This window comes from Acomys russatus, chromosome 11 (genome assembly GCF_903995435.1).
Source record: "Acomys russatus chromosome 11, mAcoRus1.1, whole genome shotgun sequence".
In the NCBI taxonomy this organism is placed as follows: domain Eukaryota; kingdom Metazoa; phylum Chordata; class Mammalia; order Rodentia; family Muridae; genus Acomys; species Acomys russatus.
Window position 1 is genome coordinate 37,739,903 of NC_067147.1, and position 285,005 is coordinate 38,024,907.

At 47.7% G+C, this 285,005-nt stretch overlaps 6 protein-coding genes and 1 non-coding gene across 7 annotated transcripts in view; 3 read left to right on the forward strand and 4 right to left on the reverse strand.

The window, feature by feature from the left end:
• Nucleotides 1–12,375: 12,375 nt before the first annotated feature.
• Nucleotides 12,376–25,645, reverse strand: Anapc16 (anaphase promoting complex subunit 16). Its single transcript, XM_051153096.1, has 4 exons — nucleotides 25,372–25,645; nucleotides 19,393–19,559; nucleotides 14,048–14,122; nucleotides 12,376–12,564 (listed from the first exon to the last, which is right to left on the reverse strand). Exons 2-4 carry the CDS (start codon nucleotides 19,532–19,534, stop codon nucleotides 12,449–12,451), a joined length of 333 nt encoding a protein of 110 aa, XP_051009053.1. The 5' UTR covers nucleotides 19,535–19,559; nucleotides 25,372–25,645; the 3' UTR covers nucleotides 12,376–12,448.
• Ascc1 (activating signal cointegrator 1 complex subunit 1) lies at nucleotides 25,271–109,607 on the forward strand. Its single transcript, XM_051153097.1, has 11 exons — nucleotides 25,271–25,438; nucleotides 27,250–27,391; nucleotides 29,527–29,626; nucleotides 34,334–34,431; nucleotides 35,980–36,158; nucleotides 59,619–59,755; nucleotides 65,443–65,562; nucleotides 75,013–75,137; nucleotides 77,092–77,177; nucleotides 107,779–107,936; nucleotides 109,224–109,607. The coding sequence occupies exons 2-10, from the start codon at nucleotides 27,283–27,285 to the stop codon at nucleotides 107,893–107,895; spliced, it is 1,071 nt and encodes a 356-aa protein (XP_051009054.1). The 5' UTR covers nucleotides 25,271–25,438; nucleotides 27,250–27,282; the 3' UTR covers nucleotides 107,896–107,936; nucleotides 109,224–109,607.
• On the reverse strand, nucleotides 53,502–53,605 carry LOC127196014 (U6 spliceosomal RNA). The gene has a single exon (XR_007831420.1). It is a non-coding gene; the product is annotated as a U6 spliceosomal RNA (small nuclear RNA).
• A 5,683-nt stretch (nucleotides 109,608–115,290) lies between the features above and the next one.
• Spock2 (SPARC (osteonectin), cwcv and kazal like domains proteoglycan 2) lies at nucleotides 115,291–140,189 on the forward strand. Its single transcript, XM_051153098.1, has 11 exons — nucleotides 115,291–115,766; nucleotides 117,248–117,255; nucleotides 130,218–130,263; nucleotides 130,484–130,598; nucleotides 132,246–132,360; nucleotides 133,815–133,929; nucleotides 134,325–134,441; nucleotides 134,784–135,002; nucleotides 137,189–137,251; nucleotides 138,932–139,069; nucleotides 139,203–140,189. The coding sequence occupies exons 1-11, from the start codon at nucleotides 115,571–115,573 to the stop codon at nucleotides 139,346–139,348; spliced, it is 1,278 nt and encodes a 425-aa protein (XP_051009055.1). The 5' UTR covers nucleotides 115,291–115,570; the 3' UTR covers nucleotides 139,349–140,189.
• Nucleotides 140,190–188,213: 48,024 nt separating this feature from the next.
• Nucleotides 188,214–219,932, reverse strand: Chst3 (carbohydrate sulfotransferase 3). The gene is made up of 3 exons (XM_051153099.1): nucleotides 219,463–219,932; nucleotides 190,720–190,964; nucleotides 188,214–190,171 (listed from the first exon to the last, which is right to left on the reverse strand). Exons 2-3 carry the CDS (start codon nucleotides 190,875–190,877, stop codon nucleotides 188,887–188,889), a joined length of 1,443 nt encoding a protein of 480 aa, XP_051009056.1. The 5' UTR covers nucleotides 190,878–190,964; nucleotides 219,463–219,932; the 3' UTR covers nucleotides 188,214–188,886.
• Nucleotides 216,536–234,493, reverse strand: LOC127195037 (elongation factor 1-alpha 1-like). The gene is made up of 4 exons (XM_051152487.1): nucleotides 234,450–234,493; nucleotides 228,809–230,248; nucleotides 219,463–219,681; nucleotides 216,536–216,644 (listed from the first exon to the last, which is right to left on the reverse strand). The coding sequence occupies exons 1-4, from the start codon at nucleotides 234,491–234,493 to the stop codon at nucleotides 216,536–216,538; spliced, it is 1,812 nt and encodes a 603-aa protein (XP_051008444.1).
• Nucleotides 234,494–266,866: 32,373 nt separating this feature from the next.
• The window catches only part of Psap (prosaposin), a 28,473-nt gene continuing 10,334 nt past the window's right edge, over nucleotides 266,867–285,005 (forward strand). Inside the window, exons 1-3 of the mRNA XM_051153100.1 lie at nucleotides 266,867–267,033; nucleotides 282,596–282,729; nucleotides 283,557–283,631. Coding sequence (XP_051009057.1) covers nucleotides 266,994–267,033; nucleotides 282,596–282,729; nucleotides 283,557–283,631 — 249 coding nt within the window. The 5' untranslated portion in view covers nucleotides 266,867–266,993. The remainder of the gene's footprint in view (nucleotides 267,034–282,595; nucleotides 282,730–283,556; nucleotides 283,632–285,005) is intronic.

A 285,005-nucleotide genomic window follows, 5' to 3' on the forward strand; every position in this document is an offset into this window, starting at 1 on the left:
GCGTGTTCTACTCTTGGCCTTTTATTCTTTCTTCTAACCTCGGTCCTCACTTTCACATCCTGTAACCTGCAAAGCCGACACACCCCACCCCTCTGGGCTGGTTGGTCCCTGGCCCCAGGAGAGCAATCAAGGCAGGAAGCCCAGGGTCTCTAACCTTGGTTTCCTGAATGGGCGCTTTGTGACGGAAACTTTTTATAGTGCAGAAGGCAGGCTCAGACAGAGCTGTGCTTCTAGCTTTGGTGAGGGGAAACAGCTGATGGCTCTGCACCTCCTCCTCCCTTCCTCCTGAAAGGCCAGGCCCCACCTGGGACCAGTGAGGGCTGCCACTGTTGCAGCATAAATCAGCCTTGGGGAGCTGGGGCTACGTTTGCAGCAGAACACCCTGTGATGTGGTTCCTAGTTTTTATTTCCACGAATGCTATAATATGTTGTCCCGTAGAGCTATTTTTATTGAATGAAAAAACAAAAAAACAGCAAACGTCTGCAAAACCAGGAGGCCTGGTACAGGGAAGGACAAGGTGAGCGGCTTCCTTCCTTGCAGCCTGCTAACTTGGTTTGTGGTCTGGTGTCCCTCACAGCCCGGGTGCTATCTTCAGGCTTGAATTTTTTGCCTCTGTGTCTGTGGCTTTTTTTTTTTTTTGAGACAATCTCTGAATGAGCTGGCCCCAAACCCATGGTAATGCTCCTGTCTCAGCCTCCCCTGAGTGCAGTTGTTATAGCCATGGGCAACTGTACCTGGCTGTATGTGTGTTTGGGGTCACAAAAGCATGCCTCTGAAACCTATGCCGCTTGTTCTAGTGTTTTCTTAGTGACTTCTCCAAACATATGGCTGCTCACTGGCCTTCTGGGTCCAAGAGTGAACAACAGAGAGCCCAGCCAACTCCAAATAAGTGCTGGCCAGCTGTGCTGTTGCGCCATTCACAAGACAGGCACAGAGCTGTGTGACACGCTGCTCTTCTTCCTTCTATATTTCGGGAGACAGGGTCTCATATAGCCCAGGCTGGTCTTGAACTTGTTTTAGAACCTCAGAACTGAAGATGGCTTTGAAACCCTGATCTTTTTACCTTTACCTTCTCAGTGCTGGGTGCTGCCACACCCAGTTTTGCACAGTGCTGGGGGCTGAATCCAGGGCCTTGTGTATACAGGGCAAACAGTACCAACGGAGCCACATCCCAAGGCCCACTCTGCTGCTCCTGGAGATGTCTACCCGAGGACCTCAGCAATAAAAGAGCTAGGTTCTTAGTTTTTTTTCCCTTACCTTGCTGGTTGTGTATGCTACTTTTTCATCCAAAGCCTCCATGCCCTCATTTAGGGACAGCTGAGGGCCACCAAGGTACCTTAGCAGGTAAGGATGCTTATTACCAAGTCTTATGATTTCAGTCGACCCCTTGCACACACATGGTGGAAGGAGAAAACTGACTCCTCCAAGTCATCCTCTGACCAGCACGCATACATATACACATGCGCACACAGCTAAATGTAGTAATTGTTTTGATTTAAAGATGGTTGGGCTGGACACTCCTAATAGGTATCAAATTACATCTTTCCAAAATTCACACGTGGGCATGTGTGAATCCTAATCCCAGTACTTCAGGGATGAGCTTCTTCAAAGCGAGATCTTGACAAAGGCATTCAAATAAACACAGCCTGTAGGTTCCTAATGCACCCATCCAAACAAAATGGGGAGTACTCATAAAAGAGACCCACAGAGGGAAGACTAGAGGGACACTGGGAGGACTGGTAGAGTGCTTGCCTAGCATGCATAAAGCCCTGGGGTTGGTCCCCAGCACTGGATAAACTGGGTATGGCTCGGGAGATTGGTGGCAGGAGGATTACAAGGTCACTGTCAATTATAAATTGCATTTGAGGCCAGGATGGGTCTCATGAGGCGTGTGGGGGTATTTACAAGCCACATGGAACATTCTAGAACAGAGCCTTCCCTCATGCCCTCTGTTTTGTTTGTTTGTTTTGTTTTGTTTTGCTTTGCTTTTTTGAGACAGGGTTTCTTTGTGTAGCCTTGACTGTCCTGGACTTGCTTTGTAGACCAGGCTGGCCTCGAACTCACAGTGATCCGCCTGCCTCTGCCTCCTAAGTGCTGGGATTAAAGGTATGAGCCACCACCGCCTGGCCCCTTGTACCCTCTGAAGGGTCCTTACTGACACACTGATTGTGGACTTTGGGCCTCCAGAGTTGAGTTAAATTTCTGCTGTGTAAGCGGGTCAGTCTGTGGCATGTTGTTACTAACAACCAACATTGTCCCCAGGTCCCTTGAAGTTTCTTAGGCCATGACTCTTCTTGGCTATCCCTGCCATGCCTTGGTGGCTTCCTCCCAACCACAGGGCAGTTCCTTTTACCCCTTTCTCAGGGAGTAAATGACATGTGTGGGAAGTCCCTGGCACAATGCCCCACATGTAGTCACGCCTTTCTATGTTAACCACTGTGACTGGAGTGTCCTTAGCGTTCCCAGAGCTTGGGTACCACTGGTAGCTACCCCATACTCTGTTGAAACAAGAGGCGTGGCTTTGAGCCCAGGCTCTCCCGATCCTGCCTTTGTTACTGAGGACTCCTTCCCACCTCAGCAGCTTTTAAAATCTAAATGTGCCCATTTGGCACTTGCTAGAGCAGAACTCTTTAATGGAAGCTCATTTTGGCCACAGAGTCAGCAGGTTTAGAAAACTCACAATGGGAAGTTGTTTCTCTGTGAGCCCATGGTTGACTTGGCTTTCGAGGGTAAGTCAGAACTGCAGACCTCTGGGATTAAAGCCCGGGTCGGCTATTAGCCTAGTGTGGGCTTCTGTTGATGGCAGAGTATTGATGAGGCCTGACTCCTGGGTTTATAATTTCAGGAGTTAATAATTTCAGACAGTAAGTTGTGGCCTCCCCCACAGTTTCTGTTCTTTTCCTTTTTTTTTTTTTTTGTTTTTTTTTTTTGAGACATGGTTTCTCTGTGTAGACTTGGCTGTGCTAGACTCACTTTGTAGACCAGGCTGGTCTTGAACTCACAGTGATCTGCCTGCCTCTACCTTCCGAATGCTGGAATTAAAGGTGTGCGCCACCATGCCCTGCTTTTTTTTTTTTTAAGTTTTTTTCTTTTTTTTTTTTTTTTTCTTTCTTTTTTTTTTTTTTTTTTTTTTAAGTTTTTTTTTTTTTTTTTTTTTTTTTTTTGAGACAGGGTTTCTCTTTCTATAACCTTGGTTGTTCTGGAATCACTCTGTAGACCAGGCTGACCTTGAACTCACAGAGATCCACCTGCATCTGCCTCCTGTTGGGATCAAATGGCCTACACCCCCACCGCTTCTTGCCTAGCTCCTAAGAGTCCTCCTCTGAGTCTGGGGTCTCTGGAGGCCGTACCTCTTGTATCTCTGCTGCAGTCCTAGATCCCCGCCTGGGTCTGACTTCCCATGCCTAGGAATGCTGTCAGAATCCATTCTGTGAATGGGGCCACAGGTGAGACCTGGGTCATCTCTAGGCGGTGACACAGGATTGGGATGAGAGTGTCCAAGGTTGTCTCTCAGCTATTTTGAGTTTGTCTTGAGCCAGGCACCCTGACTTTGTAGGATGTTCTAGATGGATTTTGCTTTTGAGGCCCAGTAGAGAGCTGAGTGGGTATTGTGAGACTCAGTCAGCCCCAGTGTGACCTTGGGGTCTGCTGAACAAATTAAGTGCCAGTGTTTGTGTGGTTAACTTTCTGGTGCATGCCCAGAGATTTCTGAGAACAAGGGAGAGACGGGCCCAGGAGTCAATTGAGGGTTTTAGGGCCCCAGGAAGGGAGGAGAAGCAGCAATCTGGAGAAAACAACTCCCCACAAGGTCAGTACACTCCTCTGAATGGATCACTCTAAGCTGCCTCTTATCCTGACTCTTGGCCAGGAGCCCGGAAGGGAGGGGCCTTCGCTCATTCTCTCCCAGTTTAAGATGAACGCCTTTTCCCTAAAACAAGTAACTTCAAAGCTGTGGGTGCTGGGTTCCAGTCCCTCCTAGTTTGCAGATTACCCCTGATGCCCTGGACCAGCCAGGGGCTCATCCCCCAGCCCCAGAGCCTGCTTTCCCAGCTTCTATGGTGGAGTTTTTGCAGACATCTCCTGGCTCTTTCGGTGGAAAGTGGAGCACAGAGAAGGAGGCTCAGAACAATGTGCTTCTTGCTTCCTTCTCCCAGAGACTGCCGCAGCTGCCGCGGCCACACCACTCCCCTGTTTACACAGTGTGTGTTCCAGCTACACCAAGTGACTAGGAGTCCCACAGATGTGGCCCTGACTTTGCACATGCTGTTCTCTGGGCTTGGAACACTGGTTTGGCACCTTCTCAGCTGGGTTAATTGGTGCATCTTTTCACCCTCAGCCTGGGCTTATCATTACTAGGAAGTTGTCTTTACCATCCTCTTTGTTCCCACCTGGCCCTTTTCTGTGCCTTCTGGACTAGGCCAGACCAGCAGCTACCACACTGAATATTCTGTGCTTACTGCTCCTTTGCTCCAAATCTTGATTATGGAAGAGACACATTTGAGTCTGACAGCTATTGAGCACCAGGATAAAGGAGACGGTAGTTTTATTTATGTGGTGTTCATCTATGCATGAATGTTTGTGTGTGTGCACATCCATATATAGGCCCAGAAGTGACACTGGACATCTTTCCTTACTCATTGAGGCAGTGTCTCTAGGCTGAAGCCAGAGCTTGCTGATCTTGCTAGCCATCCTGCCCCAGGGACCCGTCTCTTGAGTGTGGAATTACAAGCAGGTGTTTGCATGCCTACCTGGCATTTATATACATATAAGTACTGGGGATCAGCTGTTTAGACTTGGGTGGCAAGGGCTTTATCCTGTGAGCCACCTTCCCAGCCTTTATTTATTTTCAAGCAGGGTGTCATGTTGTCCAGGCTATCACCAAACCTTGCTATGTAGCTGAGGATGGGCATGTACTTAAAAAAAAAAACCTTCAGATGTCTGAGTGTATGTCTGCAGAAGCCAGAAGCGGGCACCAGATCCCCTGGGACTGGAGTTAGTGACCTGCCATGTGGGTGCTGTGGATTGAGCCTGGATCCCACAGAAGAGATACCAGTGCTCTTAACCACCCAGAGTCGTTTCTCTACTCTGGACCCTGACTTTCTGATCTTCTTATTTCTATGACCTTACTGCCATGACTGCAGATGTGCATCACCACGTTTGGTGTATTTGATACTGGGGATGGAGTCCAGGGCTTCAAATATCCTAGACAAGCATTCTCCTGAGCCATAGCCCTGGCCAGGAACCTGTACTTTTGTTTGGTTGCTTTTTGGTTTTGTTTGCTCTATACATGGGCCTGGCCTGGAACTCACTATGTAACCCAGGCTGGTCTCAATCTCAGAGATATGCCTGCCTCTGTTTTGCAAGTGCTGGGGTTAAAGGTGTATGCCACCAGGCCTGGCTTGGAGCCTGTATTTTTATTTGGCTTGATTATGAGGCGGGGCCAGGCCTGGGAACTTCAGGTTTTCATGGTGCTGTGTTGTAAGCCAAGGCATTGCACATGCTGGGTGAGCACTCTGCCAGAGTGGCTGCCCCAACCCTGCCTTTTATTTCTGCCTCCTGCATGCTGCCAATGCCCCAATGCTTTTCTGTTTTCACTTCCCTCTCTCTCTAGCCTAGGACTGCAATTTGCTTACATCCTTGCCCTTACCATGCAAAACCTCCACCACCAGCTATTTCTTGTTTTCTTTCCCATTGCCAGTCTGTGGGAACTCTTATGTACTTCCCCTCAGGACTGTGCTGGGCAGTGCAGACTATACTGCTACTGCAGTCCTCCCCACACAGACCTCACATCTGCCTTTAGGCAGAAGACTAGGTTCTTTTGATCTGAGAACAGGAGCCATCAGATGGGACCTCCCTCAACTTCTGTCACCTCACCTATGCGGTCACCCACATCAGCAGTATCCTTTCCCCAACCAGTTGCCAGTTTCTCAGCCTCCAGACCGCCCCCCCCTTCCCTTTCCCTTTGACTGGGTCCGTCTATGTGCCAACTATTCTGAAGAAGGACTTTACAGACTACGCTTTGCCTCATCCTCCCCTCCCCCAGCTGTCACTGCCTCCCTGACCTCTGATGTGGCTGAAGAGAAGATCAGCAGCTGACGCCTTCATCCCTAAGATCACTTGTGTGGCTGCCCTAGCTTCTGTTGTCTTGGCCTCTGGCTTTGTGGTGCCACCTTCCTGCTTCTTCTGCCATCTCTTTGGTAACTGCCTGCAGGTCCCTTTCCTGGCACCACCCCCACTCTGCCTACACATGTTGGCAGTTCCTGGGGTACTCTTGTGGTGACAATTCTCTGCTCACTTCATGGACAGTTTCACCTGTACTGTGTCAGTGTTGTTCCTGTGGTGCTAGGGATGGAAGCCAGACCTTCACGTATACCAGGCAGAAATGTTGCCGCTGAGTTTACTTCTCATTGTCCTTTGGCTTAACAACCCTAGGCTGCTCAATCTGGAGTCCTGTTCCCCCAAGCTCTAGACTTCCTTAGCCTGCTCCTGTCTGAGCCCTTATCATAGTGAGTAGTACTACCTGACACGAGAAATTTGGCTGTCTGCCCTAAGTCTGGCAAATTCCACCAACTACCGAGTCCTTTACAGGGTACTCTTGAGCAGATACCAGATTAACTCCCCCTCCTGCTTTTGTGTCTTCAGGCTGTTGCCATTTCTGATTTCCAGAACTTCTCAGTTTTCTACCATGCCCAACTCAGTTCACTGCATCAGAACTAGAGCTTGGCATTTCCCTTCCTCAGCCCTCAGTGGCTCCCATGGTCTCAGGGGGTCAAAGCTCACATTGCTTAAAGAACTCATGGATCCTAGCCTCACTGCTTGCCTACAGGCACTGACCCATCCACGGCAAGTCACCTGCAATCCACAGCATGGAGCCCTGCTCACTCCAGGGGCTCTGAACACATTTAATTCCCTCCCATAGAAAGTCTTTTTTCTTCCTTGCCTGCCATTTTTATTTTTTTTGAGAAAGGGTTTGTGTAGTCTTGGCTATTCTACCACTTGCTTTGTAGACCAGGCTGGTCTTGAACTCACAGAGATCCACCTGGGTGCTGGGATTAAAGGTGTGCGCCACTATGCCTGGCTTTCCACCTGCGTTCTGTTCAGGTCTTGGTTTAACCACACTCCTTCTGGAAAGCATTCTCAGACCTGTGACCCAGCTGATTTCCTCTCAGCTGTGATATTTTATAGCACCCCAAACTTTCTAATTAAGTTCCTTTGTTGTGTTTCATAGACTCCAGGGGCTGATGACTGTGTCCTGTTCTGCACCATGGCCTTTTATCCAACAGACCTACACAGGCAGAGTTAGTGCTCAGTGTGTGTTGAGGCTCTCCCCTCCCCCCCTTCTGGAACTGATAACCAGCATGATGCTTCATTATCTGCTCTGGACAGCGCGTTGTAACAGTGACACAATGCTGGCTTGGGAAAGCAACTTCTAGGGAGACTGGACAGACTGGAAAACTAATGTGTGAAGCAGGGACTGGCTTGTGGATGCTGACACTTGGCACTGCCACCATGCCATTTGCATGTGGGGCAGGAAGCCACCAGCATTACTGGCCTCAGCTCATTGCAGGGATGGCATCATGTGTTGCATGATTCAAAGTTCCTATTTGTTCTGTAGTTTATGCCCATCAGTGGAGCAGATGACAGAAGGGGCTCTGGGCTAAGTCTAGGGTGGTCTTGCCTCTGCCCCTTATGTTTCTGAATTACTTCATACAGTATTCCACTGTGAATTTTACATTGGAAACCGCTAGTAGTTTTTAGACTAGAGAAATGCTTCAGGATATAGTTTAGTCAAGGTGAAGCCCTGAGCTCAATCCTGTTAAGGTTTGAATATAAAAAGGCAAGTGTTTGAATACATGGTCCCTGGCTGGAGTGCTGTTCTGGAAGGCTGGAGAACCTTTTGGATATGAGGCCTGGCTGGCAGATTTAAGGATGTAGGAGCAGGCTGAGAGCAGGATAGGCTCACCTGGCTCCCAGTTTGCTCTGCTTTCTGGTTGGAGCTATGTAACTGACAGTGTTATATACTCCTAAGGCCATAGACCAGGTCTAGCCCTTGCCTTCCCTGCTACTATGTCCCCTAAACTGTACCATGAGCCAAAACAAACCTTTCCTGACTTAAGTGAATTCTGCCAGGTATTTGGTCACAGGATCAATAAAAGTACCATACAAATTCCAGCAACTGAAAGCAAAAAAATACCTATTAAATGCAGTTATTTAGTTAGTTTTGCAGTGTCCGGCATGGCATCCAGGGCTGTGTGCATGCTAAGTGCTCTACCACTGAGTGATATCCCCAGCCAGCCCTGTTATCTTTTCCTATGTAGCATGCAGTGTTTCAGGCACTGAAGGCTCAGCAGTCACAGTAGGTTGCATCTTCCTGTCCTGTAAGTCAGGCAAACATCTATTCTAGCTTTAAGACCCTCGACCCCGCCTTAACCAGATACTAATAAAGGGATGCACAGAAAACCAGTGTGCAAAGCAGCAGGCTGTCTCCCCCCAGCAGCCATCTCCTTCCCAGATTTCACTTTGGGAAAACAGGAAAAAAAAAAAAAAAAATCTGGTGTTATTTATGCTCTGCCTGTCGTCCAAGATTTAACTCTCAAGTTTTGTCACTTTTGTGACACTTCAGGCAATTATAAAGAGGCCTGTTGAGATATACAGGCAAAATTAGGTGCTTTGGCAAAAGGACAGAGGCAGGTGGTCTCTGTCTGAGCCTGGTGTCTCTAAGGTGTGCCTAGAACAGGCTTTGTCTTCCCTCAGCATGATGGCTCTCTCCTGCTCTACTCCTTCCTTTACAGAGGTGAAGACTCTCAGCCTTAAGGTCCAGGATTTCTACAACCCTTGCACTTGACTGGGAACAGGGGACTCAGGGGTTTCCAACCACGTGGAAGAAGCCACAGCTGCAGATGAATAGGAAAAGCTCCTTGTGCCAGAGAGCTGGTGTACAGTCCAGGGCACTGACACACTGTATGAGCATTAGGGTTGTGGTGGCAGTGACAAATAACACTCTCAGGCAAACCTTGCGAGATATGCCCGTCACCTCAACACTCAGGGGCGGGAGGAGAAGGGCCACGGAGGGGTTCAGAGCCATCTTCAGCTGCATAGCAAACTCAAGGCCAGCCTTGGCTATATGAAATCCTGTGCCAAAACCAAAAGGGTGTGGGTGCATGCAAGACCCCTCTGGGCCCACATACAAAGCTAGGAACCATACGGTGTGTCTATAATCCCTGTACAAGGCAAGGCAGACAGATCCTGTCTCAAAAAGAAAGGTGAAGAATGGCTGTGATGACACCTGATACCAACCAGCCTGTGGCCTTCACATGCACACACACACGCACATGCATGTGTATATACATGCAGCACACACAATACACTAAAATGTACCAGGGGAAACTCTAGCTGTGCGCCTTGCCCTGGGCCTCGCTCCTCTCTCGTGCTGTGTGTGGGGTATTATATATGCTAGAGAAAGGGGAAGGTCTGCTAGTGACCGTGTAAGTGTATAGACGAGAGGAGTCAGATGGTCCATTTTCTTGTCCAAAGCATGGCAGAAATGTGGGTGAGAGATGATGGCCAAAGGAAAGGTGCAGAGATGAGGCACGCCTTCAGAGAGTAGCCAGAGTCCTGCTGGCAGGGCTTGTGATGCAGCTGTGATTCATGCAAACCATTCACAGATGAAACCTGTGGTTCAGCTCCTGCTCTCTTTAATCTCTCTGTTTCACCTCCCAAGTGCTGGGATTACAAGTGTGTGCTGCCAAGTCTGGCTTCTCTTTAATGTCCAAGGTCATATTAAGAAATGCTCAACTTGGGCTGGAGAGATGGCTCGGTGATTAAGAGCACTGGCTGCTCTTCCAAAGGTCCTGAGTTCAACTTCTAGCACCCATATGGTAGCTCACAGCCATCTGCAATGGAATCTGATTCTCTCTTCTGGTGTGCATGAAAACAGAGCATTCATATACACTAAATAAGTCTTTTTATTTTATTTTTTCCTCTAGATGGGGTTTCTCTGCGTAGCCTTGGTTGTCCTGGACTCACTTTGTAGACCAAGCTGGTCTCAAACTCACAGAGATCTGCCTGCCTCTGCTTCCTAAAGAAATAAATCAGGGAAAAAAAAAAGTGGGGGGGGGGGAGAAGAAATGCCCAATTTAAATAAGTAAATACAACCAGGTACGGTGGAGCACACCTATAATCCCAGCACTCGGGAGGCAGAGGCAGGCAGATTTCTGTGAGTTCCAGGCCAGCCTGGTCTACAAAGTGAGCCTAAGGGGGGCTGGAGAGTTGGCTCAGTGGTTAAGAGCACCGTCTGCTCTTCCAGAGGACCCGAGTTCGATTCCTAGCACCCACATGGCAGTTCACAACTGTCTGTAACTCCAAGATCTGACATCCTCACACCGATACACATAAATTAAACATTAAAAAAAAAAAAAAAAGTGAGCCTAGGACAGCCAGGGCTACACAGAGAAACCCTGTCTCAAAAAACCAAAAGCAAACAATCTACTCAGAAGGTAAAGGGAGGTAAGTGTCAGTGCTGCTGCAGTGTCAAATATGAAGTGAGGGCGACAGCTTCTGACCCAAGGGCTTACTGCACTTACTGCACTCGGACAGTCTATTCTTCTGTGGGGAAGCAGCCCAGTGACAGCTGCTGGGCAGTACAGCTGGGAAGAATGCTCTCACAGTGGCTGAGCAGTATAATATGGAGAAGGTGAGTCTGGTGGGCTAGTACTTCTTAAGCTCTGGTTTGCTTCAGGCAAGAACAGTGGGCTCCCTAACTGATCAGTTTCCATCCACTGCAACTTACCAGGCTGTCTTCTGCCTGATCTATGTGACCCTCAGCAGTAGTCTATCTCCACAGGGCTCAAACTTTACCAAGTGAGTGAGATCAACTCCTCCCTGTCAGGGAGTGTGTGGTAAGTATTTTGAACTCCTGAGATTAAGGCCAGTTGTTACTAGGATCAAATTTATTTATAATTAAGCAACTCTAAGCAGATCAGGGGTAAGTTATTAATTAACAAAAAGAAAGATAAATAGTGGATAGGGCAAATTTGTATGTAACATAACACGTAATCCTCCTAATTGTGCAGCATGAGGTCCCATGACAAGGTCTTTTGTCTTCCAGGTTTTTCTCTATCATTGTGTAAACATCTAGTGAAGAGAAGGAGGGTAATCCTAACACTTAGTGGGATGAGGCAGGAGGACTACTATGAGTTTAAGGCCAGCCTAGCTACAGAGAGGGCCAATGCTTCAAACAAATGAACTAAGCAACAAGCAACCCACGTTCTCACCTACTGAGGCCGCAGTAAGGTGGACACTTCTGTAAAGCAAACTGCTCAGAAGTAAAACAAATCTACTGTTTACTTAGGAGACATGACTTTAGAATCTAATGAAAAACTAACCTGACCTCTTTTCTCTGGTCCAAATCCCCCATACCTTGAAAGGATAAGCACACCAATTTGGAACTCTTGTAAGGATTTATTTGCTACAGAATTGCTTTCATAGTCCCAGTGAGCTGGACTAAGGACTTTTGGGTCTGAAAGGATTTAGGTCACTTTACTTTTTTTTCAAGTGCTGCAACATTCAAAAAGCAATTTGGGGGGCAGGAATGGGGTGGTGTAGCACCATTTGGCATGTCATAAGAGTGACAAAAATAATCTATAATATTAGATATCTAAAAATAGAGGGAGAAAGAACACTTTAAAATTCCCCTTTCTGGATAGACCCTGAGCTGAAATCACATTCATTGTGAAGGAAATGTTTGGGCTGAAACCACAGATGCTAACCTTGATTGGACTGAACTGGTGAGAGCTTCCAGATACTCCATGAATGGCAGGATATACACCATTCAGTCGGCTGACACTGGCATGTGTCCACTTGGCTTGTGAAAATAAGCCTCTCTCTCTCTCTCTCTCTCTTTTTTTTTTTTTTTTTTTTTTTGGTTTTTCGAGACAGGGTTTCTCTGTGTAGCCTTGGCCATCCTGGACTCACTTTGTAGACCAGGCTGGCCTCGAACTCACAACGATCCACCTGCCTTTGCCTCCCGAGTGCTGGGATTAAGGGCGTGCGCCACCACGCCCGGCTCGAATAAGCTTCTCTTAAATCCCAACCCATCTGGTTCCCTGAAAGGGCTGCCTTAATCTGATCCCCAATATTTGTTATTTATTTGTTTGTTTGTTTGTTTTTTGAGACAGTTTCTCTACATAGACCTGGCTGTCCTGGAACTCTATGTAGACTAAATTGGCCTTGAACTCACGGATATCCTCTGGCCCCTGTTTTCCAAGTGCTGCCCAATATTTTTAAGAACAGAAATGTGACAAACATTGCAGCACCACTTCACATGAGATTTGTTGCCTATTATTAGAAACAGAGAGACCAAGTATGGCTGTGAATTCAGACATGCAGCTCACGGTACAGCTCTCAATATCTGGGGGCTGTGCCCCAGGGGCGACTGTGCAGGCAATATCAACCCGAAGATGGTGTGAACCCCAGCAGCTGCTCAATGGGTTTAAACCGCCACTCGTCGGCCTCCAGCTCTTCCACCAAACCAGCCAGCTTTTCCATCCGAGCAACTTGCTGATCTGTAAGAAGTTAAGAAGTGACAGAGCACAACAGGGCATTTCTCACGAGACTGTCACCAATCACCAACATGACAACTGGTCTAGGCTTAATCTGCAGATGGACTTTCCATTTGTGATTTAATAATGGGGTCTTCCAAATGAAGGAGAAGCAAATTTAGTAAGAAATTTTAGGGCAACTTGCTTTCAAGTGCCTCTCTTGCTATAGGGAACTACTTTGCTACAGCAATATAACTCTGGTTGCTTTGGCGCGCACGCGCGCGCGTGTGTCTTAATACAGATTTAAAGCATAGGGATTTATAGAAATAGAGACCCTTAGGAAAAGGAGAATATATACCCAAGAGTGGGTTTAGTTTCTCAAGAGTCACCTGTATTTCAATTCCTAGTACCCTTGTAGGGGCTCACAACCACTTTATGTAACTCCAGCTCCAGAAAGATCTGATACCACCAGCCTCTTGAGGCACCTGCTCTCACTTGCACAAATCCATACATGGACGGCACACACAAAAAGAAGAGAGTGAGAGAAAGACAGAGAGAAAGACAGACAGACAATCAGAGATACACGCATACAGAGACAGAGGGGAAGGGGAGAGAGACAGACAGACAGACATACACACACACAGATGGGGGAGAGAGAAAGGAGGAGGGAGGGAGGGGGAGAGAGAGAAAATGAAAGAAATAAGGTATGGTAGCTCAAGCCTAGCACTGGGGAAGTGAAGGCAGGAAGACTATTCAGAGTTCCAGGTCAGCCCAAGCTACTTACTGAATTTCAGAATGAGAGAATAATAAGGGAAAAGCACAGTTATTCGACTGGGGATGAGCCCCTGCGGTGGAGTGCATGGCTAGCACGTGCGTGTGCCATGCCCCTTGTTTGAGCCCTACCACTGTAAAAAGCCAAAGGACAATTGGCATCCTCTCACTCGCAGACATGCTGGAGTCTAACAGCTGGAGCTGACCTAGTGGCTCACGGCTATAATGCTGGCCCTCAGGAGCCCGAGGCAGAAGGCAGCCATTATGAGGCCATCTGAAAACATAAACAGGCCTTTGCCCTCCATGCCACAGGGACTCTGCTCAGAAGCTTCTGTGGTTTCTTCCAGGAGGAATGATCAGGAGGGCAAATGGTTTCTGGATGCACAATGGAGACTTGGTGAAGTGTACACATCACTGGGGGCTCAGAGTAGACGACAGAGCTGAAGATGCTACAGACAAAGAGGAAGGTGCGGCATGAAGGGACACAGTAAGAGGTCGCAGAAGGACAGGTAAAGGCAGCGGAGGAATAGGAAGCAGCAACTCACTCCCCCAGAGAACTGAACCCGGAGCTTCAACTTCAAACCTCCAATGGGATTTTCAAGCTGGATAAGCTCTTAGGATGTTCTTCAACAGGAAGTTCACTTAACAAGTGGGGCTTTTACGACAGCAGTGACCTTTCATAATGCGCGCCCCTTTGCTGCCTACACATGTACAGGACAGCAGCCCATGTACTTACCGTGCTTCACCTGTTTAAGTGTGGATGCCACTTGATAGCTGAACACCGACTCACAGAGGAATCTCTCAGAGCCATCTACGAGTGAAAGGACACAGGCATTAGCTTTCACGGCCTCTGGGAAAGCACGAGAGGCTATCCACTCTTTCCCTGCTTCTACATTTGAGGTCTAAGGCATTTCTGGCATGAACAAAGGGGGTCTTTTAGAACACTGCTTGGTAGAAGCTACCTCTTCTATACCTGGAATATTAAAATAGTCCTACTTGTTTGAGAGTTCAAAAATAGTGTCACAAAAACAAAAACAAGAAGTCTACGCCTGAGGTCTTGGTCACTACTGTCCGTCTCCTGACCTGTTCTTTTCTGTACAGTAGGCAAACAAGGCCACTGGCACACCCAGCAATGCCGTACTTGTGTCACTTATTGTATCAGAACTCCAATCACTTTCATTCTAAAAGATAGAGCCAAGGGAAAAACAGCTGTTGACTTTTAGTATATCAAATTACATCATCATGACCATCACGAAAGCCTGCTGGGAAACTTCATTCTGTAAACACAAATTGCAGCTTTGGTTTTCCAACTGAGCCAGGCACTGCAATTTGAATGTCGATAAGGGAATGGTGCAAGCTCAGAACCGAGCATGGAGCTGGTGCCAACAACTGCCAACGAGACGGTGGCTGGCTCAGTTACAGCGCTCATCAGTGCAAAGGCTGATCCTGTAAAACACATCTCCAAAGACACAATTCACATAGGAAAGTTCCATGTTTTAGAAAGGGCAGCAACTCCCCCTCCCCCAGGGCAAGTCTCAAACAAATGGAAAGAGAGGAGACAGCTGTCTCTCTCAAGGTAGGAGTTCACATCAGCTCTGCTGGGTGTCAGTGCTCATTTGTGAGTCATGGACTAGTCCCGGGTATTAAGTGACAGGGGGATATTCACACTCTGGCTGCACGCTGAGTTTACACAGCAAACCTTGCTTTACAACTCTCGATAATCAAAGGCAAAGCAGAAATACTCACGCTGAGTGGTGTGACTACACAACCAAAAGGGCTTCCTGCCAGTACTATCTTCGAGTCAATGCCAGAGAGACAGAGACAGAAAGGGAGATGTGGGGTGGGGGCAGGGTGATATATGTCACTCTTAGGATGAGTAGTAAGTTCAAGTCTTTTTCCACCCCTGGCTTTCCATCTTTCTTTCTTGAAGTCATGCCTAGAGCACTGCCATGCCAAGTGTACCTCTTGCTTCTGACTGTGTAAAGAGTTAGACAAGCTGATGACATCATTAAGTGTCTCTAGATAAGAGCAGAGAGCAGTCCACCAAGGCCAACACTTGACACCAATGATGCAATTTATTATGTTCTTGCATGTAAACAACATAGTGGCATCCTTCTTGGTTTTGTTTGTTTGTTTTGGTTTTTCGAGACAGGGTCTCTCTGTGTTAGCCTTGGCTGTCTTGGACTTTCTTTGTAGGCCTCGAACTCACATAGATCCACCTGCCTCTGCCTCCCAAGTGCTGGGATTAAAGGTGTGCGCCACCAAGCCCGGCGGTAGTGGCATCCTTCTCAAACAGTCAACTACAACTCAGGGTTTACTTTACAAAGAACAAAACAGACAAGTTGAGTGGGCCTGCCAGGTGGTTTGATTCTGAACTGTAGGAAGTGGGGGTGATAGGCTGTAAGGGTCAAATGATGTGTGAGTTGGATCCTGGGAGTGCTGCCTCCCATCATCATTTAATCACTAGGATACAGTGCTAAAGTTATCACACTGGTAATGAGTTCCAAAGAAATACAGAAGCTCACCTTTCAAAAAGGTGCCTGGGTACCACTCTCCCACACTTCAGGCCTAAGAATGTATTCCTGCTGTCATGCAGCTTTGCATTAACTACATTAAACCACAGCCTATCAGAGATACCATCTACCAATCTAAAGGCTGGGATTTCTCTACAGAGGAGCCAGCCCGAGGCGATGTGTTTGTAATCAACACACCAGTCAGCAGTATATCAGCTTTCCTCTTAAGGGACAAGCAAAGATTATATGTGGCAAAAAAAGTTCAGGAAATGGCCCAAATCTAACTCTATCACCAATTGTATTAAATTCAACGCTAAGAAAACTCATTGAAGAGGTATTACTACATAGTAGGAAGCGAGACAATCTCAGGTGATTTATAAATCCGTGGCCTGTGAGGTCCCTAAAATACAGCCACTTCCGGGCTGGAAGGCAGCCTCTAATTTGCTCACTAATAACTGGGTGAGAACAATCTTAGCCAAGGGCAGGAGACTGTTGAAGCTTGCTGCGTGTTACTCTTAGCAGACAGTAGATGTATCCAGAAGTTCGCTTGAGAGGTTAAGTACAGGTTGCATGGATTTATAACTGAGGTTTAGGAGTAGGTAACATCAAGTCGAACCTGTTAGGATTATGACCCAACCTTGACTCCTAAGTGCTTTTGTGCTGTACTCTCAAAGGCAGCCTTCAGAAAGGCTTGCTCTTTGCCCAGGCTGGCACAGACGTTTCTATGTGGCCCAGGCTATCATCCAACTCACAGCAATTCTCCTACCTCAGCCTCCTTAGTGTTGGGGTTACTTGAATCTATTAATATGATTTGTTTGGTTGGTTTTTAGTTTGGTTTTTCGAGACAGAGTTTCTTTGTGTAGCCCTGGCTGTTCTGGAACTCACTCTGTAGACCAGGCTGGTCTCTAACTCAGAGATCCACCTGCCTCTGAGTGCACCACCATTGCCTGGTTTAACATGATTTGTTTCTATTTTCCTCTTCCATTACACTAATGAAAGAAAAATGGGGATGCAGCTCAGCTGGCACCGTTGGGTTTGATCCCCTACATGGAATAAACCAGACATAGTAGTATATGTCTGTAACCTCAGCACTTGGGAGGTGGGAGGAAGAGGAGGAAGAAGAGGAAGAGGAGGAGGAGGAGGAGCCAAGAGGTCAGCCTGGACTATATGAGACTCAAAAACAACAACAACAAAAACCCAAAACAACAACAATGAATAAGAAAATGCTTTGAGGCGTGGTGGCGCACGCCTTTGATCCCAGCACTCGGGAGGCAGAGGCAGGCGGATTGCTGTGAGTTCGAGGCCAGCCTGGTCTACAAAGTGAGTCCAGGATGGCCAAGGCTACACAGAGAAACCCTGTCTCGAAAAACCGAAAAAAAAAAAAAAAAAAAAAAAAAAAAGAAAATGCTTTGAAACCATGCATGGCTGCACACGCCTGAAATCCTAGTACTCAGGAGGCAGAGCCAAAATAAGTAAGTAAGTAAGTAAATAAATAAATAAAAGAAAGAAAGAAAAAGAAAAATGCTTTGATGTACGAACATTAATGTACAACAGTATCACCTAGAAATCTGACATTCTTGTAAACTCACATTTAGGAGTGCTACAAGTCCTATGTAAATACCATGTCATTCACATTTCGGCATCCATGAAGATGAGGCATGGGTGTGGCCTACAGAGGTGGTGTGGGAAGGGAGGGGAAGCAGAGCCACACCCCAGCAGACACTGAGTGGTAATGGTGGTCTTTTCATTTTCGCTAATCTGACATTTGTTTATTTATGTATGGGTACTCATGGGGAGGTCAGAGGACAACTTCTGGGAGTCAGTCTTCTTGTTCCATCACGAGACCCAGGGATCAAACTCAGGTGTCCAGGCTTGGTCACCAGCACCTTTTACCACCTGAGCCATCTCACCGGCAGCCCCTTTTCTGTATTCTTGATATTAAACAGTATGTCAGATACTTGACTTGGCAAGGTCTGTCTTTAAGTGTAAGCAGGTTTTAAGATTCCTAGGGAGACTCTGGGACAAAGGAGGGCCACTACTTGTGCACTGTGAACTAAAACATGCTAAATCCATGCTACATTACAGTCCAATCAATTCCTCAATGAGGTAATGAAAACAGCCAGATATAATTCTGTCAGAATGTCAGCTTAAGACTAACGCAGATGACATTTTAAGCAGTGTTAAGCACTTATTCTCTTCTGCTCTATAGAGCTCAGCAAGCAACTTAAGTGTCTTCAACTTGTCATTTGTTTTGTGGCAAGCTCCCTTAACCACATCTCTGCTACAAAGGCTAAAGTCATAATCTACCTTTACTGCTATGTAGGGAGAAAAAGCCTCTACTTCCAGTCAGACTTGGTGATGCCAACTTGAATGGTAACACAAATGGAGACAACAAAAAGGCAAGGGCAGAAGTACGCACGGCTGACTCATCACCTTCCACACCACAGTAGCTTGCTGCCGCCCTAGCAATCAGATGCCTTACACGCTAGAGTCTGCCAGGCATGTAGCTGGGTCAAAGAGTACTTGCCTAGCATGTATGAGGTCATGGGCTCTATCCCTAACTCTACAAGAAAAAAGAATCAGAGTGTTTGGCACTATAAAAACTTTTTTTTAGCTTTTTAATTTTTTTTTAAGTATTTGATATAAATGGATAATGAATAATGATCACCTTAAAAAGCCAACACCCCAAATATAGTTTGTACCTTTCTCAGAGACATCTCCTAATTTAAAATATATTCATGCCAATAAGCAAGATTTAAAGCAAAAAAAGACCATTTTATAACTCAATACAAAAATGTCTGACACAAGAGAATTTTGAGTCCTTGTTTTTAAAACATGAGAAGGCCCTGGACACACTGGTCAAGGCCCTAGGACACCATCCTAGACTAATTCAGGATATCTAAGGTGGGCCCAGATATTGCATTTTATCTTTTGTTTTTCTTTTTTGAAAAGAAAAAGGGTGTCATTGTATAGCCCTGGTGGGCCTGGAATTCACTGTGAAGCTGGCCTAAAACTCAGAGATCCATCTGCCCAGAAAGACAGGTTCATTTTAAGTTAAGCGTCTCACATGAGTTTTATGCTCCTACAATGAATTACCAGTCTAGCTGAACACGAATCTAATGCATTCCAGTCACCAGCGCCATTTCATGACTACTGCCTGTGACCTATTTCTAGCCAGCCAGTCTGCAAATGTGTGATAAGATAGTGGCTGCAAATCTCCAGTGCTATAAAAACCATGCAGTCACACAGCAGTATCCTGCAGTGGGCCGTCAGAGTCACCTTCACAGAGCTAAAGACATTAACTTTTATTTCCCCTTCACGCCTCTCTGGTGGGGTTAATCTATCTGTAGACACTCACTAAAAAAGAAAATACATCACACAGGTGCCAAAACAAGGCAACCTGGAGCAGGAGGTCAGTAAGGTCCCTGTCGCCAGTGCCAACCCTGGTCAGCTTCTCGAGGGCTTTGCCTTAATGAATTCCAGCCAGCTCTCTAGCCCTGGCTTCTTTACATAATACATGCACTGAAGGTCTGAAGCCAATTATTCAGCCAGTGCAGCATGACATCACCTTCTAACATCTCTCCGGCTCCTTTGGGGTAGGTGAACAGAGCTTTCCGAGGTGGGGCAAGGTCTGAAACGCTGAAACCAGATCCAGTGACAGAACTTCCACTGACTCCGCCAGCTGAAGATGAGGATGAGGAGGCAGCCATTCCCTCCAGTAGAATTCTTTCTTCACTAGAGGGAAAAACCAGCAATTAGCAAGTTTATAAAAGCCAGATCAAGAATATTTCATTCTAGCCCAGAAGGGATGGCGTTCCCTATCCTCTGTCCTTACCCAGGATTTTATAATGTCACATAGGTTTTGAAGTAGAAATATGTGTAAGCTGGGCGCATGCCTGTAATCCCAGCACATGGGGAGGCAGAGGAAGGGTCTCTGTGAGTCCAAGGCCAGCCTGGAAAACCCTGTCTTAAAAAACAAAAAATTAGGCTGGGCGCGGTGGTGCACGCCTTTGATGCCAGCACTTGGGAGGCAGAGGCAGGTGGATCTCTGTCAGTTCGAGGCCAGCCTGGTCTACAAAGTGAGTCCAGGATAGCTAAGGCTACACAGAGAAACCCTGTCTCAGAAAAAAAAAAAAAAAAAAAACCCGCAAAAAACAAACAAGAAACCCAACAACAAAAATTAATTAATTAATAAAAAAAATATATGTTTAAGAAGAGCTTGAATATCAGCGTGGTGGTACACGCCTTTAATCCCAGCACTTGGGAGGCAGAAGCAGGCAGATATTTGTGAGTTTGAGGCCAGCCTGGTCTACAGAGCAAGTCCAGAATAGCCAGGGCCACGTAGAAAAACCCTGTGTCAAGGAAAAAAAAAAAAGTTTCCCTACTTAAAGATTTCTATTTTCTCCATTAGCAAATTGTGCCATTTGGATTGATTGTGGGTAATTTATGAGTTATGAAGGGTGATATGGCAGTGCCAAGGCAGAAATGAGACCAAGGATAAAATAATACTGCTCCACAGGACAGTTTGTCTTTGGTACATTCCTCAACAAGCCACACCAAGAAGTTCACTTATCAAGTTTTCCAAGTAGGAGTCCAGAGTAACACTGTGTTCTGTTCCCAAGGAAGGGAGATTGCTTAGGAAACACATACTGGTGCTTTCATTAAGAAATTGTTAACCTTTTCATCAGAATGCAATGCCTCAGTCTAACACTTGATGGCACCCAAAAGCTGGAACAAAATAATTCAGGAATCTATCTCAGAAACCGTGGCCCTTTCAACTGAGCACCTGTGGGCCTAATTCTGTGTCCTATCTGAAAACCCAGATCCCAGGACTGAACACATGATGTCTCATAACTTCAGAACAAGAACATGGCCTCAGAAGCATATGAAGATTCTACAGTGCATGGTTTTTAAATGGTAAGTACCATGTTTATGCCATCTAGAATGTTCTGTCACCATGGAAATGCTCTGAATAAGTAGCCATGTCTCATGTTGAGTTTACCAATGTAACTGAAGAACTATGTATGTCCATTCTTAAATGCTAAACAAAATCTCAATACAACCGTGTGACTAGTGGTTTCTCACTGGATAAGGATTCTAGTATGTAAGTGGACAAATGACTTTACATGGGAGTAGTGGAATGCACTAGTATGTTCCAGTTACACAGGAGGCTAAGGCAGGGGATTGACTACATAGTCAAAAGCCTGTTTCAGTAACAATAGAAAATGGGTAATTTTTACATTACATAAATTTTAGCATTAAAAAAAAAATCTATTTATTTTTCTATTTTTAGGGAAGGTCTTAATTTGCTAGCCTGGAACTTACTATATAGCTTGGCCTGGCCTTAATAAAACTCATGGCAACCCCACTGTGCCAGCCTCTGAAGTGCTGGGATTACAGCCATGTGCCAGGGCTGGGGATCCTATTCAGTTAGCAGTTAGCAGTGGTTGCCTAGTATGCAGGGAGCTCTGGGCTTAGTTCCTAGCACCACACAGATGAGGTATGGTGGCACGGAAGTAAAATCCAGCACCTAGAAGGCAGAGGTGGGAGAATCAGAAGCTCATGGTCATCTTTGGTAATACAGCATGTTCTGGGATACATGGGATCCCTCAAAAAGCCCAAACCAACAACAACAAAGACACAACACCTCTCTCTTCAAGTCAGGGAAAATTTTGATTACCGGCTTTCCCCTTAGTTCTGGCATACTTGTTAGAAAAACTTGAGGGCTCAGTGGTTGGAGCACAAGCTTCAAGTATTTTATGCTCTAGTTCCTAAACGCTTAAAAAGTTGAAACTTTTTTTTTTAACAGAAAAATACTAGAGAATGCTATGCTACTCTAAATCCTTTATGTCCAGAGGATCCAGTGTCCTCTTGAGGAAAATGATATACGATGTCCGAGATGGTGGCTGCTGTCTCCTAACTATGTGGCGGTGACACGTGGTTGCCAGAGAAGCAGAGCTTGGTTTCTAGTTCCACCATAGGCTGCACAAATGAACACCAGAGCCAGAGCCAACAGGGCATAGGAGAAGGAAATACTAAGCCTCTTGCTATTAGACTATTAGCCTGCTACAAATGCAACCTCATTAATGATCTTTTTACCTTTTTTTTGAAACAGGGTCTCACTGTGTAGCCCTGGCTATCCCTGAACTTGCTATGTAGTCCACGCTGCCTCAAACTCATCGAGTTCCACCTGTCCCATAGTGCTGGTATCAAAGGCGTGGCCACCATGCCCAGCTCATTGACAATGCTCTTAGGTTACTTTGAGAATTGTACTTGTACCCATCAGAGAAAGCAACTTTTCACGTGGAATTTATAACTGCTCCTTTGTGCCACGATGGCTCGAAATATAGCCTAGTAAAGTTTCAATTGCTCCTTAAAAGAGACTTAAGTATTGATGGACAGGGTCCAAGTGTCTAACCCATCCCTGGTGGGATTCAAATGAAACATACAGAACACTCCATCTCTCCCTGGAGAGTGGCTCTCCAGGAGAGTTATTTCCCTCCCTCCCCCGACCCCCTAGTTCAGTGCAGAACCCACTGGGAACTGTTTATGTTTCTCAACTAAGATTTTAAAGCTGATCTTTTCATCTTCCACCCTGATACTATTCTATTTAGTGGCTAATGCTTTGTATTTTGAGATCAGCTGCTCCACAGCGCATCCAAGCAGTAGCTTCAAAGGCTAGCCACAGTGACTATTCTAAGCTGAAGGTCATGAACGGAAGGTCCTTTCATCTTATTTTCTTCCCAAGTCTCAGAACTAAAGCTCCATGTACAAAACAGCCAGGGTGGAAAACCGTGCAGAGCCAGCACAAGGTGAACTTTATAACCCATTTTCTGCATCGGTAGAGAGACGTATCTGTGAGATGTCTGGTTTCTAAAGATTTGCTTATGGCTTTCCTCCCCCCACGTCTGGTGCTGGAGATGAAAGCCAGGCCCCGCCCCCCCCCCCCCCCCCCCCCCCCCCCCCCCCGAGACTGTAAAGCACATGCTCTACCCCGAGCTACACCTCAGTCTCTAGTTCTGAATGTCGTCATTAAGGGGTTAACAGAACAACAAACCCTACATTGTAAACGCTGAGTTCAGGGATTACCCAAGCCATCAGTAACTAAGTAAGTTCATAGGATGCTTACTTAGTTCGCAGGAAGCCCTGGCTTCCTAAAGGTCATCTAACTGCTGAAGCAATGGCTTGTTGATGTGCTACTGTGTGCCAGGGCAAGCTAGCACAGGGATTAAGTAAGGGCTGCCTGTGGGGGAGTGTTGGAGAGTTGGCTCAGAGGTTAAGACTGCTTGCTGTTCTTGCAAAGGACTGGAGTTAGGTTCCCAGGATCCATGTTTGGTGGCTCATATCCACCTGCCTCTCCAGCTCTGGCGTACCTGCTGCGTTCTTCTGACTGCCTTGGTTGGGGACACAGACACACACACACACAGAGACACACAAGTAAATTAAATAAAAAGGTGTGTGGTGGCGCACGCCTTTAATCCCAGCACTCAGGAGGCAGAGTTGGAGGTCAGCCTGGTCTACAAAGTGAGTCCAGGACAGCCAAGGCTGTACAGAGAAAACCCTGTCTCAAAAAACCAAAACTAACCAAAACAAAAGTAAATCTTTAATCAAGAACTGACTATCAAAAACTACCTGCCTGGGTCTGTATCCTGACTTTGCTATGTGACTGGACAAATCGGTTGGCTTTTCTGTGCCTTAGATGCCTTGTCTGTAAAATGGAACTGATAGTGCCTACCTTATAGAAGTGTTAGGAAGATTAAAAAAAATACAGGTAAGGCAACTAGAAGAGCTGCAGGCTCAGGAAACACTACTTTTTAAAAAATATATTTTATTAATTTATTCATATTACATCTCAATTGTTATCCCATCCCTTGTATCCTCCCATTCCTCCCTCCCGAAACACTACTTCTTAAACCAAAACCAAATCAGTAATTGGCGCCTGTTTTTTTTTTTTTTTTTTGGTTTTTCAAGACAGGGTTTCTCTGTGTAGCCTTGGCCATCCTGGACTCACTTTGTAGACCAGGCTGGCCTCGAACTCACAGCGATCCGCCTGCCTCTGCCTCCTGAGTGCTGGGATTAAAGGCGTGTGTGCCACCACGCCCGACTTTTTTTTTTTAAAGTCTCTTGCTTTGTAGCCCAGGGTGGTCTTCAATTCTAGATTCTCCTGGCTTGGCCTACTGAGTGTTGGAATTACAGGTACGTACCATCACACCCAGTTTTCCCTATGCAGAACCCAGTCCTTCATACTTATTATGTCCCAACACATAGGGGAAGTTCCAATTCTCTTTAGTGCAGCTGTGGTAAACTCGTGCAAGAGCCTGCTCGGGAGGCAGCTAGTGTTTCCTCTACTGTGCATTTCACACGTTCTACCTCTGGGCTATACCCTCAGTCAGCATTCACTTTAGGATCTTATTAAAATCCCTGCATGTGTTGGGGCAGGGGAGATGGCTCAACAGATAAAGTGCTTGCACTGGGGTTGGAGAGCCCTTGAATTCATTGAAATGCAGTGCAGGTGTGGTAGTTGCTTGTAATCCCAGCACTTGGGAGGGAAAGATAAGCGATTCCCATAGCAAGATGGTTAGCTAGAGTAGCAGGAATGGGCACATTCTGAGTTCAGGGAAGCTATGAAAAGCTATGGAGGAAAATGGTAGCTACATCTTCAAGCCTCCACATGCATGGGCACTCCCACGTGAAAGACTAACCTGTGGCCTTCGGTCTGGACACAGACAGTTGAGTGGTAGAGCATTTGCTTAGCATGTGTGAGACAGTGAAAAGAATCCTGCGATGTTAGAAAGCAGAAGACAGACTTGAGGCATCGCATAAAATCCTTATCACAGGGTTTTTTGTATGAATGATTTATAAATAACAGAATAAAGAGCTGGCAGCTCAGTAGAGAATGCAGGGGACAGAGATGGTTAGAGTCATGAAGGTCAGGCCGTTTCTATCTTTCTTACTGGGAGGAGTACACAACTCTGCCTCCCAGGAGGCTACTCAGTAAAATTTTCTGAATACTGAGACTGGGAATCTGGAACTTGGCCCTATCAGGGAAGCTGGGGCTGCTGATGGCAGAAACGCTCATAGGAAAAGTAATGTTATTTGTGGGACAGAGTTATTATGGCTTGGTTAAATACTTACTTTGTGTATGACAGAGATGACCTCGCACTCATAAATTAGTTTCCGCTAATTTTCTTAAAAAAAAAAAAAAAAAAAGAGATCCTTCTTTAAAATAACTATCAGAACAAACCAGCCACTTAAGTCGATTCGCATCCAGTGCGCAGGCTAATTATGACAACCGTTGGGTTCTACCAACAAATCATTCCAGTGTGTTCCACCTAAACAGACGGATCACCATACAAACCAAATAGATGCATCAGCTCTCTCTGGGGCCACGCTGGAGAGGGGAGGAGTGAGTACACTAGCCCTGGCTACGTTAACTCCACCCAAGGCACGCTTCCCACCCAGCAACTCCGGAGGAAGCAGAGGCTCGCGGCCGCCCTACTGCGCAGGCGCCAACCCTCCGCCCGCATGCTCAGTTTGAGGAAATAACCTTTGCACAAGCCCGGCGCGGGAGAGTCTCCAGAGTCTCTTTCCACCTTCTCAGTTAGTTCTGGCAGGTAGGAACATACAGGGGTCAACTCCCCACCGAAGGTTCTGGAAGCCCTGTCTACTTACCTCAGTAGTCTGCCCTTTGACCGACAGCCACGCCCCCTGGACCGAGCAGCGCGGTCTCGTTCACTACGACGTAGACAGCGGCGTGCGCGTGCCCGCCTGCGCTGTGGGAGTTTTTGGGCGGCGTGCGCCTGCCCCTGTGGCGGTGGGTTTAATGGGGGCAGCGCCAGTCCGCATGCGCGGACTGGGCGTGGCCGGAGGCTGACCGAGGCAGAGCTTTCTGAGAATACTTCCGGCTCCTCCGCCCCGCCTCCCTGGGTTGTGTTGCTTCCGTGGTGTTTTCTGGTTCCTTCCTCTGGAGTAAGGGGTTCTTTGTTTGCGTTTATGATTTAGGACTTTGTCTCCCGCGATAATTGCACGAAAGAACCCCTCCAAACCTCCGTGACACCGAGCTAGTCCGTTTTCATCCTTGAAAGGTAGAGGAGTGTGCACCACAGCCACTTCGTGCTCAGGAACCAAACTTTATAAAGACTGCTTTTGTACAGAACTTGTTTTTTGAAGTGAGGAAGGGATGCTAAAGGAATAGCACGCCAGGGTGTCGTGTCATAAGACTGTTGATACGTGCATCGACGTTGCCTTTCTGTGTTCTCAAAACAAACCCTCTCCTGGGTTCTGTGCAGACCGCAAGGGATTAGCGACTTGGCAGAGGGTTGGGCCAAGCATTTATTTAGAAGGGATTGTTAGGTTTTCTTAGCAAGTTTTTAAGTACGTGGGCTTGACGACCCAGCCATCTGTGATGGGAGCATGGATTAGTTTATAAGGAGCCTTTACTTCCTAACTATTGATTCAAGCGGTGACTAGAAGCGTCACTTTTCTCAGTAAGCGATGCACAGTTTGCTGGGCAGTGGCCACCAGAAACTTCCTTCTCAGTAATGTGCCTACTGTGTGTTAGTAACGGGACCGAGAACTATGTTAGTAAGTCCTATTTTAGTTGTGCTTTCTGATAGGTATGTATTTCTAGCACCTTTAAAAGTACTTAGCCCTCTTCCATGGATATTGTATGACTTGAGTCCTCACTGTATTATCATATTGGATAGAAAGAGTGAAGCACTCTGCACGTGGTTAGGTAAATATCAAGACTGCACCCCTTTAGGTTAAAGTCACATGCAGGCTATTTACACGAATGCCTCTTAGTCACCTCATTGGAGGGCGGATACATAGATTACAAACTGCTGTCTAGAGTGAGTCAGAAAGTGTAGTGGGATGGTAGAAAATGCAGACCTTGACCTAAAAGCGCTTACCCACAGACAGTGGCAGGCCAGTGCAGAGCGACACTGTGTTTGCTTAGGATGTACTGTAAACTGCTGCCCAGTTATGCCCTTTCAGGCCTATATAATGGTCCGTATTAAAAAAAAAAAAAGGAGTGTTTTTAGTTAAAATTTTAATGTTTATTTATTTATCTAGTCTGTGCCTGTGCTTCCTGCCTGCGTGTGTAGGTCAGAGGACACCTGCAGGAGTCACGTTTTGTCCTTTCACCATGTGGGTCATAAGCCTTGGGGAGCAAGTGCCTTTACCTTTGCTGACCTAAGTTTTCATCTCTAATTAAACAAACAAACAAAAAAAGCCGGGTGTGGTGGCACACGCCTTTAATCTCCCAGCACTTGGGAGGCAGAGGCAGGTGGATCACTGTGAGTTCAAGGCCAGCCTGATCTATAAAGGGAGTCCAGGACAGCCAAGGCTACACAGAGAAACCCTATCTCAAAACCCAAAATAAATAAATAAATAAATAAATAAAATAAAAGGATTTCATTTTCAGGATTGTACTGGAATATCATTTGGAACAAGTGTCATGGACGTTTTACGCCCACAGCTTATAACAATTGATGGACGGAACTATAGAAAGAATCCCATCCAGGAAAAAAATTACCAACATGAAGAAGAGGAGAGTTTCTATCAAGGTAATCTTAGTTGCTCTTCGGTCAGAAGAGAAGTAAAATGTTCTTTGTACTGTAGGGACAATTGGCTGCTGTTCAGTTCAGCTTTGTCCTGACAACGCTGCAAATGAGGCATTCTTGGTGGCACGTCATTTTTAAAGGTGTACGTGCCTATGTGTGTGCGTGCCTATGTGTGTGTGTGTGCGCGCGTATGTATGTATGTATGTACGTACGTACATGGGATCATGGGTATCCAAAGAAGCCTGATGAGAGTATTGGCTCTCCTGGAGCTGGACTTACAGGTGGTTGTGAGCCACCCAGTGTGAGTGGTGGCATATGAACTCAGGACACCTACAAGTGCAATACTGGCTCTAAACTGCTGAGGCCCCATGTGGAGCAATTGTGTTTTGTTTTCCGTTTTTTTTCTTTTCTTTTAAAGATTTATTTATTTATTATTGTGTATGTAGTGTTCTGCCTGCGCATACACCTGCATGCCAGAAGATGGCACCAGATCTCATTATAGATGGTTGTGAGCCACGATGTAGTTGCTGGGAATTGAATTTGGGACCTCTGGAAGAGCAGGTCCCAAACCACTGAGCCATCTCTCCAGCCCTTGTTTTGTTTTTCAAGACAGGATTTCTCTGTGTATCCTTGGCTGCCCTAGACTCAGTCTGTAGACCAGGCTGGCCTCAAACTCTCAGAGATCCGCCTGACTTTGCCTCCCTGAGTGCTGGGATTATGGTGTGTACCACCGTGCCTGAGATTAAAAGGTGTGCACCACCATGCCTGGCTAAGAGTACGAATTATTGAAATAAACATATGAGGGGCTGGAGAGATGGCTCAGAGGTTAAGAGCGCTGACTGCTCTTCCAGAGGTCCTGAGTTCAATTCCCAGCAGCCACATGGTAGCTAACTACCATCTGTGATAGGGTCTGATGCCCTCTTCTGTCTTGCAGGTGTACATTGCAGGCAGAGCACTGGATACATAATAAATAAATAAATCTTTAAAAAAAAATGTGAAGGATTTAGTCCAGTGTCAGAAAATGTTAACTGTTGTTATTATATTTTTTTCTTCTTTATAGTCATGTGTTGATAGTTCAAAAGACACAACTAATTTTATCTAAACATATGGTAATTTTGTAAATAAACTTAATAGGTGGGGTTGTTTATAAGTATTTTCAGGGTAATGACCATGAGATTAGAACCAGTGCATAAACGGGGCCTTTCACATTCTGTGCAACTTTTCCTTTCTGGTTCCTAAGGGTTTCCACTGAGCCTTAAACCTTGGGGGTCACACTGGGTGTGGTGGCACACACTTTTAATCCTAGCACTCGGGAGTCAGAGGCAGGTGGATCACTGTGAGTTCGAGGCCAGCTTGGTCTACAAAGTGAGTCCAGGCAACCAAGTATACACGGAGAAACCCTGTCTTGAAAACAAACAAACAAAAACCCTCAAAAACCTTGGGGGTCACTTTCCCCTGTGATCTTTTTTGCTGTCTTCAGTCAGCCTTGAGCTTGGAACTCCTTACTCTCTCGCTCTCTCTTCTCCCCCCCCCCCCACCCCCCACCCGCCAGTATCATTCTTTCTTTTCTTTTCTTTTTTTGTTTTTTGTTTTTTGAGACAGGGTTTCTCTGTGTAGTCTTGGCTGTCCTAGACTCGCTTTGTAGACCAGGCTGGCCTCGAACTCACAGCGCGATCCACCTGCCTCTGCCTCCCGAGTGCTGGGATTAAAGGCGTGCGCCACCACGCCCGACTACCATTCTTATTTATTAATAATTTGTTGAAGTAATTTTGTGCCATAATACTAAAGGAATGATTTCTGGACTTTAAAAGAGTGAGTTTATGTTGTGTGACCTTCGCCTCAACAGAATAATAGTAAAGCATTGTTTAGGTACCTTAACCTTCTCAGAGAAAACAGCTAAATATATGGTATGTATATTCTGCTTTCCCAAGCTTCTAAGACTGAAGGATTTAACATAACCACCGTGTTCTTTTTATTCTTTGTTTCTCCTGTGAGCACACTAGGGTTACTAAAGCAATAGTCGGGCTGCGCTTTGTACCTATTCTAGCCTCCTTAAACCCCGAGAGTGGTTGGCAGCTGAGGAGGGGGCTGCTTCCCTTTGAGCAGCGGCATTCAGAGATGTTACGGTTTCTTTGCAGACTCCATGGACTACTCTGATGAGCCGTGCGATGCCTATGAGGTGGAGCAGACCCCTCAAGGATTCCGGGCCACTGTCAGCGCCCCTAGCCTGCTCTACAAGTGAGTGAGTGAGCGAGTGCCCCATCAGCTTCAGGGGATGGCAGTTCCAGGAAGCTCAGCAGGAAGCCGCCTCTTGAGTCTGTCACATTTACTGTGATGCTTGATTACTGCGGATGATAAGAGTCTAGCAGTCTGTGTCCTGGAATGTCAAAGAACTGATTACAGATTAATGTAATCACTCTGTGTTTATTGCCACATCCTGTTGACTTTTACTTTTAAATGTCCTTTGAGTCTACCATTCATCTTCACTGCTACCCCTTTCTTTTCTACAGCTTTCTTTTTAAAAAATATTTATTTATTGTGTATGTGTGAATGCTTCCATGTATGTGTGTACACTACCTAAGTGTCTGGTGCCCAAGGAGGATAGAGGAGTTTGGTGAGTTCTTGGGAACTGGAGCTAGCAGGTAGTTGTGAGGTGCCTGTTGCCTATAGTGGGCACTGAACCTGGGTCCTGTGCAAGAGCAGCAAGTACTCCTATTCACTGAGCCATCTCTTCAGCCCCTCTCTGGATTTCTTAAAATAGCCCTCAATAGTCTCTCTGAATTCTTGTTCTCTTTTTAGCCCCTCAAATTAAAAGTGCTATGATTTAAGAACAATTTTTTTTTTCTTGAGATTTGTTTTTCTATCAGTTGCATGTCTATGCATCATGTGGATGCAGTGCCTGTGGAGGCCAGAAGAGGTCACTGTATTCCATGGACTGGAGTTACAGAGGGTTCTTAGTCACCATGTGAGTGCTAGGAATGTAAACCAGATCCCCTAAAAGAGCAGTCAGTGCTTTTGATCACTGAGCCATCTCTCCCTGCCTCCCCTTAAAAAAAAAATTTTTTTTTGAGACATGATGTTTCTTTATCATTAAGGCTGACATGGAACTCTTAAGCTCTTGATCCTCCTGCCTCAGCCTCCCATTGACTGAGATTACAGATGTGTATCACTTCTCCAGGCTTGGAACGATCATTTGTTTGTTTTGTTTTTTGAGATAGGGTTTCTCTTGTAGCCCTGGCCACTGGGACTCACTTTGTAGACCAGGCTGGCCACAAACTCACAGAGATCCGCCTGCCTCTGCCCCTCGAGTTGCTGGGATTAAAGACGCGTGTCACTCCAGCCGGCTTTTTTTTGTTTTGTGCTTTGTTTTTTTGCGTGTTTTTGTTTTGTTTTGTTTTGTTTTTTTGAAGGAATGATCTTTTTAAAAGGAAAATCTGATTATTTTACCACTTGTGCTTAAAATCCATCTGTGGCAGCTGGTGAAATGGCTTAGCTGGTTAAGGCACTTTCCATGAAAGCCTGGCAACCTGACCTCCATCCTGGATCATTTGTAGAGGTGGATGGTGGGAACTGACATCACAGAGCTTTTCTCTGACTTCCATGTGACGTGCTGTGGCAGGCGTACCCACATATGCACTTAGTTATACATACGTACACACTATTACTGTTTTTAAAATACTGTCAGTGGTTTTCTACTGGAGATAGAATTCTAGTTCATTAAAGCAGTGGCCAAAATTATGAACATGCCTCAGCTGATTCTGCTCTCCCCCCCCCCACTGCATCCCCTCCCCACTCCACTGTCTGTCTATCTGTCTGCTCTGCAGCTTATGTTACCCTTTCTCTGCCTTGAGCCTAGGGTTAGGACACCCACCTCATCTTTCCAGTTTCTCATATGTGCTCTGGGTTTTCCAGCCTTAGAGCTCATGTGTGTGGTGTGCCTTTTACTCAGCCTTTCTCCTTTCCTACCTAGCTAAATTCTCCTTCCTAGAGAAGTTTGCTCTGATCCCAGTCATCCTTGCCAATCCCTGACTATCCTGCTGTGTGTGGATCTACTTACGTTTGTAGCACTTATAGTCTGTGTTTGTATTTACCTGTGTGCTGCTTGATGCCCCCTCCACAGACAGGAAGATTCTTGAAGGCAGGCATGTGTCTGTTCCAGCAGTCCTTAGTGCTTACCAAGACTACTGTAGCCTTGGTCCCTTCAGCACGTGCTTGTGTGCATGCTCCCTCACACTAGCTGCTAGTAGGATGCTGTCAGCAGCTGAGCGGCTTCTTTGGGGCTTACCTGGGGAGAACAGCTGGTCTTAAAAGTCCATCAGTCATTGCTGTTTTTCTGTTATACCAGATGAGTTAGGTCCGCTTGTGGGGAGAGCTACAAACACTGAATCAAATGCATTCGAAGCCCAGTAGTTTCCTTTTCACCATCTTTGAGAACATTCTGAAATGCCTGTTGTGGACAAAATTCTCCTTGAATGTAGCCAAAGGGGAAACCAAAGCTAACGCTGACAGCTCACTTCCTTCCTAGGCTAGGCTGACATTTCCTCCTAGTAGACGTGATTTCAGAATGACATGGCTCAGTTTTCTGGGAAAAAAAAAAAACTGTAACTTGTCTTAATGTACTTAAGTGCTACTGCCAAGGTGTGTCAAAATTCCTTTGATGTCTAATTCTAATGAGGACATTTTGCGTTCTGTAGACTCTAAGTGCTTGTATTCCTGATGAACATGGATGATAAATTAGATGTGGTCCTACTAAGCCTTTTTTTGAGACAGGGTTTCTCTGTGTAGCCTTGGCTGTCCTGGACTCCCTTTGTAGACCAGGCTGGCCTCGAACTCACAGCGATCCACCTGCCTCTGCCTCCCAGAGTGCTGGGATTACAGATGTGCGCCATCACACCTGGGTCCTACTAAGTCTTAATTAGTAAATAATATTCACTGAGGGACCCCCCCCACCCCCCCCCTTTTCTTTCTTTCCTGTCTCCATCCCCTTCCTCTTCTAATAGGGTCTCCATATAGCCCTGGCTGGCCTGGAACTTGTAGGTTGCCTGCCTCAGTCTCCCAACTGCTAAGCTTTCAGCAGTGTACCACATACCTGCTGGGAGCTTTCCTATTTCATTTCTGTAGGCTTATTTGAGTCAAGATTTTGCAGTGCTTGGGATACAACCCAGAGCCTTTTTCCACATTGTTGGATAAGTGCTCTACCAATGAGCTGTATCCCCAGCCAAACATCTCGTTGTTGGGAAAAAACTGGCCCACTACAGTAGATCTTAGCGGAAATAGTTAGGTGTTGTTATTCCATGTAAAGACAGTTGACTAAGGGCTAGGAGCTAGCTCCAGCAGTACAGTGTATGTGAGGCCCCAGGTCCAATTCCTGAACACTTCCTTAAAAGAATCATTTTAGCCATCGTCAGCTGTGGTATTAAGTTTGTAATTGAAATCATAGAGGTTGAAATTCTGTTGATGGCAGGAAGGTCTTTCCATTAACTTCACCATCCTGTGATGGTCTCTCAGTGCTTTATAGACTCTGAAACTTCTCCCCTGGGACCCAGCAGACTCATCCACACTAGCACTTCTAACATGGTGGGTTCCAGACGATAACCTTGATTGCCAGTGTTATTTATGCGAAGCCCAGGCAAGGAGTCCATAGTGAACGACAGTAGTAGTGAATGGCAGGTGAAAGCTGGGAGGGAAGGGCAGGGCTTGTCACGAGTCTGTCCAGTCTGCAGGGGGAGTTTGGAAGTCGCCTCCACTCTGGTTGCTGGGAATCATCGGACTTTTAGTATTTCAGAACCTCCACACGTACAAACACACACAGTAATAATGCGTATAATATTATATTATATAGTATTATAATATATCTTTGGTGAAATTTCCCAAAGAAAACACGAGTATGTGCTGTGCTTAACTTAAGGGTCATGTTTACTTCCTGTTCCCTCTTTATTTTCTTCTTCCTGTTTTTGAGACAAGGTCTCTTTGTCTCTGTCTCTGTCTCTGTCTCTCTCTCTCTCTGTGTGTGTGTGTGTGTGTGTGTGTGTGTGTGTGTGTGTGTGTGTATCCTGGGCTATTCTTGAACTATTGATCTTCCTAAATACTGACCCCAGATCTCAGCAAGGATGGCTCTTTTAGTGCATTACAACCACCTGAATGGTAACTCCTGACCTCTTGTCTAGGCTCTTTACCCTTTGTGGAGTTTTAAATGAGAATGGTCCCCATAGACTCATATATTTGAATGTTTGGTTCCCAGTTGGTGGATTATTTAGGAAAGATTGGGAGGCGTGGCCTTGTTGGAGGAGGTGCGTCACTCAGGGTGGGCTATGAGATTTCAAAACCCCACACCAGGCCCATTTCACGCACTCTCTGCTTCATAGGTGGATAAGATGTGAGCCCTCAGCTACTGCTGACAGTGCCATGCCGGCCTGCTGCCATGTTCCACACCATGGTGGTCATGGACTAACCCTCTGCAACTTTGAGCAAGGCCCCATTCAATGCTTTCTTTTATAAGTTGCCTGGGTCATAGTGTCTCTTCACAGCAGAAGAACAGTAATTAAGACACCCTTATTTAAACAATCAAGGAGAGTTCCACTGAGATGAACTTAGAGTTAATTTGTTCTCTAAAGTGGTCAAAGTTCTGCTTCTAACCGTCGATCCATTGGTAGCTGAAAGCACTATTTGAGACTATGTCTGATTCTCTGACTGCACTGCAGACCCAGGTTTTGAGTCTGGTCTGAGAAGGAGGCAGGTCCCGGGCACAGATCTCCAGTTTACACATTGAAGCAGTGGCGGCATCATTTTGCCCATGAGTAAAGGGAGCATGTTCTCTAAAGCTTAGAGACTCGTGGTTTTCTCTGTTAATATTGTACTTTTACTGAAATGTTTCTCTGTTAGGGAGTGTCTCTGGTCATAATGGAACTTAAACATGTATTTTTATTTTTATATTTTGTATTATAGGCACATAGTTGGAAAGAGAGGAGATACCAAGAAGAAAATAGAAATGGAGACTAAAACATCTATTAGCATTCCTAAACCTGGTCAAGAAGGAGAAATTGGTAAGACTTGGACAAAAGTTATGTTTATACTTATTTTTCTTTAGTTATTTATTTTCACAGATGTACAGAAACATACCTAACCTTTAAATTATTTTAAATGCATTCATTTATTGTGGGTGTGTCTGTATCTGTGTGTGAGTACATAGTGTCATGACACATGTAGAATGATTATTACTATTTAATATTGATTCATATGATTATTAATACAGTGGTTATTCCTTAACTCACTGTTATATAAATACCAGACACAGAACCCTGTTAGGTTTTTAATAACTTTAACACTCTGGGCCTGGGTAGAACTTAACCCTCTGAGCTATCTTGTCTATTCCCCAGCCAAAATCCTGCAAAATACCTGCACATGTTGTCCATTTGAGCTTCTTCTCTCCAGCACTCCAATCTTCAGAACAAGCTCTTCTCGGCCACGTGCTTCTAGTTGACACTTCTCACCCATGGTGACCTGTCCTCTCCTACACCTCCTCTCTCTTCCTCCTCCTCCTCCTCCTGCGTCTCCCAAGCCCATAAACTTTAGCTCTGCCTACCTTCTGCCCAGTCCATGCTATCCACAACTTTATTAGCCACTCAGGGATAATTGGGGTCAAAGTTACACAGCATTACTTGGTGTACATGAGAATGTGCTCATCTGGGGTGTAGCCAGATCTTGGGCCAGTAACTAACAGATACATAGCACCAGACCAACCCCCAACAGACATGGAGGTCAGAGGCCAGTCTACAGGGGTTGGTTCTCCCCATCCTGTGTGTGGGTCCCGAGGATTGATCTCAGGCTGTCAGGCTTGACAATAGTAAGTACCTTTATCCATTGACCCACCTCACTGCTCACTCCCAAATCCCTCTTTTTTTAGATAGGGTGTCATATAGCTCAGGTTAGCCTTAAATTTACTATGTAAATAAGTCTGGTCTTGAACTCTTTATTCATCTGTCTCCATTTCCCAAGTGCTGGGATTGGAGGCATGTGCTACCACTTGTGGCTAAGTTACTTGTCGTGTGTGTGTTTGTGTGTGTGTGTGTGTGTGTGTGTGCGCGCGCGCACGCTCGCTCACGTGTGTGTGGTGTAGAAGCCAGAGGTTGATTTCAAGCGTCTTTCTTCTTCAGATGGTCCCATCTTATTTATCTGTTTGTTTATTCTGCTCTCCCACTGAACCTGGAGCTTGCTGATTTGGCTAGCCTGGCTGGCCAGCAAGTCCCCAGGACCCCCTCTCTCCCCGCCCCCTAGCCCTGGAATTATGAATGTGCTCTCCATACTCAGTTTTTATGTGGGTTCTGGGGATCCAAACTCAGGTCTCAGTGCTTGTGCTGCCAGCGCTTTACCGACCAAGCCACCTCCCCAGCCCTGAATAGTTACTTGCAAATTCATTGTTTAGATTGAATTCACTAGCAGTTTCCTTTGCCTTGGCACCATTCCCCGCTCAGCTTCACTCCCATGTTCAGAACCCTTTCAGATCCCTAGAGATGATAGTATTGGATGGCGTCTGCCGGTCAGGTATTTGTGGGCTCCTGAACCTGTTAATGTTTTCCGCCCTTTGCTTGCAGTGATCACCGGTCAGCATCGGAACGGTGTGGTTTCAGCCCGAACTCGGATTGATGTTCTCCTGCACACGTTCAGAAGGAGGCAGCCCTTCACTCACTTCCTTTCCTTCTTCCTCAATGAAGCTGAAGTCCAGGAGAGATTTATGAAGTTCCAGGAGGAAGTGCTGGAGAAGTGCTCCAAGGTAAGCAGGGGGAAAAATAAATAAATAAATAAATAAAATAAATAAAAACTTTTTTTTTTTTAAAGTAAGAAATGGGCCAGGTATGGCAGAGGCAGATGGATCTCTGTGAGTTTGAGGCCATCCTGGACTACAAAGTGAGACCAGGATAGTCAAGAATACATACAGAAACTCTGTCTTGAAAAACAAACAAACAAAAAAACAAACACCAAAAACAAAAAAAAAGTAAGAAATGGTTCATAATTCAAACAGGAATATAGACATATCTGCCCATATGTTTTTACATATAATATGGAGCATGTTCCTACATGGTGTGAATGTGTGTGGGTGCACCCGCCTATGCGGAGGCCAGGGGTTCATGTTAGCCCCTGAGGTTCTCCTGTCTCTGCCCCATGACCCCTCTATCCCGTGCTGAAGACAGAGGTGTCCATCATAGCACCCGGCTTTTATGTGGGTGCTGGGAATCTGAAATCGGGTCCTTTTGCTTGTGCAGTGAGCACTTTACCTACTGAACCATCTCCTCATCCCTCTATTCTTTCTAATTTTCAGTCATTTTTATTTTGTTTCTATGTGAGTTTTGCCTACACATGTATGTCTGTGTGCCATGTGTTGCCTGGTGTCTGTGGAGACCAGAAAAGAATGTTGCTCTCCTGGGGCTGCAGTTGCTATGTAGCTGAGGCTGACTTTGAACTCCGGCTCCTCCTGCCAGCACCTCCCAAGTGCTGGAATTACAGATGTGTACCACCACATCTAGCATGTTCCTACTGTGCATGTTCCTACGTGTATAGAATTGGATACCGTGCCCTTTGGGTAGCAGAACAAAAGAAGTACCATTATCTGCCGGTCCTCTGTCTTCAGGCAGCTGTGGCTCATTTGGGGTTAGTACCATGATAAAGATAAATTTGTGTATACAATTGTGGGGCTGGAGAGGTGGCTCACTGTTAAGAGCACTCACTGCCCTTCCAGAGGACCTGGGTTCAGTTCCCAGCACTTGCATGGCGCTTCAGAGCTGCCTGGAACTCTAGCTTCAGGGGATGCTCTGTCCTCTTCTGGCCTCTGTGGGCACCAGGTACGCCTGCAGTGTGCACACACTCATACAACATAAAACATAAAATAAACCAACCTTTAAAATGGTCACGGAGTGGTGAAATTCTGTGACTAGAATAACAGGTAAACAGACGTTAGCTAGGCATGGTTGTGCACACCTGCAATCCAAGCATTCCAAGGTGAGCATCTGGAGTTCAAATTCAGTCTGGGATAAATAGGCTTTAAAGAAAATGAAAACAACAAAGATTAGGAAGCAAACAGTAAAGGCACGGTTACAGGCCCCGTGCTTCCTCTCCTACCACGTGTGTAGCACACTCAGGGTGCCGAAAGCAGGAGGAGCTTGAGTTTGAGGCAAGCTGGAATTACTCAGTGAGACCTTGTCTTAAAAACAACCAACCAAACAAATGAAAGAACAGACCAAGATGCTATATATATGATTTTATATTCTGGTTTCTCTGGAACAGTGTTCTATTGTGTGTATTGTCATGGGACAAAAAGCTTGATTAGCTGTGAAATTACAGCAGTCCTGACTAAAGTGAAATAACGGATTTCACATGACTTCTCTCCCTCCCTTCCATACACACACACACACACACACACACACACACACACACACACACACACACGAGAGGGAGGGGGCAGGGGACTAGGAATGGAGCATGCTTGACTTACCAGGAGACCATATCCCTAAAGAAAACCGGCTCTCCCTTCGTGGCAGCTTTCAGCTCCAGTAGCGTCTCTGCTCCCTCTCTGCTGGACCGTCCCCTGCCTTCGTCTTCTGCTAGTCTTTTGCAAGCAGCCACAGCTGTTGTGAGCTAATGAGTGCACTACATATTTATGTACAGAGATGCTGTTTGCCTCTGGACCCATCTCTTTCCTTTTAAAAGATTTACCACCTATTTTAAATTTTATGTATGCCAGTGTTTCGCCTGTATCTAAGTGCACTATGTGCACAGTGCCTGTGGAGGCCAGAAGAGGGGAGTGGGTCCCCTGGAATTGGTGATGTTGGGCACTGTGAGCCACTATATGGGTGCTGGGAACTGAACTTGAGCCCTCTGTAAGAACAGCCAACGCTACTAATGCTGAGCCATCTTTCCAGCCCCTGGCCCTTTGGCCCTTTGAATCTTTCTCCTCTTTTCTTTATTTTTGTTTTCTGAGCCTTGAGTTTTTGTTTTGTTTTGTTTGTTTGTTTGTTGTTTGTTTGTTTGGTTTTTCAAGACAGGGTCTCTCTGTGTAGCCTTGGCTGTCCTAGACTCACTTTGTAGACCAGGCTGGCCTTGAACTCATAGCGATCCGCCTGCCTCTGCCTCCTGAGTGCTGGGATTAAAGACGTGCCAACAAGCCCGTCATGAAAGATTTTTTTTTAATATGGATGGTCTACTTAAAAGTTTGAAGACAAGCACTTAGTTCCTAGCTAAAGCCACAGTCCTGTCTCCTGTCCCCAATCCTGCCACTTTTATTTATTTACTTTTCATTACCTTAAATCTGGGAAGAGAACTCAAGATAAATACCGACCGAGCCACAGAATGAGAAGAAGCCAGAAGATTAGAGCAGATTGCTGAGTTAATTTGAGGCCAAGCAGAACAGTGCTGGGCCAAGAGAGAAGCCAGATTAAATAACTCAGCTGGGAGAAGAGTTTGAGCCAGAACAGCTAAGTTGGGCCAGCCAGCCCCAGAGAACAAGAAAGGGTGAGTTTATTAAGCAGTGAGTCTCAGAGGCTGAAAACGTTCTAGGCCTAGGTTAGATTGTACAGAGGCTAGAAGCTTCCAGGACTAGGCCTAGGTTAGCAGAAGGAGGCAGTAAGCCCTCCAAGACAACTGAGCCAGGAGAATAAAAGTTACCTTTTCACAGGTCTTTGAACTGTCCTACAGATCCAAAGCTGCAGGAAAACAGGGTACTTTAGAGGAGTCCTGGTGAGGATCCAGTATTTATAGTGCAGCAGAAGCCAGAGGCCTTGCCCCAGACCAATTACTCATTGCAATGAACATTTGCAAGCAAAGAAGTGTGGACAAAAGGGTGTACTGTGGGACACGCTGTGATACTATAGCTTCCACAGTGAGTTTTTTTCTATTTGGGGAGGAGGCTACAAGGACAGAGGGAAAGTGCAAAGGGATGAGGAGAGAAGTGGGATTGGAGTACACGATGTGAAATTCACAAAAAAGCAACACAAAGTTAAAAACATAATAAAACAAAGGAAAGTGAAGTCCCTCCCTCTCTCCCTTTCTTTCTTGTCTTGTTCGTAGCCCAGGCTGGCCTGCTCACTGTATAACCCAGACTAGCCTCAAATTTGAAGCGATCCTCCTGCTTCAGCCTCCCAAGTGCTTCATTGCAGGAGTGAACTACCATGCCTGGCATTAATTTTCTACTTATATTAAAATTATCCTTTTAAATTAACCTGTTTAAGGTGGTATTGTAAATAGCCTTTTTTTTTTTTTTTTTCTGAGACAAGGTTTCTCTGTGTAGCCTTGGCTGTCTTGGACTCACTTTGTGGACCAGGCTGGCCTTGAACTCACAGCGATCCACCTGCCTCTGCCTCCCGAGTGCTGGGATTAAAGGCGTGTACCATCACGCCTGGCCTGTAAATAGCCTTTTTTAAAATTACTGTTTTCTCTCTGTGCTTGTTTCAGTTTTCAGCTGCCCATTGCTGTTACATGGAAGTGATTGGATTTTGCTTGTTGACATTGTCACGCTCACATTTGTAGATTAGTGTGGAGGGCTGCAATAACAAAGTGCTGACGCCTGCAGGGCTCACACACACCAGTTCATTTTCTTGCAACTCTGGAGCCTAGAAATCTAAGTCAGTTGGTGGGATTAGTTTCTCAGGACCAATCTCCGTGGTTTGCAAATGGCCATCTTCTGTACGGACTTCCCTGTGTGTGTTTCTGTCTCCTAATCTCTTACATGGGCTCCAGACATTAGCTTAGAGTCCATCCGTATGACTTAATTTTTATCATAATTATTTCAGTAGACAATCTGTTTCCAAATATATTCATACTTTAAGGGTCTCCGCTCAGGCTGGTCTTGAACTTGAGATACATCAGAGGATAATCATGAACTTGTGATCTTTTTGTCACTGCCTTCCACGTGTTGGGATTATGGGCATGTGCCACCACACTGGGCTTCAGAAGCCCTGTCCTGTCCTTTTTTTTTTAAGATTTATTTATTATTTATATAGTATTATGCCCACATGTGTGCCTGCCCACCACAAGAAGGCACCAGATCTCATTACAGGTGGTTGTAAGCCACCATGTGGTTGCTGGGAATTGAACTCGGGACCTTTGGAAGAGCAGACTGTGCTCTTAACCTCTGAGCCATCTCTCTACCCTCCCTGTCCTGTCCTTTTATCGCCTGTCCTGCTGCTGCTTCTTTTAAAACAAGTGGCTCTTCTGTCTCTTTCTTAGATAGCATGCTTGTCCTTGACCTCACCCTTCACTCTCCAAGGAAACGAAATTTACTTCTAGCCAAGTGTTTCCTGAAATCACCCTCTTTTGCATCCGTCAGTTACATAAGAGTGTTATCTGACTCTAGACATTACCGCCATTTTCCTGGTACGGCAGCTCCCTAAGCCCAAGTGTTTAATGTGGGACTCAGCTGCTCACAGTCATCTCTGTGATCTGCAGGTAAATGGCACCTTATTTTTTAAGTCTTTCCTTGCCCACACTGTGATTCATAAATGTGTTCCTGTCCTCAGGTTCAAGAAGTATATTACAAAAAAAAAATTAGTTAAAAAAAAAAAAAAGAGGTATATTACAACCCTGTGCATCTCTCAATCATCTGTAGCTGGCAACACCGCTATAATTCCACTTTATCTCACAGCAGGGGCTGGTCAAAAGCACATCGGTAATGAGAAACAGTAATTCAAAACTGTGTGCTGGAGCGTTCTGAAGGCGTATGGACTGTGTGCAGCAGCGGCCAGGGACTTCGCAGGCTGCCTAGAGCACCTGAATTGGTCATAGCTGCAGAGACACGATTTTCTGTACTGTGGGAAGCCGACACTGGCATGAAACGGCGCTTGGGTCTGCATTCTCCTACAACCTCCCCAGTTAGAGTTATTTTTTTTTTTTTTCCCTAGTAGGATGATTCACTGCAGAAGAAAATTATATACAAACTTTAACATATACCTTAGAATTCTTTATATATTAGGACAATTGGAAAATTGTAGTTACCTTATGGAATGATTTAGAATGAAGATAGTCTGGTTGCAAGTCTTGAGTTTTCATGTTAAGAAAAGGGAGGCGCTTGTCCGACTCTCATATTTTACCATTTGGATAGAAGGCAGTAGTTACGAACAGGCTCAGTTTGGATAATTTATTAAATGCCTACCACATGCTGGCCAGGCCTAACACATAGGAAATCTGTATTTTATATCAATAGTGAACTCTTTCCTTAAAGATACCACACCCAGCCAGGCCTCGTGGCGCACTCCTTTAATCCCAGCACTTGGGAGGCAGAGGCAGGCCTCTGTGAGTTCAAGGCCAGCCTGGTCTACAAAGTGAGTCTAGGACAGCTAAGGCTGCATGGAGAAACCCTGTCTCGAAAAACAAAAAACAAACAAACAAAAAGATTCCACACCCTACTGTGAGCGGAGGGGTAGAAAGAGTATCATAAAGGAAGAGCTATTGGAGCAGTACAGCGGGCACCCAGAGATTCTGTAGGGCTCAGAGAAGGCTTGCTAAGGTCAGTGACACATAGGGTCTCAAAGGCAGGGCAGGGATTTCAGCCAGGCCAACCTGGAGAGGACATGGTGCACTCGAGGTGTTCAAGGGAGGATAAAGATTCTTGATACTGAAAAGTGGGTAGGCAGGAGTGATGTATAGGGGTTCGGGGTGAACAGGTCAATAGCCTCCAGGTTCTGAAGAATCTTAATTTGCATATGTCCTGTCAAAAACTGGTGTGGTGGATTTAGCACTGTAGAAAATACTGGTGAGGGTGCCGTGGCAGATGCCTTTAGCATGAGAGTTCAGTGCCCGCTAGGAGCATGTTAACACAGCCTCTCGAAGTAGGCTAGGGGTCCTGGCATATTTGGGAGGACTTATCCAGGGATGTTTCAGAGGCTTTCTCTGAAGTGGAGATAGTAATAGTAATGGAGTCACATTGTTGTAGGATGAGTAAAACCACTTCACTTTAGAGCAGACCGAGGCACAGAGACTGCTGAATGAGGTCAGGTGGCCAGCCATGTCATTAAACATTATTACATCAAACAGGACTCACAATAGTCCTGTGGGTTAGAGAGTAGAGTGAGGGGAAGGCAAGTGTCAGGTGGCTGCTGAGGGGCTGGGGGAATAGTTCATTGGTAGAGCACTCACCTAGTGTTCATGAGGCACTGGGTTCCATTCCCAGCGCTGCTGAGCTGCAGTGTGTGTGTATGCCTCCTTGGACCAGTTAGGTTGCAGAGTCACTGAAGGTGGAGTCATCAGCGTCTGTCTTTGAGAATCAATGTGTCGTTCTGGAAGCATTTCTCACTAATGCTTTTAAGCAGCTTTGGGAGGCGCACTTAAGCTTTGAGGAACATAAGCTTGTCTGTCACGGCTCTCACAGAAGCTAAGTGGGTTCCTCCCTTAGGAAGGGAGAGGTTCTTCTGGTTAGTGGATGAGAATCTAAACAGTGCATGGGAAAGCTTTTCTCTCTGGTGTGTGAAGGCTGATTCTCCACTGCTCTTTCTTATTAAGAACCGCTCTACTTCCTCCTCCTGTCTGAATAGAGAGAATTTATAAACCAGAAGAATCAGTGTGTACAACTTAACAAGATATTTCATCAATAACACACAGAGGCTCTCAAATGGAAGTCAGTTTCCCTGGACATTTTAAAGGGATAATGGGAATGACTCAGCAGAGTCTAATTTAGTTCCCAGAGCCGCTCCAACAGGGAACATTGAGACGGTTTGCCTACCGATGCTCAGCCGGGTAAAAAGCAGGAGGAGGCCCCGCTGCTGTGTGCACAGACTTCATATACACTTCATGTTGTCTCCAGAATGGACCCGACACAGAGGTGTTGTCTGTTTTACACATGATGAGCTGGTTTCAGCGCAGCTCAGGGACACAGCACTGCCAGCTACAGAGTGAGAACTTGAGCCTAGCATGTTTAGTTGCAAAGCCTAACACTCTCACCGCTCTGCTTTTTTTGAACACCTTCATATGCTAACAAAGTTGGTATCATTTGCCTTGAAGTGCTTCGATGGGATTTCGCCATGAAATAATAAAAACATAATGAGCAGAAGGACAGGCCTCCTCGCTTACGTCCTTTTTGTCTGCATAGACTGTCAGGAACTAAACTGGGGAGTCCTTCACAGACGCCTGTTTGCTTAGCAGGTCCATATCATGGGCTTTGTGCGAAATAATTTATATGACCTTTGACTTAGAGGCAAGGTAGGCAATTTCATAGAAGAGGAAACTGCAGCCAAGAAAAGTGAAGTGACTTGTCTAGCAACAGTGGGTTGGTAACCGAGTGGAATTGGAACCTGGGACAGTATTTCCAGATTAAGGCGCAAGCTTTTGTAACTCTTGGAGCTGCTAAAAGATGATAGATGTATTCTGTAATGGGATGATTATATTTTTGTCCCTGGTAGTCAGTGTCTGCTCTCAAGGCAGAACACAGTGATCAGATTCTTCAGAGTCTGTTTCTTAGTCATCCTGTAGTGAGCATGGCCTTGTAGGTTTGAGTCTGAGGAGAGGCTCCCTATCTGCCTGCCTGCAGGCACTCTGGCAGGTGCACCTGTGCAAGGTCCCCTCTGCTTGGCTTGTTTCCGTGAGTGTTAAGAAAGCAGAAGGAATGCTCCACGGTCGGCTAACCCTCTGCGCTCTCTGTGGGCCAGTGTTAGAGATACAGTGCAGCATTTCCTGGGGTCCTAGACCGGACATGAGGTGGGGCTTGAGGGTGTGATGCTACCCACCTGTCATCTGAGCTGCTTGGGGTGCTAAAGCAGGAGGATGGCAGAGGCAGGGCCTAGCTGGGCTACCTATGGAGTAAAAGGCACCAAAGTAACTTAGCAAGATTCTGTCTCAGAAGAAAGGGCAGGCATGTAGTCCAGGGGTAGAACACTTGTTCACCTAGCATGTGAGAGACCTTAAGTTCAGTCCCTAGGATGGAACCCTGAGATGATGGTGTGATTGCCAGTGGTAGGCTACAAGCAGCAGTTTGGTGCAGAGTTAACGCTGTGCACTGGGGGCTCTGAACTCTGGTTCAGGCTTAAGTACAGTTCTCTGATGGAGCTTGCTTTACATTCATTTTGTGAGACCATGTTTAACATGCAGAGACAGCCTCAGAGATGTGACTTTGCCATAAAGAAACATGCTTGTTTTCATCCAGACAGAACTGCCCGGCAACTTTATGTCACTTCACCCTTGGCTTGCCTCTCCTGGGTGGAAGGTCAATAGCATTAGAATTTTCAGGCGCCAGCCTGGGTGGCCAACCTAATGGAACAGAGCAGTTCCAGCTCCAAGTAATGGCAGACTTGGAGCAAGGCCCAGCATAATTAAGCCCTGGAGTAAAGAACTTGATGTTGGTCTTGATTTGTTTCAACAAACAGGCTTGAGGCAGGAGTGTGTATTCCGAGCAGGGAGAAACAGTGGCCCTAGAGATTTATACTGTTGTCTTAAAGATTGCCTGATCTTATGTTAAATTTAGGCAATTCTGTAAGAGACATGGCTGCTTTATTTTTATTTATTTATATTTATTTAGGTAGGTGGCAGTTCTAAGCAGGGTAAAATTGAGTGTTTCTCTTCTTATTAAAGACTTCCCAGTAAGGTTACTTATGAATTTCCAGTAGATTTAAAGACAGGCTGACCTCACAATTTAAAATGTCCTCAAGACTTGAGGTCATGTAACCTTGAGCTATTTTATTCTTCTATGTTCTGTTATGCTTCATACATTTAGTTTCCCAGTGTTCAGCCTTTCCTTGGCAAGTAAACCAAGCTGATAAGAGTGGTAGTCTCGTAAGGTTAGGGTAAGGTGGGCTAGCTGACGCTTCTGTTCCTGTGACAAAACAGTTGACAGGAACAATGTGTTGGGGGCTGTTGAGACGGCTCAGTTGGTGAGGGCACTTGCTGTGTTGGGGGCTGTTGAGATGGCTCAGTTGGTGAGGGCACTTGCTGTGTTGGGGGCTATTGAGACGGCTCAGTTGGTGAGGGCACTTGCTGTGTTGGGGGCTATTGAGACGGCTCAGTTAGTGAGGGCACTTGCTGGCGAGCCTGATGACCTGAGTTCAGTCCTTGGAACCCACATGGTGGAAAAGATAACTGATTCCCCAAAATTGCCCACTGACACCCCCCCATATGTGTGTTGTGGCTTGAATATGTGTGCACGTGTGTGCATACACAGTGTGATAATTTAAATAATAAACAAATAAATAATTTTTAAAAGAAAGGAATAAGAAGGGAAAGGGTTTCTTTGGGCTATTTCAGAGGTATCAGTCCATGGTAGACTTTCCCTTCCTTGTAGGCTTGACAGAGGGAGGGTGGGGGTATGGGTCACAACAGCAACACTGCTAAATGCTGCCTGCATAGTCTCAGGCAACCTGGGGTATACCATGAAACCCTGTCTCAAATAAAAAGACAAGAGAAAAGATAACTCAGGGTTTGTTTGCAAATCTTTGTCCAAACTCACCCAAAACTGTAATTTAAAAAATCAAACATGTATTTGTTAGTGTGAACTTGATGTTCATTTCACACACACACACACACACACACACACACACACACACACACACACACACACCAGTATGTGTTGTTGTGATAAAAACTATGGTTTTGTGCTTTTTTTTTTATTTAATTTTATTTTGTTTTATTAATTTATTCTTGTTACATCTCAATGGTTATCCCATCCCTTGTATCCTCCCATTATTCCCTCCCTCCCCGGTTTTGTGCATGTGAAGGACACACTTTATTGCTGAGCTATACCCGTGCTGTGTTGGGGGCTGTTTAGTTCATCTCTGTCTTTAATTTTTTTCCTTTCCTTTTAAATCCTTGTTAATTAATTAACTAATTAATTAAGTAATTTATTTATTTTTTGGTTTTTCAAGACAGGGTTTCTCTGTGTAGCCTTGGCTGTCCTGGACTCACTTTGTAGACCAGGCTGGCCTTGAACTCATAGCAATCCGCCTGCCTCGGCCTCTGGAGTGCTAGGATTAAAAGTGTGTGCCGCCACACCCGGCTTTCTTTTTTAATATGTATACCATTAGCATACATCCAAAAGGCAAACCTATATAAAGAATCATGCCAGGTGTGGTGGTGCACGCCTGAGGTCCAGCATTTGGAAGGTAGAGGCAGGTAGATCTTGATGAGTTCAGCCTGCTCTACATAGTGAGTTCCAGGCCAGCAGGGCTCATAGTGAGACCCTGTCTCAAAACCAAACCAAACCAAACCAAACATGTGCACACTTGTTATTTCTTTTGTGTATTCGTTGTCCTTTGTAGGCAACTAGTTCTATTGTTTGCTAGTTTATTTGTTCTTTATTTTTAAAGAGGTATGTGTGTGTGTGTGTGCTCGCGCACATGTGCGTGTGTTTGTTGTTGTTGGAGTTGGAGACAAGATCTCTTTGTGTGTTGTTGTTGTTGGAGACAAGGTCTCATGTAGCCCAGACTGATGTTGAACTTGCTAAATAGTCGAGGATGACCTTGAACTTCTGATTCTCCTGCATCTACTTGTGAGTATTGGAATTATGGGCAAATATTGTGATTCAAATGGTGCTAGGGTTCAGACCCAGGCCTTTGTGTGTGGCAGGCAGGCACTTTACCAACTGAGTTAAAGGCACTTCCCCCCGCTCCAGACAGTGTTTCTCTATGTAGAGATGACTGTCCTGGAACTTGCTCTGTAGACCAGGCTGCCCTCAAACTCACAGAGATCCACCTGCCCTTGCCTCCCTAGTGCTGGGATTAAAGGTGTGCACCACTACTCCCCAGCACTTTTATGTGTATGATCTTCTATTCTTTTCTAGTACAAATGGTAGCAAAGTAAATACATTCTTCTGCATTTTGCTTTTCACTTAATTCAATAATACATTCTGGAAAATCACCCATTGTTGTTTAATATGTTCACATGTAGCTTTCACCCTGAACATCTAGGTATCTTGCAATAATGCTTTAGTGACCAAACTCATACACAGTAGTTTATATTGTTAGAAATACATCTTCAGTCTCCATATCTAGAGAAGGACATTGGGTGTGTCACTCTGCTTAGTTCAGAAAACTTTATTTTCTCATGGTTCTAGAATCTAGAAGATGAAGACTCTGGTACTAGCAGGCTTGAGACTGGCAGATGACTTTCTGGGTCCTCACAGGGCACAGGAATTCCTGGCATTATTTTTTATTATTATTATTATTATTATTATTATTATTATTATTATCATCTTTGTGTAAAGATAACTGTTATGTAATATTAGAGCTCCACTTAATGACGTGAGTTCACTTTATCTGCTTTGAGGCCCCTTCTCCAATGGGAGTGAGCACTTTGACATAGGACGGGGAGGAGGATGACTCCTCCTGTCTATAACTTTTTTTTTTTCTTTGAGACAGGGCTAACCTGGCTGACATTGAACTCCCAATTCTTCAGTCTTTGCCCCTAAGTGCTGGGATCATAGGACAGTTTTTCATTTCTACTAGCAATATGCCCAGTCTATATTGCGCATGGCCTGTCAGGCTTTTGGACTGTCGGTTGATAGATGAGAAGTGGTATTCAGTGTAGTTTTCATTAGCGTTTATTTTTCTTACTTTATAAAATGTATTCATCTTTAATGATCTGAGAGTCTGCAAGACACATTGATATAGCCAGAGTTGGGTGGCAGTATAGGAAACCAATGGTGCTGCAGCCAGCTGGGGGCAGAGGCTCTCTGTGGCTGAAGGATCCCCATGGTGGCAGTTCTCGTCTCCTGGGACTCAGTACCCTGTCTCCATGGAAATCAGTCTGATACTGCTGGGGTGGGGGGATCATCATCCTCATCATCTCCATCAACAGTGCTGAGAGGTACTTGCAATGAAAAACAACCATAAGTACCACTCACTCCCACCCAAGCTACTGTCTAAGTGTTCCCTCCCGCCCTCTTCACAGATGGAAGAAAGGAGTGACTGTATGGATAAACAGAGGCTTCCCCAGGGGAGGAGAAGCTCCAGCTCTGCCCTCTGACCCTGGGGTCAGGCCTGTAGGCACGGGTTCCCTCTTTAGGCAGGGTTTGTTTTTAGCAGGCTAGTAGGCAGAAACAGAGTACAATGGGCAAGGGCTGCGTCTTGTGTCCTGACTTCACTCTTCCTCTCCTTATGCAGCCTAGAGTGGTCTCAGCCTTAGTGCAGCCAGTACTTAGAATTCAATCTGTTACAGCTAGATGCAGGAATGTTCAAAAGGGTGAAGCTACTCATAAAGTTGAGCCATTTACTGGGGGAAAAGGGAAAGGACACTGGTGTCTTCCCTCCTCTGGGGCAGGTAGGCTAGGCCGTGGTAGGAACTGGTTCAGAGGCCACTGAGACTAGCTTTTTTTTTTTTTTTAAAGATTTATTTATTATGTACACACCTGCACTCTAGAAGAGGCACCAGATCTCATTATAGATGGTTGTGAGCCACCATGTGGTTGCTGGGAATTGAACTCAGGAGCAGACAGTGTTCTTAACCTCTGAGCCATCTCTCCAGTCCCCATGGAGACTAGCTTAACAAAGCCCAGTCCTTGTATCTATTTAACTTGACTCTTTCTACCCTTCCTCAGTGCTCCTGACCTCACAGTTTTAACTCTCACATTTGCTTTAAGTACAACACTGGTGCTCTGGAGATAGGGTCTGCTGCTGGAACGGAGAGGAGAGAAAGCTGAGAGGTTGGGGGGCAGGCTCTTGCTGCAGCTGTTGCTGCTGCCTTTGTCTCTGCCTCCCCTGTGCTGCTGCCCCTGCACTTGCTGCCTCTGTTGCCACCAGGCCTGACCCTCCTGCTGCCAGAGCTCCGACTTTCTCCTCAGGTTCCCCTTCTCCTGAAGGCAGCCCTCTGACTTTGGATCTTGCCTTTTTTTTTTTTTTTTTCTCCCCAAGTCAAACTGTGTCTTCCTTTTCATATGCAATCAGGGTTTTTCAGCACATGGGCAGACAGTCCAAAGGAAGCTCCAATTCCTGAAACTCAACCTAGACCATAGGAGGATTTCTGGCTGTTGAATAAAAGCCAGCATTCTTCAGGAACTTGTGAAAATGTTCTTATCTACCAAAAAAGAGTCATTTCCCTCACCTCTGGCAAAAAGGACATATGGCTATCTATGGCACCTGTGAGCATATCAAAGTGCATGCTGGCCTCCAGGCTCCCTCCACATCACAAGAATCTGTCATACATTACAGAGCTAGCTCCTCTCCCCTCCTCCCCAACCCTAAACTTTCTCTGTTCTGTGCTTATGTTTCTCTCACTGTGCCTTCTCTATTCTCTATCCCCTGATGTTCTCTCCTCTTACAGATAGCCCTAGCCAGGACCAGTCTGCTGGTCATGTTCAGTACTTTCTCTCTCTGTTGTGCACTCTTCTAGTTGCCTCTGAGATCTCCCCCACCCCTACCCCTAGCCATCTGTGGCAGACAGGAGAGTTGGTCCCTCCCTCATCGACTGCAGCACTCAAGAAAGTGGGCCCTGCACCTCTCCTGGGCAGCACAGTAGAGCTGGCTGTCCCTTGTGGGTAAGGTGAGGATGAGATGGCCCTGAGGGCATGAGAGCAGGAGAGCTGGCCCTGCCCCTTGACTGCTGTGGCATTTTGGTGAGCTAGCTGAGGCAGTAGTGGAGAGCTTGCCTTGGTGGTATGTGTAAGGGAGATCAACTCAGCTACCACCCAGGCCCAGATCCAGGGCTTTGAGCTGGCCCATCCCAACATCTACCTCATCTGTGAACTGCTAGAGTGCATGAAGGGGCTGGTCCTACAGATCCAAAGCTACAGGATCTCCATGACACAGGGCAACAATAGGATGTTCACAAGGAGTCTCTGTGAGGATTCAGTGTTGATTGTGTAGCAGAAGCCAGAGGCCTCCAACCAGACCAATGACTCATTGCAGTAAACATTTGCAAGTGAGGAGTTGTGTGATAAACATGCTGGAGGTGCTGAAGTGAGCTAATTCAAGACAGAGTATATAAATGCTGGTTTATTGGGAACACTTCACTGGCTTTTGTACTTGCACGGGGGTGGAGGGTAGAGGAAGTGCAGAAAGGAGAGGGGAAATGCAGAAAGGAGGAAGGCAGGGGGACCAAAATGTCTAGATTATATAGTGAAGAAGAGTTCAGGATAGAGGCAAGGTTTTCCAGCCATGACCTGCAGCAGGTAGGGACTGAGGGATGCTGGGAGAGCCTGGAGGTCAGGTCTGCCTTGGTTGAAAAGGCACTTCAGCTGCTTGTCCAGGTCTGAAGCCCTGCAGTGTGGGCAACAGGATTTACTGAGGGACACACTGTGACACACTACAGCTTCCACAATTAGATGCTTTTTAATTAAAAAAAATTTTTTTTCTTATTTTCTTTCGGGGGCGTTGCAAAGGTGGAGGGTGGATACAAAGGCATGGCGAGATGACTGGGATTGGGGTACATGATGTGACATTCACAAAGAATCAATACAAAGTTAAAAATTAAATAAAAGCAGAGCTGTCAAAAAATAAAAAAAGAAAAGAAAACCCCTTTCCCTTAATCATACCATGGAATGGTCATGTCCTCAGTTTATATAGCATGGACTGTGAAAATCAGGAAGCCACTGGATGAAATCTGCTGTTTTATTTCATTATCTGATGCTCTGAATAGGGAAAGTTAGATCCTTCAGGGACGTTGTGTAGCAGCCTTTCTTGAGATGATTATGACTTCAGTGATGTGTAGCCCAAAAGTCCAGGAAACAAGCACTGTTTCATGGAGGGACACCTTCTCAGTGATGTCACTGCAAGTTCAGACCACCTGGCCAAATCAGCTCTGGGCGATCTAGTCCCACAGTGTCTCAGTTTTAAAGGAGTGGAGATGGGTTGGACGACATAAAAAAGCAAATTGGAAGTTCCTTCTCACAAGGTGTCTGCTAGGTGGCTTCATGTGTAGGGATGGGGAAGCCTTCTCCTGGGAGCCAACAGGAAGTCTGAAAGCCAACAGTCCATCTGGGAGGCATTCTGTTAGTGACATGTGCTCCTTTCCCCAAATATAGCTAACTGTTGTGTGTGCGAACAACATAGCTTTAAAAAAGTAAAACGAAAGTATGCGTTTTTATAAAACTTGACAAAAATAGTCAGATGTACACGTTCTCTCTCACTTAACACACACACACACACACACACACACACACGGTTTTCTGGCACCTCCATCCCTCTGGTTCTGGCCTGCTTTGGCATCTTCATTGTCTGCAGGCTGTTCCTATCTTGCCAGCATCCGCTCTTCCCTCTTTCCCTCTGAGTGCCTTCTCTCATTCTGTACTGGGGGTTTTCAGGCTCGGTTCTGGTTTGGGGGAGCTAGGACCTGCAGATTGTCCTCACCTTGACGTTTTTCCTCTAACATCCTCTTTGGCTTTTCCTTCGGTCATGGCAATGACAGTGGTGGGATGTAGGCCCTGGAAGTGGGGGTATGGGGGTGGTCAGGAGTGGGTCTTACCTCTTCACACTGTTCCTCTTTTTCTCAGTGAGTGAAACTGCACATCATTAAATGTGTGTGTGTGTGTGTGTGTGTGTGTGTGTGTGTGTGTAGTATCTGTCTTTTGCCTATTTAATGACATTTTTCTCTAAGTTCTTTTGAAGATTCACTTTTATTTATTTATTTGTGTGTGCATATCAGTATCTGTGGGTGCACATGTGCATGAACATGTGACGTCCAAAGGAGGGTGTCAGGTGTCCCTTTGCATCCTTCTCTGCCTGCTGCTCTGCGACAGGATCTCTTCCTGAGCCTGGGGCTGGAATCTTTGCTAGGCTAGAAGTCAGCAAATGTCAGCAGTCCTCCTGTGTCCACCTCCCTTGGAGTTGGAGTGGCAAGTGTTTGTAGGAAATGCCTGGCTTGTTGCTAGGGACACAGTCCCCAGTTGTGTTTGTGGTGGAGCTGTGCATACTGGAGTCACATAGGGGGCATCGTATGCCTTTCCTAATATAGCAGGTGTCACCCTGGGCTGGGGCACTTGGGATGGCATGCCCTGCTCTTAGTTTGCCCTGACAGTTTAAAGATGATGCTTGCTTTTCCTTTGAGACAGTTTTACTATGTAGCCCAGGCTGACCTTAAGCTCACGGTCCTCTCGCCTCAGCATCTGAACAGAGTGCTGGCATTTCAGGCGATGCTGCCACTCCCTGTTTAAAGTTGTTTGTTCCTTAAAATTACCTCCTTTACATGAGGCAATTTGGGTTGATAGGTAGAATAATAAAACTCCTTCATCAGATACAAAAATAGCTCAGGCTCCATTAACACCTAGGAGTGGGTACTCTGTTAACTACGTTGCCAAGGCAAAAATGAGGCAAACAAAGAACAAGGTGCAATCTGTGGGTGGTAAATGTATTCTTTGGGTGCCTTGTTAGGTTAGGGATCTTACTGTGGAACTTAAAATTCTAAACTAGACTTCTTCCTGCATGGCTCCTATTTAGAGGAGCGTCTCAACGTTTTTTCTTTGTTTTCCATTTATAGAATGAGGTTAATGAAATCTGACAATTACCTATAGTTAAGGATATAAAGTGCCTTTATGGTACACTAGATGTGGTCAACCTGGAAAACACTGTGCTAAGTGAAGAACACCAGTCACTGAGGTTGTCTTTTTGCATGATTCCTTTCATGTGCTGTGTGTAGACTAGGCAAATCCATCAGCAAATCCAGAGACAGAAGTCACACTAGGGCTTGCCTGTGAGGACAGGAAGTGATTACTTAATGTGCATGGAGTATTTGGAGGAGATGAAAAAGTTTGAAAGTAAGGAGAACCTATTGGCTGCACAACATAAACATGCTGAATGCCACCGAATGTTACATGGTGAAGCAGCCAATTGTATGTGAAGTGAATTAAGCTTTAATTTAAAAAGGACTTAGGAAATGTATTCTTTGTGTTTTCCAGAGGCAAAGATATGATAACCACGTAAGGCTCAGGTTCAGCCCTCAGAACTTAGTTTAATGCAAAGTATTGGGTTTTTTCTTTTTAAACACTTTTTACATATACATTTATATTATTACACATATATACAATAGATTACCTATAACAAGACGAACCATGACACAATCAGGAATTATATAAATGTTACATTCTTAGTGTTTTGGCTATTTGTATTTGACAGCCTTGAAGAAAACGTCTTTCCTATCTTGGTGCGTCTAAATTTCTGAATGTAAAGCAATCTCCATTACATATTGTCATTATCAACTTAAAGCACCCATCTAGGCCTAAAAAAACATGGAACGCTTCACAAAATTGCAACTCATCCTTGCGCAGGGACCATGCTAATCCCTGTATCATTCCAATTTTAGTATAAGTGCTGCCGAAGCAAGCACTGGTGCAAAGTATTAGCAGGCACTGGTGCAAAGTATTGTTATCCGAAAGCATTGCAATATCTGTTAAGATAGATACATTTTGTTTTGTTCAAGGCTGGGTCTCATTCTATAGCCCACACTGATCTAGAGATTACTTTAGAGCTCAGGTTGGTCTCAAACCTAAAATCCTCCTGCCCAGGCTTTCCAGGTGCTGCGATTACAGATGTGCACCACCATACCCACTGTAAGCCCCCCACATTTTATAGTCTTGTTTGGAGGCAAGTGCTTAGGGTCAGTTATTCTTGGGGAGTTCATGATGGACTCAGTTGTCATGAAATTATCAAAAGTGATGACAGACCCCAAAGAGATAGTCTTCATTTTTGGAAGCAGGATATCATTTGGCCTGGGCTGGCCTTGAATGGCTCATCCATCTGTCTTCATCTTCCCAAACTGCAATTCCACAATTATATGTGCTGCCACACCCAGCTCAAAAAATTTTTATTAAACCAACATTTAAAATATTGTGCACTCAGCTAGGTGGTGGTGGCACATGCCTTTAATCCCAGCACTTGGGAGGCAGAGGCAGGTGGATTGATGTGAGTTCGAGGCCAGCCTGGTCTACAAAGTGAGTCCAGGATAGCCAAGGCTACACAGAGAAACCCTGTCTCAAAAACAAAACAAAACAAATTGTGTGCTCGGGGCTGGAGAGATAAGGGCACTGCTCCTCCAGAGGTCCTGAACTCAATTCCCAGCTACCACGTGGTGGCTCACAACCATCTATAATGAGATCTGGTGCCCTCTTCTGGTGTACATGCAGACAGAGCACTGTATACATAATAATAAATAATAAATCTTTAAAAAAAAATACTGTGCACTCAGGGCTGGAGAGATGGCTTAGTGGTTAAGAGCATGCACTGTTAAGAGGATCACACCCCTGCACTCACATCAGGGAGGTCACAGTCACCTGTAACTTCAGCTCAAGGGGATCCAACCTCCTCTGTTGATGGAATCTGACACCCTCTGCTCTATACAGGCAGCCGTGTGCATGTAGTACACATAAACTCAGACACAGATACACATACAGACCAAAAAAAAAAAAAAAAAAAAAAAAAAAAAGCTTTAAAATACTGCATTCTTTCTGGGCATGGTGGTGCAACCTTTAATCCCAGCACTCAGGAGGCAGAGGCAGATGGATTGCTGGGAATTTGAGGCCAAAGTGAGTCTAGGATAGCCAGGATGACACAGAAAACAAACAAATATTGTGTTTTCTTTTTCCTGAGAATTGTTGTTTTATTGGGCTACTGTTTATTTCTTTAGGGTAAGATGATTAAAACCAGAACCACCCAGGTGGGCTCTACTACCAAGTGTTGCCCCCCCCCCAAGTCCCTAAATAGTATGTGAAATTCACATAATATTGGAGATTTCAACCATAGAGGCCTTGCTTCTGGGAGTCCCAACAAATCATGTCTAGCCACTCCAGAAAATGTAATGACAAAAGGCCAGAAAAGAGTTTATTCATGGTAACCACATGAAAAAAACAGGATCAAGCCTCATCAGCCCACCTTGGCAGGTACTAACAGGAGCCTCAGGTTCACATACTACAGGGGAAGGATTTGGGTATGGGCACGAGGTGTGTGCATAGCTAACCAGTCTTGGTCAGACTATGTCTGGTTTTTTTGGGCTCCTGGACTCTGGGAAGTTTTATTGCTTGGGCAGGCAATTTTATTCCTCTGTTACTGCTTGCCACATGGGTGGAGGGACACAGCCTCATTTTGGGATGATCTGTCTGTAAGTGTCACTCTTCTGGCAGGTTTAGGGCTTTGCCTGGCAACTTCCAGTTGCCATTCCAGGAACCTGCAATTGTCCCCGGACTCGTCTTATTTAGTGCCTTCAGCCAGGATGCAGGAGCATTGCCAGCTGCTTTAGATCAACGTTTCTTAAGTGATTGGCCTGCAGAATTGAGCAAGAATCTCACCCAAAGTTTTCAGGTGTAAAGGAAATGTGCAGCACAAAGACAGAGCTGTGGGGCATCTGTCCTGCTTTAGCCACTCACTGGACATATGCTAGGGCCAAGTGGGAGAGTTGGTGCTTTGTAGCAAAAGACTCCTCTAAGTCTCTTGTCTTGAGCTCATCAAATTAACCATCTTTTTTTTTTTTTTTAAGGTTTATTTATTTACATGTACACCTGTGCATGCCAGAAGAGGGCATTAGATCTCATAGACAATTGTGAACCACTATGTGGTTGCTGAGAATTAAGCTCAGGACCTCCTGACAAAAAGACTGTGCTCTTAACCTCTGAGCCATCATCTCTCTAGCCCCAAAAAGATTTCTTTATTTTATGTATATGAACACACTGTTTTCATGCACACCAGAAGAGGGAATCAGATTCAATTACAGATGGTTGTGAACCACCATGTGGTTGCTTGGAATTGAACTCAGGACCTCTGGAAGAGCAGTCAGTGCTGTCAACCACTGAGCCATCTCTCCAGCCCCAATTAACCATCTTGAAGTGAGTGGTTCAGTAGTGTTAAATACATTGACATTGCACAACTGCCAGCTGTGTATCGCTTCATGCCATTTTATCCTTCCAAAAGGAATTCATACCCATTAACAGCTGCCCCGTCACCCCATCCCTAGCAGCCACCAGTTTGTAGTCTGTTCTCCATACTCTAGGTGCTTCACATAATAGAATAATAAATTATGTGGTCCTTGTGCCTTGTTTCTTTTATTTAACGTCACGTTTTTGGCACACTCTTGCTTAGGCTGATGTTTCTCCAATTGGGATAACACAGTTTGTTTACCATTCATTTGTTGATGCGCATTTGGACTAGTCTCATCTCTTGACTGTGTGAGTAGCACTTTTAGGAACGTGTGTATACATGTTTCTCATTGGGACTTTTTTTCATTCTCTTGGGCATGTACCTGGGTGTAGAATTGTTGGTTATGTGGTAATTCTGTCTGTTACTTTTCAGCAGCTGCCAGCATGTTTTTCACAGTGGCTGCACTGAACTACTTTACTTTCCTGGCATTGTCTGAGGTTGCAATTTCTGGCAACCTTGTCAGTATTTTTTTTTCCCTCTCCATTATTTTGAGAGTCAGTACCTCATTGTGGCTTGCTCTGCAGTTCCCTAAATTATTAACAATGTTGAAGGTCTTTGTGCGTTGTTATTACAGCTGATTGGGTTTCTTCCTTGGGGAGATATCCATCTAAATCTTCTTTATTTTAAAGACTAGATTGTTTGTGTTTTGTTTTTGAGTTGCAGGAGTTATTATATATTTGGGATATCCTATCTTTAACAAATAATGCAAATGTGTCTCCTATTCTGTAAGCTCTCTTCCTTCCTCCTCTCTCTAGATCCGCCCCTGCTTTCTCTTCTCCTTTGCTTCCCCCTCTTCTTATCCTTCCCTCTCCTCCCCCTCTGCCTCTCTTCCCTCTGCTTTCTTCCCTCCTTTCCTCTCCTATGGTTTCTCCTTCTTATACTCCTCCTCTCTCCTCCCCTGCCCTCTCTTTTCCTCTCCTCTCCCCTCTTCTTCCTCTTCTTTCCTCTCCTCTCCCTTTACCTGTCCTTCCTCCCCTCTTTTTCCCGCTCTTCTCTCCTCTCCTCTTCCATTTTCCTCCTTCTATCCTTTTCTCTCCCTCTCCCCTTGACCCCCTTCCTTGTTTCTGTCTTTGCTTCCCTTCGCCTAGGGTGACTTTGAACTCACGATCCTCTTGCCCTGGCCTTTTAGCGCTGGGATTACAGGTGTACCACCATGCTTGGTTTCCTTTCCTCTCACTTGCTTACTACTAATGTATTACATTTGTGAATTTTGATTAAGTCCCATTGCCCTGTGTCTCATTGCTTTTGCTTTTACTATTATATCTAAGAAGCCATTGCCAAATGCAGGGTGATAGAAAATTAATTCTAGTCGGCTGTGGTGGTGCACACCTTTAATCTCAGCACTTGGGAGTTTGAGGCCAGCCTGGACTACAGAGCAAGTTCCAGGATAGCCAGAGCTGCTACACAGAGAAACCTTGTCTCAAAAAACAAACAAAGCAAAACAACAACAAACAAAAAAAGAAAGAAAGAAAAGAAAATTAATTCTATTTACTTTCTGAAATATTTGTGGCTTGATTTTATGTTTAAGTCACTGATCCATTTTGAGGTAATTTTTATGCACAGTTATGCTCCACCTTTGCTCTTCCCATGTGTAGACTTCCTGTGTATTTAGGCTTATTTTTATGTTCTTAGTTATATTCATACCTTTTACGCGTGGGTTTTGTTTTGTGTTTTGAGAGAGTCTTATTCTGTAGCCTTGCCTGGCCTGGAACTTTCTATGTAGACCAAGATAGCCTCAAACTCATTGAAATTGGCCTGCCTTGCCTCCTCAGTACTGGATCTAAAAGCATGTGTCATCATGCCTGTGTATATTGATAGATTATCTCCAACAATGAAATGAGCCAATTCAAGCCAAATGAAAAGTATAAATGCATGTTTATTGAAAGTGAGTTCATCGACCTCATGAGAGGGGGTCAGTAAAGTTGCCATGTAGAGGGAGACAGAGAAGCGAGGTGAGGGGCAGAGAGAATCAAAATGTCTGTATTATATATGGAAGAGCCTCTGAGAGGAGAGGAAGCTCTGCTTCTTGGCTGGAAAGTTCAGGGTAGAGGCCAGGCTGTGTACCAGCTATGGCCTGTAACTGGTAGGGACTGAGGGATGCTAGGAGAACCTGGAGGCCAGGTCTGCTTTGGTTAAATGGGCACCATAGCTGCTTGTCCTGGGTCTAAACTCCCAACATACATATTTGAACATTTTATTTATTCACATATATATGTGTGTGTGTGTGTGTGTGTGTGTGTGTGTGTGTGTGTGTGTGTGTATGTGTTTTGCCTGCATGTATATCTGTGTATTACGTGTTCAGTGTCCAAGAAAAGGGTGTTAGATCTTCTGGGACTGGAGGTACAGCCAGTGGTAAGCCAACTGTGCATGCTAGGGATTGAAACTGGGTCCTCTAGAAGAGCAACCCAGTGCTGCTAATCACTGAGTCACTTCTTCAGCCATTAAAAAAAAAAAAAAGACATGTTTCTGTTGTGCTTCAGAGCCAGTACAAACAGCTCCAGGTTCTCCCAGCATTCCTCTGTCCCTATCTGCTACAAGACATGGCTGGCATACCCCGCCCTCTAACCTGAACTTTCCAGTGCAGAGGCTTCGCCTTCACCATAAAATCCAGACATTTTGGTTCTCTCTGCCCTCCCACCTCCACCCCCTTGCATGGTGGCCAAGAGTTGCTTTCAATGAACCTACATTCATATACTTTAACTTGCCTTGCATGAAAAGCAGTCCAACACCCTCCTTTCCACCTCACCACCCCTTCCTAGTTCCTTATTTTTTAATTATAGGAAAAGGGAGGAATGTTAGTTCACAAGCAGATCCACTAGCTTGCTTCTAAGTTTCTTAGCAACCTCTGATGTCATCACCTGCCACCACCAGGTGTGCTTCAGCTGCATATCAGATATAAAGGACTGACCCGTCTCCTCTCCCTCTTTGCCTCAGTTTCTCTCTCTCTCTCCTTGTGTCTGCAGTGCCCCCTTCTCCCATCTTTCTCCCCTGCTCTCTCCCGAGTCTCTCCTGGTTGTTCTCCCATTGTCTCTCTGTCTCTGCCTCCATACAGTAAATCTCTTTCTACCATATCTGTTGCATGCTCTCTATACTTAGCAATATTATAACAGTTTCACTATGTATCCCGGCCAACTTAGAATTTGCAGTGATCCTCCTGCCTCAGCCTTCCAAATGCTGGGATTACAGGTTAAGCCCCCTTATCCTGGTTAAACATTTTTGCTTGTTTTTGAGATGAGTCTCACCATGTAGCTCTAGCTGGCCTGGAACTTCCTGTGTAGCTCAGGCTGTCTTGGAACTCACAGAGACCCACCTGCTTACGGTCTCCTGAGTGCGGGGTTAAAGGCATGCTCCATCTCGTCCAGCTTTGTCGTGACTGTTCTCACCATTTGCTTCTCTATGAGCTGAGGTTCTTGTTTCTCTTCCTCTGACAACAGGATCGTGGGGTTGACAGCTCCATTTTTCAGAATCCCAAAAAGCTTCACCTAACTATTGGGATGTTGGTACTCCTAAGTGAACAAGAGATCCAGCAGACCTGTGAGATCCTGCAACGCTGTAAGGAGGAATTCATTAAGTAAGTAGCTGGCAACAGCGGGAGGGAGGGCAGCCCAGGCTGGGGTCTGTTCTGTGTCACAGACTGGGTTTTGGATGACAGAGCTTGATGAAACGCAAATGATTAAAGCATATATAAGATCTATTTATTTTATGGGTATGAATGTTTTGTTTGCATGTTTGTGTATGGACCTTGTATGTGCTCAGTGCCCACAAAGGTTAGAAGGTGTCAGATTCCCTGGAACTTAGCTGATAAATGGTTGTGAGCCACTGTGTAGGTGCTGGGAAACAGAGCTTGGTTCTCTGCAAGAACAAGTGTTCTTAACCACCAAGCCATCTCCTCAGCCCTGATTTGTTCATTTGTAGTACTTAAAATTGGGCTATCAACCAAAACTTTGAAAATTGACTTAAAGCTTGCATTTACAGTTTTTAAATTGTACTAATTGATAGGCAAATTTTGCTCTTAAACAGTACATCCATTGTTTGATCCAGAGTAGCGAATTACTGCTTCAGTGGCTTAAAACCACACACATTTATCATCCGATTTACCAGGTCAGGAGTGGGGAGGAAGGTCAGCGCAACCACAGATTTGTTTTTAGATGAGAGAGCTGGATGAAATGGGGATTTAATGGTTTGTTTGTTTGTCCATAAAGAATACAAACACATATGCTCATGCCATGTTTTAAGGGAAAATATCTATTTTCTTGCCTTTAAAGTCTAGCTTTTAGAGGTTTCCCACATTATCTAGTGTCTTCGTTTCCTCACCTTTAATTCTAGTATTGTATTTCTCTTGTCACCTCTCTCTGCGACTGCAGCAGGAACAAGCTGTTGGCTTTTAAGGGCTCTGACTTGATTAAATTAATCTATGTAATCAAGTCAATCCCTGTTATCAAGGCTCGTAACCAAGACCGGGAGGATAGTAAGACCTTTCCTCTGGGAGGGCGGTTTTCTGTTGCCTTGCTCCTTTCAGTTTCTGAGGCTCAATCCTCCAGTCATAGCTGAGGTTGAGAATGGAAGCTCATAGGCCAGCAAGCTAGAGTATGCAGTGATGAAGGAGAGATCCTCGCCAACAGTGCAAACAAGGACTAACACCTGAGGTTGTCCTTTATCTCCACACAAGCACCATGGCGTGTGTGTGCTCATACCTGTGAGTGTACTTGCACATTATTATATACAGCTGCCATATTATTCTACATGGCCTTGTAGAAATGGGTCACCTGGCTCACTGGGTAGAAAAAAGGCAAAAGGATTTAAAGTTTTTCTCTGTGTTGCACACAAGACTCTGTAGTACATTGATTTGTTTGGGGCCAGTTACTCATTTTCTTTCTCTTCTTCTTCCTCTTCTTTTTTGAAACAGGGTCTCAGTATGGCTAGGCTAGCCTTAAACTGACAGAGATCCTCCTGCCTCTGCTTCTAGCTTTGCTTCCTGAGTGCTGGGGTTAAAGTTGTGCATCGCAAGCCGGGGCATGGTGGCGCACACCTTTAATCCCAGCACTTGGGAGGCAGAGGCAGGTTGATCACTGTGAGTTTGAGGCCAGCCTGGTCTACAAAGTGAGTCCAGGACAGCCAAGGCTAACACAGAGACCCTATCTCAAAACACACACACACACACACACACACACACACACACACACACACACACACACACACACATACACACATACAAAGTTGTGCATCACTACTCCTCATCAATTATACTTTATGCTAATTGCTTTAAAGATAAAATTGTTGTTGTTTTTTTTTTTTGAGGCTTGGTGTTTTTTTTTCTTTTCTCCTCTTCTTCCTCTTCCTCCTCCTCCTCCTCTTGTTCTTCTTCTGGATTTATTTATATACCTGCATGCAAGAAGGACACCAGATCCTAGTATAGATGGTTCTGAGCCACCATGTGGATGTCGGGAATTGAACTCAGGACCTCTGGAAGAGCAGTACAGAGTCTATGTAGCCTTGGCTATCTTGGAATTCACCTTATAGACCAGGCTGGCCTTGAACTTACAGAGATTCACCTACTTTTGTCTTCCCAGTGCTGGGTGATTAAAGGTGTGCATCACTATGCTTGTTTTCTTTATTTACTTTAAAGACAGATTTCTGCTAAACTTAACTGAAAATAGCTGCATTTTCCTGGCTGCCTCTGGGATAATCCTGTAAGAAAAATGTAGAGTTAGATAAAATATTTATATAGTGAAGTATTTGTTCTTCTTGCCTTAAGAAAAATCAGGCCCCAGGTTTTAATCACTGAGTTTTAATCCTAAGCTATGGGGCAGACCTAGCTGAGCTCTTCTCTTTTGTGTATTTAGTGCCTTTGCCAAATTGGAGCCTGGATGCGTGTCAGAGTCAGTGTGCACTGGGAATAAAGAACAGTCCTAATAGTTCTAAGACCCTGACGTGACAGGATGAAAATGGTAATTGTAGTTTTTCACATTCAGCAAAGCTTTTGAAATTGGACAAAGTTGCCCTGCCAGAAATCTGCAGCGTATGCAGAAAGATGTTTGAAGATGCTCTTTTCAAAAAGCTGGGAAGATTTGAGACCAGCAAGTAAAATCAAGCAAGCTCCCCCTTCTTCTGCCCCTCTGTGCTGAGTGCTCTTGTTTAAAACATTTACAGTGGTAACCTACTACTGAGATGTCAGATGAGGGTCAGAGTCAGGAGCCTGGCATGCCTACACAAGACCAGTTTCCCCAGATCGAAGAGACTTCACTTTTAAAAAAATGTATTAAATTCTGGCGAGTAAATTCTTTTGATTTTTACTTACATTTGTCCTTTGATCTCAGCCTTTGCAGTGGGTCCCCTTAGGAAGTATGCCAATGTGTAATGGCATTTCTAACCTGAACCTGCTATGCTGTAAAGATCCCAAAATAAAACGTGCAAAGGAAAACACTGGAACTAAGAGGACCAGTACAGACTGTGCCATAGCTTAATGTGATGGCATTTCAAGTTGGAATATTAAAACAAACACAATTTACAGTGTGACTTGCTAAAGTTGCAGTGTTGTGGGTATGTGAAGGACATGGGTAGTTGAGTCTGGAGCTAGTTGTTGAAACCAAAGGACTCTGTCTAACTCGAACCCGGATTTTCGTGGAAACTCTTAAGCTCAAGGCTCATGCAGCTCAGTAGATTTTGAATGAATTATTCAGTGTTGAGGAAACTCTGACGCTCAAATGTGTCCCTTGTGACAGTTTTCCGTGGGATGTAGGACAGAAACAGGGCAGTAGCTCTGAGTATCTGCTTTGACAAGCATAAACCAGTCCCTCTTCAGCTCCAGCCTCTGTCTCCTGAAGCCCGAGAGACCCTCAGAGGCAAGGGCTTTATTCAACAAGTGCACCTAAGAGGGACAAGCGCACCTCAGCTGCGCTCACTGGCCCGGCTGGTCTTGTTTCCTGGCCAGTGTGGGCGCCCTCTGCTTGTCTGAGGCCCTGTTGATTCAGGGTAGCTCCATGTTGGTCTCCTCCAGCCTCTCAGTCTCTGTAGAGACTGCACTGCAGACACCAGTCTGCCTGTCTGGCAGGTGTTGGAGTACTCCAGTGGTAGCAGCTTCTCCAGCCCTCCCAGATCTCCCACTTGGAAGATAATTCCATAGGAACGTGCCACCCAAGTGCACTCAGATCTTCTGAGGGTTGAAGGCCTTGGTGGACACACTCTGGTCAGACTCCTCAAGGAGGGATTTTATTCCAGCTGAATCCAGCTTGATGATCACAACATGCACGGCCTGGAAGTGGCAAAAAGGAAGTTGTGGGGCACCATGACAGTCAAATGGTTTCCCAGGGTGCAAGGCAGAGTTAAGGAACAGGTCTCAGGGCTACCAGTAGAGCCCAGAGGAGGCCTTGATATGACAGGCATTCCTCTCAGTTGTCCAGAGCAGCTTTCCTCAGATGGCAGGACATCTGTCAGTGTTGACTAGAGATCCCTTGAGCACCTGTTTTATTTAAGGTACAGAGATATAAAAGTGAGAGAGATGGTGCCTAGCCTTATGATGCTTAGGGAACAGAATATAGTGAGTGGAGCTTTCCTGGCTATCAAAAGGGCAGGAAGCTATTTCCGGTTGAAGTATATATCTGTTAGAAGGATCTGGGAAGAAAACACAATGATGGGAATATTCTGGGCATTGTTGTTTCCCATTGGATGACACTTTTCCAGTTTCCAAGGCTACACTTTTTCATGCTCCCTTAGACCAAATAGGCTGAGACTCTTAGTTCTAATTGGCCGTTGAGAAGTCGTGGGGAATGCGTCTTAGGTTATCATCCACTCTTAAGATTAAGAGTTTGAAGTCTCAGAGGAGGAAACTGGGACAGGACAGGAAGAAGAAACATTGAGGAGATATGGGAAGGGAAAGAAGTGCCTGACTCCAGAGTCTGGTTGGAATCTTGTTAGCCTAGAGTTAAGAATTTTGATGCAGTTAACAAGATTTGCTGTGAAGATTGCCTACATAAAAACAATGTTCTTTTTCTTTCATTTAGAAACATTTCAAATGGGGATGTTATAGTAGCAATGAAAAATACCAAATGTAACCTTTTTCTTTCCCAGATGTGAACCTGTAACTTTTTCACAGACAGGAGTATGAATGTTGTTAGAATGAAAACCTGTCTTAGGACCTAGTATAGACATTATGTGTGTAGTTTTTTTTTTCCTGTTTGTAATCCTGTCTAGTGGACTTTCGAACTGTCCTATGATCTCATTTATCAAAAGAAGTTCCTCAGAAACACATAGAGCCCTATGTAGTGGTTTGAGTGAGAATAGCCCCCATAGGCTTATTTATATGTTTGATTTCTTGGTCCCCAGTTGGTAAACTGTTTAGTAGGTGTGGCTTGTTAGAGGAGGTGTGCCATTGGGGTGAGCCCATGCCATTCTATTAGCTCTCTGTACCTCATCCTGTGGATCAAGATGTAAGCTCTCAGCTACTGCTCCAACCATGCCTGCCTGCTGCTGTGTTCCCACCACGATAGTCATGGACTAACGCTCTGGAGTCCTGAGCCCCAAAGTTGCATTTGTCATGGCAACAGAAAAATAACTTAGACACAGTGTAAGCCAGAAGCTGTCAAACTCATATGTGGGTTTTGTTAAGACACTTAGGGTAACTTCTCTTGAGAGGCTTGTACCCATAGTTTAGTGTGTACTGTCATTTTCCTAGGCCTGTCTGCTGCCTCTTTCTCCATCTCTCCTTTAATGCCCCTGCTTAAATTTCTATGAAACTTTCTTTTTTTTTTCTTTCTTTTTTAAAAATGTATTTTATTAATTTATTCATATTACATCTAAATTGTTATCCCATCCCTTAAAAGCTCTTTCTTAATAGACTTTAAACACACACACACACACACACACACACACACACACACACACACACACACACACACACACACACCAAACAGACAAAAGACCTAAACGACTTGGTTCAGCAGCTGTGGTTGGCTGTGCTGCCACTCCCTTGGGGTGAGTCCCTAGAAAGGTGGGTCTAGGGGGCTCTTCATTAATGTTGACAGGAGCTCCTGAAGTTGTGTTATTTGCTGTGTACATCTTTTGTTGATAGTGCGTGGAAGTCTCTAGTAACTTGAAGAAATAAAGGAGAGAGAAAGGCCATTATAGAATGTCATTGTCAATCATGTCATCCCTCGACTCTGTCTTAGAGCTCATCAGTGAGTATTGGCACATGGTGTGGTGCTGAAATACTCTCCTATAGTTTGCTTCTCTGTTCACACAGCTGTAAAACCTTTTTGACAGTGACCTTTCTGGAGGCAGACCCCTGGAGGTGGAGATGGCAGGGATCGAGTACATGAATGACGACCCTGGCATGGTGGATGTTCTCTATGCCAAAGTCCACATGAAGGATGGCTCCAACAGGTAAGTGCTTTTGTTGTTGTTGTTTTGGTTTGGTTTTTACTTTTTGTTTTTCTTAGAGACAGCCTTGGCTGTCCTGGAGCTCACTTTGTAGACCAGGCTGGCCTTGAACTCATAGAGATCCACCTGCCTCTGCCTCCTGAGTACTGGGATTAAAGGCCTGCGCCGCCACCACCCAGCTGAAAGCTAAAATTTTATTATTGATGCAGAATGTAGACAATTGTTTTCCTTCAGGCTCATTTTAAAGAAAACTATCTGCCAAAGTCAGCAGTGGTGGCACATGTCCTTAATCCCAGCACTCCGGAAGCAGAGGCAGGCAGGTCTCTGAGTTCAGGGCCAGCCTAGTCTACATAGTGAGTTCAAAGACAGCTATGCCTACATGAGACCCTGTTTCAAGAAAACAAAACAAAACAAAACAAAAAAACAACAAAAAGATAAAGGAAGCAAAAGAAAACATCTACCAAGTAGCTGAGTCTGATCAGCCATAATTTGCCGGTCAATGTTCTTTCAAGTACTAATGGTGTTTGGTGGGCAGAGATGGGCTCAGTGCCCAGCTCTTCCAGACAGCCGTCTACTTAGGTGTACACGCCAAGTGCTCCGTACATAATGTCAATTTCACCACAAGAATGAAAGGGATATATGCCCAAGGGAAAAAATTCAATAAAGTTTTATCATTTTTCTGCTTTATCAAGAATAAAGGAGGTTGAATTTTTTTCAAGTTCTAAATGTTTAGTGAAGACTGTTTCTAGTAACACAACCAGGTGCCACCAAGGTCCTTTGTGCTGAAGGACCCCAGTTTTTCATGCCATTGCTTTTCTCATTAGTTTGAAACATTATTTCATGGCTTAGCCCAGGCTAGCGTTAAACTTTCAATCCTCCTGCCTCAGCCAAGTAAGTGCTGGGACTTCAGGGTCATGTGACCATGCTAGGCTGCACCATTGCTTTTGCACTATGATTGCAAATGCTGTCCAGTAAAAACAGCAACAGTATTTCCTACTGCATGCTCTGCACATCTCTGCCACTGGGCCATTCCGCAGCTAGTGTTCTGTGATTGCTCTGAGGCCAGCCTAGTTGCTCAGTAGGTCACGGTGCTTGATGTTCAAGCCTGGAAACCTGAGTGCATGAAAGGGGGGAGGGAGGAGGGCTTCAGAGAGCTGTCGCCTGACCGTCACATGTGTGCCACACATAACCCCCACACCGATAATTAAAAACAGTTTTGATGTCATGACCCTTATGTCTCAGGACTTTACAGAATAAACCAGGAGAACTTGTAGTCTAAGAGTCCTATCTTTGACACTTAAGACTGTGTCATTTCTGGGGAAAGTGCAATTAAGTTTTGGTTAGCATTTAGTGTTCTAGGCCAGAACGGAACCGTGGCACATAGCGCTCATGTGTAGTATGCTCACTCAGCACTGCACACGTATGCTCATATTATCTTCATGTGATCTTTGCAATATTTGTACAAAGTAGAGGCTGGTGTGCAGAAACACACTTAAAACTCACTGCTGTGAGACTGAAATCTATGCTGGGGGGTCTGGAGAGATGGGTCAGAGGTTAAGCACACCATCTGTTTTTTTCAAAGGTCCTGAGTTCAATTCCCAGCAACCACATGGTGGCTCACAACCATCTATAATGAGATCTGGTACCTTCTCTGGTGTTCAGGCACACATGCAGGCAGAATACTATATATATTATATATATATTGTTTTTGTTTTTTTTGAGACAGGATTTCTCTGTGTAGCCCTGGCTGTCCTAGACTCACTTTGTAGACCAGACTGGCCTTGAACTCACAGCGATCCGCTTGCCTCTGCCTCCCGAGTGCTGGGATTAAAGGCATGCGCCACCACGCCCAGCATAATAAATATATTAAAAATAAATAAATCTATGCCAGTTTATAGGCATAGGAAGGCATATGGGAAATTATGTGAGATTATAATGTTTGATTGTACAAAATAATGAAAATCTTTTCCTTTGTGCTTCAGTCCTGTTTTAAGGCACATGTGGCAGAGACCAGACAGTTAGGACTTACTCTGCTCGTGGTGGCTCGCAGGAGGGAAAAGAGAAGAGCTAAGAAAGAATGAGGACTTAGTGCTTTGAGTGTTTGCCTTTGCTCTTGCCGCGTAGACCTTTAGTTCTGTAGGCCTTGAGCTGCAGAGAGTAGGAGGTTTGACAATGGAAACAATACGACCATGAAACTAAGTTTCCTTGCAGGACAGTCCTCACACCTGATCTGCCCCTCACCGACGGAGAGCTCGGGTCTCAGCAGCCAGTTCCTCTACCTGTCCCCACAAAGCCAGCCCTTATGTGTTTGGTGCACTTCATTTTGTCAAAACTTTGTGAATTAGGGGCTGGAGAGATGGCTCAGAGGTTAAGAGCACTGGCTGCTCTCTTCCAAAGGTCCTGAGTTCAATTCCCAGCCACCCACATGGTGGCTCATAACCATCTGCAATGAGATCTGGTGCCCTCTTCTGGTGTACATGCAGGCTTTGATATATGTGTATATATGAAAAATAAATAAATCTTTTAAAAAAAAAAAAAAAAAAAAAACTTTGTGAATTAAAAGGCGAGTTGACCCTGCATCCACAAACATGATCAATCAAGAACATTCTTGAGTCATTGCCATCTTTTACTGCTCTATTTCTGACTTTCTGTTGTCAGTTTCTCCACAGGAAGTGCCATGTGTGTTACTTCCAAACTTATCTCTCCTTCCCATGTACACTTTTTAAGAGACATGTATTCTAAAGTTCTTATTTAAATCAATTTATAAGCCTTCTGAAATGTCTCCTTTATGCAAGGACGTTTGCAGGGCTGTGCTAGTTGATACAGAATAAGGTGTGTGTGTGTGTGTGTGTGTGTGTGTGTGTGTGTGTGTGTGTCTGTCTGTCTGTCTGTCTGTCTGTCTGTGTTCATGTGATGTGGGTATGTGCACAGATGCAGAGAGTTTCTTTCTCTAATTCTTTTTTTCTTTTTGGTTTTTCGAGACAGGATTTCTCTGTGTATCCTTGACTGTCCTAGACTTGCATTGTAGACCAGGCTGGCCTTGAACTCACAGCGAATCGCCTGCCTCTGCCTCCCGAGTGCAGGGATTAAAGGCGTGTGCCACTACGCCCTGCTCTTTCTCTAATTTCTACCTCATTTATTAATTAATTTGCCTTTGCAATGGGATCTCTCATTGAAACTGAAGCCTACAAAGTTTCAGGCTGGAGAGGGCTACATTGTAAGACTGGGTTCTTGTTTTGTTTAGTAATGTTGTTTGTATAAAGTCAATATAATAATTACCATTGTTATCCAACAAAACAGCATCATTTAAAAGTTAAAAAAGTATGTACTCATTATAGCAACAAAAATTATAAGATAATTAGGAATAAATATGACAAAGCACTCACAAGACTGTGTTGCAGGAAATCATAAACTGTAAGAAATTTGCATATTTGATAATAGATGCTGTCTCCGTCCATGTTCTGTGGCTGTGAAGAGACACAGTGACCACAGCAACTCTCATGAGGGAAAACATTTCATTGGGACTTGTTTGCAGTTCTATCAGTGTAGCCCCTTCTCTTTATAGTGGGGGCGGGGCAGCGTGGGGGCACAGAGGCAGACACGGCAGCTGAAAGTTCTATATCTAGACCGGAAGGCAGCAGGAAGAGAGAGCCACTGGGCCTGGCTTGGGCTCCTGAAACCCAAAGACCACCCTTAGAGACATCCCACATCCCTCACCCTTATTCCACTTAATTATGCCTGTCACCTTAGTTCATGTCCAATTCTTTAAATAAGCTTTAAGAAGTTTTAAATTATTTTATGTATGTGGGTGTTTTGCCTGTATGTAAGTCTATATACCACCTGTATGCCTAGTGCCCTCAGAGACCAGAAGAAGGAGTCAGATCCTCTAGGGCTGGAGTTAAAGATGGTTTTAAGCCACTGTGTGCGAGCTGGGAATTGAAGCTAGATCCTCTGAAGAAGCAGCCAGTGCTCTTAGCCACTGAGCCATCTCTCCAGGCCACCCCCCCCCCCCGTCTTAAAAATAACCCAATGGGTTCTGTTCATGCTGCCTATAGACTCCTGGGTGTAGGGCATCCACTAGAGCATGGTCAACCTATTGGTATCTACACCCTTAAAGACTTTGGACTCTCCCTTCCCCAGTGGCCATCAACTCTACAGGGCTCCTCAGTTAGGGTTGGGACTCCAGCACCCTTTTCCCTTTGTCCTAGAATGAGACTGATGGGGTCTTGTACAGACCCCATTCTTTAAAGAGGCCATTTGCCCTGCATGGTTTTGTTTTGTTTTCTTTTTTCTAAGACAGGGTTTCTCTGTGTAGCCTCAGCTGTCGTAGACTTGCTTTGCAGACCAGGCTGGGGCTCGAACTCACAGAGATCTGCCTGCCTCTGCCTCCCTGAGTGCTGGGATTACAGGTGTGTGCCACTGTGCCTGACTCCCACATGGTTTTATATGAATTTAAAACAAGTCATGTGCTGTACACATAACTGAAAGGGAGAGAGCCAGGAGCAGGAACCATTAGGGGAGGAGTAGTAGCAGGGTGTTTAGAAGGCATTAAAATAGTCTAGGAGAAGCAAGATGGCCCAAATTAGAGCAGTGGCCATGGGAATCAATAATTGGATGCAAAAAGTAAAATCTGCTTGATTGGGCGATTTTTTTAAAAGTGGAGGGTGGAGAGATGACTAAGCTAGTTTATATCAGGAATACAAAGGTGATTCACACTAGGAAATCTAATAATATCACTGTCAAAGTTAAAAGCAATATCCAAATACATGCTTGAAAGGATTTTGCTGGGCACAGTGGCACACTCCCGTCTTCCCAGCACTCAGGAGGAGGAGGCCAAGGTGGAGTTCAAGGTCATTCTTATCTACAGTGTGAATTCAAGGTCAAGACTACCAGAAACTTTTAAAAACGGCAAAACTGAGAGAGATGGCTCAGTGGGTAAAGGTTCCTGCCACCAAGCCTAAGGACCAGATCCTTAGGTCCCTAGAACCCACAAGGTAGAAGGAGAGACCCAATGTTTCAGCTATTCCCTGAATTCCACACCCGTGCCTGCACATGTTCACAATTAAACAAACAAATGTGTAGTGGGAATCTCTTGTGTATTGTATGGACGCAACACCTGTCAATAAAAAATACCTATGGCCCATGGCTGAGGCAGGAAATATAGGTCAGACATCTAGTAGGCTGAAGGGATTCTGGGATAGAGCCAGGTGCACGAGATTCAGCCAGCAAGATATGAGTAAGACTAGACGCATGGTACCTGAGCTCAGGTAACCAGCTATGTGGCAAAATGTAGATTAGTATGTTGGGTTGTTTTAAGTTATGAGATAGTCGGAGAAGGACCTAGCTATAAGGCCAGGGATTTGTATAATATTTAATGAGTCTCATGAGTCGTTATTCTGGAAGTTTGGGGACCGGAGGAAAAACTGGCCTAGAACATAATGGCATCCTACTACACAAATGCAATTTAAAAATAAAAGCAAAACAAATAAGCCTAGTCCTGAGAGTTGGCAAATGAAAGAGTTGTATTTGTATGTTTTGAGGTTAAATTTTATAACTGCATCGTCACTGTCTATAAGCTGCCCTCTCCCTCACAGCCAGGCTTTCTAGTTTTGTTTTGTTTTCAGCAGATAAATGAAGTAAAAATTATCCCGCCACCCCTAATCTCCCAGTTTGCCTTCCTAAAGGAAAGAACTAGAACTACATTACACTATCCTGCAGTTATTTTTCCAGAGTCTCATGGGTTGGACTTGCTGTGTAACCAAGAATGACCTTGAACTTCTGTCTTCCTGCCTCCCTTCCTACGTGCTGGGAATAAAGGTGTAGGCCACCATGTCTAGTTTTATTGGTATTAGGATCGAGCCCAGCACTCTACCAACTGAGTCTTTTCTGCACTTCTTCTGATGGGGTGGGCCTGAGACACTCACTGACATGCCAGTGTGTCTAGGTGCTCCGAAACACTGCATCAGTTTTTAAAAATTTTACCTGGATGCCACAGGATTTCTTTGTGGTAAAATTGCCCATCACCTCGCATCTTTGAGTTAATTGATAACTGCCAGTCTAGTATTTGAGTTCTTCCAGCCTGACACCGAGTTAACCCATGTGTCCTGCTCTCCTGTGTACCATCCCTGGGCCTCAGCTCGATTCCTTGCCTGGGTCACAGGCCTGTCCTTCCTTCTTGTGCTCCGTTCTGTCTCTCGGGGAGGTGGCCAGAATCTTGAGGCTAGAGAACACTTAGTTTTCTAAGTCTAGCACTTTTCTTTTTCTTTTTTTTTTTATTAATTTATTCTTGTTACATCTCAATGGTTATCCCATCCCTTGTATCCTCCCATTCCTCCCCCCCCCCCATTTTCCCATTATTCCCCTCCCCTATGACTGTTCCTGAGGGGGATTACCTCCCCCTATATATTCTCATAGGGTATCAAGTCTCTTCTTGGCAACCTGCTGTCCTTCCTCTGAGTGCCACCAGGTCTCCCCCTCCAGGGGACATGGTCAAATGTGAGGCACCATAGTACGTGAGAAAGTCATATCACACTCTCCACTCAACTGTGGAGAATATTCTGACCATTGGCTAGATCTGGGAAGGGGTTTAAAAAAAAAATGGATAAATGGATTGAGCTAGAAATGATCATAATGAGTGAGTTAACCCAGAAGCAGAAAGAATCAAATGGTATATACTCACTTATATCTGCACTTTTCAATTAATGCATGGCTTACAGTAGATGCTCCCTAAACAGTTGATACTTACTTAGGTTGTTTATTTATTCAGCTGCAATCCAGATACATTGCGTATTCTCAGCTTTTCGTCTTCATCTACTTCCGTCCCAGCTCAGTTATAAACCTCCCCCCGACCCCTGACACTCCCTCCCCCACACCGCCCCATAAGTCACCCAGAGTGCTTCATGCTGCTGTTACCATCAGGTTTACTTTATAGCCCACTGTGCCTTGTTTCCCTGTTTGTTGGTGTCACCTTGCCATCCTCTGATAGACACTGAAGAGCTTATGGAGCTCTTGCCCCTTTATGCTCTTCTATCGTTTACTAGTTCCTTAATGAACATGTTATTTCTATAAACAGGAAACAACTTAAGAGAACAATTATGGAGGCATATCTCCCCCTGCCCCCACCTCTGTAGTAGTGACTGAGCCCTGGGACTGCACGTTGATCTGTTTCTGGTGACGTGCTTTTCGTTCCTTAGTTCTTGGCTTTTAGAAGCCTGCACTTCTTGTGGCCTGCCAAATGCTGCCATTTCTTTCTTTTCTTTCTAGTGTCATAAGACTGGTATGCACTTGCCACCTCCCTTTCTGATTCCTACTCTGTCCTTTGTCACAAGGCTTCTGATTGTGGTGTGGTGACAAAACTGCTTTGTTGCAAGTTTCTCTGCTGGTTGTGCCCTTCATCACTCCTTCCAGCCTCTTTGGGGTCCTCTTCCTGTTTTTTCACTCTTACCAGCTATCTTCTGGTTCCTTCTCTGCCCTTTCCATAGGTATGTGTCCCAGGAGGCTGTCCATAGCTGCCTCTCGCCTTGCTCTTAATTCTCCTCCATGCTGTACCTTCCTGTGCTTCCACTGCTCTTCTTGGTTTATTGAGACAGGCTCTCTTGTGGCCCAAGCTGGCTTTGAACTCAGTATGTAGCTGAGGAGGACCTTGACCTCCTGCTTCTATCTTCCAAGTGTACGTGTCACCACATCTAGGTTAAGGTCACTGAGCTGACAGCCCCACATTCCCATCATTTACCTACATTTAACTTTAGACTTATATTTCTGCATGTTCGTGGACACATGTGCCTGAACTGTCTATCCTTCAAACCTGATATCCACACAGTTAGAGTGGTACAGCATTAACCCTGTCTCTTGACAATAGTGAGCAGATGAGTCTTCATAGCGAGATGGCTCAGCAGGCAAAGGTGCTTGCAGCCAAGTCTGACAACTTGGAGTTCAAGCCCTAGAACTGACACTGTGGGAAGAGAGAACTGACTCCTACAAGTTGTCTTCTGATCACTCCTCCTCCACACTTGCACTGTCACACATGATAGCTCACTTGCCTTGCTTGCTTGATGTGTCTGTGCCTCTGTCTCTCTGTCTCTGTCTGTCTGTCTGTCTGTCTCTCTCTTATGCGTATACATACACAAGATAAGAAACAAAGTCATGTTTAAAATAATAGAAATGTTGTTTCAGTGCTGGGATTGAATTTGGGGCCTTGTACATACTAAGCACACATTCTACCACTGAGCAACACCCCAGCCCTAACCTAAAGTGTGTGTGTGTGTGTGTGTGTGTGTGTGTGTGTGTGTGTGTGTGTGTGTGTGTGTTTGGATTTGACACTTAACAGTTCTGTGACCTTGCCAAGTTCCATGACTTCCCTTTCCTTAGCTCCTTCATTGGTAACTTAGGGGTAATGATGTGTTGTGAGAGTGAAGTGATTCAGCAGACAGTGCATGCTCAGTGCGTTGGGCTCAGTGCGTTGGGCTCAGTGCGGTGGGCTCAGTGCAGTGGGCTCAGTGCAGTGGGCTCAGTGCAGTGGGCTCAGTGGGGTGGCCAGTGCATTATCTGTTTTTTTTTTTCTCTAACGACAAAGCCACCCAGCTGGTCCTGTGCCACTGCCCTTTTCCCGTCTGCTCTCCACTTTGAAAACACTTTCTACTCTGCAGAGTCAGAGTTCGGAAATGGACACTGAGTCATAACATCCCTGTTAAAAGTTTCACCCTGTGGTCTGTCCACTACTCCGTAGCCAGCCCTTCTTACTCTGTCACAGATGTGTCCAGTACCCAGCAGGCTGCCGTCTATGCTGTGGCTTGCATGCCTTGGGCTCTTGAATGTACTGCTTTTTCTTGGCTTGAAGTACCCTTCTTCTGGTTTTGTCTGTGGGCCTTTATTAATCCTTCAAGAACGTGCTTACATCTCTGTCTCCATGCAGAGTCGTTTACTCATAAAAACATGTTGCATTGCAATGATATCTCTTTTCCTCTCCCTATACCCATCTCCAGGATTTTGTTTTGTGACCTGGGCTGCCCTGAAACTTTCTGTTTCTCATGTTTGCCTCAAACTTATGATCCTGCTGGGCCTGGTGGTGCACATCTTTTCAATCCCATTACTTGGGAAGCGCAGACAGGCTGATCTCTGTGAGTCTGGGGCCAGTTTAGTCTGCATAGTGAGTTCTAGGCTAGCCAGTGCTACATAGCAAGACCTGTCTCACAAACAAACAGAAAATAACAACAAAGTTATGACACCCTACCTCAGTCCCCTGGGTGCTGGGATTACAAGCTTGTGCCACCATAACTGGCAGCAACTTATTCCCAAGGCTGCCTTCTTGACCAGACAGTGAGCTCTGGTGGGGCCGTGGCCCTTTCCCCTGCTGGCGCAGAGCTTCACATGACGGGCACAGAACACACACTCCATACATGCTGAATTGGTGGTCGGGTTTGGAGTTTCCTAAGATTTCGATGCTTCACCCTGCAGGCTCCAGGAGCTAGTTGACCGAGTGCTGGAGCGCTTTCAGGCGCTGGGATTAATAGTGAAGGAGTGGAGCAGTGTGAAGCTGCACGCCACGGTCATGAACACACTCCTCAGGAAAGACCCCAATGGTAAGTGCCCCCAGAGCTGCAGCAGGGCTGTGATCAGCAAGGCCTGTGCAGCCAGCTAGAGCCTTCCATGAGTGGTGCCTTTGCTCTAGTGAACCCAGTGGAAGTGGCAGGGGCATATCTAGCATGCACTTAGTCTTGCCACACACGGGGGTTGTCAGATTTTGCAAACAAAAATATGAGATGAGGGTTGGGATCCAGTTTAGGGTAAAGTGCTTGCTTAGTGTAAGTGAGGCTCTACTCCCAGTCCTTAGCATCTCTCCCCACCCCCGGAAGGAGCCCAGGCCAACGCAACCTAAACAATGCAGGGCCTCAGTCTCCCGGCACCCTTCCTCTTCCCTCGATGCTATCCACCTTGTTTTCTGAGACAGGGTCTCCCACTTGCTTGTAATTCACTAAGTAGGGTCCTCGGGCTTTTCAGTGAGACCAAGATCCTCCTATCTCTGCCTTCCTTGGGCTAAAAGTATAAGTGTGCCATGGTGCCAGCTTTTTTTTCCCCCTACTTGCAAGGCTCATACTTGACTGACTGAGCATCTCTCAGTTAGTGTTTTTTAATAGTTTTTTTTTTGGCAGGGGGGGAGGTATTGATATACTTTTTTCCAAACTGCTAGTGCTCTTTGTTCTTAGCAGGGAAGCAGTTGTTTGTTTGTTTGTTTGTTTGTTTGTTTTGCTTGTGCTTTTGAGACAGGATCTCATGTAACCCAGGCTGGCCTTAAACTTGCTGTGCAGAGGGAGATGACCTTGAACTCTGCATCTCCTGCTTCCATACCCTGAGTGCTGGCTCTGTAGGGTGTGTGCCATGGCAGGCTTTCAGAACGCATTTTTTAAGCTGAGGGGTACGCCTGAGGCTGGGGTCTTCTTCAGAACAGTGGCCATTTGAGCTGGGTCAGGAGTTCCCACACACTTAGCCCATGGAGTTGTTAGAGTTCTGGATAAGTTTTTCAGTTCCAACTGGGACTCTGCAGACCTGTACAATGCAAGAGATTCTGAGAAGTAGAAATACGATGCTTATAGATGGTCTGTCAGTGAGCAGGAATGGCTTACCAGTCAGAAAACATTCTGGAAGTTAAATAATTTGTGAGGGTCCTTTGAATTTTCTCTTCCCTGTGCTCTTCTCTGTATTGATTTTTTTTACTTGAAAAGGACATGAAAAGATATGTTGCTTTTTTTTTTTTTTTCTGTCTCCATTCCCTTTGATAGTCTGCTGGCTGTCCTTTAAGGACATCTTTTGGGACACGCAACCTAAATTAACTTAGTCAGCTGGAGTACAGTTTTGTCTAGGCCAAGGTCATGGACTGGCTGCTTTCCAGTGTAGAGTGTAAGGATAGCATAAATGGTGGGACCCTACCCCCAGTTTGGAGGGAGTCCTTAAGTCAACCCAAAACCTGGACACCAGGAATTTCGAATAGATTATATGTGAGCTTCTATGTATTTTAACACTATTAAAATCACATGCCAGGCTGGGCTGTGGTGACGCACACTTTTAATCCCAGTACTCAGGAGGCAGAGGCTGGCGGATTGCTGTGAGTTCAAGGTCAGCCTGGTCTACTAAGTGAGTCCAGGACAGCCAAGGCTACACAGAGAAACCCTATCTCAAAAAATAAAAAAACAATAAATAAATAAATAAAATTAAAATAAAATCACACGCCATTTCTTTTGGGGTAATAGAACCCTGGAGGTGACTTAGTGGAGAACTGAGGTCCAAGGAGGAGCCTGTTACATACCCACTGTGTGCAATTAGTGCTTGGAGAATCCAGAATGAATGCAAGGAGTTGGTGACTGCAGCATTGGAGGCCTCCTCTCTTGGCTCTTAGCTGGTTTCCCTCCCACCTTGTGCTGCTTTCTAAAGCAGGAGGTGACAAGTTTGCTAGTCAGCCTGTGGATCTGTAGACACTCAAGTGGGTGGGTACAAACAAACTTCTCAGGTTTCCTTACAGCGTCTTTGGATTGTTTACAGCTGAAGGCAGGTATAATCTCTACACAGCAGATGGCAAATATATCTTCAAGGAACGAGAATCATTTGATGGCCGAAACATTTTAAAGGTCAGTATGATGCAATCACATGGAAGTCTTACGCCGCCAACTTTAACACTGATATGTTTCCTCCTGCTTTTTATGAAAGGATGGCAACATGTTTTAATGTCGGGGGCGGGGGCGGGGGGCAGAGGGGAGGAGGTGGGGTGATCTTTAGATCCATCCGTCCATACATCCATCCATCTTCTTGGCGCTTCTATAACGTATTTGAAATTGTGATTTAAGAAAGAGTAACATAGCCAGGTGTGGTGGTGCACGCCTTTAATCCCAGCACTTGGAAGGCAGAGGCAGGTCGGATCTCTGTGAATTTGAGGCCAGCCTGGTCTCCAAAGCAAGTCCAGGACAGCCAAGGCTACACAGAGAAACTGCTGGTTTTTCCAGACAGAACAACCAAGAAAGAGTAAAGAAAGAAAGAAGGGAAAGAAAGAAAGACAGAAGGAAAGAAAAAAAGTAACATTTCCTGGCTACTTTGATACTTGATTTGAACATAGTGAGTTTTACTTTATACTCTAGAGGTTTGAGTTTGCTTTTTTTTTTAAGAGAAAAAAAAATTGTTTTGATGGAGTACATTTTTTCTCTTCACCCACAAAGTTGCTCTCCAAGGTTACTTGTAGTCTATTTTTACTCAGGAGCGGCCTGTGTCCTAAAAGTAGGTAGTTGGTGTCTGCTGAGACCTGGCTCTTCTGAGTCACATTAATCTATGAGACAGAAGTGCAAGGAGTTCTTCGCCCTTGCGTCCCTCCGTCTCCTGCACATAACCTCAGTCACAGCCGCTCTGTCAGGTTAACATGCTGCTGTTGCTCGGGGCAGAGGAACAAACAGGCTTTTGACGATTCCCTTGTTTGGTGATGGTTTGGGTCACACAATTTTAGGACCAGGAATGTGTTCTAGAGGTAGGGAGGTGTGCATGCTGATTAGTCAGGGCTCTCTAGAGGACCAGAATTGACAGAGTGAACCTGTATGTATTAAAAGGGGTGTTTTTAGAGCTGCTTACAGGCTGTGGGAGAGAGGGAGAGAGAGAGAAAGAAAGAGAGAGCAGGCAAAGAACAAGCACTGCCTACTTCCATGTCCTTTATATATCCTGATACAAGAAGGTGTGGTCCAGATTTAGGGTGGGTCTAATCACATCAGATGACCTGCATTTGGGGTGAGTCTTCCCCCGTCACATGACCCAGCCAAGGAAAATCCCTCACAGGTATGCCCAGCTGCTTTGGTTTTAGTTGACTCCAGATGTTGTCAGGATGGGACATCAGGGTATATACCCATGGTCAGTGTGCCTGTCCTGCCCCTCCCTTCCCTGCTGCTGTTCCTGTGTCTCATCCAAAGGCTCTCCCCAGGAAGCTCCTCTCCCTGAGTTGTACCACAGGCTGTTTGAGCTTCAGCTTAATTCCATGAGAATCAAGTTGGCTTTAAACCTTTACTAAAGATTTATTTCTCCAATCTTCTTTTCAAAAATAATTCAAACTGATGGCACCAACAAAAAGCAAAGTAAGTCGGGCACAGTGGTGTAAGCCCGTAATCCCTGCATTTAGGAGGTGGAGAGACAAGCACCAGAACTTCAGGGTCTCCACAAGCATATAGAGTCCGAGGCTGGCCTGAGCTACATAAGACCCTGTCTCAAAAACCAAAGAAACAAAAGCAGTGAACGGAAAACTCCCAGACCGTGGAAGCAGAGGGAGAGAGACACGGAATCCTACAGAAGAATGGAGATGTTAATTGCAGCTGAACTCATCATCAATGGGAAACTAGTAGTCGTGGTGGTGGTGCACGCCTGTGGTGTGTAATCCTTGCCTGGCACACTCACGACCCCAGCCTCTGGCTGCAGAACCATGAATCTGCAGAGAGAAAGATCCTGTTCTTGAAATTTCCTGATCTGAAAAAAAAAAAAAAAGTTCCTGATCTGAACTACCCTGTACATGAGTGTAGCTCCCTCTAGTGTTAACAAGCATCGCTTTGCCACAGGACCCTTCTTCATGCCTTGTTGGTTTTAGCATTGGGCCCAGGGAGAGGTTGGAGACCATCTAGTGCAATTCCTCTCTAACACGGGGTCCACTATAGTTAGACCTGCCAAAAGTAATTTTAGTTAGTGGCATAGACTGGAATCCACAAAAATACTCAGAATTTTCAGGTTTAGCATTTTCCTGTTGTTTGGTGCAAGGGTAATCAGTATTTAGGTGGTGATCATGAGATATTTAAGCTCATGTCTGTCAGAGCCAGAGTAATGCCTGATTAAAACTCCTAGTGGTGGGACAGACTTGAGGGGCCGGGCCATAGCCCCGTGGTAGAATCCATGTTCAGTGTAAGCCAGATGCTGGGTCCAAGCTCCAGCGCCGAAACAATGAGTTCCATGCTGAATGAACCAACAGTAAAAGAAACGCTTCTTAACCCTGAAGGCTGGACGGCAGTTAGGACTCAGTTCCTGGGGTTCAGAAGCTCCTGCCTCTGAGGGATATAGCTTAGCAGCCAGTCACAACATAAATCATGGGCAGATGTGTGGACGGGAAGCAAGTGCCTCTGAACACAGGACAGAGCATCCTCTAATGCCTGTAGTTTCCCTTCTCTTACTCCTTAATTACTAGTTCCAGAAAATAGAATCTTTCACCTATGTTTCAACCAAGGGAAATCTCTTCAAAAATCAAGGTCCTGTAGGTGGAATTGCCACACCGCCCCAGAGTAAAAATACCCTCTGCAACTGTAGTCGACCACCTTTTGGAATTGCTATGCCAACTAGAACAAGAGAACCCACGTCCGCTGAAACCCTTGGAATGAAAGAAAATACTTAGAACACCAGTCGATTATTTTTATATTTTTATGATAAAATTATTCTTATTTTAACTTTTGTTTCTTGAGACAGGGTCTCATTATGTAGCCTTGGCTGGCTTGGAACTCACTTATGTACACTAGACTGTCCTTGAACTCATGGAGATCAGCCTGCCTCTGCCTCCTAAGTGCTGGGATTAAAGGCAAGTGCCACCATGCCTGGCTCATTTTGAATTTTAAAGTCGACACACACAAGCACGTAGAGACCGGAGGACATTATGTGTGAGTTGGTTCCTCCCTTCTACTGTAAAGGTCAACCTCAGGTAGTCAGACTTGATGGCAGCTGCTTTTGCAGAATGAGCTATTTCACAGACCTCAAAGTTATTATTTTAAGAAAGAAAAAAAGTCATTAATGAGCTAGGAACTGACTGGAGTAAACGGAAAGGCTAAGCATGCTGGGTACTGAGGAGCCCAGGCTCACCTGTACAGCACACTAGCAGCTATATAACAGGGATCAGGAACAGCTGCGGGAGGCAGCCTCAGAAAAGTCAAGCTCCTCAGCCAGCCAGCCTGCCAGCCAGAAACAACGCTGGAAAGTCATTGCTCATTGCTGTAAGAATTTAATGAGTGCCTGCTGATTGTTGCTCTGCTCCAGCATGGAAATTGGCCCTCTTGGCTCTGTGGAATAGTATGTGTTCTGGGTGCCTTAGTAATAAGAAAAAAGTCTCTAATGGCTTTTGAAGGTAGAAGGCACTTTTTTCTTTTGTATAGCTCTTTTGAGAGCCAAAGAAGCTGTAATTGACTATTGTCTGCTTATTCCTAGTTAAAATAAGACTTCCCTTAGAAAGACTTTAGAAGGAGGACCTGACAAAGATTGTTCTGCTGTGTCATTCGGAGCAGACATAGTCAGCCCTGGTGTTTTATGGCAGGCTGACAGCTCCAAAAGGAGGATGCATTAGCGATGATGGCCCAGGCCAAATGAGCAGGGTGGTGCTCCCTGAGAGGTTCCATTTCTAAGAGGTAGCAGGAAAGATGCTGTTTGTGTAAGCATTGGCTGTGAGGCCACATAACTGGAGACCTGAAGACAGTGGGGAGCTAAGGGCAGAGGATGTTCCCACACCATTGGGAAGTGATTGGTCATCAGCAGCCAGCTTCTGACAGCCAGGCATCATGGCTTTCTGCACGGGGAACTTGGAAAGTAGCCTGGAGTAACAGAATCCGTCTCGAAGACCCTCGCCTCAACAAACTGACTGCTTCCTAGTGTTTGCAAAGTGAGCAAGAAGTCCTAGAGGGCAAAGACAAACCAGGGAGACCCAGAGACCATGGAAAACTCCAGGTCCCAGACCAGAGGGCACTGCCATTTCCTTAGAGACTTCAGAAACTCTTGGTACAGGCTGAGTGATGCAGACCCGTAACCTCAGCTGTTCGCAAGCTATTCAGGAGGATGGCAAGGCCAAGGCCCACCAAAAGTAGGCTGGAAATGCCGCTTGCTGGTCGGTGTTCGTCTAGCATGCACAAGGCCCCGGGTTCCGTCCTTGGAACTGGAGGGGGAGTTTGTTTTAATCCTGATATCCTAACTCATGAGTGTAGCCCTAGCTCAGAAGTGGAACCCAAGGCAAAAAGGATTGCTATGCAGTTAAGGCCATCCCGAGTGACACAATGAGTTCCAGACCAGCTTAGGCTACAGAACGTGACTCTCTCAAAAACAAAAAAAGCAATGTGAAAAATACAAGGCAAGTCCGAGGGAGATTAACTTATTATGAGGATGTTTAAGCTTAGGAGAGTGGCAGCATTAAGCTGGGTATTTTAATTTTAATAATTTCCCCTAAAATTTGGTTTCAATCATTCCTGCTACACTGAGACTAGAATTAGATGTGAACTTGAGTTATCCTAGCATTTTATTAACTTTCATTTGAAGCTGTTTCCTTTCCTTAGAGTCCTTACGAGGAACTCAGAAAGGATAAATAAAGGATAAATGCATCTCATTTATTTATTTACTTTTACCTTTTAGAAGTGAGCTTTATTAGGAGAGTGAGCCTTGTGACTTTGTGGGGAGGCCCAGTCAGGCCTTAATATAGGACAGCGATTAGGAAGGAGAGTGGAGCATCATCCCAGAGGCAGCATCAGGGGGCTGTGAAGGAGAGACACCCTGACCTTCCAAAGCCTGGAGAAGGGCTTCCTGAGGAGAGAGCTTCCATGTGTATTATAAAGAAGACAAGTCTTCAGAGAGAGCCTCAGAATGGATACATTTCTTTTTTTCTTTTTTCTTTTTGTTTTCTTGAGACAAGGTTTCTCTGTGTAGCCATGGCTGCCCTGGACTTGTTTTGTAGACCAGGCTGGCCTCAGACTCACAGTGATCTGCCTGCCTCTGCCTCCAGAGTGCTGGGATTAAAGGCATGCACCACCATGCCTGGCATCTGAATGGATACATTTCAATAAAAGTATTAGTCAGCTTTATTTAGAGAAGTTTTCATACAGGACATTTGAGGGGCTGGAGAGATGGCTCAGTGGTTGAGAGCGCTGACTGCTATTCCAAAGGACTGGGGTTCAATTTCCCAGCACCCACATGGCAGCTCACAACTGTCTGTAACTCTAAGATCTGACACCCTCATACAGACATACATGCAGGTAAAACACCAATGCACATTAAAAATAATAAAAAAAATAAATTTAAAAAAAGAGAAAGGATTAAAAAAAAGACGTTTGAATCTCATAAAGGACTGTTTTTCTGCAAGTATACATGAGCAAAGCATATATCTGTACTGTCTGACAGAGTCATAGAAACAGCATAACTACTGGCCAGGTCAGGAAGTGGGACATGCCCCTGCACCATGCCTCCTGACTAGCGCTTCGGTCAGTCTGCCCCACCGGGATACACATGATTCAGTTTTAAATATTCCCAGGAAAGAGGCTTGTTTTGAACGAATGCTTGGTTTTAATTAAAAGATGAATTAAATCCTTTTGGTTTTTGAGAGATCGAGTCTTGTTCAGGTTCACCTTGAACTCATAATGGTTCTCTTGCCTTGCAAGTGCTGCACCATGACTCGTGTGTGTGTGTGTGTGTGTGTGTGTGTGTGTGTGTGTGTGTGTGTGTGTAGACAAGAGGTAAAATGTAGGATTTATATAATCTTTAGAAATTCAGAATTAAGTACTTTCTTAAAAATTATTTATGTATACATGTCTCTTGGTGTGTATGCCACATGTATGTGTGCCCATAGAAGCCAGAAGAGGCCGCTGGTCCTGGAGATGGAGTTACAGGTAGTTGTGATCCACCTGACATGGTTTCTGGGAACTGAACTCAGGTTCTCTAGAGGAGCAGCAAGCATTCTTAACCCTGAGCGCTCTCCAGCACTTATGTACTATTTTTTAAATTAATAAACTTTATTTTTTTAGAGCAGGTTTAGGTTCACAGAAAAGGTGCATAGTAGTAGAGCGCCCCTCCGCACCCCTCCCCAACTCCTGCGTCTAGCCTCGAGTGGCACATTTGCTGCAGACTGAACAAATCCATCGTTGTATAAGGCTCACTCTTGTCTTGGTTGCACATCGTATGGGTGCATTCGCCTCTGCAGAAGCAGACAGAGCAGCTTCTGGGTCTCTACCCCTCCTGTCCATGCCTTTTGCCCGCCCCAGCCGCAAGGTCCTCTGCTCTCTACTGTCTCCCGAACACCCTATAGTAGAAACCACACAGCAGGATGCACTCATGCTCCCTTCATGCCTTTCTAATTTTTATTGGTATTATTTTATGTGTTTTTGTATTTTGCCTGCCTGGATTTCTGTGTACCATATGAGTGCCTCGTGCCCACAAGTGTCAGAAGGGGGCATTGGATCCCTGGAACTGGAGTTAGAGACAGTTGTGAGCTGTCATGTGGGTGCTGAAAATCAAACCTGGCTTCTCCAAAAGAGCGTCTGGTGCTCTCAACCGCTGAGCCATCTCTCTAGCCCTTCTTCATGCCTTGTTGTGGCTCAGCATCTCCTTCTTTTAGTGCTAAATGAGACTGCTGTCTCGATGTCCTGTGCTTTCCCATTCACCGTCTTGAGGGACTGCTTGATTGCTTCCAAGTTTTGGCAGTTACAAATAAAGCTATAAAGGTCTGTGTGGTAGTTTTGGTGTGAATTTAATTTCTTATCTTCCTTGGCTAAATAACACAGAACACAGTGGCTGGGCCATGTGTTAAGAGTATGCTTAGCATTAAAAAATAAAAAAACAAAAACAAAACCCCAGATGTCTTCCATAGCGGATGTACCATCTCGCATTCCCACAACAATGACTGAAAGTTCCTTTGTTTCTGTGTCCCTGTCACATTTGGTATTTTCCAATGTTTAGAATGGAATTAGTCTGTTCTTTTTGTTTGTTCGTTTGTTTTGTTTTGTTTTGTTTTTGAGACAGGGTTTCTCTGTATAGCCTTGGCTGTCCTAGACTCACTTTGTAGACCAGGCTGGCCTTGAACTCACAGAGATCCACCTGCCTCTGCCTCTGCCTCCCGAATGCTGGGATTAAAGGCATGTGCTACCACCACCTGGCCCGTTCTTTTTTATATTTATTCTTTTTAAATTTTACTTAGAGAGAGAGAGAGAGAAAGAGATAGGTGTGGGTGTGGATATGTGTTCCTGCACATACCACAGTGCGCACCTAGAGGTCAGTGGGCACTCTCCGGGCATCAGTTCTGTTCTGCTGTGGGACCCAGAAGTATAACTCAGGCAGTCAGGTTTGCACAGCAAATGCCTTCACCCGTTGAGCTCTCTTGCCTGCCTGGGTTTGGCCCTCTGTCAGGCACATAGCAGTGCCCAGTTGTCCTGATTTGCAGGTCTCTGCAGCGCAGTATTAAATATCTTTTCAGATACTTCCTTGCCATGTGTGATCTCATTGGTGGTTTCTTTTGATTGAGTTTTTGTGAGGAACTGAATGTCTGTATCTAGATTCACTGTCTGGCTGATGGATGTTTATTTGTCCCAGTGGAGTTTTGCTCCATATTATGACCATTGCTCCCTTATAACAATCAGTTGACTGTATTTCTGTGGGTTTATTTCTGAGTTCTCTGTTCTGTCCCATGTGAGGACTCAGAAGCCCGAGTGAATGTGGATTGTTGACAAGGACAGATGCCTCAGACTCTTGGGAGTTGGCAAGCCTTCTTCTGGTCAGGCTCAGGGGATGGACCAAGCTTCTTCCCTGTGTTGGGTGTTGGCAGTGTGTATGAACACTGGTGTCCAGTGCCTCCTCTTCCGTGAGGACCACGTCCCGAGACTGCTTCCGGGTAGAGGCCCAGCTGGCCCAGCTCACTGCCCTTGTCATGTCTACCCTTCCTCTGTTTCTTCTTTTCCCCAGTCAGGTTTCCAGGACCACACTGCTGGGTGTGGCAGGTCCACTTACTGCTTCTGATGGTTTTCACCAAGTCCCCACTGTCCCCTTCTTCCCCCTTTATGGCAGGAATTAAGGTTGGATAGCGCCAGTCCTCTGTTTTCTGGTATTGATTTGGCTTTTTTTTTTTAAATTCTAAATAAACTTTAGAATCAATTTGTTGATACCCATAGAATTATTTTTCTGGGGGTTTGATTGAGGTTGTCTTAAATCAATAGATCAAGTTGGATCTATCCATGAATTGCTTAGCTGTAAGGTTTTTGTTTTGATTTGGGGATGTTTTATAATAGAGTTTTGTGCCTTTCCTCAGGCAGAGATTACTTGTGTTGTTAGCTTTTTGTCTTTCCTTTTAGAGTGTCAGGGTAAATGACACTGCATTGATTTTTTTTTTTTTTCTTTTTTTACTTTAAAAAGATTTATTGGGGAGGCAGAGGCAGGCGGATCCCTATGAGTTTGAGGCCAGCTTGGTCCACAAATTGAGTCTAGGACAGCCAAGGCTACACAGAGAAACCCTGTCTTGAAAACAAACAAACACTTTTGTGTGTGGGGGTGGGTGGGGGTGGGTAGGGGTGTGTGTATGGAAATAAAGAAAGAGAGAAGAAAGAAATATAGATTTATTTGAGCTGGGCTGTGGTAGTGCACACTTTTAATCATAGCATTTGGGAGGCAGAGGCAGGTCGATCTCTGAGTTTCGAGGGAAGTCTGGATAACAGAGCCAGGACAGCCATGGCTACACAGAGAAACCCTGTCTCGAAAAACAAAACCAACCCCCCAAAAAACAACAAAAAATTTTTAAAATTTATTTTACTTGTGAATGTTTTGCCTGTATATCTCTGTACTACATGCATTCCTGATGCCCTTGGAGGCCAGAAGAGGGTGTTGGATCTCACAAAACTAGAATTACAGATGGTTGTGAACCACCATGTAGGTGCTGAGGATTGAACTCAGGTCCTCTGGAAGAACAGTCAGTGCTCTTAACATCTGAGCCATCTCTCCAGTCCTGTCCCCCCCCTACCCCCCCCCCTTTTTTTTTTGTTTTTGTTTTTGTTTTTTTTGTTTTTTGAGACAGGTTTCTCTGTGTGATCCTGGCTGTCCTAGAACTTGCTCTGTAGACCAGACTGGCCTGAAACTCAAGAGTTCTGCCTGACTCTGCCTCCCGAGTCCTGGGATTAAAGGTGTGTGCCACTACTGCCCAGCTTCCAGTTTCTATTTTAATGTCATATTCTGATTGTTCATTGATGATAAATATAAAACTGAATTTTGTGTATTACTCTAGTGTCTTACAAGCTTGGTAGATATTATTACTAAGTCTAAGAGAAGTGGTTTGTTTTTTATTGTTGTTTTTTGTTGTTTTGAGGCAACGTCTCACTATGTAACCTGGCTGGCCTGGAGCTCGCTATGTAGACCAGGCTGTGTGTAAACTCAAGAGTTCTGTGTGTGCTTCTGCCTCCTAGCGCTGGAATTGAAGTCCCAGGGTTGGGTTTTTCACCTAGAGTCTAGTCCCTAGAGCATCATGTCATGTGTGTCAAAAGGCAGTTATATTGCTTCTTTCCAAATATGTATTATTCTTATTTTTCTCTTACTTCTTCCTGGGATTTTGAATATGGGTCTGAAAGGCAGGAGTGATGGGGCATCTTTGCCTTGTTTTGGACTTAGCAGGAAAATGTCAGGTTTCTCACCATTAAGTATATTCTGGGTTTTAGTGTTTTATGAGACACTTAGCTCCCCATGTAGCTCAGGCTAGCCTTGAACTCTCGATTCTGCTGCCCTGAGCTTCCCAAGTGCATGAGCTTCCGCACCCAGCAGTGTCTGCACCTGTTCTTCACTCCTAGACTCCACACAGCACCTCCTGCAGTTTCTCAGTTCCAGCCTCATCTTTCCAGGTTTTTTCCCTCCTTGCTTGATTAAGTTAGTGATTTTTTTCACCTATTGAAATTTTATTTGTTTTTAATGTTTATTTATTTATTTATTTCTGTGTGTGATGTGATACAGGTAGTGCATGAGCCATGGTGTGCATGTTGCAGTCAAAAGACATCCTTTTTTTTTAAAGATTTAATTATTATTTATATAATATTCTGCCTGCTACAGGAAGGCACTGGATCTCATTACAGAGGGTCGTGTGCCACATGTAGCTGATGGGAATTGAACTCGGGAACCTTTGGAAGAGCAGCTGTAGCTCTTAAGCTCTGAGCCATCTCTCCAGCCCCAAAAGACATCTTTTCAGAATTGGTTCTCTCCTCTGACTGTAGGAGCCTATGGTTGAACTTGGGTCCTCAGGCTTGCAAGGTGAAAGTTTTTATTATCTGCTGAGCTGTCTAACTGGCTCTTACTTGTTTTAAGTATGGAAAGTTGACTGCTAAACCCTTTCATGGTGAACCAAAAGCCAGACTTTTCACAGCTTGAAAAATGTTTATCGAGGGCTAGAGATACAAGTCAGGCGGTGGAGTGCTCATCTGACACGCACTGGATTTGGTCTTCAGTACCACGTGAACCAGGTGTGCTGGCACGTGCCTGCAATCTTAGCATTTGTGAGGTAGGGGCAGGATGATCAAGAGTTTGCGGCCAGCATGTGAGACCCTGTTTCAATCAAATAAATATATAAACACAAAATGTTGCCTGCAAAGAAAAAACATTAGAAAGTATAGTCTCTTACTTGAGGAAGAGAATTGTACTTATTACAGTTTTGTACAGTTGAATTCTCAAGCATTCCCATCCCTGGAAACTGCTTCTTTGTTGCTTGGCTTTTTAATTCTTCTCCCCAAACCTCAAGCTTTTCTGAACTCCCTTGGCTGCTCACTACAGCCAGGATGGAGAACCAGCAGCTGCCAGCTGCACTTGGGGCTCAGTCACCATCTCTGGATTCATGCTGCATACGGCTCATCTTTGCTGCCTGATATACCTATGACTTGACAGAGAAAAGTGGGTTTTTTTTGTTTGTTTGTTTGTTTGTTTGCTTGCTTATTTGTCTTTTGAGACAGTTTCATGTAGCCCAGGCTGGCCTTAAATTCCACTGTGTAGCCAAGAGTGAGCTTGGCCTTCCGGTCCTCCTGCCTCCCCCTCCTGAGTGCTGGGATTGCTTCCCTCAGGCTTTTTGCAAGTTAGGCCAATGATCCACAGACTGAGCTACATCTCCAGCGCTAGGGTTTGAACATTTTTATTATACTTAGTAAAGTCACAAAGCAGATGTCACTTCTCTCATCTTTTTTTTTTTTTTTTTTTTTAGTAAATTGTCTTTATTGATTTCACACATAATGACTAAATTCTCTAGAAAAAGGAACATCACCATGATAAAGCAAACACCCTTTGAAAATACACTGTACATGTTGATAAGTTCTGCAAGTTTTTCATGCGATTATGCTAATTATCTTTGTTTTCCCTTGTCTGTTAGTAGCTGTATTTTCTCTTGGATGCTAAGACCTGTTAGTCATAGCTATTGTGATTTGGAACTTTGCAGATTTTATTGAGTAATCCTAGCTTCCTGTCTGTCAGACACAGCTCACGCAGCAAACTCTTCCTGCTTACATACTAAGTGCAGCTCACTTGACACGCTGCCACTCTAGAAAAGCTTCTCCATGCTATCAGAAGGAACCGTTCATCCTTGGCAGTCACATGACCTAGGCATGGGAGAAGCATGGGCAGGGGAGGATTTTTCTTGTATATAAAGACGAGATATTATGAAAGAGAAAGAGAGAACATATACACTAGTTCATGCATGTATTAGCAAAACAGAATGAGAAAATGGGAAGAAATTGACAATGAAGATCTTTAGGCAGTGCAAAAATTATTTGAGCTGGGTTTGTTCTATCAGCACATGAGAGACCGAGGCAGAAAGATTGCATCTGTGTGAGGTAAACTTGAACTACATCATGACTTCAGGGCTAGCCTGGTCTATATAGTGGGACTCCATCTCCAAACACAGAACAAAAAATGTAACTAAGTCATTATTTGGTTCTAAAAGAGGACAGAGACCTCGAGGTCTGCCTGTGTCAGGAGGCTTTGGGCTGTAGTGTTCCCAGGTCTATGGCAGCAAATGAAATTTTTCTCTGGAAGAATGTGCCACCCCTCTGTCTGAACAGTACCTTTTCAAGGAACTCTCCTCCCCAGAGTGGCCAGTGAGCAGTCAATAAAGAAGAGGCACTCAGCAGCCCATTCATCATAACCAGACTTCAGAGATGATGCAGCAGAGTGGCGGACTTGGACTGTACTCAAAGAAATAAAAGCCAAGCTTAGAATTTATCAGGGAACTTGGAACCTTTGAAAAAGAAGCTTTTCAAGCATGGTGATACACACCTTTAATCTCAGAGGCAGTTTTATCTCCATGAGTTCAAGGCCAGCCTGGTCTAACAGTGAGGTCCAGGTCAGCTAATATATGGTGAGACTCTGTCTCAAAAAGATAAAAACAAAATCAAAGAAACAAACAAGTAAATCAGTGAGAGGAATTGTCAGAAAAATTAACCAGGGCCAGGTGTGGTAGCACATGGTTGTAATCCCAGCACTTGGGAGACTGAGGCAGAGGATCTCTGTGAGTTTGAGGCCAGCCTGGTCTACAAAGTGAGTCCAGGATAGCCAAAGCTACACAGAGAAGCTCTGTCTCCAAAAGCAAACAAACAAAAAGCAAACAAACAAACAATAACAACAACAAAAGAGAGAGAGAGAAAGAAAGAAAGAAAGAAAAAAGAGTGAGCTCCCTAATTTTAGTGGTGGCACGGGACACAGAACACAGTGGAAGTGTCACAGGGCATTAGAAAATTATGTGGTACTCAAATAAAAATGTTGAAGGCAGGCTGTGGCACAGTGGCAGAGCCCTTCATTGACGTTCATGAGGCCTTGTGGTTAGTCTTTCTGTGGGCCTCATACACTTGTCTTGGAGCATAGTATGGCTTCATGGGACCAGTTGGCACTGATGTGACCGAGTGTGTGGCCATCTGGCCTCTTACAGAAGCTTGCTGACCCTAGACTTCAAATTTAGATTTTAGCTCAATCATTCTTTTTGTATGTGTGTGTGTGTATCTGTGCATATGTGTGTGTGTGCTCACGCCCATATGTGTGTGTGTGTGTGTGTGTGTGTGTGCTCATGTGGAGGCCAGAGGTCAACCTCAGGTCTCCTTCTCTGTCATTCTTCACATTATTGTTTGTTAAAACTTTTATACAACTAGTTTTTCTTTTTTAAGAAATGTATTGCTTAGTGTGCGCATGTTGGGGATCTGAAATTAGGTGCCGCTTGTGTGATAAGCAGTTTGTGAACTTATCTTCCCACCACTAGTTAATTATTCTAGCTCACCCAGTACACCTCTGCTTTTTTGGGTGGGGGCGGTTTTGAGACAGGGTTTCTCTGTGTAGGCTTGGCCATAGCTCTGCTTGATGATTACATGTGTCACACTTTAAAAATTAATTATTCATTTTACATCCTGGTCATAGCCCCCTCCCTTCCCCCTCCTCAACCCTCCCTCCCTGCTTCTCCCCTCTGGGATACCCTCATCCCCCAGCAAATCAAGTGGCATCAGGACTGAGGGCATCCCTGTGGCCCAGCGAGGCAGTCCCTCCAGGGGAAAGCGACAACAGAACAGACAGCAGAGCCCGTATCACACTTTTCATTTGTTTGTTTGTTTGTTTGTTTGTTTGTTTTGAAAGAGTCTTAGCTGGGTGTGGTGGCGCATGCCTTCAATCTCAGCACTTGGGAGGCAGAGGCAGGCGGATCGCTGTGAGTTCAAGGCCAGCCTGGTCTACAAAGTGAGTCCAGGACAACCAAGGCTACACAGAGAAACCCTGTCTCAAAAAATAAAAATAAAAATAAAAATAAAAATAAAAAAAAGAAAGAAAGAAAGAAAGAAAAAAAAAAAAGAAAAAGAAAGAAAGAAACAGAGTCTTACCTTGTAGTCTGCTGGCCTTGAATTTGTGATTCTCCTGCCTCTACCTCATCAGTACTATTGGTGTGAGTATTTAATAGCCAGGAGTTAATAAATACCTAGTAAACAACACTCAGAATCAGTACTGTTGAATTTCTGTGTACTCTCTTCAGTGAGCGTGTTTATGTTTGTTTTGGGAGTACTGGAGGTGCTGGCGACCGACCGAACTTATCTTCTTTCCTCCTGAGTACTGGAATTACAAGTGGCTGCCAAGTTTATAATCAGTACAGACAGCAGAAAAATATGAAGTGTAGGAAGATTGTGATGAGATGTCTTGTCAAACTGTGGGTGGAGTCACTTCACTTTGTTAGTGTGGTCACCAGGCTTGGCAGCAAGTGTCTTTGCCCACTAGGCCATCTTGATCCCCTCTCTCTTCATTCTGGACGGCTAGAAATAGGGAGATTGTGGGGTGATTGGGAGTGCTGCTGTTTCCCCAGTGCTAGGCGAGTACTCATGTCAACCGTCTGCAAGGCTCCTGACAGGGGCTTGAGTGAGAATCCTCAGAACAGCTCCAAGTGCTCTGGCCTGGTCTCTTATTGTATGCTGTTTGGAGGAGGCAGATCAAATCCATGCATCCTTTCTCTCTCTCTCTCTCTCTCTCTCTCTCTCTCTCTCTCTCTCTCTCTCTCTCTCTCTCCCTAAAGTTACATACTCTGTTTGCCTGGAGAGTGAAGACACTAATGAGGATGCTGAAGATGCAGCTGTCAGTGAAGCCATTGTTGAAATGAAACTAAACTCAAACTGTGAATTTTTGATGGAGCTAGCATCTCTTCTGGAAAGATACCCTCTCACTGTTCTGCAGCTGTCTTTTCTCATGTGATGCATCTTCTCTCTTGGCTCTTTTCCAATCACAGTCACTGGTGACTTCTTTTTGCAGTGGCATTGGAATACTTCCACATGTTTTCTTGGCCCAGGAGAGATGATGACAAGGTTCTATAGGGTCTAGCCAACACAATAACAAGACATGGGCCACAGTCTGGCAAAGGCAGCAAGTGCAGAAAAAACCCAAGAGATTGGCACTGCTATTCCTGGACTCACTGCTGGCTCCCCTCAGAATGAAATATCTCCTAAGCATAAAGCACTAAGAGAGATTCCTGTTCAGTGCATTTGAGGGAAAAGGAACGAATACTCAGTCCTGAGCTCATTCCCATGAACTCTTTGAATGGGCACCTGTTCTTATTGAAGGAAATACTTATCTGCATTTATGTCTAGGGATCTGTTTGTTTTCTTTTGTGTGTTATTCACTGAAGAATCGAGTCAAGTTTTGGTCCTCTTGAGAGTCAGTGTAGTTAGTGTATGTGTGCATGCATGCATGCATGTATGCTCACATGTGGGTGGTTTGTATGTGCATGTGGAGGTCAGATTTCATGTTAAGTGTCTTGCTTGATGGGTGCTTCACCTTGTTTATTGTTTATTTATTTATTTATTTATTTTGGTTTTTCGAGACAGGGTTTCTCTGTGTAGCCTTGGCTGTCCTAGACTCACTTTGTAGACCAGGTTGGCCTTGAACTCACAGCGATCCGCCTGCCTCTGCCTCCTGAGTGCCGGGATTAAAGGCATGCACCACCACTGCCCAGCTCCTTGCTTATTTTTTAAACTGTAAAAAAGTTTGCCTGTATATGTGTATGTACCATGTGAGTGATGGATGCCCATGCAGGCCAGAAGAGGGCATCAGATTCCCTGGAGCTGGAGTTACAGATGGTTGTGAGTTACTGTGTGGTGCTGGGAACCAAGACTGAGTCCACTGCAAGAGCAGGACGTGATTTTAGCATTTTTTGAGGCGGGGTCTCTTACTAAACCCAGAGTTCAGCAGTTCGCTAGGCTGGCTGACAGTGAGTCCCAGGGATCGCTCTGTTTCCACCACGCTACCATGGAGGTTTCAGGTGTGTATTATTACGTGGGCTCTGTAGAGCCAAACTCAGGTTCTCGTGCTTAAGCAGCACTGCTCACTGAGCCATGGTGGCTCCCGTTGTAGTTTGTTGTTGTAAAATATAAAGAGCATGTATGTAACTGGCATTAAGTGCATTCACATGATTGTGAAACCTGTCACCATCTGTTTCCAGAAGTTGGAACTGTACCCACCTCCTAGGTGCCTGCATTCTTCCTCTCTGTATGACTCTGACCATCCCAGGCACCTCATAAAAGTGGCATATAAGGAACAGGCTCATTTTCTTGTGTGGCTTGTGTTTCACTGATATGTTTGGGGATTCGTCCACTGTATGGCATGCATAAGAATTTCATTTCTTCTTATGGCTGAATATTATTAGTTGTGTGGTTTTAAGTGCAATGTGGGAAAAAAAAAAAACAGTATCAGAATGTAAATCTGGACCCAGAGATAATGAAGGGATGCATCCTCTCTGAAGCATGCCTTGTGTACTGGCTGGTTTTGTGTGTCACCTTGACACAAGCTAGAGTCGTCACAAAAGCAGGAGTCTCAGTGAGACGCCTCCACGAGATCCAGCTGTCGGGCATTTTCTCAATTAGTGATCAGTGGAGGAGGGCCCAGCCCACTGCGGGTCTTGTCATCCCTGAGCTGGTTGGTGGTCCTGGGTTCTATAAGGAGGCAGACTGAGCAAGTCATGAAGAAGCAAATGAGACCTCAGCTCCTGCCTCCAGGTTCCTGCCCTGCTTCAGTTTCTGTCCTGATTTCCCCCAATGATGAGCTGTGATCTGGAAGTGTAAGCCGAATAAACCTTTTCCTCCCCAACTTGCTTTTTGGTCATGGTGTTTTGTTGCAGCCATAGAAACCCTGACTAAAACCCTGCAAGCCTAAGAGCACACCCACCACATGCACATGTACGCGCATGACTCCTGATTGAAGGAAAGCATGGTGGGTAGGTACCCTGGTGGCACTGGTATCTGATTATTATCTAAATGTTAAGAGAATTTGGCACAAAATAAACAAGTATAGTCAGTAGTACTGTGAAGCTGTGATAGATTTAACAAGGACAAAATTTCAGCCATGAAATCATTTTAGAATCAAGGCTGAGCATTATTGTCAAAAATTAAAAGCTAGGGAGAACGCTGTCTAGTTAGAAATCCAGCAGAATTCCAATTACTCTGTTTTTTAGATTGTCGTGGCTTTCAACTCCCAAGGCATGCTTGGGCATGATAATACTTCCTTCCACAAAGCCTTTTGCTTGCTTGATATCTAGCCATGCCTTCACGGAGAGAAGGCGGCTGTCTGGTCTGGACTGTGGAGACGTAAGTGCATGTCACCATGTGTGTAGCACTGGTGGTGCTACTGAAGGCATGTTGTGGCTAATGAGGTGAAACTAACGTAGTTGATAGCACATGGTGGTCTGCCTTCTAGCTTGCAAGGAGCTGTTCCTAGCCCAGCTATTATTTGGACAGCTATCGTTTGTGCATATGTCGATGCTCTGTTGCCTGGCATCTAATTTGCTTTTTTAACTTTTGGACACCATCCCCATGTTGGAGAAGTTGGAATGGAGATGGGCTTCTTTCCCCCACTCCTTATTTTTATTTATTTGTTTGTTTTTTGTTTTTATTTATTTTTTTAATTTTAATTTTTTGATTTTTCAAGACAGGGTTTCTCTGTGTAGCCTTGGCTGTCCTGGACTTGCTTTGTTGACCAGGCTGGCCTCAAACTCACAGAGATCCACCTGCCTCTGCCTCCCGAGTGCTGGGATTAAAGGAGTGTGTGCCACCACGCCCCTCAGCTCTTTGCCCTACTCTTAATCTCCTTTTTCTCCTTTGTTACTTTGACACAGCCAACAGCCAGAGCTTGGGTGCCCAACCCCTCTAAAGCCACATGCTGAGAGTCACTTAGGCCACCATCTCCTGGGAGATGCTGCTGCCAATCTGCGCTCCTTTCTGTGAACCTTCCCTTTCCGGTCGAGTACCGTTATGAGTGCTGCCTGCGGGGAGGTGACCAGACAGGAAATAGAAAACGAGAGTGGTAACGAAGTTTAATGAGCTCTTGCTCTTCCAGGGGAGCTATCTGCAGAAACATCGCTGGGTCAGCCCTGAGAGAGCAGTCACCCCTGGAGGTTGGCATTACAGGCTTAGGGCTAGAGAAGTCTTTCAGCCAGCAGCCACCAGGCAGTTTACTGTGGTAAAGCGATGCCTCGAGGCAGGATTTTCTGGGGGAAGAAACTTGGCAACAGATTGAGCTACCATCAGGGCCATCTCAGATGCCAGCTCTCCAGGGGCGCCATGTGCAGCCTGCTCAGAGGTCAAGTGCAAGCTTTCCAGCCCTGTCTCCACCGCCTCCTGTCTCCACAGCCTCCCCGCCACCCCCCACTCCCTGTTTTTTCTCTTGCGACTTTTCAGAAATGGAAAAGCTCTGCATGGAGGGGAAGTCCCTTAGCATTTTGCATATTGAGGTGCTCAGCAGAACCGCCTGGCATCCTGTTTGTATGTATTGGTTTTAATTCACTCTCTAATAGGTCATTTGGCCCTAACAGCAATCTTAAACTTGATAATACTTGCATCAGCAGTGAGGTGCAGGCCAGCCGTCCAAAAGCGCAGCCCTGAGTGATTACTTGCAGAGGATTTTATAGCCTCCGTTCCCTGGCTCTGTTTGCTACCTCCCTATGCTAGGCCAGGCTATAAACAGACCTCTCCCACACTCCAGCAGAGACCTGCAGGTGGTTGGGAGCAGAAAGACAGTGAAGTCCCTTTTCTCGCAAAGAAAGCCATCCTCGTGAGAAGAGATGGGGGCTCCAGCTCTGGCCGGTGTGATGAAGCACTTTGGTATTGTTTGAGTGGATAGACAAGATGCAGGTAGATACATGTGGTGCACTGACAAGGTGAGGAGTCTTAGCTGTCCCCTGCTGTGCAGCACAGCCTTTTGCACTTTGCTTATGGGCACTGCTGCTGATAGGACTTGCTTCTCCCACGCACTGTCCTTGGCCTTGCTCCTTGGCTCTGAGGTGCCCAGGCTTTCTGTGAGAACACCATGTCCTCTTTTTATTGGCTGTTATTAGCTATTGTTACTGACTCTCACATCATGATCACTGCAGTCTGAGGTTTCAGATTAAAAGTAGCCTGCCTGCCCAGAGATAGCGCTGATTTTGAAGATGACTCAAAGATGGCAAATCCTTGCAACAGCAATGCCTTTTATTCTGAGGTGGTGTTGCTGTTCCAGTCTTTAGAAGTATTGCAGCTCCATGTGACCAGATTGTGGCTGTAAAGATTCCTAGTAAACTTCCTCTTTTCCTCCTCTCAAAGAAATTGGGTTTTATTTTTTTGTTTATTTCTGGAATGATCTTCCAGAGATTGTTGCCAGGGACTAACAGTAATAAAGTGTACAGTAGTTTGGCTCTGCAGTGTCCCCCAGATTCTTATATATTAAAGCTGTATCCTCTAGCTGTGTGTGCTGCTATTGGGATGAAATAGAACCTTTAGGAGGAGGGGCCTACTTAGAGGACTTAGTGCATTGGGCTGCACCCTTAGAGAGGATTAGGGGCTCCTGTACCTTCTTGGCTCGCTCTCACTTCCTGGATGCCACAAAATAAAATTTTCTCTGCTACACAATCAGATGAGTTCCACTGTGCTGCCACAGGCTCAGGGCATAGAGGTCACACAGCCATGGACTGACCGCTCTGAAACCATGAGCCAGACAAGCTTCTCAGCCTCTTAAGTTGGTTTGTGTCTGTCGCAGCAGTGGAGAACAGAGCAGCAGCACTGGGGATTTTAACTTCCCATTTTTTCCTATTGTAAATACAGGGTGTTTTTATAAACTGTCGTTGAAAGGTGGGAACATGTGGCAGAGAGTAGCTCCACGGTCACCGTGGGAAAGCATCAAAGCCTTAGTGACCTAAGAACCTCTTAGATCCTTCTCAGCTTGCTTTTATATCTTAATGAACGATGGATCGCTGGGTGTGGTGGCGCATGCCTTGGATCCCAGCAGAGGCAGAGGCAGGCAGATCGCTGTGAGTTCAAGGCCAGGCTGGTCCACAAAGTGAGTCTAGGACAGCCAAGGCTACACAGAGAAACCTTGTCTTGAAAAACCAAAAACAAACAAATGAACAAACAATGGCTTTTCAGGCCTACATCACCGTGCTGGGCTTATGCAGTGCTGGGGATTGAGCCATGCTAGGTGGGCACTCTGCCAGTTGAGCTCCATCCCCATCCTTACTGCCTGACATTTTGCTCCTGTATCTGTAAGCCTTTTTTTGTGAAGAATGCTTCAGAAATGTACCACTTTTAAAGGTGATTTTTTTTTTTCATTAGACCCTCCCAAGGGTTGTGACTATAGCTTTTTATGCCATATGATTCCCACTCTTGGCCTGTGCATGCTAGCTTTCTTCTTGTCATGTCATGAGAATGCTGGCCATAAACAGCTTACCAGGAGGAAGATGCAGAGCATTTGGTCCATGGCTATTTGGGTCTGTTTGCTTGGACAGGACCCAGAGTGAAGCAAGGGGCCAGGGACCATGAGTAATTGTCAGAGACACACTTCTAGTAACCTGCCCCAAATTCTTGATGTTTCAAGGACCCACCCCCCAAATGGCACCATCAACTCAGGACTAAGTATTGCGGGGGCATTTCATAGTTGAAAAGACTATGTAACAGCCCTGAAACATGTGAACACTTGGCTGTGAGCATATGCATATGTCCAAGAGTGGAATTTCCTCCCAAGTTGGGCATCTTGGCTACAGATTAGTTATTCTGCTCAAGAGCATGTACACTGTCTCATGGTCACAGCCTTCTCTTGGCCACTATACTAGGCCCAGTACTAGGAGCTCTTAAAGTCATCTCCATGTTAGTGGTCCTAGCCTGTCTCTGTTTCTTATCTTTTAAGTGAGAATAATTATGTTTAGCTCTGGTTCTCATCACCACCATTTTTTGAAGGGTTAATGAGCTGGGATTTGTAAGATACTTTCAGATCCCTAGATGAAAGATGTTATTTAACCACAGCAAAGCTTTGTAGTGGGAGTGCCTTCCCAAGGAGCTCAAAGTGCTTGTCTTGCCAGCTTCAGTTACTCTGTTACCTGCCCTCCTGAGTCGGGAGGTAGGTGGGTAAGCTCTGTGATTAAGTATCAGATAGTACCATTACTGTTACTTTTATCTGTAAACAGGGTAATTGTGTAAAAGTAGAAGTTGGTGAAACAGTATGAAAAACAAACACAGGGGAAACTTCAAAGTAGCATGCATTTAGTATTCTTTAGCACACCCCCTTCCCTGTGGGCCTCAGAAGTCTAATCACATGTGTGTAAACAAGAGAAAGCAGGCTTCCCTAGGGAGAGAGACCAGCACAGTTCTACCCGCCCACGTCAGTCCAACCACTGAGGCCCATCGGTGGTTGTACCAAATACATTAGAAAGCTTAGTTTAATTTAGGGGATCAAGAGCAGCTCGTAGATTGTAAGGGACTACATGATACGTGTTGCCTCCTTCCTTCCTTCCTTCCTTCCTTCCTTCCTTCCTTCTTTCCTTCCTTCCTCCATCCTTCCTCCCTCCTTCCTTCCCTCCCTCCCTCCTTTTCTTCCTTGGTGCTAAGGATTCAACCCAGAGCCTTACATGTGCCAGGTAAACTGCTTAAGCACTAAATTACAACCTCAATCCTATCACACTTTAAATTTCCATTGTGAACTTTAGAACTGAATGTTCTCTTATTGCAGTCAGATTCACTAAGCCCATCCAGCATGAGAAGCGCTCTTCTGTGCTTTTGTTTTGTTTTGTGCCAAGACAGGGTTTCTCTGTGTAGCCCTGGCTGTCGCTGTCCTGGACTGGCTTTATAGACCAGGCTGGCCTTGAACTTGCAGAGATTCCCCCTGCCTCTGCCTCCTGAGAAAAGATGTATGCCACCATTGTCTAGTGAAGCACATTTTCTTAAAAGAGCAATCTTTGGGCCAGCCAGTAAAAGCATTTGCCACACAAGCCTGATGGCCCAAGCTCAGTCCCTGAAACCCACAAAAAGAGAGAACTGACTTCTGCAAGTTATCTTCTGACCCACGCATGGCTCTGGCACACGCATGCCCCCACCTCAGCACACACCCACATGCAATACTAATAGATAAGTCAAACCTTTTTATTTGTGTGTTTGTGTTTGTGTGGGTGTGGGTGTGTGAGCGTATGTGTGCGTGTGTTTGTTGTGTGCAAGTGTGTTGTGTTTGTGTGCACGTGTTATGAGTGTGTTTGTGCGAGTGAATGTGTTTGTTGTGTGTGCATGTTGTGAGTGTGTTTGTGTGTGTGCATATTGTGAGTGTGTTTGTGTGTGTGTTTGTATGTGCGCATATGTGTGCACGTGTGTGTCTGTGTGTGTAGGTCTAAGACAGCCCTTTGGGAGCTGATTCTCTCCTACCCTTTTTCTAGGTCCTGGGATTGAACTGAGGTGGTTAGACTTTGAGCATCAAGTGGTGCTACCACCTGCTACTCACTCAGCCAGCTCACTTTCCCATAAATAAATGTTGTTTTCAAAGGAAGGCTCTTTGAGGACTATGAACACAGCTTTGTCTCAGACTGAAGAAGGGGCAGGAAGCCTGGCAGGCTTGTTGTTGTCTGCAGAGGACTGGCTTTCCTTTAGGTTTGTACCTTGAGGTCACAGATGTGAGTGGCTCCGAGATCTCCCGTCTCTTTTCTGCAGGCTCTTCCCATTTGGAGTTCTTTCTGGTGCTTGATGGTTTTGTACACCAGACGGGGCGGAGGGAATTGAAGGTGCGAGGTGAATGCCAGGAAAAATGAGCGCAGTTAGCCCTTCAATCTTGCCATTTGTTCTTTCAGGGTTACCCCTGCGTGACTAGAAATCGATAGCTCCCTCTGTGTTCTCCTGAGGAAACAAACGTGTGCAAACTAAAAATGGTGGCTCCACAGACCATGTGAGCATGGGGCAGCAGGATGCTTGGGATTGTTTTCTGACAGGGCTCTGTGTGGCCCAGGCTCATTTCATCCCGGCAGTCTCCTACAGCTCCCTCTCCAGTTCGGGGATCACAAATGTGCGTGCATGCAAGTGTGCATGTGTGTGCACACACGTGTGTGTCCTGATTCTGGGTAGGGGATTCAGTTTTAACTTGTAATACTGGGGAGGCAGTGACAGGGAGATCCCTGGGGCATCTGGCCAGCCAGTCTAGCCTAATCTGCAAGCCATGAGTAAGACTGTGTCTCAGAAAACAAAAATTAAAAAACTGGTAACTGAGGAACAGTAGCTGATGTTGTCTTCTGGCCTCCATACACACCTGCACCCAACACACACACACACACACACACATTAAAGAATTTTTCTTTTTCTCTTTCTTTCTTTTTTCTTTCTTTCTTCCTTCCTTCCTTTCTCTCTCTCTTTCCCCCCCAGTTTTTAGACAGGGTCTCACTATGTAGCTTTGTCTGGCCTGAAGCTCCCTGTGTAGCCCAGGCTGGCTTCAAACTCACAGACACTCGCTTGCCTCTGCCTCCCAAGTGCTGTGATTAAAGGCGTATGCCATGTTACCTGCGAGAATGTAGTTTTCTACTGATTCTTGGAGTACACAGTACAGGGTAGCAGAGTGTACATCACAGTTGTCAGATGTCTCGTTGACTTAGGTGTTAGTGCTTACTCTTAGACTATCCAAGTGTGTCTTATTATTGGCCAGGGGACACAGCACTGGCAGTTTTAAATCCCACTGCAGTCCTTACCACAATCAGTAGTTGTGTGTAGCTGTTCTTTATAGTGGGTTTTAAAAACAGTGGTTCCCACAGCCTCAGAGCTGTGTGGGGCGACAGGAAGGTGATGTGGCAAGAGAATTGAAGAATCCCTGGGTGTTGGTATAAAGCAGGAGGAGAAAAAAAACTCAACATGACGGAAATTCTTTGACTAGATTTTTTTTTTTAATTTAAACTTTTTTTTTTAATTTAAAAGTTATTTTTTTAAAACAACAGAATACTTTCTTTTCCTGCTCTTCACCAGCCACCTTAAGTTCAAAAGAGCAGCCGAGTATTTCTGCTGCTTTTGAACTTTGTAGTTTAAACTTTTTCTTGTTTCTCCTTTTTAATCTAGGTACCTAATTCAATGTAGCAACTTAGTTGATTTATACTTATTTTCACCCAAAATTTAATTTAAAAAATTTCAACTGAGCTCTAGGTACCTGACCCATAAACCAGATTCAGGGAAAGAAATCAGTGCCAGCCATGCACTAGCGGTTTACAGCTTGGCTAGACGTCTCTTAAGGGAAGCTGTCCACAGTGAGGGATCACATGGCTCAAATTCTAGAGTCAGGCTTCCTGAGGGGAAAAGATAGATTTCTTTCCTCTCACTAGGTCCTGGTACCACACTGGAAGCCTCTTTTCCCCTGGGTCCTGCATTCGCCAGTGAGCAGGAACGGGGAGAATTGGGGGATCCACTTACAAGTCCACCTCCCACCCACCAGGGACCGGAGATCACAGACTGGAAGGAGTGGGATATGCTAATAAAGGGAGGGGTATTCATATCTTTCTTGGGAACACCCCAGGATCTCCCAAGATTTGGGCACAACCTCTTCTACTCCCCCCCCCCCCGCCCTGTTGTCATGGTGTCTGTCAACTGTCTCAGTCCTATGGAATGTGTCATTCAGCATGCAGGTGACATCAGAGTGTTCGAGGTGCTTACCCTGGCAGCCATCATGAGGTCCATCCCATTGGCCAGCCCACCGAAGGGCAGCCTCTGGACTGGACTTCTGTCTTCTGGGATACACAAGCTTCGGAAGAACATTAAATGGGGGTCACACAAGCAATGCAAGACTCGGGGCAGGGTGATAGTTCAAGGCTCAGGCCCCACCAACAAAATGCAGACTAATAATGGGAAAGCACACATATACATTTAAGTCATTTACAATGTAGAAACCTCTAGAATAAAGTATACTTATCTGTTTTTTTAAGCTTGATAAAGAGTAGAAGGTCATAGATAGATATAATTGGAGGATAAAAGAATATGATGGGATGGAAATGAACTGGAAGGACTTAATAGAGTGCAAAGAGAATTTTCCCCTTCATCTCTCAAGAGTTTAATCTTTAAAGGTAATAGTAGCTGGGTTACTAGGGAAACAGAGCACAGATCTATTATGTGCACACATCATGGGAGTCACAGAAAATATGAAACTCAAAGAGAAGCTTGTAGACCCAGGGAGCTGAATACCAACAGCCGCTGGCACAACGTTCTTCATGGCCAGGAGGAGAGGAGGGAAGGAGAAGGCCAGACTGGGTGCAGTCAAGCGCAGATGAAGTCCTCCAGGTGCCCAGTCCCCTAGCTGCCACTGGAACATGAAAAGGTCTGTGTGAGCATAGTGAGGCCTTGTAGTCTCTTCTGGTGATACGGTGTGATTGTGTCCTTACATGGATCCATGGGACTTGGACCTGACTGAGGGTAGTGAGGGAATGAAAAAAAGACAGATAATGGCGCAGGACTTCAGCCCCAACACTTTGGAGGCAGGCGCAAGTGGATCTCTGTGAATTCAAAGCCAGCCTGGTCTACATAGAAAGCTCAGGACAGCCAGGCCTACACAGAGAAAGTGTCTCAAAAAAAAACAACAACAACAACAACAACAAAAAACAAAAACAAAAAGAAAAGAAAAAAAAAAAACCAGAAATGTGGACACACAAACAGAAAATTGGGGTTTGGTGGTTTGTACTCTTAGAATCTCAGCATGTTGATTGTGTAGAGTTGAGCATGGCGGTGGGTTAATGCATACAGGGAACATGGTGGTGGGGTTCTAGAATACAGCTAAACAAGGAGGAAGGGTTTGTGGTATACAGCTGGATTACAGTGGCAGGTTCAGCTACTCTCAGTAGGAAGGCCTCTCTAGGGGAACACTCTTCAGGCTATAAATAGCCAGGGATGTGACAGTTGGGGGAGAAAGCTATAGAGGACATTGTCTGTGCTCACTGCCAACACTTGCAAGTGGTCCCCAGGAACACTGCCATCCTTCTGAGCTGAGGCTGTGGATGGCGTCCTTGACATGGCCATGCTTATATCAACATAGTCACTCAGGACTTCCCTCCCTCAGAGCTTCCTCTGCTCCTTACAGTCATGGTCACAGGTGTGTCATATCTTCACAAAGAGTGCTTTTTGTCTTGGATTTGGGAAGTGAGTCTCTTTAGGGAGTATCTTAGGATTCACTTCAGGGGACTAGGGACACAGGAAGAAGAGAAATCATCCTGCCCCTGTCTTCTCTTAGATGCTGTAGTGCCACTTGTGGGGTAGCCTGTCCTGAACCCCATCATCTTGCTGTGTGCCTTTGGTCAAGTTACCATAGCCTTTCCAGCCTCACACTGAGAGTCAGATGGGGTCAGTGGAGCTTCTGTTCCCAGGGTTGTGAGGAAGCATCGGCCAGTCATGGTGCTGCTCAATTAACGTTTGCTCTTACAATCTTTATTGGTTTATTATTGTCACCGTTAATGCAGTTTATGGTTCACCTTCATCATTTAGCATATAATTGTATTGGTGTCAGGACACTGTTTTAAAAATCTCTTGTTACCATAAACGTGAGTTCATAAAAATTTTAATTGACATGTGAACACCATCATAAAGCCAAAAGAAAAAAGTGACGTCTTTTTATAAACAAATTACAAAGGCATACTTGTAATTCATAACAAAGGGTTCATTTCCCTAATATTGTGAAGACAATATAATAAAAATATGGGCTGGGCATGGTGGCACATGCCTTTAATCTCAGCACTCAGGAGGCAGAGGCAGGCGGATCACCATGAGTTCGAGGCCATCCTGGTCTACACAGCAAGTCTAGGACAGCCAAGGCTAAACAGAGAAACCCTGTCTCCCGGGGAGAGGGGGGTGGGGAGAATGACTGTGAAGCTCTTAATGGTAGCATGCTTCACGGGTTTAACAGTGCTCCAGAGCTCATGACAAATGCATGGTCATAGCCTGTCGGGGAAATCATAGGCTGGAGAAGGGCCTGAGACATTGTAGCTGGAGATTTAACTATAGTTACCGACAGCCATGTAGAATGTGTCTTTGCAGGGGTACTTGCAGTATGTGTCTGTGTAGGGATACGTGCAGTGTGCAGGTGCCTGAGGAGGCCAGACAAAAATGGCTCCCTCTCAGGAATGCTGTGACACCCTCCTGTGCCTGCTCACCCTGGTTCCTGTCCACACCTAGAGTGTGTTCTCTGTCTCTCACTCCTACTGCTCCCCATTGCTCCAGCCTTTCTGTGGCTGCTGTTTCAGTGAGATGGCCTTCTGCACCCAGGCTAATCTCTCCAGGATACACTTCCAGTAGCCTGTTCAGAGCCCCTCAGAGGTTTCCTCTGGCTGACGTGAGATCTTACTTGTAAACCTGACCTCAGGGGCCGCTGTAATCTGTTTCTCCCCACTTAGGTCTTTCTCACTGTCACGTTCAGGACCACTCCCAACATCTGTTTGCCTGTCCCTGCTTACCACGCTCATTCTTGCCCCTGAATACCATACCCTGTTTTGTACATGCCCCAAGGTCCAGCTTGGTTCTGGTCTCCTCAGGGTGGCTCTGCTGGCACCCATCCCTCAGTGCCCAGTGTCTCCTCAGGTCCTGCTGCATCCCAGAAACCTAGAGAAGTTTGTGTTGCTGTCCCAAAATATCTGTCAATTGTCACCGTAAGTAAGCTTGGAAAGGTTTGTGTTGGCTGCTGTTGCAGAAGGCTGCAGTCACCATATTGGTCCAGGCATGGTTGTACTCATAGATGTCGGAATGCGAGGTTGAGCGTCGTCTTCCCATCACAGACCAGAAAGCAGAGTGGCCAGAACTACGAGCCAGGCTGCAACCTTCAGGAATGGCGCCTCGAGCTAGGGAATGCCATTCAAAACACGATTTGGGGGTTGTGTGTTTTAGGTTCAGAGATAACAGTGCCTGTGCTCTCACCACACACTTAACATTTGCTGTAGAGTTTTTTTGTCTGCTTGTTTTTGTTTTGTATTGTTGAGACAGGATCTCACCTAGCTGAGGCTAGCCTCAATTTTCAGTGCTCCAGCCTTGGCCTCCTGAGTGCTGGGATTGCAGGTGTTCACCTCCATCCTGGCTCCAGAGAAGCATTTTCGCTGAGGTAGAGAAAGCACATCTACATGCACAGAGCCAGTTAGAAGTGAGATACGCTTCCCACTCCCAGCTTAATTAGAGGAAATACAGTTTTTGGTAAGTCCTCTTCATGGGTTTCTTGATGCTAACTTATAAATTAATTTTAGCCTACACATGGACATGCCATGTTTTTCTCCCTTCGCACACTTGTAGACTCAGGGAGAGAATCTACAGCATAAGTTTTTATTGTCATTTTGCCCATCAAATACTTACTGGTCCCCTGTAGATGACTAGATACTGGTACAGAATATAGTGGGATTCAGTTCCTTTTTCCGCAAGGTTTAAATTCTGATGAGTCACTAGAAATAATTGATGGCACTAGCAGCAAGGCTTCACACTAAAAATATAACAGTGACTAAGGAATAAAATAACTGAGAAATCATTGCAAGATCATCTGCCCCAAAGTTTTCTAAGCATTCAGAGAGAACAGGGACACAGAGATGGGAAAGGCTGTAAAAAAAAAAAAAAGAAGGTTAGCCTGAGCTAGAGACTTCTATGTCCAGAATCTACTTGATGGGCTGGAATCAAAAGGCACAAGAGAAGGCAGGAACTTAGGAAGGCAAAATAAATGCAAGATGTAGAGAATTAGAGAGGTTTTAGAAGCATCATAAGAAACTCCTGATTCTCAGTAACCATTTACAATTTACAAGGCATTTTTGCTTGTCTGTCTTACTGGATCTCTGCTCATTGGGATCTCTTATCCCATATGGGTTGTTGCCGTGAGTGGTGTTAATGCACCCATTGTCTGCACAGCCTGCACTGGCCTTGTAGGGTGTAAGAATTTGTTTCTTCTCCTCCTCATATTCTTGAGTACCTCATTGTCATCACATCTAGCTAATTTAGTTATTACCATGTGCGCTGGTTCCATTCATCAACCTGAATGTAGTGAGGATTCTCCTGGGCAAATTGTGTCTCTGGGGTCTGTAGGAGGAAAAGCCCAGTCCTTCTAGGTGGAAGGTGGGTCACTTGCAGCTCCTGCTGTGGTACCTCCTTTACTTGGGACTGTGGACACGGAGACAAGGTAGAGGACTCAAGGGCCACCAATCCTTCCAGGGTAACTTGTAGGGCATGCACCCCCTGTTTGTTTATCCCTCCTCTTGCCTCTTGGTTATTATGTATTTTCTGTACCTAGAGGGCTTCAGTTTGCAAAGCTGTAAATCTGTCAGTCTTGTTTGCGTGGTTTTCACTTCAGAGTAATGTTCAGCAAAAGGATTAGCAGATAACTATTTCAGCCTGAATTTTTTTTTTTTTTTTTTTTTTTTTTTTTTTTACAAGAAGACTGAGTATGCACAGGCTGCCTGAGCCTGGCTGCCTGAGCCTGGAAGCAGAGTTAATTGTGTAAGTCAGAGCAGGAGAGAGCTGTTCTTTCAACCAGAGAGTGCAGCTCACGGCCTCCACATAGATCCATTGGGGTCAAATTGATGTCATGTTGAAGAATCAATATTTACTGGACTTTGTAAAGTTAGCTTTTAATGAACCTCAGACATCTTTCTAGGCCACTAATTGCAGGAAGAAGAAAGGTGGTTGTGCCTGGAGTTCATGGGTATGGGGCCTAGTTTAAAAGTAAGCGAAGAGACAGTTCCAGTGTGTTCCACTGGGAGGTCCCACTCACCATTGTTGGGTACTTATATTGAAAGACTGCTTGGAGGTGAAACACATGTAGAAACACTGAGCTCTACCCCAGGACCAAAAGAGAGAGAAAAAGGAAGGATTTCTTGGGTTCTCTCTGACTGTAAACAGAGCCGTTCTTGCTTCCTAGCAGAAGGTTAGATGTTCCTTCATTCCAGTTCCTCACAGGTCTGACCTTGTTTAGCTTCTGAGATTAGATTGGATATGTTCAGGGTGGCATGGTCATAGGTTACTCTTTGCCAGCCGTCCCTCAGTCTCCCTGGATGAATTCCAGTGTCATTTCAGACTCTGCCTTCTGAATGTATCTTCACAAGGTCAGGTCCTTCCCTCCCACTGATACTCTTCACTGCATTCAGAATGGAAGAGTAAACTGCGGAATAGTTCCTAGAGGATGCTGCCCGAGTCCCCGTCTGACTGAAGGGCTTCCATAAACAGTCAGTGTTCCTCTGGTGTTGTTGCACACTTGTGTACCCAGTGTCCCTTACTAGGTTGTCCCCATCGCGTGCGGCACTGAGCTTCATCCCCTGCTTACGCTGTCAGTACTCCTAGGAAGAGCTGTTGACATGGTGGAGGAATGTGTCCTGTGCACTTGTATGTTGCCCTAAGAAAGTCTGATACTAAGAGGTCTTCCTTCGTCAGTACCTGGAAGCTGAAGGCATTTTGCCAAGCCCCATTAGTCTGATGCAGCCCCAGGGTGTTTATGGCACACTCTTGTCATGTCTGCTCGGCACATGCATCTTGGCTAGGACTCTGCAGCTCTCCTGTCTAGTGCGTTTTCTGGGGAGACTTTAGGATTAATGAGAAGAACCGGCTGTCCCTTCTCACTCCACCCCCATCCCTCCTCTCGAGGATCATTATTCAGAATAAACAGCGAGAAGAGAACCGTGGGGCGGGGGAGGTTAGGATTGTTGTCATGTGGTGTTTAAAGGCAGATGGGACAGCAAACGTTGTCATCCCCAGCTCTCTTTGATCTCTTCCTTTGCAGAAGTTTGAGAACTTTTACTTTGGTTCTCTGAAGCTCAATTCCATTCACATCTCCCAGAGGTTCTCAGTGGACAGCTTCGGAAACTACGCCTCCTGCGGACAGGTTGACTTCTCCTGAAGTCAGTATGGAAAGCACTAGAAATGGAATGTCTTCCTAAGGTGATGAAGAAGAGGGCTTCATTCCAGTCACTGGGGTGCTGTGGGGATTTGGCTGATGTGCTGGTTAGCTTCTTGTCAACTTGCTACAAGCTATAGTTATCTGGGAAGAGGGAACCTCAATGGCGAAGATGCCTCTATGAGACTGGCCTGTAGGCAAACCTGTGCAGCATTATTTTGGTTAATGATTGATGTCGGAGGGCCCAGCCCACTGTAAGTGGTGTCATCCCAGGGCAGGTGGTCCTAGGATGTGTAAGAAAACAGGGCGAGCAAGCTATGAGGAATGAGCCAACAAGCCAAGCCTTTCCTACCCAAGTTGATTTTGGTCATGCCCTTCATCTAACAATAGGAAGCAAATGTAGAACAGATGCTGATTGTCCTAAGGGTCCCCCTGAATCTCCAACTCCACGTTCCCTTTCATGCTCATCCACAGTCCAGTGTCCAGGAGAGCTTGAGCCCATCACTGTTGGCTTGCTCTGTTTTGCATGTTAGGAAGAAACACAATGCAATTCATTGTCCTAACCACCTTAGCTATAAGTTGGTTTTAGTAAGCACACGCGTAACATTGCGCTGCTGTTACCACGATGCATTTATGTACACAACTTTTCATTTCCTAAAACTTGTAACTTTGCCTCATCCTTCACTTCCCACAGCCCCTGGCAACCCTTTATAACTTTCTGTCCATGATTGTGATAGCTGAATACCTCATGGTAGATAGCATAGTGTTTGTCCTGGCATAATGCCCTCAAAATTCACTGTGCCATGTCATTTGACAGTCCTGCCTTTTTAAGGATGAGTAGTATTCCATTCTGTGTATACCACATTTTAATGTATAACGGTGCATGGTGGCCCATGCCTATAATCCCAGCACTTAGAAAGTAGAAGCAAGAGGATCAGAAGTTCAAAGCCATCCTTAGCTACATAGAGAGTTTAAGGCCAGCCTGGAATACATGGGGCCACGCCCTCCCCTCAAAAATCGAAGGAACCTCAAGGGACTGGAGACCTGGGTCAATGGTTAAGAGCACTGGCTGTTCTTCCAGAATACATGGGCTTGATTTCCACCACCCACATGGAGGCTCACAACCATTTATAACTCCAGTTCTAGGGGATTTGACACTCTCATCTGGCCTCTACAAACACAGGCATGTAAATAGTGCCCAGACATATATGCAGGCAAAACACCCAAAGCACATAAAATAAAAATACATATTAAAACAAACAAGCAACAAAATTGTTGAGTGCTGTTCTGCCACATCCCACATTGATTGCTCTTTCCTGTGTCTTTTTCAGGAGAGCAGCAGACCGTGACTGCGGTCATCAGGAGTCTGGAAACATGGTGGCCACAGGCCCTCCGGCCTCCAGCTGACGGGCGGAGGAGGGAGCCCCAGCCCACTCTCCTCCCCCTCGGTCTTCACTCCTCCTTTTCATCCTCTTTCTTTCTTGTTCCTCACTCCTTTCTGTGACGTCTGCTCCTGAGCTCAGTGTTAAGGTCTGTGCTGTAGACATTCGCTTCTCTGTGAGGCAGCACAGGCTATTTACAAATAAAGGCGTCCCCAGCTCACTGTGCTGTCTTTAATATTGTCAGGCAGTTGTGCACCATTGTCACTGTGTTGGGGCTACAGGGCTTCAGTACTTACTGACTTAACTGTTCTGTTTACCAAGGACTCGCTCACTTACCAGTGCATCTGGGTCCGTTTTACATCTCACCTCAGGTTGTTTCAAAGGACGTGGCTCCACTTTGACCCCACTTGCCTCCCCAGAGCTTCTCTCCCCAGCTATCGGGTAGCTTTGCCTGTTGGGGTGAAGATGACTTTTCTGAGTGTTGGAGATTAATGACTTGTAGGGTTCTAAAGAGTTTTGTTTGGAAAATTGCAGTGTGATAAGTCAGAACTAGGAGTTCTGCTATCAAACCTCAGGGTTTCTGCCCCCTACTCACGCAAGCAGATACCAGATCATTAGGCCGGTAGTGGATTGTTAGTTGGTCTCTCAGGCACAGAGGGGAGATTTCCAGGGGTGACATGAGGGGTGGCAGTGCAGTGATTAATGGGATATTCGAATGTATGTGATGACGTTTGTGTTTTGTAGTACTTTGCACTTTGGTGGATATTAGTAGAATTAGGATTGTTTTTAAATTTTTATCCTTTTGTTTTAATTTTTTTGTTTGTTTGTTTGGTTGGTTGGTTTTGGTTTTTCGAGACAGGGTTTCTCTTGTAGTCCTGGCTGTCCTGGACTCACTTTGTAGGCCAGGCTGGCCTTGACCTCACAGTTGTCGCCTGCCTCTGCCTCCCAAGTGCTGGGATTAAAGGAGTGTACCACCATGCCTGGCTGCTTTTGTCTTTTGATACAGTGTCTCTATATAGACTGGCTGGCCTAGATTTATCTCTGTAGACCAGGCTGGCCTTGAATTTACAGAGCTCTGCCTGCCTCTGCCTCCCAGGTGCTGGGATTAAAGGCGTGCCCACCATACCTGGCCAAATTTGAGATTTTTTTTTTTCCTTTCAAACAGTAGTAGGTAATATTAACAAAATACACCCACCTGTCATGTATTTGCACATTGGCTCAGCCCTCACAGCAATCCACTGGGCTTGGTAACATAATTATTATCTTTATTTTTCAAATTGATGAGTAACAAGATTAAGAAACCTAGAGCCAGAGAGATGGTTCCGTGGTTAAGAATGCTTGCTGCTCTTCCAGAGGACCTGAGTTTGGTTTCTAGCACACACAGTCACATAACTCAAAGTTGCTTGTAAATCCAGCTCCAGGAGATAAGATGCCCTCTTCTGGCCTCTGTGAGCGCCTGCACACATATCACACACACATTTTGGAAACTATGTAGAGCTTTTTTCTTTCTTTCTTTCTTTCTTTCTTTCTTTTCTTTTTTTTTTTTTTTAAGGTTTAAAATTTTTGCTTGAGTTCTTTGGCCTCAAAATATAGTTCTTCTAGGAGGTCTTGACTAATTTTATAAAAGTACTAAGGTATTGGTGGCCTTTTTACTCTCCAAGAGGCCACTGATACAATGACGTCACTCTGGTAGTTAAGTGCAATGGGTACTTGTGTGTTTTTGTGTTTCCTAGGGTGCAATAAGGTGTGCCATTGTGTGTTTTGGAGGTTAACTAACCCATTTTTGTCCTCAGTCCTTCAGGCTATTACTAGATTTCTTTTGCACCTGCTTTGAGAATTGTGCCCTGCCCAGACCCCAGTACCTCCATGTTGCTGTTTTTAGAGACAGGGCCTTGAAACAGGCCATTAGGGTGGACCCAAGTCCCACTGGTCTGGAGTCCTTAAGAGGAAATTGGAACTTCCTCATGAAGAAACAAGACCTGCACTCACTCAGAGGAAGGACCTGAGAAGACCCCGTGAGAACATGGTAATCTACAAGCCAAGGAGAATGGTCCCGGCCAAGACCAACCCCGAACCCTTTGATCTGGAACTTCTAGCCTCAGGAACTGTGAAAATAAACTGGCTTATAGAGGCCTTTGGTCTGTGGCACTTTGTTATGGCAGCACTCTCAGATGGCTGCTGGGTGGAGAAGCTCCCGGGGCTACCTGTCTTCCTTTGAACCAGACATTAAAGGAATTTGTAAAAATGGAAAACAATGCCACTTTCCCCCGAATTGTGAGGGATTTCTATTTCTCATATAATACATTACTGTTTTGTTAATATGAAATGGAGAGGATATTTTTAAAGAAGTTTTTAAGTTTCTAGTTTTATTTTCAAGTACACTAAATGCCAATGTATGTCTGCTTCATACAAACAGATGCCCTTGCGGTCCTCAGTAATACTTTGGTGTAGCGGCTCTTGAGACCAGAAGGTTGAAAGTAAGATGCTGCACTGCCTTCCAAGTGGGGTCCTGGATGAGACTGCTGTAGTTGGAAACTCCTCCCCCAAGGCCATGTGTTTGAAAGCTTAGTCACTATGGGCAGCATTATTAGGGAGTGGAACTCTGGGAAGTGGGTCCTTGTGGAAGGAAGGTAGGACATTTGGGGGAGGCATCCTTAAAGAAGATAGTGGGACTCCAGGCTCTGCTTCTCTTTGCTTGCCAGCCACTATGAGATGAGCAGGCCCACAGTGGCCCCTCTTGCTGCAATGCACTGTGCTGCCACTGAGGCAGAGCAGCAGGGACCCTCCCAAAGCATAGGACACAGTAAAGAGTTGAGAGGTTGTCTCAGGTGTTTTGTCACAGTAACACAAAGCTAACTGACACAGGGATCAGCTGGGGAGTGTTTGCAGCACTGGGAATCACGTGTTACATAAGCTCTCTGCCTCCAGCCTCCATCCCCAGCAGAGTCTAAACCAGTGAGCTCTTCTCATTCAGTAGTAGCTCATTTTACTTTCCGTAGATAGTGATCTACATTATTTTTTGTCTGTGTGGTAATTCTTTGTAGATACTTGTTTTGTTTGAGGTGGGCTCTTGCTGTGTTCCCCATGCAGGCCCTAACATGCCTGTGTTGATATGGCCCTCCTGTTTCAGCCTCCCAAATTCCAGAACTACGGATTAACACAACACTGTGACAAGTTGTTGATACCGTTTTAAATTTAACAACTTGATTATTGGTTAACAGTATATTAGTCAGGGTTCTCTAGAGGAAAAGAACCTATAGAACATATACATATATTTATATTGAACATATATGAGATTTATTGGAATGGCTTACAGACTTACAGCAGTCCTACAATGGGTTTCTACCAATGGAAAGGCCAAGAATCCCACAGGTCAGTCTACGAGGCTGGATGTCTCAGCTGGTCTTCGGTACACACCAGATTCCCAAAGGAGTGGGCTCTAGTGTCAGTGAAGGGATGGGCTTGCCAGAGAGAGTGAGGGCAAACAGAGAGAGCAAGAGCTTCCTTCTTCCATGTCTTTTATATAGGCTGACCGCAGAGGCATAGCCCCGATTACAGTTGTATCTTCCCATCTCAAAAGATCCAGATTAAAAGTAGTCTTCCCATTTCAAATGATTTAATTAAGAAAACAAAAAACTCCCTCACAGGTGTACCAAGCCGCCACTTGGGTTTTAGTTATTCTAGCTCTAGTCAAGTTGACAACCAAGAAGAGCCATCACATACGAACGTGAACTAGTTTCTAGATATGGTTCTTATGAACAACTTTGAAGTATCTTTGCTCAACTATCTTTTTGAACTTGCAGCATCTAGAAATGAGAATGATGTTTTTCACACAGAGATCTGGCATTTTTATTACAAAATTAAGGTTCTCTATTTTGTTTTGCTAAATATTAAATGCAACAGGAAAAAAATGTAAAAGACACGCATACACACTATTTAACAAGTGTGTCCAGCAGTATCTCATATTCGGGGCCTGTGATTTGGAAAGGCAGACTTGGCAGTGATTCTCTAGAAGAAAAGCCTTTTTCTTCTTTATAAACTAGGTTATTAGTTATTTTGCACAACTCTTAGATCTATCATCTAAAAATTTGGACTCTTCCTCTTAAATAGAACCTTCAGTTCTAGCTACATGTCTCGGGCTGTGGTGCTGCAGGAGGCAGGTCCCCTTGGATGAACTGCCCATGTGTGGGAAACATTCCCACCTTCATTGCTCTGTGACTTGAAGGGCATTGGCTTAGTTTCCACTCTCCTTGTTAAGCAGCTCTGGGAGCTAGACCACTTTGTGCATGTAAGCTGTCTGCTGAGTGTTTTGGAGACGTGTAGATCGCTTTACTAAAAGACTAGGATCCAGGGGCACGTGGGTCAATCAATAGAGTGCTCACCTAGCATGGAAGAAGCCCTGGGTTCGATTCCCCAGTGGAGAAAGGACGATCAGAAGTTAAAAAGATCATCCTCAAGCTACATACCAAGTTAGAAGCCAGCCTGGCCTACGGGAGGTCTTATCTGAAATAAAAAAGACTGGGACTAAGAAGAAAGGGGAAGATGACAAGATTTGGGATAAGATTTGGTCAATTTTCACAGCATGGATTGTAACCTCTTTCCAACCCAAGGAACAAACTGTTTTTTGGTTTTTTTTTTTTTTTTTTTATGCCTGGGATAATTTTGCTAGTTTGACTGCCATTGTATGGTATGTATAGCATTAGCGTTACAGCCTAGATGGAACCTGGAATCCTCTCAGGTCCCTCCAGTCCATATGAGGAGCTGAGCTTCACTGTGAAGCACCACTGTACCTCCTGGGAGGGCTCCCCATCCATTGTGGGATGCAGACTTCAGTATCTGGAGCTTGCAGCAACACAGGAAATCCGAGAAAAACCAAGGGAACTATTGTTTCATGTTTTCCCAAGGGACCTCCACCCCCACATCAACCCAGGCCACTGAGGCATGCAACACTCAGGAGGCATGCCAGCCGCAGGATTACTGCAAACCTCACAACATGTGATGTGTGTTTTCTACTGATTAGGATCATGTTCTTTCATTGCCTTTAATTTTTTATTTTAACGTCACAGCAGCCAAGTCTTAAACACACACACACACACACACACACACACACACACACACAATCTAGGGTTTGGGGTCCAAAAGTTTAATGTTATGTCCTGTCATGCCCTTCAATTTATTTGTAATGTAAATCTCATTTCTACTCTGATCCTGGGACTGTGCCCAGCTGCCAGCCTTCCCAGCTGGTAAGTCAACACGCGTCTATAAGGCAATGACTAGGGTCACAGTTTTAACAAAAAACCTCAACAACCTCCAACAAAACCAGCCTCCTCCCACCTTGTCTCCTTCCCAAGTGGCTCATCAAACAACTTGAAGTGAAAACCACAAGCAAATGGGCCTGTTTAGATTTGCAGAATCGAGGCAGATGAGAAGGCTAGACATGCGTCTTTTGGGGTTGCCCTAGGAAAAGCTAACAAAAGGGTGCCAGCCCCTAAACAGCTGCGTGGGGAGGTGGACATCTGCCCTTGTTTTGCCGGCCATTCAGTGCTCAGGCTATACGTTGAAAAGAGCGGTGGGTCTGGGGAGCAATAGTTCAGAGGCAGCCAGTTGTTTGACTGCCTTTGTCTTAAGGAAGCCACCCATTACCGAAGCATCATAACTCGCAGGGAGCCAGCTGTCAGAGCTGTGGCACAGGCCACTCGGGAGCTGGAGGCAAGGGGAGAGGGAACTGTGGCCAGATTCCCTTTTGGACACCTGAGCCTGACTGGCTTGGTAACCCGAGAGTTTCCGTCCTCTTTTCAGCCCTGTGAAAGACCCCAAGCCCTTGTTTGCTGTCCACTCTTGGATAGACAGCAGGGACATCTCAGGGTTCTGCTTCCCTAGCTTGCAACTCCCTGAGAGCTGAGCTGGCTTGCGCAGCCCTGCGCTGCGGCTTCGCTGGCTTGGCTGCTCTGATCCAGCGCTCTGCTTTGAAATCTACCCCCTCCATTTTTTTTTTTTTTTTTTTAAACCAGGTATGATGATGTCAAACGTGATGCTGATGCTACAGTTACAGACACGGCCCCCGCTGGCGCAGCCTCTCTGATTCTCTCTCCCTCTCTGCGTCCAGTGCTGTGCTTTTTCAGACAAGTGCATCTGCTAACCAGGTCACATTTCAGCCACGACCCACCCTCCGTCAGTCACTGGAGTCAGACGGCAGGAGGAGGGCTGAGGAGGACCGCAGCGCTTCGCCAGCGGCGCGGTGGAGGGAAGGACATCAAATCCTGCAGAAGTCGATACACCCCCAGGCCCAGACCACGATGAACCCCCCGGGCTACGGGCGGCTGGTGCTGCCGCTGCTCCTCTTCGCTGTGGTCGCCTTGGCTGAAGGCGACGCCAAGGGGCTCAAGGAGGGCGAGACCCCCGGCAATTTCATGGAGGACGAGCAATGGCTGTCGTCCATTTCACAGTACAGCGGCAAGATTAAGCACTGGAACCGCTTCCGAGACGTGAGCGGCGGGGCGCGGAGGGCAGGGTTGGGCGCGGGTTCCGGGAGGGGAGGCCGGGAGTGGAGACCCTGCGCGGGCCGGGAGCTGCCGCCGCGTGTCAAGAGCCGGAGCCTCTCGGGCCTCCCAGGCTAACTGCGCCAAGAGTAAACAACGCCAAGAGTCCCAACCCCGCGCCCCTCCGATGTTCCTCTAGCCACTGGCATTGGGACCTTCAGTCCCGCAGCCTCCGGGAGAGTCCCAGGCGAGGACGTGCTCCTGGGGCGCAAGCTCGCGATGGGGTCTGCCCCGTGGTGTGGCGCGGAGCAGGGGTGCGGGATGTTGAGACCCGGGCCCAGGCTACTCCTGGCCCTGCCTGTGCCCTCCTTGCATCTGTCCCCGCGCTAGGCCCCTGCCGGGTGCATGCACCAGCCTTGGCAGAGGGAGCAGGTCTGGGTGGGGCCGGCAGGGAAGGTAGCGGCTGCACCGGTGTCCTCTGTCTCCACCTTGAGCTTCGGAAGAAGGGGACAGAAGGCACAAGGACTGAGCGGTGGCCAGGGCTTTGAGTTTGGGGAATGGCTCCCCTAACCCTCAAAGAGATGTGGAAGGCGTGTCCATGGGAGGGGGCAGTGAAAATGCCCGAGGCTCTCTCAGAGTGGTGGTCAGAGCCAGGTTAGGGACTCTGTGTGCAACAACCTAGGCTCGTTTTCTTGGACCAGGCTTGGCGGTAGAGCAATGCTAGCAACCCAAGGCACCCATCCTTAGTCCGGTGAGCGTGAGAAACAAGCGATAGCCCCGGAAGCTGGGTTGGGGTCCCTGACAGTCGCCCGCTGCAACCAGACTTAACCTTGGGCCTTGCTTTGCCGGTGGGGGCGGGGAGGAGGCTGCGGACCGGCCGGCGCCGCAGCTCTGTTTACCAGCACCTGTAGATCAGAGAGGGAATAGGAGGCGCGTTCCCTCCCGCAGGGCGGCCGCGCCTCGCAGATGGTGGCGTGGGCAAGGGTGAGGAAGGGAGGGTGTGGCTGCTCCCTGGGCACCTCGGAAGGCGATGGGGTGGGGGAAGTGGGGAAATGGGCCGGGAGATGTAGAGCGCCCCTCGATCTGGCACTAGCTGACGCCCTGACCTCGGAAAGCCTCTTCTACATTTGGCTCTTATTCCACATTCCCCAGATTCTCTCATTTTACCTACCTAGTACAAGACAAGCCACACCATGACTGTCCTCACTTCTTAAACTTAGAACATCCACAAGTTTTTTTTTTTTTAGATGTTTTTCTATTCAACAATTTTATTATGTTTCAGAATAAAGAGCTTGTTTTTAGTATGGCAAGGTGCACTGCCGGTATGGCATGCTGCGGGTTGTTACTCAAAGAACAGATGTCCAATCAGTGACCCAGAGGGTTGGGGAAATGTGTGAACACATACTGTCGTAGCATGTAGAGCTGGTATTTACAGGTTTTCTTCTTGAAACTGGCCTGGGATATTTGTCTGGCACTCATCCCCACTATAGGAAGAGACAGAGGTTCCGGTTTATTTTATTTTATTATTTTTGTTTTTGTTTTGTTTTGATTTTTTTTCAAAGTCATTCATAAAGGGAAGGAGCAACCACTGGCATCCAGGCCCCTGGACCACATAGAAAGTGTTTGCCCCTATGGAAGGCCTTCCCCAGGCACCTGCAGGCCCAGCCCAGATTAGCGCAGTCTCCTGCCACTGCCTGCAGTCCAGCAATGAGGAGGCAGCAGCAAGCTGGGCTTTCCGGAAGGAATCCATGTGTGACTGGTCCAGGCCTCCCTCTGACTCTCTGGCTGTTTGATCTGCTTGGGACTGGTGAAGGTCAGAACGGCGAGGGCTTAAAAAAATAAAAGGGTCTTTTCCCTTCTCTTCATCCACCTGCTTCCAGTGGATACCAGTAAATGCTTAACTGGCTTAACCCCCAGCTGAGGGCTGCCCACATGTCTCCCTGTATTGGTGCCTTCACCACACCTCTCCATGACCAATGCATATTCTCTATGAACCTTGCAGGGCCTGGTCGTCCAGTTTTAATACATCTGCCTTTCTTCTGACAGGGGAAATTTGTGCTTTGAAAGTGTGGAATTTTCTCTAAAGCCCCATTTTTGGGGAGCCCTGGTGGCAGGAGGATGGGGTCAGAGAGAGAAGTAGGACAAAGAAGCCAAGGCTGGAGGACTTGGCCTTGGGGAATCTGCTGGCAGCTGCTACTGAACGGCAGAAGGGAGGCTGCTATCTCAGAGACCCTGCCTTGCGTAACTGCAGCCATGCCACAGTGAGAATGGTGCCTCCCGGAGTTGTGTGGTGCACAGACTGTACCTAGGGACTCGGCCAGGGCTCCACACACTTCCCATCCTGCCCTCAGAGCCGTGGGCCTCCAGTCAGATGCCGGCGGCACAGATCTTTATATCCATCTCCACTGGGTCAGCTCTTCTGAAAAATATGAAAACATCAGCTCTTCATGAGAGAAAAAGGAAATTATGCTTTTGGAGTCCCTAAGGGACAGCCAGGTTGAGCTTGACTCTGGTTCATAAGTGATCACAGATGGCTCAGGGCCACCAGTCTGCCTAGGTGAGAGAGAGGTAAGCAAGAGGGGTGGGCTATGCTTGGGGGAACAGGACTCAAGGCACCAATAACACGGACGAGGGGCCATCTCATTGAACAGTTGACAGATGAGTGAGGAAGATGGAGGAGATCATGGCAGAGGGGTCAGAGAAGGGAGAGGCTCTGAGATGCTTGGGTGTGGGATTGGCTGCAGGCGGAGGGCCTTAGCATTCTCTCTGTGAGACAGCAGGGTTTGCCTGCAGAGTAATCCTCCCCTCCAGTGGGCAGCAAGCTCTCACATCCTGGGTCTTTTCTACTCTTCTTCCAGGGAGGAGCAGATTCCTGATGGAGTGGCTAGGAAGCTAGTAGCCTAAGCCTGGCTCCTTGGCTCCCAAGTTCCCTGCTCAGGGCAATGAGTTCTGCTCTTCAGTGCTCTCATATCCAGAGTTTGGTCCCTGCTGAGCTGAGTCGCACTTGTCTATGGGTCACAGCACTCAGGGCTTTGTGGATACGCACACTTGAGAAGAGAAAGCCAACCCTGCATCTCCAGGGCCGGCTCCAAAGAGCTGGACTGGGAAGAACTGACCGTTCTCTTTCTTCTTGGCTCTTCTCTGCTTTGCACTCCACTTCCATTAAATTTTAATTATATTTGTGAGTGGTGAGCATAGTGCTTGGCACCCAGAGGCACACTGATAATCCATGTGGAGTTAATAATGGCAGGAAGCCTTCCCAGCAGGCATTGTCTCTTGCCCATCTCCGCAACCCATGAGGCAGTTGTCCCTTGATCAGCTACCCTTGGTATGGTAGAAGGAACTGAGACACAGAGACACTGAGTAGCTTATTTGGGGATCCACAGCTAGGAAGTGGCAGGGCTGGGATTTCGTTGTAGTTTTGTTCCTTTGAGACAGTATCCCAGGTGAGGATTGCAAGCACACACATCACTGTGCTCAGTTTCTTCCATGCTGAGAATTGAGCTCAGGTTCCTGTGCACCCCAGGCAAGCACCTGACCAACTGCGCTGTGCCCCAGCCCCAGAACTTGCACTTGCATCCAGATCGTGTTAATTCAGCTTTGTTTTCAGGCTATCTGACATTCCTCCTTTTTACTGAGTCGGGGAGGAAGGGCCCACTGTAACAAACCAAGTGCCTCTGGCTATCAGCTTCCAAGGCTGTGCTGTCCCAGGAAGGAGCAGCATCTTCTTGGAAGGATGACAAAGACTCAAGTGTCTTCAGCAGCCTGCCACCAGCCTATTCTCTATCCTGGCCTTAGTAACAGCCAAAGCAAGACAGAGAGGGCAGCGTTCTAGCCTGGCCTGGGTTCAGGTTCTTCCAACAGGACGGCAAGCATGGCACATCAGCCCTCTGAGCCTTGGCTGCTTCAGAGGCTGCTTCAGCTTGCCCAGGAGGAGAGTATTCCCTGCAGGTATCCTCCACCATATGGAAATCAGCAGATGGAAGATTGTCATTGAACTGGCCTACAACTTCCCTCATTCTTCATGGCAAGGATGGTACGGTGGCTTGACCAGTTCCGTCATCTGCTGTGGACCTGATGTGGATCTTCATGCTGATCCCTGAGGCCACAGAGCAGGGGGTCAGGGTTTCTATCTGCTTCCTGTGTGCTCATCTCAGTGCACACGCCCATAGGCCAGCAACGGGGTTCCCAGATGACTGGCCCCTCCTGCTCCCAACCTCCAAGCCAGCCAGCGTGAATGTAGGGACAATCTGTGCATATGTTGTGAGGGGGTGTGGGTTTCTGAGAACCCAAAAGTGGGTCAGAAGGGATTCTATAATTTGGGTTGGGAGCAGGCCAGGTCCTTCAGTGGCCTCCTCCTCCACTTTGGTTTTTGACTCTTCTCTCACCCGAGGGATGGCGTTTCCAGAGCAGGTCAGCGTGGTGATGGATTTGAGGGGCGGGGGAAGGGAGGGATAGAAGAGGCTTGCTGCTTGATGAGGCTGCAGGATGCCTCTCCTGTCTTTCAGCGGTTCTCAGGGGACAGACAGGCAGCCCATGCCACTTCATTCTCCATGAGGTCAGAGCTATCTGAGGAACGGGAGAGCTCCGTCCTGCCTCAGGTCCCAAGGGCCCAGGCAGAGAGCTTCGTTTCTCATCCCATAGGGAAGACAGATTATTTGTGTGAGCCTGAGGCTACTGTGCTGCCTTTCTGAACCTTGATCTTCTCATTGGCTTAATGCACAGACTGATGAAAATGACCCTCTGAACCCTGAGCATTCTGTGACTCTAGGATCATGGTGCAAGAGCATACCCCGCCCCACCCCCCACCCCGACTGAGTGGAAAGGCTTTGGGTTCCAGGAAAGGCTTTTCTTTTCCTCCCCAGGAAGGGTCTAAGACACCTCAGTTACACCAGCCCCCTCCATTATTTCTCTCTTTGCAGTCCTGGCTGTCCAGGAGCTTGAACTCACAGAGATCCTCCTGCCTCTTCCTCCCGAGTGCTGACATCAAAGGCGTGCACCACCACCACCCAGCCCTCTCTACTGTTTTTTATCTGCTGCAGGTGCTGTAGATGGGTGGGCGTCAGCAGCAGGCCTTTACTTCTTATGGTCCCGAAGCTAGAAAGTCCAAGATCAAGTTGCTGGTGCACGCTGTCTGGCAAGGGCTTCCTTCCGGTTCTGGTGGCCTTCTGCCTGTATCCTCATGAGACTGAGCACCAGTCTTTGGCCATGTTATCTTACATGTATGGCTGGTTTTTGTCTGCATGTCTGTTTATGCACCGTGTGAAAGTGTGTGGAACTGGTGTTACAGATAACCACGAAACCTCATGGAGGTGTTGGAAATGAAACCTAGGTTCCCTGGAAGAGCAGCCAGGGCTCTTTCTCCAGACCCTTTTGTTTTGTTTTGTTTTGTTTTCTTATGTGGACTCTGGTCCCATCATCAGTGCTCTGTCCTAATGAGCTCATCTAAACCTAGTTCCTTCCTAAGGTTGTCACCACCTAATTCTACCCCTACACCGGGGTTTATGATCTCTGTATATGAGTTTGAGGGGAGGGGGAGCCTCAAACATGCAGCCTGTAACAGTCTCTTCCTGTATCGCCTAGGGTCCAAGTGGGTCGTACTAGGACTGTGGATAGGGAAGACCTGGGGGGTGGGCCTAGACCTGGGTATAGAGTTTAGTTCATTTGCTTCTTGAGTCAGGGTATCATATACTGTAGGTTGAATTCAACCCCATCAAAGCTGGTCTTGAGCTGATCCTCTTGCCCCAGCCTCCTGAGTGATGTGACTGAGTGCCATTAGGATATAGTTTAAATAATATTGTGCTCCGCTGTGGCTCTGGGGTGGCCTGGTCTCTGACAGTCCCCTCACCTCCCCAACTAAGAGTGTTCTCGACATTCTGTTGCAGGACCAGCTTCTCCCTCGCTGCTCATTGGCTGCAGGTTCATTGAGTACTTGTGGGTGCTGCCTGGGGCAGCACTGCACTTCAGGCTTGGATCTCAAGGGCCCTCCTGCTGAAGCAGTTCATGAGTTTGTCACTTTTCTCCTGAAAGCACAAGCCCCTTGGGGCAGGATCTGGAGATGTGTGCATCCACCCCCCAGTGCTGTTCAGAGTGTCGTGGGTGCTCGACCAAAATGTTCACACAGTGGAAAGTGACAGCCAGGACAGGGTCCCTTCACTTTCCACCATCCTGTAAGCCCTTACTACTACTACGACTACTACTTGTCAGCCACAGCACTGTGACTACAGGCCATGACGGTGAAGCAGGGAAGGGGCTCTGGGCTGGGGCTAAGGATTCAGGGGGGTCTGCTCCTTTTTTCAGAGTGATGAAGACATAAGGAAAGATGGTCCCCAGCCTCTTTATCCTCCAGGCCCCTGGGCCTGTGTGTCTGTGCTTGGCTGAAGGCAGATGCCCACCTTTCCTGCCTCATGGTTCCAATGTACTTGTCTGGGATGTGCTGCAGAGGTTGGAATTATTCAGACCCCCCCCCACACACACACACACATACTCCACTCTGTTCTCATGTCTTTATTTGAAAGATCTGGGGAAGCAGGACCCCCCCCCCCCAAGGCCTCACCAGCTTTTAGTTCCCATATCATATCTATAAAGAAAAGGGTCCCCAAGGTCAAGTGCCCATGACTCTGTCTGCTCTTATAGTTCATGATGTTCTTCCATGCCCCGCACCCATGTTCCCTCAGCTCATGGCTGGGGTCTTCCTTAGAGATCCTGTTTTTGCAACTTTGATTCATCCCCAGTAGGGAAACCAAGGCCTGAGACAGTTCAGAAGAGAGCCTAAACCCTTAGCCTCTCTCTTCTTCTCCACCCCTTTATACACACCAGGGACCACTGTTGGGTATAGGCTCCAAGGGTTGGGAGTGGGGAGCGGGGTGGCCCAGATCCTGCTAGACTCATGATAGGTCGTGCTCTGGCTTTGTCAGCGTTGGCAAGGGCGTTGGTTGCAAGCATACCTGAGCCCAGGCCAGGCTCCTGGCGTGCAGGGTGCAATGAGAAGCACATTTTTACCTTTGGAGGAAATTCCTGAGATGGGGGAGAGGGGGAAGGGGGAGGTGGCATCTTTCAGATGCCTGCCCCCATCTGTTTGCCCAGGCCTCACACAGTGGACACAGCCCTGTGAGAGAGAAGCAGGTGTTTAATGAAGCCCCTGCCCCAGCCAGCCCTCCCTTTCATTGAGGCAGAGGCTGTGCCAGGCAGCTCCACTGCTCCCCTCCGCAACCCTTGTGGCTGTGACTGTTTCTCGGGAAAGACAGGAGAAGGTACCCTATGAGGCTCCCCCCAACTCCAGGCCTTCCCCAGGGGTGAGGGACATTCCTGCAGTAGCTAAGTGGGTTCTGGTATGAGGTGAAATGATTGTCAGATAACAGGCCTCTTGGAGCTTAGGTGAGGCCTGGCCCACTTACATTTTTAGAGATTCTTAGCCAGGCAATGCTGGCACACACCTTTAATCCCAGCATTTAGGAGACAGAGGAAGGCCGATCACTGTGAGTTCCAGGACAGCCAAGGCTGCACAGAGAAACCCTGTCTTGATAAACCAAAAGTTGGAGATTTTGATCTATTAAGAAAATGGGCGAGGCGGGGGGGGGGGGGGGGGGGGAGGAAAAAAAAGCCCTAACAGAATTACAGAAGCCGAGTCTCATGAAGGACGTCTGTTCTGCAAATGGGCTGTGACAGTCTCCTCACTGAGTGACAGTGGCAGAAGTCTATATTTGTAGCCTCTCTTGTCCCCATGCTGTCAGGTGCATACAGAGAACTTGGCTTCGATGGTCCTAGTTTATGTCCCACATGTCCCTGTATCCCTGCATCCTGATTCTGAGCACTGCAGAGAGTGGTGAGGGCTCATCCTCATTCACAAATAAGGAAGTAGAGTTTGTCCAGGGAAGGTGACTCTTGCCAAGCAGGAACCCAGCACCCTGGCTCCATGATGGACATTGGGGTAAGGGGTCAGTTTTCTTATCACCTGCTGCAGAGAGAGAGAGAGAGAGAGAGAGAGAGAGAGAGAGAGAGAGAGAGACACGGGGGGGGGGGGGTCTCACCCGTAAGTCAGCGATTCTCTGCTGGGTTCCCTGCCTCCTCCACTGCCCCCAGCAAATGGAAGTGATTGGGTTAACTCAAGCTGTGAAGTGAGCTGGTGATTTGGGTGCTAATTAAAATGACAGGAAGTAAACAGCCTCCGAAATACCCAGCATGTGCCCCCTAAGCCCACTAAGCCTGCGCACTTCATCGCTCCCCCAGCTTGGCGCAATGGGCCTGTCTCCATGGCAACTGAGCTGAGCTGCAGAGATCAAAGCAGGAGATGGGTTAGCTCCAAACCTGCAGAACCAGGGGCGGGTGAAGAAGGGATTGCTGGAAAGAGCCTGGAGAAGGGAGCCCCCCCCCCCACCTCTAGAAATCTTACCCCCAAATGCCAGCCCCTCCCCTTGTGGTTTCAGGACTCCCTGAAGCATGCTGACATGATAGAAAAACTAACATGGCTTGAGAGTTGGATTTCCTTGTACCACCTGACATTTTTTTTTTTTTTTTTTTTTTTTTTTTTAAATCAGTTAACACTTATGGTGTGCTGGTTGGGGACACAGGTTTTTTGTTTGTTTGTTTGTTTGTGTTCTTGGGGGTCAGTATTCTGTCGTGAAATTGCTGTGTGATCCTTTATAAGACATTTAGCATCACTGAGCTTCCATTGAGAAGTGGAGATAGCAACAGTAAGTTTCTCTTAGGGTTTCTGTGAAGAGTAAACAAGGCTGTGAGGGGACTGTACTTTAGCATAATGTTTCCCAGTGGTGCTTGATGCAAAGGCGTTTGCTGTCATTGCTGGCGATATTGCTGTGTCCCAGGTGCTGGGCAGGGAAGTTGAACTGCATATGGCATCTTCCCTTAAGGAATTGGCTGTGTAAATAAGGCAGAGGGAGGCAGAAACATTGCTGGTTGTCACCTGAGCCACACTAGAGTCTCCCAGGTGGGATAAGCAGGCAAGAGCAGGGGTGGGGGGTGGGTGGGAGGGGGTAAGATAACGCAAGAGCTGGGTTGCAGACACAGTACTAGCTGCTCTGCGGTCAGACGTGAGCAAGTGTGCCAAGTGAAGGCAGCCGTGCAAAGCTATGGCCTGTTGAGAGATTCCCTGGGTGGACATTGTATAGGTGGCCAGACACAGATGAAAAGGCGAGCCTTCTTCTGGACGTGTCAGGGAACCAGGAAAGGGTTTCTAAATGTAACATTTACAGTGATTCCCCCCCCCCCCTTCCTTAAAAGCAATATACGTTCATTGCAGAAAAATTTGAAGATGGAGGAGAGCAGAAAGATGCTAAATGTTTTCTGCATCACTGCCCTGTAGAGGAAACATCTTGTAAACACTCTGATAGGAATAGGTTTTTCTCTTAGCCTGTGTTTGTTTGTGTACGCGCATATGCCTGTCTGTCTGTCTGTCTGTCTGTGTCAATCCATCCACCCTTCTAAATAAATGAGTGCAAACTGCTCTGGTAGTAAGTAGGGCACATGATTAGGAAAAAGAGCCACTGGTCACTGGCCTGGGGGAAGTGAATGCAAAGCCAGCAGGGAGTTCTGGAAGGATTTAAGCTCAACTATCTCAAAGGGCTGGGTGTGGATGGTAGGGGAGGCAGATGAGGAGGTGAAGGAGGTAAGGTGGCTTGCAGAGGCTGGTGTGTCGCTCTACAGGTATGTGACTCTCCCTCAGAGGGAGACGGAATGGCTACTGTTTCCATCCCCAAGGCTGTGGTAGAGGGGAAGGAGTCAGAGGACATGTGCAGACCACCAGAAGATGCACAGGTGGAGAGACTATAAAGTCGAGGCCTAGCCTACTGGCCTTACTCTGGCTGCCCTAAGCTTGACCATAGCCAAGACACATGAGCTCAACAGTCCCTAATCATGCTGGGGCATTGGGAGACTCACACAGTTTCTCCTGCCCATGACCCTGGACCATGTAGTGTAGAGCAGGGATGCAAGCTTCTGTGGACAAGTAGCCTTTGAAAGACACACTCCTGGTCTGAAGCCTTTCTCCTTGGGTCTCTCTTCAAGGCAGAGGACGGCGATGCCAGGCCTGGCTCTTATCATCTTCTGCCCAGTTGTCCTGTCTCCCTATACCCCTAAAAAATGAGTTTTCTCATTGTTAATGGTGCTACTGCAAAGTACTTGGAGAGAACTGATTTTCTATTTTTTCATTTAAAGAGGCATAGTCTCCTATGTCCTAGGGTAGCCTTGAACTCAGCTGAAGATGACCTTGAACTTCTGATTCCCCTGCCTCTACCTCTGGAATGCTGAGATTGTCTGTGCTCCCAAGGATGGAACTTGGGGCTTCCTGCATGCTGGGTGAGCAGTTTGCCAACTGAACCGCAGTTCCAGCCTGGAACCTTACTTTAAAATCACCATTCCGCCGGGCATGATAGCACTGGGAGGCAGAGGCAGGCAAATCGCTGTGAGTTTGAGGTCAGTCTGATCTTCAAAGCAAGTCCAGGACAGCCAAGGCTAACACAGAGAGACCCTGTCTCGAAAAACCAAAAATAAAATAAAATAAAAATAAATAAATAAATAATAAAATAAAATAAGATCACCTTTCCTTACAAACATGGTGCATCCGTACATCCCAGAAGTTTTTCCTCACTTGTCTGCTTTGTGATCTTACCAATTGCACTACCCAGGGAAGAGAGAGGCATGCACCTCCATCAGTCTAGAACTCTGGGTATCCACTCATCTCCCCTCTGTGCTGGCTGCTGCTCCAGAGCACTGAAGAAAGGCTCATAAAACCTGTCAGGTGGGGACGGATTGTAGCAGAGCCATAAGGCACCCTCTTTCCCAAGAAGACTCAGGTGTCCTTGTCTGATCATTTCTCACAAGCCACTTGGGTGCTGTAGACACAGTGCAGGAAGGGTGTAATTCCCAATTAACCGCAATCACCTTCATCTGTTTGAGGATGGTACTGGCCCCTCTGACCGCTGTGTTCCCCCAGTTCTACCCCAGAATGACCATTCCCATGGTGCCTCCAAGATGCCTTTGTCATCGCTCCCTGTGGAGCACGCCTGTGGACAGCAATTCCTCTCACATCCCCAATGGACCCTGCTCCCCGGCAGTGACCCCTCTTTCGCCAACTTTCAGAGGCCCCCCTCACCTTTCATCTCTTGCCCCCCATTATCTATATCCAAATCTGAGTTTCTTGGTGACATAACAGCTTTGATGTGGGACATGTTCCTCCGGGAGAGGCCAGGAGCTTCAGCAGGCAGGAGTGTACTGGAGGCACTAACAAAGGGGAGACCAGGACCCTGGGTAGCTGCAGGGCCTCCTGTTCCCAGCCAGCTGGCTGGTTGCGTCTACCTTCCAGGGTTAGAAAGGGCTGAGATGCAAGGGATTCTGAACTGTGGAGTCGCTCCAGCCGCTCCCCAGCTGTGCAAGGCAGTGGGGTCACAGGGTTTAGCTGGATTCTCTAATGGCACTCCTATTCTGAAGGACCTCCTCTGTCCCCAAAGTCAGATTGGAGGCTGCCTCCTCCTGGGGGTGAGGCATGGCACGGGTAGATTCTTAAAGCCCTCCCCACCATCACTTGAGTTTCTAATGAGACATTCTTGGTCCTAAGCTTTAAGAAGCCACTTTGTATTGAGTCCCGAGGAGTCTACTGTGTGTGTGTGTGTGTGTGTGTGTGTGTGTGTGTGTGTGTGTGTGTGTTTTAAAGATTTTAGTATTATGTACACATTGCTTTACCCGCATATACACCTGCAGGCCAGAAGAGGCCATCAGATCACATCATAGATGGTTGTGAGCCCCCATGTGGTTGCTGGGAATTGAACTCAGGACCTCTGGAAGAGCAGTCAGTGCTCTTAACCTCTGAGCCATCTCTCCAGCCCCTACCATGGGTTTTGACTGAAGTATATGAGTGGACTCCAGAGCACTTAGCGTGTGCTCCAGAGTGGGAGAGTCATAGAAGATTATAGATCACCTTAGGCCCTGCGTACCCCAGCATTGAAGTGGGTGGGTGTTGAGGGTACAGATGTTGATAGTCAAGGACAGCCAGTTGATGCCTGCTCCCCAAATCCCAGAAAACCACAGCATCCTCTGTCCTTGAAGTGAGGGTCTCAATATGTAGCCCAGGCTGCCTTTGAACTGGATACCCTTCTGCCTCAGCCCCTGAGTGCTTCCCGGGAAAGGATGGGGGTAGCAGGAGACACCCGCTGAAAAAGGCTGGCGCGGTACCTACTTCGGCTCCAGCCCTGGTAACCCTAGCTGACCTCGGCTGTTTGGCCACTCTCATCCTCTTTCTCATCTTTGGTAAAGGAGGTTCAGGGGAGAGGACCCATTGTTCACCCTGAGATGCTGTTGGAGAAGGGCTAGACCTGAGCTGTCATCCTTTGCGCCCCCGCAAAGGGTCAAGTGGGTGGTAGTGGGGGTGGTATTCATCTCATGGTCTCCAGAGCAAGCCCTGAGCATTTGGGCCCAGTTGACCTTTCTCCTGTCTGATCCTGGGCCCCAGGGCTGAGGGACACTTGGCTGCTTGCGGATGTTGTGGTGTCCAGGGTGAGAAGAGCCAAGGGTTAGGGGAGAGGCTATATGGGAGAGACAAAGAGCAAGAGAGTGAGGCAGAGGCATCCAAGAGTCAGACCCTCCCTCCCAGGGAGCCTGGTCCTCTCTGGGCCCTCCCTCCTCTTCCACCCATCTCTTAATACCTTCCCTATATACGGAAGAGGCAGTAAGGCTGCAGTAGGTGTGAAAACTGGAGGCTTCTCACAGAAATGGGGTCTGCTACTTCATTTCTGGATACCATCTGGCACTGGTGGATGACCTTAAATGCTCCCGTGATCATATGCTGCACATCTGCGTGCTTTTGTATGTCTATCCATACAAGGGAGGAGGATGTAGGTACACACATGGCTGCACACCACACACACACACACGCACACACACACACACACAGACTACACAGTACATGCCCATAGGCACCCATGTAAGCACCTAGGTAGGCCTGAATGAATGGCCCATTTATTTTGGCCATTGCCTACTTGGCTTTGCCCTGGGAGCCTTCATCCCTGTTGTTTTGTTACCTGGCAGTTTCCAGAGGAGGCTTCCAAAGCCCTGTGGGCAGCTCTTCATTATGTGCCTTGCTGTTCCCACTGGGGTGCCCTCTGATACCAGAGCCCCATGGCTTCTTCTTCTTCTTCTTCTGGGCATAACAGCTAAACATCAGGCCCACTCCTTCACATCTCTGACTGGGGTATGGCAAAGATAAGGAGGAGTTGCAAGTAGCTACGTGTGGTTTCTCCTCCGTCCCATGCAGAAGGGGCTGGTGACTGGTTCTCGGGGATAATTATCCTTTCAGGCCCCAAAAGCTGTTCCTACCTACCTGGCAGAGTTTCTTCCAGAAATTCTGAAAGCTGTTGACTTTCAACAACTATCTTCACCTCAAAGGGCAAAAGGAGAAAGCTAAGAGTATTGGCACTTTTGTGCAAGGGAGGTGAGCCTATGGGAAGCTTTTTGCCTCTGGTCAGGCTGGGGTCCTCCGGGCACGGGATGGAACAAAGTGGGAAGGTCTTCAAGGGCCTCGTGTCTCAGAGAGCCTGTGATGTAGTGGGAAAAGAGGGCTGTGCTGGGTGTCAGAGATCTGGCTCAGTGAAGGTGGGATCTGAATCAAATAACTGCCCACCCCTGAGTGTTCCGGGCTAGCTTTTGTGACCCGGAAGGCCACCATTGGCGCCTTTGCCTCCTTCACAGTGGGTATCATCTGAGCTCTGTCAAAAGGAAGGAACCCCGAGCAAAAAATCAGCTCTCCTACAGCTTGGAAGGGAGGGTTCTTCCTCACACCTCCCTCACAGGGTGGGCAGGTGACAGCAGGGTGCCTGCCAATGAAGGGGCTGCAGCAGGAGAAGCTGGGTGCTGTTTCCCAGATACCCTGAGCGGTAGCATGAGAAACACCATTCCCAGGCAGTACAGCCCCCTCAGACATCTGCCTTGGTGATAGGGCCAGGCTTGGGCTGGGCTTCATTACCCTTCCAAAACCATGGGTCTTACTGTACAGCTTCCGGAGTACAGATTGTCTGTGCAGAAGACAAGGGAGTACTGGCCTCCAATTGGTGTGGCTGGGGATTGGGCCTATAGACTTGAATCACAACCAAAGGAGGCCGGGGATGCCCTGGGACTTATGGTCTGAGGATGGGCCTCACATTATCTTTCTCCTTCTTTCCCCTGCTCGTTTCCTGTGGATTCCGTGGCGACCTGTCTCCAGGAGGTAGAAGTGAGTACCATCCGGGCCTCCCCTTAACTGTTTTCTCTCTCCCTGCCAGCACCAATGTGGGATGGGGAGAAGTCCCATGTGGGAGAAAATGGAATGGGAGGGTTCTAGGGTATTGAATGTGGGGAGGCTACGGGCAGTGCCTGGGTGGGCAGCTTTAATGGTCCCAGGCCCCTCCCACCCTGTTCCCTGAAGTTAAGCCTCAGCCCTGAGCCTTTCCTTTCTCCCCATCCTTCTGTCCCTTCCTAGGATGACTACATCAAGAGCTGGGAGGACAGTCAGCAAGGAGATGAAGGTAGCATGTCCCTCCCAGGCATGTGGGGGAGGAGACTGACACCCATGGGAGCAGAAGAGCGATGATGACTCTGCACGGGGGCTCTCTGAACAACCAGGCATCTTGGGCGTGGGACATGAAGTCCTGAACTCTGGAGAGTGGGACCTTTGGGGTCTGCAGTTGGGCTGGGGATCCTGGGTTCTCCTAGGTGGTCAGTATCCCGACCTTGCGTCCCCCACAGCCCTGGACACCACCAAGGACCCCTGCCAGAAAGTGAAATGCAGTCGCCACAAGGTGTGCATTGCCCAAGGCTACCAGCGGGCCATGTGCATCAGCCGCAAGAAGCTGGAACACAGGTGGGTGGCAGGAGCCAGGAGCCCCGGAAGGGCCTGTTTTGCTCTGAAGGTGGGGCTGCATGACCCCCCTCCTTACATACTAGGCATCTACTCTTGCAAAACACATATTAGTGGCTCAGAACAAGAACATGTGATCACATTGTTTCGGGGCAGTGGTTCTCAACCTTCCTCATCCTGGGGCCCTTTAATACAGTTCCTCTTGTTGTGGTGACCCCCAACCATAAAATTCTTTTCATTGCTACTTTGTAACTGTGATTTTGCTACTGTTATGAATCGTGATGTGAATGTGTTTTCTGCTGGTCTTAGGCAACCCCTGTAATGGGTCATTTGACCCAAAGGGGGCTGTGACCCACAGGTTGAGAACCACTATTTTGGAGCATCAGGACATCAGGATTGGCTCTATTAGTTTGGATGGGTCTGTCACGGGGTATGTGGTAAGAGAGGGTGACTCAGCTGGGTGTGGTGGTGCATGCTTTTAATCCCTGCACTTGGGAGGCAGAGGCAGGTGGATCTCTGTGAATTCAAGGTCAGCCTGGTCTACAAAACAAGTGCAGGACAGCCAGAGAACTCCCTCTGAGGTCTTGAAGCTCACCAGTAAGCAGAGGGCCAGCATGGGCAGGAAGACATGGCCTCCAGCAGAAGAAGAAAGAGCCTGACAGGAAACAGTCCCACCTTGAGAGATTTTTTTTTCTTTTCTTTTCTTTTCTTTCTTTCTTTCTTTCTTTTTTCTTTTTTTTTTTTTTTTTTGTGTGTGATTTTATTACTTACTTACTTGTTTGGTGTCAGAGGATAAAAGAGATGATATTTGTGAAAATGCAAACTTCAGCGTTCCGTGGAAATGCAAGAAAAACTGGGCTTAGAATGTCCCCCTTCCTACGCGTCTCCTGGCTGTTGGTTGGAGGTGTGAGCTCCTGGTCACCTGACAGCTCCCTGGGACATTTGGAGGCTCTTGGCCTCACCTCAGTGGCAACTGGCTTTCCATAAATGAGTAGAAACAGGGATAAAGGAAAGGAAGGAGGGAGGGGGAGAGACAGACAGACACACAGACACACAGACACACAGACACACAGAGAGGCAGAAAGAGACAGAGAGAGACACATCTTACCAAATACACTCGGGGCCCAGAGGACCACAGCTCCTCTCTGACCCGGGTGTCCTGTGTGTCTAAGACAAACAGGTTAGACCACATGTCTGGTCTGAAGCCCTCTTCTGACATGCAGGGATTTCACGAAATCTTGATGACTGTTGTTTCTGAGACCTATGGAGGGGGAGGCTTTGAGGGACATTTGGGGGTTTTGTGCCAATTCTCCCATTTTAAAAACAAATAACTCTATTGAAAAATACAACATTGACTCTAGATGGTTAAACAAAATGACAAAATGACCTCTGCTTTGGTTGATGCCATTTGCAAACAGACCTGACTTTGCTTCCTGGGAAAGGCCAAGGGAGGGCCTGCATCCTGCCTGGTTGGTGCATTTTTAGGAGCTGGGTTTGGTGGGGAGGGGGGAGGGAGAAGATGGGCATTGTGGGTGACTGGAATACTGTAGGTCGCTGAACTGGACTCTTGTCAGAAAGGGTCTCTTGGACCTTCTGCCAGCTCTCTTACTTTTACCCCCATCTCCACATCTTCCCCATCCGTTCTCATAGGATCAAGCAGCCTTCTCTGAAACTCCATGGAGGCAAAGACTCCATCTGCAAGCCCTGTCACATGGCCCAGCTCGCTTCAGTCTGTGGCTCTGATGGCCACACCTACAGTTCGGTGGTGAGGAGCCTTGGTCTTGTAGAGGCGGGGGGTGTTACCCAGTGTCACGGGGAACAGAGGGTCTGATCTCGGGAAGAGTTTCTAAGATTGGTAAGGGGCTCGGTCAATGTGTTCAATGTAGCCCTTCAGCCCTGGCCAGGTGATCTGACCTTGGGTGGGTGGAGAGCAGGGTAGAGATGGGACGAAATGATTAGGCAGGCAATGCAAGTGGAGTCAGCCAGCTCACAAAAGTACTCAGAGCCCCTGACTGAAGGAGGAAGCTCATGTGGTCAGTTGCTGGGGAAAAGGACTTCTATGCTGAGGTTTTGTTGCTGGCCAGCCAACAGGGGGCGATGTGGGCAGGACACAGCCCCCATAGACAGCCCACATCAGAAGGTGCAGAGCAGCAGCCCTGTGAGGGAACAGATTTCTTCTACCTTGTGAGATTTTGAGAGGATGAAGGTTGATAGTTATGGAAGCATTTTGTCAACACCCTATGAGCATATACAGGGGGAGGAGGTCCCCCTCAGTCACAGTCATAGGGGAGGGGAGTAAGGGGAGAATGGGAGGATAGAAGGGATGGGATAACAATTGAGATGTAATATGAATAAATTAATAAAAAATATTTTTAAAAAAAGAGTTCTAGAGAAGCAAGGGGGATGGTTGGTAATGTTGAAGTAAGAAGCTAGGGATGGCTAGTGAGGGTTGAGTTGAGGAGACCCCAGTTTTTTGTTGTTTGTTTTGTTTTTGGGTGCAGGTTGATGTTGAAACTCATTCTCTGCCTTAGTCATCCGTTGGGGTTTCTCAGTTAAAGTCCAGCGATTTTGCTAGTCTTGTTAGCCAAATTGTTCTGGGGGAGGGGGCAGGGGCAGGATTTCCTGTTTCTACTTTCTGAGGCCGGAGCTCCAGATGGGGCCCATGCCTACCTGGAGAATCCAAACTTAGGGTCGCCCCCTGCTTGTGCAGCAAGCATTTCAACCGCTGGCCATCCCCCAGGCCTGGGGAGAGCCTTCTGGTCAGCATAAGATGCACATGTAAGAGTTCCTGGCTGAGGTTCAAGTTGCTGAGGGGACGTGGTCACGGGGTGGGATGGGGAGGAAAGAGGCGAGAATGAAACCACGGGTATGTTGAGATTGCATGTGGGAACCAGGGAGCTTACAAAGAAGAGACAGGAAAGAGGGGTGGGGAGGAAGAGTGGAAGGAGAAAAAAGTAGGGGTGCAGATGGGGAGGACGAGAAAAGCTGTGTCCCACATGAGGGGACAAGGTAGCTTATGAGCATGAAGCTGCCAGTAAAGGTCGGGAGATCTAGCTTCCACCTCAAGCTCATGGCCCTGGGCCTCCCTTGGCCTTGATGTTCTCTAGAAAATACAAAAACCCATGGTCCTTCCTTTTAGAGTGATAGAAGTTCTCAGGGCCCTTGGATGCAGGACCCACCGTTGAGCCCCCATCACCTAGCCTGAGCTCTCTCCTGCAGTGTAAGCTGGAACAGCAGGCGTGCCTGAGCAGCAAGCAGCTGGCAGTAAGATGTGAGGGCCCCTGTCCCTGTCCCACTGAGCAGGCTGCTACATCTACCACCGATGACAAGTCAGGTAACCATAGGGTATAACCATGGCTAGGCCCAGGGTCTTGGGTCTAGCCAGGAGACCTGGGCACCACCCTTCAGGACTGTAGGATAGGTTATAGAATAGGAAGGGATTATTGGCTATAACAGGAAAAGGTGTCGGACTCTGTGTGGTTTGGGGTCCTGGTAACATAGAATAGGAAGCTGGGGCTCCATCTCTTTTTTCTTCCCTGGGTCTTAGGGAAGCGGGAGAAAAGAAAGTAGCCCCTCCACAAGGAGCCTGGTTGAACTTTGAGTGGGAGGGAGGGGAAGAACAAGGGGTGGGGGAGGGGATGGGGGATGGAGAGGAAGCCCCTCCCCCCTTCCCAGATCCGTTGCTTCATCCCATCCATCCTCAAACCTCCGCTCTGTTCTGCACTGCAGAGACCTGCACGGGACAGGACCTGGCTGACCTAGGAGATAGGCTCCGGGACTGGTTCCAGCTCCTGCGTGAGAACTCCAAGCAGAATGGCTCAGCCGGCAGTGCAGCCAGCCCTGCAGGTGGTGTGGGGACCAATGCTCTGCCTGGGATGGGATGCTCTGCCTGGGATGGGATGGGATTGGGGAGATAGAAAGGGGCCAAGCAGACAGGTGACACAGCCAAGCATGCTTTGCAGCCCTGGGTCTGCTCCCCAGGACCAAGGAAAGATCTTCAGAAGGGCTTGTGAAATGGGCTGTAAGTGGGAAGGTACAGTTCTGGGGGTGACTGTTTCTTATTCTCTGTACCCCAAGGTTAGGTGTCAGGTTAAACTGACTCTGAACAGAGGTCTGGGGCTGAAAAATATGTAAAGAGATGGGTGGACAGGCCACAGAGCATACTTGAATTCCCGCCCTCCTCTCCAGGGCTGGACAAGAGCCTGGGGGCCAGTTGCAAGGACTCCATCGGTTGGATGTTCTCCAAGCTGGACACCAGTGGAGACCTCTTCCTGGACCAGACAGAACTGGCTGCCATCAACCTGGACAAATACGAGGTCTGCATCCGCCCCTTCTTCAACTCCTGCGATACCTACAAAGATGGCCGCGTCTCTACTGCTGAGTGGTGTTTCTGTTTCTGGAGGGAGAGTGAGTACAGCCTGTGGCTCTCTGGCACAGGCTTCTTTCCTGCGGGGCTTAGCCCAGCTCCAGCCTCTCATTGGGAGTTATAATCATTGGTCACGAGCTTAAGCCCAGAGCCTTTCCAGCCCACCTCCTTGCTGTACCTATCCTGTCTTTTCATCAATTAGAATCCAGGGCTGCCAACACTTTGCTCTCTCCCTGGGCAAGCTTCTAGGTGGACTAGATTTTGTGAGTCCCGAAGTTTGTGCCCTTTTGGATACCTTTAAATGAGAATATGAAAAAATAAATAAATAAATGAACGTGGGGTCTCGGAAGCTGGTTCAGTGGGTAAAGCATTTGCCCCGATGACCTAAGTTTGTGTAAAGGTGGAAGGAGAGAACGGTCTTCACAAAGTTGTCCTCTGACCTTCACGTGCAGGATGTGGTATGCTGGCTCATGTCTGCCCTCACAAATACACATATATATATCATACGTGCATGATAAACACACAATTATGAGAGGGATGGCACAACGGAAGGACTCAGCTTTTCAGTGGGTCCCCTTTTGATGGATACATCTTTGCCCAAACAAGTGATTATATAGGTTATCATTAATTAATTAATCAGTTAATTAATAGACAGGATTTCATACACCCCAGGCTGTCCTCGAACTCACCATGTAGCTGAAACTGGCCTTTCCTGTAATTCCCAATGCTGGGATTATAGGCATGTATCAGCACACCCCACTTTTACTATTTTTAAAAAATTATTTATTTATTTATTATTTATGTTTTATGTGCATTGGTGTTCTGCCTGCATGTATGTCTGTGTGAGGGTGTCAGATCCCCTGAACTGGAGTTACAGACAATTATGAGCTATCATGTGGGTGCTGGGAATTGGACCCGGGTCCTTTGGAAGAGCAGCCAATGCTCTTAATCGCTGAGCCATCTCTCTAGCCCCTCTGCCCCCTGCTTTTACTTTTATTTGTGTTTCTTTCATCATTTTGAGACAGGGTATCATATAGGCCAAGGTGGCTTAGAACTCACTCTGTATCCCAGGCTGGCTTTGGCCTTGTGCTATTTTTACTTGCCTTAGTCTCCTGAGTACTGGGATCACAGGCATGCGTGACCACGCCTACTGCATGATATCTGTATGCTGTGTATGCTCAGAGCCAGAGCTGGCTGTCACCTACGCCAAGAGGCAAATGATGGGGAAACTGAGCTGCCTGGCCAGCAGCTGGGGCAGGCCCAGTGCTTGTCCCCCTGACAACTGTATGAGAAACATCTACACTGAAAACTGAGGCTTGGCCAGGGCTCCACCATATGTGACTTTGGGATCCCAAACAAGTGACCACATCTTTGTGAGTTCATTTTCTGTATCTGAACTGGGAGATAACAGTATCTAATTCAGAGGCTGTGGTGGGCACAAACCGAGATAATCTGGGTGCACAGCACTGTGGGAGTCACGCATCCCTCTGTGATCTGAGGTCCCACGAGCAGCCTTTCTGTCCTCAATGTGCTGACCAGCCTCCCTGCTGCCTGGACTGCTCCAGCATGTCCACTCCCCAGGCTCTTGATGGTTACCCCATCCCTTCTGCATGTGCGGGAGGCCTGGACTGTCCTGTTTTGCCACCAGGTAGACCTCTGGTTTGAAAGGCCTGGATCTTCCCAAAGTCTCTGACAGCAGAAGTGGGCCTGGGAGTTAATCCAAACACCCTTCTAGCCTTCTGTTCTCCTGTGGTTTCTCAGCCTATGATGTGTGCCTGTCTCTACCCCTTCTTTTGAATTTCGTGTTTGTTTGCTTGCTTGGTTTGGTTTGAGACAAGGTCTCATTATCTGGCTCTGGTTATCCTGGAACTGTCTATGTAGACCAGGCTGGCCACAAACTCACAGCTGCCCTCTGTCTCAGCCTCCAGAGTGCAGTGCTTAAAGATACGCACTATCACATCCAGTTCTCTTTTGAACTTTTTAATCCTCCTGTGAGAGCCAACACCCCAAGAGAGTCCTGGGACTCTTGGAATCCTTAGCCTGTCCTGAGCTGTAGTGGCCTCCCTTACAGAGAGAGCCCTACACTAGTTTGAGGACCTTAGTGGGATCAGTGCACACCACCACCAGGTGTGGCCTGATGTGAGAGACCAGCTAAGGGTTCTAGGTTTGGGGGACTCCGTGTGTTTTCAGCACCATGGGCCAACCCTAAGGCTACATCTCTCTACAGAACCCCCCTGCCTGGCCGAGCTGGAGCGCACACAGATCCAAGAGGCAGCCAAGAAGAAGCCAGGTAAGGAGGGGTGCAAAGGAGGGGTCCCAGGGTGCTTCCCTGAGCTCCCTTGAGGCCCAGAGGTTCCAGCTGCCCTACTTTATGGTACATGATGAATCTAGAGGAGGCCCTGGCCTAGGACCACACAGGAAAACACCCTTCTTCCTTCCATTGGCTTGGTGGGCGATAGTCTCCTCTGCTGCCCCTCAGGGGGTGTGTCTAAGCACCTTATGACTATCCAGGCCAGGGCTGGAAAGTCCTCTACCTGACTTCATTGTAGCAGATGTGTGTCTAAGGCTAGAGTGGGGGCCCCTCCGTGGAAGATGTTCATTCACATTCTAAATGGACATTCTGGAGAGATGAGAGAGCAGCCTAGCCTAGGTCAGCACTGATGGGCAAGGTAGACAAGGATCTTGGCCCTGGAATGCCTTTGGACAGACTAGCCATGGAAACACTCAACACACAGATCAAAACACTCAGACGTTAAGCGCACTGGTTGCTCTTCCAGAGGTCCTGGGTTCGATTCCCAGCAGCCACATGGTGGCTCACAACCACCAATAACGAGAGCTGGTGCCCTCTTCTGGCATGCAGGCATACATGCAGGCAGAACATTATATCACACACACACACACACACACACACACACACACACACACATACATACATGTTAAAACACATACACACACACACACAACAACAACAACAACAACAAACCACTAAAAAGAGAATTCCCAGCTTGGATTGCTCTGTGGGGACTGAGAGAGAATGCAGGTGGGCATATGCCTTCTGAAAGGTCAATAGGGGTCTTTCTGGGGCCTTGGAAGGTGGGGGAATGTACTGAGGTAGGATAAGAAGCCAGACACATACACTGTTGACATCAGGAAAACCCTTGAGGTCTCAAAAAAACCAAACAAAAACAAAAACAAAAAAACCAAAACACCCAGCAGGAAAGAACCCATGCAGCTGGAGGGTGACGTTGAGGGTACAGCAACCCTGAGACGACGTAGGCACACAGTGCCAGCCTTGTAGTTCCCCGAGAGTCACTTGACCGGGCTCACAAGACCAGCACACAGAATGAGCACCCAGCCCCCAAAGCACCCATGAGGCTGTGCTGACTGGGCCGACTGGCCTGCAGCCTGTCATTCATTGCCCCATGCAGGCACCTGTGCCTTAAGATCCCCACTCTAGGGTACCCAGTGTTACCTTAGTTGTCTCTGTGGCTCTTATCCTCCAACTAAAACACCTTAGAAGATGCTTAGTGGACAGCTTGGGGACCCGAGGGAAATGAGTGGGCACTGAAGAAGAAAGAGAAACCCCACATTCCTAGCTGAGGACAAGCCAAGAGTAGCATGGAGATTTCTAAAGTGATGAGGCCAGAATGTCCTGAAAGGTGAAAGTCATGAGACCCAGGAAGCAGTGACAGTTGATGGTGCCCTTGGAGCAGTCTGATCACGTGATTTAGGGACATCACAGAAGGAAGGTCTGTGCTTTCTGTCAGTAGTTCTGGAAGAAACAAGCCCCGGGTGTCTGGTTTCTTTGGGGATGGGGTCGGGTGGGCGTTAGTACCAGGTTGGCCAGTACCAGGTTGGCCAGGTTCTTAGGCTGTCTGGGCCCCTACACACACTACACACACACACACACACACACACACACACACACGACTCCAGGACCCACACTCAGAGCACCCGCTCTACCCCTCAGGTGTCTTCATCCCCAGCTGTGATGAGGACGGCTACTACCGGAAGATGCAGTGTGACCACAGCAGTGGTGACTGCTGGTGTGTGGACCAGCTGGGCCTGGAGCTGACTGGCACACGCATGCACGGGAACCCTGACTGCGGTAAGAGCTGTGGTGAGGAGAGCTTTGGAAGCCTCCTGAGAGACTGGGCTCATGTATGTGGGGCAGACCTCCAGGCGGAGAGTCGATGCAATGTGTAGGTTCCTTACCGGCCTTTCTCTTGCTCCCTCAACAGATGACATCGTGGGTTTCTCAGGGGACTTTGGAAGCGGTGTCGGCTGGGAGGATGAGGAGGAAAAGGAACCAGAAGAGGCAGGCGAGGAGGCTGAGGAGGAGGAGGGTGAAGCGGGTGAGGTAGACGACGGAGGCTACATCTGGTAGATGGCCCTTGAGGGCCTCGGCAGGCCAGGGTGCCGATGGCCAGAAAGACAGGCCGGAAGAGACCTGGACAACAGCGGGCAACTTAGCAAATGGATCCGGAAGTCAGTGTGAAGGACCCTGGCTCCAGCGAGGAGGACTGGAGAGTGTGGCGTGTGTGTGTGTGTGTGTGTGTGTGTGATGTGCTGACAGATGTGTCCTTGATCCATGCTGCTCCTGGCAGTGAATCACCCAAAGGCCCCTTCCTCCTTGTAATTATTTTCTTTTCCTTTCTGTCGATTTGAAAATGCATACACATGTACATACTAACGGACCAAAATCAATGAAAGGAGATGTCCCTAATTCTGTCCCTCAGCTCAACAACCTGCTATCACTTACCCTGCTCCACCAGCCCTACCCACTCCTGCCATCCTCCCTCCCTCTTCTGAGGCCAAAGAAAGGGAGGACAGGTAGCTGACTGCTAGGCATCCTCCCCAAATTGGGCTAATTTGACATGAAAGCCCCTCCCCCCATTGTCTGGTGAGATGATCCAGGACTCTGTTCACAGCAAGGCTTCATCTTCTGCCGATGTCTGAAGAGCCTGTTGCCCGTGTGTCCAGCCACGGCCCTTGGGTTGTCCATGGTTAAGGACGGCTACTGATGCAGCCCAAGACAGAACTGTAAACTTACTTAAGACATAGTTGTTTTTTTGGGGGGGGGGAAGGGGAGGGGTTTCGATACAGGGTTTCTCTGTGTAGCCCTGCGTGTCCTGGACTCACTCTGTAGACCAGACTGCCCTCAAACTCAGAGAGATCTGCCTGCCTCTGCCTCCCAAGTGCTGGGATTAAAGGTGTGCGCCACCACCGCCCAGTGATTTTTTTTTTTTTTTTTTTTTTTTGATAATTCAATTGAAGAGGAATTCTTGAGTGTCAACTTTGCAGATGTCAGTGCTCTGTCACAATGTCAAAAGGTGGGCACACCTAATAACTTATCTCTTAACCTATTCCTGAGTAGCCAGAGATAGCACAGGAGAACAGGCAAAGACCATAAGGCAGAGGAGGGTAGGTTCCTTGATGCCAGACCTCAGATTAACCCATTCAGTACCTGTGGCCTCATGGAGAACTAGGCTGCTTTCTTGGCAAAAAGAGGTTGTCATCCTGCAGCTGAACTTTGGTGCAGCCTACCATGAGGGCTCGCTGCCTCTGTCCCCTTAATGAGGTTCTCCCCTGTCCTAAGGAGCTGAGGACCAGAAAGCAACATATGTGTGGCCACCTCCTCCTTGACTCTCTAGGAAATGGTCCCTTCTTGCCCAGACCAATAGTAAGGCATGTCCCTGAGATCCTGTGTGTCCCTGAGACCCTGTCAGAAAAAGCAATGGGAAGCTGCCACTTCCTGTGCCCCAGATTGTCCTGGAGGAGAGGCCTAGAGCCTCAGTCCTCTCAACCCTGGGGGTTTCTTTGTCTCAAGGGTCCCTAAGACAGTCCTAGCAGAACTGTGCCCCAAGCTCTATGTAAAACCCTATAGCATATGTGAATCAAGAACTGCATCAGAGGGGAGCACGCTGGGCAGCTAGGCCCTGAGGCCATGCCTTACCTGGCCCCAAATATCTGGGCCCAGTGGAGGGTCCATTTACCCAGATGCCCTATGGGGTTTTGTGTGTTAATTGCTTCTCACTTCTCCCTCTTAAAGGACATTTCTTAATATATTTGATGAAGATTTTTTTTTTTCGGATCTGGGCCTCTGATACCTTTTGGTACATGCGTGTGTGTGTGTGTGTGTGTGTGTGTGTGTGTGTGAGAGAGAGAGAGAGAGAGAGAGAGAGAGAGAGAGAGAGAGAGAGAGAGAGAGAGAGAGAGAGAGCATTGGAGGCCTGCCCTGATGGCTGGGGAGAGTGAGTGAGGAGGCTGGGCAACTCCTGGGGTCCTAGTGGTGAGGTTTCCAGGACAAGGCCCTAGTCTGGTTCTCTCCAGTATTTCAGGGCACTGGCTGGATACATCCACTGAGTGTCGGTTGGACTTTGGGGAAGTGCTGCATCCTTTTCATTCCTTTCTGCCACCCTGGAGTGGCCATCTTCTTTGTCATCTCCTGCGGGGACATGCCACTAAGCCCCATAAAGTGCTCCTCAGTCCACAACACAGTCCTGACACTCCAGGTGTCACCTGATCCCACCCCCTACCCCCTCCCTCCCTTCCTTAGGCCTCAGCAACCTTCCTCTGGTCCCTGGCTCAGTCACATCACCCCTCTGCATTCCAGAAGCAGCTACTCCTCCTCCTTCCTGTCCCTCCTCCCACTCCTCCTCCTCCTCCTCCCACTCCTCCTCCTCTGGCTGGAGTTACTTGAAACCTCCTGCTCTCTCTAGGGTGAAGTCTGATTCTTCCTCTGCCTCAGGTGGGTTTCCAGAACCTCCCTGGGTAGCTGTGAGGATTTTTAGGCTCTCTGGGATGGGAAGGGGTGTGTGTGTAAAGGAAGAAGCACCTTCCCTCTTCTTTCACTCTGCCTGCTAGGGGCTGTGCTCTGTGTGTCCCTGGATCTTTCATGTATCTGACTTTGTAAATACATTTAGGAAGAAAGCAGGTGTTGGACTCTACTGTGGCAGGCCTGCAGGTGTCCAGAGGCTTGTCCCTATCCAAAGCCCTGCCCCCTGTCATTCCCTCCTCTAACATCCCCCCATTGCTTTTTACACCACTGAGACTGAGTCCCACAAAGGAAAGCAGAGCTGCTGTTCCTGGTGGGGCTGAACGTCCCCAAATAGCTTCTGGTTAAGCAAGCTTCATGTTTCCTCAGGAGCAGGGTCACAAATTAGATCATTGCCAGTCCTGTGGCCTCCTCCTTGAATAAGCTGCCTGCTCAGTCCCTCCTGGGGCTCCTTCTTGCTCTCACTCCCTTGGTGTGGGGCCTTGAAGTTAGGACTGTGTTGGAAAGAGTTCAACCACATTACAGCAGTGCCACATCTTGCCAGGGCCCTGGAGCTGCCCTGCTAGGAGCTTCCTTGGCCCGTGGGTGCTGGGAGGGATGGTGCAAGTTGGGGCAGGTTGGGGTTGGAGGGTATAAATGTGCCTTGAGAGACCACTCAGAGGTCCCAGGAGTAATAGGAATAGGACTTAGCCTGGGAGTTCTGGAAGGAGACAAAGTTGGTGAGAGAGACATGGGACATCCTGACTTCCTCCCAGTGTCCCTCAGAGGTTGTGACCACATGTAATGGGTGAGCACAGGTCCTTCCTCCCTCCAGTCCCCCTGGTTTAGCTTGGCACATATTAGGCCTTTCTTGAGCTTTTGTCTGCTTCCAGCTTCACCTCTGGGTGAGTAGGTCTTTTGGTCTTTTGGAATCACCTCACCAAAGCATGAGCATACAGCCCTTGGCGAGAACCAGGGGTCCATCTTTGACACCTGGGTCCTTCCGGCCTGCAGTTGTCCCAGGGAAGGGCCTGGGGGTGCAAAAAGGAGATTTGAGATATCCTTAACAAGTCCCAGGCAGAGCAACCGCTTCACAGCCCGTGTCCCACTTAACCTGTCTAATGTGCAATAACTGAGCTTACAGTCAAACGTTTGTGGTCAAGTGCTTGGGTTCTTTCTGTCTGTAGATTTAAGTGCTGACATTGTATCTCTCAGTAATTTTAGATGTCTTAAAAAACAAACAAACTGAACAAGTGTTAGACCTGTGTGTGCGTTGATGGGCACTCAAGCGTCCCGTGGGTCATCCCACTCTCTCCTTTTCCTCTGTGCCACATCCCCTCATGCCCCGCCTCTCCCCACGCGCCTCCACCTGGGGTCCCCCACCTTGCCGTGGTCTTTATCTGCCTATTACTCAGCCTAAGGAAATGAGTTCACTCTACACATGCATAAAGGAAAGCAAATGTTATTTTTAAGAAAACGGAAAATAAAACCTTTATAAACACCACCTGCTGAGAAATCTCTGGTGATTCCGCCTCTTAGCATTTTCATGAAAGTCGACCTTTGCAAACGAGACCCTGTGGTCTGGACTACCTCAGTCAGCTCTGTGCTCTGACCTGACTGTCGCAAGAGAGATCTCGAAGAAGGTAGGCCTGATTCAATCACAGAGGGCCAGGCACAGCTTTGAAATTCGCAGCGTTATTGCAAAAACCGCCTCCCATCTAAATCAGCCTCTCTAGTAAGCTAGTAAGCACCCCCCGCAGTCTCCACCACAGAGCAGAGATAAAACTGTATGTGTGAGCCGGGCATGGTGGCGCACACCTTTAAACCCAGCTCTTGGGAGGCAGAGGCAGGCGCATCTCTGTGAGTTCGAGGACAGCCGGGTCTACAAAGCGAGTCCAGGACAGAGCCAAGGCTACACAGAGAGAACCTGTCTTGAAAAACCAAAATCAAACCAAACAAACAAACAAACAAAATCACTTAATAAGGATCTGGGAGATGGCTCAGTGAGTAAAATCAGACTTGAGTTTGATCCCTGAGACCTGTATGGTGGAAGGTGACACTTGACTCTTGCAAGTTGTACTCTGACTTACACACACACACACACACACACACACACACACACACACACACACACACCATGTGCTGTGACTTACACGATACCCTCACCCTCATATACACAAAAGAAATAAAAATATAAAAAATTAAAATGATATAATAGGTACATAATATTGACCTTCTGGATCTTCTCTGCGGATTCAGCATTGTCCCTGTTTGGGGACACTTGTTTCTGTTCTGTTAATATAGATGGTACCAGGATGGGCTTGGGGCCCCTCTTGGGTTATTTCCCTAGCCCACATTCCCAGGAATGGAATGGCCATGTGGCGGGTGATGCTTTTGTTTTTGTTTTCTTCCTTTTCTTAATGCAAGCTGATCTGGAACTCTGTAGGCCAAACTGGCTTTGAGGTCATGGCTACTCTCCTGCCTCAGCCCGCGAGTGCTGAGAACACAAGGTACCACCAGCACACTCAGCTTGTTTTCGAAAACACATGATAGGAAAGTTGCCATATAACCTTTTCAATACTTCTAGCCACCACCACAACTTTCTTCATAGTTGTAAGCTGGGTATGGAACCCAGGATGTGGAAAGAGCTAAGCAGGTAGTCCCATTGATCTTAAGCCACACAGCAACTCTCTCACACCAGACAGCCTTGTCAGCAAGGCTGAGCTGTCGGAGGCAGTCCTGTTAGCAGGGTATGCTGTACGGGGTCCCTTTGGGCTGACCAGCATGCAATACCGATTTCACAGGTCTTCCCAGTTAGTAAGGTGGGGGCACATTTATTTATTTATTTATTTATTTATTTATTTATTTTACAGTCTTCTGCCTGCATGTACACCTGCACACCAGAAGAGGGCACCAGATCTCATTGTAGATGGTTGTGAGTCACCATGTTATTGTCTCCTCCCCCATTATTTTTATTTCTTTCAGATATGGAGACTGTTATGCTGAGACTCTTCTGCTCCCAGGCCTTGCTGCTATGGTTTCAGTGAGAGCCATGTGTTGAAGGCTTGGGCCTGAGCCAGTAGAGTGCAGGGAGGTGGCAGGGCCTTTAGGAGATGGAGCCTAGTGGGAAGTGGCAGGTCATTTGGAGGGATGCCCTTGAAGGCAATTATGGAATGTTGACCTTTCCCCCCTCTCTCTTTGCTTCTGGGCCAAGTGAACAGCCCGCCCCTCCACTGGCTCCTTCTGCAGTGGTTATTTTTCTCATCACTGGGACAACATACCCGACAAAGGCAACACAGGAAAGAAGAGGGCTTATTTTGGCTCCTGGTTTGACAACAGCGGGGAAGGCATCGTTGACAGGAGCGTGAGCCACTGCACCCTAAGACAGAAAACAGAGAAAGATAAATGAGGGTGTTCAACTCATTTCACCACCACAACCCCCTTGCCCCCCCCCCCTTTTACAATTTGGTCCAAGACCCCAGCTCATGGGACAGTGCAGCCCATATTCAGTATGAGTCTTCCAGCCTTTGTCTCCACACCCCTCCATACCCCAACCTCAGCCCCAAAGCAATGAGGCCAAGTGACCTGGGACTAAAACCGTCTGAAGCTCCTTCAGCTGACTAGCATTCTCCCTCCCTTCCTGTCCCCTACCTAAACACATCTTCCTTTGAACCAGCTTTTGGTAGCTTGAAAGTGGGGTGTGGAGTCCAGACCCCACCTGGGAACCTCAACTCTAGCCCGGAGACCAGCTACCTGTGACCACAGGTGAGTCCTCTGCGTGTGGAGAGAACCGGTGGACGTGCATTCAGAGCAATGGAAGGAAGCCGTGCCAATGTGTCGTGTCATAGCTCACGCCCCGCTATGCATGCTGGGTCCTATGGCTGGCACAGAGGATCCTTAGAAAGGGGAGAGGGAGCCTTGTGGGGGTACTTTGTTTCTCACTGAGACTCACTGGAACCCCCGAGGCCAGCCTAGAAGCCACAGGAGCCTTCCTGGAAGATAGGGTGTAATATTGTCGGCGGGGGAGCGCTCCCCCACAGGAGAGAGGAAGTGGGTAGAGATGAGAATCAGGACCCTAGAAAGGCTTCCCTGACTGGGCTTGGTGGGAACTGCAGCTTCAAAGACAGAGGAGTCCTGAAGGGTGGAGGCTTGTGTCTATCATCAGCTCAGGCCTGGAAGCTGGTTTGTTGAATGACATCTTTGGGCCGGCTCCAAGGAAGCTGCACAGTTGCTGATACCCCAGGCCACCCGCGGGAGCCCTCTGTGTGAGCATCCCCAGCTTCCAAGGAAAGCTTGGCTTTTCTACTTCATGGATCAGCATTTCTTCTGAAAGAATCCATCCGTTGTTGCCATATCCCTGCAGCCTGGGTTCCCAGGATCACTTGGGCTAGCAACAAACAGGGTGTTGCTGGGAACAGACTCAGGCCAGCTAGCAGCAAAGGCCAAAGCCATGTGGACTTACAGGGTGCTCACTGCTCCCCGGCTTCTCTGGACATGTCTCTGTTTTCGGGCAGCCTCCACCCCTCCTTCTTTTTGGTATTTAGAGTCTGGGGACAGGACAGAATACATACCGACTTCATGCAGGTTTTGGCGGGGGAGGGAAGCAAAGGGGAGGGGGAGGGCAGCTGAGAACGAATCTGTCAGTTATGGTTTCCCCATGGTCCTGTGGGACTCTAGATGTTAGTCCCATTACCCACCCTCTCCTCACGCCCTTGACTTCTCTTTCAGCTACAGCGTTGTGCTCACTCTGTGAGATGGACACATCAGTTGTCCTTCTAGGTCTGGCCTGTTGCACTTAATATGATGGCCGCCAGTCCCATCCACCTTGCCACAAATGACAGGGGTTTCATTTTTTTAATGGCCGTATAGTATTTCATGTGCTTATGTGTCACGTTTTAAAAGCACACTTATTTCTTTGACTTGGGGGTATGTACATGCCCTGGCAGGCATGTGAAAGCCAGAGAATGACCTGTGGGAATCTGCTCTTTCCTTCCACTGTGTGCGCTCCGGTGTTTGAACTCAGCTCATGGGGCCTAACAGCAAGTGCCTTTACCACTGAGTCATCTTGCCAGGCCCCTGTGCACCACATTTTAAATTGGGCTATGGGTTTCTAGGTTGATTCCATATTTGGCTGTTGAGAGTAGTGCTTCATGAGAGGGAATGGGCAGATGTCTCTTCAGCATGCCAACATCCTTCCCTTCCTGTTGAAATGATTATTAATATTTAATATTGAATTATTACTTTAGTATAATCAGTGGTTACTCCTTAACCAACTTTACACCCAAATAACCACACAGAGAGACTAGAATATATTTAATTAAACTAGAGCACAATGCTCTGCAATAATCACTCCATTCTAAACCTCCAAGCTAGTATAGTTTCCTCCCATTCAGATTTCCCGCATTATACTCTCTTTGTCCTCATATCCTTGGTCCAGCTCACTCCTCCTGGTGCTTCTGGGACCTCTCCATGTGCATCCCTCTCCTGTCCTTCTATATGGATCAGGATGTCCCACCCTATTCTCTGTTCAGCATTGGCTAGCTGGGTTTTATTGGCAACACAGAGAACAAATGGTGACATATTTACACAAACCTGAAAGAGGAGATATTTAGAATAAATATCACAGTGCAATGTCTGGGTTGAAATCAGATAGTGGGGTAGAGAAATCAGCATTTGAATGGACAAGGGTAAACTGTATACAGGCCACCAGAACATTATGCCAATACCTTCCCCTGGTTATATAACCAGCATTGAGATGACTGTATCATGTGGTTTTATTTCTAGTTTTTAAAAAAAATTTTCTTTATTATTATGTATACAGTATTTTGCCTGCATGTACACTGTCACTCCAGATGAGGGTGCCATATCTCATTATAAATGGTTGTACACCACCATGTGGTTGTTAGGAATTGAACTCGGGCCTTTGGAAGAACAGCCAGTGTTCTTAACCTCTAAACCATCTCTCCAGCCTCCCCCTTCCCCCACCCATTTTTTTTTAAAAACCACCCATACTGCCCTCTAGAATGACTGAACTAATATGCATCTCCACCAACTGTGGGAAAAGGTTCCTCTTTTCTTCAAATAATCACTGGCTTTTGTTCTTCCTTTCTTTGTTTTGGAGTCAGGGTCTCTCATGTAGCTCAGGCTAGCTCACTATATAGCCAAGGCTGCCCTTTAACTCCTGATCCTGCCTCCCACATGCTGGAATTAGGTGGGTACCACAATGACTGGCTAGTTTTTGCCTTTTTGATTCAGAGTCATCCTGACTGGGACGAGGTGACACCTCATTTGTGGCTTTGATCTACCTTTCCTCAGTGACTAGTGGTGTTTAGTGCTTTTTAAAAATTGTGTTGGCCATTCATTTATTTAAATTTATTACTTTACTATAGGATTATACACACATAGAGATCAGAGGACACTTCTGGAACAGCCAGTTCTCTCTTCCACTGTGGGCTCTGGGGATCGAACGCAGATCGTCGGACTTAAGTGGCAATTGCTTTTACTTGCTGAGCCATCTTGTCAGGCTTTGTTGACTGTTTGTCTGTCTCCTGAGAAATGTCCTTAGAGGTGAGAAGCATCTCTAAAGCCAGACTGTGTTTCTGCTGCTGAGCGGGTGGCGTCCCATATGCGTTCTGTATGCCAATCCCCTGTCACACGAGTGTTGGCAAATATTTTCGCCTGTGTGTGAGTTGTGTCTTCCCATTGTGCACCTTTTCCTTTCCTGTGTGGAAACTTTTAAGGGCATCACGAGTGCTTCATGAATTTGCATGTTGTCTGTGTGCAGCGGCCTTTCTAAGCCTACCCATATTGCTCCAGTTTTGTCCATATGCAATTGAAACCAGAAACACATTTGTACTTAGAGCATCCTAAGTAAAGGAAAGGAGAGCGGAGGGGGGATACACGTGGGCTGAGAGTGAAAAAGCACTCACTTGGCTAGCACCTGCAGGGCCCTGGATTTGATCCCCAGCACAGAGGGAACGAAACCACGATTATTTCCATACCAACCCCCTGCATCTTTCCACACTTTACAGTCCTCCCTGAATGAATCTTGACAGGGAGTCTGGCCACTCTTCCCAGCAGCTTGTACATAAATCTGCCATAAGTGCCTGTGACTTATCCAGGGGTGGTAGGGGGTGAGTGGGGGATAGAGTATATAGGTGGGGAGGAACTAGGGAAGGGGGCTCCAGCTATGAAGTCATGGGGGAGTCATAACCTATGCTGGGTGCGGACCTTCCTGCACTGCTGTTTTAAGGTCATCCACACTCTTGCCAGTAACCGCTCCTCCATTGCTCTGAAAGTAAGCCTAGTAAAGTCATAGGTTCCTCAGAGTGAACTTTGAGGGACTTGTACCTTAGTTTGTCACTGGGACCTTGGCGGGTGGGGGGTTTGAAAGAAAGTGGTCCCCATAGAGGAGTAGAGAAGTGGCACTATTGGACTTGTTGGGGTAGGTGTGGCTTTGTTGGAGGCGGTACTTCATGAGGGGGCAGGCATTGAGGTCTCAGATGTTCGAGCCACGCCCAGTGTGGCATTCTGTTCCTGCTGCCTGCTGATCCACATGTAGAACTCTCGGCTCCTTCTCCAGCACCATGTTGGCTTGGACGTCGCCAACCTTCCCACCATGACGATAATGGACTAAAGCTCTGAAACTGTCAGCCAGCCCCCATTAAATGCTTTTCTTTATCAGAGTTGCCATGATCATGGTGTCTCCTCACAGCAATAGAAACCCTAAGACACCCCAACAGAAGGAATTTTAGCAGTTTAGGATTTCTCACTATAGCGGTGGCTAGCCTAGAACTCACTATGTAGTTCAGGCTGTCCTCAAACTTTGTGATAATCCTCCTGCCTCCACAACCGAAGTGCTGGGATTGTGGGTGTGTGCCATGCTCAGATGCAGATGTAGATTTTGCTCGTGTAGTAGGGTGCTCACCTAGAGACTGCGGGCTCATTGCAAAGGGGGGAAAACAATGGAGTAATAGTGGGGAGGGTTGGACCCATGCACCTGGCTGGTGCACACCTGGTTGATGAGGCTGCTTCTTTGCAGACTTGTGTCAGAATTTCCATAGACACTGGAGAGGGCTAATGTAACAGCTGAGAGGAAGTTGAAGCCAGTCTGCCAGGGTATGGCCCTTTTGTTGTGGATCCTGCTCTGGCTCTTGTTTGCGTATGAAAATGGTGCTCACATGCCGCAATGTGTGTGTGTGTGTGTGTGTGTGTGTGTGTGTGTGTAACTTGTGATGACAACTGTCAGGACTCAGTGAGTCAGTTCTCACTTTCTTCATGAGGCAGGGCCCCTCTTCGCTTCTGTTGCTATGCTGTGTACTGCAGTTAAGAGTGTGGCCATCCGGGTGAATTTCCTGTCTGCCTCTCAGCTCATTGTATGAATGTAGAGATTGCAGATGTACATAACTGTGCCTGGGATCCAAACTCAGTCAGGCTCACACAGTAAGCCCCATTACCCACTGAGCCATCTCCCTGGCTCACAGCCACTGTTTTTTTTTTTTTTTTTTTTTTTTTTTGGCAGGTTGGCTGGGGAGCTTGAGCCCTGGCAGGTGTCTGGCATCTTTTGTTTCAGGCAAGTTCCCATGATTCTCTGAGAAACATGGCCCACTGCTCCTAAATTATTCAGCAAACAATATGGCATATGGTAAACACCTGTTTTTCTTCAGAGAGTCTGGAATTTTTAGGATGGGCCGGGCATATGGTTTCTACATGACCTGCTCCAGTACACAAGCTGGGTTCTGGGTCTGAGCTTCCCAGTAGAAGGTGATTGAAATATCGGAATGAGCTGATTGCAAGTTATATGTAAATGCAGGTTTATTGGAAGCCATGACACTCTCTCTCTCTCTCTCTCTCTCTCTCTCTCTCTCATACACACACACACACACACACATACACACACACACACAGACAGAGACAGGCAGAGAGGTAAGGAGGAGGAGGAAGAGGAGGAAATCAGAGAGGAGAGAGAGAGAGGTGGAAGGAGGAGGAGGAAGAGGAGGAAATCAGAAAGAGAGGAAAGTGAGGAGAGTGGGGGCGGGGGGACCAAAATGTCTGGATTATATACAGAAGGGCCTCTGGGAGAGGGGAAGCCCTGCCTCTAGGCTAGGGAATTCAGGGCCCAGTGTAGGATATGCTAGCCACGCCCTGCAGCAGCCCCACAGCAAGTTGGGACTGAGGTCCCTGAAACCAAACAGAAGGGCTTTCACTTGTATTGTCAGAGCTCTTTATGGCAGGGATGAAGTAACCTTTGAGACTTACCAGTAGAGAAATACTGAGACTCGCAGCTGTTCCCTTTATCCTTTATCCTTTAGTGCACCATAGCCATGGGTACAGATGTATAGGATTTCGGAGAGTCTTCTTAGCCAAAAACCAGACCCAGGAGATCCTGACCCAAGAGCTTCCTCATTTACCTATCATCTTTAGGAATAGCCTCCCTTGGATACAAGATGATAAAGTTACCTTTGGAGTGTTGGGTGTTGGGACACTTAGCCTGGTCTCCTGGTGACCATGACACCATTAGCTGAGCCAAGTGAGGGATGACCATGGGGAGGAGAAGGAAGAGACTTGAGATGGTCTGAGCCATTGAGGGCTGTGTGATAACATGCCCCTTTGTCAACTGAGCTAGCTCATTCACTTCTCCCTGAGGCCAAGCACTGGGAGCACTGAGAGTGGTGGGTATTCAGAGAGGTGGTAGAAGACCACCCTGATTCTAGGGAGGGGAGCCTGAACTTCTGGTCCTAAAGCCAAGGCCACCCAAAGAGTTCCTCCAAACAGGCTCTAACAGAGCCACAAGATGCCCCGCCCCCCCCCCCCCCCGCATGCCTCTTCTCCCCTAATGTAGCAACAAAGCTCCTAGGTTCTAGCTGTAACATGGCTGGCCACAAAAGGATCACATTTCTCAATGTCCCTGTCCACGTCTGGTGTACCCATGATGCTATGGTTGTGGGCAGGAATTGAGAGCTGCCACTTCCCAGTCATGGCTTTCAGGAGAATGGCTGCCTTCTGCCCACTGGCAGGCTGAGGATGTGGTGGGCTTTTGAGTCTGGGTACCCCATGGCTCAGACAAGTTGACCCCTGAAATTAACCTTTGCACTTTAGCACCCAGGCCAGCCTCAGCCTCTGGTGCTGCTGAGTCTCAACGTTCTTAATGCTTCGATCCTTTAATATAGTACCTCATGTTGCGGTGATCCCCTCCCCCCAACTGTAAAATTATTTGATTGCTACTTCATAACTGTAATTTTGATACTGTTATGAATCACTACATAAATATCTGATATGTGAGCCCTGTGAAAGGTTTGTTTGCCCCCCACCCACAAAAGAATTATGATCTACAGGTTGAGTCCAGTGGTGATTAATAATCTCTCTCTCTCTCTCTCTCTCTCTCTCTCTCTCTCTCTCTCTCTGGGTTTTCCAGACAGGGTTTCTCTGTATAGCCTTGGCTGTCCTGGACTCGCTTTGTTGACCAGGCTTTCTCGACAGCAATCTGCCTGCCTCTGCCTCCAGAGTGCTGGGATTAAAGGCATGCACCACCACTGCCTGGCTGATTAATAAACTCTTAATTTCCAGTTCAGCCCTGACCATCTGTCGCTACATCAGTGACACAGTCTGTAGACTGTGACCTTCTAGACTTTTCTTTCTAGTACTCCCAGACCATCTGTGCCACGTCTGCTGAAGCAATAAAGCATTTTTCTTCTCCCTGTAAAACCTTTAATGGCCCCTACTTTCCACAGCATGAAAAGTCAAATCTTTTGCCTTTTAAAAGCTCCCTAACCTCCCCACTAGCCTCACCTTCATCTCCCCCTTCCTGTTCTCTGCGCCCAGAGCCTTCCCGTAGGCTATACTATACTCCCTGTTTGAAAATTCTCTGCCATTCTTTTTTCTTTTCTGTTCCTTCTTTCCTTCCTTCCTTTTCTCTACCCTCCCTCCTTCCCTTCTTTCTTCCTTCCTCCCTTCCTTTCTTCCTCCCTCCCTCCTCCCTCTCCCCTTCTTCCTTCCTTCTGTCCTTCCTTCCTTCCATCCTTCCTTGTGTGAACCCTTACATTATGGAGCCCACCCAAGTATATCGTCTTCCCTCGATGTGCTCCTCGCCCTACATTCCTCCTTAGGCAGAAAGGACCAAGTCACTTCAGTTCCTCTTTGGCCTTTCATGCAGCTCTAGCTGCCTTGCACCAGGGCCACTGAGTCATAGCTCCTTAATTCTCTGGATTCCCCCACCGCCCCACCCCACTTCCATGGGCACAGGTTACAATTGTGGCTGAGGCCTGGGCCTGCTAGGTAACCAGGAACCTGGTTGCTACATGGTAAACAAAGGAAATGACTGAGTACATGATTTGGCCTCATTCAGCCCTGATGTCACTTTGGGCTATCTGCTTTGCTTATGGTGTTTTGAATATTGCCTTTGTCTAAAGAATCTGTGCTTCCACTTTGCCCTCTGGACAAGCTAAAGATGGCCTCTGTGCAGTACCTTCCAATAATCGTGTTCTTTTCTTTCTCTTTTCTTCCTTTTTTTGTTGGCAGGATTTCATTCATGTAGCCCAGGCTGGCCCTAAATTGGCAATGTAGCCAAGGATAACCCTGAACTCCTGATCCTTCTGCTCCTCCCTCCCTCGCTATGTGTTGTGATTGTAGCCATGCACCAAGTACAGTTTTATGTTGTGCTGGGGATTGAACTCATGGCTTCCTGCATGCTAGGCAAAAGCACTACTAGCTTAGCGCCAATTTATTCTTTCCTATAGAATTTCCTGAAAATTCTTTCCAAAGCCATCCGCTCCCCCCCCCTTTTTTTTAAGAGAGAGAGAGAAAAAAACAAAAACAAAAACAAAACAAAACCAGGATCTCATCATATAGCCCAGCTGGGCTCAAATTTGTGGTCCTCCTGCCTCCATCTCCTGTTCTAGGACTATGGGAAGGTGCCACACTTGCTCCCTCACCTCCTGCTTCCCTCACCTCCAACTGCTTCTTTTCTGGAAGTAAAACTTTTAATACATTATGAGTTTCTGAACACTTATTTTGTGATAGCAAACTGATCTTAGGGATTTGCTTTGTATATTTCTCTAAGTGGCCAGTAGAAGAGACCAGGCCATGAGAAGGGGTGGGGAGAGCCAGACAGGAAGAGAAAAGAAAGGGTGGGGTGGACCAAGAGGACAAAGAGAACCAAACTAGCACATGGCTGAAATGGCTGCGTTATTTAGGAATCAGAAGTTGGGGGAAGGGAAGCAAAGCTCAGGGACTGGAGAGCTTTAAGGTAGGTGTGTGTGTGTGTGTGTGTGTGTGTGTGTGTGTGTCTGTGTCTGTGTCTGTGTATGTCTGTGTGCATGTCTGTGTGTGTGTGTGTATCTGTGTATGAAAGAAGGAAGTGCTGAGAGGAGCCAGGACTCTGAACAGGTTCTCAAAATGCGGAGAAAGCCTGGCAGCCACCATCTACCTTAATATGTGAATAGGCCCCTCAGTTAGTCATTTTTCTCTGTGGTACCTAACAGGAGAGACATGGCACCTCTCTTGAGAATATCTTCTCTCCTTCCAGGACGGAGAGCCACTCTCACATACCTGATTGTCCACATGTTCGTTCCCAGAGGCTTCTGGGTGAAATGCTGTGATTGTCACGTCTAGATCACATGCCCACCTATGCAGCCTAGTCATAGGTCTGTGACCTGTGGAGGGGACCCAGGGATCGCTTCTGGAAAGATTCAGGACCAAGGACTCTGGTACAAGAGCTTGGTGCAGGAGGAGAGTACAGTAGCTTAGTGTGGGGAACTTTTCTGGGACGGCAAAGCCACACCTAGTGTGGTTGAAGCTCAGGGATTTTAGAGACCAGACCTTGACATCTTACAGCTAACCTCTTGAACCCACCCAGTCACACGCCTCAGTTTCGAGCTTCTTGCTCAGTGCTTAGTAATGCAGAAATAGAAAGGACCACGGCTTACACCTCCCCACTCCTGGGTCTTCCACCCTCTGCCCTCAGGACCATGCTGAGCACCCATCTGTTCCTGCTATTTTTCACCATCTTCCGATCCTTTAAGGTCCAGGTCAGCTGCTGCTTCCTCTCCAAATCAGTCCTGGACCCCCCTACCCAGCAGGGATGGCAGGGTCTAACACTGTTGGTACCCTCAGTTGGCTCTGAAGAAAGAAGGTTGTCAAACCAGATGGGAGATGGTGAGCATCCCATCCTGGTGGCCTCAGACCAGTGGCCCACTTGGGAGATGTGGTAGGGAGGGTAGGACCTCTCGGGATTATATACTACATGTTAGGAGTCTGCTTCAGTCTGCCTACCTGCGATGTCATTGCCTACCTGCCATGGGGGCGTGGCCCTACCCAAGATTATAAAAGGCCAAATCCTCCTGTGGCTCTCTCTCCCCCTCTCCCTCCCTCCCTCCCTCCCTCCCTCTCTCTCTCTCTCTCTCTCTCTCTCTCTCTCTCTCTCTCTCTCTCTCTCTCTCTCTCTCACAAAGGACCACAGAGTAGAGTCCGACCACAGAAATGTGTTCTTCTGAGTCCTGGAGGTTAGAGGTTTGGATGGAGACTTAGGCTCTTTTGGGAGGCTCTGAGGGAGAGTCCAGCCGGTCCCTTTCTCCTGGCACCTGTGACTGGCAGGATCCTTGGTTTGTAGATGAATTGCTTCAGCCTTTTGCTGTTTTCTTTCTTTCTTTCTTTCTTTCTTTCTTTCTTTCTTTCTTTCTTTCTTTCGTTCTTTTTCCAGGGGAAGGGGTGGTTTGAGACAGGGTTTCTCTGTGTAGCCTTGGCTGTCCTAGACTTGCTTTGTAGACAAGGCTGGTCTCTGCCTCCTAGTGCTGGGATTAAAGGTGTGCGCCACCATGCCTTTTGCTGTTTTCATAATGGCATTCTTAGACATCCTGCCTCTAAGAAGGCACCCAGCCGTGGGATTAAGTCCACCCAACATCCAGGCTGGCCTTTGGGGGGATTTTTTTTAACCAATTAATTTCATCTGGGAAGACATGCAGATTTGTAGGAAGAGACTATGCAGGGTCGTGTGCAAAGTAAACTGAACACAAGCAAAGTGGCTACAGAGGAGTCCGGCCAGGTATAGTATGAGCAGAGAATGGCCCACAACATGGCCTAAGTATTTCTGCCAAAAGCCACCAGAGGGCGCCCAAACATTGTGCTAAGCAAGGCTCTGGCAATCAGGGACCATAGTCACCTAGGACTTTCAGTAAGCTAGTAAATTCTAAGCCGGAAGTGAGAAGGGATAGGCAGGAACCAGCCTAAAGTCAAAGCTGTTTCCGCCTCCCCCTCCCCCTTTTCCTTCCTCGTTCTGTTGTTGTTGTTGTTGTTTAAAATTTATTTTTGCTTTACGTGCATGTGTGTTTTGCCTGCATGTATGTCTGTGTGCCAGTGTCAGATCTTGAAGTTATAGACAGTTGTGAGCTGCCATGTGGGTGCTGGAAATTGAACCTGGGCCCTCTGGAAGAGCAGTCAGTGCTCTTAACCAACCACTGAGCCATTTCTCCAGCCCCACTGGCTGTTTGTTTTTTGAGACAGGGTTTCTTTGTGTAGCCTTGGCTGTCCTGGATTCACTTTGTAGACCAGGTTGGCCTTAAACTCACAGAGATCCACCTGCCTCTGCCTCGCCGAGTGCTGGGAGTAAAGCTGTGTGCCACCACACTTGGCTCCTTCTTTCCTTTTTAGAATGTATTTTGAGACTGGTCTTATGAAGCCCAAGCAAACCATGTACCTGAGACTAACCTTGGATTTTTAATCTTCTAAAGGCGGGGGCAAGAGGAACATAGGTTTGAGGCTATAGTTTGAGCTACATAAGATCTTTTCTGAAACAAATAAATATTGAGACTACACCATCAAGGATTGTATTTATCTTTGTAACAGACAGAGACCACACAGAAACCTACAACCAGTTCCAGTAGACACTTCCATACCCAAGGCTCAGGGAACATTGAGGAAGAGGGGATGGGAAGACTGTAAGAGCCAGAGGATCAGGCGGTTTTCTGTGAGACTGTGTCTCCTAGTAATGTCAGAAGCTACACCCAAGAGTGAACAAGAATGACACCAAGGGACATGACAAACAGGATGGGGAAAAGCCAGGAGACCTCAACCCTTCACACAGAACTGTAGGCAACTGAGGAAAGCTGGCAGTGGGAGAGGTGGTCTTCTCCAGGGAAAAGCACACCAATGGGTTGTCCAGTGTTTGCAAATGGTCAGCCCTGAAAACGTACACATAAGTAACATATGGACGTAACAGGCTGTATTTGGGAATGTATATGTGTATAGTATATAGGAAAAAAGAGGCTATGAATTTAAGGGGAGTTGGGAGGGGTACACGGGAGAGTTTAAGGCAGGAAAGGAAAGGGAGAAATGTTGTGTAATTAAATATAATCTCAAAAAAAATTTTTTTTAATGCATTAAAGCCCAGACTAGGGGCTGAGGATAGTTTAATTGGTGGAGTAAACAGGGCTAAGAAGCCCAAGATACTGTTCCTAGCTTAACTAAAGCCTGTCATGCAAGTGCATGTCTGTAATCCCAGCACTCAGAGGCTCAGGAGAATCAGGAGTTCAAGACCATCCTCAGTTACATACTAAGTGTGAGGAGGCTGCATTTCAAACAAGCAAAAATGAAAAAAAAAAAAAAGGAATATGGACAAATAATGTATTGTAATACTGGCCCAAGGTCTGCGGTTATAGCTTTGTGGCAGGAAGTGTGTGTAACATAGTAAATAATAATAATAATAATAATAATAATAATAATAATGACAACAAAAATAATAATAGTAACCTAACCCAGCCTTGCTTTCAGACAAAGATGGCCACTGCTAAAACACATCTCTTGCTCAACATTTAGTGCCCCTGTCCCATCATAGCTCAGTAGTGGAAGGTTTAGCTGAGGCCAACAATGCCTGAAGTTTATGTTGATCAAGGTCTAAGGGTGCCACTGGTAAAGGTCAAAGGTCACAAAGCATTCACTGGCCTTGGCATGTCTTTTGTCTTCCTTCCATATTGGTGATGGCGCTGTGTGGAAGATTAGTTGTTCAAAGATAGTTATCTTATCTCCCAGTCTACACGCTATTGAGTGACCTTGTCGAGCCTCCACTGAGAGAAGGCTTAAGGATGCCCCTTGACCTCGTGGGGCTGTGTCTTGCTCTTAAACACTAGAAAGAACAGAAGTTCCAATTGGCTCCAGTAATACCCTGCCCAGCTAGAAACTCGGCCTGAGAGCACCACACTTCCTGCAGTACCCATAGACTAGCAATCTTGAGTCTGCCATGCGGATCGGAAGGAAGCCTAGAGACTGTGTGAAGAAGCTATGGGGCCACATGTCTGAACGAGGCAAGGTGTGCAATACTTTAAAGAGAACATTATTCTTGAAAGTGCCCTAGGTGTGGCATTGGACAGGATCCCAGTGTTTGCCTTCGGGAGTGGAGGCTGGCCACACTTCCCGGCAGATGGTGCCTGTGGTGTCTTTGACACTGGCAGCTGGTCTGAGGGGCAGTGATTTGTGTCATGAGCAGAGGAGAGAAACAGAGGCTGTGTGTTCCCTTCTGGAATGGGCTGAGGAAGGTTGGGTCAGCGTGGCCTATGACTCGGGTGGCTCTTGGATCCTATTTACCTCCTGGAAGAGCAGGAGGCAGGAAGCATTTGGTTTCCAGGACCAGAGCTTCAGCCATCTCATCTTTGGGCCCACAGAGCAAGCCCTTCAGCCACAGGAAGGGGCCTGGGACCTCCCTCCGCTTGTCAGCAAAGTCTACATACAGACTGCCATGGCGGTGGACAGGGCCCAACACAAACAGCCACCAGAGAAAGGGGCCTTTATGGTCAGTGGAGGACAGCTGCTGAACTGGCAGAGATGCCAGCTCCGTGTGGCTGGGGAAGGGGCTGACAGGTGCTGCCTGGCTGCTGGTTGCTGTGGTCCTGGGGGAGCAGGGGTGGGGGGGGGGCGGGGCTTGGGCGCTGAGTGCAGATCTGGGGGTGGAGTCCAGAGTCTAGGCCGCATCTCACTTTCTTCCTCTTTCCTTTCCTCCTACCTCTCGGTCTATCTTCTGTTTGTTTGTGTTTTGCCCTTTTTCTTTTTAAGAAGTTTCCTTCCAAAACCTTTACAAAATTCAGTCATTGTATGAGCACCATGTGCTTGGTCAGTGGTCCGTGCTGCAAGCTGGCTTGGAGAAAGGACAGAGGGCCTCTTCACTCTCTCCCGACTTCTATCACTTTCCTGCATCTCTCGAGAGCATCTCAGGCCCTTCCCCGGGCACATGCACACATAGACTCAGCCGCAAGCTCACAGCCAGGCTTCTGCTCTTATGGGTTTTTTAAAAAATATTTTTATTTAGTTTTAATTTATGTGTATTGGTGTGAGGGTGTCAGATCTTGGAATTACAGACAGTTGTGAGCTGCCATGTGGGTGCTGGGAATTGAACTCAGGACCTTTGGAAGAGCAGGCAGTGCTCTTAACCACTGAGCCATCTCTCCAGCCCTCTCTTATGGGTTTAAGGCTCAGGCCTCAGGCGTGTTTCCCAATAGGGAATGTTCGGGACTGCAAGGAATGTTGTTTGGGTTTTGTTCTTGTTTTGAGATAGAGACTCATGTAGCCCGGGGTGGGTGTTGAACTCATTGTGTAGCTGAGGCTGACCTTGAGTTCCTAACCCTCCTCCTGGCCCCAGTGCTGGGATTACAGGCCTGTGCCGCCATGATGGCTCGATGACCTTTCTTTTGCCGTCATAATGGTGGGAGGGAGGAGGTGGAGTGGGTGCAGGAGGGTTCTATAATTACACAGAGTAGGGACACGGTAGGGGATAGTCACCATCAAACTGCTGCCTGTGGGTCACGGAGTGGGTCACGGTGCCCCAGTTCTGCATCGGGCTTTATAAACTGAGCACCATGACTCTACCCTCCCACATAGAGGCCATGCTCCTATCTGTTCTCTTTGGCTCACTTCCCAGGCATGTCCAGAGCCTGGTAGGGAAGCTGGTTTGGGGAGAGGCTGTTCCCCATGGGCAGGTCAGGGGAACCTTCTGGAGGTCTTGACTTTGAGCTGAGGGGAGAGGTTGTGGGCAGGAAGGGATCCAAGTAGAGGCATCACAGACATCTCCAGTACTTGCCAAGACACTTAGATACACCTGTGGCAGGTGTCCACACCACCATTGTCAGTCAGTCCCTCCCAGAGAGAAGTGTGGGCAGCTGGGTTTGCCAAAACTTCCTACCCTATAATTTTCCCATTTGCCATGGGAGCTTATTCGAAACCTTCAGTCATTCCCTGACAAAGAGTACCAGCCCACCCACCATCACTTCCCTTGGAGGCCTGCGCCAGAGGTGCAGGCCCCAAGACCCAGGCTTCAAGGCTTTGTCCTAGTCCCACTGGGATACACTTTGAGGTTGTTCCATGTGTTAAGCTCATCTCTGTTACACAGAGGCCATTGAAGGACTATCTCTGTCTCACACACACACACACACACACACACACACACACACACACACACACACACACACACACGCTCTGTGCTAGCTACCAAGGGATATGTGCCTCCCTTCCTGCCTCAGGCTCCTGTGCTCAGAGACTGGGGGCTGAGGATGTGAGCAAGTGGTCCCACACACAGCTCTGACCCTTTCTGGATTCTTCCAGACTGATACACAGCTTCCAGTTGAAGGGAACTTAGAGCTCCTTGGGTTTCCCAGGTGGCAAGGAGCATGACTCGTTCCATGCTGTGGGAAGGGACAGGGCTGGACATGTGTCCTGACATGTGAGGCGTCAGAGGTGGCTTGGAAATGTAGGCTGCCCATCTGGAAATGCTGTTCCAGAAGCTTCCTGAATTGGGTCAAGCCAAGGCTGGGAGGTGAAGCCCCAGCTTCTAGTGTCATTTCTGACCTCCACCAGCTATGAAGCTGGCTACAAGCGGGCTTTTACATACCATATTTCCCAGCTACAAACTGGAGCTAAAGCCATCTTTCTCTGGGGTGCTATGACGTTCAAGCAAGAGGAATGGTGTTGAGAACATTTTCTGGGTGGGGCGGGACCCCAGCCTCAGCCCCGCCCAGTCTCTGAGGGTACGAACCTGACGCAGGAAGGAAGCCATGTCTACAAGAGTAGAGGGGGTGACACAACAGGAACTGACCTTCAGTGGCATCTATGTAACAAAGACATGCTCCGCAGATGGACCAGAGCTGCTTCCTCTACAGATACGTATACCTGGCCACACCGATGGCTTCTTATCTATGAGAGAGGTGTGAAGCAGGGGTGTATGTGTGTGTTTGTGTCCATTTTGCCAATGGGAATGACAGATGAACGCAGTGCCAGGCTTGCCTTTCTGCTGGCCGCTCTCCAGGTGTGGAGGAGGGGGCTTCAAAGAGCAGAGCGTGGGTCAGGGTCACCTGAGTGTCAAGCAGACTCTAAGTCTGAGCACTCAGGTCAGGTCATGGGAGGACAAGGCGAAAGGAGACAAAAACAAGCCTGCCTATTTCCTGCTGGGAACACCAATACTATTTTGGCTCCATAAATAACTTTCATATTTAAATAAATACAGACCAGTACAACATCTTTTTTTCCTTCTGAAGAAGAAAAGGTCATTTATCCACCTCCAAAAGCTGAACACTTATTCCCTTCTCCTTGGTGACATTTCACAAGGCAACCCAAGAGGAGTTGTCATTCTCAGACACAGGTGTGCTGGGGCCAGGCACTAGCACAGAGTGAGGCAGAACAGGGCTCTCTTCCCCTAATGGCCTCCAACGCATGTGCACCTGGCTTTCTTCTGAAGCAATACTGGAGGTGGTTTTTGTTGTTGTTTTATTCTGGGCTAGAGTGGTGGCCCGTTGTGAAAGCAGGAGGGTGTTAAGTCTGCTTTGTTCTGTGTGACTTGTAGGATGTGACTCAATTTCTTTTTCTTTCCTTTTTTTTTTTTTTTTTTTTTTTAGACAGGATTTCTCTGTGTAGCCTTGGCTGTCCTGGACTCACTTTGTAGACCAGGCTGGCCTTGAACTCACAGCGATCCGCCTGCCTCTGCCTCCCGAGTGCTGGGATTAAAGGAGTGTGCCACCACTGCCTGGCCTGTGACTCAATTTCTAAACTCCCCATTTCCCCTGTGGATGATCTGGAAGTGTGTGTGTGTGTGTGTGTGTGTGTGTGTGTGTTGTGTATGCAGGCACTGGGATTAAAAGGGTACAACACCATACCTGGCTTAAAACCATTTTTGTATGTATTTATTTTATGTATGGTGTTTTGCACAGGTATGTATGTGCACTACATCTATGCTTGATGCCTGAGGAGGGAGAGAAGAGGGCAGTCGTTGAATCCCTTGGAACTGGAGTTACAGGTGGCTGGGATGGTTGCCTTTACCAAAATCCCAAATGTTTGATTTTACCAGTAAAGACTCAGAGCCAGATGCTGGAGAGAAAGCCTATTAGCTCAGAGAGGCAGAGAAAGCACCCAGCTGACCTTCCTCCTCAGCCAACATCCCAAAAGGAAGAAGAAGGCCCAGCTCTCCCTCTCTACACTATCTCAAAGAACCCTCAAATTCAATGTCCCTCTTTTCTACTTCCTGTGTGTCTTGTTATCTGCCCTCCTGACTTCCTCTCACTCTCTATGGTTTTTTCCCCCCCTATGTTCACTCCCTGTCAACTGGTTGTGTGCTCCTTGGCTCACTGCTCAATTTGACTGGTCAGTCATGGGCTGTACTATTTTTCTGGCATTAATAAGCCTGACTCTTGCTGGAGAGACCTTCTGGAGACCACCAGCCACCACCTCAAGAAAGTCTAAATATTTCAGCTTTGCGTGCTCCCCTACCCTCACCCCAGAAATCTGACCACTGAGTTTTCTTTGGTAAAACTGAATGACTGAGAGCGGGCGTGATGGCGCACACCTTTAATCCCAGCACTCGGGAGGCAGAGGCAGGCGGATCGCTGTGAGTTCGAGGACAGCCTGGTCTACAAAGTGAGTCCAGGATGGCCAAGACTACACAGAGAGACCCTGTCTCGAAAAACCAAACCAAACAAACAAACAAAACAAAACAAAACAAAACAAAACAAAACAAAAAAAACCTGAATGACTGAGAGTTTGTTGAAAACAACATTTGGCACTCCAACATGTGGTGCAACCACAGGGACGGAGAAACCATACCAGCTATGGACAAACCGAGAAGCCATCAGTTTGTCACCTGGGAAGGACACTTAAGAAAAAGAGTTAAGGATGGGGAATACCACAATACAAGGCATTAGGAAACCATTCTTTCGTATGGTATGCATTCACTCTATGTGAAGCAGACATTAAATTCATGAGCAACTGAGAGCAGAATTAGTCCCCAAGACTGGAAAGATTTGGCAACAGCAATATTGGAAGCTGATCCTCGCTTACAATGGCTGATGTTGGATCTCACGTTGATGACGATACCCTGATAGGAGAAGTAATCTCTAAAAGTTTTAGGAAAAATCAAAATGGTAAATGTTTTAATTGTGGTAAGCCAGGTCATTTGAAAGGGGAATGTAGGCAAGGCATTCCTAAACACAATGTTTTTTCTAGAGATAATTAAAAAGAAGGCCCCAGACTTCCGGCGTATGCAGAAGGTGTGGCAAGCGCTGACATTGGACGAATGAGTGCAGATCAACAAGGGACAGACAAAACAGTCCTTTGCTGAAGGGAAATGCTCTAGGGCCCCTCCCCCCCCCAAAGCCCCTTACCAAATTTGATTCAATTGTTGCCTGTTAGCGTCAGAGAAACTCATCCACAGAGCTATTAAACAATTTAATGCCTGTGTTAAAAACAACATGGGAGCCACATGTGGATGCTGGGGATGGAACCTGGGTCCTCTGCAGGAGCAACAAATGCTCTGAACCACTGAGCCATCTCTCCAGGCCCCATGCCCAGCCTGACCTAAGAGATCCTTCCAAGGGTGGACGCTGCTGTTTGTTTACAATAGTGTCCAGGATTGCCTTCTGGGATATCTGTATAGCATGTGGCGGGAACACAGAGACTGTCCTCCTCCGGGAAAGAGGGCAGATCCACTGCCCACTGGCACTGCAGAATAATAAAGACAGTGCCTCTTTCTAGAATCCAAGTGGGGCAGGTTTTCTAGAACCATCCAGAAGATCGGAAGTCACCTGAGCACAGTGACCCTGGGCTCCAACATGAACAAACTCTTCAGGCTATAATCTGCCCATGACATGAGGGGCTGCAGGGGCCAAGGGGTACTTGAACTCATGTCTGCCATGCTCCAGTACCAAAGTCCTTGGCTGCTGACCCAGGAGTCCTGTGTCCAGACAGTGGCAAAGAAACTATATCAGGAAAACTTTCTAGCTTTCAAGCTGGGTCAAATCTCATTCCCTCCATTGTGTTTTTCCTCCTACTCCTCTTCTTCCTCTTCCTCTTATTTGAGACAAAGTCTGATGTAGCCCAGGCTACCTTTGAACTCACTATGCAGTGCTAGGATTATAGACATGTGCCACCACCTCTGGTTTATTCAAAGCTGGGGATTGAACTCTGGGCCTCATGTGTGGCAAACACTCTACCAACCCAGCCACACCCCTACCCTACCCTTTTGTTTTGGATTTTTTTTTCTGCCTGGCTTGGAACTCACTGTGTAGACCAGGCTAGCCTAAAACTCATAGAGATCCCACCTGCCTCTGAGTACTGGGATTTTGTTGTTGTTGTCTCAGGCAGGGGTTCTCTGTGTACCCCTGGCTGTCCTTGGACTCATGTAGACCAGCAGGCCTCAAACTCACAGAGATCCACCTGCCTCTGCTTCCCAAGCGCTGGAATTAAAGGTGTGCATCACTGTACCTGGCTTTGGGCAGGGGGCGGTAATTTTATTTGCATGTACATAGGTGTTTTCTCTGCACGTGTCTGTGCACCTTACATGTGCCCAAGGAGACCAGAAGAGAACATTAGGTCCCCTAGGTTAAAGACAGTTATGAGCTGTCATGTGAGTGTTGGGAATTGAACCCCAATCCTCAGGAAGAACAGCCAGTACTCTTAACCACTGAGCCATCCCACCAGCCCCCTTTTTTCTGGCTTTTAAAAACAGGGTCTCATCATAGCCCTGGCCTGGAACTTGCATTATAACCAAAGCTGGAACTCTCGATTCCCCTGCTCCAACCTTCTGAGTTCTGGAATTACAGGCCTTGCCTAGGTGACCTCCTGTGGTTCTCAAGGCCCAACTCCAGGGTTAGACTGTTTACCTTGTGGCTGTGAGGGTGAGAAGCCACACTTCCTGCCTGGGCTCTGTGAGGAGTTAATTAACAGTGACTGTAACCCGTTTACTTTGGTTTATTCTCTGTGGCTGGGAAGTTGGTTACATACACTCGTGACTGCCACCCTGGTGGCATTGCAGCCTGGCCTTGGGTCTGGGATCAGAGTGGGACAGGCTTGCTAGGCCTGGGGCTATCTATCTTTCCAGACTTTTCTCTGTATATAAGTATGTGCAGAGAAAGGATGGTTCATTTTAATGTAAGAGATTTTGACATATGCATTGTTTTTTGCAACCTTGGCTTGACATTTATAATATATTATGGGTACTGTTTAATGTCAGTGTACTTATCTTTAAAGAGCCTACTATGCTTACTGTTCATAGTCATATTCTGGGCAGATTCTCCTGTGAGGCTGTCACATAGTTTTATTATATTCTTTGATCCCTGGTAACAACATACCCAAGTAATTATAGGTATAGCTCATAAAATTCTACCTAAAGAATATTATTTTAAGAGGGGACATACCTTAAGTGACAGAGTACTTGCCCAGTGTAGAAGAAGCCCTGGGTTTAATTCCCAGCCCTGCATATATTGGGTATGGTGGAGAGTGGCTGAAATCCTAGCACTCAGGAAGAGGTGGAGGTAGGAGGCTAAGAAGTTCAAGGTCATCTTTGGCTACATAGTGAACTGGAGGCCAGCCTGGTCTATATGATACCTTGTATCAAAAAAGTAAAAACAAAAGCAAAAGCAAAGGGCTGACACGAAGAAGTCCACCTGCTGCCATACAACTCAGGTAGCACAAAGCAGGAAGATGAAGGCATTCAGAGATCCATCGGCAGCCATGCCACATGGCCAGGGCAGGGAACGTCTCTGGTGATGTCCAGAGACCTGCCTGTCCCCCATGGCAAGGGTGCGCCGTAGGCACACAGAGCCCTACCTGCCACCATTCCACAAGGGTAGAGAGGGCCACCTGTAGTAGGAGCCATTACAAGATGCAAGTATGTGGTGGACAGATGGGAGAGAAAAAGACGCATAATAGTTTGAATGTTATTAAGAGAGACGGAACTCTGGACTCAAGGGTGGAGTCCCTGCTGTGAATAGCCTGCCCTGCCACCTGAGGCCATGGTGAAGTCCCAGCCTGTGCTGCTGCTGAGGGTTACGTCTGAGTCCATGGCCATGCAGTGGCAGGGGTTGGTGCTGATGTTGGTGGCTCATATTATCACTAGAGAACATGAGGACATCCCAGAGGGTCTGGGCAGCACCCTGGGACCACAAAGATGAGCAAGGGCTGTGCAGAACCAGCCTCGGCACTCTGGAGAGCTGGCCCCATGGGGCAGCACTCAGGAGAGAGGGCTTGTGTGTCACTTGGGCAGCACAGAAAAGCAGGCCCTGATGGTGGTGGTGGGGGTGGTGGTGATGGGGGGGGGGGGGATGAGGTGACCTAGCCTGAGGGCATGAGCACTGGAGTGTTGGCTCTGTCACTCGTCTGCTACTCATCTGCCTTGAGGTGGCATGGGCAAGGAGGTAGTCAGGGGTCATGAGACTGGGAGAGTCTCCCTGCCTCTCGCTGGCTGTAGCATTGGGGAGAGAGGGCCCTGCACCTCACCTGGGCAACACAATGGCATGGGTGAGCCAGCCCCAGGGGTATAAGAGCAGGAGGGCTGTCCTAGTCCCTCACCAACTGTAGTATGTGGGAGAGTGAGCCCCAAGCCTCAACTGGGCAGCACAGTGGAGTTAGCTCTGGAGGTGTGGGTGCCCCAAAGACCTGACCCTGCCTCCTGCCAGTGGTGGCCTTGAGTGGACCAGGTGGAGCAGTGCTATAGAGCTTGCCCTGGTGGTACAGATAAAAGAGAGCTAGTGGGCTGACCAGCTCAACTACCACTCAGGCTCATATCTAGGGCTTCAAGTTGGCTCACCCCAAAATCTACATCATTTGTGAACTGTTGGAGTACCTGGAAAGGCAGGTTCAGGTGATCCAAAGCTGTAGGATCTCCACAATACAGGGAAACAACAGGATAATTGGGAAGAGTCCCGGTGAGGATCCAATATTGATGATGTCACAGAAGCCAGAGCCTCGAACCAGACCAGTGTGACTCACTGCAAAGAATATGTACGAGTGAAGATGTGTGCACAGAGGGATATATTGTAGGCTACACTGTGACATGCTACAGCTGTTACAAGATGTTTTTTATGCTTCCCTTTGCTTTATTTATTTATTTATTTATTTATTTATCTATCTATCTTCTTTTGCTTGCGGGTAGGTTTCATGGGCGGAGGGCAAATGTGAGGGAACAGAAAGATGAGTGGGACTGGGGTTTATGATGTCAAACTCACAAAGAGTTAATAAAAACGTTTGGGGGAGGGAGAGTCAAAAAAAAAAAAAAACAAAAAAAAAAACAAAAAAAAAAAAAACCAACCATGCCCTCCAAGAATATAAGTTTTTCACTCATAACAAATGAATATCAGAGGTCCAGAGGTAATTACCTTTTCATATAATTCATCGTATCTTTCTTGATTTTTAAAATTCTTTCCCCAACATTATTTGTATATGTATTTTATGTGTGTGAGTCTTCTGCATGTATACCTGCATGCCAGAAGAGGGCATCAGATCCCTTATAGACTGTTGTACATCCTACCTTTCTTTAGAAAGACCTCACTTGTTGCCCAGGCTATCCCTTAACTCCTGGGCTAAACAATCTTTCTACTTTAACCTCTTCAGTGTCTGGGATTCTGAAAGTGTACCGCCAAGCCTGGATCCTACTATTTTACTTTAAAAAAAAATATATATATCATTTGGACCTTGAGAGGTGGCTCAGCGGTTAAGAGCACAGGCTGTGTTTGCAGAGGACTCAGGTTCAATTCCCATCACCTACATCAGGCAGCTCTCAACTGCTCCAGGTGATCTGAGCTCTCTCTGATATCCCCTTCCCCCACCCCACACAAATAAGTAATGACTAAGATCAAAAAAGAAAAAAAACTTTTAAAAATGTTTTATTTAATTTTTATGTGCGTATGTATTTGTAGCTGAATGGGTTTGTGTGCACCACATGTCTGAAAGAGCTCATAGAGGCCAGAAGTTGTTGGATCTCATGGGCCTGGAGTTACAGGTAGCTATGAACCACTATTTGGGTCCTGGGAACTGAACCCAGACCCTCTACAAGAATAGAAAGTGCTCTTAGATGCTGAGTCCTTCTCTGCAGCCCCTTCTATATTATTTCAAATTGTGTGTGGATGGGGACATGTGTTGGTGTGGGTATGCTCATGTAAGTGTGGGTACCTGCAGAGAGGCCAGAGTCATCCAATCTCCCTGGTGCAGGGGTCACAGGCAGTTGTAAGATGCCTGATATGGCTACTGGAAACCAAACTCAGGTCCTCTGCAGGGAAGTAAGTGCAGTTAACCTGAGCTGCCCTCCATACCCATTTTTTTTTTTTTAAGGATGTATGTTATTATTTATACAGTATTCTGTCGGCATGTGAACCTGCAGGCCAGAAGAGGGCACCAGATCTCCTTATAGATGTTTTTGAGCCACCATATGGTTGTTGAGAATTGAACTCAAGACCATTGGAAGAACAGCCAGTGCTCTTAACCTCTGAGCCATCTCTCCAGTCCCACACCCATTGTATTTATTTGTTTGCTTGTTTGTCTTTTTAACACATATTTTTTATTTTAATTTTATTAATTTATTCAGATTACAACTCAATTGTTATCCCATCACTTGTATCCTCCCATTCCTCCCTCCCGCTTTCACCCTCTTCCCCTCCCCTAGGTCTATGACCAAGGGGGACCTCCTCCCCCACTATACGGTCATAGGCTATCAAGTCTCAACTTGGTAGCCTGCTTATTCTTTCTTTGAGTGCCATCAGGCCTCCCCACCAAGGGGAGGTGGTCAAATATTGAGGACCAGAGTTCATGTCAAAGTCAGTCTCGGCTTTCCACATAACTGTGGAGAATGTCCTGTCCATTGGGTAGATCAGAGCAGGGGTTTGATGTTTACTATTGTATTGTCCTTGGTTAGTGCAATGGTTGGAGCAGAACCCCCTGGGCCCCAATCCACCCATCACGATGTTCTTCTTATAGGTTTCTAGGACCTTTTGAGTCCTTCTATTTCCCCATCTCCTATATTTCTCTTACCTAGAATCTCAGTAGGATGTCCTCACATTTATCCCAATCTCCTGGTAAGTGAAGACTTTTGTGGGACGTGCCTTTTGGGCTAGTGCCCAATTTTAAGTGAGTATATGCCATGTGAGTCTTTCTACTTCTGGGTTAACTCACTCATTATGATCATTTCTAGTCCCATCCATTTGTCCACAAATTTCAGGAATTCTTTGTTTTTAATAGCTGAGTAGTATTCCATAGTGTAAATGTACCACAGTTTCTTTATCCATTCTTCTACTGAGGGACATTTAGGCTGTTTCCAGGTTCTGGCAATTATGAATAAGGCTGCTATGAACATGGTTGAGCATATGTCCTTGTAGTGAGGTGGAACGTTTTCTGGGTATATTCCAAGGAGTGGAATAGCTGGGTCTTGAGGAAGCCCTATTCCCAGTTTTCTGAGAAAGCATCAGATAGATTTTCAAAGTGGTCGTACAAGTTTGCTTTCCCACCAGCAATGAAGGAGTGTTCCTCTTTCTCCACATCCTCACTTGAATTTTTCATCTTAGCCATTCTAATGGGTGTAGGATGGAATCTCAGAGTCATTTTGATTTGCATTTCTCTGATTACTAAAGACATTGAGCATTTCAATTAAAAACACAAACAATCCTATACAATAAAAGATCCTCTGGAGGAAATCTCCATACCCGATCTCAAGCTGTACTATAGAGCAACAGTAATTAAAACAGCATGGTACTGGCACAGCAATAGGCTGGTTGATCAGTGGAATCGAATTGAAGACCCAGAAATGAATCCACACACATATGGTTACTTGATTTTTGACAAAGAAGCCAAATCCATTCAATGGAAAAAGGATAGCATCTTCAACAAATGGTGCTGGTCTAACTGGATGTCTACATGTAGAAAAATGCAACTGGATGCATATTTGTCACCATGCACAAAACTCAAGTCCAAGTGGATTAAAGACCTCAACATAAAACCAGAGATATTAACTCTGTTAGAAGAAAAAGTGGCAAAGAGCCTGGAACACATTGGCACAGGAGACAACTTCCTGACAGACAGAACACCAACAGCCTAGGCCTTAAGGTCAACAATTAATAAATGGGACCTCATGAAGCTGAGAAGCTTCTGTAAGGGAGAAGACACTCAACAGACTAAAGCAACAGCCTACAGACTCAGAAAAGATCTTCACCAACCCAAACCAAATAACCCAACTGAGAAATGGGGCTCAGAACTAAACAGAGAATTCTCAACAGAGGAATATCAAATGGCTGAGAAACACTTAAGGAAATGCTCAACATTTTTAACAGGTCTTACTCTAACCCTGGTTGTCCTGAAATTTGCTATGTAGACCAGGTTAGCCTTGGACTCAAGAGATACACCTGCATCTGCCTTCTGAGTGCTGGGATTATGGTGTGCACTCCTAAGCCTGCCCATCCACCTCTTTTTATTTTTATTTATTTATTTAAAAAAATTTAAAGACAGGGATTCTCTGTGTAGCCCTGGCTGTCCTGGAACTCTCTCTCTGTAGACCAGGCTGCCCTCTGTACTCATGGTGAGCCACCTGCCTCTGCCTCCCGAGTGCTGGGATTAAAGGCTTGTGCCGCCACACCAGGCTCATTTCCTATTTTTATTTAGGGTTTTATTTGATTCTACTTTTGTGTACTGGGAGCCACACCCATGGCTCACACAGCCTGGCCAGGCACTCTACCTCTGAGCTATACCCTGAGCTAACTTTATCTCACATCTCCCACGTGAACAACCACATGGGAAGGTGGCGCATGGGGTGGGGATGAGATGTCTACAGGGCAAAAGTAAAACTGCTCCACTTGCCAACATGGGAGTGGAGACTGAGGAGGGTGTTGCTGCAGACCCCTGGAGCCACATTAGACACCCCATCTCATTCCCTGCTCTCAGAATGAACACACACACACACACACACACACACACACACACACACACACATTCACTTTATTGTTCTGTTTTTCTGGAGAACTCTGTCTAATGCAACATGTCTATGGGGGATTCGCTTTGATTGTGTTAACTGATGCAGGAAGACAGGACTTAAAGGTGGGTGACATCGTCCCCCAGGTTTGAGTCCTATATGAGTAGAGAAGGGGAGCAGAGCAGAAGCTGAGCAGAAGGCATGTGTACACTCATCCTCCCTCTGCCCCTTGACTGTGCTATGACTAGAGGCTTCAGGTTCCTGCCTTGCCTTCCCCACAGTGATGAGTTGTAGGTTGGAATTGTAAACCAGATATGCCCTGTCTTCTCTAAGCTGCTTTTTGTCAGGGTGTTTTATAGCAATAGAAAGGAAAATGCAACTGTAACCTCAACTGTGAGTCACAGCTGCTTTCTCCCCCACATTTCTTTGGTCTGAGTATTTTATCATGGGAACAGAAAAAGAAACCGTTACAGAGAGCCCCCATGAACTACCACCTGGGCCCCAGAGGGGAACTAGGAGTCATCAAGGGCCACTGGGCCCCAAGATTCCTAAGAAAGCTTTGCCAGGTGTTCTGCTTTGGCCCTGGGAAGAGTTCAGGTGGACACAGATGCTGTGAGGTCTTCTTTCCCCTGTGCCCCTCCCCCCTCCCCCTCCCCCCAAGATCAGTGTGGAATTCTCTAGAAACTCTTACCTCATGAGGGTGCTGGCATCTGTCACATGTTCTGGTAGTCCAGGCATTGTGGACCACCCTGGTCAGCTTTGCCAATGGGTATGGCCCAAGGGGAAGACCAGCCATATCCTTGCAGGTCTGTTCTTTCTCTTGTCAGGCCTGTTGACAGCACACATTCACTAGAGACCCTGGCGGGCTTTGTGGGGGCCTACTGAGAATGTTCATGGAAGGCATAGCTGCGATTCAAGATGGTAAATAGATGGTCCAGGGGTGTTAGAGACTTCAGCATGACATCAGACATAACAAAACAAATTCAACTGATCATCACCTAACCACCGGCAGGTCAGTGTAGATTCCACCCCACTCTCTTGTCCGCCCAACAGCCACATAAGGGAAGGGTCACATCATACAGGCAAGAAATACCTTCAGAAAGCTCAGGGACTCAGTCTAGGTCCTATGGATATAGATAACACCCCATGGGGCTCAAACCTCCCTGTCTGGCTCTGGTCTTCTGCTACCAAATGATTCTGAGCATCTTAAGAATCATGGACCCCTTTGAGGTTCCAACAAAAGGCTGGCGTCTCCTAACTGGAACTCCCAGCACACATCTGTAGCCTGTTTCCTGCACAGGTGGCTTGTGCAGTTGCATAGGGCTTTGTGATGGTCATCTTTCTGTATCAACTGTATGCACTGTGACCAGCTGCCATATACTCCAGCTGCTGTGTCTTCTCCACCACCTTGATGGATAGTGCCTTCATACCATTAGCCAAAGCAAACCATTCCTTCCTTAAATGGCCTCTGTCAGGTATTTTCTCACAGAAATAAGAAACGTAACTAACACAGAAAATTAGTACCAGACGTGTGGTTGTTGCTGTGCTTAACCTGATAATGTTGGTGATCTGAGCCCTCTGGAGCTGATCTGCAGGTAGAATGTGCAAGAATTTGGAGCTGTGGGATAGAGAGACCCTAGCATACTGTAATCAGAGTGTAATGGGCCATTCTGGTGGGGGAATGTTAAAAGAAATGCAGACAATAAATCAAGAGATTTCAGAGGCAAGCAAGGACTCTTGCCGATACTATGCTCTAATGAGAGTCTCTTTGCCTTCAGCCCCACGTGGGAAGAAGTTCACAGAAGGCATCCATGATTGGACAATACAGGTGAAGATGATCAGATCAATCCCAGGGGTGGGCAGTTATCACACACTCCAGACTGAGCAAGACTCACCCTTCCCACAAAAGTGCATGTTAGAGAAGGGGAGACAGCTGAGCAGTAGAGTGCTAGTCTAATGTGTGCACCATAAATAAGTAAGTCTCTCTAAAGGGGGAGAACACGTTAGGGGTGGAGACAGTTTGCCCAGCTAGGGCCTCCCGCAGCATCCAGGTGTGGCAGGTGGAGAGCAACAGCTGTGGCTACAGCCACCAGTGCCAAACCAGTGCCCCTCTAACCCAGCGAACCACCATGGGCAGCAGGGGAGAGTGGGGACAAGAGTCTTCTTGGCCCTAGGTGGGACTGGGCAGCTTGAGCCAGCCCCACAGAGTTCATCAGAGGTGGAGAAAACTCCCGGGTGTGGAAGTTAGATGGCTCAGAGAGGATGACTCAGGATGGTGGGGAAGAAGCCCATGGGGCCTCCTATCCTGCTACTGTCCCCAACATTGACCTACTGAGGAAGCAGTTGGTAGTAACAGGCAGGGTCTCTCCATGAGGTCTTAGACCTTGCTTATGTTTGACTTTGGTACCTTCTTAGTTTCAAGCTTCTGCAGTCACCGGCTATTTGCTCAGAACAGATGATCACCAGGGTGAGGGGGTGGGGGTTGGCGTGGGGGTAGGGGCAGTCTTATCTGGTGCTGGGAACTTAGACAAAGCCTGTAACCAGGGAAGTCACAGGCTCCGGTGGGGAAGCAGCTGCTATTGCTTTGTTAATGGATGTAGCAGCTAAGGTGCTTCCTCACGTTTGCTTCAATTATAGGGCTGTAACTGCAGCCTGTGCCCAATTAGGTTTTATTTTCCCCCCACTTCCTCTTTTTCTTCTCTTCCATTTGTGTCTTATAGTAGGAGAGATACCACTGACACTTGCCAACAACCACATCCTGGATACGGAGGGATAATGAGAGGGTACAAGGGCTTGGTACCTCACTGGAGGCGGAGGAGAGAGTATTTAGGCATCTATGTCATTTCTTCCAAGGCTGAGGAACCCTTTTTGGAAGGGGTGGGGGATGGAAAGAATGAAAGAGCTGGAGGAAAGGGTGGAGTATTGTATGGGATCATCCTGAGCCAAGCCAATCAGCTCATCTTACAAACCATCACCACAGCTGGGCTTGCGGACTGCCAGCTAGCAGCCCTCAGAAAAGGAGGGCCCTCACCCGTGACTTTGCAGTCGCAGCTCACAACCAACTGTGTGCAAGTCTGCCCCAAATGCATGTGGCCTCAAGGCCTGGAGTGGAGTACATAGGCTGGAGAAGACTAGAGGAGGGGACTCAGTGCGCACAGCCACAGCGGGTCATCACCTGTGTTTGATGCAGACCACCCCATGTGTCTGCTTGAGGCTCACCCGTGCTTGTGTCCAGAACCATCTCCCTTGTTGCTCTGCAAGTAAACATAGTAGTCACACCAGCTCCCCAGAGTGAACTGTGGTGGAATTGACAGCTTGGTTTGTTAGGGCTCAAGGAAACAGGTCTGAAACTTGCTGTTCATAGACCACCACTCACACATGCAATTGGCAAGAGTGTTTTTATTTTGCAAAAGTAAGAATCCTGCATGCAGGAGTCAGCCGCTTTACAAAGTGGCTACCCTGAGGTGAACTCCCAGGCTCTTTTTAAAGCCAGTTAGGGGAATCCCAGATACAGTTAGGTCATCTTTATTTCCATTGGTGTGAACTAGAAGCGCAGGTACGGATTGGGAATTGGCTGGCACTAAGTCAGGACTTAAGTCAGGAGTTAGCCACCCCTACCCCCTGCCCCCTGCCCATCCCCCCCCCCAAGACAGTTGATCAAGCGTATCTCCTCTGGCCAGGTGTCTTGACCGGTTCTGATTGGCTGCCCATTTTCTGTGGGTTTTTTGTTGTTGTTGTTGTTGTTTTGTTCTGTTTTTTCTTATAACTGAAGTCTCAATTTGTGAGAAACAGAAACTTAAGCCCAGGCTGGCTCAATGAAAAACCGAAGCCTGTCGTGGAATTGGTTAGGCTTAGTTAACCAGGCTGACTCAAACACAAGCCAAAGTCATCTGAACAGGAGGGACCCTCAATTAAGACAATGTCTCCATAAGATTAGACTGTAGGCAAGCCTGTAGGACATTTCCTTAATTAGTGATTGATGGGGAGGGTCCAGCTGTTTGTGGGTGGTGCCACCCCTGGGTTGGTGGGCCTGGGTTCTATAAGACCATAGGCTGTGCAAGCCTTGGGGAACAAGCCAGTAAGCAGCATCCCTCCATGGCCTCTGCATCCGCTCCTGCCTCCAGCATCCTGCCCTGCTTGAGTTCCTGCCCTCACTGCTTTTGATGATGAACTGTATGAAACTGTGAGTGAAATAAACCCCTTTCCCCTAAGTTGGCTGTGGTGTTTCATCACAGCAATAATAACCCTAATTAAACTGAATAGTAACCCTAACAGTGGTAGCTGTGGACTGTCTGGATACTCTTTTTGTTTCCTTTTGTCTTGTGAGTCAGCTCTCTCTATGTAGCCTAGGTTGGCCTGGATCTTGTGAGTCTCTTGCCTTTGCCTCCTAATTGCTGGGCTTATAGGCATGGGCCCACCACATCTTCCTCCCTGGATACTTCTAAGCAACCCAAACCCTGAACTCTATTCCAGACCCATAGGATCCTCCTCTGAGGACAGAGGAAAGCAGGAAGTCCCAAAGCTGGCCCTAGAGTCAGCTGTATTTGCCCTCGAGGTGCTAATATAAATCTGCTGGGACAGAACCACCTGGGGTGGGTCCAACAATCTGGGATTTAACAAACCTCGGGGGATAGGACAGCTCAAGAGGCAGAGGGAGGCTTTAAAATGTTCTCAGGGGGTGGCTGGAGAGATGGTCCAGTGGATGAAAGCACTGGCTGCTCTTCCAAAGGACTTGGATGTTGAGTCCAGGTCCCAGCACTTTTATGGCAGCTCACAAATGTCTGTAACTCCAGTCTTGGGGAATCTGATACTATTTTCTGGCCTTGGGGTACCAGGCACACACATGGTGCATAGATATACATGCAGACTAACCACTCAGACACATCGAAATAAAATTAAAGAAAAATTTTAAATAATAATAATAAGTGTAGCCAGATCTAGCAAGCTGGCTCAGTAGGTAAGGGTGCTCACTGGCCGGTTTGACAAACTGTGTTTTATCTCTGGGCCCATTTCCACATGGTGAAAGGAAACACTGATTCCTGTAAGTTATCCTCTGATGTCCACATGCATGCCATGGTGCACACAACTACATATACACATATACACGTGCACATCTGCACACACACACATGCACAAATAAATAATGAACAAACAAATACTGGAGTGGTTCAGAGAGGTTTTTGCTTTAGTTTTTTGTTTTTGTTTTTATTTTTAGACAGGGTCTCTCTACACAGGCTAGCCTAGACCTTGCAATGATCCTCCTGCCTCTACCTTCCAAGTAGTGTTAGAATTGCGAATTGCAGATGGAGTCACCTTTGTCCCTTTTGGTTTTATATGTAGTGAAAGGATAAGCGTTGCATTTGGCATCTTCTTCAGCAGTGGCCCCCCGACCCCCACCCAATCCCCTGCTGCTCATCTCCTGAATGAGGCTCTGGAGAGTTCTGGTGAGGGGAGCCTCCCTGTTCCCTGAAGGGAACAGTCTGATTTTTGGACAGCTTTTCATAATGTGAGAGAGCTAGGCGATATCTGCCATTCCATAAACAGCCTCAGCTCTGAAGGCCAGCCCCGCCCTACACAGCCACCTTGCCAACAATTGTAAAATCACGACAAAGCCCAGCCCTTGGCCCTTGGCTGCATCTCCACTCATTCACACCATGTTCACAGCCTGACAGCCCTTTTCTTGGGTTTTGGCACTCGTCTGGTGCTGATTCAGCAGGAATTAATCTCTCCTTTGGAGTCATAGAGCAGTGGTGGCATGTGGGTGGCGTGGGAACTTCTAGGAATCACAGCATCCTTTAGTTGACTTCTTTTTTGACGGTCTTAGGCCATCTCCCTCTGCCCTTCCTGGAGCTCCAGCCAGCAAGTCTGCTCTGTCTTGGGTCACTAGAATGTTACAGTCACTCAGATGTTTGGGAACAAGCAGATGGCTGCAATGTCAAACCAATAGGACAGTGGAGGTGGCTGCCACTCTGTAACTCTACTGCTTTCCCAGCATGTGTGGACATGAGCGGTATTCAGAGGCCACTCCTGACATCCCTGGTGTCTGTCTCAGACCACTCCTTTTCTGGTTGGTTGGTTTGTTTATTTATTTTTGAGACAGGGTTTCCCTGTATCTCTGTGTCCTGAACTGGCCTGTAGACCAGGCTGGCCTTGAACTCACAGCGATCAACCCATCTCTGCCTCCCAAGTGCTGGGATTAAAGGCATGTACCACCATGCCCGGCTTCAGTTCTGTATTTTATTTTATTTTTTAATTTATTTATTTATTGAGATTGGATGTAGCCCAGGGTGTCCTTGAACTCTCCATGTAGCTGAAAATAACCTTATACTCTTCCTGTCCTCCTGCCTCCACCTCCTAAATGCTAGGGTTGCAGGTGTGTGCCAACACACCTGCTTAATGCAGTGATGGGGGCCCAACCTAGGGTTTCAAGCAGAGGTGGGAGGATCATTGCAAGGTCTAGATCATTACAAGCACTCTACCAACTGAGCCACATCCCCAGCCTGCACCTCCATTTCTGAACATATCTCACATGTCACCATATGGGCCCTTGGCCTTCCCTTGGTTATGAATCACCTTCCTCATTCCCAGCAGCCCTTTGTCTCCCCATGTTTCTCCTGACAGCATCATGGGCTTTCCATTGGCTCCTTCTGAGTCTGTTGAGCTGAGGGAGACATCTTGGCCTTATTAAAATCATCCCCCTATTGGAGCCAGATGTCCTCCACAAACGAGGCCCACTGAATGAGTGGCGATCTCTGCTCAGCTTTCCTGATCCGGTTTCTGTTCTCATCTCACTCCTGGCACAGGCTCTGCCCTGTCTCTCCTCCCAAATTTTCCTTCAGGATGAATGGACAGAGTAGTGGGAGAAAGTCCACCCCCAATTGCAGTCGCTATGTTAATAATTATAACAAAAATTGGCCAGCCCAGGCGTGGTGGCACATGCCTTTAATCCCAGCACTCGGGAGGCAGAGGCAGGTTGATGTCTGTGAGTTCGAGGCCAGCCTGGTCTACAAAGTGAGTCAAGGACAGCCAAGACTACACAGAGAAACCCTGTCTTGGAAAAAAAAAATTTTTTTTAATGGCCAGATAGTACTGCAAAGCTAGACAGCATGGTGCAAAGACTTCTCTGCAGGGGTCCACTCCCACTTCTCTCTCACCCCAGGGCTTAGTCATCATTGCTTCTGTTTTTTATTTCAGCTGAAACCTTGGGAGGTCTAAGTTGTTCAAGGATAGCTTTGAAACTGGACAGCCAGTCCCTGGAGCTGCATACTCTTTTAATTGTTTTCCCCCTTAAAGGACCAACTGGCTTTTGAAACAAGTCTCACTTCTGGAGCCTACACTGCTTTGGAACACACTAAGGAGCCCAGGATGACCTCAGACTTGCAATGATCCTCCTGCCTCAGCATAAGTTATAATGCATGTATGTGTGCTCCTCCTCCCCCATCAGAGGCTCATTTTTCACTCTTTAAAACAAGGTCTCAGGCGGCACTTGCACTTGACAATGGCATCAAGCCCTTACCCTGACCACATGAAACAGACACTACCACCTTCCCTATCATAGGGATGAAGAAGGCAGGCAGCTTCAGCTGAGAGTCCTGCTTAAGGTCCCATGGGGCCCCCCCTGGCTAGGTTGCCAGCTTTCACTGCTTCCGGGCCTGAGACAAGTGTACTGCAGCAACCTTCTTCAGCCTGTTGGAGTGACTGATAAAGCTCCCTGGAGAGCTACTGCCACAGACAGATCTGAGCAGTCAAGTGTGGAGAGCAGGACAGAGTGGGTGAGCTACCCGTGAACCCACCTACTTCACACTGGACAGCCCATCCGGTATCCAAGGAGAGACTGGTAGAAACGTTGACAGTGAGCTTTGCTGCTCCTGTTTGGGGGCTTTATTGTGTAGATGATTATGAATGAAGGACCTACGACATTGATGGTGGCAATCTGATATGGGACATCTGTTCCCATGGACACACTGGGAGCTCAGGAGTTAGGAGGGGCTGTGTGCCTCCTTCCCTATATCCCTGAGGCTGGTGTGAGTCAGGAGGCTCCTGGTCAGGATTTGTGGGAATGAACTGAACCTACTGCTTCCTATTTTGGTACCAGGGAAACAGGGACCTTCTTTAAGAATGAGGACAATGTCCTAGAACCAGCATTGAGAATGGTCCATGATGAATGGCCTGGATTGGGCTGGAGAGATAGCTCAGAGGTTAAGAACACTGTCTGCTCTTCCAGAGGTCCTGAGTTCAATTCCCCACAACCACATGGTAGTTCACAACCATCCATAATGTGATCTGACGCCCACCTCTTCTGATGTGCAGGTGTCCATGCAGATTGACCACTCATACACATAAAATAAATAAATATATTTTAAAAATTGAATGGCCTGGATATCATGACAAGTAAATTTCATATTGCACACATTTTATCACGATGAAAGAAAGGCACAGGTACTTGTCCCAACTGCTTCTCTGCCTCCATCACACCTATTCATTCATTCTTTTACTCACTCATTCACCCATTGGCAAAATGGTCTTTGTGGACTGTAGACAGTTTACCCTTGTTCACTCAGATGCTGATTTCTCTACCCCACTATCCGGTTTCAATCAGGACACTACATTGTGATGTTTAGTCTAAGTATTTCCTGTCTCAGATTTGTATAAACGTGTCACCATTTGTTCTCCGTGTTGCCAATAAAAACAAACTAGCCAATCTGAACAATAACAGAGAATAGAGTGGCACATCCTATCCAGTGAGGGGAGGAGGAAGAGGAGGAAAGAGAGGATGGAGTCTTGAGGAGAAGACTGGGAAACATCAGGAGAAATGAACCGGGAGTAGGAGATGAGTGAAAAGCAAGTATAATGTGGGAAATCTGAATGGGAGGAAACTATACTAGCTTAGAGGTTTAGGGTGGAGTAATTATTGTGCAGCATTGTGCTCTAGGCTAATTAAATAGATGCTGGTCTCTCTGTGTGGTTATTTGGGTATACACCTGGTTAAGGAATAACCACTGGTTATACTAAAATAATAGTTCAACATTAAATATTAGTAATCATCACCCATTGCTCTGACTGGTCAGATACAGAGGGGATACTGAGAGCAAGTGAAATGTCAGGCGCAGTCCCTCTGGGATTCCTGTCTCCACGGGCAAGTTCTGACACACGTTATCTCAACCACCTTTCCATTTCCCAACATAGCAGAACACGCGTTAGGAAGCTGTGGGCTTTGGGCCCAGTATGAAGATGCCTTCCTTTTGGGTGACAGACCCTTGCAGGGCCAGGGCAGGGAGAAGCGCTGTGCCTGAGCTCTGAACGAGTCAAATCACACAGCATCTTCCCTCTCCACACAAAGACAGAGGAAGACAGTATTTTTCCCGAGCAGGGAACTGCTTCAAATCAACACCGAGTCAAGAGAAAGAGTGTTTTTCAAGCAGTACAAATAGAAATGGGATTGATGAACACACCCAAAAGGAAGACGACATGTGCCCCTCCTCACACATTGGCTCTGTGGGTGGTGGTCAGTGGACATCCAGGCTCTGCCTCCCAGCCCACTTCTGGTTTTCAGTATCTGTCCTGCTGGACAGGCTTTCAGGACTTTCCTACCCTGTGTGTATGCTTGTGTGATGAATGTGGATGTGTGTGTGTGCACACTTGCATGGGTGTGAGTGAGTGTGTGTGTGTGTGTGTGTGTGTGTGTGTGTGTGTGTGTGTGTGTCTGCTTTATGTACATCACAGGGGTGAAGATGTCTGCAAGGGCCAGTAGAAGAAATTGGATCCCCTGGAGCTTGAGTTACAGGAAGCTGAGAGCCACTTGATGTGGGTGTTGGAGACCAAACCCAGGACCTCGGCAAGAGCAGCAAGTGTTCTTAACCACTGGGAAGAAAATCAAATGGATTTCACCCTTTAAAAAATGTTTCTTTAAGCTAGAATAAGAGCCAAGCATGGCGATGCACTCCTTTAATCCCAACACTGGAGAGGCAGAGGCAGGCAGATCTTTGTGAGTTCAAGGCCAGCTAGGTCTACATAGTGAGTGGGGGAAGGAATGTCTTGTGTATTGTATGGATGCAACATCTGTTAACGTAAAAACCTATGGCCTATGGCTGAGAAATAGGTGGAACATCTGGGCAGCAGATAGGAGTCTGGGAGAGAGATAGTCACGGGAGAGGCAAGCTGCAAGGTGTGAAGAGAACAGACGCATAGTACCTTGTAGCGGGAAAGCTTTGGTGTCTTTAAAACCTCAGTTATGTTATGTAGATGTGGTTTTATTTTAATCCCAGGTGTGGGTTATAGGGCTGAATCAGCAAACTATTTGCCCCATGTGGGCTCTGAAAGAGGCTCTTTGCCAGCTGCAGATAGTTTAGTTCTGAGGACTCTGGAGAGGGAATAAACGCCAGAGGCGGGGTGGGGCGGGGGAGATGGATGCTGGTGTTCCCACACCATCCCCCTCCCTCCTGCCCCCACTCCTGTTGCTGCTGGTTGCTGTTGATGGAACTTGACAAGAAGTTGAAGACATCCTGAAACAACGACTGGACTTCCCCAAGGAACCCAAGGACCCCAAGCAGCAGGGAGAAGCTGAAGAGAACTACACCCCCTTTCCCCTCAACCTTCTTTCTCTCCTATTTGGTATTGGGGTGTTGGAAGGGATTGGGGTGGAGAAGGAAGGTAGAGGTATAAGAAACCTGAATTAAAATAGGATTAAAAAGATGCTAACAGAGCCGGGTGGTGGTGAACGCCTCTAATTTCAACACTCGGGAGGCAAAGGCTGGTGGATCGCTGTGAGTTCGAAGCCAGCCTGGTCTACAAAATAAGTCCAGGACAGCCAGGGCTACACAGAGAAATCCTGTGTCAAAAAACAAACAAACAAACAAAAAACAAAACAAAACAAAAAAGGATTCTAACAGTACCTGAGCTCAAGTAACTAGCCACATGGCCCAATGCCTATTAGTATAATGGGTTATTTTAAGTTATGAGCTAGCCAGAGAGGAGCCTAGCTATATAGCCTAGGTATTTGCATAATATTTAATGAATTTAATGAGTAGTTATTATTCCTGGAAATAAGGATGAGGAGGGAAAACCTCCCACAAAATAAAGTCATCTTACAGTTACAAGTGAGTTTCAAGACAATCAGGGATACATAATGAGATCCCCCTCTGTTTTCAAAGTTCTTTGTGGGGGCTGTAGCTCAGCTTATAGAGTGCTTGCCCAGTATGCATGAAGCTCTGGGATTTGATCCCCAGCACCACATGCACCAGGCATGGTAGTGCATGCCCGTGATCCCAGCACTCAGAGGTGGAGTCAGAGGGATCACAAGTTCAAGGTCATCTTCAACTACATAACAAACGCAAAGCCAGCCTGGGCCATGTGAGTCGCTAACTCAAAGAGTCCAAAAGGAGTGGGAGAAGGTGTAATTCTGTGGAGGAAGCCTTAGTGTCGGCCAAAGGAAATCAGGCCTTCTCAGCACCTTAAGTAGACTAACGCACATGGTAATTTCCCAAGAACAACCGAGACCGCATCGACTCTAACTGTACTCTGCTGCAGGTTCCAGGGTAGGCAGGTCCCAGATGATACAGTTGCTTCCTCAATGTTTCTAGGTAACTATCTCAGGATCTCATGGTACTCAGGTCCTCCCAATGTTGATGGGTTGGGATGTAGAGCAAGAAGAGTCAAGAGCCCTGAATGGGGTGAGGGGAAGGAGGAGGCAGAAAGAGGCTTCTGGCCTGTGCTGGCCAGAGGCTGAGGGTGGTGAGTGGGTGTCCAGACCTCTTTGCTCTGTGATTAGGCCAATTTGTCTCTGTAGGGGTCATTTGTGGCAGGAAGCCCAGCCCAGAGGCTATGCTAACTGCATCCAGTCCCCAGTACAGCTGGGACAGCGATAGCAGTATTGGAGGGGGGGACCGTTGGTTTGGGGGTGTTATTGAGAAAGCTGGACCATCAAAGGACAGGATGGAAATGGTTTGATTTGCCAACGTGTAGACTTGGGGGGAAATTCAGAGACTGGAGACTGAGTTTTGGGAGGCAGGGAGGGTCCCAACCTTTCATGGTGTGCCTCATCACTGTCACTCTTCTTCAGGAGGCACTGCCCTCAGGGTTCTCCTCTCTTCCACCTCTTCACAGCTGCCCCAAAGCTCTTAGACACCCCCAACCCCCCTCCCAGATTGATCTCCCTTTGTCCCAACATGAACGTTCCTTTCTCCTCGGGGAAACATCTATTTCACCCCGAAACGCCGTAGGCAACAAGGGGGCTTGCCGGTCTTTGCATCCAGAATGCCCTCAGCTGGCCATGAATAAAAGAACTGTTACTTGGAATGTGGCATGGGCGGGGGGGGGCTTTAAGAGCTGGGGCCCAGTGGGACGTCTTTGGGCCCCAGCCCTTCCTCTTCTTTTATTTTCATGTTCTAGCCATGATGTTTGGACCATGGACTAAAAGGTCCCAAACCTTGAACCAAAACAACCCTTTTCACTTTATAAGGTGATTGCCTCAGGTATGTGTTCTAGTGACAGAAGGCTGACTAATATTGGGCTGAAATCTAAGTTGCATCCAGGTTACTATGGCAGGGACACAGCTGCAACTTGAAGAGACTCTATTACATCCCTCAGCTGAAAGGGTTTTTAGCTTTCTTCTCATGTGGTTGGTTGTTGAAGTTTTGTTGATGGCAGAATGAAGCCTCAAGTAGTATCTTGGCATGTGAAAAGGACAAATCAATCCTTTAACTGACTTTTAAATCCCTAACAAGGCTTTTGGTGACAACGCTTGTGGGCAATTTATACCTTTCATTCATAAATGAAATTGACCCCCAGATATAAGTGACTTGTCCAAAGTCAGACGGACTGATATGAGACTTTGCCACTAAATCCTCTGATCGTGGGTCAATAAAGTTCCTGCTCCTGCCCCATAATATCTGAGTGTGTCAGATGTCACGCTTGCATCTGGCACCTCCAAGAAGGGTCACCAGACCCACCAACCTCGGGCCATAAATAACATTCTTCAGGCCCTGACATCCACACTTACCCATACTCCTCCTGGGCCCCTTGCCCTTGGGAATGGGGCGGGAAAGCTTCACAATGGAAGTCCTATCTTTCCCACGACTATAAATAGTTCTTCTTCTGTTCATTTGTATGACTCAACTGTTGCTGAGAACAAAAGAAGAGAATGGCTGCAGAATTTGCTGCATGTTTATTTTTAATTAAATAAGCCAGGCAAGCCACTGGGAGAAGGGTTTCACATTCTGGTCCATGAACCTGACCCTGAACACCAGGCTGTGAGCACCAGGCACTGGGAGATTATCTGTGGCCACAAGGAGGATGTCTGGGTCAATGACAGCAAGAGGCTGCGGCTGTGCGGCTGCACCAGAGGCAGAACAGAAATGCAGACACACATACATGTACTCATGAGCACACATGTACAAGCCATGACCACTCAGACTGGGAAGGAGATGGTCCTGGACCCAGGAGGGTCCAGGTATTGGCACAAAGGTAGCATTTGTAGAACCCACCAAGAAGTGGAGGGTGGTGGCTAGACACAAGGACTAGAATATCCAGGAGAGATGGAGAGCTGACAGGAGGCAAAGCTCAAGAACAAATATAATAGAAGTGGAAGACACAGGCATTCTAGCAAGAAGCTGATCCACAGCATATGCAAGGCAGTAAGGGTAGCACTGTAACTCTATCTTTGGGAATACATAAGGAGTCCCCATGTAGTTTCCTCAGGTAATGACAAGGACACAGGTCAAAGGATCCCGAAGCCCTTAAGACACTGGAAGTGACAAGTTTGCCTCATACTTTTGAGGTAAGGCATGGTTCCACTATTTCTGAAAATGGAGGAAGTTGGGAGGGGATGTGGTCATGCTCAGGAAACCCACCTCCTCATGGCCTTCTAGCTGGGCCACCCACAGGATCTCCACAAACAACACACCAGCTCCAGGTACCAATTTTAGTGAAGTACCCTTCTAATGTGTTCAGGTCTCCACTCCTTTCTCTCCTGTTTTAGTACCATCCCTCTGCCTTTGTGATGGGACTAACATGAGATTGCCTTGGAGATGCTCCCATCCTCCAAAGCTCAAGGGACAAGCCTGTGGTCAACCGAAATAGGCTCTGGTATGGAAGAGGGCTGAAGGATTTGAGAGTCTGGGGTCAAACCATCTGGCGCCCCTAATGCCTTTCTACCCCCCTTAAGGCAAGAGTGACAATTCTGGAGTTTTGGTTTCTTTGAAAATCACAGAAATAATATAAGAACGTGTTTTCATCTTAATCCCAGGTGTGGGGTATGGGGCCGCTTCTGACTCCACAGCAGCTGACTATGATTTGCCTTGTGCTCTACCAGAGGCATGGTTTTGCCAGCTGCAGATAGTTTCTGCAACTGTGTGATGTTTGGAATTCTGGGAACTTTTCAGAGGGTATATAAATGTTAGAGCCCCAATAGGTGGAGTTGGTGGTTGTTGGTCATTTAGGGAGGGCAAAGAAAAAACAAAAGGAAGAAATTAGATTTAAGGATCTCTAACTGTCCTCTCTATCTTTCTTTTTCTCCTATCTAATGATAGGGGGTGAAACTGGGGGGGGGGGGGGAGAAAAGGGGGAGAAGAACCCACAACGTAGCAAAGACCAGCTACATTGGGCCAGAAAGCCCATGGCTTTCAGTGGGAGCATCTTCCACCATGAGACAGACACCCCCCAATGGTAGGAAAGAGCATCACTGTGATAGGCCACCTGGGTGCCCTTTGATCTTTGGAGTTGGAGTAGCTGTTGTCCTATCCCACCAGCATGGCTGGCCACTTTTCTCTATCCAACTCCATGCTAAGAGCCCAAAGCACAATTCTAGCACATCAGGACTTTCCCCGACACTGTCCCTCTCCAAACCTTGAGGGTTTGCACTGGATGGCTGTGTAATGGGCTTCTGTCCATCTTCCCCCCTGAGTGGTTCTGCTGCTGTGGACACCTAAGCAATACAGCAGAAAGGGCCCTCGTATTATATGAAAGGGCTCTCTCGTATTGTATCTTCTGATCAATAATAGACTCACAAAACCCCTTTAGCACCCTGGGCTTCCATGAGCTGGTCCTCTCTCATCTTCTGCATGGTCCTTGAGTGTCCTGATATGTGTGTGGCATGTGACTCATTCCTATTATTAATATTATTATTATTTGTACTTTTTTTATTAGGGTACTGTTTTGGGTCCCTGCAAATAATATTCTATTTTTTTTTTCTACAAAATAAATAAAGTCAACTTGCAGTGCATACAACATTGTCGATGTCCTGAGAAGTCCCAAAGGTCCATTGTGGGGTCTGTCCTCAGACAGCTTCTCAGCTGAGGCCTTGGCCACCCAGGGCAGCCCCTCACCCCTCACTTCTCTGCGGTGCAGAGAAGGGAATCTGGCCTGGATTTGGGGGGCCACGGAGAGAAGATATCCCACTCCTGAGCCTGCCTACAACATCCTGTCCCCATCAAGTACCAAGAACTGGTGTCCTTTGACCCCAAATAGGAGGCAATCTCCTACACACTTGTTCTCGGATTGTCAAAATCTAGAGCAGAGACTGGCTTGACGGGACTCAAGTTCACCTGTGCTTGGGACCCAGCAGCTGAGCAGGCAGATCACAAACCCCAACATACAGGGAGTGTCCTGTCACTGTCTCTTCCCCACATCGGTGTTAGGCCTGCTTCTGTGCTACACATCTCATGTCTGTATTCCTCACACTGGCTCAGTCCCTGGCTCTGACAGTGTCAGATGTAGCAACTGTCCAGAAAGTCGGCATGGCAGCCCCCACTGAGGCAATTCCAAAGGTGGCCTGGGTTCTACGCCTCAGCTTGAAGTGACTCAGCTTGCACAGGGAACTAAGACCCTCTGCTTGAGGAAACTTAGCTGGTCAGTCAAGAGGCCTCCCCCTACTGCCTCCTGTCCCCCCCCCCCCCACCAGCCACATTTTGGGGTTTGCAAAGGATTTTCAAACAACCTGCAGGAGTAACAGGCTAGACACTCAGATAAAAGGCTGGGAGCTTAAATTTTTTTCCTTAGAGACTCTGACCTTTAAGTTGCTATGTAGCTGCACCTTGAACTTTCGATCTCCAACCTCCAGTTTCCTGGGCCCTGGGATTCGGACATGTGCCATCACACCTAGCTGCTGGGGTACAAGGAATAAACCCAGGGCTTCATACACAACAGACAACGCTACACAATCTAAGCCACAGACTTAGGCCCGTTGGTAGAGTCTGAGGGTCGTTCTACTAGGAGGTCACACAGAATAATAGCATGTGAGGCCCTAAGGGTTCTGCATGACTCTGACCCTCCTAGGGCAAGTCTCCTCTTTCTGGTCTATCCCTTTTCTTGGAGCCGAATGCTCCCTGCCGACATCCGCCTTCCCTGGCCCTCAAACCCAGCTACTTCAGAGTAGTTCTACAGAAACAAAGCCAAGATCAGCACTGAGCCATACCTAACTTTAAAACCCAACTAAGATACCCGCCCATCCTGAGTTGAGCCTACCTCTTCCCAGAGCCCCAGAACCCAAAGCAAACTTTCCTTTTAGAGACTAGCTGTAACCATGACAACCCGAGGGGCTGACCTCTGTCAACTAGGAAGGCGACAGCAGACTGCTCAGGGAAGCTGGGTCATAACGTGACATTGCCCTGCAGAGAACGCTGAAGTTCTTGGCTGGCTCCAGAGGAGGCCTGGCTGGAGACAGCAGGCCTGTGAGCTGCCTTCTGCTTGCAGAGACTGAAGCTGAGCCTGCAGGTTAGGCCTCAGACAGCCTTCAAAACTGGGCATGCTCCCCAGGAGTGGGCAGGATGGCACCTTTGGACGGCAGTCATATGAAGGTCATCTCCAAACACTGCCTGCCAGCTGTGTGCCGGTTAGAGGAGGTAGCCATGACGATCCCAGAGGCTCAGGCAGTCGTTCCGAAATTATTATTCCATTCCAGCTCTGGTCAGGACAAAATGTCATTGTCCTTGAAAATGTTCCCTCTACACATAGTCCCAAAAGTGTAACTTAAGGCTACTGTTTAAATGTGTAATACAGAAAAAACACTGTAAGCATAAAGAATGGGTGAGCTTCTCTCTCTCTCTCTCTCTCTCTCCTCTCCCTCTCCCTCTCTCCTCTCTCCCTCTCCTTCCTTCCATCTCTCTCTCTCTCTCTCTCTCTCTCTCTGTGTGTGTGTGTGTGTGTGTAGAGAGAGAGAGAAAGAGAAAGAAAGGAGTGTGTTTACAATGTCTCTCTCTATGCATACATGGATTTCTTATTTTTCCCTTATATTTTGTAGTGCTGGTGATCAAACCTTATGCACGGGAGGCTTTACCATTGAGCCGCACTGCTCTCCCACCCCCCACCCCCGCCTTGTATGTTCTACATGCACTTTGTGTGTCTTGTTCTACACAGGCTGACATTCATGAGAAACTGAAACAGCTAATCAAACCATTTTGTAACAGTTAGTAAGCAGCAACTGTCCCCTGAGGAGCTTCAAACGCCCCCTTCCTCACCCTAGGCTGCCCTTTTCCTTCCAAGGACTCAGCCAGACCCCAGTCTTCTCTGACCCAGAGAGGAATAGGTTAACATTTAATACAGTAGGAGGTCGGAGTGACTGGAAAGGGCCTACCCCTTCTGGTTGTTAAATATTTGGACTCTGGCCCACACAGCCTACAGATCTTTTTGTGCTTCATGTATGTTTCTGTGACAAGGTGAGACAGAGCCCGGGAGGTGTGTCCATACATAGGAAAGTACTTGGGTCTGCTCAGGACACTGCAGGCCATACGGTGTGTGGGAATGACCAGTATATCACCAAGGAGACAGGGCACTGCTGTCCTCAGAGCAGCCCCAAGATCCTAGCTGTAGCTGCGCTGGGTAAACTAGCTGGCAGAAAGCCTACTGCTACAGCCAGAGGCTACACTTCCATCACCGTTCCCCATTTTGAGTCCCTGCCAGGACTGTGTCTCACTGCCAGGCTGGGTGTGAGAGAAGAAGGGGCCAGCCTTTCACAAGAAAATGTGCCCAGGGTCGCGGACATTCCCCACTACATGACCCTGAAGGTGCCTCGCTCTTCCAGCAGGCTGACAGAGCGGTTGGTGAGCGAGGCGGCATCTCTCGCCAGCTTGTAGCCAAAGAGGCGCATGGCCGGTTCGCAGGCAGCCTGCACCACCTGTGCCAGCTTGAAGGGGATGTTGAAGCGCCACTTCTCGAACTGCTCCGAGGAGTTCTTATGAGTGGAATAGATGTTGCTGCTGTCGCCGGCCGCTTGCGTGTTCTTCTGGATCCAGTCCTCCACCTGCGGGGTCAAGGGGATGCCGGCAAAGCCGTACATTTCTCGGGCCTTCTGCAATGGCCTGCGTGCCACGTCCTCGTAGCGCACCAGCATGTAGCGACCGCGCAGCCAGGCTGGCTGCTGCAAGCCCAGCTCTGCAGACAGGCGGATGCTCTCACAGTTGCCCCGCAACCGCTGCACCTCATCCTCGCTCAGCTGGTCCTTCCCTTCGGCCAGCCACTTCTTCCAGCTCTCATACTTGCCTGCGAAGGCCACTATGCGCGAGGCCAGCACTGCCCGGGGGTCGCGCACCAGCTGGATGACTCGCAGGTCCAGTCTCGGGTCCTCAGCCAGCGGCTGCAAGAACTCCAGCTGACGGATGCGCACAGCCTTAAGGGCCATGTGATCCTTGCGGCGGCAGGCCTCAGCTGCTAAGGTCACGTTGAGTGGCCCACAGCGACGGTTCCTGCAGTGGTATTTTTCGAAGACCTTCTTGACGAAGGGTGTGCACACTGGGTCCTCGCAGAGCGAGCGGCTGGATCCCCGGCGGAATAAGAACTGAGTCGAGTGGTCCTTGGGAGGCGGGTTGATGAAAGGCTCCAGCACATACAGGTCACACAGCAACAGATGCTTGAGGACATCCCGGTAGAGCAGCACTGAGCCAGCCGAGCTGGCGCCCCCTTGCTGGAAGGACGCAGTGTGCTCGATGTGCCACAGTGGCTCAAAGAGGTAGAAGATATTGCCCTGCTGGTTGAAGAACTCGCCGACGAATGAGGAGCCCGTGCGGGTGGTAGCCATGAGGAGCACGTGGCGCCGCTTCCCTGCTCCAGCCTGCTTTGGTGACTTCTCTGCGGCAGCCTCCTGCCCCTGAGCCTTCATTGCTGGCTCCATGCCCAGCTGCAGGCTGAAGTTGTGCAGGTAGCTCTGCAGTTGAGAGAAGGTAGAGTCCAACTCGCTCAGGGAAAAGAGGGAAGCGTTTTCCAATAAGGGCAGGGCTGGGTCGGTGCTGTTGGCATCTGCCACAAATTGAGGGATCTGCCTCAGCTTCTCTGAGACCCTGGGGGTGGAGGTAAAAAAGACAAGGAAGGTTTGTGACTGACTTGGCAGGCCATCCCCTGTACTAGTCTTAACAGTCTCAGCTAGGTCTCCTTCACTCATGACATCAAAACTTCCAAGCAGGATGTGCTGCTAAGAGGAGCCACGGTGCTAAAATACAAAGTAAAGTAGTCATAAGAGCAAACACTGAGCATCAGCTATGTGGAAGGTCATGGGCAAAATGTGCTTTACTTTTTTTTTTCTTTCTTTTTTCTTTTTTCTTTTTTCATTTTCTCTCTCAACCAGGCAGGCCTATGGGTAGTCACAGATTAGAGAGGACCACCTCAACAAAGTGAAGTGTTTCGATTAAGCTCTTGCAGTTGAGAAGGGCCAGTATGGGGGTGCCAGCCTGGCTTGCTGCTGCCCAAGTCTCACGGCACATGACCTCGGCTTTAGGCACAGGGGTACTTAGCCACCGCTTGTACAAGGGACTTGCTTCTTGATCCCCCTGAAACCCCTAGTGTCACCTCTGTCCTCAGACACATTGCCTTTGATAAAGGAGTTCCTTACCTGGATACAATTTTATTTTCCTTTTCGATGAAGACAAAAACTATGACCACAAATGCCAGGAACAGGGCGTATTTGCCCCGAATCTTCAGGCTGTGTACAAAGTCCCGGCATTCCTGAAGCAAAGTGAGTCCTTTCTCCATTGGGGGAGGGGGTGCCATGGGGCTCCTCGGGCTGGATGCAGGCACTCAGCTCAAGGGCATGGCTTGGGACCCAACTTGTCCTCTTCAGGTGGAGAACCCCTCACCCTGTGGAGAGACAGGTACTTATGGGTTCCTTGTTTATAGACAGGGAACAGAGACATCTTTCTACTGACTTCTGAGGAGAGACCCCAGGCCCACTCTCAAAACTGAAGACTTCAGGTGTCTTCAATCTCTCCTATGAGACAGGGCCTTTCTATGTCCAGGCCAGTCTGGACTTCTTTATCCACCTGCCCCAACCTCCTAAGAGCTGGGATTACAGGTGTACTCCACCAGGCCCGGTTGGGGTTGCTTTAATAGGAAGGTCACTGGCCAGTACTCTGGAGGTGAGCCAGGAAGGAAGGGCAGGAGTTTGCGAGCAGCTGCAGCTACACAGTGCATGTCTAACTCCAGTCCCAAGGGATCTGATGTCTTCTTTGCCTCCTCAGCCACTGCATGCATATGGCGCACAGAACACTTGCACGTGTAAAATAAATCACTAAGAAAAGTCTCATGGTAAATAAAGAGCATTGCTTCCGGTAGCTGTTACTCTAGCCAATAAATTTTGCTTGGTTTCTACTAAAAACAATCAAAACAAACAGCAATAAGAGACCCAAAATGCCAATAAGGAGCTAGGACATGACAGTCCAGACCTGTAATCCCAGCACCTAGGAAACTGAGGCAGGAATATATATATATTTCAGTGTTAGTTTTAGCTAGAGTTCTGCTGGGCCAGAATGAGACCCGATGAATGAGTGAGTGAGTGAGGGAATGAATGGCAAACCCCGTTTCCTTGAGTTTCTCTGTTGACCCCACAGATCAAATGCAGGCACAGTCAAGCGCCACACAGGGTATTTAGATAAAGGAGAGCCTAAGCAGTCACTGGTCCCTGCTGTTACAATGGAGCCACAGAGCTGCAGAGTCCTGATCGATTAATGGCATCACAGCTACCAGCGTCACGTGTTGTGATACTAGTGTAAACTGACCTGCTGAGCTACATATAAAAGCATAATGCAGCGCTGAGGCTGTGGCTCAGTTGGTAGAACATATATCTAACATGCACAAGGCCCTAGTTTGGTTCCTAGCACTGCATGAAACCGGAAGTGGTGACCACATACCTATAACGCCAGCCCTCAGGAGCTGGGGGCAGGACGCTCACAAGTTCACTGTTATCTTTAGCTAAAACAAAAAAACCAACCAAACAAGAGACAACAACAAACAGTATGCTGTGCTGGCCTAGCTTATTGGTCTTGTTTTTCGAGAGACTCTGGGTTGCACAAAGAGTCTGAAGTGGGTTAGGGATTGAGGCTCAGTGGCAAAACATTTGCCTGGCATCTGGGACATGGTAAGTGTTCATTATAGAGATGGGGGACCCCCCGCAAGGCACAGGTAGAGCGGGGGCCATGGCCCAGCTATCTCTTTGCTCTTAAATCTAGCAAGCACCTTTGGCAAGATTTGTGAGTTGATGGAATCTGATGGCCATCGATCTGTACTCCCAGCTCCTCAGCTGGCAGAGGCAGGAGGATTACAAATTCAAGACCTGCCAGGGCAACTGAGAAAACCTGTGTCTCAAAGACACAAAATAAAAAAGAGGACAAGGAGTGAAGTCCGGTGGCAAGATGAGTGCCTGGCATGCTGGAGCCCCAGGCTCAACTCCAGGCACAGCAGACACAGTCAGGCTTAGGAGTTGGGCTGCTCTGATGACCATTCCTCCCTCTACTTCTTCTCATGGCTTTTGTATGAAGTTGTTGGTCCAACCTCCTCTCCCTCGCAGCAATGCAGGGTTCCCAGCAGCCTTCTGGCACTGCCAGGAAGAAGGCAAGCTCAACACTGGTGTGAAATAGGCAGACAGCTCCTTCACCTGTCCCCTGGTAAGACGGCCCCTCTGCAACCTTGAAAGCCCAAGGGCCAGGTGGCTAAAGAGGAAGGGATGTGGGTTCTGGGGGTTCAGCGAGAGGACCCCAAAGACAGGAGTTCACAGGGTCAAGCTGGGGTGATAGGGGGACCCAGGCTGGGACTCACTCACCAAAGCCTCAGGCAGAACTTGCCCCACTGGGTGCCCTGTGTAAGAAGTGGGTTGTAACATGGATGAAATTTTATGTCACCTCCCTTCCAGTAAGCACATACTCATCCTATGTCCCTTGCCTGGTTGGAAATCTCTGCTGTCTCCTCCCTTGATGGCTTTCCCAGAATCCCCTACTCCATGGCTCTCATCTCCCCCAGTCTCCCACGCTAAGATGCCAATAGAAGGCAACCCTTTAAGAATGTCATGGCCAATGGTGAAAGATGCCATGTTCAGGCCAGTGCCTGGGCACTGTTGATCATGGGACAGCATCTTCTACCAGCTGGACCAGCTCTCTGCTGCTGGGTACAAACACCAGGAGCAGTAAGAGAAGATGAGGTACTGACTTCCTCCACAGAAGGTTCCATGTGTCTAGGGCCACTGTGTGCCATGCCCTAGCAATGTTGGGAATCACCTGAGGGAGAAGATCCCAGCCTCACCCTCTGGGACACATTGTCACTCACAACTCATGACAATCACATTGCCCTCCTGCCTCATACATTCCCCCTGCAGGCCCCCCTTTATGTATTTCATCCTGGAGGTTGGACTGACCACGCCTCCTTACAACCCATCTCTCTTCCCGTCCTACCCTCTGGCCATTCTTTGCTGAAGTTTCATCTGGGATCACATGATGGTATGCTCTTCCTTCACTTTCTCTCCTTAGGCAATGGAGAAGGATGTATCTCACGCCTCTCTTCTGGACCAACAGCCCAGCTACATCTTCTAGTTCATCCCCTGTCCACAGTCCTTTCCTAAACTCTTCCCTCCTCCAACACACGGGGGCGCTACAAGCACCCGAACCCAGCTGGGTAGCCGTGCCTGAGAAATGGGGAGCTTCTCAGACACCCAGCCCAGTACTCGGAGTGACTCTAGCTGCTGAAAAGCTTCCAAGTGCATCTGAGAGGAGAGCACAAGCCCTCCAAGGCCCTGGGGGTGGGAGCCACATCTTCTCATCACATCCCAGCCTCTGTAGACACCATCTGGCTCCAGCCCTTTCCACTACTCCCCACCTGGGGCCGCATCCTTTCTGGTCTCTTCAGCGGAGTTTGTTGGATTTTAGTGTGCTCCAAAACCATTCTTCGTCCTCCAAAATGGCCCAGAGAAGCATAAATAAATAAATAAATAAATAAATAAATAAATAAATAAATAAATAAATAATTCCTATTCCTTCTCTGCTTAGCATCCAGAGCTCCAAGTCCTCCCTTGCCCACCTCCATCACTTTCTCTTTCTTGTACGCTTTATTTCTTTCCTGGATGCAAACATTCTTTTTCACCGGGATGTCTACAATGCCTTTGTTTTTCCAGGTGAGGCTGGATAGAGAGACAGGAAAGCCAAGGGGATATGGGAAATGGGGGAAGCCCCTCCCCCATGGGATCTAGTTTAATTTTGTCACGCAACTGACAAAATCAGTAAAGACTGCTATAGGTGCAAGACTCATTTTTCTAAGATATCTCAAAGGTGTTATAAACAACAAGTAAAACATGGTTGCTGCACACTTTTGTGACCATATCCACACTCTCGTCCACCACAGACCGGAGCAAAGCACTTCATTAACACCTTACAATTTCATTTCATTAAACAAATGAAAATTGTTTAAAAACAAAACAGCCGGGCATGGTGGCGCACGCCTTTAATCCCAGCACTGGGGAGGCAGAGGCAGGTAGATCTCTGAGTTCAAAGCCAGTCTGGTCTACAGAGCTAGTTCCAGGGCAGCCAGGGCTACACAGAGAAACCCTGACTTGAAAAAATAGATGATAGATAGGTAGATAGATAGATAGATAGATAGATAGATAGATAGATAGAAAGATAGAAAGAATTACAACCCTGGACACTAGAGCACAAAGCCCTAAAGTCACACTAGTTATCTATAAGACACGGATCCTAGTTTCTCTCCGACCATCCATGCTTAGATTTAATGTGTGCACTCACATGTTTCCTCTCACCTCTACATAATAAACCTAGTTCTGTTCCACACGGACTTGTTTTGAAATCTTTCTGGGGTGTAGTCAACATCCCAGTTTCACTGTAGTGGATGTTGCTAAGGGGTGGAAGGGAGGACATTGTATGTATGTATGTATGTATGTATGTATGTATGTATGTATGTATGTCCTTCCCGTAATATTTAGCCCAATGCTAAATGTGTAGGCGTTCTGGGTTGATAGGCAGGACCAGGGGAAAGATGCTCACTAGTTCCATGCATGAGTGACCCACAGGGGACACCCTGGCCACCTGCAATGGGTATGCGTTAGAACGCAGGGTAGGCTGACCAAAGGCAAAACGCCACACTTTGGTCTTTACTTCTCGTTTCTTGGGGACTTTCTGCTCAGGCTCCTAACAGCTGTGCTCTCATGAGAGGGAGGGTGGGAAAGCCCCCCACGGCCACTGGTGGTTCAGAAAGGGAAGGGGGCAGCTGACAGGGGTTGGGGGGTGGGGGGTGAGCCTCACCAAGCAGGGCACCAGCTTCCTTCTCTACTCTCTGCTCAGGATCTTTCTGCTCAGGCCTCTCCCATGACTTGGCAAACTGCCTGGCTTCCCACTTGGATTGCCTCCAGCCAGGCTCTTCCACTGAGGCCCCTGATGGATTGCAGTCCAGCCCTGCCCCTGTCCTTCTGGAGGGGGTCCCAGCTAGAAGACTGAGAGGGAAGCTGTGCCTTGCCAGACATTGCATCAGGCACCAAGACTCCACTCCCCTCTCTCAGGGATCCAGAGCATGGCAGACACAGCCTCAGCTGTTACATGCCTGTACATGCCTATACACAGAGGGGGAGAAGAGGAAAGGGACTTCACAGGCGAAGAGGGAGGGACTAGCCACTGTGGGAAGGAGGGCAGAAGGCTGTTCCCTCTTTGTCGCCCAATTGGAAGTGAGCTTCTGTGAGAGCTGTTCCCAAATCCCTAGAGAGTAGAGGGAAGGGGTGGGACCTGGGACTCTACCATCCCATTGGTCAATCAGGATGGAGAAAAGAAACATTAAGGTTACTTGTTTCTGATAAGTTGGGTTTGTCCATGCACTGATCTGTTCTGGCTAGACCCTGTTTCACATGGAGGCACCTAGAGATGGCCTGGGAAGGGCACACCCCTCCCCACCTCACTCCAGTATCATCATGGCTTTAGTTCTGACAGGAGAGTACCTGTTCAAAGTGAAGGGAGAAGAGAAGGAAGGAGAGAACAAGGATGTGAGGGCAGATCTGGCTCAGTATCATGGTATCGAAGCATCCCAGCATCCAGCATTCCATGCAGTATGCCAGCATCCCAGCACCTCAGCAACCTGGCATTCAATACCTCCGCAATCTGCCATCCCAATACCTCAGCAACCTAGCATCCCAGTGCCTCAGCAACCTAGTATCCCAGTACCTCAGCAACCTAGTATCCCAGTACCTCAGCAACCTAGCATCCAGTACCTCAGCAACTTAGCATTCCAGGGCTCCAGCTTCCTGCTCTAAAAAGAACATATTTCCTCAGGCACAGTGTATGCCTATAATCTCAGCACTTGGGAAGTAGAGGCAAGATGGCCAGGTCAAACCCGTGACATACACACATACCAATAACTAACTAAATAGATGTAAAATTAAACAAGCAAAATGAATGAATGAGTCCATTAACAACTTCTTGGGTATGTCCAGCCACAGCCAAGACAGAAGCAGTCCAAGGCTAAGGTGTCCATGTACTTACAAGAGTATGGGCCTGAGCCACGGTGGACTATGAAGCTGAGAGCTAGCCTGATGGTTCTATGGGACAGCCCATAGCAAACGCAGCCCGAAGCGGCCCTCATCCTTTCAGGCCTGTGCACAGTCATGGGAAATATTCTTTCTCTGCCTCCACTGGACTGTTACAATTGCTTGAAGTGCAAGTCCCCTGCCAGACTCTACTAGCCCTAGCAACCTGCCATTAGCTTGCCAGCATTGCATGGTGACTGGTGCCCAGGCTGCCTTCAACCACACAGCAGGCAGCCTGAGGAGCAGTATCCTCCATTCAAGACTGACCTGGACACTGGCCAGGCAAAGCAATGAAATGTCCCACTAGAGAGGACAGACTGCCACCCGTGGGGTCCAAAATGCTGAGGCAGCTACAGAAATGCTGTTAAGTGACCAATCTCATACTTTTTTTTTTTTTTTGAAACAGGGTTTCTCTATGTAGGCCTCGATGTCCTGGATTCTCTTTGTAGAACAGGCTGGCTTCGAACTCAAGAGATCCGCTCACCTCTGCCTCTCATGTGCTGGGATTACAGGTGTGCGCCACCACGTGGGAGTCAGTATTTGGACAACTGTACCACTTTGAAGATTTTTCAAACTTCAAATAAGGTAGGGAGAGGCTGGAGAGATGGTGCAGCAGTTAAGAGCCCTGGATGTAGAGGATTTGGATTTAATTCTCAGAACCCACATGGCAGCTCATCACTGTCTGTAACTCCAGCTCCAGGAATTCTGATACCTTCACACGGACACACGCACACACGCACACACACACACACACACACACACATTCCCTAAAAAGGCATGGAAGAACATCCTAGGAACGGTATGAAAAATGCAGGGATTAGCTTGTTTTTGTTTCTTTGTTTGTTTGTTTGCTTTTCAAGACAGCATTTCTCTGTGTAGCCTTGGCTGGCCTGGAACTTGCTCTGTAGACCAGGCTGGCCTGGAACTCACAGTGATCGCCTGCCTCTGCCTCCCTGACTACTGGGACTAAAGGTGCGCCTCACCACTAGCTTTGTTTTTATTTTTTCAAAAAGAGTCATGGTAAAATGTCACCTGAGGCAGGAGGAGGATTCCTGCTAATTTAGGGCAAGCCAGGCCTACATGGACAGATCCTATATTAAAGCAAATAATGAGCTCACAGACAGACTGTCTGACTGACTCACACACACACACACACACACACACACAAACACACACACACACACACACAGCGTGACACTGCGTGTGCTTTAGGGTTCTTACTCTTGTTTGCTGTCTTCTGGGTGCAAAGCCAGTCCACTAAAGGCGACCTGGAAGGCACAGTCCATTTGCTCTTCCAGCTTTAGACAATTCCTTCTGGTCAGCAAACAAAACTTTCCCATCCTTTAGCTTGGCATCCTGCTGGGGAACCCCATGCTGTGACACCAGACCCAATTCCAATTGTCCTCATGCTCCTGCATGCAAACTTGCCATCCAAGAACACACACACCCTGCACACTAGCTCCAAGCCTTTAAGCCAATAAGGTTCCCACAGTCATATGAACCTCAAGGTTAAGAAAGGTAAAAGCCCAGAAGTTTGTAAAAGTTGGGACAGAACACCAGCGGGCACTTTATCCCTCTCCTTCTCCTTATTCACGTCCTCCTCTCACTTGGTGCACGCATCTCTGGGGGAGAGAGGATGTGGAGCAAGACAGCGCCTCGGAACATCAGGGAAGCCTGCTGCCAAGCCAGGCCACAGAACAGCTGGCAAAGATCTCGACACGTCTAATTTTGCATCACTACTCACATGCCTTTATGTGCTTTGATGAATAACAGCCAACATTTTGTTTCAGAAGTCTTGAGGCTTTGCCACAAATGGATATTTGGGTTTGGGGGAAATTTGGGGGCAAAGCCACTGGGGTGTGTCCTGGTCATGAAGACAATCTGCTCTGGATATTAAAGCAGGGAACAGCGGTGTGCAGCTGCTAGAGGAAGCACAGGAGCCACACTTAGGCAGGCTGTGGTCCAGCTAGTCCAGCAATGCCTGTCTACCAATGAAAAGGCCAAGGATCCAGTAGCTGTTCAGCCCACGAGGCTGGACGTCTCAGCTGGTCCCTTCAGTCTACACTGGAATCCTGAAGAAGTGGGCTCTAGTGCCAGTGAAGGAGTGAACTTGTCAGTGAGAGCGAGGGCAAGCAGGCAGAAAGCAAAAACTTCCTTCCTCCAAGTCCCTTATACAGGCTGCCACCAGAAGGTGCAGCTCAGATCAAAGGTGGGGTCTTTCCTGCTGGGCATGGTGGTACACATCTTTAATCCCAGCACTCGGGAGGCAGAGGCAGGTGGATCTCTGTGAGTTCTAGGCCAGCCTGGTCTACAAGCAAGTCCAGGACAGCCAGGGCTCTGTAACAGAGAAACCCTGTCTCAAAAACAAACAAACAAACAAACAAAAAACCAAAAAACCCTCTTCCCACTTCAGATGATTTTAATTAAGACAAATCCCTCACAGGTATACACAGAAACGTGGGGTTTTAGTTAATTCCAGATGTAGTCAAGTTGACAACCAAGACCGGCCACATAGTCAGCAAAGAACAAGACATCCTGGAGTGTTGGGGACAATAGGCCATATGGCCAATGTTCAGCCATCTTGTCAGAGCCTGCACCTTTAAGTCTCTGTTTTTCCCAGAGCTTGCCTTTCACCAGAAACTAGCTGACCCTGTTGTGGGTCGGCAGTTAGACTAAAGACAGATAGAGATGGAGCAACCCTGTTGTGGTTTAGCAGTTAGACTAGACGAAGAGGGAGCCAGATACCCTGTGTGACAGGACATTATGACCCTGCCTGGAATTCCCTGTGTTTTGAGAAAAGCCTGCAGCTGGGTTGCTATAGCAATATGCTTCCCTGCCTTCTGACTTATAAAAGCTGCTGCCTGACTAATAAAGTTTGAGAGCTTGATCGGTCCAACTTGCTCTCCTTCTCTGTGTCTTGCATTTTCAACAGGTGAACTTCCTTCCGAGTTTTAGTCAAACCCCACAGGCCGGGGCACTGGAGTATGCCGTGGGAGTGAAATTCTGGGAAGCATGCTGCCATCACTGCAGCCTTCACCCAGCGCCTGTGTGCTCCTCACCATGGCCCTGTCTTGCTGGCAGTGAGGTGAAGACCATGTGGCTAGCTCTGGTCTGTGGGATGTGGGTGAAAGTGATGCAAGCCACTTCAAGGTCCAGTCCTTAAAATGATTCCACACACTCCCCAGAGGCCGTGTTGAATGGGCGGCCACATGTTCAGATGGGCTTAGTTCAGGATAGAGGCAGCTGGACTCACGCTACTGCAGGAGAGCCAATGTGATGTGTGAGAAAAACAAGCTTTTGCTGGATTGAGGTACTTAGATTTGGGGTCTGATTGTTTTGGCACCAGACCCTGTCCCTCTCCTAGGTAATATAAAGGATTCTCTCAGCTGAGTGTGGTGGCAAACACCTTTAATCCCAGCAGTGGAGAGACAGAGGCAGGTGGATCTCTGTAAATTCTAGGCCAGCCCAGTCTACAGAGCAAGTTCCAAGACAGCCAGGGCTACACAGAAAAACTCTTGTCAGTTTGTTGTGCCGGGTATCTTAAGTACTTTTTATCATTGTAAGGAGACACAGTGGCCAAGGCAACTTATAAAAGAAAGCACTTAATTGGGGGATTGCTTACAGTTTCAGAGGTGAGTCCGCAACCGTTATGGCAGGAAGCACGGCAGCAGGCAGGCAGGCATGGCATGGAGCAGTACCTTAGAGCTTACATTTTACCCAAAAGTTAGAGGCCAAGAGAGTCTAACAGGGAATGGCACACCTCCTCTAACAAGACCACGCCTCCTAATCCCTCCCAAGTAGTTCCACCAACTGTAGGCAACCCATCCAAATATATGAGCCCATGGGGGTCATACTCAATCAAACCACTGCGCTGGGTACTGAATCCAGGGTTCCGTGAATGCTAGGCAAACACTCTACAACTGAGTTACATCCCCAACCCCTATTATTTCTTGAGAGGCAGTGTCTTACTATATAGTTCAAGCTGATTTTGAATGCCACCGTTTAGAATATATATACTCTTTGCTGTAGCTTAAATGTTGGTGCCCTTCCAAATTTTTTTTAATGTTAAAGTTGAATTTCTGGTGTGCTGGTGTGAGAGGTGACACCTTCAGAGAATGACTTAGAGTGGCTAGGTGAAGAAGGCAGAGTCCTTGCGAATAGAATTAGTGTCCTTGTCAAAGAGGTGTGAGGGAACTTAGTCACTCCTTCCACCCTGTGAGGACATGGCATGGAGGTTTCAGCTTGGACGTGGAGAACGGACCTTTTATTAGACACCGAATGTGCTGGCGCTTGGATTTAAAATTTTCCAACCTCCAGAACCATGTTGGATGACTTTCTGTTATTTGTAAATCTCCCAGGCAATGACAGTGTGTTAGCTGCCCCAACAGACTAATATACTCTCTGGCTCAGAAATCCCAATTGTAAGAATTAACTTGCAACCACACTCATACAGGTGACAACAAGGATACATGTGGCCAGGCGTTGGTGGTTCCAGCCCTTGATCCCACCACTGGGGAGGCAGTGTGCAGGCGGATCTCTGAGTTCAAAGTCAGCCTGGTCTACAGAGCAAGTTTCAGGACAGCCAGAGCTACACAGAGAAACCTTGTCTCTGAAAGAAAGCAAGGGAGGAAGAATGGAGGAAGGCAGGGAGGGAGGGAGGGAGGGAGGGAGGGAGGGAGGGAGGGACACATGTGACTGGCAGGCTCACTGACACCTTCACATTAATGCCCTCTCTAACGTCTTGCTTTCTTGTCTCCCAAACTTCTCACAGTTTTCCTCATTTAGCAGCCTTCCAACCAGAAATGTGCTTATGCCTGGGAGATGCGTGGAGGGAGGAGGACATGGGCTGCTCTTCCTTGTGCACACAGCTCTGCCTTTTCCGTTCTTCACCTCCACAGAGACAGCTCCGTTATAGGATTTTGAGGAGACTGCTGTGAAGATTAATTTTGATTGACAACTTGAGGGGTTTAGAATCACCATGTCTGTCAAGGATTTTTCCAGCTTGTGCTAACTGAGGTGGGAAGTCCTAACCTAGATGCTGGTATCACCGGTCCATGGAAATCCTGACTAATTAAAAAGGAGAAAGAGGCCTTTTCGAGCCTGTCTGTCCTATGGCACCATTGGCTTGCATTCTTTGGTGTATTTTTCCCAGCTGGGTAGCAATTTGCTGCAGGAGAGGGATGCTAGTTGACTATTCCTAACCAGTCCAAACAATCCTTATATAGGTGTGGCAGTTACTATTTCTGGTCAAGGCTTGATGTTATTATTCATACCATTATTTGGTCCAGATATGTCTGGACATACACATGGCTCTAGGCAGACAGTTTAAAGTGTCTCAGCTAGGAGGGCAAGTTCATTTCAACTCCCCACTGAGGCTGATTGGTTGGAAAAGGTTTCTTTCTTTTTTCTTTTTTCTTTCTTTCTTTTTTTTTTTTTTTTTCATTTTTGTCAAGACAGGGTTTCTCTGTGTAGCCTTGACTGTCCTGGACTCACTTTGTAGACCAGGCCTCAAACTCACAGCAATCCACCTGCCTCTGCCTCCCAAGTGCTGGGATTACAGGTGTGCACCACCATTGCCCAGCTGGAAAAGGTTTCTTGTAGTGATGAATTTGAACAGGTACATCTCACTAGGAGAAGGGAACTGCAATTGATTGGTGATGTCTGCACAGGCAGAAGAGAAGCACCATTATTGTGAATGTGTACAGCCTGCTCTGAAATTCTGGCTTTCACTCCTTGATCACATGTAAGAATCATCTGGGGAAATTAAAAAAAAACAAAACCCTGATGGTCAAGTCCCTCCTCCTCCTAAGATTATGACTATGTTGGTCTGGGCACCAACACTGCCAATGATCCTTAGATGATTAGATCCTTAAATAATTGTAACCTACGCTTAGTAAAGACCTAGAGCTGCTAGCTGAGAGCATCAAACCCCATTATCCCAGGACATCTCGGAGATGGCAGAAGCTGCCAATTCCTGCCTGCCACACACCAGCTCACCAGCAAGGCTACACTGACAGGAAGCGCTCATCTTTCCCTCCTTCCGTTTCTTCCTTCTTTTGATTCAGAGTCTTACTATTAAGTCCGGATCTGAACTCCCAGAAGTCTTTCTGCCTCAGCTTCCCCAGTGCTGGGATTCCAAGCAAGCATCATGATCTTTGCCTTAGTGCTGCATCACTGGATGACCAAACACAGAAGCCAGAAAGATTAGGTTTGTGTTCCATGTGCTAGCTAGGACCAAGTGCTTGGAAAACTTCTAAGACTGTAGGTGTAGGGGTCAATCAAAATCAGCTCCAAGCTGGACCTGAGCAGAATTGATAGAGTGCTTGCTTTGCACACACAGATACCTGGGTTTGACACATGGTTTTGAGTGTCTTCTGCAGCTAAATCTCCCTCTACCTCCCTTTCATAAGGACCCTTGTGACTCTATTGCTCTGCTTGGCTCCAAACTAACTTTAGCAATCTGCCCTAATATTCTGGCTTCTTCTTGTTCTCTAGCTTGTTCTGTCTTTGCCCGTGTCTAGATTGTTCTCTTTCTCTGCAGCCTGTCCTGGTAAAACTGCCTCCTGTCTCTGTGCTGTTCTCTGGCTTCGACTGCCTCTGCTGACCAGCACTGAACTCATAAATGAACTCTATGGCACTGCCTCTCAGCTCACTGACTCAACTGAACTGCCTAAACAGAGCTCAGAGATCCACCTGCCTCTGTCTCCTGAGTGCGGCTGGGCTTAAAGACATTGAACCTAGAAGTTTCTTTTCCTGACACTTGCTCTATACTAACTCAGCCTGAGCTCAGGCTGGTCTTGAACTCAGAGATCTGCTTGCTTCTGTCTCATGGGATTAAAGGCGTGTCTGCATTCCAGTCCAATCACACAAACCTAGAAGGTCTTTGGATGTGATCGCTTGCCAGAACAGCCATGTTCTGAATTAAAATTCCCCTACAGACATTCACAAAATTTTTTTTGTCTATCACATAAGGTAACACATCCACAGAGGTTCTGATACGGGCCTTCCACAAACATTGCCTCTTTAAGTGGGGGTACTATGGGGACATGCTTAGCCCAGTGTCAGCCAGGGAGGCCCAGGAAGACTCCCTTAGATGGCAAAGCCTAAAACTATCAGTGCTCTGAAGATCCGCGGTGAGGAGGGGCTTGGCATTAGCTCCTTAGAGCCTGTGGGGCTATCAAAGTAGGCTAACTGTAAAAGCTCTAAATCTACGGAGCAGCTCTTCCCGTTATCCCACACCAAACCTCGGGGGGGGGGGGGGCTCAGGGGTCTATCCAATGACTACTGGCAGTGAGTGAAGGGAAGCATTTCTGGAGCTTCCCGCCCCCCCCCCCCCCCACCAAAGACTCCTTGGGATGGATGGGAGGAGGCAGAGCCTAGAGCAGAAAGAAGAAAGAAAGAAGAAAGAGGTCCTGTGGGCAGACAGAGACTAAGGCCTCTGAGTTACCCTCACACCCAGCACTGCCTGCCTGGGGGTGGGGGCAGGGCTGGCATCCTTTCTCCTCCCTGAAGTCCAATAGGAGTGAGGGGACCCGATCTAGCCATCAAGAGGCCATTGTTACTGGAACAGAGGAGGCTCTGTGCCCACAGAACACGCTCCTCCTAGCCGAGCTGCTCCCAGCTGAGCTGGCTGCTAGCTTAGGGAACAAGGCTAGGGAGGGGGCTCAGGGGACCTAAGATTACTCTGGACAACCAGTGTGGGGGCCAAGAGTCCCACAAGCCTGTCTAGGAAGTGGACTGGCTGCAGTGCCAGAAAAAGCTCTCTAGGTAAAACTGGAAAGCCACGGATGGCCAGTGAACCCCAGCAGACCCCAGTAGAGCCAGAGGGAGCACCACCCACTGGGTAGTCACGCCTGACCTAACATCTCCCCCTAGAAAAATAGAAATGTGAAATCACTGGGTAAATGGTGCCTTTCATAGCCTCTAGAAATGTTTTCAGAAGACCGAGAGGGTGTAATGTTGTGTGGGTTGGGAGATTTGAGAGGCAGGCCATTCAGCCAGGCCCCGGGCACAAGTGTCCCTTAGCTTTCAGCCTTCAACATTTCACACTCTGTATAAATGGTGTAAGCTAGATTTTAGGAGGGCAGTGTTCAAGACGCTCAAAGATAACCTGGTACAGCCACCCGGGGCCACCTTGATAATCTGAGATCATCTTTTCCTCCTGTGCTAGCAAACCATCATCCATTCTCAGCTGTTCATAAACACAATCTGAGACCATCTTTTCCTCCTGTGCTAGCTAACCATCATCCATTCTCAGCTGTTCATAAAACAAACCCAAGGGAGCCTACTGGTTGAAAAGAGCCCAAGAGAAAGCTGGACATGGTGACCCACAACTGCAAGCCCAAGTTGGAGATCAGCCTAGGCTATGTTCATAGAGTGAGGTCCAAACCAACCTGAGCTACTTAACAAAACGTCTCAAAAGTGCTGCCAGGCTACGGCCACTGCCACCAGCATCTCAGAACTCTGTGATATGCAAATCTTTGGGGGCAAGTCAAGGTCACCTGAAGAACTCCAAGGCAGAGCCTGGCAAGCTGCTTCCATAAGTCCAAGGCAGATCAAAATCCTATCTCATGCTATCTCATGCTAGGAGTTATTTTTCAAACTGAAGGTTGCAAATCTACTTAATAAGCCAGGCAAACATTTGTCCTCCTTCTTCTCCTTTCTCCATAGAGCAGTACTGCATAAAACAGAAAATACCAGAGAGCCACATGTACCTTAAGGATACATAACGGGGTTCCTACGATGTCCGTTTCAGTTATATGAATCTGGGCTGAGGTTTCAGTTCAAACGCCTTGAAAGCCAGTGTTTTAGTCCTGAACGTGCTCAGTGAAACACATGGCTCCTCCTTTGTGATTTGCCTGAATGGGAGGTTTTTAAGATGGCGTGAGCGTCCTTCCGGGCCCACATAACACAGGTATGTCCCTCCAGTCTCATACAGCACAGTCATGAGGGTAGTACACTAACAAGGACTGCTTTCAGACTTCAATCAAACTGGGCACTTACCTTCAGCCTGACCTTGTGACACAGACCTTTAATCCTAGCACTCTGAAGACTGGAGGTGGGAAAGGCTAGTTTGGGCTACATAGTGAGACCCTGCTGCCACTGAGATGAGTTTGAAACCTAGTTGGTGGAAGGACAGAACCAACAGGTTGTTTCTGACCCTCACACATGAGCCTATGCATCTGTATGCATGCATATCCACACATGCACACACACACACACACACACACACACACACACACATGCACGCACACGCACACACGCACATCAAATATATAAATAAATTGAATATTACCCCCATATATAAAATACATAAATTAAAAAAAATTTTTTTTTGTTTTTTTGAAACAGGGTTTCTCTGTGTAGCCCTGGCCATCTTGAACTCACTTTGTAGACCAGGCTGGCCTTGAACTCACAGAGATCTGCCTGCCTTTACCTCCCCAAGTGCTGGGATTAAAGGTGTGCCCGGTGTAAATAAATACATTTTTTTAAAGACAAAATTATGGGGCTGGAGAGATGGCTCAGAGGTTAAGAGCACTGACTGCTCTTCCAGAGGTCCTGAGTTCAATTCCCAGCAACCACATGGGGGCTCACAGCCATCTATAATGTGATCTGATGCCTTCTTCTGACTTGGAGGTGTACATGCAGGCAGAGCACTGTATGCATAATAATAAATAAACATTTTTTATTTTAAAAAAGGACAAAATTACAACAAATTTGGCTTTAAAAAAAAATCATACTTTTTTCCATGCACGTTAAAACTTTGTGTCCTCTACCACCTGCACCTGTGCAGGTAGCCAGTGCTAGACCAAATAGTTAGTCAGCCACATGTGGAGGGACTAGGGGTGATGCAATATACTGGTTTCTATCTATTGCTCATAGATGAACTGTATGTACTGGGCATCTGCCATTACGATAAAGAGAATAAAATAACCACTCTGAAGCACTCAGAGAGAGCTGTAGACAAGAGGAAGCAGTCCTTAAGGAGAGCAGGCAGCCATTTAACCCAGGGTGGGTGTGACCGTTAAAGTTAAACCCAAATCCTTCCTGTCTTCAGAGCCACCTTGCATCCAGTTCTACAGCCACGGTCAATCCCCCAGGGACTAGAATGAAGCCCCACCCCCACCAACTCACCATCTGGAGAAGAAACATGGAAGTTAAGTAGTCTGCTCAAGGTCACCTAGCTGGAGAGTCAAAGCCAGACCATGAAGGGCAAGGTCCCCTGGCTCTGGCTGCAGCCCACTTATCTTCACGCCCTCTGTGCTAATCAGTTTCACTCTTAGAGGTGACGTGCAAGTGCTGTCGCCACATGGACCGAACATATACACAGAGGGGACACAAGGATGGCAGGAGGGAGAATGTCGAGTATGTTGTTGGACTTCACCTTGGCACTCTGCTCCCAAGAACAGATGGGGGAGGGGGAGTGGGCGACAATGGCCTGGGAAGGGTCCAAACATCACTTCTCTGGGCCTTGAATACTCCTGAATTTGTCCAGTAAACAGCACCCCCACCCCACCCCAGGCCACCTCTAACATTTCCATGGAGAAGGAGGCTTCCCCATCCCACAGACTGCCCCTTAAACTTGAAGGAGCTCACCCCAGAACTCCTTCCTAAACTTCAGACACAAGCCAAAAAAAAAAAAAAAAAAAAAAAAAAAAAAGGCAAAACTCTGGCTGAGGCCCTGAGGACTGACGTGGCTGAGTTGGGGGTTCCTAAAACAGAACCCACTCAAATGTCAGGAGAATACAGGCACACAGGCTACCCAGGCATTACCCAGAAAGCTGTGGGGAATAAGGTCAGCCATTGCCAAAGCAACTAAACCGAGCACCAGGTCAACCCCCTGGAAGCCTAGTCAACTAGGCCTGAAGGCTTTTGTGGTATCCTATCCTCTTCAGTGGTCAGGTCACTGTACCCCTCTGGGAAGTATCCCCCTCTCCAACTTCACCAAGAAGCCTGGACTGGCAGAGGCCTCTCTTGGCTCTGCTCTCCCCTGCCCTTAGTCCCTGTGGGATTAGCGGTGGTAAAACCACCCAGGCCTGAGTCCTCCCTCCTCTCAGCCTCTGCTCAGTCATCACATTGGAATTTCTGGAGAGCTGTTGCACTCCTTGCAGAGAAGCCTGGCTTCGGCTACACACCACCAGCAGCTTCCATTGTCCCCTAATCATCCTTGCTGGCGAAGGAGTTTACTGTCTCTCTTCATAAATTCACAGCCTATTTAGATGGCTTTCCTGAGAGCTAGGTGTGGTGGTACAGGCCTGCAATCCCAGCACTTTGTAGGTGGAGGCAGGAGGATCAGGAGTTCAAGGTCATCCTTGGCTTCCCTGGATTTGAGGCTTGCCTGGGCTCTGTGAGATTCATTAAAAACGAGAGAGGCTAGCAAAACAGGAGTGGATGACTTTAGAGAGAAACGCCATGCCTTTTGTAGATAGACAAGAACTAGGCCTGGCTTTTATTTTATTGTTTGCGCTTTTTAAATTTTATGGTGAGTATCAGTTGTCCCTGGCACAATGTTGAAAAAGTTACATGGTGAATTCTCATTCCTGTGCCTGCCTGGAGTAGTCAGGACAGTCTACACAGGCAACCAATAATGTCAGGGTTGTTTGGTTTGGTTTGATTTTTTTTTTCTTTTGAGACAGGGTTTCTCTGTGTAGTCCTGGCTATCCTAGAACTCACTCTGTAGACCAGGCTGGCCTCGAACTCACAAGCGATCCACCTGCCTCTGGCTTCTGAGTGCTGGGATTAAAGGCATGCACCACCACACCAGGCTTTGTTTTGTTTTGTTTTTAAATCTCAAATTTTATTTCATTTTTTGCTTAGTGTTGGGAATCAACCTTAAGGGTCTTGCACATGCTATGCAAGGCCAATCCCCCAGCCCCATCCACTTTGGAGGCAACTGAAATTCCATTCTGTTGGACTTCCTGTTTTATTAGGTAAACTGAGGTAGAACTTGCAAAATAATTGGGACCAGAGTTAGCATGGGGGGCATTGCAGAATCTCACTCTGTCATTCCTATGACTGGCTATAATCATTGCTACGTGGCTACCCAGAGTTGGGCTCTTGTGGCCCAGTGCTCTTGGAGGTCTAAGCTCTCTCAGCTCCCTGGCCCACTTCCGCTTTCAGGACAGCCTTCCTTCTTTTTAATAGATCAATTCTATCACCACCCGCTCTCCATCTAGTCCTGCTTCAGTTCTTTGACCCTGGACACAAGTATCTGGGAATCCTAGTAGGGTGCCCTCTGGGTGGGTGCACATCTGTATCAGTGACTAAAGAGTAAAGTGTAAGGAGAGGGGACCAAAAAGTCCATCACTGCCCTTTGTCAGAGGGTCATGCTGGTTCCTGCCTCCAGGAGGAAAGACCCTCTGTCCTTTTACACACAGAAAGGAGACTTGGGTCTTCTCCTCCTCCTTCCAGCTGTGGGAGCTCATTCAGAAATGCCTCCCAGCTTCAGAGTTCTCAACTGGGAAACCAGGCTCACTGGGTCTCCCCCACAAGGTGGTAGGAGGATGTAAAGGTGCCATTCTGTGCAGAGTGGGCACAGACCCTTCCTCCAGCTTCTGGCTCAAGGACAGCAGAAACAGAGCTTTGCATCAACAGCAGCAGCTGCAGCAGCTGGCATCCTGCACCCACAGCCTGGGCCGAGGAAGCTGGCACCCCGCCCCAGCCTGACTCATAAGTCTTTTTCCAGGTCTGACCCACCAAACCCTGGACAGGCGCCCCTCTGACGCCTTCCTGAGAGTAGAATCAGCAAGGCTTTAACCAAACCTGTCACCCAACTCCCCTTATCCACGGAGTTCCCGTGACCAGGGAAGCCATTGCTCTGTGCCACCTCCCATATAGATTCACAGTCTCTAGGAAAGTGGACAGAGACCCATGCAGACATGGACGCTGCCTTGGTACTTTCAGTCTATAATGCCCAACCGTGATGAGTACAGGTCAAGGGCAACCCACTTGCCACAGTGGCCAAGAACACAAGTGGAGTTAAACAAGTTTGCATTTGGGCTGTGTGGCTACGGACAAGTCCCCCGACCTCTCTGGCACTCCTTGTTGGCGTCTGTAGAATGCTATTAGATTGGAGCACAGAGAGGAATTGGTCAAAGATGCTCAAAGAAAGATCTCTCAGACACTCAGCTGCATCCTTAGAAACAGGGGAGTGCTTTTCAGCTTCTCACTCCCATCTAGGACACAGCTTAGCCAGCTTCACCCTCTGCACACTGACTCCTGAGTTGGAGATGTAGCTCAGTGGGTAGAGTACTTATCTAGCATGCACAAGGCCCTGGGTTCAATACCCAGCATCCCATTAAACCGGGAAGGGTGACACACACTTGTAAATTCTAGCATTTGAGAAATGGAATAAGAAACTCAAGGCTGCACAGTGTTGGAGGCCAGCCTGGACTATGCGAGCCTGTCTCCAAAAACAAACAAGCAAACACTGATTCCAATAGGAGACCAGGCACCTTTCCCAAAGGAAAAGACACTATGAAAACTCAACACAGATGCTGGGTTCCATGTTGTCCTGGAATCCTCAAGGAAAAGTGGGAGGTGGGAGACAGAGGCTTGGAAGGGGAATGCAAGGCAGATTGTGGTCCTGCCACCTGGGGGTAGACTCCCCACCCCCCGACAATGCCCACTGTGGGCATTGAGGTCTCCAGGAGCCCAGAAAAGGCAAGCAGACAGAGATGCAGTGATGTCAGGTTTTCCCCAGTGACTCAATGGCTTGTCCTGGGCTATGAATAGTGAGCTTTATATTGTGGCCTCTAGGCCATCCTCCCTTCTGAGTTGTCCTGGCATCTCTCCCTTGTCACCTCTCAATCTCCCTGCTATGGTGATTCACAGTTACAGTCTGTATACCCTGGCCTCTTCCACCTCCACTGCGAGGAGAGACCTAAGCACAGATAAAACGGGGAGTCGGGCCAGTCTCTGAGTCCCCATGGCTGGGTAGCTTCAGGTAGGCTACTCTGCTGCTTTGAGTTACAGTTTGCTCATTTGGGAAATGGGGACCCTGCTACCAACCTTGATAAGTTGAATGGCGCTTAGTGAGGGAAAAGCATGTAGCATGCAGCAAAGTATGTCATACCAAGTATGGATTCTGAGGAGAGCTAAGACACAGACTCAGTTTACTTCCTGAATTTACTTAGAAAATTCATACTGAAAGCCAGGCATGGTGGCATGGTGGCACAGATCTTTAATCCCAGCACTTGAGAGGCAGAGGCAGGAGGATTGCCATATGTTCGAGGCCAGCCTGGTCTACACAGAAGGCTTCTAGCCTAGCCAGGGCTTCTCAGTGAGACTCTAATATGTGTGTGTGTGTGTGTGTGTGTGTGTGTGTGTGTGTGTGTATTATATACATATATAGTCTCCAGTTCCCAGTATCAACACACACAAACACACACACACATACCTGTATATAAAACAGCTCACATTGCTTGATGCCGTGAGCTGAACTAAGCTCAGCTCTAAGCACTTGTATAAAAACATTTTCGAGCTGGTGCTTTTTCAGGTGCTTGCTGTCAGGCCTGACACCTGGTTTCAAACCCCAGGACTCACATAGTCCTGACTCCAGCTAGTTAGTCTCTGGCACACACACACCAGTAATAAAAGGCTTTGCATCTTATTCTCACATCACCCCTATATGCTGAGTTCCACTAGTGGGGAAACTGAGGCACACACACACACACAAGGTTCAGCACTGCCAGTGCAGCCACACTCCATCCTGTTTCATCTTTCTTCTAGCACCCTGTGAACCATTCAGCTCAGCTCAGCTGTACCCCTCTCTGGCCCTGCAACCCATTTGATTGCCTTCATCTCTGTCTTTCTAGTTTCCTACATGAGAGAAGCCTTCTTGAGTCCTTATCACAGCATGACCCAGAGGTGGTCACTGACACCCCCTCATCTCTTTTCCAGAAGGACATGCCTCCCCTATCACCAGTCCACCTTATGTAGTATTAAGACAAAGTATGAGGCCCCTGAACCCCAAAATCCAGCCTACAGCTTCTGAAAGAACAAAACAAGAGCTGCAGATGGAATCGCAAAGCAAGTGGCTTCTCTCCACTCTGTGCCTCAGTTTCCTCAAAGAACCAACAGCTTTCTGAGACCGGCATTGCCTGGAGATCAGGAGTAGACCACAAAGAGGTTGAATGAACATCTACAGAGAGGACAGGACTTGGAACTGAGGGCTTATGGGGCTGAGCCGAAAGCCTAGATAGCACCCATCCATGAGCCAGCAGCGTGGCACAAGAGGCACCCTAGGCAAGCAGGCAGGGATTGATGGGTGGAGAGGCCTCTCTAGGATTCCAAGTCCTTCCTTAGGATTTGTACCCAGGTTCAAATGGGTTATGAATAAACAGGTGAGGTGTTTCGAGGACCATTCTCCCTGCTATCCCTTGTCACTCCTGTTTACCATGAATCCCCTTTGCCTGCTCCCTAGCAGGGTCATCCTGGCTTGGACCACCCTATCATCTCCTTCAGAGTCCAACTTCACATCTGTAGCCCTTGCCTTCTGTACTCAGACACCACACAGTATGCTCTCTGCATGCCCCAGGGACAGTGCTCAACACAGGGGATACAGATGAGTAAGGCAAGACCATCCTGTTATCAGAGTCGCTACCCAACTGAGACCCCCGGCCACAGAACTCTCAGCCATTATGCTGTGGGATAGCGTGGACATGTAGGCTCTGTGGTGGGGACTACCCAGCCAAGCTCCCAGGAGAGAGTGACATGCATGCCAAAGGGAAAGAGAGATGGAGGGGGTGTCCTGGATTCCTGAAGAGGCTGTGGGGAGCAGGTTGTGTGCCCAGGAACTGAGGGGAGCATGGACCTCCAGAGAGGTTAGGTACAGGCCGAAGTTCCACAGATCGCAACCCATGGAAGCCACACAGGACTCTGCATTGTTGGAATGACCGTGGGGAAACTGAGGCCTTTGCTTGCCCTCTCCTCCTGGCTTCAAAGGCACTGGTGCATGATACAGATTTCTGCATGAGCCGGGTGTGGTGGCGCACCCCTTTAATCCCAGCACTTGGGAGGCAGAGGCAAGCGGATCTCTGTGAGTTCAAGTCCAGCCTGGTCTACAAAGTAAGTCTAGTCCAGTCCGGACTACACAGAGAAACCCTGTCTTGAAAAACAAAACAAAACACAACCAAACAAAAAACAAAATAGATTGCTGCATGATCTGAAGTGCCAATTGGGGTCAGCCAGTGGATGCCAGGTCAAACGCAGAGAGGCAGAACCATATTTCCTCTTGAGGTGCCACCAGTGGCATGTGACACTAGCCCCCAGAAACCAACCACTCAGTTGGATCCTCAGGCGCATTCTGGCCCCCATGAGGCCCCTTCCTCAGGGTACCACCACATGAGGACAAATACACACTGTGACATCACAGGAAGGAAAGATCTGCTAAGCTGGGACAGCTGTGGATATGGGTGGCTCAGCCTACAAATGGCAGGAGTGACAGTGACAGGCTTAGGAGCTCCCAGTGAGGGCACATGGAAAGGCTCTGGCGTGGGGTGGTAGAGACATACTAACTGTTGCAGCTTCTGGTTCCCATGGGCTCAGACATCAAAGCAAGGTGAAAAAGGAGTTAGCAGCACAGGGAGTTAGCTTTGCAGATGCGCCAGGAGAGGGCCATTCATTCTCTGAGGAAACCACCTCCCCCTTGGGACACATGGCTTCTAGTTTTCTCACTTGAAGTTTCTTCAGACTTGGCATCTGCCCTTAGCACTCAGGCCTCTGGCTGTCTCCAGAGACGAGCTGAAGACCACAGCAAGTCCAGCCAGCCCGCGGCTGTGTGAGCTGTGAAATTCTTTGCTGAAAATTAGCAGGGTTGCAGCTGCAGGGGGGTGTGGGGGTTGGGGGGGAGCATTTAGTTGCAAAGTGTTTCTTCAGCTAACAGTGCTTTGTCTCTGGCACATGAGCACATTCCAGGATTCTACACATGGTGAGGAGGCAGCTGGAGAGACAAGGAGGTAGGGAAGCAGGGAAGAGAGTGTATGGGCGGGCCCAGCTCACAGATAGAGTGGAGCTGGCACAAGCACCTGGATGTGGCCTGTGTGAACACTAGGTACATGCCAAAAGAGGCACTGGTGCCATCTAGGTTGTGGGCCTGTGATCTCTGTATGTCTGTCTCTGCCTGTCTCTGCTTGTCTGTCTGTCTGTCTCTGTCTCTGTCTCTCTCTGTGTCTCTCTCTCTGCCTCTCCCTCCCCCCACCTCTCTCTCTCTCCCTCCCCCCACCTCTCTGTCTGTCTCTGTCTCTCTGCCTCTCCCTCCCGCACCTCTCTCTCTCTCTCTTTTTCTCTCTCTCTCCCTCCCCCCACCTCTCTGTCTCTCTGTCTCTCTCTCTGTCTTTCTGCCTCTCCCTCCCCCCACCTCTCTGTCTCTGTCTGTCTGTCTGTCTGTCTGTCTGTCTCTCTCTCTCTCTCTCTCTCTGTGTGTGTGTGTGTGTGTGTGTGTGTGTGTGTGTGTGTGTGTGTTTGTCCTGGTCTCTGTCTCTCTCTGTCTTCAGGATTTCATTTAGTCCAAGGTGGCTTGAACCCTTTTTGTAGCTAGGACAGCCTTGAACTCCTGATCCTCCTCCAGAGTGCTGGGACTACAGCCATGTGCCACCATATCCAACTGTGAGCCTTCTTATGGCCCAGAACTGTGCTTAGAAGAATAAATAAATCAGATCAATAGAAACAGGGTCTGCAGCCCAACCTGCATCTAGCCTCCCAGGGCTCCCTTACTGAACTGGGGACTCCATGTAATCCTGCTTTTAAACTGCTGCCAAAGGAATTCCACTAACACTTAGAAGAGTTCACTCCTGTACTGTTTGAACAGCCCATGGAAGACATGATAGTCTTCCTAATAAAGTCTAGTTGAGAGTCCAGCACAGGGAGGTGCTCCCATCCTGGAGAATCAGGGCTCACCCAATGTAGCATACTGATCCATTCACTGACGTGTGGGTATCCCTGAGATGGCCCTGCACCCTCAGCTCTATACACAGCTGGCACAGGGGTGTGCTGGGGAAGATGGCCGGAACAACACATTCACTGTGTCCAACTCTAACCTCCATATATGTTGTAACTCACAGCCAGACTAGGGCACTGTTCCCAGTCCCTTTTGTGTGTGTGTGTGTGTGTTTTGAGACAGGATTTCTCTATGTAAGCTTAGGCTGTCCTGGGCTCACATTGTAGACCAGGCTGGCCTTGAACTCACAGGGATCCACCTGCCTCTGTCTCCTGAGTGCTGGGATTAAAGGCGTGTGCCGCCACCACCCAACTCCCAGTCCCTTCTTATCGACCAAGAAAGGAAGACCCAGAAAGGTTAAGTAAGTACCTACCAGTGTGTTTTTAAATATTACATAGTTTGCCTTCTCAGTTCCTTGAGTTTGGAGGCCTGTGTTTGTAGGACGTTTGTGCCTATAAATGTTTTTGGAGTGGATCTACATGTCTTGTGCTTACTTAATAGTTTGTGTATGGGTGCATCCTCCCCACCAAGACTGCAGGATGGGTATGGGGAGGGAGCTCAGTGGTAGAGAGTTTACCTAGTGAGTGTGTAAGACCCTCGCTTCCATCCCCAGCACCAAAGGAAGAAAAGCCTGCAGTCATGAGGGGGCGCACCCCACGACTCCCTTCTCCAGCAGCCTGGCACCCTCAGGCACTGTCCCTCTGCTGGGCTCCCAAAGTGTCCAGTTTATAGCCCCAGCTCACACAGCCACACACGAGAGGACTCTGGGACTCTTTTTGGCCCTGAGCACCAGGAAGCTGGCCTCACCTAGAGCTCACCTCCTTTCTGATTGCATGTGAACTCTCAGCCCATCACTAATAAGCTGCAGCTGCCCTCAGAGGGTCAGCTACCCATCTCAAAGACACAGAAGGTCCGCTAGAGCTTGCACTCTGTGAAGCCACGGGTGACCTCACACCGCCAGCCTTCCCTGAGTGGATCCAACTCTGGGATAGTTTTGTCGTCAATCTAGAACCTGTACAAAGGAAATGAGCACGTGGCCTCTAAAGGTCTTTTGTGACCTGAAAATTCGCTTTGGTCTACCTACCCGGAGGCAATGTGTAAGAAGCCCCAAAGCTGCTGAAAAGCTGTGCTGTTCTCCACCCTCCAAGTCAAAGAACCAGCCTTCCTCCTAGAAAGTACTTACCCAGAGTCAAGCTGCAGCCCCAGGCTGTCCTTTATTCCCAGAGTTTCACCTGATCCCAACCACCAACACCTTGTCCAGTAGCACAAGACCTGGCCTGGCCAGGATGTGCTCCCTGGCATTTGAGGCTCCCAGAGTCAAGGGAGTAGGGTGGGGCAAGAAGGGGCAGGCATAGCCTTCCAACAGTCCAGGCTGGCCCCAGAAGCGGCTGTTTACTTGTGGCCACCAGGAGCGGCTGAGTGGGAAATTGGTTTGTTGGTTTTCCACACTACCTCCAGACTTCCCACAGAGTCCTCTTGGACCCCGGTGACGAATTGCCTGGAGTTCAGAGAAACACTCAGAGCTCCAGCACACAACCATCTTTGTGAGAAGGTAGCAGGACTCAGGAAGAGCCAGACTGAGGCTGGAGACTGACATGGCTCCCGTGGCCAACTCCTCCCTCCACACTGGCTGGGGACCAGGAGCAGGCAGCTAGAGTTGGGACAACGGAGATGGAAGGTGCCTGAGCCTGCAGAGACCAGCACCCTGTTCCCCACCACCCACACCCAACTGTGGAATCCACACATTTGGATGAGGCCTCAAAGAAAGGGTGATGCAAATCTGCCCTGTTTAAAGGCTGTTATCATGTGCTTTCCTGAGGCTGCTCTACCTCGCTGAGCAGCCAAGATGCCTACAGTGCAACACCGCAGCAATGGCACACAGCCCTTTCAGGCTTCACCCATTCCTTGATAACACTCCCACCTTCCTCAGATGTCAGGCACTAGGATGAGGCTGAATGTACAAAGATGACCAGTCCCTGTCCTCTGTAGGATGGCCCGGTACACCATCTTCCTCTCTCCATCCAACACGTCCACTCTGCCAAGAAAGGACAAAAAGTTCCCGGTGTCCCGTGGCTAGGACTTCAAGAGCACTTGGACCGCATCCGGTGAGATTCTGTTTGATGGGGATGTGAGATGTCAGCTGAGCTACGCTCACCCAAGGCCTCTCGCATCCTTTTAAGGGTACCTAAGGGTATCTTGTAGATACCATATTAGAGGCTCTGGGTAGATAGAAACCCTGACCCTGCAGGCATGATCCTAATCCACTCTTGGTCCTATATCCTCCTGTGCCTCATGGCATCAGACAGCTGACAGTCTGTGGGTCCTGTGTACAGAAGTACAGCTGGGGACAAAGTGAGATTTGCTATCATCTCCCCTGGTTAGCTGGCTCTACCCTCACCTGTCCCTTCTGATGATTTGAAGAGTCCAGATCTCCAAGACACTTGGTATGGTTGGAAGGACAGCTACAGCCATGACCCCTTATGCTCATTGGGGAAATGGTGGGTAAGGAATAACCTCCTCAGACAATAGTTTATGCTAACAAGTGGTCAAGGGGAAGGGGTATAGTGATCCACTTAATGGTAGATGACTTGGACAGTTCGGCCAGGGGACAGCACATAAGGGACAGTTTTGTCTACAGTCTCAGCCTATACAGACAGGTTGGCATGGTGGAGCCAGCGCAATTCTGAAATCAGGCTCTCCAGGTTCAAATCCTGGCTTGGTCTCTTACCAACTGTGTGACTTTGAAAGATGTTTAGGGTTTTGGGATTTTGTTTGTTTGTTTGTTTGCTAGGTTTTGCTTTTTCAAGACAAGGTTTCTCTGTATAGCCTTGACTGTCCCGGAACTCACTTTGTAGACCAGCTAGCCTGGAACTCACAGGGATCCTCCTGTTTCTGCCTCCCAAGTGCTGGGATTAAAGGCGTGCACCACTGAGCCTGGCCCATGTTTAGCTTTTCTGAGGCTCAGTTTCCCATCTGTAAAAAAAGGAGACCAAACAGAAATCTAGAGCGTGGGAGTGGCTTAAGGGGACAATGTCTGCGGAACTCCTGACCTCAGAAGACATAGTAAAGGTGGAAAGGGGGGATGAGAAGGGACCGGCTGCTGCATTCTACCCAGAATTGGGGGTGCCCAAGCACAAAACCCCTCCTTTCTCCTCTGGGACCACAGGTCTGGCACTCCCTGCCATTTAGGTCCCTGGATTATACACGGCTGCTAGTCAATATTCTTCAGGTACAGGAGTGGGGACTGACCCATTTCTTCCCAGTGACAGGCCAAGACCACCCTCACATCTTTGTGGATTCTTAGTCCCAAGTGCTGGCAGGCCCAGTTCCAGCAAAAAAGAATGTGTCTGCTCTTCTGGAAAACCCACAGCAGCTAGCACAGGGACTGCGATCACACCCTCACCTCCGCCATTATGTGCTACCATCATGTCAAGCCCCTGCTTCTACTAGACCCTCCTAACCACTTTTCTCCAGTCAGGCCAGCAGGTTCCAGCATGAGCAGATGTCCCCAATTCCACATGTCCTAAGGACTCTATGCCCAGCATGTTCCCACTAGCCTCTTTTTTCCACTAATTCACCTGCCCCCGTGTGGGGAGGGCACAAGAGGATGAATTGAATCCACTTACACTGTCCACCGCAGAGCTCTCTCCATGTCTGCCAAATAGCACACAACCTCTCTGACTCCATCCCATGCCCACTTAGCCAGATGCTGAAATGGAACCTTCCTCTTGTTCTGGGGAGGGAGAGGTAACCATGAGGCACAGTGGGACATGCCACTTGGGAGACACACACACACACACACACATACACACACACACACACACACACACACACACAAGAGACCAGGCAGGGCTCCCTGCAACCAGTGAGGCCTTTTCCTCCCCCAAGAAGATCAATGCTAGTTCAGCTGAGGCTCACTGGGCTCCGCTCAAGGCAAATCCAAAATCCATTCACTGCTGGTGCCATCAGTCATCAGTCATCAGACAGCTAAGGCTGTGTGCCCTGCTCTGCACTAGGCCCCAGAAAACCCTTGGGACCCACCAGGACACTGTAGAAACTCCGAAAGACAGGCCTGGTTTCACAGGTTGAGTCTCAGCTCAATCTGTGGCCCCATATATATGGCTCAGAGCCGGTATCCCCCTGGAAGTCTCTCTGAGGAAGTACATCCGCCAGGGGGAAGGGTCCCTATTTCCTTGCAACGCCCTGTCACCCCCACCACGCAGATGTCAGGCGCAGCACCAGCATTCAGCCTTTTCCTCACACTTCAAAGACCCTGGTCCAGAAAAATTCTTAGAAAGTTTCGGGATCATTGGCTCCGTTCTCCCCCATCTGCTTACGGAAGGGCTGCGCACACCCAGACACATCATCCAGACGCTAAATCGGCCCCCGTTAGCTCAGGAGAAATGACTGCAGTATTTGCTTCTTCCTCCCTGTTCCTGGGCCTCAGTGGGTCTCTCAGTCACGGCTTTCCAAAACCACGGCAGTTAGTAGCCCCCTGCTATGGAGTGTGGGGGCTCCCTTTCATGGTGGAAGGAGCTGCAGGACCAGCAAAGAAACCCAGACTGGTTTAAAAGTGCCCAACCCTGCGCTTCCAGGAGCGTGCATTTCGGAGTGTGTGCCTGCCGGCCGGCTTGAAGGGGCTGAGATCATCCCCTGTGGGGCTTGTGCGGTGAGCCAGGAGTAGGTACCAAGCAGATAGGAAATCTGGCAGCTTGGGTTTTTCCCAGTGCAGGGAACTCCTCTCCCGCCCTCGGCCGGTCCCCTTCTCCCAAAGTTTGGCGCGCACTCCGGGATGCGGTCGGCGCGGGGTTAGGGCCCAGGAGGCGGTGCCGGGACGCGGGCTCCCTACTTACCCCGGCCGAGCCTCCTCCTCCCGGCGGGCGGATCCGACTCTCCGGAGGCCGGCGTCTAGCACCGGCAGCATCCGCCCCCAACTGCGTCCCCCGTTCAGAAGGTGCTGGGGGCCGCGCTCCCCACCGCTCCAACTCTGCCTCCTTGGCTGCTGCGGGGAGGGAGGCGCGGCCGAGCTGGTCCCCTCACTGGGCGGGAAGCGGCGCCAGGCGGGCGATGTTCTAGCCGCAGGCGAATGATCAGACCTATCCAGGACCCCGATCCTGTTAGCCGCCGCCGGCGGCCTCCCTAACAGCAGCTAAGGCTCCCAGAGCCCGGTGCCTCTCCGCCGTGCTCCCTGCCTCACTCCACACGCGCACCCCGCAACTTTGGGAAGCTTTAGTGAAGTTGGTGCAGCCGCCTACTCGGCCTCTCGGAAAGGATGGAGGAGGCGGAGGACGCAGAGAGAAGGGAGGAGCCGGGAGAGAGCGCGGCGCCCCCCCCCCGCCCCCCTGGGAGCCTCCGACTCCACGACCCCTCTGCGTGCCTTTGTTCCCGACGTGGCCGCGTCCCCGGGGACTCGCTGGGGCTGCTCTGATCCCTAAGCTTGAGGACGGGGTTGGGAGGAGCTCCCAGCCCCGGGGAAGAGAGTTCAGCGAGAGTCTGCTTGGAGAGCTGTCCTGCCAGAGCACCCCCCCCCCCAGGCTGTGGCCCACCAGCAGAGCTGAACTTAAATACTTTCCTGTCCCTCGGGGAAGGCTCCTTGAGATTTCAGAAAGCCATCACACTCCTTTCCTGGGCAGCAACAGGTCACAGAAGTGCCCTTGATGCTTTCTCACTTAGCTTCCTGGGCAAGGGTTGGCATTATCTTAAAGTCCCTTGGACTGCTGGCACCCCTGAGTTGGGGGGCATGTGGTTCTGGGCAGTGGCCTGCTGAGAAGTGTACAGCTGGGTCTGTAAAGAGCCAGTTTTGCTAAGACCGCTGTAAAGGGCTCAGTATTGGAACAGAAGCCGAATCTCAGGTTATGTGTTCCAATCCTGGTGATGTGGCCTGTCTTTGATGCCTCCTATCGCGTGCTCTCTTCTCCAGACTTTCCAGCCCTGTGCCTCCAGCTAAACTCAGGCCTAAGACAGCTCTCCTGCTATCTTGTTAAGTTTTAGACAAAATGGGCAATAGTCTGTAAAGGAGAAGTGAGAAAGTAACAAAAGGAAACCTACACGTCTGTCCTTGGCCCTACCGCCCCCACCGGTGTCTGCCATGCTCAACATTTACATCTGAGAAAAAAATTTAACAGGTACAGAGGCAGCCTGCGGCTGGCTGCGGCAGCCAGAATGGAGTGCGACCCAGGCAGCTCCAAGACCCTCCTCTCAGGTTCCTAATTAAAGGCTGGTAGAATTCTGTCAACCTGTTGGATAGCAGGGGCCTGAGCAAAGTGCCTTTCACTATGATGTGAGACCTGCAGCTTGCCTGTGTCCTGTAGCCTGTTGAAGAGACCAGAACTAGAGAAAATTCAGAGCCAGCTCACTTCTGGGGCCAACTCCCTGGCTCTCTCTTTCTGCATTGTCTCCTGATAGACTCTGTGAGTCACCAACCCCTTCTACAGGTCTAGACTGGGGGTAGTTTTGTGAGCGCGTGAGCACGCGCACACACACACACACACACACATATGTGCACGCTCACACCCAACTCTACTATGTCTTTTCAGATGAGAGGCTGGCCTGCTACTCTTAGGAATTTGTTGAGAAGATCCACTAAACGGTGTCTGCCGGCCTCGTGCAAAAAGCTTTCCTTTGGGGATACAAGGAGTCTTGGATTTTATCACCAGAAATTTGTGATATGCCTCAGGGTACAAAAAGCCAAAAGGTACAACAGTGTTGGGCTAGAAATGTAGCTTAATTGATGGAGAGCTAGCTTAGCCTGCCCTAAGCACCACACAAACATAGCTGTGGTGGTGCACACCTGTGATCCCAGAACTTGGGAGGTGGATGTGGAAGAATTAGAAATGCAAGGCCATTCTTGGCTATAGGGAGTCCAAGGGCAGCCTGAAACACAAGAGACCCTGTCTCAAAATATATTTTGACAAATATAGTTTGACAAAATCTATGTCATCAGCTTATTGTAGACAGTAGCTAAGACAGCGAGATACATCCAAACCAGTGGTTCTCAACCTGTGGATTGTGACCCCCCTTTGGGGGTCAAATGACCTTTTCACGGGGGTCACCTAAGACTATCAGAAATATCAGATATCTACATTACTGTTCATAACAGTAGCAAAATTATGCTTGTAAAGTATCAACAGAAATAATTTTCTGTTGGGGGGGGGGGTCACCACAACACGAGGAGCTGTATTGAAGGGTTGCGGCATTAGGAAGGCTGAGAGCCACTGATCTAAACAAATGCAAGTCATAAGATGTGGTTCCTACGCGAGGCTGGGGAAAGGTATCAGGAACGAGAACACAGGAAACATCAGACACCTTCACCGAATACGGCAGCTGGCTCTCAGAACCCACCGTGTTGCCGCCCTGTTCTTTGAGTTTACCCAGAGTGCTTAGCAGAAGTGGGGACACTCTTTCTCCCAGATTTCAGAAGAGCAGGGCAGCTGGTTCAGTGAGTGCATCTGATTTGTCACTGAGTTCAAGGGTCTAAGCCAAGAGACTGAAACATTTTTCATCCTTAAATAGTCTCCAGGCTCAGTGTGCAGTATGATTCAACTAAGGGGGGGGGGCTTTTCCCTCTTGGCCCCCCCCCCTTGCCCTTTCTCCCTATTTGAAAAGTGGAAGGAACTAGCTGGGCAAGGTGGCTCACACCCAGTGCTCAGAAGGCTGAGGCAGGAGCATGGTAGCACACACACCTTCAATTCCAGCTAGAGGGATGTGTATCTCTGTGAGTTCCAGGCCAGCCAGGGCTATATAGTAAGACTGCCAAGAAATAAAGAAAAACATTGTATTTGGTGGCAGTGGGGATGGTTTTTATGCTTGGATTTTATTGTTCTGAGAGACTAGAAGAATTAAAATTGGATTTCAGGGTCACTGGAGCAAATTTTACACCAGTCTGGCCATCAGAGATATTATTCAGTTGCAGGGAGGAACTGGCATTATTGCATTCCTGCCTGCCCATCAGAGATATTAGTTACTGGATCACCTGCTCAGAGGTTACCTTGTTCCTAGAAACACCACAGAATGTGCTAATTGCCCTCTCCCCTAGCAACAGCCTATTAGCACAGGACAGAACCTTCCAACCAAAACCAGTTGCTTCCCCCAGCAAGGGAGAACAAAGAAAACCAGAACCATCTGTGATTTTGGTGTCCTCTCATAACCAATATCTTTAAAACACAATAACTCCTTTTGTATCTTAACCAATAGACATTTGCCAGGCTGGAACTCTCCTTCTTTAGGCACACTGGGAGGGAAAGGGAGCTATAAATTACCCTCAACCCAGAACACAGGGTTTTCCTCCTGAAACCACTGTGTTGGTGATGGTTGGGAGCCAGGCTCGAGCTGCAAATAAAGATCCTCTTGTTCTTGTATCGGCTTCGTCTCCTGGTGGTCTTTTGGGAGCACAACAGCTCATGTTTGTTTGCTTGTATTTTGAGACAGGCTTCACTGCGCAGCCCTGAGTGGCCTGGAATGCTCTGGAATACTCTATGCCAATAGACTAAGCTGGCCGTGCATTCATAGAGATCCCCTACTTTTACCTGGAGTGCTGGGATTAAGGCATGTGCTACCATGGCCAGCCCCCAACTTCCTTTTTTTTTTTTTTTTAAGATTTATTTATTATCTATACAATGTTTTGCCTGTATGTATGCCTGCATGACAGAAGAGGGCATTAGATCACATTACAAATGGTTGTGAGACACCATGTGGTTGCTGGAAACTGAACTCAGAATCTCTGGAAGAGCAGTCAGTGCTCTTAACCTCTGAGACATCTCTCCACCCCTACTTCCATTTAAAAAAATTTTAAGACAGGCTCTGTGCTGCCTTGATAGGCCTAGAACTCCCTTTGTAGACTAGGCTAGCCTCAAGCTCATAAAAACCTGCCTGCCTCTGCTTTCCTAGTGACCCCTTTAAAAAAGTAAATGCAGAAATGAGATAATTTATTAAGAAGAGGAAATCAAAGCTGAGTGTGATGGTACACACCTTTTAATTCTAGCATTTGGGAGGCACAGGCAAGTGGATTGCTGTGAGTTTGAGGACAGCTTGGTCTACAAAGCCAGTTCCAGGACAAACAAGGGCTACACAAAGAAAAACTCTGTCTCAAAAAGAAAACAGAAAGGAAAGAAGAAAGAAAAGGAAATCAGCCCCTTGACAGTGAAAAGTGGGTTAACCAGCAGAGAAAATCACAAGCTCCAAAGATTTTCTGAAACAGTCTTTAGCCAGCTGTAGCCTCCAGCTTGCTCTGTAGCCAAGGCTGGCCACCAATTCTTGATGCTCTGCCTCCCATGCATCAACATGCCTAGCTTGTTTGTCTCTTGAGACAGTCTCTTCCTATGCATTTCTGGCTGATCTTATACTCATTAGCCCTGGCAGGCTCCCAAGTTTGCGACAATTCTTCTGCCTCAGCCCCTTGAGTGTTACAGGCATCGACCACCATAGCCTGGCTAATGTCATTGAAAGAGTGACACCACCCAGTCTCTGGAAAATTCTATAGATGAAAGACTCAGGTTTCACAACCACCACCAAATAAAAATTGCAAAGGAGAGAGGAAGGGGCTTGGAGAGAGGAAGCTGGATTAAAAGAGATGGGGGCAGGGAGGAAGGAAATTTGCAGGGCATTGTGTTGGGAAAGTTGCCTTTGTTTGATTTCAACTCTAGGTCACCTACAGGTGGGGCAGGTACCTTGCCACTAATCAACCTTCCCCATATTTTTCACATTTTTTTTTCCAAGACAGGGTTTCTCTGTGTAGCCTTGGCTGTTCTGGACTCACTCTGTAGACCAGGCTGGCTTCAAACTCACAGAGATCCACGTGCTTCTGCCTCCTGGAGTGCTAGGATTGCAGGCATGTGCCACCATGCCTGGCATTCACATTTTAATTTTTTAATAAAAAGATTGTTTTAATTCTTATTTACGTGTGTGCACATCCCCAAGGAAGCTAGGAGAAGGTGCCAGATCCCTTAGGGCTGGAATTACAGCTCATTGCCAGCCGGCTGGTGTGGATGCAGTCTTAACTACTGAGCTGTCTCTCCAGCTCCTCTACCAGACCTTTAAAAACAACAAAATCTTGCAGAGGATTGGAGTCCGGTTCCCAGCACCCACCTCAAGAGGTTCACAAGGATCTGACGCCCTCTCCTGGCCTTTGTGGGTTCCTGCTTGATGTGGTGCACACAGACTTGGAATGTGTAGGTTGAAAGTGCTCACCTAGCATGCCAGAAGCCCTGGGTTCAATCCCAAGGACCACATAAAACTGAGGGTGTTGGTGTACCCCTGAGATGCTAGCACCTGGGAGGAAGAAGTGGACTGATTAGCATGAGAAGTCAGTCTTGGGCCTTTAAAAATAAATAAATAAATAAGCAAGCATAAGTTGCGCTCACGACCTACCTACTTGGGCTGAAGTGTATGTAACATTAACCGGACCAAGAGGAGAGCCAGTCTGCAGGGGATCCGCAATTCTTTTTAAGCATTTCTGGAAGGATGTGCAGCAGGACAGGGATGTGGCTATCTGCCACAAGGTCACTGTGAGCACGGAGTACAGAAGAGCTAGTGTGAGCCATGTTAGTGGCCAGCTGGGGTCCCTTGAATGGCCGTGGGGAAGGTGAGATGGAGTCCTCAGAGCCTGGGCTGGGTTGGATATGGACTAACTAGAAAAAAGCAGGAAGCTCAGAACTAGGTGAGCTGCCTTTTCCAAAAAAAAGTAATATTGTTTATACTTTGAACGTTCCAAGCTGGATGGGGTGGCCCATGCCTTTGACAGCCGAGCTTGGGTCATCTTCAAGTGCAGGACACCCTCTGTACTGCGCTACACCGCTGAACCATCCCTACAGCCTCTGTCTTTCCTGCTGTTTTGAGACAGGGTCTCATGTACCTCAGGCTGTCTCAGACTCACTGTGTGACCAGATGACTTTGAACTCCTAAATTCCCAAGTGTTGAAATTACAGGCCTGTGTCACCAGGCCCAGCTTCCAAGGGCAGATCCTTAGCCATAGATAATCTAAGCCTTTCCTTGGGCAAAGCAGGGCTGGGGATTCCTGGAAAATGGAGGCTCCTGGATGGGCTTTGTTACCGAGGAGCCAGATGACAAGCAGGGTGGGGATTCGTCTCGGTGTTACTGTTGCTGTGACGAAACACCATGACCAAAGCATGTTGGGGAGGAAAGGGTTTATTTGGCTTAGGCTTCCACATCACTGTTCATCATTGTAGGAGGTCAGGACAGGAACTCAAACAGCGCAGGAACCTGGAGGCAGGAGCTGATGCAGAGGCCATGGAGGGGTGCTGCTTCCTGGCTTGCTTACTCCACGAGGCTGCACGTCTCAGCTGGTCCCTTCAGTCTACACTGGAATCCTGAAGACGTGGGCTCTAGTGTCAGTGAAGGAGTGAACTTGTCAGTGAGAGCGAGGGCAAGCAGGCAGAAAGCAAAAACTTCCTTCCTGCAAGTCCCTTATAGAGTTTCCAGCTGAAGGCTTGACCCAGATTAGATCTGGATGAAAGATCTTCATTAAAGATGTGTTTTCCTTCTCAAAGATCCAGATTGGAAGCTGACCTTCCCACTTTAAAGTAAGCAGAAATCCCTCACAGGAGTGCCCTCCATTTTGGGGTTTTTAATTGATTCCAGATAAAGTCAAGTTGACAACCAAGAGCAGCCAGCCATCACAGGGTGCAGACCTGGAGACCAGCTCTGGCCCTACTGGTTGCAGTCTTCTGTGCCTCAGGTTTTGCACTTGTAAGATGGGGAGGAGGCTGGGAAATAACAGATTCAAAACCAAAACCCAAACAAACAAACAAAACCCAAGTGTGGCCTCTTCTAATCCCGGAGCCGGTACAGTTGCACAGTTGCACATCCAAGACATCGGCACTGGATGCATTAGGGATGTGATAGGTTTCTCTCACATGCCAATCACAGAGTGATAAAAAGGATCTGGGGCGGGGGGTGGCTGGAGAGATGGCTCAGTGTTTAAAAGCACTGTCTGCGCTAACAAAGGACCTGGGTTCAATTCCTAGCACCCACATGGCAGCTCACAACTGTCTGTAATTCCAGTTCCAAGGGATCTAATGGCCTCAACCAATGCAAATAAAGCAAAATTAAATTTAAAAAAATTAAAAAAGAAAAAGATCTGGGTACAAAGAGCTGAAGGGGGTACCGCGGCATGGTTGGCAGTGAGGGGGCTGGGTTGGAGGGGGCAGGACTTGGGGCAGGGAGGGGCTCAGGGCTCTGAGACAGGCTAGAAGATCAGTAAGGAAGGCCTGGGCCAGGACAGAGCCGGCAGGTGGAAAAGAGGGACCAGTGTTACCTAACCTGGAAAAGCAGTTTGTTTGTTTTTCGAGACAGGGTTTCTCTATATAGCCTTGGCTGTCTAGACTCGCTTTGTAGACCAGGCTAGCCTCGAACTCACGGAGATTCATCTGCCTTTGCTTCCTGAGTGCTGGGATTAAAGGCATGCGCCACCACACCCGCAAGCTCCTTTGCCCAGTGAGACATATTGCCGGCCCATTTCTATGTCATTCTGGGTTTTGGAACAGAACTGAAATTGCCAAAAAGCAATTTGAATGTAGTTTTTTTTTTTTTTTTTTTTTTTTAGCTCTAGGGTAAGAGAGAGGTGCTGAAGAAGGAAGTAAGTCTTGTTTGTGTATTTTTGAGACAGAGCCTCCTGTAGCCTCATACTTGCTATATAGCCAAGGATGACTTTGAACTTCCAAACAAATGTGCACCGTCACACCCAGTTTAGGCTCTGCTGGGAATGAATTGAGTCCAGATCTTTGGGCGCGGTCTGGCCAGCACCCTGCCAGTGGAGCTTCTGCCTCCACTCCCCTCCAGTTTAACTTTGTTTGGGACAAGGAGTGAGGGCTGTGGCTCTAGATGCCTTCCTGCTTCAGGGCTGAAACCAAGAACCAGGCTGACTGCCGGACAGTGCCTCGGCCCCTCTACTACCACAAACGCAGTGCCACGTGCTCGGAGTAAGCGCTCATCTTTCTCTGGGTGCTTCTAGAATACTTTCTGTGAGCAGACCTGTCCTTGCATGGGATCTGGGCAGGCCCTAGCTTGTCATGGTACTGCCTGCCTCCTCTTGGCTTCAGGCTGTCCCCAACTGCCATCTCCCAGATTAGTTTGATGCCTGACTTCTATGGGGCCAAGTGAAGAAACATTTGAGAGACATTCCAATAAAACAGACTCCCTCATTGAAGTGGAAGTCTGCCCCAGCCCTGGCCCTGATAGCTACAGGACCTTAAGCATCAACTCCTCCCACAAGAGGCATAGAATGATGATCTCTAAAGCAGATGCTATTGTACTCCCCACACCCCCGAGACAGGAGGTAACTCCTTAGGCAGTATGAGTGGGGTCCATGGTGGATCTCCAGCAAGTCATGTAGCTTATGTTAATTCCTAGGTAGCAGAGTAATTAATTCTCTAGTTGGCCTCAGGGAGCCTACAGAGCTTGTCTAGCCCACAGGAGCTGAGAAAGGTTCCACAGCACTTGTCCCCAGACTCTCTAGGCACACTCTCTCTAAATGCCCCACACCTGGCCCCAGCACCTGCACCTCTCAGTTGGAGGGCTGCTTTGGACAGCATCTTGGGGTTCATAGCCACCTGGATATGGTTGGGACAATTCTGAGATCTGGTATCTCTTCCCTGGGGCTGGAAGACCTCTGTGCTGTAGCATTTGCCTCTGGAACAGAGTCCTTGTGCCTGTGTTGACTGGCTCGACATGGCTTGGCTCCTCACTGCCCTGTGCTTACTGGGCTAATAATTTAAGAAATAGCTGTGATGGGGCTGGAGAGATGGCTCAGTGGTTAAGGAACACTGTCTGCTCTCCCAAAAGACCCAGGTTCAATTCCCAGCCATCACATGGCAGCTTACAACTGTCTGTAATTCCAGTTCCAATAGCTCTGACATCCTCATGCTAAAATAAAATTAAATAACTTATTTAAAGAAAGAAAGAAAGAAAGAAATGGCTGTGATAAAGTCCAGACTCGCTGGGTAGGTGGTGGTGCCTGCCTTTAAACCCAGAATTCCAGAGGGGAGAGGCAGGTAGGTCTCCGAGTTTGAGCCCAGCCTGGTGTGCAGAGCGAGTTGCAGGACAGCCTTTCTGAAAACAGAAAAACCCTGTCTTGAAAGTCAGAGAGAGAGAGAGAGAGAGAGAGAGAGAGAGAGAGAGAGAGAGAGACCAGATTCAGCCCCCTGCATGGAATTCTACCCAAGACCTTGTACCCCAAGTTGACACCTGTGTTTTGCCACCCAGCTTTGTGCCTCAGTCCATCTATGCAGTAGGGACATCAAAGCCTTCTGAGCTTTCTGGGCAGACTTAGTGACTTTGCCAGCTCCAGCAGCCTTCTTGTCCACAGCTTTGATGACACCCACAGCAACTGTCTGTCTCATGTCACGAAGAGCAAAACGACCCAGTGGAGGACAGTCAGAGAAGCTCTTAACACACATGGGCTTGCCAGGGACCATATCAACCATGGCTGCATCACCAGACTTCAAGAACTTAGGGCCATCTTTCAGCTTCTTGCCAGAATGATGATCAATCTTTTCTTTAAGCTCAGCAAACTTGCATGCTGTGTGAGCAGTGTGGCAATCTAGTACAGGGGCATAGCCAGCACTAATTTGGCCTGGATGATTCAGGATAATCACTTGAGCAATGAAGCCAGCTGCTTCTATTGGTGGGTCATTTTTGTTGTCACCAGCAACGTTGCCATGTCTAACATCTTTGACGCACATGTTCTTTACATTGAGGCCCACATTGGCCCCAGGAAGAGCTCCACTCAGTGCTTCATGGTGCATTTCAACAGACTTGACTTCTGTTGTGACATTGGCTGGAGCAAAGGTAACCACCACTATGCCAGGATTAAGAACACCAGTCTTCACTCGGCCCACAGGGACAGTGCCAATACAACCAATTTTATAGACATCCTGGAGGGGCAGTCGCAGAGGCTTGTCAGTTGGACGAGTTGGTGGCAGGGTACAATGCAAAGCTTCCAGCAGTGTGGTGCCACTGGCACTGCTATCTTTGCAGGTGACTTTCCATCCCTTGAACCAAGGCATATTGGCACTTGGCTCCAGCATGTTGTCACCATTCCAAGCAGAAATTGGCACAAATGCTATGTCAGAGATGTAGCCAATTTTCTTAATGTAGGTGCTGACTTCCTTAACGATCTTCACGTATCTCTTCTGGCTGTAGGGTGGCTCAGTGGAATCCATTTTGTTGACACCAACAATCAGCTGTTTCACACACAGGGAGTAAGCCAGAAGGGGATGCTCACAGGTCTGCCTCTTTTTGGAGATACCAGCCTCAAATTCACCAATACCAGCAGCAACGACCAGGACAGCACAGTCAGCCTGAGATGTGCCTGTAATCATGTTTTGGATGAAGTCTCTGTGTCCTAGGGTATCAGTAATAGTTACATAGTATTTGCTGGTCTCAAATTTCCACAGGGAGATGTCAATAGTGGTACCACACTCACGTTCAGCCTTCAGTTTGTCCAAGACCCAGGCATACTTGAAGGAGCCTTTTCTCATCTCAGCTGCCTCCTTTCCAAACTTTTCGATGGTTTGCTTGTTGATTCCACCACATCTGTAGATAAGGTGGCCGGTTGTGGTGAACTTGCTGGAATCTACATGTCCAATGACAACAACGTTGATGTGAGTCTTCTCCTTTCCTAGTCTGGCTTTGATTTAGCTGTGGTTTTCACATCACCTGCATCCTGACGGCAAACCCATTATGGAAAAAAGGTGCTTTTCTTTTATCTTTTTCTAGTTTTTCAAGACAGGGTTTCTCTGTGTGTAGCCCTGGCTGTCCTGGAATCACTCTGTAGACCAGGCTGGCCTCAGACCCACAGAGATCCATCTGCCTATGGGATTAAAGGAGTGCACCACCATCGCCCAGCTCCAGTGACTCATTTCACCGAACATTTGCAAGTGAAGATGTGTGGACAGAGGAGTTTATTATGGGACAAGATGTTTTGTTTTGTTTTCTTTCTCTTTTGTTTGTTTTTATTTTCTGTTGGGGGAAGGTTGCAAGGGTGGAGGGCAGTTACAAGGTGACAGGGAGATGAGTGGGACTGGGGTGCATGATGGGAAACTCACAAAGAATCAGTACAAAGTTGGAGGGGTTGACCGTAGCTAGCCCCACAAGGGCCTGCAGGTCCCAAACCACCTTCTCCTCCTCCTCTGTACCGAGTGGCTAATGTGTCAGACTGTGATCAGACACAGTCAAGACCAACGTCAGACACTGGGTGTGGTGGCACACGCCTTTAATCCCAGCACTCGGGAGGCAGAGGCAGGCGGATCGCTGTGAGTTCGAGGCCAGCCTGGTCTACAAAGTGAGTCCAGGATGGCCAAGGCTACACAGAGAAACCCTGTCTCAAAAAAAAAAAAAAAAAAAAAAAAAAAAAAAAAAAAACAACCCCCCCCAAAAAAAAGAAAGAAAGAAAAAGAAAAAAGACCAATGTCAGGAATAATAGACAAAGGCCATCTCAGTCACGTGTGCTTACTAACCCACTTGCACCCTTTTTTGCAAAAACCCCCTGCCCTGCCAAGTTACTTTTGCTTTGTTCCTGGCGTTTCTTTGTGTGACACTGAGGTCATTCTGTTCCAGAAGCTTCCAGGGTCCCTCACAGCTCTGTCATCCTCTACTATCAAGCCACAGTCACAGAGTACTGGCTACCCAAACCTCCTGCCCAATGACAGATCCTAGCCTTTGTGCCTTTCTTGAGACCCTCAGAGCAAACTTAGTCAATAGGACATCAGTGCCATCCTGGAGGCCACAATGTGCTCCGAACCTCCCCCCAAAGTCAGTATGAATGGCAGCCGAAGAGTTTATCAAAGAAAAAAAAAAATCAAGCCATAGAGATCATGATGGTTCCCAGAATGTCACATTCTAAGTGGTAGAAGAATGTGTATTTCCTTGGCTGTGGAGAAGGAGGCCATGGGAGCTGGCCACATGCCCTGGACCATGCTAAACGGGTCTGTAGCCATGCTCACATGCAGCCCAGGCACAGGCACTTCCCTCCTACCCCTCCCACTGGACTGTCCTGATAAGAACTAAGAGGAAAATGCACAGATGGCCAGGCACTGACCCACTAGGGACACTGCCGATGGGTGGCCTGTGTTCAGATCCTGAGCTGGCTCCAGTGGGCTATGCAGCCTTGGTCCCTCGAATGGACGCCCAAATGTCTCCTGGGGGGTCATAGTATAGGGGTAGCCAGTCTTCCAAATTACATGGCTGACAGAACCTTGGGTAGGTAGGATGAAGAAAAATGACCATGGGTTGGCCAGCAGTATGTTGGCTGGCGGTGTGACATCAAATGCCTTTAATCCCAGTGGCAGGGTTAGGGGGGGGGAGTGGGGTGGGGCAGAGGTAGGTGCATCTCTGTGAGTCTGAGGCCAGCCTGGTCTATATAGGGCTTTCCAGGATAGCTAGGGCCACACAATGAGACTCTATTTCAAACAAAGCAAAACAACAACAACAAAACACCCCAAACCCTGGGGCAAGGTCAGGAGAAGCAGGCAGCATCTCCACAAGCATGGCTCCGGGCATGGGCTCTCTTCTGCATGTTGCTGCAGAGCCTGCTGTTCTCAACCCCTTAGTGGGTGTGGGTGTGTATGGGAGGTGTTGAATGACCCTTTCACAGGGGTGGAATACCAGATATCCTGCATATCAGATATTTACATTAAGATTTATAACAGTAGCCAAATTACAGCTATGAAGAGGCAATGAAAATTATTTTATGGTCGGGGGGGGGGGGGGGGGCGGCGTCACCACAACATGAGGAACTGTATTTAAAGGGTTGTAGCATTAGGAAGGCTGGGAACCACTCCTCCAAATACAGGCCGCATTAATCACGCCCTCTTCTGAGGCTCTGCCCCCCCTCCCCCACCCCCGCTCTCAGAGACCATCTGGACACACAATCTGTGCTTTCTGTTTGTTAAGCATCCTTGTTTTTAAAACATCCTGGAAGGCAGAGTAGCCTGCAGACTAGGCTGCTGGTTTTGCAAAACCTGACTGGGAGAGAATGAATTCCCCTTCCCACAGAAGCCAGGATTATCCCAGGACCTAGCATCCACACTCTCCAAGATGGGAAAAAAACGGGTGATAGGGCACCAGATGAGGGAACTGCCACCATGGGTAGACTGGAAGGGCTAGGGTCCCAGAGGCTTCCTCTGAGCCCAACAAGCCTCATGCTAAGAATGTGTCCCAAGAGGTAACAAGCCACTCGAAGATGTCTGTGAAAGTTTTCAGTGATGTACTGGCTAGTTTTGTGTCAACCTGACACACGCTAAAGTCGCTTTGGAAGAGAGAAGCCCAGCTGAGAAAATGCCCCCACCAGATTGGCAGTGGTACCATTTCTGGGTTGACACTAGTACACTGTGGGTGGTTCCAGGTTGTGTAGGAAAGCAGGCTGAGTAAGTCATGATGAGCAATCCAGTAAGAAGCACCCTCCGTGGCCTCTAAGTTCCTGCCTCCAGGTTTCTGCCCTGTTTGAGTTCCTGCCCTGACCTCTTTCAGTGACTGGACTGTTGCCTGGAAATGTTGCTTTTGGGTCATAGTGTTTATCACAGCAACAGGAGCCTTAACGAGACAAAAAGCAGCAGCATTTCTACACAGCTGAGAGGCAGGAAAGAAGCACAAGCAACCGGGCGTGGTGGCCCATGCATTTATTTCCAGCACTCGGGAGGCAGAGGTAGGCGGATCTCTATGAGTTCAAGACCAGCCTGGTTTACAAAGTGAGTCTAGGACAGCCAAGGCTACACAGAGAAACCCTGTCTCGGAAAAACTAAAAAAGAAAATAAAAGAAAGACAAAGAAGAAATACAATGTGTCCACCAATGAGTGTGACAAGGAGTGTGGCTATTGTCTGGAAGATGATCCTGTAACAGTGTTACATAGTCCCAGGCTCCCTGGGGTGGCAGCAGCTTTGCACGTGTCTCTGCTGCCCCTTCCTATTTTTTGATAACTTGAATGGGTGTGGTAGTGCCTGCCTGTGATACCAGCATTTCAGAAGCTAAGGGAGGAGGACCACCATGAGTTTGAACTGAGTCTAGGCTATAGAGTGAGACCCTGTGGCAAACAAACAAGACAACAGTTGTCATATCCCACTCAGGTAGGCATGAGTGGAAGAGGGTGAAACAGGAGGACCGGGAATTTGATGCCAGCCTGGGCTGCCCCTTTTAGGCTGGGCATGGTGATGCACGCGTGTGATCCTAGCTCTTGTGCGCTGAAGGCAAGAGGACCAGTAGCTCACAGTCATCCTTGACTACACAGTGAGTGTGAAGCCAGCCAGGAATACATGGAGACTGTACCTCAAGAAGAGGAAGAAGGCCGGGTGTGGTGGCGCACACCTTTAATCCCAGCACTCAGGAAGCAGAGGCAGGCGGATCACTGTGAGTTTGAGGCCAGCCTGGACTACAAAGCAAGTCCAGGATAGCCAAAGCTAACACAGAGAAACCCTGTCTTGAAACCACCTCTCAACAAATAAATAAATAAAACCCCCACAGGCTCTTGTATTTGATTGAATACTTGGTTCCCCAGTTGGTGGAACCCTTTGGAAAGGATTAGGGGGTGTGGCCTTGCTGGAGGAGGTGTGTCACTGGGGGTGGGGCTTAAGGCTTAAAAAGCTCATGCCATCCCCAGTTAGTTTTCTCTGCCTTGTGCTTGTGAGTTGAATGTAAGCTCTCAGCAACTGCTCCAACACCATCCGTGCTTGCCTGCTGTTGCCACGCTCCCTGCCGAGGCGACCATGGACTCCAACCCTCTGGAAGTATAAGCCCCAACTAAATGTTTTCTGTCACATGTACCCTTGGTCTCGGTGTCTCCTCCCAGCAATAGGAAGGTAGCTAAAGACAGGAGAGTGGAAAGGCACTCACAGTAACCTTTGCATAGATGAGGGCCGCTCAGCATCCACAGCCATTTTAGGGCCAGAGGCCACAGGACAAAGGCCACAAAAGCACCCGCTGTAACAGGTGCCTTGCTGCCTAATAGTGTATTCTGTCAATGATGGAAGGACAAGGCAGGCCTCCCTTCCAGCCTAGCACTTGCAGAGGTGCCCAGGGGCATGCCTGATCACCTAGCCTTGAGATCTGTGCTATTCATGCAGGGTTGGCCTCTCAGAGGTCATGCCCGGAACCTACTTTCTTCTAGTTCCCAGCGGTGGGTGATGGAGGCAAGCGTGCTGAGCTGAACTGGAGGAAGAAGAGCTGCCAGAGAGAACCAAGTCCACTGTCAAGGGGGCGGGCTTGTTGGTGGGGTCTAAGCACAGAAACCAGGAAGCCCCCGGGGACCGGAGGGTTGTGGAGAGACCATAGTGTACTGCCCAAAGCACTCTTCACAGGAGGCCATCAAGGCAATGTGGCCAGAGGGTAAGTATCCCTGGGCCTGCCGCTGGCCTCGTTTTCTGCTAACACCACAAGGAACAGTCACAGGCGTCTTGGCTTTGCAAGGTACATAAAGCTAGAATCTTAAGGCTACACAAGCTAGAACCTTCCTGTTCTAGAAGGCAGAGGTGTCCCACCACCCCACCCCTGAGTCTCTCCTGATGGAAGTAGAGGTGCCGCAGAGCTTCCATCTGGGTAAGAAGTGGTTCCCTACCTCTTGCAGTTTCTACAGTCTGCTTCCCCCACAGGACTGGTTCCCAGCTGCTCCCTTCGTCTCCAAAGCCGGGACTTTCCATCCTCTGATGACAGTGGGAGAACACGACAGGCAGGTCTGAGTTCCAGTCCCCTCCTACCCCCCACCCCCATCTCATTGACCCATGGCTCATAAGCTCTGATTCACACTTTGTCCGCATGTCATCTTTTCTCACCCGGTACTCAGACTGTTCCCATCTGCTTCAACTTCCAATGGCTTCCCTACTCCAAAAGGTATACAGCCCAGCCATCGCATAAATGGACACAAAATCATGGAGTTGAGGCAATGTCCGAATCCTGATGGTCACTGCAGGGTTGTCACAGCCGAAAAGATATAGACACCTAGGTTCCATTCCCAATAATATACCTACCCCTGAAGGAAAAAAAATTCCAAAAAACAAAACCGACAACAACAACAACAAACAGAAAACCAAGTGTACAGCCGGTTTTGTGTCACCTTGACAGAAGCTGGAGTCATCAGAGAGGAAGGAGCCTCCGCTGAGGAAACACCTCCATGGCATGCAGCTGTAGGGCATTTTCTCAGTTCGCAATCAATGGCAGAGGGCACAGCCCACTATGGGTGGAGCCTTTCTGGGCTGGTGGTCCCGGCTTCTATTAGAAAGCAGGTGGAGCAGGACAGGAAGCAGCACCACGGCCTGCCCATCAGCTCCTGCTTCGAGGTTCCTGTCCCGTTTGTGTTCCTGTCCAGACTTCCTTTGCTGATGAACAGCAACGTGTGGACACGTAAGCTAAACAAGCCCTTTCCTCCTCAACCGGCTTTCTGGGTCATGGTGTTTCATTGCAGCAATAGAAACCTTAGCTTAGACGCCAGGCAACCCCAAAGCAAAACCTAGTTACACTGTACCCCATAAATTGGCACAGTTCTCATGTCTTAATGCAAGACTGTCATGCTTGGTATGCTGGCGCATACCTGTCATCCCAGCATTCAAGCTGGGGCAGAAGGAGGTGCCACAGTTGAGGCCAGCCTGGGCTATACAGTGAGACACCATCTCGAAACAAAACAAAACAAGACCACAGCAAAGCCGCCGTCCCCACAAACCACTTCACCTCTGGCAAAAGGTGGTGGAGATGAGTGGTTCTCCTTTGCTTCTCATGGTGGAGGGAGGGAGGCGCTGGGGGAACAGGGTGTCTGCTTCCCAACTGAACTGGCCTTCTTCCCTTCTGGGGCCTTTCCCAGGCCCAGCCTTCTACCTCGAAGCCCCCTCTGCCCAGCTCTTCTTCCCTGGGAACCTGCTAACCCCTACACCTGCTCCACTCCTGCCATAAGCCCTTTGTGCACCCTTGTTTGTTCTTGGATTTGTTGTTGTTTTGGTTATTTTGAAACAAGGTTTCTCTTTGTGTAACCTTGGCTGTCCTGGAACTCAGGGACCCACCTGCCTCTGCCTCCCTGAGTGCTGGGATTACAGGTGTGCCCCGCCACTGTCCCCCTGAGTGAGTGGTTCTATTAAGCACATACCAAAGGCCAAAGGTGTTAGTTAAATGTGTCATTTTGTAGAGGCAGGAATAGCAGTGCCCAGGGTTGACACTCACAAGCTTGCAGGGCAGCACCTCATTCAGCTGTGCCTTAGGCTCAGGGTGGGGGGGGGCGGCAGGGAAGGAATAAGGGCTGTTCCCCTTCCCAGAGTTGCTAGGAAAGCCAGGGAGGAGGCTCACTCCAGCTGGGCAAGTGAGTTCTTGCTCACCAGAACATGGCAATATTTAACTGGCTGGCTAGTGTGTTCTTCTGCCCTCTGGTGGTCAGTATCAGAATAGCAAGTGCCGGGACTTCACGTTCTCGCTGCTATGCTAAGAGTGCCCACCAGAGGCAGCAGTGTCTTCAACACGCTCCTACTGGATAGATCAGAATCCAACCTTACCTTCCTGTGACTTTGAGACTGTCTCAGGTAGCACAGGATAACCTCCAACTGTCTACATAGCTGAGACTGCCTTTGAACTTGTAAGTCTCCTTTCTCCATCTTCTGAATGTTGATATAATAATTGTTTACCAGATTATTGAGCTCTGATCAAGTTTGAAACGTGTGTGTGTGTGTGTGTGTGTGTGTGTGTGTGTGTGTGTGTATCTTGAGCTTTTCAATTTTTATGTTTGTTTTGTTTTGTTTTGGAGGCAGGGTCTCTCTCTGTTAGCCTTGGCTGTCCTGGACTTGCTTTGTAGATCAGGCTGGCCTCGAGCTCACAGTGATCCACCTGCCTCTGCCTCTTGAGTGCTGGGATTAAAGGCATGTGCCACCACACCCAGCCAAGCTTTTAACATTTTCAATGGGTCCCATGTATCCCAGGCTGGCCTCAAATTTAATATAGCACCAAGAATGACCTGTAGCTCCTGATCGTCTTGTCTTTCCTCCCAGAGGACTGTGATTACAAGTGTGCTGCCCTTATTGCATTCACAGTTGGCTTTCTTTTTTTCTTCTTAAAAAAAATATTTTTAGAAGATTTATTGACTATTATGTACACTATACACTGCTCTGCCTGCATGTACACCCACAGGCCAGAAGAGGGCATCAGATCACATTATGGATGGTTGTGATCCATCATGTGGTTGCTGGGAATGGAACTCAGGACCTCTGGAGGAGCAGTCAGTGCCCTTAACCTCCGAGCCATTTAACCAGCCCTCATTTTTCTTTCTTTCTTTCTTTTATTTATTCATTTTTATTTTTGATTTTGAGACAGAGTATAGTGTACATAATAGTCAATAAATCTTTTTTTAAAAAATTCTTAAAAGAAAAAAAGAAAGCCAACTGTGAGGGTATTGAGGGCAGCACACTTGTAACCACAGTCCTCTGGGAGGAAAGACAAGACCATCAGGAGCTACAGGTCATTCTTGGTGCCTCTGTTTGTTCTTGGATTTATTGTTGTTTTGATTTTTTTTTTGTTTTTTTTTTAAGAAACAGGGTTTCTCTTTGTGTAACCTTGGCTGTCCTGGAACTTGCTCTGTAGACCAGGCTGTCCTTGAACTCAGGGACCCACCTGCCTTTGCCTCCCTGAGTGCTGGGATTACAGGTGTGCCCCGCCACTGCCTGCCTGAGTAAGTGGTTCTATTAAGCATATACCAAAAGCCAAAGGTGTTAGTTAGTTAGATGTGTAACTTTGCAGAGGCAGAAACAGAGGTGCCCAGGGTTGACACCCACAGATTTGCAGGGCTGCAGCACCTCATTCAGCTGTGCCTTAGGCTCGGGGTGTGAGGGGAGGCAGGGAAGGAATAAGGGATGTGCCCCTTCCCAGACCTGCTAGGAAAGCCAGGGAGGAGGCTCACTCCAGCTGGGTAAGTGAGTTCTTCCTCACCAGAACATGGGAATGATTAACTGGCTCGCTAGTGTGTTCTTCTGCCCTCTGGTGGTCAGTATCAGAATAGCAAGTGCCAGGACTTGACGTTCTCGCTGCTTTGCTAAGAGTGTCCACCAGAGGGCAGCAGTGTCTTCAACACGCTCCTGCTGGGTAGGTCAGAGCCTAACCCTACCTTCTGTGACTTTGAGACTGTCTCAGGTAGCCCAGGATAGCCTCCAACTGTCTACATAACTGAGACTGACTTTGAACTTCTGAGTCTCCTTTCTCCATCTCCTGAATGTTGATATAATATTTGTTTACCAGAATATTGAACTCTGATCAAGTTTGAAACGTGTGTGTGTGTGTGTGTGTGTGTGTGTGTGTGTGTCTGTGACACCACCTGAGATGAGAGATCTCAGTTAAGAAGTCTCCATGGTTGTACACACCCTTAATTCCAGCACTCTAGATGCAAAGGCAGGCAAATCGCTGTGAGTTTGAGGCCAGCCTAGTCTACATAGTGAGTCCAGGACAGTCAAGGATACACAGAGAAACCCCATCTTGAAAAACAAAAAAAGAAAAAGAAAAAAAAAAGATGCAAACCTGTAGGCCTTCCTCCTCCTCCTCCTCCTCTTCTTCTTCTTCTTCTTCCCCCTCCTTTTCCTCCTCCTTCCCCTCCCTCCTCCTTCTTTTTCTTCTTTTTTTTTTTCTGCTGCCCTCTGGTGGTCAGTATCAGAATAGTAAGTGCCAGGACTTCACGTTCTCGCTGCTATGCTAAAAGTGCCCACCAGAGGGCAGCAGTGTCTTCAACACGCTCCTGCTGGGTAGGTCAGAGTCTAACCCTACCTTCCTGTGACTTTGAGACTGTCTCAGGTAGCCCAGGATAGCCTCCAACTGTCTACATAGCTGAGACTGACTTTGAACTTCTGAGTCTCCTTTCTCCATCTCCTGAATGTTGATATTTTTGGTTTTTCTAGACAGGGTTTCTCTGTGTAGCCCAGGCTGTCCTGGACTCACTTTGTAGACCAGGCTGGCCCCGAACTCACAGCAATCCTGCCTCCCAGGTGTTGGAATTAAAGCAGGTTCCTACCCTGCTTGAGTTCCTGCCCTGACTTCCTCCAATGATGAATAGTGATGCAGAAATAGAAGCCGAATAAACTTTATTCTCCTCAGTTTGCTTTTGGTTATGGTTTTTCATCAAAGCAATAATAACCCTGACTAAGACGATTTGACAACACGCATGTGGAGGGCAAAGAAAATTCTTGTGGGGCCTGTTTTCTCCTCCACCTTTATGTGGGTCCCAAGGATAGAGCTCAGTTCACTGGGCTTGTGTGGCCTTTGGCTTTGACTGACTGACTGTTTTTGTTTTATTTTGAGTCAGGGTCTTCTCTTGTAGATCTGCCTTTCCCGGAACTCACTGTGTAGACCAGGCTGACCTCTGAACACAAGTAAAAAGCTACGTGTTCCCAACCTGAGGCCCTAGAGCTGTGGCAGGCAGGCGCAGGGTAACTGCGTATCTAGCTGAGGACAGCAAGTTCCAGGTTCGGTGAGGGATCCCATCTTAGCCAGATGTGGAGGTGTACCCCTGCAACCCCAGCCCTTGGGGGGCATGGTGGGGGAGAAGCAAGTGGGTCTTGTGCTTCCAAGGCTGTGCTGCCACCAGTAGTGCAAACTGGCCCAGGCAGGATTAGTTCCTGGGGGGAAAAGGGCTAGGAAAGGGGTGGCCACTGGAGTAGAATGACCCCTTGCAACAGATGGCTTCTTGGAGCATGTGACTCTGGACAGGGCACCCCGAGGACGGGAGTGGTATGTGCGAAAGCGTAGTGTGTCGATGATTTGAACCTTAACAACCTAGTGCTCCACCTGCCTCGAGCTGGCCGGCCACACCCATTCCAAGGGCACTGCTTTGTGCCGGTGGCCACCAATGCACAAGTGTGGCCCCACTGAGGCCTGGGGCAGTGAGAGTAACCCCCCACCTGCCTGTCCCATGGGTGAGGTTTCTCATCCCTTTTCTCAGGAAGCCTGCAGCTCAGGCGACCGGCGTTGTGCACAGTTGTGATTTCGAAAGAGGATGAGCATTGCTCAAGGCCACAGGGCCGGAGTCTTGTGCAATGGTGGGGAGGGGGTGCGTGGAGGAGAGGGGTGGTGGCTCAGCAAACGTTGGAGTTGCTTCCTTAAGCACCCTGAGCTGCTCACCCCAGCTAAACCGCCAAAAATGCCATGTGTGGGGAAAAAAAGTTGGGCTGTGGCTTTAGCTGGTGCGCGACAAGGATCCAGGAAGCAGAAGTTGGTCAGTTGCTTAATTGATTGATAGAGTTTTGAGCTAGAGTTCCAAGGAGCTGAGGCTAGCCACAAGCTCTCTAGGTAGCCGGAGCTGGCTTTGAACTCCTGATCCTCCTGCCTTTACAATCCAAGTGCGCTGGTTTTAGGACACCAGGAGGCTTTATTCAGGGCTGGGGGCTGAACACAGCACCTTGTACACTCTAGGCAAGCACTCTACAAATGGAGATACATTCCCCACCCTATTTATTACTTTTTAAATGTATTTATTTAAATACACACACATACATATATAGGTACATACATACACCTATATATGTATATAAATATGTATGTATTTTATAATGTATATATGTGTGTGTGTGTGTGTGTGTGTGTGTGCGTGTGTTTCATGACAGATTTTTTTTCTCTTTAACAACCCTGATTGTCCCTGGAACTTAGTCTATAGAACAGGCTGGCCCTGAACTCACAGAGGTCCACCTGCCTATGTCTCCCAAGTGCTGGGATTAAAGATGTAGGAACTTACTCTATAGAACAGGCTGATCTGCCGGGCGTGGTGGTGCACACCTTTAATCCCAGCACTCGGGAGGCAGAGGCAGGCAGATCACTGTGAGTTCGAGGCCAGCCTGGTCTACAAAGTGAGTCCAGGACACCCAAGGCTACACAGAGAAATCCTGAGTTGAAAAACCAAAAAAAAAAAAAAATTTAAAAATTAAAAACCTAAAAACAGAAACAATAACCAAGCCAGGCATTGGTTGATCACACCTCTAATCCTAGCAATGGGGAGTGAGAGGCAAGTGGATCTGAGTTCAAGACCAGCCTGGTCTACAAAGTGAGTATAGGACAGTCAGGGCTACACAGAGAAACCCTGTCTAAAAACAAAAACAAAAACAAAAAACCAATAACACAACAGTAGCAACAAACAACAACCAAAAGTGGAGCCTTAAGCAGGACGAGGCGGATGTCTGTGAATGGCTGGTCCCGGGATTAACCGAGGGCCTTGGGCACGTGCTTTCCCTCCGTGCTGCAGCCTTACCCTCACTATGTAGCTCTGGCTTGCCTCCTGAAACTCACTATCTAGACCAGGCTGGCCTCAAACTCACAGAAATCCACCTGCCTCTGATTCCCAGGCACTGGTATTAACGGCATGTGCCACCACACCGGTTAAAAATTTTTACATCCATTTATATGTGTTTATGCACATGGGCATGTGTCACATCAAACTCATGGAGACCAGGGAACAGTTTATGGGAGCTGGCTTCTCCCATTGTACCGTGTGGATCCTGCGGAAGTGAACTAAGGTTGAAAGGCAGTAAGCGGCTTTCTCTACTGAGCCATTTCCCTGGCTTTTTTTCGATTCTTGTGGTACCTCTCTCAGCATCAGACATGTGGGTCATCTCCGTGTTCTCTGTTCTCACTTCATGCCACAATCAACATTCCTAATGGTCCATGGCCTTAACCACTTGGTGCCTCATTCTTCACGGCGAGCATTTTTTAAATTATATTTCTTTTTTTACATATACATTTATATTATCACACATAAATAAAATAAACTACCTATAGCAGGAAGAAACCACGAAACAATCAGGAGTTATTTAAATGTTACATTCATAGTGATTTCACGATTTGTGTTTGGCAAACTTGAAGAAAACATCTTTCCTATCTTGGTGAGTCTAAAATTCTGAATGAAAATCAATATCTATCATATCTCATCTCTATTAACTTAAAACATCTATCTAGACTTAGGAACATCTTAACCCCTAAGCTTAATTGTAAAACTGAACTATCTGGTCTTGAACCCCATTGGAGACTTGAGAAGGAATAAAATTAATTGCCTGAGTATACAGGGAGTGCAGGTCAGAAGCTTCTAGAATGAAAACAATGACAGAGACACTTTACTGCCTGAACAGTCACCCAAAACTCTCTATAATGTTGGAGCCTCATCTTCAGCCTTCTGGCCCAATATATCCAACAGATATTTTTGTGAGGCAGGAACCACTGAAGACCTGCTTACCCTCCGTCCAAGCTTGCCCATTTTTAGACAGAATTCTGACTGTGGCAGAAATGAGGACATTTTACCTAGTGGCTTGTTTGCCACATTTGAAGCCATCTCCATAAAGAGGTTCTTTGATGCTCATCATCCTCTTTGAGGTAGGCTGGGTGTTGCCAGGAGTTAACCTGTCTTGTTGTCAAAGAATCTTTAAAATAATAATTTTTTAAAAAGTCTTTAAATGTCATATTCTGTAGGTCTCTGGGGCTTTTGAAGACCTTATCTTCATGACAAGCATTTTTATACAGAGGCTTTCTTGGCCTTGGGTCTGCTCCCCACCATGGAAAGGCTGGAGTAAAGGCAAGTAACTCAGCTAGAAATTTGTCTTTCTTTCTTTTTTTTTTTGTTTTTTTTTTGTTTGTTTGTTTGTTTGGTGTATGGTAAGAAGAATTTGGATCCAATTCCAACCCAAGATAAACCTTATCACTCCCTCAGTGGCCCTGGGCTTGGTTGAAGCCCCAGGAAAACAAACTGGTCTTGCTAGAACAAGCAGGGGGCAATTACCTCGAAGGCAAGGTGGTTCCTGCCCAGGCAGGGTGATACAGAAGGGCCTCACCCTTACAGAAGGCAACTTTTCAAGAGATACCAGGAATCTCAGCAGGTTGCTTCTTGCTTTTTATGGTTCTAGCCAAAAGCCGGGCGTGGTGATGCATGCCTTTAATCCCAGCACTTGGGAAGCAGCATCCCTGTGAGTTCAAAGCCAGCCTGGTCTACAAAGCGAATCTAGGACAGCCAAGACTACACAGAAAACCTCTGTCTTGAGGGGGGGAAAAAAGGTTCAACAAGCATGCCAACCTAGACAAAATTAATTTTCCTTCATAAAATGGCTGGATCCATTTTTAAAATTAAAAATGTGGGCTGGGGCATGGCTTAGTGGTTGAGACCACTTTCTTTTCTTGCAGAAGATACATGTTCAGCTCCAAACACCACGGCACCACATGGCAGCTCACAACCATCTGTAACTCCAGTTCCAGAAAGTTCCAGAAAATCATACATCATATTCTGGCCTCTGTGGGTACCAGGCATGCACATAGCACACGTGTATACAGGCCAAACATTCATATGTATAAAATAAATTTGAATTTTTAATTTAAATTATTATTATTATTTTTGCCTGTGTGTGACTGGTCTTCATGTATACTATGTGCATGCCTGATGCCCACAAAGACCAGAGAAGGACATCAGATCTCCTGGAACTGAGTTACAGACAGTTGTGACCCAACCTGTGGGTGCTGAAACTTGAACCTGGGTCCTTTGGAAGAGCAGCTGGTGCTCTTAGCTGCAGCTGATGTTCTTGGGCACTGAGCCATCTCTCCTGTGGCAAAGAAAAAAAAATATTTTTTTGCTTGTTCAAGACAGGTTTCTCTTGTAGTCCTGGCTGTCCTGGCCTCATTTTGTAGACCAGGCTAGCCTCAAACTCATAGCAATCCGCCTGCCTTTGCCTCCCAAGTGCTGGCATTAAAGGCATGTGCCACCATGCCTGGTATAATAAAAAATCCTTTTAAAGCTTCAAATGCGTGTGTCACTGAGAACCCCTGTGACTTATGAGTGTTGTCTGGACCAAATGTGTGTTTTCCTCACCTGTTCTCTGAAAGGCCAGGCTTCTCACTGCCTTCTGGTTTTTTTCACTGGGGTGTAGGCTCCAGAATGGGGGTGGGGGTGGGGGGCGGGGGGGAGGGTGGGTCGGGGGGAGGGGCCTTTCCTGTGTGCAGCAAGAGGACACAGGTGGCGGGAACACGAGACATGTGAAGTTCTCTATGCATTCCCAGGTAGAGCCTTCACCTAGGCACCACAATCCTAGGCCTGGGACGAGGCCACCGAGTTCACTGCTTTGAGAGAGAGAGAGAGAGAGAGAGAGAGAGAGAGAGAGAGAGAGAGAGAGGAAGATGATGGCTTGAACTAGGGTGGAGGTCATGTAGTGGGGACAGGAATGTCTGCCTTGTCCCTGCATTCTGCAGCCTGGTACACTTTGTGAGAAAGAGGACTGACCCTAGGCAGGTGCTAAAACAAAGGCTTAGGAATTACAGCACTTCATCACTAAGCACTTGCTTGGCTTTCTCAAGCCACCGCACCTCTCTGAGGCTCGTTAGTGCAGTAGAAAGAGCTGGCCCAGCCTCGCCTAGCTCTCACTGGGCTGTGCAGATGGTGTGAGATGGCCTTAGGAAGGGCCCAGCTGCCGCTGGCCTAGGAGAGTTACAGCCATCTTCCACCTCTGCCTCCCCTTAGCCTGCGTCTCCAAGACTCAGAATCTACAGGGGACTGAGAAAGAAGGGCTTGGCTGATTGACATGGCTCCCACACTTGCCGCTGGCCTTCCCACAGCCCACTTGTGAACATTGCCTTATTTGGAAGTGTTGCTGAGCTGTGAGGCAAGGGCCCAATATATAGGGCAAAAGAAACCCCTCTTGCTCACATGCAGCACCTCTGGCTTCAGTTTCCTTATAGGGGGCCTGACCTCTAAAGTCCTGCTGCAGAAGGTCTCATGGGCGAGACAGAGACCCACTATGTACCTGGAGCCCTATCATGTGCAGGGCACTTTTAGGATAGGAAACCTTTCTATCGAGCCTCCAATCTGTGTATGGATTTCCAGATGTGGGGGGCGGGGATATAGGTAAAAGAGCCACCTACACAGTTCACACTATGCTGGGGTGGCGCTGAACTGAAACCCTGTTTTAGTGGCTGTTGGCATTGCCCCTGCCTGTGTATGGTAGGGTGACGGCCTAGGCCAGTCTTAGGCCTTGGTTGTTTTGGTTCTGCTTTTCTGGGTCACACTGGTCATGTGTGCCCACCTCCCACCCCCACCCCCAGGGCCTTCAGTTTCACAGGACCATGGTCTGGCTCCTTTTCACAGCAAGGGTGAGGCCACGGGTCCTCCAGCCTGTGTTTGCTGACCCCTAACCCACCAGGGCTATTAGTGGGTGGGATGAAAGATCCCTAGTTCCTCTCAAAAGCGTTCTGGGGAGAAGGAGGAGTTACAGGGCTCTCTCTCAGGCAGGGTGCGCGGGATCAGTTGGTATAGTGATTGTCTGGTATGCATGGAAACCGTAGGTTTGAGCCATAGCACGGTATACACGAGGTCTGATGGCACATGCCTGTAACCCCAGCATCAGTGTAGCCCTAGCGTTTGGGAGGCAGAGGCAAGGGAATCAAGAATTCCCAGCACTCTGGAGGCAGAGGCAGGTGGATCACTGTGAGTTCGAAGCCAACCTGGTCTACAGAGCTAGTCCAGGACTGCCAAGGCTACACAGAGAAACCCTGTCTCGAAAAACAAAACATCATCATCATCATCATCATCATCATAATTTTATTTTTATTTATAATAATAATAATATTATTGTTGTTGTTGTTGTTGTTGTTGTTGTTGTTGTTATTATTATTATTATTATTATTATTATTATTATTATTATTATTATTATTATTCAGGGTCATCTTTAGAGTTACATTCTGAGCTTGAGGCCAGCTTGGGGTATAAGAGACCCTGTCTAGGAACAAAAGGAGGGAGTGAGGACAAGAGAGATGGAGGGCCAGCCTCCCCATCTCACACCAGCTCCTCTTGTCTGTCCCCACCCTACCCCCTCCTCGCCACCAAGTTTCCAAAGGCCCACAGAAGGCAGAATTTAGCAGGCACAATGAGTGTCAGGTAATTGAGAGAGTGCTACCAGCTGAGCAGTCTCCCTCCGCCCCCACCCCTCCAAGAGACCCACCTGCCTTCCAAGATTAAACCTTTTCTAGAAATACAAGTTGCTCCCTGCTCAGGGCAAGGGTGGAGTGGGAGAGCTCCCTGCTAAGCATCCTAGGCCTGACTCTCAGAACAAAGCTTTCTCTTTCCTTTGAAAAGCTCCTTAGGACTCCGGGATTAAAGAGAATTGCAGGTTTATGGTTTAAGCAGATTATCACCAAGGGGGGAAAATGGAGCAGGGAAAACACTGTCCACGGTGCCAGGGACTTGGAATTCATCACAGATCTAACCTGGATGACCATGGAGTAGCATCTGTCCTTCTGGTGTGTGTGTGTGTGTGTGTGTGTGTGTGTGTGTGTGTGTGTGTAAGAGAGAGAGAGAGAGAGAGAGAGAGAGAGAGAGAGAGAGAGAGAGAGAGAGAGATCGAAGGCGCCTGTTGGGCTGTATGTGATGACATACACCTGTAATCTCAGCACTTGGGAGGCAGAGGAAGAAAGATCAAAGACACGGTGAGTGTCATCCTTGACTACAGAGCGAGTTCAAGGCCAGCCTGGGCTAACAAGATCCTGTCTAAAACAAATAAATTTCAGGCCTTTTGAGGGCCTGAAATTTTTAGTAGATTTTGCATCCTATAAGATCTTCTCAGCCTAGCTCTGTGCCTCTCAAACCAGTTCCCCCAGCCAGGGACCCTGCGGGCCCACTCCCAGTTTTTAAAAGATTTTATTTATTTATTATTTATACAGTATTCTGCCCCCATGTGTGCCTGCATGCCAGAAGAGGGCTTTAGATCTCATTATAGATGGTTGTAAGGCACCATGTGGTTGCTGGGAATTGAACTTAGGGACCTTTGGAAGAACAGACAGTGCTTTTAACCTCCGAGCCATCTCTCCAGCCACCCCCCCTCCCCCCCCCCATTACCAGTTTTGTTTGTTTTATGATTGTTGTTTGGTTGGTTTTCTTTGAGACAAGGTTTTTCTTTGTGGTCATTCTCCTGCCTCAGCCCCCTGAGCATTGGAATTACAAAACACGAGCTACTACACCCCTTTTTCTGAAAGCGGTGGCACTGGGCTCAAGGGACAGATCCCGTGATCCCATCCTGCTGAGTCACAGGGAAAGTCTGTGCAGGGCCCAGCCTCACGGCTTGGCATGCCCCCAAGGCATGTGATCTGGCTGCTGCAGGCGGTGTCTTCTTTCAGGGCTTGTACTGTGGAGGGCAGTCAACCCCGTCAGAGTCACTGTAGGCCCTTTCCTGCCCAAGATCTCCAAGGATGAGGTGGACACTCATTTGCAAAGCTCATATCATGGTGGTGGTTGTGGGGTGCTACTCTACGTTTCCCAAGTTTTCTTGATTGATTTTGGTATATTTGCTTTTGATATATGTAGTCCAAGCTGCTCTCCAACTTAAAATCCTCCTGCTGCATCCTCTGCAGTGCTGGAACCAAGGGGTGGGGGGCGCACCACTATGACTAGCCCGTTGCTAGAATCATCTGCCTGTGGCCAGACAGTGGTGGCACACTCTTTCAGTCCCAGCACAGAGGCAGGCAGACCTCTGAGTTCCAGGCCACCTGGACTACAGATCGAGTTCCAGGTCAGCCAGGGCTACACGGAGAAACCTTGTCTTGAAAAACCAGAGAGAGCTGGGCATGGTGGCACATGCAGGTGGGTCACTGTGAGTTCAAGGCCAGCCTGGTTTACAAAGCGGGTCCAGGGCAGCTAAGGCTGCACAGAGAAACCCTGTCTCGAAAAAAAGAAAAAAGAAAAGCCAGAGAGAGAGAGAGATGGGGGGTGGGGGGTGGGGGCAGGCCCATGGTAATTGATTGATTAAATAATTGGAATGCGCTAATGGGGTTGAAGCTATGATATATATGGTTATTGGCAGCAGTGGAGGAGGGGGAGGGGACGGGAGACCACATCCTGGGGGTGGGGGAAGGGAAGGAGAGAGGGTGAGGAGGTAGGAAAAGGGCAAGGGGAAGTGAACCCAAAATGTCTGTTTTATATAGAAGGGTCTCTGGGAGAGGGGAAGACTCACCCCTAGGTAGAAGGCAGGGCATGCCAGCCATACCCTGCAGCAGAACCTAAGAGCAATCAGGAAGAAACAATCCTGTTTAAATATTTTATCCCTGTTTGAGACCATTAAAAAAAAGTCACCATCAGGGAGTGCACGCCTTTAATCCCAGTATTCTGGAGGCAGAGGCAGGCAGATCTCTGCATTCGAGGACAGCCTGCTCTACAGTGCAAGTCCAGGACAGCGAGAGCTGTAACACAGAGAAACCCTGTCTCAAAAACTAAAAAAACTAAAAAAAAGAAAAAAAAAAAAAAAAAAAAAAAAAAGAAAGAAAGAAAGAAAGAAAAGAAAAAAATCAGCATACATGCTGGGTGTGGTGGTGCACCTCTTTAATCCCAGCACTCAGGAAGCAGAGACAGGTGGATCAATGTGTGTTTAGGAGGCCACCCTGGTCTACAAAGCAAATCCAGGACAACCAGAGTGACACAGAGAAGCCATGTCTTGAACAGCCAAAACCAGGGGCTGGAGAGATGGCTCAGAGGTTAAGAGCACTGACTGCCCTTCCGGAGGTCCCGAGCTCAGTTCCCAGCAACCACATAGTGGCTCACAACCATCTACAATGTGATCTGATGCCCTCTTCTGGCCTGCAGGTGTACATGCAGACCACTGTATACATAATAATACGTACATAAACCTTAAAAAAAATAAATAAATAAAGCAAATTCCTACCCCCCAAAATCACAATACTACTGATCTTGGAATTTTTACCTTAGGTTTGTGTGTGTGTGTGTGTGTGTGTGTGTGTGTGTGTGTGTGTATGTGTGTGTGTGTGTGTCTGTCTGTCTGTCTGAGTGTGTCTGTGCACTACATGCATAGAGGAGCCTGTAGATGTCAGAAGAGGGTGTTGGGAGTCACCACATGGTTTGCTGGAGTCTTGGTCCTCCACACTTGAACTTAATCTCAGGATCTTAAAAATGAAAATGAAAAAAAATGTCAGTGCTGGGAGGTGAGAGAAAGATCAGCTTGTGGGTACAACAGACCTGGGTGAAGTCTTGGCCTCACCATTACCTAGCTGCGTGTCACTGGGGAAGTCACAGAGCTTCTCTGGGCCCTAGTTCATAATAAAATGGAAATAATAACAATGACACCCAGCCTTATTGTACATGTCACATGTGCCCTGGGCTTCTCTGAGCACCACATATGTATTAACCCAGTCACTTTAAATAACATAGTAAAATAGCACAGTAAAGGCACTGCTAATGGCCCATTTTATAGATGAGGAAATCCTAGCCCAGAGACATTGATGTCTTGTCAAAGGTTATTCAGCAAGACCATGGTGTCCATAGTGAGTTTAGGATACAAGTCAGGCTGTCTGACCTCAGGCCTGGAAGAGCTTGTGAGCCTGTGGTCCCTCACCCTATTTGGTCCCTCCCCTCCTTCCTGCTAGGATCAGAATGGACCCACGTGGTGCTCAGCAATATCAGGGACACTCACTACACTGAGCTCCACAGCAGACATGCCACTTGGGGGTTGGCACGGGGTGGGGGTGGGGTACAGCAGGACACCCCAAGCCCGGCCCTTCACAGTTCCATTGGGGATGGGCGCACAGCAAAATAGGACGGTCTGTGCCGGGTCCAGGCCCCTCAGTTCAGCCATGAGGATCAGGAGTTGGGAGTCAAGCTGAGTCCTACCACAGCCTTATGGTAAGGAACATGTAGGGAACAGGCTTGTCCCAGCTCCTCAGCAACCCAGTAGGCAGGGAGGGACTGCAGGTGGCAAGGAGCACCCAGGGGAAGCTGGGACCCAGAGGTCTAGCCCACTGGCATTTGAAAGACCCTGGTTTCATTCCTCTTACCCAAAACCAAGTAACAAAACAAGTACTGGTGTGGTAATAGTGATTGTTTTGTTTTTTGTTTGTTTTGGTTTTTTTTTTTTTTTTCTGAGCTAGGGTTTCTCTGTGTTATAGCCCAGGCTGTCCTAGAGTCACTTTGTAGACTAGGCTGGCCTTGATGTCACAATAATCCGCCTGCCTTTGCCTCCCAAGTACTGGGTGATAGTGATTGTAATCCCACCGCTTGGAAGGTAGAGACAGGAGTTCAAGGCAATTGTTAGCTAAATGCCTAGTTCTGGATAGCCTGAGCTGCATGACACCCTGTCTTCAACCCATTCTTCCAATAAAGAAAAGAAAAAGAATAAAGAAAATGGGAAAAAAGGGAAATAGAACAAAATACTACCTAAAACAAGAAAATATTCCCTTTGCATATGATTAAAGCTTATGAGTCTATTTTCTTTCTTTTCTTTTTTTTTTTTTAGACAAGATCTCATGTAGCCCAGGCTGGTCTCGAACTTACTCCAAAGCCAAGGATGACCTTGAATTTCTACACCCTTGCTCCACCTCTCCTTGAGTTCTGGGTTTACAGGTACATCCTACCAAGATTGGCATATGTAGTGCTAGGGTCAAACCCAGTCAAGCATGCTAGGCAAAGCATGCTGCCAACTGAGCTACATCACGAGTCCCCGTTTGTTTTGTGACAAGGTACAAGGCCCAGGCTGGCCCCAGACTAGGTATGTATCCAGAATAATCTTTTTATTTTTTAAGATTTGTTTGTTTATTATTATGTATACAGTGCTCTGCCTGCATGTACACCTGCAGGTCAGAAGAGGGCATCAGGTCACATTGTAGATGGTTGTGAGCCACCGTGTAGTTGCTGGGAATTGAACTCAGGACCTCTGGAAGAGCAGTCAGTGCTCTAAGCCACTGAGCCATGTCTTCATCTCAGTCTTGATCCTTCAGCCTCTGCCTCCCAAGTGCTGGGATTGCTTGTTTTAATTAGTAGACTTTATTTGCTGGGTGCAGTGCCAGTGCTCACCTATAATCTCTGCATTCAAGAAAGAGCAGGAGGCAAGGCTGGCTCATTCCAGGCCAGCTTGGGCTACAGAGTTGAGACTGCCTCATTTCTTCCCCTATACCATATAGAATGAAATAAAATAGAATTTAATTAAAAACAAACAAACAAACAAACTCTTTCTGTTATATTTATTTGGTATTTGTGTGGTGGGAGGGGGGAGAAAACACGTGTGTGCTATGCCACGTGGAGGTCAAAGGACAAACTGCAGCAATCAGCTCTCTCATTTCATCATATAGGTCCCAGCAATGGAACCCAGGTTGTCTGGTGTGGGGGCATCTTTACCTGCTGGACCATCTCTCTGCCCATACTTTGCCTCTTACAGTCATTTTTTTTTTAGGCCTGCAGAAGGCTGACTGATGGATAGTGCAGGTGGTTCCACTGGTCCCTTCCTAACCTGCTTCCCAATTAGTATCTGGTGTTAGCTCCTTCTAGTTGATGGCTGGGTGATTGCTGTTACTGTTACTGTTAACTGAAGCTGGCATTGACATCGGAACCTATTGTTTGTGTCGGACCCTTAAAGGCTTGCATTAATATATAATGTCCCTATCACACCCTCACTGTAGTGGCATATAGATCCTTTCCAGGTTGAGGTGGGGTTCTAGAGTAGCATGGTCGTGTGTGTGTGTGTGTGTGTGTGTGTGTGTGTGTGTGTGTGTGTGTGCATGCTTTGTACTTTTTGGGCGCTGGGTTCAACTCCTAGCACCCCCCCGCCCCACAAAACAAAACAAAACAAAAACTCTGAGATTTTTGTTCCTGGCTTCAGAGAGGGCGGGGCCAACACTGTGTGTGTGTGTGTGTTTGTGTGTATATGTGTTTGTGTTTGTGTGTGTGTGTTGTGTGTGTGACAGATGTATTGTCGTTATGTTCCTGTGGAAGCCCTGAAAGAATCAGACACTGTCTGAAGCTCCTTGACAAAGGACTCAAATAGACAAGTGTCAGGAATATGAGCCTGACTTTATTTTTGTTTCATTTTTGCCAAGGATATAAAAAAACAAAGAGCTGTGTTGTGGCTTCTCAGTACTGTTCTCAAGAGGAAGAGATATATCTAATGCAAACATTCTAATGAATATTTACTTCAAATATTTAACAACCAGTCCTCAGGACATGGGCTGTGGTGCTGGAGGAGTGATCCGGAAGGCTTTGACCGAGGCATGTGGCTGCTTAGAGGGATGACTGGTTCCTGGGGATGAGCCAGCCAGAGGTGACACCAGGGAGCCAGCAGCTACTTAGCAGGTGACTTGGAAGGATTTTGAAAACTACTGAGCCCACTCTACCTATACCAGTTAAATAGAAGCCCAGCACACAGCCTCATTTTTTCCTCATACTGCCTGGATTACAGATAGAATGGCAGACGGTAAAACCTTGTTGAGGAGGACAAATCAGGCTTGCCAGATATGAGGGTGTACTTCAGGGGGCAGAGATCTCTGTGAGTTCAAGGCCAGCCTGGTCTACATAGTGAGCTCCCAGCCAGCTAAGGCTTCATAGTAAGACTCTGCCTCAAGGAAAAAAAAAAAAAGACACTTGTCCCCAGTATTCAGGAGATGAAAACAAACAGACTATTTGAGTTTAGGGGTTCTACGGGCTGGGGTGACACACGTCTTTAATCCCAGCACTCGGGAGGCAGAGGCAGGTGGATCGCTGTGAGTTCGAGGCCAGCCTGGTTTATAAAGCAAGTCCAGGACAGCCAAGGCTACACAGAGAAGCCCTCTCTCAATAAAGAAAGAAAGAGAGAGAGAGAGGAGAGAGAGAGAGAGAGAGAGAGAAGGAGAGAGAAAGGAAGAAAGGAAGGAAGAAGTTCAAGACCAACCTGGGCAGTGGGGTTTTGCTATGTATTCCTAGTTGGCCCTTTTTGGTTATTGTTTGTTTATTCAGCGTCTCATGTACCGTAGATTGGCCTTGAACTCACAGTGTGGCCGAGGCTGACCTTTAGCTCGGGATTACAGGCTCAGACCACCAAACCAGGCTTTCTTGGCTGCTTTTAAACTGACTACAAAAACAAACAAACAAACAAAAAACCTTTACTACATAACCCAGGCTGGCTTTGCGCTTAGAGTAATCACTCCTCCTGAGCACGGGGATTACAGGTATGTGTCATCGTGCCTTGGGAGTTCTTTTCTCTTAAAAAATAAATTAATGGAGCAGGGGGGATGGCTCACTGGGTAAAGTGTTTGCTGAGCAAACATAAGGGCTCCAGTTCTGACCTCTTAGCACCCACATAAAGTAGGGTGTGGCTGTACAGGTCTGTAATTCCATTTGTGATGGACAGAGACAGGTAGATCCTGGGGGCTTGCTGGTCAGCCAGTCTATGCAAAGCTGTGAGTGCTGAGCTTAGTGAGAGTCCTGTCTCAATAAAGAAATATAGCCATAGCCAGGCGGTGGTGGAGCACACCTTTTTTTTTTTTTTTATCTTTTTAAAAAGATTTATTTATTTTATGTTTATGAGTACACTGTCTTTATGCACACCAGAAGAGGGCATTGTATTACACATGGTTGTGAGCCACCATGTGGTTGCTGGGAATTGAACTCAGGACCTCTGGAAGAGCAGATGGTGCTCTTAACCACTGAGCCATCTCTCCAGCCCCGGAGCACACCTTTAATCCCAGCACTTGGGAGGCAGAGGCAAGTGGATCTCTGTGAGTTCGAGGCCAGCCTGGTCTACAAAGCAAGTCTAGGACAGCCAAGGCTACACAGAGAAACCCTGTCTTGATAAACCAAAAGAAAGAGAAAAAAGAAATATAGCAGAGAAGCAATTGAGGAAGCTAACCAAAAAAGAGAGACTGTACTTGCATACAGGTTTACATACATGGGGCATATCACACACACACACACACACACACACACACACACACACACACACACACACACCTACCTAATTGGCTAAATCCATAATTGGCTATGGTATTTGTAGAGAGTAGAAACTGCTAGACGTTTTGTCTTCTCCAGACAGGAGTTCGCATCAGTGTCCTCATCCAGCCCTGGTCTGCTGAGGCCAGGAGTGGCTGTGAGAACTGGCGGAGCCCCGCCATGAAAACCTATCTGTTGCCAGGAATGGTGGCACATGTCTTTAATCCCAGCACTTGGGAGGCAGACGCAGGTGGATTGCTGCGAGTTCCAGGCCAGCCTGGTCTACAAAGCAAGTCCAGGACAGAGAAACCCTGTCTTACAAAAACAAAAAAGAGAAAGAAAAAAAAAAAAAAAAGAAAAAAAGAAAAAAGAAAAGAAAAAGAAAACCTATCTGTTGAGTTAACATCTGAATGGACAGATCTGACCATGAAGCAGGCTGGTGCACCTTCTGTGGCAATGGCGTGCCCTGCCCTTCTGTGGGCATTTTCCTCCTAATTGGCCAAGCAGCCACATTGGTAATGCGGATAGAAAAGCTGGATATAAGCCAAGGGACTCCTTAGAAGAAGGCAGCCAGCTGGAAGCAAGAAAAGGAGAACATTCTGGATCTTTGACAGCAGAGCTGGCTTCTTGAGCTAAGCCAAGCTTCCAGGTTCAAGTGAGGGTGGTCATCTTGTGTGTGCATTGTCTCTCTGTGCGTGGGGTGTGGGGAAGGGTGTAAGTGTGGGGGTGTGGTTTCTGTGTGCATATGTATGTGGTGTTTGTGTGTTATGTGGTGTGTGTGTGTGTGTGTGTGGTATATGTATGCGTGTGTTATATGTGTGTATGTGTTGTGGGGTGTGTGTGTGTGTGTGTATTTATGGTGTGTGTGGGTCAGTGTATGTTTGTGTATATGTGTATGGTTTGTGTGTGTGTGTGGTATGTGTTGTATTTATGGTATGTGTGTATGTATGTGTGTGGTGTGTATGTATATTTATGGCTAGCCACAAGATGTTTTTCAGAGGGTGTCACTACCTTGATAAAGTTAATATAGCCAAGAGCCTAAAGGCAGGCACAGTGACATGCCTATAATCCTAGTACTTAAGAGGTAGGCAGCAGGATAAGGAGGTTTAAGATTCTCAGCTACAGCCAGGCGGTGGTGGCGCATGCCTTTAATCCCAGCACTTGGGAGGCAGAGACAGGCGGATCACTGTGAGTTCAAAGCCAGCCTGGTCTACAAAGTGAGTCCAGGATAGTCAAGGCTACACAGAGAAACCCTGTTTCGAAAAACCAAAAAAACAAAAACAAAAAAAAATCTCAGCTATGGGGCTGGAGAAATGGCTCAGCGGTTAAGAGAATCAACTGCTCTTCCGGAGGAGGTGGGGTTTAATTCCCAGCACCCATATGGCAGCTGACAACTCTTAACTCTAAGAACTGACACCCTCACACAGGCATACTTGCAGGCAATACACCAATGCACATAAAATAAAAATAAATGGGGGGAAAAAAGATACTCAGCTGCATAGTAAGTTTGAGCCTGGGCTGTTTAAGACCCTACCCCAAAACAGAAAGGAACCTGGGGCCTACAGATGCCCACCATGTGATGGCATGTTTGCCCAGTATGAACCAGGCTAAGCTCTAGGTTCCATCTGTAGCCCCCCATAAACTGGCCCATGCGGTATAATTCACAACACCGGAATTGGTGGCAGGAAGATCAGAAGTTCAAGGCCATCCTTAGCTGGCAGCTAGTTTAAGGCTAGCTCTAGATACGTGAGCCCCTGTTTCAAACAAACAAACAAACAAACAAACAAAGAAACAACAAAAATAGTGGATGGCAAGATGGCTCAGCAGGTGGAGGCTCTTGCCATGAAAGTCTGGAGATCTGAGTTCATCCACAGGACTTGGATGAAATAAATGAAAAGAACTCACTCAGGAGTCACACTCTTGTTATCCCTGCCCAACATCACACAAAGAAATAATAATAATAATAATAATAATAATAATAATAATAATAATAATAATAATAATAATAATAACAATAACAATAATAATATCTGGGGTCAGTGAGGTGGCTCAGTGAGGAAGCATTTGTCTCCCAGATGGATTATTTTGAGTTCTATATTTGGAGCCTGTCTGATAGAAAGAACTAACCAGCTCCCAGAAGTTTTCTTATGACCTCCACATGTGCATCCTGGCAGGTGTACACCCATACTTACACACACCTACAACACACAGAGAAACGCTAAAATACATTTTCAACTCTGACACAAAAGGCAGACCAATTGTGAGGACCTGCCTGGTCACTTGCACTGAATTATCAGACTGAACAGCTGTCAGGTTACTACTCCAAGTCACCGAGTGTGTGCAGGGTGGCACCCCTGGCACAGAGAGGTGTGGGTAGCATCAGACCCAGAGGGCCCTGGAGCACCTGTCCCAGATGTGTTCCTTCATGTCTTGGACACTAAGTGTAGTGTTCAGCCAGGTCAACCTGGCCTATGAAGACATTATGCCATAGACTGCAGCTCCAAAGCATCTCAGCCTTCAGTCCTGGTTCTGCCAGCTTGCTCAGCCTCCCTGAGACACAATTCCCTTATCTGTAACGTGAGGATAATCAGATCTAAGAAAACCTCCATTCAAAGGTTGGGTTTCATGGACTCAGAGTGCCAGCGTATTAACAGAAAGTCGGTGTTTTGTTTTGTTTTTGTTTTATGCTAGGGAATTGAACCCAGTGCCAGATGGAAGGCAAGCAGTGCCACTGAGTCACAGCCCTGGACCTCTTTTTTATTTTTATTTTGAGCCAGGGTCCCTGTAAGTTTGCTAGGCTGGCCTTGAACGCTCTCTGTAGCACAGAGAGGCCTTGAACTTGGTAGTTTTTTTGTTTTTTGTTTTTGTTTGTTTTCCCCTGAGACAAGGCTTCTCTGTGTAGCCTTGATGTTCTGGACTGGCTTTGTAGACCAGGCTGGCTTTGAACTCACAAAGATCCTCTGCCTGCCTCTGCCTCCCAAGTATTGGGATTAAAGGCCTGTGCCGCCACCACCAGGCACTGAGCAATCTCTAAAGCCCTTTGTTTGTTTGGTTTTGGGACGGGATCTCATGTAGTCCAGGCTAGCTTCAAACTTGATAGTACTGGAGGATGGTCTTGAGCTCCAGCCTCTGCCTCCCCAGTTCTGGAAGTGCCACTGCCACCATGCCCCGTTTTGTGGTGTTAAGGATTGAACCCAGGGCCTTGGGTGTTTTGGGCAAACACAGTAAAGACTGAGGTCCCAACCTTTGTTTTGTCTTTTGTTGAAGAGTCTTACTTTCTTGCCTAGGCTAGCCTGGGATTCATCATACAGCTCAGTCTGGCCTTGAACTTGCCTGGAAGCTCTTGTTCTTGTTCCTCAAGTGCTGGGATTATAAATGTGAACCACCATGCTGGGCTGACCTCAAAGAGCTCAATAGTTTTCTCCCCCCTGCGCCCCACTCCCCCACATCTCCCCCCCTCCGAGCTAGGGTTTCTCCCTGGCTGTCCTGGACTCACTTGTAGACCAGGCTGGCCTCGAACTCACAGAGATCCGCCTGCCTCTGTCTCCCGAGTGCTGGGATTAAAGGCATGGGTCATCACGCCCGGCAATAATTTTATTTTATTTTCAACTCTACCTTTGGACAATGCTTTGGCATTTAAATTGGAATAAGTGTCCTAATGGGATGAGCAAAGGTGGCTGGTTTCATAGACAGAGAGGACTGACCAGTGCAGAGACCAAGAAGAAAAAGTGTATAGGTCGCCTCAATTATTTAGTGGGGATGGAAAGATGCTAAAATAAAGATAATAACTGGGGGGGGGGGACTCAGAAGATCCCACCCCTTCCTCAGGACTTATAGGTGATTAATAGTTGTTGGGACAGCAGGGTGCTCATGCTCTTATAAATAACCCTTGACCCCTGTTCCTGTAAGCAACCCTGATGAAATACACTGGTTCACACACGTATACACAAAAGCTGTGAAATTAGAAGGGACACTAGCTGGGAAGGGAGACAAGATGAGGGGTGAGGGTGGAGACACACGGATATAATCAAAATACACTATATACATGTAGGAAATTATCTAAAACAGTTTTGTTTGGTTTTGGTTTTTGAGTTTGGTTTGGTTTTCAAGACAGGGTTTCTGTGTGTAGCCTTGGCTGTCCTGGACTCACTTTCTAGACCAGGTTGGCCTCGAACTCACAGAGATCCGCCTGCCTCTGCCTCTGCCTCTTCCGGGATTATAGGTGTAGACCACTACATCTGGCTCAAAGGAGGTTTTTGTTTGTTTGTTTGTTTTTGTTTTGGGGTTTTTGAGACAGAGTTTCTCTATGTAATAGTCCTGGCTATCCTGGAACTCTCTTTGTAGACCCGGCTGGCCTGGAATTCACAGAGATCCACCTACCTTTGCTGGGATTAAAGGCATGCACCGCCACACCCAGCTCAAAAAGGTTTTAAGAAAGAGGAGGAGGAGGAGGAGGAGGAGGAGGAGGAGGAGGAGGAGGAGGAAGAGGAGGTTAGGCTACCATTTTATTTTACTTTGTATTTATATTTAAGAGATGGGGCCTTGCTATGTTGCCCAGACTGGATTGACCTCCTGGGCTTACACAACCCCCCTGGCTCAGTTTCCTGAGTAGCTGTGATTACAAGGGCGCCACTGTCCCGCGGATTACTTCTTTGGAACAAAGATTAAGGCAGTAGGAAGTTCAGTATCTGGCTGACTCAAACTAGTCCACGTGGGACATGGATCCATCCCTTATTTCTCCAACTTTCTTGGAAGATGCAGTATATATGCAAATTAAAAATTTCCAAGCCCCGTCCCCTCCCCTTATAGTCCATGCCGACCCTGAACTCCTCCTGAACCTCTTGCCTCCACAACTGAAGTGCTGGGGTTACAAGCATGCGCCACCCCACAGGTCATCAGTCTTTTTGATTCTTCTCCCTCTTGCTAAACTCCTGGCAAGCCCCACATTTTAGAGACGATGTCACAGGAGCGACCCAGCAGAGCCTTGTTCTTGCATTCTTTCCAGGCTGCGGAACCATCCAGACTCTTTCCATCTGTGTCTTTCTTCATCCGGTGAGCTCTGGGCACAGAGCCAAGGCTCTGAAAACCAGGTGCTGACTCTGGAGGAAAAACAGACACCTGAGCCTTGAGGGAGCAGGGCTTCCTAGATTGGAAGCGGGAAGTTTGCACAGACTGCTGGGATGGAAGCAATGAGTGCAATTCTGAGAGCTGGGCCCTCTCTTTTATCTGTGGGATTATCAGTGGCTAAACACCCTCCCTCCAAGGAAGGAAGGCTCTACTAACACGTGCTGGTACACAGAGGCACTGCTCCGAGCACAGGCAGTTTTCTAACGAAGTACACCAGCTTTTTCTGACCTCCCTGACCTGCAGGCTCTTAACTGCGATGCAGCAGCCCCTGCCTGCTTCGTACCAGCTGCTCAGATGCCCCACCCTGCCTGTAAGCCCCTGACCGTTCTCAGGGCAGCAGCAGTAGGTAGACTCCACAGGCTGACTTAGGACACCGTGGCAGAGCAACATCCTGGGTCTCCAGGAAGGACTGGCCACCTGCTGGTGCTTTTTTCCAGCCCAGGAAAGGTCGGGGCCTCAAGGTGCCAAATGGGACCAGGGACAAGGTGCCGGGGATGGATGGAGCTGAAGGTCTGCTGGGTGCTGGCTCTCCAAATTGGCAGAGTAAGAAAAGCTTCCTCCTGTGACATTTCCACTCCGTCCCTAGTACACTGCCCCATACAGAGTTAGTGGCCAATAAATGTGTTGTTGGTACAGTAACAACAAATGGAACTGCTAATGAGAAACAAAGCTCATAGGAAACTATCCGGAAACATAGGAAAAGTCTCCTCTGGCTGCGGATGTGGCTCAGTGGAAGAACACTGGTCTGGCGTGTGTGAGGTCCTGGGTTCAAGTGTGAGGAGGGAAATCATTCAGCTACATGAGATGGCTCGTGCTTATTATTCTAGCACGTGGAAGGTAAAGGCAGGGGGGACCCATGAAAGCTCAAAGTCAGCCTAGGCTACATAGCAGTTTTTTGCTTTGTTTTGTTTTCCTGAGACAGCATCTCCCTATGTAGCCCTGGCTGGCCAAGAACTCATTCTGTAGACAAGGCTGGCCTAGAACTCACAGACATCCTCTACCTCTGCCTCCCCAGTGCTGGGCTGAAAGGTGTGTACCACCACAACTAGCTACATGGCAGATTTTAGGCCAGCCAGGACTTCCTATTCCAAACAAGCCAAGTTGAACCTCCATGCTGAGGATGTAACTGGTTTGGTAGAGTGCTACCTAGCGTGCTAGAGGCCCTTGGCTTTGATTCCCAGCACTGCAAAACCCAGAAATGGTGGAGGTCAAGAGGTCATCCTCAGCTACATAGCAAGCCTGATGAAAGCCTGGGCTGTATGAGATTCTTACAAAGCAAAGCAAAGCAAAACAAAACAAAAACAAATACTAACAAACAAAATGCCAAACCAAAGTAAAGCAAAGCAACATGGACAAGGAAGAAAGATGATGATTAAAAAGAAGATAAAGCAAAAATTATTTCTTTTTTTTTTTTTTTTAGCCTGGCGGAACTGGCTATTAAATTTTAAATCCCTTCCTTCCCATTGAGAACAGTACTAAGACGTCTCAAAATGAACATTTGTTCCCTTGTGTCTTTGACCAGAATGAAGTCCTGTGGCCGTGAGGGAGGTTGGGAAATGTAGTTTTATTGTAGGTGCTCTTGTACCCAGCTAAAGAGGGGCCTCAGATGATGTCTGGCTGATGTTACCAGCAGGAGTTGGTGCTGAACCAGTAGCAGGCGTTTGCCCGGTGTTTGAGAGGAAGAGATGTCCTTGAAACTGCTAAGTCCATATTTAGTGACACCCAAGGTCCCCAGGCCACACAGGAAGGCCAGTGCAGCCAGAGAGAATGAGGCCAGGGTCCTAACTGAGGGATACTGATTGGAGAGCCTGTCCTTGAGACATTTGGAGGGGAAGAGCCCTCAGGGATGAGAGGGCCCAGGGCACACCACTGTGGTCCAGGATATCTGGTGGCAGTGGTGGCTGCCCTCTGGAGCCTCCCTCCCTTGGGAAAAATATACACAGGGACTGGCGCTTTCCTAAGGACTTGTTGGGAAACCACCATACAAAACCAAAAGCCATCGGGAGCTCTGCTGCCTGTGTGGCTCCTGGTCCCTGGATGAAATATTGTTTTAGTTCCCTGCAAAAAGTTCCAAGAGGTGGAGGTGGGCGAGTTTTCTTTTCCCATTTGCGCTGGGATTAAAGGTGTGCGCCACCATGCCTGGCACACCTATTCTCTTTTCTTTTCTTTTCTTTTCTTTTCTTTTCTTTTCTTTTCTTTCCTGAGACAGGGTTTCTCTGTGTAGCCTTGTACACCTATTTTCCTTATTAACCTATTTTTCTTCATGATCCTAAGCAATGTGGGCATTTGAATGAGTGACAGACAATGAGTTAATATAGTAAAGTCATTGTTCTTGTTTCTAGTTCTCAGTTCCTCCCCCTCACTGGACAGACGACACTTCATGAGCCGGGCATGATTTCACCCTGTAGTCCTAGCACTTTCAGAACAGAAACAGGAGGATGACAAATTCCAAGGTGAACTACATAGAGAGACCACACCCACAGACCAAAACCCCACATTTCACAGAAAATAGTACAGCACAGTTGGTTCCTCACTGTGAAGCTTCAAGACCCGAGGAGGCCAGGGCTAGGTACCCTGGGAAACCTAGGAGGGCTTGACTCCAACATAGAGCTTTGAGGCCCTGGTCTGTCAGCCTTTCTTGGAATCCCATTACCTTGTAGGCTGGCTGGCTGCCCACCAGGTTTGCTGCTTCTGCTTCCTGCTTGCAGGCCATTTCTGTGCATTGTTCTCACCAGCCCCGATTCCTTACCATGCCAGAACTCTTCTGCCACTGGGATCCTTCTAGGTTCCCTGCCTCTCATAAAGAGCTCTCTGTAAACACTTCCAATAAATGCTTCCCTGGTGGTTCCTAGAATTGTATGACCAGGCAAAAGACTGCCAGGGCAGTATAGCTCCCTACCCACCCCCTAGGCCCCCCAACCCACCCACGCAAGATACGGTTTCTCTGTGTAGCCTTGACTGTCCTGTGTTTGCTTTGTAGACCAGGCTGACCTTGAACTCACAGCAATCCTCCTGCCTCTGCCTCCTAAGTGCTGGGATTAAAGGCGTGTGCCACCACGCTCAACTGGTATAATAGCTTTTAATGCCTGAGTACAGATAATGGGGATTCTTGGTTATTTACTTAATATTTTGATACTTAAATCTTTATTTTTTTTTTTATTATTGTGTGTGTGGTGGGTAGGGAAAGGTGCATGCCATGGTGTTGGTGGAAGTCATAGAACAATTTTATGGGGTTGGTTCTTACTGTATCTCTATACAGTTTGGGGGAGTTGAAGTCTCGCTGGCTATTATTGGTAAGCTATTAATCACTGAATCATCTTGCTGTCCCCATGTTTTCTTTTTTTATGAAAATTTGTATTACACTAGATATTTAGTGTGTGTGTATGTGTGTGAGTGCATGTTTGCATGCTTGTATGTGTGGGTTCACTTGAATGCTATACTCCTTTGGAAGCCAGAGCACAACTTTTTTTTTAAATTTTAATTTATGTGCATTGGTGTAGGGATGTCAGATCTTGGAGTTACAAACAGTTGTGAGCTGCCATGTGGGTGCTGGGAATTGAACCTGGTTCCTTTGGAAGAGCAGGTGGGGCTCTTACCCACTGAGCCATCTCTCCAGCCCCAGAGCACAAGTTTTAAGAATAATTATTTTCCTTCCACCATGTGGGTCTGAGGATTAAACTCAGGTCATCAAACTTGGGGCAAACATTTATTAAGTTGTTTTAACTCCCCCTGCCCCACCTTGAGACGTGGTCTTTGGACTCCTGATCTTCCTGCCTCCACCTTCCAAGTGCTGGGCTTAAAGAAGTGTGCTCTAAGAGGACTTTTATAGATGACTTAGGTACCTCCTGATTTGGCAAAAATCATGATAATCCACTAACTGGGTATACAACACCCCTGCCCCCCCTTTTTTAAAGATGGTGTCCCCTGTATCCTCGGCTGGTCTCAAACTTGATATGTAGCAGAGGGTGACCTTGAATACTTTGAGTCTCTTGCCTACATAGCTTGGAGCCACCACGTTCTGCAAGAGCAAATCTTCTAGCTCTCTTCAGCTGCTCGGCTTCCTGCTCAGTGCTTGCTTCCCCACTTTGCTCCCCAGGGGAAGTGGAAGCTGCTAGCAGGAACTGGAGGAGGGAGTTCTGAGGCCTGTGTGTCTACAGGGTGTTCTGCAGAGGGGAAAACGGATTGCAGGAGGTTGGAAGAATCTGGGTTTCCCCTGAGTCATGAGACCTTGCTTCCAGGCAAGATAGTTGCCCAAAGTGCTGCGTGGTCTCTGATGACTGTCTCTTTCTCCCCAGGCCTTCCTTTCCCATCAGTAAAATGATAGAAGGAAAGTGATAATTTCTAAGGGCCTATGCCAACGTGCTGCTGCGAGTCCTCTCCTCAAGTTGCTTGGGGGCTAGCTGGTACTGTGTGTGTGTGTGTGTGTGTGTGTGTGTAAGAGAGAGAGAGAGAGACAGAGGGGGGAGGGAGAGGTGTGTGAGCCCCAGGGTCAGCTGCAGAGAGCTGTGAGTGGCTTTGTTGGGCCACCTTGACGTTTTTTCACCTAGGCTGGAATGTGATCAGGAGGGCTGGGAAGGGTGGGGGAAGGTGGGGCACCTTCTCCTACTATAATCTTCAGTGGGTTTTTCTAATTCTGGCTCACTTCCTGTTCCCTTTTCTAGTGTCTATAACTTCCCCACCTTGTTTTGCTTTTGAAAAATTACATTTACTTATATTATTTGTGTGTGTGTGTAGTGTATGTGTGTGTGTAGGCACACATGTCATGGTGGCAAGTGAGATCAGAGGCAAAAAAAAAAAAAAAAAAAGGAACCAAAAAAAGCCGAGCATAGTGGTGCATACCTTTATCTCAGCACTCGGGAGGCAGAGGCAGGCAGGTCTCTGGGAGTCCAAGGCCAGCTGATTTACAAAGTGAGTCTAGAACAGCCAAGGCTACACAGAGAAACCCTGTGTGTGTGTGTATATCAGAGGACAATTGGCAGGGGTTGGTTCTCCTATCACGTGGGGTGGGGGGGGGGGGGACCAGGGACTGAACTCAGGTTTGCAAGCTTGGCAGCGAGTGCCTTTACCCACAGAGCCATCTGGCCTAGCTCATCAGTCTCTAGCAAAGTGCTATTAGGCTGCATTAATTATACATAAGGATGGGGGCTTCATGATGACATTCCATGCTTGTATATAATGCATAATGCATTTGGTCATATTCACCCCCATTACTGTCTTGTCCCCCTCCTGTTGATCTTCTCTTTGTAACTCCTCCCCATTTCATGCTTTTGTGTGTGTGCGTGTGACCCACAGAGTTTCCTGAGGAGCATGCGTGAGCATTATTTACATAAGCACGGACACCTTACCAGTCATCAGATCACTGAAGAAAAATCTTCAGCAGCCGTTACCTGCCCATAGACCCTCAGAAAGGGCTGCTCCCCACCCCCACCCCACTCCTGCTTCTTTGTTTTTTTTTCACTGAAGGGTCTCACTCCAGCTTGGGCTGATCTTAAATTTACTCCATAGCTCAGGCTGGCCTGAATTTATGATGATCCTATTTCAGCCTGGGATTACAGCTCTGAGCCACTATGCTGGTTACCTCCTCCTCTTCCTCCTTCTCTTTCTTTCTTTCTTTTTTTTTTTTTTTTTTTTTTTGGTTTTTCGAGACAGAGTTTCTCAGTGTTAGCCTTGGCTGTTCTGGACTCGCTTTGTAGACCAGGCTGCCCTTGAACTCACAGCGATCTGCCTGCCTCTGCCTCCTGAATGCTGGGATTAAAGGCCTGTGCCACCACACCCGGCCTCCCCCTTCTCTTTCTGAAACAGGGTCTCAAAACCTGTAGCCCAGGTTGGAGCAGAACTGTAGATTTTCCTGCTTCCATCTCCCAAGTGCTCGGATCAGAGGCATCATCTATCATGCCAGTTTGTTAGTCACCTTTTGGTGTTGTTGTTGTTTGTTTGTTTTTCAGACAGGGGCTGTATAGCCCTGGTTGCCTTGGAACTTGCTTTTTTTTTTTTTTCAAGATGGGGTTTCTCTGTGTAGCCTTGGCTGTCCTGGACTCGCTTTGTAGATCTAGCTGGCCTCAAACTCACAGCAATCCACCTTCCTCTGCCTCCCAAGTGCTGGGATTAAAGATGTGCATCACCACCGCCTGGCTCGAAAATACATTCTTTTTTTTTTTTTTTTTTTGTCTTGTTTTCTCTATGTTATCTTGGCTGTCCTAGACTTGCTTTGTACACCAGGCTGGCCTCCAACTCACCTCTGCCTCTCAAGTATTGAAATTAAAGGCATGTGCTACCATGCCTGGCTGTGAAAATACATTCTTTTTTTTTTTTTTTTAAATTTTTTTTGAAAATACATTCTTACTGTTTTTTACTACTTACATGTTCAGACTTCTAGTCTCAGAGCCTTCTCTTGACCCCTGATTTAGACCCTTCTGAGTCTATCCTGCAATCTGCAGTCCCTAAACTCACAAATAAAGGCTTCTTTTGTTTGGCATTTTTCCGAGTCTGGATTGACTGACAATTTCAGTATTGACAAAGTCACTTGTGAATTTGAATCCTGAAAGACTTAGGCAAACCTGTAGCCTGTCTGCTCTTGATTCTCAGCTGTAAAGGTATAGTAAATGTGGGCTCAATTGGTAGAGTCCTTACCCAGCATGCCTGAAGCCCTGGGTTTGGTTCCTAGCACCAAATAAAACAAATATGGTGGCCCCGTGCAGGAGGGTCAAGAGTTGGAAGTGATTGATGGCTACATAATGAGGTCTGAGGTCAGCCTGGGATACAAGAGTCTTCAACTACACAGCCACTGTAGGCTTCCTTGGGCTACAGGAGGCCCCACCTCAAAAAACAAAACAAAACAAAACAAAACAAAACAAAAAAACCCAACAACAACAACAACAACAAAAACTAATCACTACCATTATAAGAAAGGCCAAGGCAGAGGGATCGGGGGTTCAGGGTCTTAGGGAGCTTGGTGAGACCTTATTTCAAAATATAAAATAAGGTGTGGGCTGGTGGTGGTGTGCATGCAGCTCGGAGGTAGAAACTTGGCTAGCAAGTATCAAGCCATGGGTTCAATACCCAGACTGCAAACAAACAAAATCAACGCCCTCCCCACCTCCCGCCCACCAAATATTCTCTGAGGGGTTGAGGCTGAAGGTTGTGAGTTCTAGGTCTGCCTGGGCAACACAGTGAAATGTTGGCCAGCAAGGCCCTAGTGATATCGCGTCTCTAAAACAAATATTGTCCTTCAAAGGGGTTAAAAAAAAAAAAAGACTTAAAAGATGATCTCAAGATGCAGTTTAGGACTTGGTGCTAGATTCCACACTTTGCAAAGGGAAAGAGGCGCGTTAGATACCGTATAACTCCTGACCTTGATTTAATCACCAGATACGGCTTTCCTTTACCACCTCATCTTGCCTCCCCCGCTACTGCCTTGCCGCGCCAGGGATTGACCAGGTCATCTCTGCACCCTCCCTCCCCCTAGGCGCGCCGCACTACGCTGAGTCAGGCTGCGCCCAGCTGGGGCGGGGCCCGCGCCTGCGCACTGTCGTCCGCATCGGGGTTGGGGGTAGGTTTATATCCTCCTGATCAGCTGACGGTCTGCATTGCAGCCTGCGGATTGCAGTGGCGCCATGTACGCCCTCGTCCTCGTCGCCAGCCTTCTGGTTACCGGTGAGCTTCGAAGGGTCCTCGGTCTGGTGGAGATGGACGCTGTAGCGTCCCTTGGGTCCCCAGGACAGGGCAGTCGGGGCCCCACGGGCCTCGCCCTCGCTCGCTTCTTAGGGACGCGCTTAACGAGGCCGCGCTCTGCGCAGGCGCAGGCCGGGGCCCGTTCCTGAGGGGACCTGTTCCCGATTCTCTGAAAACCTAGTGGGGACGATTGGGTGGGGGTGGGGGGCTGGGGGTGGGGTGGGGACGTGTCCCGAGTGTGCAAACCCTATCCAAGGTCTTGCGGGTGGCCGCGCTTCTTCCAGGGTTGGGTGGGGGAGGTGAGTCTCGGTGACCCTTCCCGCTGTCCTGTTGTTCCTGGCCTGGCCTGAAGCCCCGTCCTGCAGGCCAGGTTGGCCGGTGGCCTCTGTCCCAGTTTCCCAGACTGCAAGGGTCTGAGGGTTGGAGGAAGCGCCTGTGTGTTAGCTGGAGGGAGGGGGGATGGGGGGTGGGAGAGGGGTCTTGGCTTCTCTATGAACTGAGAGTAGTAGGTCTTGGAAAGAGGGTGTTTGTTTTGTTTTGTTTTTGGGTTTTTGTTGTTGTTGTTTTTTGTTTTTCGAGACAGGTTCTCTCTGTGTTAGCCTTGGCTGACCTGGACTTGCTTTGTAGACCACGTTGGCCTCGAATGCACAGCGATCCACTTGCCATGGCCTCCCGAGTGCTGGAATTACAGGCTTGTGCCACCGCGCCGGGTTCGGGAGTTTTGTGGTCTTTGTGACTTACTTTTTTTTTTCTGTTAGATCTGGCAAAGCCATGATCAAATGTGAGAGCCAGGCAGAGAAATTGTACTTCTAAAACGATACAGATGGTTGTTAAAGGGCACTGTAGGTTACCAAGGCAGCGAGCGCCAGGGGATCTGCTGCATCATCCTGGGAGTGGGGAGACCGCCTGGTTTGCTGTGGCGAATCTTTCCTCAGAAGCCTTGCTTAGTCTCAATTTCAACCATTATAGTGTACAGACAGTGGGAATCGATATTTTAATCCCTACAGAGGAGCACCTCTCAAGTCTTTATTTTCAGGTCATACCCCACCAAAGGAAGCAAACATTTCTAGATACCAGGTTAGTGTAGGAGGGACCTCTCTCTAAGGTAGGGTCTGGCTAAGCCTTAGAATCTTATGTAGCCCACGCTGGCCTTTAGCGAACTTGCTTTGCAGCTAAGAATGGCCTTGAACTCATCATCCTCCTGCCTCCACCTCTGAAGTGGGGGAAGTTACATGTGCTTAAAAAAGAAAAAGGTTTGGTCAGTTTAGGGTAGTGGACACCTGTGATCTCAGTACTTGGAAGGCTGAGGTAGGAGGATCTTGAATTTAAGGCCAGCCTGGGTTACAGGAAAAATTCAAGGCTATATATTGAGATTTTGTTGCAAGATTAATGAAAAGAAATGCACTTGATCCTGTTGGCATTGTCATCCCTCCTGAGTTCATTTTTTGTTTGTTTTGTTTGTTTGTTTTTCAAGACAGGGTTTTCTCTGTAGTAGAGCCTTGGCTACTCTGGAACTCCTTCTGTAGACCAGGCTGGCCTCCCAACTCACAGCGATCTGCCTGCCTCTGCCTCCTGAGTGCTGGGATTAAAGGCGTGCGTCACCATGCCTGACCCTCTCCTGAGTTCGCCCACCTCATCAAAACTAGACTTCTTTTTTCTTCCTGTAGTGTGGAGCATTAAACTAGGACCATAACACATGGTAGGAGAGCACCCTCCACCTGAGTCACACTACAGCCCTTAACTGTTTCTTTGGAAAAATATTTTTAATGCATAGGTAGTTCATTTGACCAGCCCCTCTTCACTGAGCACTTAGGTAGGTGGGAGGGTCCTGTGGTGGCCTTGGTGTAACTCAGGCTTATAGAATTATGCCGAGAAGAATGCTAACTTGCCTTGACTGCTCTCCACCATTGCGTTGTTGGTGAACTCTGTGATAACTATAGCCCATGTGTGCGCTCTGAGGTTCCTAGGGCCTGTGGGTACAGTGTGGCACTACTGTAGTTCAGGGTGCAGTTCAGGCTCTGACTTGTGTTTTAATGATGTTCTGGGCCCTTAGCATGTTCCAGGTCCCGACCAATATTCGAAAAGTCCGGGGAGTACAGGCACTTGTTACTGGCTAAAAGAATTAAAGGTCAGTTTAACCTCTTCAGAAGGAATGAGGACAGATGCCCAGACTCAAGTCATAGGCTGTTGACTCGGGGAAAGGAGGGTCTCAAGGCTCACTCTTTGCATATGCTCCATTGACAAGGCTGTGGATTTACCACAGCACAGGTAGTAAAGGTGCTTGGCCTCAGTCTGGCCTCCATCCATTTCAGGCCCCACATGGTGGAGGGAGAGTGCTGATTCTGGTAGGTTTTCCTGTGGTCTCCAGAACACAGGTGCACATGTGTGCTCAAGCACACATTAAAAAAATATATTAAAAAGCCGGGCGTGCTGGCGCACGCCATTAATCCCAGCACTCAGGAGGCAGAGGCAGGGGCAAGCGGATCTCTGAGTTCGAGGCCAGCCTGGTTTACAAAGTGAGTCCAGGACAGCCAAGGCTACACAGAGAAACCCTGTCTGGAAAAACAAAAACCCAAAAAACAAAACAAACAAACAATAAACAACAACATATATATAAAATACCCCCCAAAACCCAACCTGTGCTGAGTACACATACACACACATTAAAAAGTATATTTAAAAACAACCAAAAACCCTAAAACCTGTGCTGAGTCGAGTGCACAGTGTCGTTCACTGCGTGCAGTGGCAGCCCTTGAGTCCATGTCTTGCCTGCTTGCAGAAAACAGCTGTGCTCACCCCAGCGTCAGGGCATCTTAGTGCCAGGATGGGGGGGGGGGGGGGGGGGGGGGATTGCTGCAGTGGGAACAAGTGGGTCAGGGTTGGAGAGCTGAGCACAGGGAGCTGGCGAGGTGCTGCTGGCCCAGGCAAATGATCTCACCAAGGCTCAGATGCCATTGGTTGCTGGCATTTGGGCCCTGGCTCACCGCCGACTAATGTCTGTACACACTGAGGCTCTGTGTTCTCTGAAATGTTTTAGGACGAGTTTGTGGCCTAGCCCGCTTAAGTTACTAATAGCAACAGGAATCCCCAGTTTCACCTGCTGCTGATGCCGAGTAAATCCTGTTTAGCAAAAGGTAGTGCTTTAAGATTAAAAAAAAAAAAAGACAGGTTTCTGCTTGTAGCCTGGTCAAGCAGGCCTGTAAACTTACTGTGCAGCACAGGTTAACCTTGAATGCAGTCCCCCTGTTTTCACATAGGGGAGTGCTGGAATTACAGGTGCTGGCCACCGTGCCTAGCTTCTGTCAGTTTTGCTTTCTGGGTGTCTGTGTGGGGTGTGCCAGAGGAAGCCATCAGGCATGCTGTGTCATATTTTTCTTTGTTCCCTGAGATCAGGTCGCTAGCTAGGTTATTAGCCAGGAAGACGAGCCATCCTTCTGTGTCTGCCCCCACAGGGCTAGAGGTGTGGACACTCCCAGTTTATGTGGATGCTGGGGATCTGAGCTCAGGCCCTGGGGCTTGGGCAGCAAAACTGCTAAGCCACCTCTCTCCCCAGGCCATCTTGTCACGTTCTTGAACTATATTTGACAGGTTGTTTTGAAGTGTGTTGGATTTGAGTCAGATAGAATTGTTTAGCTCAGAGAAGGAAAAACTAGCCTGTAACTTATTTTTTGCTTGTTTTGTATAATGCTTCAAACTCAAGGACCATACATGTTCCTGGCAAGTGGCAGAGACTTTTCCTCCCAGAGATTTATTCATTTATTATTATATATACAGTGCACTTCCTGCATATACACCAGAAGAGGCCAAATGATCACATTATATAGATGGTTGTGAGCCACCACGTGGTTGCTGGGAATTGAACTCAGGACTTCTGGAAGAACAGCCATCATACTTTTTACCCCGTGCCAGAAACTCTTAACCCTAGACTTCAGGGTATTGGCAGGACCTGAAATGGGCAGGTTGTTGCTCTAGAGGGTTGGGGACACTACCTAATGAGAGTGCCCTGTCAGGCCAAAGCCTGTTGCTTGTATTAGTGGCTGCCTTCTTCCCCTCACCCCCACCCCTCTTGTTTTTTTGAGACAGAGTTTCTCTGTAGTCCTGGCTGTCCTGGATTTTGCAGACCAGGCTGGCCACGAACTCACATCGGCCTCCCCGAGTGCTGGGATAAAGGCGTGCGCAGTTAGACTGCTTTATGAATTAAATTATTTGACGGTGGTACTGGTGGTTTAAGCCAGGTCCTTGTGAATGCTAGGCGAGCACTTGACAAGATTCCCAGCGACTTCCAACTTAAAAACGAGCGCAGCTGGGCACAGTCTCACAGGCTTTTAAGGGAAGCACTTGGGAGGCAGAGGCAGGTGAGTCTCTGTGAATGAGGGCAGCTTGGTCTAGGTCGAGTTCTAGGACATGCACTTTGCATAGACCCTTCAGACCCTTTAATCCCATCCCTAAGGAGTGGAGGGGCAGATCTCTTGAATCCATCCTGGTCTACCTAGTGAAACTGTCTTGAAACCAAACCAGTTGTAAGTATGGGGTTGTTGTGGAGACTTTGGCCCTAATTACTTTATTATTCACTCCCTCCAGTGATCCAGTGAGGTGTTAGAATATATAGTCCTTTGGAGTCTAGGTTTTTGAGACAGGGTTTTGCCATCTAGTCATGGCTGGCCTGGAATTTGTTAAGAAATTGGTGCAGTCTCCCTGCCTCTGCCTCCCAAGTGGGGATGTACCAGTGTGCAGAGCCACGCCCGATGTAGAGTTCAGTAGTCCAGGTTGCATGAGACAGTGGAGCAGAGTGTTATCTCATTGCCAACATGGTGTGGCCTTGGGCCAGGTACTTAACCTCCTTATTTCTTCATACACCCCATTCACTGTTAACTCCCTTCGTGTACTGCCCTGAGGAGTTAATGAAATAGCTCTGTGAAGTACTGTTTGCTGTGTCACACTGATAAGTACCAGCGCAAGCGTAGTGACCTCTTCTGCCCTTGGCTTGGCGGTTTTCTTGGCATCTTTCATCTCAAGGGATGCTGTAGATTAGCAACAAATTTAAATGACTTATTAAAAATGTGTGTGCTGGGCATAATTACAGAGTTAGGAAAACTGAGAGGGTAGCCAGGCACTAGGAGGTAGCTGAGCCAGGTTTAACTACCAGGCGGGCCTTTAAGTCCCCGACATGAGTAGATCCCAACTGCTTTTAGGTTATCTAAACACTTGGATCTAGATCTGGATCCTGGAGTAAGTCTGTTTAAGTTCCAAGCCTGGTTTCCCCACATGGGCGCTTACAGAAAGCAGGTTCAAGGACCAGCCAGACCATAGTGTCCCCGCCTCACTCGGTAAACACCGTGAGTCTTTCTCCCTCTTTCCTCTTTTCAGACCCTCACACACTGAACTGTACCCACAGACGCCCCCTTTTTCTTGCCTTCTTAAAAACAGAAATGGTGTCATGTGGACTGTTTTTGCTTCTTGCTCTTCTGAGACATGCAGAAAAGTGGAAGGAGAATTACAGTGACCCCATGTATTCAGTGACCAGGTTAAGAAATAGGCTTGGATAGCTAGTCTCCTTCCTCTGCCAGTGACTGTGCCTGGCCTGGGTGCTAATCATACACAGGCAGAACCCTCAGCTCCGTGTGGTGTGTTCTTTTTTATTTCATTCGTAAAACAACATCCCACACTCACCCCCCGGGTGGCTTGTAACTCATGTCACCCCAGGTTGGCCTGGAACTATTGGTAATCTTCCTGCCTCAGCAGGAGTCACTCACTCCTGTTCTCCAATGCTTTTTTGTTTGTTTGGGTTTGGTTTTGTTTTGAGACAGGGTTTCTCTGTGTAGCCTTGGCTGTCCTGTACTTGTAGACCAGGCTGGCCTCCAACTCAGAGATCTCCTGCCTCTGCCTCCCCAAGTGCTGGGACTATAGGCGCGCACCACCATGCTGGCTCAATACTTTTGATTTACAGAAGAGTTACAAAGACAGTATGGCCAGTTCCTGTAACCTTTCACCTAGTTTCTATTTGTGTGCACTGCTTTGATTTTTGTTTTTGGTTTAAGCAGCAGGAATTTATTTTTTATATAATAGGGAGGCTATTTGTTTCTCCCTAGAGGAATCTCTTCCTGGCTTGCAATTTGCTTTGTCATTACAGGGTAGGCTGGCAGGGTGGGGCTGGGAGAAGACACTGACTTACTGACCAGATTGCAGACTTTGCAAGTTTTTACCAAATTCCCCTTAGTCTCATTTCCTGTTTTAGTATTCCTGTCTAGTTGTCATGTCCCCTAGCTATTTAAAAGTGGTTATGGAGTGTGTGGGTGTGGGTGTGGGTGCTGCTAAGGTGGCTCAGCTTGCCTCCTGATCCCCAGGACTCATGTAGTTGAAGGAAAGAACTGACAGGCAGGTTGTCTAACCTCCGCTTATATGCAGGCACACACATGTGTGCACAGAGAGAAAGTTTAAATCATTAAAAAAAAATGCGTATGACCTTGTGAATCTTCCCTGTAGCATTTTCCTCCTCTGTTCCTTAGAGTTTGCTCAGCTGTGGCCTTCGAGTTCCCTCTGTTCTGGCTAGCCTTTCACCTTGCCTTGAAGCCCTTACAGCATTATCTTCCTTTGTGCTTTAGTGCCAACCTACTCATTGTGTGTACACCTTAAACAGCAGTGCTCGGCGGTATGGGTGGGGCATGGCCAATAGATGGTGACTGAGGTTGGTGTGCTTGAAACTGAATGCTAATAGTGCCAAAGAGGGACAGTGAGATGGGTCAGCAAGTAAAGTGCTTGCTGCTAAGTCTGACCTACGTAGGTTCCGTCCCCGGGACTCACATGGTGGAAGAAGAGAAATGACCCCTCAGGTTGTCCCTTGACCTCCATATGCATGCTGTGGTGAGAGTGTATGCTTGCATACATAAACAGAGAAATGCAATGAGGGACTGGAGAGATGACGGCTCAGTGCTTAAGAGCACTGGCCGCTTTTGGAGACGATCCAACGTAATTGTCTGTCTCCATGGAAGCTTCCAACTGGCTATAGCTCCACTTCCTGGGAACTGGGTACCCTTTTTTGGCCTCCACTGGTACTTCAGCTCACACATACATATAAATAAAATAAATCTTTAAAAACTGTAATTTAAAAAATAGTGTCAGATTTCATTATCTCCAGAGTTTGGGTTTGATCCCAGGCTCACAGATAGACTGTTTGAGCAGGACCTTGTGTAGTTACCGCTGGCCTTCACCAATGGCAATCCTCCTCCTGCTTTCCTAGTGGTGTAGGTACAGCTGTTTGCCACCCTGCCTGGTCCATCTGCTTCTCTAACTTGTCCCTTCTGCTAGTCCTGCTAAGCAGTCAGCCACCCTACCACAGAGCCATATTCCTGGCTCTTGTATTTTGTGACAGAGCCTAAATAAGTATCATAGGCTGACTTTGAACTCTTACCCCGTAGCCTTGGCAGGGCTTGAAAATGTGATCATTCTTTGCCCCAGCGTCCTGAATAGCTGGGATTATAGGCCAACGTCCTCATTGCTGGATTCATCAAATCGAAGCACTTTACGTTCTGACTGACATAAAGACATTGTTTCTGAGCCGGGCTCGGTGGCTCATACCTATATACCTGTAATTACAGCACTTGGGGAGGCAGAGGCAGGTGGATTGCTGTGAGTTCAAGGCCAACCTCGTCTATGAAGTGAGTTCAGGACAGCCAGGGCTACACAGAGAAACCCTATCTCAAAAAACAAACAGACAAAAAATGTAAGGGCTGGAGAGATGGCTCAGAGGTTAAAAGTACTGGCCGTTCTTCCACAGGTCTTGAGTTCAATTCCCAGCAACCACATTGTGGCTCATAACCATCTATAATGAGATTTGGTGCGCTCTTCTGGTCTCTAGGCATACATGTAGGTAGAGCTCTGTATAGATAATAAATAAATGAATCTTTTTTGTTTTGGTTTTTTTGAGACAGGGTTTCTCTGTGTAGCCTTGGGAGTCCTGGACTCACTTTGTAGACCAGGCTGGCCTGGAACTCAACAGTGATCTGCCTGCTTCTGCCTCCCGAGTGCTGGGATTAAAGTTGTGCGCCACCATACCCGGCTTTAAATAAATAAATCTTCAACAACAACAACAAAACCCCCAGAGTGACTCTTTGGGCTCAGGTGAAATACTAGTTTTCACAGTGGTGTGTGGTCAGGCTGGAGGGACACCCCCTCCAGTGCCTGTGGGAGATGATTTTTCTGTTGGTTGCAGGACCCAGGAAGCAAGGCAAATCTGAAAAGGGAACCAGCTGTAATTTAGGGAAATGAATTTCCCCACACTTGCAGAAAGTGGCAAATCTCTCTGCTTCTCAGACTTTGATTTGAGTGGGCCTTGCAAGGAGGGCCCTGAGTAAACTTCAGTGATACATGAGAGTATCACCATGAAACCTGTTGTTGTGCACACTAATGACAGAAAAAAGCCGATTAACAATGCCAAGAAGGAGGAGGGGCTTTCCCCTCAGGACTCCCTCATGTGTAGAAGTCACTGCAGACTCCAGAGAGCTCTTGTTTCTGTGGACTGTTGGTGTCAGTGTTGTTCCCCGTGTTCTGTGTGTGCGTGCATGCGTGTGTGCAAGTTTGTCTGTATTTCTGGAATGGAACCCAGGGTCTGTGCACGCTAGACAAGTGCTATACCACTGAGCCCTGTCCTCTTCCACAAACCTCTAGACATCTGGCCAGTGTTATTTTAACACACAGCTGCTTCTGTGTTCAGTTGGTTGGGCCACATGTCAGATACTTCTGGGAAAAGTAGCTAGTGTTGTGAAGAGCTTGCGGCCTTCCTCCTACCCCTTTTCAGGGTCTCTGGGACCTGTTTTTAAGACTGCCTCTTGAACAGCTGCTGGGCAGGGCCTGCAGCCAGAATATCCAGCCCTTCCCGAGGGGGCTTAAGTGCTTTGTACTCAAGGCAAGTTGGCTTAGTCCTCATGACAGAGCCATGGTGGGAGAGCCCAGCCGCCAGCCGTTCTAGCAGCTTGCCTTAACTTAGGTCACGAGGGGAGGGTTGAAATGTTAGATTGCAGTTTTCAAACCAAGGAAGCTCACCGTGACATTGTATGTGCCACACTTGTATCTGAGACCTTCACTGTGAGCAACCAAACAGGTCAAGTTCAGATCACAGCAAGCATTTCTTGCCCTGGTAGGGTATGCCTGGTGAGTCATCTCCAGTGACTCCAGTACCAGGGCTGCATGGGGTCTTCAGGGGTCCATGCTGGTGGGTGGATGGACAGACTGACTGACTGAGTCTGTTTTCCAACCTGCAACTTTCTGGGCCAGCAGTGGAGCCTTGACATGGATGACCAGCTCTCCCGAGGTTCTAAAACCATGCCAAGGCTCTAGGACCATGCTGCTGTGCCTCTGGCCCTTGCCTGTACCCTCTCACCTGGCTGGAGCCTGGGCTATCCTTCAGAGCATATTGCAGTCTTATCTAAGTATATAGAAGTTCACTTCATCACCTGATGTGCAGCCATTTAAAGGAACAATCTTGTTAAGTATCTTTTCCTTTTGAATTGGGGTCTCAGAAAGCCAGGATGGGCTACACACAGTTCAAGTTCTATAAGCTTGACTCTGTAAGGATACAAGTACACCATGCCAATAAAAGCACCTAGAAGCCCAGCTGAGTGGAGAGATTGGCACTGCTGTGTATTGATTTCCCTGAGAAGTGTCTGCAAATGGGACTGAGGGCAGCCCTGCCTCTCCTCTGTTTCTAAGCAACTTGGCTGTTGCCATGGTGATGCATTTCATTCCCCAGGCAGCTGATCCAGTAAGCTGTGGAATGCAGTTGGTCAGGAAGGCTGAACACTTACTCTTTTGGTAACTAAAATTTCAAACAGTATTAGCGCAGGTTACATAAAATGATTAATGGAAGGGCACAAAGATGGTTTAAATAAGAGGCTGTGCATCGAATGGCAGGTAGGTGCATGTTCTAGGCAGGGTGGTTGCGTTGTTCAGGTGACTCCGCCCACAGTGGAGGCAAGCCTTATATATGATGAAGACTTATTTGGAAATACTCTGGTGGACAAAGTGGTTGATTAGACATGCACATTAGTAGGGGTTAGCTTTGACTGCAAAAACCAGAGATTTAAAATTAGAACTGCTGAAGTCTGACAGAACCTTCTCAGAAGCTTGGCAGCTTAGCTTTGGCTCTCCTCTAGAATACCTCTGAGACAGAGACTCTCGCAGCATCACGTTTTGTATCCTTGAGTCTGGCCCTTTTTTCCTTCATGATCCAAGATAGCTGATGAGGGTCTAGCCATTGCATCTAAGTTTCATGTACTATGCAATGGCCTCTCATGAACAGACCCTGCTGCAGAGGAGATTGCAAAGTATAGTTGGGCATCAGTGTGCTGGGAATGGTTGTCTTCCAAACAGAATAGCAGCTGTTTAACTGGTTGGAGGGCTTATTCTAATCTTAAAAGTGATCCGAGGAAAAATAGTTTTATGCTGGAATGTAAGTCCTAAAACACAAGCCCCTCTCCCCTTGGCTTCCCCTCAGGCCTACACTTTACACTTGGCCACATAGACCTCAGAGCTTCCCAGGTGCCAGGGGCCCTCATGCTCTCTAATTTCGTCTTTACAGAGATCCAAAGATGGTTCCTATGTTTGCAGATGATTTTCATGAGCAAGTTGTCAGGGTTAATGTACAGCCAGGCAGGGGTTCCATCCTGTTGGTCCCAGGCTGTAGTCCTTGCCCTTCCAGAGGAGACTTCCTGCATGTGACAGGTTGCTGGACTATGCTGGTGGCTTAGTAGGCGTGAGGACCTGAGTTTGATCCCTCAAACCCTCAAGCCACCAACGGTGGTGTCTGATCTTAGTTCTGGGGAGGTGGAGACAGGTGGATTATGGGGCTTTCTGGTCACTTACGGTAACGAGGTAAATTGTGAGCCCCAGATGCTGGTGAGACTCTGCCTCAAGATGTGTGGTTCCTGAATGACACTCAAGATTGCACTCCATACATGCATATTCATGCACACTTGTGACATGAAGACACATGTGCACAAAATAAAGAGTAGGTTCCAGGTTATGTTCCAAGCAGTGGGCCTGGTGTAGGGTGTTCTTCGAGGGTAATCAGCTGTCAGCTACTGCCCAGTGTCACAGTGCATTGTAACTGCAGTGTTTGCTCCTTGCTGGGCCTCCCTCCTTCTGACTTTTGCTGAACATGTTTAGCCCCAAGAGAAACTAGAATTTCTGGGTTCCTAGAGGTGTCCTGGGATCACTCCCCTTACTTAATTCTAGGGACTTGAGGCCAGTGTGTTGGGCTATAGATATCTGTACTCCCTCCCATGTCTCTGATAAAATAAATGTCCAGGTCTAATCAGGAGAATGGGTCACCAGGAGATCCTGCTGCTGTCCCAGCTGCAGATGACAGCAGCACTCAACTGTACTGTGGCATGATGGCACACGTTTTACAAGTGTCAGATAATGCTTGCAGATGCCTTGAAACAGGTGCTAGTAATAACCTCGTGTGCAGACTTAAGAAGCCAAGGTCTCCAGGGCATGTGGCTAGAAGTGAGTACCACCTAAGTGCAAGGCCGCTCTGGCCAGTTACAGTCCCTGAGCAGTGGAGGGGTGGTGGCTGTGGTGAGCTCAGGCAGTTGAAGTGTTTGTGTGTTTAGATCATCTTGGTTCTTTATCAGACATCAGAAGCTTTGGTTTAAAGGGTGCACAAACAAGCTTGGAAGAGCAGTGGCTTGCTTAAGGCTGTTTGGATAGCAAGTGGCAGAACTAGACTGGGTAGCAGGTTATGTTTCCTCTGCTCCCCGTCTAATTAGACGTTACTCAGCGGTGGTGATGGGTTTAAGAAGTCTCAGTCTGAAGCTCTAAATCTTTTAAGATGTCTTAAGAATGCCCGGACCACACTGGGCTCTGTGAGCAATTCTTGCCTCCCGGCCTTCTGTTTTATTTGTGTATGTGTGTGTGTGGGGGGGGCAGTAGGTATACATATGGGGACCACACTGGGCTCTGTGAGCAATTCTTGCCTCCCGGCCTTCTGTTTTATTTGTGTATGTGGGTGGGGGGGGGCAGTAGGTATACATATGCCATGGTGTGAGTGAGTGTGGCTGTCAGAGGTCAACTTCTGGGGGGTTCTCTCCTACCATATGGGTCCAAGGGATCTGACTCAGGTTGCCAGGCTTAGCAGCAAGCACATCTTACCCATCGTGCCATCTTGCTGATTCATTTTGTTTTGGAGATAGGATCTTGTTAAGTATCAGCTGGCTTCTATAATCCTGTCTCCGTCTCCCAAATAACTGGGCTTTCAGGTATAAACCACTACACCTGACTTCTATGAGTGTTTTTAAACAAATATTTATTTGTATATGTGTGTGGACACACATTCCAGAGTGAGCAAGTTGTGAGTCCATTCTTCCCACTGTGTGGTCCCGGGGGATCAAACTTGGGTCATCAGGCTTGGCAGTCAGCACCTTTCACTGCGAAGCCGTCTCGCCAGATCTCTGGGAGTGGTTTGAGTCTAGCATCTGGGGCCACCATCATCAAACCCAGACTCCTGTCAGCCATTCTTTTTATTTTTTGTTTTTTTTTGAGACAGTGTTTCTCTGTGTAGCCCTGGCTGTCCTGGAACTCATTCTGTAGACCAGGCTGGCCTCGATTCATGGAGATCTGCCTGCCTCTGCTGGCTGGCATCTCCTGGCATTGGCAGCCATTCTTTTTGTTTGTTTGTTTTTTGTTTTTTCAAGACAGGGGTTCTCTGTATAGCCTTAGCTGTCCTGGACTCCTTTTGTAGACCAGGCTAGCCCCGAACTCAAAGTGATTCACCTGCCTCTGCCTCCTGAGTGCTGGGATTAAAAACGTGTGCTGCTATGCCTGGCTTTTTATTTTAGGTTCTTTTTATTATTACATTATTTGCCAGGTTCCCTGAGCCTGGTTCATACACGTGCTAGGGAAGTACTCTGCCATTGAGCTATAGCAAGCTTTTTAGCCTTTTTTTTTTCCCTCCCAGTCCTGGGATTAAAGTTGTGTATCACCGTGGCCAGCTTTGGTTTTGTGTTTTTGAGACAAGGTTGTCTATGAATACTAGACTGGCTTTGTACTCACTGTGAAGCCCAGGCTAGCCCCAATTTACAGTGGTCCTTCCTCAGTTGGGATTGCAGGCATGTGTGGCCATTGTTATTTAGACAAGGTTTCACTTGGTAGTCCTGGAACTGACCTCTCTGCCTTCCCTTCCTCCCTCTCCCCATTTCCTTCCCGTGTGCAGGCGCGCGCGCGCGTGTGTGTGTGTGTGTGTGTGCGCGTGTGTGCGCGCGTGTGTGTGTGTGTGTGTGCGTGTGTGTGTGTACACTCACAGAGGCCTTTGTTAAAGCCAGGTATGGTGGCATACCTCCTCATCTTGGCACCAGAGAGGTTGAGGAAGGAGGATTAGAGTTTCAGGCCAGCCTGTGCTATATATGGATGCCTTGTCTCAGAAGACTAAAGGGAGGTGGGGAAGACAGACAATGGTACCCTCCTCTTCCCTCCCCTGAGGAAAACCTTTGTAGCCGCCTGGGCTTTGTGCTGTGCCAGGCCCTTGATTGAAGTGTAGGGTTTAACTTGTGCATTGAGTGCTGTTCATGTCTGTAAGGACATGAGTAACAGCAGGCTGAATCAGACCCCGCTAGGAGCTCTAGCAAACATTTTAAGAACTTTCTTAGAGGTAGCTAGCTAACCAGCCACCTCAGACGGAAGCTGGCTTTAAGGACTGGGCGTGGGAGAGTGAGAATAGAGGCCAGAACTTTGCCTGGGGATGTAATTTGGGAAATAACTGGCCAGGAAATGTTTTAGGGTAATTTTTTGAAAAATATTTTTTATTTTTGATAATGTGTATGTATGTGTACGTGACTATGGGTGCCCGTGGAGGTCAGAAGAGTCACATCTCTTCAGATCTGCAAGAGCAGTGTGTGGTCTCAACCACTGAGCCATCTCTCTAGACCTGGGTAATTAATTATTATACTGGTTATTGATAAATACCCCAGGGTTGGGTGTCAGTGCCTGACAAGGCAACCCCACCCTTCCGCTGGTGTGTCTGTTGTGTTAAGGATGGCTCTCTGCTTTAAGTTGCTCAGTGCTCTGGAGTCTAGAAGCAGCCAGGACAGCCCCACTCCACTGCTCTAGGCAGGGCAGGTCCCTCACCTGTTTGAAGCCACAATGTGTGCCTGAGGTATTTTCCTTGCTTTCCCACCTGCCTTTGGTCCTGGGGATCCAACTTGGATTGCCATGTTTGCCAGCAAGCACCTTTGCCCACTGAATCAAATCTCCACGCCCCCTCTCCTTATTTTCCTTTTGAGATAGAGTCTCAGAGCTCAGCTAGACCATCCTCCTTCCTCCGCCTCCCTAGTACCGGGTTTGCAGGCGTGCCATCACACCTCGATTTTCTTACTTAGCCTTCCAGTGGGGTGCTATGCCATCTGTGACTTCCTCTTTTTCACTTCTGCAACCTTAGGCCTTGTTAAATGTAGGACCTGCTTGCCCTGTGTCCTCAGGTCCCTGGCTGCTGCCGTGGTGCCACCCACAGGGTGGATCATTTTCTTAGGGACAGGTGTTTGGATATTGTGCTGGGGGAATCAAATAAGATGCTATTGGCTACCTGCCTCTGTGTAAGTGTTACTTTCAGACCTCAGTCATCTGGCCAAAACAGAACATGGTTTCTGTATTAAGTTCCTAGAAGGCAAAACAATCACAGGATCTGCCTGTAGCTTGGGCTTGTGGTAGCAAGTCATGTTCCCAGAAACCTGGTGGGGTAAATAGGCAATGCTAGCAGTCGCCTGTCCCTGCCTTCCTGGTCTGCTGGTGTTTGAACTTGCTGGCCCCTGGATCCCCATGTCCCTGCCACTGTGCAATCCTTTGCCCAGAGACCCATCTTGGGGGTGGGTGGGTGGGTGTGTGTGTGTGTGTGTGTGTGTGTGTGTGTGTGTGTGTGTGTGTGTGTGTGTGTGTAGCGTGTAGCTTAGGTACAAGGAACTTTGCTGTATGCTGTATCACCCCCACCCCCACCAGTTTTCAGCCTGGCTTGGCTTCTGGGTAGTTGAGAAAGAACCTGCTCATGCATCATGTGCAGGCTACAAGCTGGTGGCATGCAGGTGTGTGACTCACTGGGTGTCCAAGTAAAGTATTGTGACTGAGGCCTGGGAGTTTTCTCGTTTGGCTTAGGCCAAGTTTTTATTAGAGGTTGGTTCAGTGCCCTCTGTCTGCTGGAGTTTGGTCTTCATGCTATCCCATCTTCTGTTTCTGATTAAAATCTCTGGGTTTTTAATTTTGAGATGGCATGTGACTGTAGCCCCGGCTGGTGTCAGACTCCCCAGCCCTGCCTCGGCCTCCTGTATGGAATTGCTATAATCAGATGTTGAGAATTCAAAACCTGATACTATTTATAATCACTAGACAGGACAAATGTTAGTCCTGTGTCTTAATACAGGTTCTCTATCTGGCCAGCTATTCTGTGATACAGTTTGTGTGTCCTGGGCTAGTGATGGCCATGTGGCCAAGTGGTAGGCTTAGCTCTGCAGACATATGTCCTGGGCTTGTTGGAAAGGAGCCCTCATACTGGCTCTCCTTCTAGCTCTGACCAGCCCTGTCCAAGACCCGAAGAAATGCTCTGGGGGGTCAGCAGTGCTGTGCACAGACCTGAAGACGGCGGTGGATTGTGGGGCCCTGAAGCACTGTCAGCAGATGGTCTGGAGCAAGCCTACAGCGGTGAGTGCCAGCTCTGCTGCCCTCTGCAGCCTCCCAATGTCTGTGGAGCCTTTGTCCTGCTCTCCTCAGGGACACTGGAGACAGACAGGATCTGCCTCTGGTAGTTTCCAGCTTACCTCAGAAATGGAAAGTCAGAGTCCTGTCCCTTAGATACCTTGTCTCTTGGTGGCCCCATACTCCCCCGTGGGCCTTCCTTCAGGGTCTGTCCTACACCCCAGATGAGGGGCTAGTGGGTGGTGGTGTAGACACACAGGCATGCGCCAAAACTTCACTCATCCCAGGAAACTCAGACTCTCTCTGCTCACTTCCCGTCCCTCAACCAGGCCAACCACTGATTGAGGCTATATTGTAGCCATGCCAGCTATTTTATTTCCAGCTGTAACTGCATTGGGGAGGATGACCGCCTTCATGTTGATGATGATGAGTGGAGTATGTTAATGCGGGGCTCTGAGAGGTGGAGGGAGACAGGCAGACTTCCCATGCAGTCTTATCTAACCCAGGACCCATGGGTGGGGCAGGATGAATTCCGCTCAGTGGGGTTCAGGTTATGAACACCAGGCTAATAGCCCAGTTTCAGCTAGAGAAGAAAACTTGATTAAACGTTGCCTAAACAGTTGTGGCCAGAACTTTCTTGTCTGGGTTCTCATTTGCTTATAGTCATGGTTTAAGTATTGAGTTTCATGTGCCTCAAATAAGGGCTGTGGAATCTTCTGGATGGGTAGCTTGGTGGTGATTAGAACAGCACCTTGCAGGTGCTGGGGAGTGGGTGTCATGGCGTGAAGTGTCCAGACCTACAGAACTTTCTCTGTCATGCTCTTTCCTCTTAGAAATCCCTTCCGTGCGACGTATGCAAAACTGTTGTCACTGAAATTGGGAACATGCTGAAAGACAATTCCACTCAGGTAAGCTACTGTGTAGGCGGGTGGGTGTGGGCTGTGCACCAAGGCTCTGGGAGTCCAGAGAGGGAGGATATTGGCCAAGGGTTGGCAAACACTGACATGTCAAGCCTTATAGGGTGTGCTAAAATCTGCTAGCATATTTGTTTTGTCCTTAATGATTTTATTTTTAAATTTTTGTTTTGTTTTCTCAAGACAGGGTTTCTCTGGTTAGCCTTGGCTGTTCTGGACTCACTGTGTAGACCAGGCTGGCCTCGAACTCACAGTGATCACCTGCCTCTGCCTCCCCAGTGTTGGGATAAAAGTGTATACCACCATGCCCATCCTAATTTTAATTTTTAAAGTTTTTTTGTTTTGTTTTGTTTTTGTTTTTTTGTTTTTTGTTTTTTTGTTTTTTTGAGGATGGGTTTTCAAGACAGGGTTTCTCTGTAGCCTTGGCTGTCCTGGAGTCACTTTGTAGAGCAGGCTGGCTTTGAACTCACAGAGGTCCGCCTACCTCTGCTTCCCAGAGAGCTGGGATTACAGGAGTGCACCACCGCGCTCAGGCATTAAAAAAATTTTTTTTTTCTTTTTTGGTTTTCTGAGACAGGGTTTCTCTGTGTAGCCTTGGCTGTCCTGGACTTGCTTTGTAGACCAGGCTGGCTTTGAACTCACTGAGATCTATACCTGCTTCTGCCATAAAGGTGTGCACCACCACTGCCTGGCCTCATTTTTATGTGTATGAGTGTTCTGCTTGCCTGTGTATATTTGTACCATCTGTGTACCTGGTGCTTAGAGATCAAAATAGGGCAATGAATCCCCTGGAACTGTAGGTGTTGATGAGCTACCATGTGGGTGCTGAGCCCTGAACCCGGGTCATCTTCAAGAGTAGAAGGTGTTTAAACTGTTAGCCATCTCACTCTCCTCTTCCTACTTCCCCCCTCAAGGCAGGGTGTTACTCTGCAGAGAACTCTATGTACACCAGGCTGCCTTCAAATAAGTTATTCCTGTCTGCCTCTCAAGTGTGGGATTAGAGGCTGCAGTGCCTGCTGTTCTGTTAAGGCAGAGTCTTGCTTAGGTAGCCCAGTCTTTCCTTGAACTTGCTGTCCTTTTGCCTTATTGTCTTGAGTCCTGGAATTGTAGGCATGTACCATCTCACGCAGCTTACACACCATCATTTTTGTGTCTGTATTTGTGGTGTGTGGGTTTACTATCTGTGTGAGCATATGGAGGCCGAGGTCAAGTTTAAATGCCTGCATCTCCCTTTACTTAATTCCCTACACAAGGGCTTGTCATTCCAGCTAGATTGGCCAGCTGTCCCCCTTCCCCCATTTGCCTGTTTTTGTACACATATGTATTCCCCATCCTCAGCACTAGAGTTTGAGGTACACTTTGCCAACC

Coding starts and splice junctions, on each gene's coding strand:
- Spock2 (XM_051153098.1), top strand. CDS start 115,571: ATGAACCCCCCGGGCTACGGGCGGCTGGTGCTGCCGCTGCTCCTCTTC. Junction 134,442..134,783: donor CAGTGCAGCCAGCCCTGCAG/GTGGTGTGGGGA, acceptor CCTCCTCTCCAG/GGCTGGACAAGAGCCTGGGG. Junction 135,003..137,188: donor TTTCTGTTTCTGGAGGGAGA/GTGAGTACAGCC, acceptor ATCTCTCTACAG/AACCCCCCTGCCTGGCCGAG.
- Ascc1 (XM_051153097.1), top strand. CDS start 27,283: ATGGACGTTTTACGCCCACAGCTTATAACAATTGATGGACGGAACTAT. Junction 59,756..65,442: donor TGTAAGGAGGAATTCATTAA/GTAAGTAGCTGG, acceptor CCTTTTTGACAG/TGACCTTTCTGGAGGCAGAC. Junction 77,178..107,778: donor ATGGCCGAAACATTTTAAAG/GTCAGTATGATG, acceptor CTTCCTTTGCAG/AAGTTTGAGAACTTTTACTT.
- LOC127195037 (XM_051152487.1), bottom strand. CDS start 234,493: ATGGCTGTGGATGCTGAGCGGCCCTCATCTATGCAAAGGTTACT. Junction 219,682..228,808: donor AGCTGGGTGGCAAAACACAG/GTGTCAACTTGG, acceptor GCCTGCGGCTAG/AACATCGCCCGCCTGGCGCC. Junction 216,645..219,462: donor GAGGAGGAGGCTCGGCCGGG/GTAAGTAGGGAG, acceptor CTTTCTTGGCAG/AGTGGACGTGTTGGATGGAG.
- Chst3 (XM_051153099.1), bottom strand. CDS start 190,877: ATGGCACCCCCTCCCCCAATGGAGAAAGGACTCACTTTGCTTCAGGAA. Junction 190,172..190,719: donor GAAAATAAAATTGTATCCAG/GTAAGGAACTCC, acceptor CTCCACCCCCAG/GGTCTCAGAGAAGCTGAGGC.
- Anapc16 (XM_051153096.1), bottom strand. CDS start 19,534: ATGGCTGCCTCCTCATCCTCATCTTCAGCTGGCGGAGTCAGTGGAAGT. Junction 14,123..19,392: donor AGCCGGAGAGATGTTAGAAG/GTGATGTCATGC, acceptor TTTCACTCGTAG/ATGGCTCTGAGAGATTCCTC. Junction 12,565..14,047: donor ACTTAAACAGGTGAAGCACG/GTAAGTACATGG, acceptor AACTTCTTACAG/ATCAGCAAGTTGCTCGGATG.